Source organism: Cyprinus carpio, unplaced genomic scaffold, assembly GCF_018340385.1.
Source record: "Cyprinus carpio isolate SPL01 unplaced genomic scaffold, ASM1834038v1 S000006643, whole genome shotgun sequence".
Taxonomy (NCBI): Eukaryota; Metazoa; Chordata; class Actinopteri; order Cypriniformes; family Cyprinidae; genus Cyprinus; species Cyprinus carpio.
The window spans coordinates 788,757-1,046,350 of NW_024879270.1; the positions used below are offsets into that span (position 1 = coordinate 788,757).

At 38.3% G+C, this 257,594-nt stretch overlaps 3 protein-coding genes across 10 annotated transcripts; 2 read left to right on the forward strand and 1 right to left on the reverse strand.

The window, feature by feature from the left end:
• The first annotated feature begins 3,518 nt into the window (after window positions 1-3,518).
• upp2 (uridine phosphorylase 2) lies at window positions 3,519-7,826 on the forward strand. Its single transcript, XM_019084527.2, has 8 exons — window positions 3,519-3,672; window positions 3,761-3,832; window positions 4,156-4,270; window positions 5,334-5,492; window positions 5,892-6,006; window positions 6,245-6,454; window positions 6,811-6,957; window positions 7,392-7,826. The coding sequence occupies exons 2-8, from the start codon at window positions 3,780-3,782 to the stop codon at window positions 7,532-7,534; spliced, it is 942 nt and encodes a 313-aa protein (XP_018940072.2). The 5' UTR covers window positions 3,519-3,672; window positions 3,761-3,779; the 3' UTR covers window positions 7,535-7,826.
• Window positions 7,827-8,477: 651 nt separating this feature from the next.
• Window positions 8,478-105,890, reverse strand: LOC109096474 (coiled-coil domain-containing protein 148-like). The gene is given in 16 exon segments (XM_042755142.1): window positions 8,478-8,653; window positions 9,722-9,856; window positions 9,965-10,082; window positions 12,472-12,497; window positions 12,500-12,562; window positions 13,617-13,757; window positions 17,135-17,341; window positions 19,022-19,160; window positions 19,432-19,619; window positions 19,945-20,040; window positions 34,463-34,608; window positions 34,939-35,033; window positions 62,864-62,967; window positions 104,547-104,668; window positions 104,918-104,972; window positions 105,784-105,890. Coding segments are annotated over 15 exon segments (1,782 nt in total). The 5' UTR covers window positions 105,784-105,890; the 3' UTR covers window positions 8,478-8,506.
• Window positions 105,891-105,996: 106 nt separating this feature from the next.
• On the forward strand, window positions 105,997-234,736 carry LOC109073638 (plakophilin-4-like). 8 transcript variants are annotated; one of them, XM_042755118.1, is made up of 21 exons: window positions 105,997-106,139; window positions 132,922-133,037; window positions 146,667-146,779; window positions 152,215-152,249; window positions 155,478-155,692; window positions 163,101-163,551; window positions 173,575-173,766; window positions 175,175-175,373; window positions 175,548-175,680; window positions 186,301-186,514; window positions 198,417-198,600; window positions 225,811-225,928; window positions 226,047-226,235; window positions 227,307-227,480; window positions 229,232-229,382; window positions 229,789-229,981; window positions 230,164-230,251; window positions 230,328-230,445; window positions 232,974-233,096; window positions 233,297-233,370; window positions 233,792-234,736. In XM_042755118.1, exons 2-21 carry the CDS (start codon window positions 132,927-132,929, stop codon window positions 234,029-234,031), a joined length of 3,315 nt encoding a protein of 1,104 aa, XP_042611052.1. In that variant the 5' UTR covers window positions 105,997-106,139; window positions 132,922-132,926; the 3' UTR covers window positions 234,032-234,736. The 8 variants fall into 8 exon arrangements, with proteins under 8 accessions (XP_042611052.1, XP_042611057.1, XP_042611054.1 ...); XM_042755117.1 differs by lacking the exon at window positions 105,997-106,139 and adding an exon at window positions 126,241-126,283; XM_042755121.1 differs by lacking the exon at window positions 105,997-106,139 and adding an exon at window positions 126,241-126,283 and having other exon boundaries at window positions 175,262-175,373.
• The last annotated feature ends 22,858 nt before the right edge of the window (window positions 234,737-257,594 follow it).

The window sequence follows — 257,594 nt, forward strand, 5'->3', positions numbered from 1 at the left end:
CCGGTCAAAAATGACCAGCCTACAAACAATTGCTTATAAATATCTACTTATGGTATATTATCACCAAATATTGTATTCAGTCTTTTTGTCAACTTGTTTTCTTTCATTTAAGACTGGTTTTGTGTTTTTGTTTGCATCTGGTTAATCGTATGCCTTATTTATCTGAGAGTAGACACCTCATTTTTTGAGTTAAAAAAACGTACTTATGAATAATTTTCGGTAACACTTTAGAATAAGGTTCCATTAGTTAAGTAAGGAATATTTGACGACGGGCCATTGAATTATTAGAAAAATAATGCACACCCGATTTTTTCCGGTTTCCACAACTAAAACCCTGGTTGAATGGTTGAATCTGATTGGCTGACGAACGTTCTGAGGTTTGCAATTATTTTCTGGGAAATGCACGGCGAACGTAGTTCCAGGCAGCTCTCTTGACCGTATTACAGTTCCATATCACTTTGTATATAGTAAAGCTATAATAACGGTGTGATGAGTGGGGCGGGGCCGAGAGCCGTGGGAACGGAGCGAGGCCGGTGGAGTGATTGGGAAATGAGCGACACCTGCTCCACTCACCGGTCTCGAGTCCCACGGAGGAGATTGGGAGGATACAAAAGAGGAGCGACGACAGTGAAGGACGAGAGAGGACCAGGCCTGGGCTTTATTTTGTGTTTGGTTTGTGCGCGGCAGTCGACCGTGAGGGGCTGTCGCGCGGTTTTATGTTTATTTTGGTGATTAAAGTTTTATTTGAATGTTCGCCGGTTTCCGCCTCCTTCTTCCCGTAATTATGGAGTTTGTATATTGTTACAAACGGTCACGCAGTTTGCACAAAAAGGTGTTGTCAGCGCTGCCCTGACGATTTTATCAGTTAGCCTATAAAGTATAGCAACTTAAAGGCTACACATGACATTTCTCACTAGCGATGTAATAACAGCGCTGTTTAGAGACATTGCAGCAGAAGAGTGTTTAGAGACGCACAGAGGTACGTTAGCTTAATTCACACAATCTCTCTCTCTCTCTCTCTCTCTCTCTCTCTCTCTCTGTGTCTCTGTCGCTCTCGCTCTCTTTCTAATAACTTAATTAATAACTGCATTAGAATGCTATCAATGTCTCAAGCCTCCGTTACCAGTTTAAAACGACGTTTTGGAACTAGCAAAAGAGGCATTGGATGAGATGCGGAAGAAATAGTCCTACTCACAATAGCGATTTAAGTACAAAAACTGGACGAATCCTTTTATATAAATCATCTGATCGATGTCTTGAGGTGTGGTAACCGTAGTATAAGCGGAATAATTGACTCCGGGCCGTTGAATTATTAGAAAAATAATGCACCCCAGAGGTGTAACGGCCACTCCGCTTCACGTCGTGGCTGCATCACTACCTTGGGTGTGCATTATTTTTCTAATAATTTAACGGCCCGTCGTCAGTTATTCCTTACTTAATGCACTGTGAATTAGCACTAACTAACAATGAATAACTGTATATTCATTAAAGGGTTACTCCATCCCAAAATTAAAATTTTGTCATTATTCACTTACCCCCATGTTGTTCCAAACCCGTAAAAGCTTTGTTCGTCTTCGGAACACAATTTAAGATATTTTGGATGAAAATCGGGAGACTTGAGACTGTCCCATAGACTGCCAAATAAATAACACTGTCAAGATCCAGGAAAGTAAGAAAAGCATCGTCAGAATACTCCATCTGCCATCAGTGATTTAACCGTAACATTATGAAGCGACGAGAATACTTTTTGTACAACCGTGGCCAAAAGTTTTGAGAATTACATAAATATTGGAAATTGGAAAAGTTGCTGCTTAAGTTTTTATAATAGCAATTTGCATATACTCCAGAATGTTATGAAGAGTGATCAGATGAATTGCATAGTCCTTCTTTGCCATGTTCTTCACCAAACTGTTGTTGGCTTGTTGGAAGAAGTTGCTGTTGGAGGGTGTTTTGGTAGCATTCTTTATTCATGGCTGTGTTTTTGGGCAGAATTGTGAGTGAGCCCACTCCCTTGGATGAGAAGCAACTATTAAATAAAAACTAATAAAAACTTAAGCAGCAACTTTTCCAATTTCCAATATTTATGTAATTCTCAAAACTTTTGGCCACGACTGTACATGTGTACTTGCAATCATAAAGGCCTTGGGACCTGTGCATGTGTGTAAAATCTCTGAATAAAAAATAAAAAATAAAACAAGGTAATTGCAACTTCTCACTATTCTAACTTTTAAAAAAATAATTGTGAGATAAACTCACAATTGCAAGAAAAAAAGAATTGTGGGATAAACTCACAATTGCAAGAAAAAAAAAGAATTGCAAGAAACTCACAATTGCGAGGGAAAAAAGTCAGAATTGCAACATATAAACTTGCAATTGCAAGAAAAAAAGAACTGCAAAGTAAAGTAGCAACTGCGAGAAAAAAAGTCAGAATTGTGAGATAAAAAGTCTCAGTTATCTTGTTGTAGATGAAAGAAAGATTATTTTAAAGCAAAATCAATGCAGGCTAAAGACAAGACAGTTTGAGTGTGTGTGTGTGTGTGTGTGTGTGTGTGTGTGTGTGTGTGTGTGTGTGTGTGTGTGTGTGTGTGTGTCTGTTTGTGGTAGTGTGAGTATTCATGCATACACACATGCACAGGTCCAAGGCCTTTATTTTTGCAAGCACACATGTACTCAACATAATCAACATGCTCTTGGACACTAGTTGTTTCTCTTACTTTCATTCTTCCCCATTCACTTTGAGTGGCTGTGAAACACCACAAGTGTGACTAACATTTTTTTTTTATACATATAAAATAAAGGCATTTCCAAGCAAACTTCATTAAAGCACACTAGTGTTTTTTTTTCTCATATTGTGAAAATTATACATAAAAAAATGCTTTTTTTCCCTCAAGAAATTAGGTACCTACTCTCAGATAAATGAGGCCTATGATAAATCAAATGCAAATAGAAACATAAAACCAGTCCTAAATGAAAGAAAAAAAGTTGACAAAAAGATTGGATCCAACATTTGGTGATAATATAGCATAATGAGAGATATAAGCAATTGTTTGGAGGCTGGTGATTTTTTTGATCGGGAACCCCATGAATGTTACAGGAATCCAAACACAGCCAGAGGGTTAAATTAAACTGGCACATAGACAATATTTATTTTAGCATTGAGTTTTGTTAACTCTATTGATCATGTTACATAATCCCTTAAACACTTGTACAGTCACCATCAATAAGTCCTGTATTTAAATGCATGTAATTCATTTTGTACAACTATAAACGTTGCCTATGCATTACTTTATTTACAAAACTACAATTTTAAATTGTTCTTTTTAATGGATGGATTGGAGCAGATGGAGAAGAAAACTGTGTGCACACTTCAGCCTGTCTGTGTTCAGAGGTGATGTTGGCACAGTGCTGCATCTCTCTGTAGAGAATAAGTCTATTTGTGAACATGTCAGCGAGAGATCAGTAACCAGGTAGAGAAAGATGTAGAAGGTGCTACACCTCCCTCTATAACCAATCATTGCATTCTGAGCTCTATATATGAGCTTGTCTTAGAGAGACACATTTTTATTCTCCAAAGGTTCTGACGACACACTAAGGCCTACATAGTAAAGGGGAAAAAATTAGAAGTAGAAAAATTTAAACAATTAAAGGATATCTTTTAAAAATACAGTTGCTGTAAGATATTAAAAAATGGAATTTAATTCTGCATATTTTTCCTCATATCTATGTGTGAAGATATTGAATTAATTTCACTTTCTTGCAGATTGACGAGAACTGCAACCATGGCACCTATTTTACTGAACAGCATGGGGAATGAACACAGTGATTACATTCAGTAAGAAAACTTTATTTTACTCAAATCATACTTATTTAACAGGTCAGAGCAGATCCAATAAGTTAAAGTTTAGAAGATTAGATAAGATAAGGGTTTAAGTAGCTAGACGTTTCAGGCTTATGGTTGTGTAAAGATTTACTAAAGAGTTCTGGTTTATGTCTTGGGAGATACTTTGTTCAGTTCATAAAAGACTGTCCCATACACTGTTCTAAAGCTGAGAAAACATTCACTAAAGTCTTTTTTTTTCTTTAGATGCAATGTTGCTTTTTGAGTAACACACTATTGTCGTAGTCTACGTCAATAACAGATGTGATGTGTCACAGACAGGAGGAGTATGTGAAGAACCCTCATCTGGACAGCATGGAAGAAGACATCCTGTACCACTTCAACCTGGGCACCAAGACCCATGACCTGCCCCAGATGTTTGGAGATGTGAAGGTGTGTAAGTCCTGACCTGAGTTAGACAGCAGATTTAAGGTTAACTTAAGTTTGATTACACTTTAAGTAAGATAGTCTATAGGACTGTATAGAGCAGATGTTCTCAATTCTGGTTCTGGCTGCTCTTCACATTTTGTATGCATGTGTTAACTAGTTGCTTATTAGCATGCATATTACTAGCATATTGGCTGTTTGTTAGTACTTATAAAGCACATAGTAATGCCTTATTCTGAATGATCATATTTTTGATCCTTTAACTCTACCCAAATACCTAAACTAAACAACTACCTTACTAACTAATAATAAGCAGCAATTTAGGAGTGTGTTCAGGGAAATCTCTTAGTTAATAGTGAATATGTGTTCACTATTCTAATACCTATTCTAAAGAGTCACCAACGTAATTTGGTTATATTAGATGTGTACTTTACACATGACCAGAATTAAAAGCCACAGGTTTAAAGGATGATTGATAAAGACAACTATCAATACGACACAATTAACATGCTGACTGGAAAACACACTCAAACTCTTGTATCCTCTTAAAGGGGATTATTATTAGTAGTATTAGTAGTATTATTAGTATTATCATTATTATTTTTTTGCAATAAAGTGTCTATAATGTTGCTTATTACTTGTTGCTTAGAAAAATAAACAAGAAAGTAATAAATAAGAAACATTCATTTGAGCCTGAATTATTTTATGAGGACAGCTATGTCAGAAAATAAGTTGCCTATCTCTGTATTCAGTTACACAGTTCAGTGTAACACTGGTAGCTAAGAAATAATTGACAAAGGGCATAAAATGCTCACACTTAAAAATGGCATGCAAGGACAAGACCTGACAGTGAACACTGTAAACACGTGCATATATTTACACTAATAATCACTAATAAAGACTAGTCAAGGTAACATGAGAACAGGTGAACAGGTAAAATCAGGGAGTGACATGTTCTGGATGGCTTGATCTAAAAATAATAATAATAATAATTAAAAAAAAATCCTTTTGTGGGGAAAGTGATTCCTTTTGCTAATATTTTTTTTTTTTTTTTTTTTTTTTTTTTTAGTTTGTTTGTGTTGGCGGAAGTCCCAATCGGATGAGATCTTTTGCCCAGTTTATTCATGAGGAGCTGGAGCTGCCCGGCAACATTGCTGACATCAGAGATATCTGTGAGGGAACAGACCGGTATTCCATGTATAAAGTGGGACCTGTGCTGTCCATTAGCGTGAGTATCTCAAATATGATGAGGATTGTGTTTAAATTAGTTCATTCATCATACATGCCTGTTAATTGATTTGAACATAGTGTATGAATATCATGTGATGTGGGAGTATGTAAAACTTGCACTGAATATGAATCTTACCAATTCAGTAATATTGCTAATAGTGCTAATGCACAATGAGGTGGGGAAATGATTAGAGGTGTTTAAGACAAGCTCTAAGTTATGCTTGGACTTCAAATCATGCAACTTACTTTTTGTTACTTTTCTAAAGGGCTGGACTTTTTCTTGGCAGACTATTTTAACCATACCATTATTTTAATTATATCACTTATTCTGTATGAGGCAAGCATCACTTTTTTTCACAAGCATCATAACTTATGGTTTTTTTGATGTCTTTGACAGCATGGCATGGGCGTTCCCTCTATCTCCATCATGTTGCATGAGCTGATTAAATTGCTCTATCATGCTCGTTGTCGTGATGTCATCATCTTTCGCATTGGCACATCAGGCGGAGTTGGTGAGAACTTCCAGCTTTATTGTATGATTAAATTATGAAGTGCAAATACATCACCCACGTGATTTTAACTTTAATGGCAATTGTGGAGACTCAAACAGTAATCAGTCAATAATTCAAACTCTGAAGCATTATATATCAGAGCTTAATACTGCTGCATGGAGGGGGCATGAAGTTAAAGGGTTTGCTGCCCTATTCTCTCGGGGAAAAAATTTATTTTGCCTTTTCTTTGAACACACAGGTCTGCCTGCAGGTACCGTAGTAATCACAGATAAAGCTGTAGACTCGTTCTTCAGGCCACAGTTTGAGCAGGTGGTTTTGGGAAAGGTAATCATCAGGAGTACAGAGCTAGATGAGGATGTGGCCCAAGAGCTGCTGCAGTATTCCTCAGAGCTTCCAGATACTCCCACTGTTATCGGAAACACAATGTGCACACATGACTTTTATGAAGGTACAGTAATTGTTTTCTGATAGTTGTGGTCCTGGATGTTGATTGGTCAATACAGTGCTCCAGTTGTGTTTAAATATATAATATAGTGTAGCTGTGCTACATAGTATATAATATATAAATGTAGAATTGCCGTACAATCTGTTCACCAGCTATTGTATGCGCCAGTGTGGAGTACCTCTAAAAGACCAAATATTAACCTTAGTTTACATGTCAGACTTGCCTAACAATAGCTGACTGTATTTACATCATGGCGTCTTACACCTTATTGATCACAAGCATTCAAACCCAGACATCCTTTTGAAGACTGCACACTAAAATGTTTTTTTTTCCATCATCACTTCTTTTCCCTGTTGTAGGTCAAGGGCGACTGGATGGAGCTCTGTGCTCATTTTCCACTGAAGAAAAATTGGAATATCTGAGAAAAGCCAGTGAAGCAGGCGTCAGGAACATTGAGATGGAATCCACTGTCTTTGCTGCCATGTGTCGTGTCTGCAATCTGAAAGGTAGTTAGGAAGTTTACATTGTTTGTTGTCCTCATCACCACTGTTAACAGAGGAGTTTTTTTTTATTCATTATTATTTGAAGGAGCACCATAATAGATTTATAAGAACTACAAGTTATGCCAAATTTTAGAGATTTCTGAGCCCTTAATAAGATTTTTAGAGCTTTTTAAAAGGCAAAGGTTTTCAATGAAAAACTTAAATTGGAGTACTCTATGTTCCTGACACAAACAATTCTAACAGAATTTTTATCTTGTGTGAACTAACCCTTCAATCATGTGTATAGTCATGCTACGCAGTACTGCTTTATAAGCCTCATACCTCCTTCAAGCAGCATGTTATAACCTCAAAACTACTTCTAGTAATACTTAATTACCATGCCATTGGCCACTTAGTGGTGTCATTGTTTTATTCATTTTAATTTTTATTTTTTGCAGCTGCAGTAGTGTGTGTGACTCTGCTGAACCGGTTTGAGGGGGATCAAATTTCAACACCTCATGATGTTCTCCTGGAATATCAGCAGAGACCGCAGTGCCTCGTGGCTCATTTCATCAAGAAACGCCTTGGACTTATCTCATAAAATCCTGTAATGATCTACAGTGTATATAATACTGTTCATAGTGTGTTTGTGTTATTTAAAGATGACTTTCACATTCTCACACCATCCTCAGTGGACTACCTTACATATCAGCTCTAATGAACACATCTAAGTTACTACTGTAGTACTAGTACTAAAACAGTTTGTGTGTATTTTAACTTGTAAATCAAATATATATATATATATTTTTTTTTTTAAATTATATGTATGGTGAGTTTTCACACTGACCTTTTACACTGTACCAATAAAAATAAACCAATTACACTGTACCAATTTTTATTTATTTATCCTAAGCATTCGTTATGTAGTAACATAATTGTTGAGGGTAGCTTTGGTGTCTAAGTAGAAATAAACTAATCTAAATAAAGTTTATGTTAAGATAATGAAATGAGTCATGTGGGTTTGTTCTTTAATTTACATTTGATACTTATAATACAGTATAACAAACTCAAAGCAGCTGATTATTCCGGAAATGCTAGATTCTGTCTCAAGAGGTTTCGAATGGCTTAGAACTTTGTACTGCAGTTCATAAACCTCATGCAGCTTTTTATAACAGTGTTTTGGGTCATAGTCTCACTTCTTACCACAAAATAGTTTTTTTTAACAAATCTGAATCTGAGGCCTGTCAATAATACGGTCTAAAAAAGCACTGAAGCCTACTTTCTTGTCTGCCATCTATTGTCCTAAAAAAAAAAAAAAAAGCCCAAAATATAAGCCCAAATTGGTTAGGTCTGTTATCCTCAAGCATGCTGTTCATATCATGAGAAAATATATATTCCTTAATCTTCTGAGATCAACACTTTGACGTATCAATCAATCCTTCAAATATTGAATAAAGTGTCCAAGGGAATGTGGTTAAAAAATATGTAGACTAATATGAAGACAGTAGACCCTCAGGTAGACAAATCATTACTCATACATGTGAAAAGATGATTACATTCATATAATTATTGGTCAGGATCTGAAGGCAGCGGACTCCATGTCTCTTCTGGGTGGCTTTAGAGGTTGGATCTCAGAAAGAATTTGTCTTGCATAAGGGGTGTTATGGAGACCTGCGGTTCTGAGCGCTTGTTCAATACGCACTCTGGGATCAGACACAATCTGAAAGAAAGACAAAATAATAAGACTCTTTTAATTATTCATAGCATTATCGATTGATTACAAGTCCATATATCACCAAAATCTAAGTTTGAAGTGAGATGATCAAGCAACAATAAGGGAAGTAAAGTTAAATGGATTCCTATAATAGATCAATGTTTTCTAGACTGTAATTCTATAACCAGAGCAGCTGTTGACAGGTTGAACTGCTTTAACATGAACAAGGTTAAAGTCAGTAACTTATCTCTGTTCTATGTTTATTTACAGGATGTGCTGTTAAATCTCCATGTTATGAAACAAAAGTCTGGGGAAAAAAAGCTGTTTCACTGTTTGGCCTTGGCCAGCGACTTTGTAAACGTCAGAGTCCCAAAATGTCATCACAGGTTAACCATTATTATTGGCAGAAACAGAATGTCCCATGTACATGAGCAGACAATCAGAAGACAGGGTTGGGAAAATTTCTGAATTTAAGAATCGACCATTTCAAATCATGAATTTGAAACTGAATTGGCCACTCCCCACAGGATGTTAAACTGGAATTACATTAAAATGACAAGAAGAGAAAACTGAAATTGCAAATCAGTAAAATGTAATTAAACTAATTAAATACTCGGTCTTCAACCCTGCTCCAGGGTGACCCACTGTCTTGCAAATTTTATTTACAACCTGATTTAGCAAACCTGGCCTGTGATTTTTTTAAGTGATCCTGAAGACTTTGTTTAACTGGTTCATGTGTGTTTGGTTAGGGTTTTAACTTAACTCTGCAGGCCAGTGGGTCTTTAGGAACGGGGCTGAAGGCCTATTAATTAAATCATTAATTATAATGAAAGATACCGTATATGAAATACAATTATAGATTTCATTTGAAATACTGATTTTTTATCTAATATTTCTAATGAAATAGCCCATATGTTGTGTGCAAGATATGTAAGTTATACTGAAAATGAACAGTGAACACTTGTTGGTTACATACTGTAGTTGTTTTGACTGATGAAATGTTTTGTGTGTTTGTGTGTTGGAAGGTGAATGTGTGGGTAGTATGGTATCTGCAGTATGTGCTGTGTGTGTTACCTGTGAATCAGTGTACGTATTTAGCTGGTACAGTGGCCTTTGTAATGTAAACACTTCTTCAGGCTGTTGACGTACTCTCCATGCCACTGTGTTTCCCATCATCCTCTCTGGGTTGGCTTCAGCTACTTTAGAGACCTTAAAGCAAACAAATAAGCACTACTGTTTTTTAATGCTTCAAATGATGCTATACTCTAGACTTAGAATACATCCCGATTCAGATCATTAGGTGGAATATGTGTGTACCTGGTTGCATAAAGCCTGCAGTCTCTCCTCTCTCTCTTTATCTTCCTTCTGTTTTTGTTTTTCTTCAGCTTCACGCATCTGCAGTTTCTGCTGAAACTGTTCTTTCCTGAAATTCACTCTATAAAACAAATACAAACAATGACAGAGCTGAAACAGTTATGTCTGACAAAAACTGTCATGAAATTTTTCAACATTTTGACAATATTCAGTGTACAGTATTTCTCAATATTATATTTTCAGTATTTTTCAATATTGTGTTGTAATCATCATCATCTCCAATATTTTTGATGAAAACAAGGAAGAAAATTAGTTAATCATTTTTATTCATATGTACCCCATATAATACACAGTAAGAAATAGCAACCTATCCTCCAATTAATACTCTCGTATAGGTTGTTTGTCCAAATCCCTGAAATACGACCCATCAGAGCGTATACTACAATTGCACCCCTATCGGCAAAAGGTCGTTTCCATATTAATGTTTTGTACTCTTTTATTTGCACTGTGATTTGCGTTTCGTGTAGCTCAGTTGGTAGATTATTGCGTTATACCTTGATATGCAATCATGCTATCATGGGTTGGTTCGATCCCAGAGAACGGATGTGCACGTAAAATGTAAAATAAATCATAATTTAGCATGATTTCTGTGAGGGTTAGGTTTAGGGGGTGGGGTTAGGTGTGGTCATTCGAACGAATAAGTCACCTTGTAAAATATGTACGAATTACTGTGAGATCGGTGTAAAAAGTCCACACCTTGCATATAAACATGCGTTTTGATTGGTAATGACGTTATACATCATTTCATGACGACAGACGCAACGCGATACTGTCATTATTTTTACGCCCGCTAGAGGCCGCTTAACTTTAAAACGTAAATATAGGTCGTAATAAGGTGCTTGCACAAACGACCTATATGGTCGTTTTTTGTTGGAGGACAGGCTCAGAAATAGTATTATTTGAATACTTTAATACTTCAAGTCATTGTAATATATGAAACAACCCATACAGAAACTTTTGTTAACATTTTTGAGTGATGGTGCAAATTAGTTGTTATATTAGACTTTTAAATTGATTTACTGAAAAAGTCAATTTGAAAAGCCGCTGACACGCAACAATAAATAACTGATTATACCAGCACTATCGACAATGTTAAATAAATTTGTTAAATCATACATTACATCTACTCTTCCATCTACACTTGACCCTCTAAATCAAGCACTCTCTAAGTCTCTAAGTTGGCATCTTAAAGTTGCAGTCGGTGGTCAGTTTGTGTAAATGTATGTTTTTAATCAATGTTTTCCACTTTTGATGTCATTTCTAGCGAGTAATTAATACTGCAGTAATGAAATATCCACTTAGTTATCACCAAAACTCTCCATATTTTGCTGTAGATCATTAAACCATTACTATGCCTCAGAAGCCTGTCCTAAAGTCATTGCCTGATACGGCAGTGAGGCAGCAAGTCAGCTGCCTAAGTTTTCGGTTGCAGCTTAGGAGTCTCCTGTTTACCAGGTGCGAGTCGTAAAATTTATCAATGGGTAACCATGTCGCCCAATTGTCTCGGGCAATTGTCAGTTTAATCAGATCAATTAGAATCTTTAGATTCGATTCCCCTCTTAAAGAAGCTAAATTCCTTACAGCTTGATGGGGTGACGCAGAATGAAAAAGGTTTTTTTGGAGTCATGGCAGTAGAGGGGCGCAACTATAATGACATGTGAATAATCCCGCCCTCTCTAAAGCGATACTAAACTGCAGTGGAAATGCAAACCGTGCCAAGCCGAGCCAAGCCAAGCCGAGCCGAGTCGTACCATGCAGTGGAAAAGCGTCATAAGTTCCCTAGTTACCCCTGTGTATTTATATTCCCTGTTCTATTCAGTTGTCTGTGTTTGTCACGTTATAGTGGAGTGGTTGTGTTTATTCTCTTTGTGTATCCTCTATGTGTAGGTTAAAAGTAATCTCCTGTAAATTATTGGTGGTATGTGTGTTTACACCAGCGTGCATGTGATACTAACACTGGAACTCTCTATTCTATTTCTATTCTATTAACTTGTCTTATTTTATTTATTATTAAACATTTGACCCTTTAACAATAGCATTCTCTATTCTATTTCTATTCTATCTACTTGATTTATTTTTTTACAAAAATAAACAAACAAATAAATAAATAATATGACCCTCTAACACTAGCTTTATATTTTATCTACTATATATTCTATCTACTTTTTGTTCTTTAAAAAAAAAAGGGAAAAAAAATAGCTATGTGTACTGTGTTAGACTGACCGGGACTTGTCACAGCACTTACATAATGTTGCTCTTTTGTTAGTTTGATTGCTTCTACTGTCATCATTTGTAAGATGCTTTGGTCGCTATGGTATCTAGGTATCTATTGTCACTACGGTATCTATAGCTCTTTATTTTGCAAGGCTGAGGCGTTATTAGTCATTATTACTAATGCCATGCAGGTTGTCCTTTTTTGCAAATCCACAAAACCAACCAAAGTATTTTACCTTTCTTTATCTCTCTGCACCTAATCCTCTACATATCCCCCCACCTCTGCATCTCTTGTTTTCTCTGCTTCTCTGCATTGAACGTATTTATCTGAAAGAAAGAAAGAAAGAAAGAAAGAAAGAGAGAAAGAAAGAAAGAGAGAAAGAAAGAAAGAAAGAAAGAAAGAAAGAAAGAAAGAAAGAAAGAAAGAAAGAAAGAAAGAAAGAAAGAAAAAGAAAGAAAAAGAAAGAAATATAGTCAAAAGAAATTTTTTGCAGCATCTACTAATAGCGAATCTTTGTTGAACTGCTTCAAGAACCTCCCTACTGAGAAATGTCATGTAGCTTTTCAGTTCCGAAACTATTTTATCGATATATTCGCAGGGTGGCGTTGATGACGCGTGTGTGCGCAAGTACGTGTGTGTGTGCGTCTATGAGAGAGAACCGGAGAAATCGTGATTTCCTTACATAAAAAAGGTGGAAGACATGGAAATAGTTTGTCTTTTTTTTTTACCCTATTGTTTTTTATATTTATTTGCTCAATGTCTTCTGAAGTTTTGGTTCTTTTATTGTTGTAGATAGCCCATAGTATAACAAAACATTATATATCTCTTCATTGTGTTTGGGCCACCCGTGGACGAGTGAGCATAGGCACATGCCTAGAATCCCTATGCGTAAATCCGGCATACTGTTTCAGATGAAAAATCATGTATACATTTATAGATGAATAAATGTGTCAATGAAAAGAGTATAAAGCGCTGTATAATCTATTCCTTTTATTAATCAGTGACACAACACAGCTCTGCAGGACGTGAAGAGGAATAGGAAGTAGACAAGGTCAAACCCTACACAATCACACAGCCTCACATTAATCAAGCTATTGAGCTGAAGTCAAAGCCCAGGGGTTCCACTTCTTTTTTTTTCTTTTCTTTTTTTTTTTTACTAATGCTCAAACTGGACTACATTGGGCGCACACACACACACACATACATATATATATATATTTTCATATAAAGTCAGTGCTTTGAAACTGTGACTAAATCACACGATCACTCACTTGAGTTGTTGGTCAATTTCATAAAATGTTGTCCATTACATGTCACATTACAGAGGTGAATGGTTTGGGAATGCTATTCCATGTTGACTTTAATTAATGATGACTTCACCTGCTTTTTCACTTGAGCTCTTTTAGTTTTTTCTCTTTGCTGTTCTTTCCTCAGTTTCACCTCTTCCTCTTTATACCAGTTAGCAGCAAGAGTAGCCTCCAACTCCGCAGCCTCCTCCTGCTGAATGCGCCACCGCTGCAGCTAAAAACACACAGAAGGACAGGTGGCTTCAGCAGCAATTAGACAAGTATTTAGACAACTGAAGCGTTAAGCTGTAAATATGTACACTGGAGATGTATGTTATTGATCCATCAAAATACAACATAGCAAATCTCTCTGGGCATTCAGAACATCAAAACATGATTACACACTCAAATTAGACAAGCATACAGTCTTAAACACTCACACAGATGGAATACTAACATGGGTTACTTGTTACTACATACTGCAGACTATATTAATATATAAATTAAACAGTATATGAAACAGTATGCAAAATGCAACTATAAACAGTAGTATGCTGAGTGGCGTTCTTTTTTATCATTTACAACACCTTAAGGCATGGTCACATTTCATTTACTTTCACTTTTTGTGTCCTCTTAGTTAAAAAGTAAATAATCCAGCCCACAATATTGTTACTCAATCCTAAATGTTTTAAAAGTCTACTAATTAAAAAGCAAAAGTTAACCCATTTGTGCCCAAATTTTTCTGAATGGTTTCATGCATATAGTCATGTTAATAGTGTGCTATGTGAACATTTTCTGCATTTATTTTCCCCAGGTTTTAGTTTATTTTCTTGAAAATTGTATTAGAATGTGCGGCAACTAGAGTTGCCGGTGGGCAAATATGTTGTATTCACCCCTTCAATGTAAAATTTAAATAGGAGGAGAGCATTTAGCGTCTAACTCAAAATAACTGTTTTCAACAGATCAATCTTTATTCATAAACAAATTAATTATGCATAAAAGTCAAAGAACATTCGATGCAAACCCCCCCAAAAGGCTGCATCTAGTTTATAATCTCTTGAATATGAAAACACAATAAATCTGTTTGTCTTAAAATGGTGGAACATAGTGCAGAACAAAGAGCAGCCATTAAGGTGATCCAACAGGGTATTGTGTATCAATAAGTTAAATAAAAATAAATTAATAAAAATGAATAGAATCAAGAAAATATTACATTTATATAATAAAAATGGTATACCTGAATGAAAATTATGCATTTAACTGTTTGGTTACCAACATTCTGCAAAATATCTTCTTTTGTGCTCAACAGAAAAATGAAACTCATAAGTTTTCAACTTGAAGATGACTCAATGATGACACAATTTCCATTTTTGGGTGAACTTTCCCTTACGTAAGCAGTTTTCATATAAGTAGCCTACAAGGAGTACTGCAGTGAAGGTACACATAGTTTTATAAATTCACATAAAACATATTTGCATACTATACTTTGTGATGTAAATATGTAAAATATCAAATATTTTATGAATAGGCACATACTGATTAGGTCAAATGGATTAACCTTGACAAAAGTCTTTGATATTCATGAAATTAATGATATTCTTTTTTAAATATATGATTATTTAAATAATTATCATGTGTAGGCTAAATCCATGATTGCTTGTTTATTTATTTACTTATTATTGAACATGCAGGTATTTTCATACTTAGAAGTATGTTAGTTAAATGAAAATAAACACACACACACACACACACAATTAATTATTTTATTTGGAATGACAAATACTGATTAGAACAACACAGCATCCAAATATTCACAAAGAGCCTATTATGTTTCACCTGACAATACAGACAATGCAAATAGTCGCAACCATATTAATAAGTAGACTATGGATAAAGGTGACATCGTCTTCTCCAAACATGTAGACTGCCTATGATTGCTGACACAGAACAATATCTGGCTGTTTGCTTAGAGATCTTTTTACTCAGTCCAGCAGTCTGCAAGCCTCTGACACATAATCTGTGCACATGTCCCAAGCTACCAAAAATAAGAATAACCAGTTTGATCCTGTAACCACACACTGCCAAAGCATTGGTTAATGACTGATACGTCAACATTTTCTCAGAAAAACACAAGTCCATGTAAAGATCAAAACAACAGCCCACTTCCAGAATCAGAATGTTCTTAGAAAGGTCAATGATGACAAGATGTCTGGAGTGTTTGGGTATTCCCTGAGAACACTTCTAAGGGAGTTTATATTATTATCATTCAGGTTTAAAAACCAGCTAGTTTTAACAGTTTTGTTTGTATGTATTGCACTTTGTCTAGATACTTTGCAAACTTCTTGAGCCGTTATGTTTACGATGCGATCGTGACGCGCAATGTAAAGTCCTTTAAACGCGGGACATCCGTTCAGAATGTGCGCTGTGGATTCCATTACCTTATCGCTGTGTAGTAAACAGAATGGTTCATGATGTTTTGGGAACCACAAAGAGAGGTTGTATTTAGTCTGGAGAGTTTGCAGCCGAGCTTTAATAACAAATTTTAGGATATCTTCGTTATCGGCTGAATTTTGTAACGCCGAGTGTGAGACTGTATGATCCGCGCTCTGCAGGCATGCAAGTTTACCTTGAAGGCGCAGGTTAACCCAGTAATCGCGCTGTTGTGCTTGAAAGTATTGGAGGATTTCATACCTGCACGTCCGGCTGTTCAACCGGACGCCTCTCACTGGTTCCAGTGTGATGTATAGACGCCTCAGCATACACATTTGGATCCATAATCTGCCCCTGACTGATATTCACCTGCTCCCCGCCAGTATGTGCCCAGTTCAGCTGTATATTGTTATTGCTGCACAAATCATTCAGATCGGGCCAATCCGAACGTACTCTGAATTCCGTAGCTCTGGTATCCAGCTTTCCACTAGGTTTCTACTGGAAACCGAGGAAACCTGGTTCTCCGTCTGCAGCATAAGGGACCTTGGGTTTGCTCAGATCCAGCAGCAGTGAGCGCCGGGCAACTTCGCGAACACACACACACACACACACACACACACACACACACACACACACACACACACACACACACACACACACACACACACACACACACACACACACACACACACACACAGAGCAGTGGGCAGCCATTTATGCTGCGGTGCCCGGGGAGTAGTTGGGGGTTCAGTGCCTTGCTCAAGGGCACCTTAGTTGTGGTATTGCCGGCTCGAGACTCGAACCCACAACCTTAGGGTTAGGAGTCAAACTCTCTAACCACTAGGCCACGACTTCCCCACACAGCTGTGTTCTGATATATAGAGTAAGAGAGCAAGAAATATACAGATGGAAACTGGAGAAGTGTAGATGTGTTGGGCTGTGTGTTCCTATTCTACTAAATGGAATTGCAAAATTAATATTTTCCAAACAGAATCCTGCAATATGACTCCCAGATTGACCTTATGACTGAATTTAAAGATCACATAATTAAAAAGTAAAGGTTTAAAGCATTGCACAGAAGTGGAGTAAATGTCAGATTTTGAATGTGTTATTTGTAATGTATTTTTAATTAAAAACGGAAGATATAGTGTGACAGTATCTTAAGATGATAAATGTAAAAACCTTTGCTCTGAGCTTGAGACAGATGTTCTGCTGGTGTGAGCGCTGTTTCTGAAGTTCCTGCTGCTGTACGTGAGATATTCTGCAGTCCTCCAACATGCTCAGAGCCCTCAGGAGCAGCTCTGAGTGATCCCGCTGCCAGCCCTGCAGTATCAGATTCTTCTGTGTAATGCTGAAATGATACCAGTCACTCTGACGCTCATGCACACTCTGCAATATAACAAATAACCACAGATACAGTGACTGTTCACAAGCATGACCAGGAAAAAGACTGACATAAGTATTCAGACCCCAGCTTAGTTGAAGTACGTTTAACAGTGATTAAAAGACATCGTCTTTTTGGGTAAGATGCAAGAAGCTTTATACCCCTGAAATTCTTTCTTTATTCCTTTCTAAAGGAAGTGTATAGAACTTGGTTAGGGTTTGCAGCTGAATTTAAAGCTTACCCATTTTTACATGATTTGGCTATCTACAGTCAAAGAAGACTGGCCTCTCCATAGTAATTGTTGCCCCTCTCATGCAAATTCTAGAAACGCCTCTTCATTTGTTGTTAGTAAAAATTAACAAATGAAACCTTCAGGTGTTATCGCTGTGATGACATCCTAAACGTATACATAATCTGCCTGTTGATATATAATTAAACGCCAAAATGGAAAAAAAAAAAAAATAATAATAATAATAATTAAAAAACACATGATAAGACCAGAACAACCCATTAATCCATGTGCTGCTGTTCCTGGGCCAGTATAAAGCCTGGTCAAAACAAATCTGATGCATCTAAGCAACATTAGAGTACAGTATACAATAGATGTGAGTACATCCCTGTGCAACATGACTAAAATGTCAAATGATTAAAAAATGTATCATCTTCTATGTTGAACAGTAGAATAAGTGCTGTTTGTTAAAAATTAAAAATCTAATAGCTCAAGTTTACTAAATTAAAAATGCAAGCCCCAGAGCAAACTCAATGGAACAAAAGTCAGTACACCTTTTATTACTAATATTCAAATATCTGAATTCTAAACAGACTCAATCCTCCTTGATATAAAGAATACAGGTTTTGCACAAATTTCTAGATTGCCTGAATGATGGTGACATACTTGGCCAGGTCAGTTTTTTCTTTTTCTTTTTTTCTTTCCCTTACAAAATAAAATAAAAAAAACAAAAAATAAAATATTTAAGTGTGATTTAGATCATTATCAGTTATCTTGTCATCCAACTCAATGAGTTAATACAATTTCGAATCATTTGACATTTTTTGCTACATTGCCCAGGAGTATATGCACTTCTGTTTTATACTCTAAGTCACTTGTTGCCACCTACTGGCGAAGCAATGTAGCCTGCAGACTGGGTCCAAATTTTTTGTCACTGAGGTGAATCCACATCCCCACCAAGCATTTTAAACACAGTAGCTTTATTTTACATAAAAGTAATAACAATACTAATTGAAAAAATAAAAAAGAAATTTTATGAATTATACGAGGCATATTTACTTTATGTAAACTATAAACAGAAAATCATTGTACATCTTGAAAAATAAGCTTTTCATTTAGTTTTGACAGACTTCTGGTTTAAGCCCACCCATATTAATTTCTTTCCGAACAGAGACACCAAAACAGACGTTTATTTATGACCAGATACATTTCTAACACTTTTAAGGTAGTTCATTCAGTTTTTTCAAAAATAAAAAATAAAAATCCATATTTTGTGTATATTTGTATATATAGGGCTAGGATATAATATTGTTTGGTCAGAAAAGGTCAACCCTACGTGTATGTGCATAAGGGTTAATGTATGGGTGACTCGGCACAACTTGCAGCCTGCTGAGCACACCAGACCTCACCAGAGAGAGAAAGACAAAAGGAGACCGCTCTAAGCAGGAGTACTGACCAGTTCCTGTTTGGATATATGTGGCAGCATTCTCTGCAACATGTCAATGTAAAGTGAGCGCTGGTTCCGCAGACTTGGGGAATACTGACTCATTATGTGCTGAAAACACTCATGATCTGCTGCATTCCAGCCACAATTCCTGAGATAAACACACACAGTATACAAATGACACTTCACAGATAATACTTCCAAGATTATACAGGTCCAGCCCACAGAGTAAAAAAAAAAATAACATTCTAAAAAAAACATTGTGATCAAGTTTAGCTTCATTCCTTACAATGGCCTGCCATAAATGGCCTCTCATGGATTTGTTTAAAAAAAAAAAAAACTTTCTAACTCTACATAGATTTGGAACAAGTCATGACCACTGTAGGTGAATAATAAAGAGTTAATAATAATGAGTATGTTACCTGTCCAGGCCTTGTAGTCTGGTCCCCACTATTGCTAATCTTAGTTTATATTTCTCAGTGAGAGAATGAAAGCTGTCGATAAGATCTGATCTGAGTTCAGTATATGGGCAGTCTGCAATAAAGATCTCATCTGGAACCTTCTCCAAATATGCTACCTGGTCATCCATTGCAGCAGACAGTAGGTTCTCCTATAGGATAAATACAGTTTCATCTTTAAATATGGCTGACAAATTGTTTTACTACAAATTATAGTACAAACACATTGTTGTACACATTTACACACCCTAATATTAATGATTGTCTGATTAAAGACCCAGTGAAATTAAAACAGAAGTTTTGTTGCTATTTGTCCATGTCTTTTTGAGATAATCTTTGTGAGATATATATATTTTTTTAAATGTTCTTTAAAATGAAAATGTCCCTCCCCCAGACCTTCTGCCACCTGACTAGAAATGGCAACTGTGATTCACGACGGTCAAATATATATACAGTACAAGTGTCATTTTAAATTACCTTGAGTTCATTAACACAGATGTCCTGCTGCAGAGACACACATTCACACTGAAGTCTGTCCATGACTTCCTCCTGCTGCTGTCTGACAGACAGAACCTAAAACGCAAAGACACGGGGTTAATTAAAGTTAGAAAATCAATGTATATTTTGTATGTTTCATGCCAATGGACTGCCCCTGTGTTCCTGTCTTTTGTTGTGACCCAGTTTCTCCTGTGTTCTGATTGTGTTCATTTGATTCAGGTGTGTCTCATCTACTACCCCACATTTAGTTCAGTATTTAAAGTGTGTTCTGTCCCTTGTTTCCTATCCAGTGTTATACATCTATGTTCTTCATGTGTTCCTGCCTGCCCTGTGTTCCCCTGTTTATGGTTTGTTTATTAAAGACTGTCGTTTGTCAGAATCTCCTTCGTCTCCGTGCTCCTTTGTTCCTCATGGTAAGCAACTGTGACAGAACACTGGACCGTACATACAGTAATACCTTTCTCCCCATATTGGTTGGTTTTTGAAAGTTTTTCTTTTCCCGTTCCCTGTGAGTATGAAAACCACCACAAGATTCTCCACCCCAGCCTGTAAGGACCTTCCATTTCAAGTTTGCCCGGAAATTCTGCGGGATCGCCGTTAAGATGGCTTTGGATGACACCACCCTTAATTCTTTGTTCTGGATTGGGGCCAATTACCATCGCTCTGTGGACCTCCTAGATATTACTGGACTGAGCTGGAATGAAGGGATCCTCTGGTGTTTGGAGAGAGTCCGGTTCCAATCCAGCACTGCTCCACAGTCAAGCCCACTGGAGGAATATGAGGAGAAAAAGACTGTCTGCTCCAGCCCCTGAGGCCACTTCAGTGTCAGCTTCAGCCCCTGTGTCTGGTCAAGTATCGCCTCCAGCCCCTGAGTCCGCTCCAGTGTCAGCTCTAACCCCTGACCAGAGTCTAGAGAGAGCTGCTGTTCCCACATGCTGCCCATAGAGGGCTCCTGTTCCCACGTCCTGCCCAGAAAGGGCTCCTGTTCCCCAGTCCAGCCCAGAGAGGTCTCCTGTTCCCACGTCCAGCCCAGAGAGGGCTCCTGTTCCAACGTCCAGCCCAGAGAGAGACTCTTATCCCAAGTTCAGCTCAGAGAGGGCCCCTGTTCCGAAGTCCGGCCCAGAGAGGGTCTCTGTTCCCCGCCATGGCCCCCTGAAATGTCTGCTCTGCCATGGCTCCCTGAGCTCCACCGAGGGGTGGCCTCTGGATGCAGGACGGATAGGGTAGTTGGTATGGAATTTAGAATTATTAATCAAAATTAGTGAATGCATACTGATACCTCCAAGTTATTGGCGTTAATCTGGGACCTCTTGCTAATTTCCTTAATTATACGACAACCCCTGTTTAGCTGACAGCATTCCTCCAATTTGGATGACCCTTTCAGCCATTGCAAGAGAAGTTGGTTTTTTCAAATATGTGATTTTTTGAATATTGCAGCTTTTGCAGCAATATTGCAGGTGTCTGGAAGTAAGGCTGTGAAAGTGAAGTGACGTGTGTCCAAGTATGGTGACCCATGGAAGAGAGCACTGGTTATTCATTTACCCCGCAGACAATTCTTGCCGGACCTGAGTGACGTGTTAACCACTTCTAAGATATCTGCTTTTAAACAGTTAAACAGACTTTTGAAGAAAGATGTGTTGTACAATTTCTTCCAAAATATTGCTATCAATTTCTTCAAAAACAGACATAGTAACTTTGTTTTGAGATTGTGGCCGAATCTGTCTCACCTCTGCATAACTTAAGGATGTGCTAATCGCCTTTCTGATATTATTTATCTTCTCAGAAAAGAAGGAAGCACACTCATTGCATTTGCTGTTGGAGAGCATTTCACTGGAAAACTTACTTGGGGTGTTTGTTAGTCTCTCAGTAACAAGAGTGTTTTTTTTAAATTACTATTTATGAGGTTTGAGAAAAAGGTCTGTCTAGCTGTGCCTAGTTCCACATTGAAAGCATGAAGGCTGTCTTTATACATGCTTTAGTGAATTTCAAGTTTCCTCTTCTACCACATCCGCTCACCTTTTCTGCATTGTCATACTGTGTACTGCTGTTGAGTTTCTCAAAGGTGTTTTTTTGTCTGCCAGTCTTCTGCCTGACTTTCACAGGAGCAATATCATCAATACAATTCACCTACAGCAGATGGAGGAGGATGTGGGCCCTGGCATTGTGGCAGCAACCGGAGAGCTCTCATAGGAGGAGGAGGGGGGCGAGCTGGGCCCACATGCCCAGGTGGTTGTGGAGCCCGACGCTTTTTAGTTGATATCAGCTTGTAGCAATAGAGTAGGAGAGTTTGGTCTCAGCATGCACCAGTTCCTCCATTTTCTCTCAGAAGCAAAGTAGTGGAGATGCTGGAGAGAGGGATAATGTGTTTGGTGAGAGGGGCTGTGGCTCTGGTGTTTCCGGTGGCTGAAATATACTGTCCTGGATTCTAATGCATCCCAGTTTGTCTGTGGTGAGTTCTGTGGGCAGGACTCAGCCAGGGTGGTGTCCATGAGTCCATACTCTGTCCAGGTGTTTGTGTGCCATTCAGGTTTAGTGGATTGGCAAACTCAGCTGAAGGATGATGGAAGAAGTAGATATTGTCCTTTAGCACTCTTGCATCTAGTTTGTTTGGGTGGAGGCCATCCGGTTTAAAAAGTTGTCTATGTCCTCAGAAAAGATTGAACTTGTCGATGAAGTTCACTCATTTCATATTGCAGGTTCTTTGTAGCCATGTATTTAGCCCAAGCAACTGTGAAAACATGTTAGTTCCTCTTGCGGTCAACTGATGAACAACTGAACTTTACTTCTTCAAATTAAAGTTCTCAAAACTCTGGCAATTTGATAATATCTAGAATATCAAAATTAACTGCAGGTGGCAGATCCTTTTCCTATTTAGCACCCAAACACTGGAATAACCTACCTAACACATTTCTAATATTCAAATCCATTAAAGGATTTTTAGGCTGCATTAATTAGGTCAATCGGAACTGGAAACACTTTCCATAACACCCGATGTACTTGGTACATCATTAGAAGAATGAAGAACAGTCGAGCGACAGAGAAGGACAGCAGTTTGTAAGTGTTTTTGCCTCGTTTTCTCATTAGACTACTGCGTGATCATCGTTGCTAGGGAAACTTTGCTTTAATTACTGTGTGTCTTACCCTGGTAAATACGTGTGAATTGTGGCGTTTGGTTTTGCGTTTGCCTATCGCGGGACTGGACAGTTTCGGTCTTCTAAATAGGGAGGCGTGACAATAGCCAGTAAGCCGGTAAAAAGTACTTAAAGAGCTGTTCTGTAAGCGCTTGTCAGAAGAAACAGTCGAGCGACAGAGAAGGACAGCAGTTTGTAAGTGTTTTTGCCTCGTTTTCTCATTAGACTACTGCGTGATCATCGTTGCTAGGGAAACTTTGCTTTAATTACTGTGTGTCTTACCCTGGTAAATACGTGTGAATTGTGGCGTTTGGTTTTGCGTTTGCCTATCGCGGGACTGGACAGTTTCGGTCTTCTAAATAGGGAGGCGTGACAATAGCCAGTAAGCCGGTAAAAAGTACTTAAAGAGCTGTTCTGTAAGCCCTTGTCAGAAGAAACAGTCGAGCGACAGAGAAGGACAGCAGTTTGTAAGTGTTTTTGCCTCGTTTTCTCATTAGACTACTGCGTGATCATCGTTGCTAGGGAAACTTTGCTTTAATTACTGTGTGTCTTACCCTGGTAAATACGTGTGAATTGTGGCGTTTGGTTTTGCGTTTGCCTATCGCGGGACTGGAACGAGCTGTGTTCAACCAGCTCTCTATGTTTCTTGTACAGAACAACCTCCTGGACCGCAACCAATCTGGCTTCAAAAGTGGCCACTCAACTGAGACTGCCCTGCTCTCGGTTACTGAAGCCCTGCGACTGGCAAGAGCAGCTTCAAAATCCTCAGTGCTCATTTTGCTGGACCTGTCTGCTGCTTTTTGACACTGTTAATCACCAGATTCTCCTATCCACCCTCAGAAAGATGGGCATCTCTGGAACTGCACTCCAGTGGCTTAACTCCTACCTGTCTGATAGATCCTTCATGGTGTCTTGGAGGGGTGAAGTTTCTAAGTCACAACAACTTGCTACTGGGGTTCCTCAAGGCTCAGTACTTGGACCGCTTCTCTTCTCCATCTACATGACGTCATTAGGATCTGTCATTCAGAAGCATGGCTTTTCCTATCACTGCTATGCTGATGACACTCAACTCTACTTCTCATTCCAACCAGATGACCCGACGGTAGTTGCTCGCATTTCAGCCTGTCTGAGTGACATTTCTAGCTGGATGAATGACCATCACCTTCAGCTCAACCTTACTAAGACTGAACTGCTGGTGGTTCCAGCTAACCCATCGTTTTCATCACAACTTCTCTATACAGCTGGGTTCGTCAACCATAACTCCTTCCAGGACAGCCAGAAACCTAGGAGTTGTGATGGATCATCAGTTAAGCTTCACAGACCATATTGCTACAACGACCCGGTCCTGTAGATTTGCCTTATTCAACATTAGGAAGATTAGACCCTTCCTGTCAGAGCAATCCACCCAACTTCTTGTCCAAGCTCTTGTTCTCTCCAGACTGGACTATTGCAATGCTCTCCTGGCGGGCCTTCCTGCATGTACTATCAAGCCTCTGCAACTGATCCAGAATGCAGCAGCGAGGGTTGTCTTCAATGAGCCGAAAACAGCCCATGTTACTCCTCTTCTCATCAGGTTACACTGGCTACCAGTAGCCGCTCGCATCAAATTCAAGGTACTGATGCTTGCCTACAAAACGACCACTGGCACGGCGCCAACTTACCTAAACTCACTAGTTCAATCTTATGTGCCCTCCAGAAGTTTGCGCTCTGCAAGTGAACGACGCCTTGTGTTGCCATCCCAAAGAGGTTCAAAATCACTCTCACGGACTCTTTCCTGGACTGCTCCCAGCTGGTAGAATGACCTTCCGATCTCAATTCGAACAGCTGAGTCTTTACTCATTTTCAAAAAACATCTAAAGACTCATCTTTTTCGCCTGCACTTAACTAACTAATATTAGTACTTACCTTTTTTTCTTTTTCTCTTCTATCATATGCCAAAAAAAAAAAAAAAAAAAAAAAAAAAAAAAACCTGGCTACATGTTCTGTACTAGACTAACTGAGACTTGTCATAGCACTTGTATACCGTTGTTGTTTTCGTTGATCTGATTGTTTCTACTGTTCTCATTTGTAAGTCTCTTTGGATAAAAGCGTCTGCTAAATGATTAAATGTAAATGTAAATGTATATACGCTAAAATTAGTCTGTTTCTCTCTTATTCCGAGGTCACTGTAGCCAACATATCCCATACGTATCCAGCCCAGATGATGGATCAGCACCTAGAGAGGACCTCTACAGCCCCGAAAGTCAGCGGAGATCAGGACAACTAGATGAGCCCCAGATCCCCTCTAAAGACCTTGTCTCAGACGGCCACTGGGACAAGACCACAGGAACCAATTGAGTCCTCTGCACAATGTGACTTTGCTGCAACCTGGATTTGAACTGCTGGTTTTCGTCTGGCCAGAGGAGAACTGGCCCCCCGACTGAGCCTGGTTTCTCCCAAGGTTTTTTCTCCATTCTGTCAGCGATGGAGTTTTGGTTCCTTGCCGCTGTCGCCTCTGCCTTGCTTAGTTGGGGACACTTCATTTACAGCGATATCCAGCGACTTGATTGCACAGATACTATTTAATCTGAACTGAGCTGGATGATGACATCACTGAATTCAGTGATGAACTGCCTTTAACCTCTTAACCCGTACCCAAACGCGGGCACACTGAACTCCCCTTGTTTGCATGTGTCAATATTTACGAATAGATTAAATGAAATGGGACAAATTTAATCTTGATAAACTATATATCATTATAAAGATCTAAGCCTCAAGCATCGATGACAGATCGCTGTTTTTCAATGGAAAGCTATGTATGTATTTGCTAAATTTGTGTAATCAGTACACATTGAAATATGAAGAATTAAATGCAGTACATACCAGATTCGTCGTAATAACGAGTCATAAACACATCCACAGCTGTAAATCCCGGTTTAGTTATAAAGGTAAGGGTCCACTGAACAAAATCTCATGGAGCACATTTAGTTCAACAAAGCAATAACATTGTAATATGGATGATAATTCCTTTGTTTACGTTTCAGTTCTTCAGGGACAGTATTGTTTGTGTCCGTTATGGAATAACTCATGCTCAGAAATTGCGTCTTGGTAGTAAAAAAAATGGCATGGTTTTGTAGCGTACAGTGTCACAAACAGAATGAGATGATCCACAAAAAAAGTGAAAGATAGGCGGAAGATTGTTTATTTGAATTCTGGCGCTCTCTTGTGACGGCTCGTGGCGCGCGCTGTGATGCACCTATCATCTGATGGAGGCGTAACTTAGCGATCGCCTTTTTCTTTATTTGTTTTATTTTTCAACATTTTTCATATATGTGTGAGTGTGTTTTATGTTGAATGTGCCTGTATCTGCATGATTACCATCTGAGCACAAATCAGCACGCTATTGTGTAATATTGTGTAATCACAGCTATCAATGTGAACGCTGTCTATATGAATAGAGTGTGATTATTATGGCGCATCTCTATGATTACCATCTCTATAACCGGCCATCAGCACGTCAACATGTGATAATTGACTATATGAACAGAAATTATTGTAAATGCTGCATTTCTAGCAATCTCAGAATGTACTGTAATTGGCAAACAAAGTTAAATCTTTTTTATTTTATTTATTTATTTTTCTTACTCAAATTATTAGGGCCCGAGCACCGATGGTGTGAGGACCCTCTTGTATCTGCTTCGTTTATTATTATTAGGGCCCGAGCACCGATGGTGTGAGGACCCTATTGTATCTGCTTTGTTTATTATTATTATTATTCTTCTTCTTCTTCTTCTTCTTCTCCAAAATGAATCGCATTTTTGAGGGCCTAAACATGCTCGAAAAGTCCTGAAACTTTGCACACACGTCACACCTGGTGAAAATTTACGTCTGATATAGGTTTCAGAAGAGGGTGTGGCAAAATGGCTCGACAGCGCCACCTACCGTAAAAAAATCAACAGCCCTCGAGCTGTGTTTCACTTACATGCACGAAAATTGGCACACATATGTAAAGCATCGGTACCTACAAAAAAGACTCTTGGAGCAATATCCGAAACCCAACAGGAAGTCGGTTATTTTTAATTTTAAGAGCAAATTTTGCATCATTTTTGTCATTTGCATGCCTTGTATTTTAACGAACTCCTCCTAGAGATTTATTCAGATCAACACCAAATTTGGTATGCCTAATCTAAAGGCCTTTGCGATGTTAAATTGCGAAGATCTTGAGTTTTCGTTGAAGGGCGTGTCCGTGGCGGCCTGACGAATTTCGATGATTCGCCATGAAAAATGAAGTTGCTATAACTCAGACATAGAATGTCCAATCTGCCCCAAACTTCACATGTTTGATAAGACTCCTGACCTGAACAGATTGATATGCCCATATTCAGTTATAGTCATAGCGCCACCTACTGGCAACAGGAAGTGACATATTTTACACTGTAACAAACTACCCTGAGAAATTTTATGACATAAATTTTTTTTTCAGTCACTCTATTCTAAAGGCCTGTGCGATGTTAAATTGTGAAGATCTTGAGTTTTCGTTAAAGGGCGTGTCCATGGCGCCGTGACAAAGTTCGATGACTCGCCATGGGAATAAAAGTTATTGTAACTCAAGCATAAATTGTCCGATCTTGCCCAAACTTCACATGTTCGATAAGAGTCCTGTCCTGAACACATCTTAAGGCCAATATTCCATTGGGTGTGGCAAAATGCCTCGATAGCGCCACCTATATATTTTCAACAAAGTGCGCCTCGAGCTACGTTTCACGTACATGAACAAAAATCGGTACACACATGTAACACACCAATACCTACAAAAAAGTCTCTTGGTACGAAACTCGAATCCCAACAGGAAGTCAGTTATTTTTAATTTTCTCTTCAAAATTTGTGTTGTTTTTGCCATTTTCAGGGGTTGTACTTTAACGAACTCTTCCTAGAGATTTATTCAGATCAACACCAAATTTTGTCAGTGTAATCTAAAGGCCTTTGCGATGTTAAATTGCGAAGATCTTGAGGTTTCGTTTAAGGGCGTGTCTGTGGCGGCCTTACAAATTTCGATGTTTCGCCATGAGAAAGGAAGTTGCTATAACTCAGACATACAATGTCCAATCTGCCCCAAACTTCACATGTTTGAGAAGACTCCTGACCTGAATATATCTCCATGCCAATATTCAGATATCGCTATAGCGCCACCTGCTGGCAACAGGAAGTGACATGTTTTACGCCGTAACAAACCACTCCTAGAACTTTTATGACATTTTATATTTTTTTTTTGGTCAGTCTAATCTACAGGCCCTTGCGATGTTAAATTGTGAACATCTTGAGTTTTCATTAAAGGGTGTGGCCATGATGCCGTGACAAAGTTCGATGTCTCGCCATGGGAATAGAAGTTGTTGTAACTCAGGCATAAGATGTCCGATCTTCCCCAAACTTCACATGTTCGAAAAGAGTCCTGGCCTGAACACATCTGAAGGTCATTATTCTACTATAATCATAGCGCCACCTGCTAGCAACAGGAAATGGCTTGTTTTACACTAACTTAAACATGCAATGTCCAATCTGCACCAAACTTCAGATATTTGATAAGAGTCATGGCCTGAAGAAATCTAAAGGCCAATGTTCAGTTATAATCATAGCGCCACCTGTTGGCAATAGGACACAACATGCTTTATACTAACTCAAACATTCCATGTTCAATATGCACTAAATTTCATATGCTTGATAAAAGTGCTGGACTGAAGAAATCTACATGACAAAATCCAGTTATAGTCATAGCGCCACCAGCTGGCAGCAGGAAGATTGGCACATATAAATGACTTTGGCATATTCCTCTTATATTTACCACATTAAATGCATATTTCTCGCCGTTCGCTGTTTTACAAAACCCACCCGCTGGTGGTGAGCCCGGATGCGAGGGCCCGTTCATCGCTGCTTGCAGCTTTAATTAGGGCCCGAGCACCGATGGTGTGAGGACCCTCTTGTATCTGCTTTGTTTATTATTATTATTATTATTCTTCTTCTTCTTCTTCTTCTTCTTCTTCTTCTTCTCCAAAATGAATCGCATTTTTGAGTGCCTAAACATGCTCGAAAAGTCCTGAAACTTTGCACACGCGTCAGACCTGGTGAAAATTTACGGATGATATAGGTTTCAGAAGAGGGTGTGGCAAAATGGCTCGACAGCGCCACCTATCGTAAAAAAAATCAACAGCCCTCGAGCTGTGTTTCACGTACATGCACGAAAATTGGCACACATATGTAAAGCATCAGTACCTACAAAAAAGACTCTTGGAGCAATATCCGAAACCCAACAGGAAGTCGGTTATTTTTAATTTTATGAGCAAATTTTGCCTCATTTTTGTCATTTGCATGCATTGTATTTTAACGAACTCCTCCTAGAGATTTATTCAGATCAACACCAAATTTGGTATGCCTAATCTAAAGGCCTTTGCGATGTTAAATTGCGAAGATCTTGAGTTTTCGTTGAAGAGCGTGTCCGTGGCGGCCTGACGAATTTCGATGATTCGCCATGAAAAATGAAGTTGCTATAACTCAGACATACAATGTCCAATCTGCCCCAAACTTCACATGATTGATAAGACTCCTGACCTGAACAGATTGATATGCCCATATTCAGTTATAGTCATAGCGCCACCTACTGGCAACAGGAAGTGACATATTTTACGCTGTAACAAACTACCCCGAGAAATTTTATGACATAAATTTTTTTTTTTCAGTCACTCTATTCTAAAGGCCTGTGCGATGTTAAATTGTGAAGATCTTGAGTTTTCGTTAAAGGGCGTGTCCATGGCACCGTCACAAAGTTCGATGTCTCGCCATGGGAATAAAAGTTATTGTAACTCAGGCATAAAATGTCAGATCTTGCCCAAACTTCACATGTTTGATAAGAGTCCTGGCCTGAACACATCTGAAGGCCAATATTCCATTGGGTGTGTCAAAATGCCTCGATAGCGCCACCTATACATTTTCAACGGAGTGCGCCTCGAGCTATGTTTCACGTACATGTACAAAAATCGGTACACACATGTAACACACCAACACCTACAAAAAAGTCTCTTGGTATGAAATTCGAATCAAAACAGGAAGTCAGTTATTTTGAATTTTCTCTGCAAAATTTGTGTCGTTTTTGCCATTTTCAGGGGTTGTACTTTAACGAACTCCTCCTAGAGATTTATTCAGATCAACACCAAACTTTGTCAGTGCAATCTAAAGGCCTTTGCGATGTTAAATTGCGAAGATCTTGAGGTTTTGTTTAATGGCGTGTCTGTGGCGGCCTTACAAATTTCGATGTTTCGCCATGAGAAAGGAAGTTGTTATAACTCAGACATAAAATGTCCAATCTGCCCCAAACTTCACATGTTTGATAAGACTCCTGAACTGAACATATATACATGCCCATATTCAGTTATAGCCATAGCGCCACCTGCTGGCAAGAGGAAGTGACATGTTTTAGGCTGTAACGAACTACTCCTAGAAATTTTATGACACTTTATAATTTTTTTTGGTCAGTCTAATCTATAGGCCTTTGCAATGTTAAATTGTGAACATCTTGGGTTTCCATTAAAGGGTGTGGCCATGGCGCCATGACAAACTTTGATGTCTCGCCATGGGAATAGAAGTTGTTGTAACTCAGGCATAAGATGTCCGATCTTCCCCAAACTTCACATGTTCGAAAAGAGTCTTGGCCTGAACACATCTGAAGGTCAATATTCCTCTATAATCATAGCGCCACCTGCTGGCAACAGGAAATGGCTTGTTTTACACTAACTTAAACATGCAATGTCCAATCTGCACCAAACTTCAAATATTTGGAAAGAGTCATGGCCTGAAGATATCTAAAGGCCAGTATTTAGTTATAATCATAGCGCCACCTGTTGGCAATAGGACACCTCATGCTTTATACTAACTCAAACATTCCATGTACAATCTGCACTAAATTTCATATGCTTGATAAAAGTGCTGGACTGAAGAAATGTACATGCCAAAATCCAGTTACAGTCATAGCACCACCAGCTGGCAGCAGGAAGATTGGCACATATAAATGACTTTGACATATTTATCTTATATTTACCACATTAAACGCAAATATCTCGCCGTTCGCTGTTTCACTAAAGCCACCCGCTGGCGGTGAGCCCGGGTGCGAGGGCCCGTTCATCGCTGCTTGCAGCTTTAATTATTATTATTCTTCTTCTTCTTCTTCTTCTTCTTCTCCAAAATGAATCGCATTTTTGAGGGCCTAAACATGCTCGAAAAGTCCTGAAACTTTGCACACGCGTCAGACCTGGTGAAAATTTACGTCTGATATAGGTTTCAGAAGAGGGTGTGGCAAAATGGCTCGACAGCGCCACCTATCGTAAAAAAATCAACAGCCCTCCCACTGTGTTTCACGTACATGCACGAAAATTGGCACACATATGTAAAGCATCAATACCTACAAAAAAGACTCTTGGAGCAATATCCGAAACCCAACAGGAAGTCGGTTATTTTTAATTTTATGAGCAAATTTTGCATCATTTTTGTCATTTGCATGCCTTGTATTTTAACGAACTCCTCCTAGAGATTTATTCAGATCAACACCAAATTTGGTATGCCTAATCTAAAGGCCTTTGCGATGTTAAATTGCGAAGATCTTGAGTTTTCGTTGAAGGGCGTGTCCGTGGCGGCCTGACGAATTTCGATGATTCGCCATGAAAAATGAAGTTGCTATAACTCAGACATACAATGTCCAATCTGCCACAAACTTCACATGTTTGATAAGACTCCTGACCTGAACAGATTGATATGCCCATATTCAGTTATAGTCATAGCGCCACCTACTGGCAACAGGAAGTGACATATTTTACGCTGTAACAAACTACCCCGAGAAATTTTATGGCATAAATTTATTTTTTCCAGTCACTCTATTCTAAAGGCCTGTGCGATGTTAAATTGTGAAGATCTTGAGTTTTCGTTAAAGGGCTGTCCATGCCGCCGTCACAAAGTTCGATGTCTCGGCATGGGAATAAAAGTTATTGTAACTCAGGCATAAAATGTCTAATCTTGCCCAAACTTCACATGTTTGATAAGAGTCCTGGCCTGAACACATCTGAAGGCCAATATTCCATCAGGTGTGGCAAAATGGCTCGATAGCGCCACCTATACATGTTTAACGGAGTGCACCTCAAGCTACGTTTCACGTACATGTACAAAAATCGGTACACACATGTAACACACCAATACCTACAAAAAAGTCTCTTGGTACGAAATTCGAATCCCAACAGGAAGTCAGTTATTTTGAAATTTCTCTGCAAAATTTGTGTCGTTTTTGCCATTTTCAGGGGTTGTACTTTAACGAACTCCTCCTAGAGATTTATTCAGATCAACACCAAACTTTGTCAGTGTAATCTAAAGGCCTTTGCAATGTTAAATTGCGAAGATCTTGAGGTTTCGTTTAAGGGCGTGTCTGTGGCGGCCTTACAAATTTCGATGTTTCGCCATGAGAAAGGAAGTTGCTATAACTCAGACATACAATGTCCAATCTGCCCCAAACTTCACATGTTTGAGAAAACTCCTGACCTTAATATATATACATGCCAATATTCAGATATCGCTATAGCGCCACCTGCTGGCAACAGGAAGTGACATGTTTTACGCCGTAACAAACTACTCCTAGAAATTTTATGACATTTTATAATTTTTTTTGGTTAGTCTAATCTAAAGGCCTTTGCAATGTTAAATTGTGAACATCTTGAGGTTTCATTAAAAGGTGTGGCCATGGCGCCGTGACAAAGTTCGATGTCTCGCCATGGGAATAGAAGATGTTGTAACTCAGGCATAAGATGTCCGATCTTCCCCAAACTTCACATGTTCGAAAAGAGTCTTGGCCTGAACACATCTGAAGGTCAATATTCCACTACAATCATAGCGCCACCTGCTGACAACAGAAAATGGCTTGTTTTACACTAACTTAAACATGCAATGTCCAATCTGCACCAAACTTCAAATATTTGATAAGAGTCACGGCCTGAAGATATCTAAAGGCTAATGTTCAGTTATAATCATAGCGCCACCTGTTGGCAATAGGACACAACATGCTTTATACTAACTCAAACATTCCATGTTCAATCTGCACTAAATTTCATATGCTTGATAAAAGTGCTGGACTGAAGAAATCTACATGACAAAATCCAGTTATAGTCATAGCGCCACCAGCTGGCAGCAGGAAGATTGGCACATATAAATGACTTTGACATATTCCTCTTATATTTATTACATTAAAAGCATATTTCTCGCCGTTCGCTGTTTTACAAAAGCCACCCGGTGGTGGTGAGCCCGGGTGCGAGGGCCCGTTCATCGCTGCTTGCAGCTTTAATTCTTATTGTATTTTTCTAGTGCTCAAATAAATCACTTATATGATGTCTAAATTTCTATTGTTTTATAATATAAAAAACTATGCAGTGGTATGTTTAATGACTAAAATAGTTTGTAGAACCCTTCAATATAGTTGGTAAATATTTTTTATATTTGGGGGGGTGGGGAGGACTAGACATAGTCTCAGAAAAATGGTTGCAGGAATCTAATTTTTCATGATAACTTCTTCAGATTTGAAATAGAAACTCATGAGACATGTGACTTTCAACATATTACTTTTCTAGATTGCTCCAGGACTGATTTAATATATTTTCATATCAAATAAAAAAAACAATTCAGTTTGGTAAAAAAAAAATTCAAGGCACTTCAGTGTCTATAACTTTTAATATTTTTGAGCATTATCAACTCTGGTTGATAAAAAGTAAAACCCAAAGGGTCTTCTTTCCAAAGACACCAAAATGATGTGTGTAACACACTGAAGTAAGGAACTGTTACAATTTTAATTTAGGTAGGGCACTTTCAGCTGTGAGTCCTATAATGGGGGGTCTGGTTAACAGGTTAACTGAAAAATTAGTGTTTTCAATTGTCATTTTGCATTATTGACACACTATTTTCCTAATTAATGCTGTACTGTTGACAATCTGTATTGTTAAAAGCGCTATATAAATAAAGATGACTTGACTTGAAAGTGTTTCAAGGAGTTCACTGAAACCTCTCTAGGAGTTCTGACTGCTCTTTCTGAATATCATTCTTCCCCACATGAATGATGACTTGATTTGCAGTCTTGTGCTTCATTAGAATTGTTCTGAAATTCCTTGTTCACATCAAAAATGGCTATCTATCTATCTATCTATCTATCTATATATATATATCTATATATATATATATATATATATATATATATATATATATATATATATATATATATATATATATACACACTGTATATAACACCATTTTGTGTTGAAAATGGATGTGTATAATCAATAAGAAAGATTGCATTGCTGATCGTTATTGGTTACCTGCTGTGAGACTTTCTCAAGCTCACTGACGTGATTGGTTGTTGAGCAATGTGATGAGAGTCTGTACTGCAGATCATCTCTTAGCTGATAAATAGGCTCCACTGTGGTTAATCGAAACTCCTCACGTTCCTGTTCCAGGTCCAACTCTAGTTAAACACAAAGGATGCATGTTATGTGACCTAAAAGCAACTAGTACAGGGTCTTAGTATAAATCAATAATATGAAATCATCCTGCTGTAAAAGAAGAAAAATTGTTTGCTGGTCTTAGGTCTGGCCAGGCTGGTCTAGTTTGCAACCAGTTTGACCATGCTAGGAAAACTCTCAAGCCAAATGAGATTGGCAAACCAGCTGGCAATGAATCTATTATTATTTTAAATAATAAATCTAAATTGTTATTTCAATATGAATAATTTGAAACAAACAATATTTCATGTCTGTAGTTTCAATATAACAACTAAAATTGGAAGGAACTTTACCATATTCCTGTAACTGAGAAAGGATATCTGTGTCTGCTTCTTCTTTGAATCCACCTCCATGAAGAAAACGTTGAAAGTCCTTCTCAGTCTTGTGCCTGATACATTTAAAAAACATTATAGATCATACACTTGAGATTAAGAAAATTAGTAGTATACCATGAAAATGAAGAGGGAGCACCTTCTAAACTAATAGTTGACCTAATACGATATATTACATTTGATCCTGTTCAATCATAAATATTTGGTTACAGTTTTGTAGTCATGTTTTAAAAAAACAGAAAAGCAAGAATAAAAAGAGATAATTTAAATTATAATTTAATTTATAGAATGTGCCTGTAACAATGTCCAAGTTCAGGTAAGAAGGAAGCAGGAATCGGCAGACATTTAACATAAACTTTAATTCCAAAGTAAGCAAACAACAAAAGTAAGTGGCAGCCCCTCACAGATGACTGCCGCGTAAACATAAACAAAACAGCAACATAAATATCCCAGGCCTGGTCTTCTCTCATCCTTCACTGTCGTCACACCTTCATTTATCCTTCCAGAGCTCCTCCATTGTACTGGAGACAGGTGTGTGGCGCAGGTGTCACTCATTATCATTTGCCCCACCAGCCTTGCTGCACTCCAATGGCTCTCTGTCCCGCCCAAGTCATCACAGTGTGCATTCTTGCTTATGAATTGGGTAAGTTGTCGCGGAACAGATATGTCTTCACCTGAACACCATGATGGTCTATGCAGATTCTAGAAAATGACTTTTAAAGATTACATTTAAATTTATTCATTTAGCAGACGCTTTTATCCAATGCAAATTAAAATTGAGGAAAACAACAAGTGATTTATTACAGGAAGTGCTCGTAATACAAAGTTTTAGACATTGTTCAGATTAATACAAGCAGGGGCGGACTTACCCATTAGGCAAAGGTAGGCGACTGCCTTGGGCCCCCAAAAGCCAAGGGCCCCCTAATGCTTTTCATATAGGAGATGCGGATTAAGCACGGACACGCGAACGGTTGCTGTTTACGGTGTTTATGCACGACAATCGTTTGCGCGTCCGAGTTGAACGTGCTTCTTGTGTATCCAGCTTGTAGCAAAATAAAATTTTATGCATCTAAAGCTGACTGCCGCACGAGCGGGAGGTCCCTCTTTCCCAGCGCGCGCACACTTCTCTCTCTGCGTTCAGCGAGCAGCTGAAAGGAGCTGCGCTTTCAGTTAAAACACTGATATGTTGCTTCTCTAATTTTACATATAAGTATAGCTGAAATCACAGCACAGCTATTGTCTTCAAGCTATTCTGTAGCCTATTTGGATTTTTATCAGACGACGGTACGATTATATATTTTTGTGCAGATTAACTTCTCGGAAGGGAGAGCTGGTTAGTCTTAATGGGTCGCATTTCAGTCACTATTTCATATTCATCCCGTTGTCTGACAACAAACAGTCAAATGTATCAATGAAAACAGTTTTGAGAATTTAGCTGCATCAAAATACAGTATGTGGCACAGAGAGGCAAACAAATGTAATAATAAATAATAAATGTACATTTTGCATGTTCAGAAGTGAGCTGCCCTGTAATGCGAAAATGCAAACAGGTTTGTGTAAAGTGCTCAGTGCAAAGAAAGAGAAGTAATAAGAAGCTAGTATTTCTGTTTTTTTTTTTTTTTTTTTTTCATGTGTCTAATAGACATGAACAAGTTCTTTGAAAAACATCTATGACCTATGAAACATGTCTACTGTTCATGCTCTGTTAACTGGTTTCATTAATAATAAACATTTATTGCATAAATTAATTTTTGCATTACAAAAATGCCTTAAAAGAAAGTGTTACAGGTGTGCATATTGACACAGAACAATGAGTTTTAAGATATGTCAGAGCAAGATATTTTCAGTTGAGACAGCTCAAACATGCATTTTAGTCTGGGACTAGCTTAAGCCTTGTCTGTGAAACCATGGGGAAAATATTCATTTAAGGTACATTTAGAACAGATAAAAATGTGCAATTAAGTTGCGATTATTCACAAGTTAACTCATGACAATCATGCCATTAATTGTGATTATATATTTTAATTGATTGACAGCCCTAAGTTAAAATGACCTAAAATAAAATGTAGGCTTACGCTGGTAACTCACATTTTAATTTTACCTGATAAAGTACCATTTATGAGCTGAGCTGTTTTGTTTAGAGCTGTTACCGGGGAAACCACTATATTTCTGACTCCAAAAGCACCTCCTACTGGCAGAGAATGAATGTGCATTTTCAATAATCCAGTCTGCAGTTTTTGTTCAGACCAATGTGAATATTCACTCACATAAATCTGTTTTAAATAATATAATAATTTATACTTCTGACTCATCCCAGAAATATAAAGTTTCAGTTGTGAGGTTTATCATTTTATAATTTATTTTGTTTTATGTTAAAACTAAAAAAAACGGTAAATCAATTGCTATTTCGTGGTCTACAACATGAAATAATAAAAGTATCTGCTAAATGAATAAATGTAAATTAAAGAATCCCATTAGAACATGTACATAAAAAATGTAGAAACATTGGACACAACAATCTGGCACCATTGTGCAGCAGCAAGCATCACAACAAAAAAGGACCTCGAGGGTTGATCTAGGTAAATGTGTGCAAATGTATACGGCCCCATTCCTATATTTGCCTGGGGCCCCCAATTCACTAAATCCGCCCCTGAATACAAGTACTAGACAGGGGAGATAAAGGAAAGAGAAAATAAAGTTGTTTTTTAGGATGCAGGCAAGTGTTGACAAAAGAGATGAGTTTTCAGCTGTTGCTTGAAAATTGTCAGGGATTCAGCATTCCAGATGGGGGTGGGAAGATCATTCCGCCAGCTAGGAACAGTGAATGAAAATGTACTGGAAAGGGATTTTGTGCCTCTCTGTGATGGTACCACGAGGCATCAATCACTTGTAGATCTCAGGATTCTGAGGGGAGGTAGATTCATAAGAGTGAGTAGAAGTAGGAGGGTGCTGAGCCTGTGGCTGTTCTATAAGCAAGCATCAATGTCTTGAACTTGATGCAAACTGCAACCGGCAGCCAGTGCAGGGAGATAAAGAGAGGTGTGATGTAGGCCCTTTTGGGCTCATCCAATAACACAAATACACATCAATACAAAACCACTTGAAGAGGTTTAATTGTGCATGATGGAAGTCCAGCCAGAAGAGCATTGCAGTAGTCCAGCCTAGAAATGACAAGGGCCTGGACAAGGAGTTGTGCAGCATGCTCCATTAGGAAGGTCCTGATCTTTCTGATGTTATGCAATGCAAACTTGCAAGATCGAGTGGTTTTTGCAATTTGGTCTTTGAAAGTCAGCTGATCATCAAAGATTACACCAAGATTTCTGGCCTAACTTGATATGGTAATTGGTGATCTATTGTTCCAATTGCAAATCAGTGCAATCAAATTACAAATTATAACGAACTCTTTACTATCTAGAAATAGATAGTAAACTAAATGATCCTTCCTAGCAGCAAATAAAAATCTAAACAACAGAAACTAAAACTAAGTATTAAGCAAACGTACGTTCTACCACCTTCTCTTAGCATTTTTAATAGTGGTGTCCACTTAATCTCAGAAAAAATACAGTACTTCTGTGTTAAAAAAGGAAAAAAGAAGGACCAATACATGAGGATGGAGCTGGCAGTGGACGAGAGCCCAGAGTCATGCAGAAGCCAGCTAGGCCAACTGACAAAGGTGATGACCCAAGTGGAGTCTGGTGAACAGAGAGAGCAGGTGACACTTGAGGACCAGGAGACTAAGGTGGAGCCATGGTCATAAGCAGCCAAAATAGAGCTTGAATGCCGGAGGACTGAGACAGAGCTGGTGGGTGTGAGGACTGAGGTGAAGCCAGAGGGTTGGAAGAATATGGAGCAACCGAAAGCCTGGAAGTCCGTGGCAGAGGAGCCGAAGGGGATGAGGGAAACCTATGCAGTTGGAAGGATGATGGTAAACGTATGCTGTTCTGTGTCAGCTGCGTCATGCACAGAACAGCATACGTCCAAAGGATATTCTCCAAAATGGCACCAGGGTGAAGCGGAGGAGACAAATTGTTGAACAAAGTCGTTATCTTCGGTGGCAAGCTATTCAGACTATCACAGACTACAAGCACCTGCCACATGCATGTGATGATGACACATCCCTCATACAGTCAATGAGTTTTATGCACGATTTGAAATGCAGCTTGACAAACCTGCACAAAAACTGCCCACACCATTCCAATGACCAGACGCTCTGTTTGTTTCCAGTCGATGTAAGATAGACCCTATCTAGGGTGTAACCCACGCATGGCTGCAGGTCCTGACAACATACCAGGCCGGGTACTGAGAGACTCTGCTAAACAGCTGACAGATGTTTTAACAGACATCTTTAACATCTCACTAAGCCAAGCAGTTGTCCTCACATGTCTCAAGTCCACCACCATCATGCCAGTACCAAAGATTTCACCTGTGTCCTGCCTGAATGACTATCTTCCCATAGCACTGACCCCAGTCATGAAAAAGTGCTTTGAGAGGTTAGTCATGCACCATATCAAATCCAATCTCCCCAACACACTTGACCTGCTCCAGTTTGCATACCATCCAAACCGCTCCATGGACGATGCCATTTCCTCCACCCTCCACCTGGCTCTTACCCACTTAAAAAACAAAGAGTCCTATGTTAGAATGCTGTTCATCGACTTCAGCTCAGCATTCAACACAATAATCCCACAACAACTCATCAACACACTAAACCTCCTGGGCCTAAACACCTCCCTCTGTAATTGAATCCTGGACTTTCTAACTGGAAGACCTCAGTCAGTCTGTGTCGGCCGCAACACCTCCAGCAATACCACACTGAGCACAGGTTCTCCACAAGGCTGTGTGCTCAGCCTGCTGCTCTTCACGCTGCTGACCCATGACTGCAGTGGCAAGTTCAGCTCACCACATTTTACTGGGGAACCATTGAGAGCGTGCTGACCAGCTGCATCAGTGTCTGGAACAGGAACTGCAGTGCTGCTGACCGCAAGACCCTCCAGCGGACAGTGAACACAGCTGCAAAGATCATTGGTGCCCCTCTCCCATCCATTCTGGACATTTTCCTTGCACAATGCTCCAGTAAAGCTACCAGTATCATGAAGGACTCCACCCATCCCTCCCACAGTCTTTTCCAGCTCTTGCCATCAGGAAGACGGTACCGGAGCATCAGGGCCCACTCTGCAAGAGTCCAACCTCTTCATTAAGTTTGCGGATGACACGACTGTGGTGGGTCTCATTAGCAACAGAGATGAGACAAACTACAGTAGCGAGGTGAGCCGCCTGGCCTGGTGTTGCAGTGACAACAATCTCTCTCTGAACGTGGAGAAGACGAAGGAGATTGTTGTTGACTTCAGGAGAGCGCACACTCAGCATGTTCCTCTGACCATCAACGGTGCGACTGTGGAGAGAGTGAGCAGCACCAAGTTCCTGGGTGTGCACATCACAGAGGACCTCTCCTGGACCAACAACACCGCAGCACTGGCCAAGAAATCACAGCAGCGTCTCTACTTCCTCCGCAAACTGAGGAGAGCCAGAGCCCCACCCCCCATCATGTACACCTTCTACAGGGGCACCATCGAGAGCATTCTGACTAGCTGCATCACTGTGTGGTATGGCGCCTGCAACGCGTCCTGCCGGAAGACTCTGCAACGCATAGTGAGAGCAGCTGAGAAGATCATTGGTGTCTCTCTCCCCTCCCTTCAGGACATTTATGGAACCCGTCTCACTCGCAAAGCCCTCTGCATTGCAGGTGATCCCACTCACCCGTCACACATCCATCAGGCTGTCAGGAAGCTGAACTCGCTCCCGAAACTAACATACGATGTCATGCACCAGTCACTTTGTGCAGCATTGGTCTGCTCACTACCCCACCCAGATCCCACATCCCCAGGTCCTTCCACTAACATACGATGTCATGCACCAGTCACTTTGTGCAGCATTGGTCTGCTCACTACCTCATTCACCATGGAACTGACGTCATTCTACCACCTCATCAGTCAGTTTAAATAAAATAACTGCTCTTGAGCCCTTTGTCACTTTAATCAGACCGAATAAGCTATTTTTTTTAATGCACTAAAAATCTTTTTATCTGCACTGTTTGTTCACTGGTTTGCCCTCTATCTGCCATGTGCCTTGCGCTGCTTTTATTTAACCATATTTTTATTTTATTTTTTCTATTATGTCTTTTTTTACATTCCCTTATTGTATAGTGTGACGAGTGGGGCGGGGAGTGATTGGGAAATGAGCGACACCATCTCCACTCACCAGTCTCGAGTCCCACGGAGGAGATTGGGAGGATACAAAAGAGGAGCGACGACAGTGAAGGACGAGAGAGGACCAGGCCGGGGCTTTATTTTGTGGTTTGGCTTTTGTTTGTGCGCGGCAGTCGACTGTGAGGGGCTGTCGTGCCGTTTTATGTTTATTTGGTTATTAAAATTTTATTTGAGTGTCCGCCGGTTCCCGCCTCCGTCTTCCCGTGATTGTGAAGTTTGTATATTGTTACACTGGTGCCGAAACCCGGGAGGAAGGAGGGACTCGCTGCCGAAGATCCCTCGCCGCTGGGGTGAATCCGCAGTGCCATCGAGCAGGGCGTAGAAGTCTGGCGCCGCAGACGCTCGAGGCGGTGGGCTAGAGTGAGTTGCCGGGGATGGACGAACTCGCTGCCGGCAGCCCGTGATGTGGAGGGGCGGCTGCCGTCCGTGAGGGAGCAGAGGAGTCGGCGCCGTTTGCCAGGGGGCCGGAGCCTGCTGCCATCCCATAGAAGAGGAGGAGCAGGGAACGGGGGACTCCTGCCGGCTGCCCAAAACCGGAGGAGCCGTCGCCGTCCACCGGGCGGCGGAGGAGTGTCGTGCCGTCCACCGAGGGCCATCCAGTGCCACCGCCAGGCACCGCGGAGGCGTTCACACAGCTGGTGGAGGGCTGAGCGGCAGTGTGTCTGGAAACCGGAATTATTTTTATTTTTTTTCTCCTCTCTCCCCTCTCTCGTCTCTGTCGCTCCTCATCCTTCCATCTCCTTTTCTCTCGCCTCGTCTGTCTGTCCTACCCCCAGGTCCCCGCAGCCACCGTGAGCGGTCCCCCCCCCATGGAGGAGATTGGGAGGATACAAAAGAGGAGCGACAACAGTGAAGGACGAGAGAGGACCAGGCCTGGGCTTTATTTTGTGGTTTGGTTTTTGTTTGTGCGCGGCAGTCGCCCGTGAGGGGCTGTCGCGCTGTTTTATGGTTATTTTGGTTATTAACGTTTTATTTGAATGTTCGCTGGTTCCCACCTCCTTCTTCCCGTGACTATGGAGTTTTATATTGTTACATATAGTTTTATCTTATATTTTATATTTGATCTAGATTTTAGGCTCTACTGTTAGTGTTATCTGTATGCACCGGGGGTCTGAGAGTAACGCAATTTCGAATTGAGATTAATCTATACTAAAAAAATGTAACAATTCACAACAAAAAAAAAAAAAACATACAAAACTATAATACTGCTCAACAGCTTTTTCCCCCAGGCTGTGAGAGCCCTCAATCACAATCACCTCTCCCCCCACTGAAACCTCATCCACAACTCTAGTTCCTGAAACAAAGACCCTTCCTCCCACCATCCCACCCCACCTTACCACACCATATGCACCACACGAAAACTGTTGAAAACCTCAAGAACATTGTGCAATTCTGAGTGTGCTACACACAGGTGAGTGGCCTGGACAAACCACCTGTAGAAATTTGGAAACCAATGTCCTAGAGTCTGGAGGAAGGGTGGAGAAGCTCATAGTCCAAGTTGCTTGAAGTCCACTGTTAAGTTTCCAAAGTCTGTGATGATTTGGGGTGCAATGTCATCTGTTGGTGTTGGTCCATTGTGTTTTTTGAAAACCAAAGTCACTGCACCAGTTTACCAAGAAATTTTGTAAATATTGACCACAACATTCTTTTGCATAGACTACAAAACTTGGTGAAATATACCAATTTGAAGAATGGAATGCATAGTCGATATAAAAAAACTGGATGATGAGAAATTTCTTACTGCTAAGTTTCTGAAAAAACAGAGGTGTTAATTATAGGACCTAAAAACTCTGCATGTAATAACTTAGAACACTGTCTTGATGGCTGCTTTGTCAATTCTTCGTTATCAGTTAGGAACCTAGGTGTGCTATTTGATAGCAATCTTTCCTTAGAAAGCCACGTTTCTAGCATTTGTAAAACTGCATTTTTCCATCACAAATATATATCTAAATTACGGCCTATGCTCTCAATGTCAAATGCAGAAATGTTAATCCATGCGTTTATGACCTCAAAGTTAGATTATTTTAATGCTTTATTGGATGGTTGTTCTGCACGATTAATAAACAAACTCCAGCTAGTCCAAAATGCAGCTGCTAGAGTTCTTACTAGAAACAGGAAGTATGACCATATTAGCCCGGTTCTGTCAACACTGCACTGGCTCCCTATTAAACATCGTATAGATTTTAAAATCTTGCTTATTACTTATAAAGCCCTAAATAGTTTAGGACCTCAGTATTTGAATGAGCTCTTGTTACATTATAGTCCTCCACATCCGCTGCGTTCTCAAAACTCTGGCAATTTGATAATACCTAGAATATCAAAGTCAACTGCGGAAGGCAGGTCCTTTTCGCATTTAACATCTAAACTCTGGAATAACCTACCTAATATTGTTCGGGAGTAGTGTTGCATTCGTCACCGAAAATTATGACTTAATAACATCGTCAAAGAACCTTTATCATGTGACGAAAACGAGACAAGATGCAACATAAATGCTGGTCATGTGACGATGACTATAATTAAATGTATAATGCAATATCGTTGACGAAAAAACGAGACTAAATATGGTTTACAAAATAAAAACTATGCTAAAATGTCTCTTCATTTTCGTTGACCAAAATGAGACGAAACAAAATGTTTTAACGTTATTTCGTCTCATTTAGTCGTTATTATTATTATTTTGCAGTATTTCTGTTTCCTGTGTATCACTGCGCAGACGCGACCGATGTCACTTCCTCAAGTCCCACTCGCGGCATTTAGAAGACGGCAACAAACAAAGTTAAGCGGGATTTATACTTTCGCCTGGCTCCACTGACTGCGAGCGCTCCTTCCCAAACGGACGAGGCTTTTATACTTGTCGCGTTCGCTGTTGTACTATTCTTTGAAACAACAGTGGAGCGACGAAGAGTAATTGTCCTCTAAAACCGTCGGGAATCACCGGTGAGAAGAAGTCATTTGCCAGTACAAGTCTTGTGATGAATGAGTTGATGAATTAATCATTTCTTTATGTACAAACCTAAAACAATCTTAAACTATTGGTTGTATTACGCATCAAGCACAAGACAACTTTAAGCAAATAGTGTACAATTAATATCTAAATTAATTCTAATTCTATTTTATACAAAAAAAATAAAACGTTCTTCAAATAAGAAGCCTTGGACAAACTATGCAAACAATTTTTTACCAAAAAAAAACGTTTTCCGTCAAAAAGCACCTGATGGAGTTTGAACATCACATTAAACTGCTTCTGTTTCACACAAATGCTGGCACAGATGTGCATGTTCAGCTAAAATTGCCCTGAACTCGTGCATGTTCGGATGCGGAGCTATGCGGAAAGTTACAAAAAATGCCGTGGACTCCGCCATGCAAATAGTTCACGCGCACTCAAAGTGAACTTCCGGCAACACCGCGATGACCAGGATATTTTGCGATTTTTTAACCATTATTTCCACTGTAACACATTCCATCATATTATCTATTTTTTTTGTCATTTTTTTTTTTACTAATTCGCAGTTAAGCTCACTACTTACATATAAAACTACACCACCTCCTTTTTTGTTCAATTCACATTAAATAAGTCATACCCATCAAGTTTGGTGTCACATTCTCTATTCACATTTAGCCAAGTCTCTGATAAGGCAATAATGTGAAAGTTTTGAAATTGTCTTAAATAGTCCTTAATTTCTTCAAAGTTGGTATACAGGCTTCGACTGTTGAAGTGTATTATTGTTAGAGCATTGTTCATTCTTACACTTGATTTGAATTGGTCGTTCGTATAATACTCACAGTGGCAATTATTTGTATAAAAGTGGTTCTCTGGATCTATTTCATTCTCCATATCATAATTTTTGTGATCAGTAAACTCAGAGCATTTCACATTCATGGTGCGTATATTATTCATCGCTGTGCTGTTAGATGTTCCGACTTGGTCATGTTCCACGTCGTCTCTTTCCTAGTTTGTTTTGAGTATGGGTCCAAGTCCTGAAGCTCTTTTATCCATAAGACTTTTAGCAGATTCTGGAGGACCAATTTGGCGAATCATAACTTTGCAATTTCTTGTCCAGGTTGTATATATTTTGTTTTGTCGTCGGAGAATATGCACTTGTCATGCTATATCAGCATTCTTTTTAGTTAAATGTTTATATACACGCCAGTTCCAGAATTTTTTTTGGCTTCCTTTAGCAATCCCACTTTGCTTTTCCCATTACTGAAGCGAACTATGATATTCGCCTTCCCATTTTCCCTTTTTGGAAGTGTATGACAAGCAGCGATGTCGTCGCTTTTAATTGGCATGTTGAGATTGTTGAAAAACTGTATTATTTGTTGTTTTAATGTTTGTAGTTCATGAGCTGGTGCGTCCTCACTTTTATCGACATTCATCACCGCTCTGGCATACGTTTGCTGGCGTGTTTCCAGTCCAGTTATTATTATATCCTCCATGCGGGTGTATTGCTCCAAGTCATCAACTTTCCTTTCCAGATTCATGATCCGTTCATTCTTTTCTTTAATTATTGTTTTGAGGAGTTTCACTTCGTCCATTAGCTCCATGAGTTTTGTTTGTTGTTTTGAAACTTTACTCAGCTCCTCCGACATTTCTTTTGTTCCTTTAGTTATTATTTAGGAATCTTTCAATTTAAATTCCAGAGTTTGTGCAGCTTCTGACTGACATGTTGCATGCTGCGTGCTGCCTCACTGCATCGATGTTGACGGTGTGTGTGTGTTCACTGCTGTGTGTGTGCACTTTGGATGGGTTAAAAGCAGAGCACAAATTCTGAGTATGGGTCACCATACTTGACTGTATGTCACGCCACTTTCACTTTCACTTTCACTGAAATACCATTTTCATTGACTAAAACTAGACTAAAATGTCATCGGTTTTCGTCGACTACAACTAGACTAAAATGTCATCAGTTTTTGATGACTAAAACTAGTCTAAAATGTCATCAGTTTTCGTCGACTAAAACTAGACTAGACTAAAAAGAGTATGAACGTGACTAAAACTAATAAAAACTAAAATAACAGCTTAACACAAAGACTAGACTAAGACTAAAATTAAAACAGGCCGCCAAAAACAACACTATTCAGGAGGCAGACACACTCTTGCAGTTTTAATCTAGATTAAAGACCCATCTCTTTAACCTGGCTTACACATAACACACTAATACGCTTCTAATATCCAAATCTTTTAAAGGATTTTGAGGCTGCATTAATTAGGTAAACCGGAACCGGGAACACTTCCCATAACACCCGATGTACTTGCTACATCGTTAGAAGAATGGCATCTACGATAAAATATTAGTCTGTTTCTCTCTTATTCCGAGGTCACCGTAGCCACCAGATCCAGTCTGTATCCAGGTCAGATGGTCACTGCAGTCACCCGGATCCAGTATGTATCCAGCCCAGATGGTGGATCAGCACCTAGAAAGGACCTCCACAGTCCTGAATGTCAGCGGAGACCAGGACAACTAGATGAGCCCCAGATACAGATCCCCTGTAAAGACCTTGTCTCAGACGACCACCGGGACAAGACCACAGGAACCAGTTGAGTCCTCTGCACAATGTGTGACATTGCTGCAGCCTGGAATTGAACTGCTGGTTTCGTCTGGCCAGAGGAGAACTGGCCCTCACAATTGAGCCTGGTTTCTCCCAAGGTTTTTTCTCCATTCTGTCACCGATGGAGCATGATGATATCATTTAATTCAATAATGAACTGCCTTTAACTGTCATTTTGCATTATTGACACACTGTTTTCCTAATTAATGTTGTTCAGTTGCTTTGACACAATCTGTTTTGTTTAAAACGCTATATAAATAAAGGTGACTTGAGCAGCTTTTTGAAGATGCTTATTTAATTTTCCAGCAGGATTTGGCATCTGCCCACACTGCCAAAAGCACCAAAAGTTGGTTAAATGACCATGTTGTCAATGTGCTTGACTCGCCAGCAAACTCACCAGACCTGAAACCCATAGAGAATCTATGGGGTATTGTCAAGAGGAAAATAAGAAACAAGAGACCAAACAATGCAGATGAGCTGAAGGCCACTGTCAAAGAAACCTGGGCTTCCATACCACCTCAGCAGTGCCACAAATGGATCACCTCCATGCCACGCCGAATTGAGGCAGTAATTAAAGCAAAAGGAGCCCCTACCAAGTATTGAGTACATGTACAGTTAATGAACATACATTCCAGAAGGCCAACAATTCACTAAAATTTTTTATTTTTTTTTGGTCTTATGAAGTATTCTAATTTGTTGAGATAGTGAATTGGTGTGTTTTTGTTAAATGTGAGCCAAAATCATCACAATTAAAAGAACCAAAGACTTAAACTAGTTCCGTCTGTGTGCACTGAATTTATTTAATACATTACTGAAATACTGAATTACTGTAATAAGCCCTATTCGGACGGGACTAGTTTTCCAAACGACGTTTGAGTAACAATTCTTATCAACCTACGTCTGTGATTTTATGTACGGATTCGGACGGGACTAACATCTCCGTGTTTATTACTGAGGTAGGAGTGTCTGTGTTTTACATGTGGGCATTTTAGAAGATCACGTGTTCAGAATGCGTGGATTGCGTATGGTCATATGACCGATCAATGGCAAGATGGCGGCGAAAAAGAAAGTGACGCGACACTGGAGCAAAGAGTATAGAAGCCAAGAGGCGAAACTCAATAGAACGCTCCATAGCAACAGTTGGCCCCATGACGTGACGGTGCGGCCGCCATTATGGACTGAAAACTGAAGCAAAACGCCGAGAAATAATGGGAGTCAATGGCATTGAAAAACTTAACATAACAAAAACTTAACATAACTTAATTTTTTCTGGCCGTCATATCTAAATATGAAAACAATTTAAAATACATTAATGATGACGACCGATGTTAAATGACAGAAAATATACGTCTATGTGTCGGTTATGCATGGCCTAATTACTCTTAGGAAAATAGTATTTTGTGACAAAATATTACTATAGAAGTACTATAAGACTACTATAGAAATACTATAGCAGCACGAGGATATTATACAGGTATTACAGAACATAACATACTTCTGTGATGTCCTGTAATACCTCTATAATATTTTTAAACTGTTATAGTATTTCTATAGTAGTCTTATCGTACTTCTGTAGTATGTCCCAAATTACTATAGGCCTAGTATTCCTATAAGATTACTATAATATTTTGTCCCAAAATTCTAAAAGATTCCTATAGTACTTTTTCGTAAGGGTATGTCCCCCACCGAATCGGCTTCATTAGCCTACCACTAACGGTTTGCAAAGATACAATTATAAAATTACTGCAAACCTTTAATCTATCAATATTTATGTTCTATTATGCATTTTCCTTGTTATATGAATAACAGAAATTCATGAAATAATATATATAGGCAGACACACAGTAATAAGATTTATTCAAATGTCGATTTTGACATTAGTGAACATCACCATATATATGATTTGGAAAAATAAATAAATAAATAAAATTATAAATGAGCATTTCTAAAGACAGTTCATCTTTTACATAGAATTTCACAAAAATATTAACAACTTGTTTTTCAACATCTTCAGTGAAAGTGCACACAGTGAACGTTTCAATGGCAAGAACAAAAACAATCTGTGAATGTCCTATTACAGACGGAAAGGTACAAAAAAAAAAAGATGTGCAATCTAGCAAGTGCACACATGAACTATAAACAGTACTAAAATGGAAGTGGTGCCATAAGATCTCAGTAATTAATCAGACACCACCATCTATTGTGTGTGCATTTGTGTATGAGAAGTTTGTTTGAGAAGTTTTTTTCTTTTTTGTGAGAGAAGTGGCATTGACATAGAATGGAAGCATTAGTCAAAAAGGTGTATAATCTAGCAAATACACACATGAACAAAAAAGAACTCTGACCATCTTCCGGAAACTAGTGTACTACTAGCCAGCTACTAGCCAGTTCAAGTTATGTATAGATTTCTAAAAACGAACAGCAAAACCTCTACACTGGTAGAGATTTGAACAAACAAACAATAAATATCAGTTCAAGTTTTGTATAGATTTCTAAAAATGAACAATAACTGATTGGAAGAACTGATCATTTGAACTGATTGAAAGAACTGATCATATGATGATTTCAGCAGCTTTCAGTCCATAATGGCGGCCGCGCCTCCGCAGCGCCATCTACAGACTGTTACCCATAACACAACAGAGTTTCGCCTCTTGGGCTTCTATACTCTTTGACTGGAGTAGGGAGGAAACATTAGCTTTAATTTCTGTTTGGAGCGAACCTACGTTTCAGTTTCAGTTTGAAAATTGTATACATAACCACAAGGTGTGGGAGGCCGTTTTTAAAAAAGTTTGTGAGGTTTGTCCATCTATTCAAAATACCTTCGACTGGGTGAAGTGCAAAGACCGTATAGAATATCTGAAACGACGTTACCGCGAATGTGTGAAGCATAACAAGAAGACGGGGTCGGATCCACAACGCTGCCCATTCTTTGAGGAACTGGACTCTGTTCTTGGTTAGTTGCTACTTTTAAGAGTATTCATTTTCTATTGAAAAATAATTAACAGTGTACAAAGTACTTAAACTTGTGGCTAAGAAGCATTCATATGAAAAAAAAAAGACAAATAATAAAATGCAGTGAATAAGCTAGTTATAGAGACACAAGAATTCTGTTTACGATTTAGTAATTTAACCAGTACTGTCGATATTGAGTAGATATTTCTGTTTCGTTAGCTTGTCGTCCCATGACTAACCCCGGGGATGGACATATGGATGTGTCAAGTTCAGAGGAAGGTGAAAATTCTGGTAAGTTTGTTATTTTTCCCTTTACAAAATGTCAATGTTGCCATTTAATTAATATCTTGCAGCTCTGAATTGTTCTAAATGATATGCAGGTACCAGTTCACACACATCTGGTATAGCAGAGCCATCAGGAGACCAAGCAGCTACAATGACAGCATCTGATAATGACAGTGGTCCAAGCTCAGAGCTGACCTCCAGTCCCACTCTCTCTCTCCAGTAAACCTGCATAAGTTGTCATGCATGTTATTTCTGTCTTGTTGTTAGGGACGTGACAGTATTTTCATCACGTCACATAATGGTAATTGCTAAAATTTTATTGTGGTATACTGCTATTTCACGGAATTGAATTAGCTTACCAAAAACTGTTGTTCTCCTAACATTTTTAGATCTACATTTGTCCATATAATAAAGAACAATACCAAAAACATATAAAGCTAACATTTTCAAACAGGTTGCACTGGAAAATGTAACACTATAGAGAAAAATATGTTACCCTTTACAGTGAGGCCCCATTAGTTAACATTAGTTAGTCCATAATATAAACTAGCAAGGAGCAACATCTACATTTGTTTCACGTTATTGTTCTTTGTTAATGTTAGTTAAAGTACTACAGTTCATTGTTAGTTCAGGCTCTTTAAATATATTAACAGATTGGCCTACTACATTTGATTTTAATAATGTATTAGTAAATGTTGAAATTAACATTAAGCAAGATTAAAACATGATTTGGTATTTATTTTTCTATTGTTCATGTTAACTAATAAATTATCTAACATTACCAAAGCTATTGGTAAAGCTTTACTGAACAATAATAAAGAATCATAACAGTTAAAAATGTTTGTTTTTTATAGTACATTTATAGTGAAAAAGTTTTAAATACTGTTCAGAAACAAAGTTAAAAAGTATTTTTCAAATTCATTATAAATATCAAAACAATTCATTAGGAATTATTACATTTTGAAGTCTCCACAATAACAATACTGAGCATGTTCATTATCATGATATATTGTATTTTCATATAAAGGCACGTTTACTTGTCTTATGATGCAATGCAATTTTGTGATCTTTCTCATCAGGGCGTAAACGCAAAGGCAAAAAAACTCAAATCATGGAAGCCATGGAGAGAGGGATAAACATGTTAATACAACATGACAAAGATACAACAGCAGCAGAGGTTGAACAGCGTCTTGACAAGGAGCACATGGCCTGGGAGAGACAGTTCCAGCAGGCCAGACTGGATCTGGAAAGAGCACGTCTTGAATTTGAGATGAAGCGTCAGGAAGCTGAAGACAGGCGTGCTCGAGATACCCAGCAATTCATGGTTCAAATTCTGCAAGTGCTTAGACCTGCAATGCCACAGTATGGACCCTCAACTTCGTTTGCACAATATCAACATCCAGCTCAGCACTATTATCCACCTGATCCATTTGCTTTTCCACCTGGTGAAGCCTCACACCAAAATCTGTCAATATCAGTTGTCCAAGATCAACGTTCACTGTCTGACCAAAGAAATGACCACTAGATGTTCTGGGCATTGTTTTTTTGCAAACATTATTGTGCAGTTGCACGTGTTTGTACAAGTTTAAAGAACTGTTCGAGGAACAAAAATGTTGTGAAAATGTAGGAAGTTTATTTTTTTTTTGCACTATATTACGTTTACATTTTTGCACTTTAATGCCTAATGATGAAACTTGAATGTTAAAATCCAGTTTACGTTAAAAGTAAAGACACAAATGTTCAATACATGTCATGAGTTTTATTAGACATAGAGATTGTAACTTTTTTTGGTTCGTACAAACAGTTGTGTTAATCTTACAAAATAACCAGTTACAAAGGTGCTTGAAATGAAAAAATAAATAAATAAAACTACCAAAATATTAAGCAAATATGTTTAATCACATTGCACACATCAACAATCACTGATTTTCAGAAATGTACCATACTAATACTTCACGGATTTGCTCTGCAGTAGAACTGGCCAGGTCAAGCGGCTCGGGTGTAATAAGGGTACCTTCATCATCTGCATGTTCCTGCTCTGTGTCTTCCTCCTCAGGCATCTCTGCTCTGCTCTGCTCCTGTGGGAAATCCAGCTTCCAAGACTCAAAAAAGTTGTGCAGCACAATGCAAGCGGCAACAACAAACTTAATGTTTGTAGTTTGACTATCATTGCACTTCATTAGGCAGCGCCATCTGCCCTTTAGATGGCCAAAAGCATGTTCCACATGAATTCTTGCCCTACTCAGACATGCACTGAATTGCAGTCGGGGCCCTCTTGCAACTCCTTCTGGGAACGGTTTCATGACATTACGAGAGAGGCTATAAGCAGAGTCAGCCACAATCAGCACAGGAATGTCAACACCTTGTATTGTCTTGGTGAGTGGTGGAAAGCATGTGCCATTTTCCAGCTTTGCATGTAGTTTTGAGTTTTGAAAAACAAAAGAGTCGTGGCACTTCCCTGGCCAGCCAACATCAAAATCTTGAAACATGTACTGGTGGTCAACCAAGCCCTGTAGTATCACGCTGTACCACCCCTTTCTGTTGTAGTAATCAGTGTGAAAGCTGGAGGGTGCTAGGATGGGAATGTGTGTTCCATCCAGGGCCCCAGCACACATGGGAAACCCTGACTTCTCTTGAAATCCTTTGATTATGGTCTTCACGTCTTCTTCACTTTTTGGCATTCCAATAAACTTCCTTTTCAATTGGCAGACACCCTTACAAACCTCCCAAAACACATCACAGGCAGTGCTCACCCCAATTCCAAAGAGGTTTGCAACATCATGGAATTCAGTGTTACTTGCTAACTTGTAAAGTGTCAGAGCAACCCTTTTTTCTCCAAACTCACTGTGGTCTTCATGGTTTGCTTTGGTATGTAAGGATGAAGAAGGTCACAGAGATTTAAGAAGGCCTCCTCTGGCATTCTGAAGTTGAGGTACCACTCAGTTTCCCCAAAATTTTGCAGCACATCTGTCTCCCAGAAGGTGCTGGTGCGCTCCTTCTTAGCACTTGGTGCAGTTGTCATGCTGCAAACTATATAAAAGCACATTTCAGGTATAACTTAAAAACTGCCATCGAACACAGTTTATGATATTTGTTTAAATGTATTTTAAAATTAAGTACTTTTAAATTTAAGCACTTTGAAATATAAAGTAAAACGTCCTAACACATTTAGTGTTTTGTAAACATTTTATAAAAATTGTAGTGTGAAAAAACTAAACATACATTTATCATCATGATTTAATAGAACTGGGTTCTTATAATAAACCCACTGGAATAAAAAGTTTTAACTTATATAATTTACACGTTATGTAATTAAGTGCAGAAATGAAAGTAATCTTACCTGAAACTGATATTACAGTAGCCAGTCTTAACAGTTTACGTGATTTGGCTCTTCTTGTTGATTTTTTTTTTTTTATTTCTTCGCAGTGTACCAAACACATCTACATCCATTATCGCGGTGCGCAAAAAAGCAGAAACTTGAATACCGGCGCGATAGCGAGAGATTGTACGGTAGTTCACGTTGACCAAAAAGCGTTTTGGAAAAAACATTTTCGGAAATCACAGACATTCGCATTCGGACGGGATTAGATTTATCTGAGGACCGCCGAGTTTGACGAAAAACAGTAGGTAATTTGCTCTGGAATTTTTACAGAGGTCGTGTGAGAAAAAGACAGACATGGCAGATTCGGACGGGATTAAAATCTCAAAGTACGTCTGTGAAACAGAAATTTTTCTAACGTCCCCCTGTGAAACTAGTCCCGTCCGAATAGGGCTATAGATTAACTTTTCCACGACATTCTAATTTATTGAGCTGCACCTCTATGTATAGTTAGATTACTGCTTCAGATAGTTAGCTTTGTAGGTCTAAAAACTGTTCTTACGTCTAGTGTTGTATGTTTATAATATGTTTATTTATGTAGCATCGTGGACCTGCGAGACACAACATTTCGTTCCACTGTATGTCCACACATGTAGCAGAATGACAATAAAGCTCAACTTGAACTTGAACTAGATAAAGGGGTTTGAGTTACTAATAATCTACACTTAATCTGCTAAAATGTATTAAATGTTATCTGTGTTATATTTCACAACAACAATGTGAACTTATAAGCAATGTGAACTAATAAACTTATAAACATCTATTTGCCAATTAACTTTTAAATGCATCATGCAAAAAATTCTCTGCATAAAGACCCACAGTTGGCAGATCAATGTGCTGCTTTTTTTCTGTCTTATACGGTAGGAAGTTAAATTAAATTAAATGTGGAGGATGTTAACTGTGACAAGATGATGATTAATAAGGCCAGTATACAGTGACAGGGTGCGTGTAATTATTTAACAGAGCGGGCCATTAAAGAAGCAATTGTATGAGGTGACAGTATGTCCCAAAGCTCGCTTACTCTTCTATTACACACTCAAAAGTGTGTAGTTTTTCCTCACCAAAAGAGTACATAATTTAAGGGAGCGTGGTATAAATAGGCAATTGGGAGGCAGGAAAAGATTGTTACCATTCACTTAAGTGTTGCTTGCATTCTCAAGACTGCTACTACTCACTTGATATCTCTGCTTCGGCTAATCAGTTAATGTCAATAAAGTTCCTATATGTTTGGACATCTCCTGTGTTGCCCTCTTCTGTTTTGCTAACAGCACCCTTTCAGATATGCAGAGTCCCATAATATTAATTTAGCTCAGTCCTTTAATATTAATGGTGTTATCGCTGAAGTAGCATTGGTATCCAGGTAAAGCTGTAATTCGTCTTTTATTAAAGTGATAAATGCATTATCATAGAGCAAAAATTAAATCTCCACTTCCTGTAAATTGGTCTATAACCGAGATATCAGTCAATAACCTAGTGTCAAAGGAGCATAGTCTCAGTGTTATTAGCAATATTTTAATATCCGTTAATCTATTCAGCTCTGATATACTTTAGGGGTGAATAAGTAATCAATTAGCCGATATGATAAATGCCTAATAGAGAAAAAGGTAAAATATTTAATATTTGGGAATTCCTGTCTCGACACATCCTCTAAATCTATTTCCATAAATCTATTTCTTTGAGATAACATCTTACTCATTTTAGGAGACAACATTTTAGAGTCAGCAGCCTATCCATATACTGTGACATAACACAACTGAAGTCTCCAACCAGCAAGAGGATCCATTTCCCATATTGCAAAATAACACAGAAGACAAGAAGTTTTTCATAAAATTTGGATCATCTTCATTTAGAGTATAGACGTTCATAAATCAAACATCTAATCCATTAATAACTCCATTTACCAGGATAAATCTGCCTTTCCATATCTTTATGAAATACAGTGTCCCACCGACTGCTGCAAAGATGATGAAGGCATGATGAAGATAATAGAAATAAATACTTTTAATTAGTAATGCACAACATTTTATTTTTGCCAATATATTTCAACTCATTTTGGCCGATAGCAGATGTCGATACCGATATATTTCCTTTTTTTTTTTTGGAAACAACAAGTCTTTCCTGTATGGAGTAGAGCCCTGCACGTGCTCAAGGCCCTAGCCCTGCCCTGGCCCAAGATGCTCAGGCCCTAGTCTGGCCCTTGTCTGACAGCTTATCTGAATTCTCGTCCCTAATCCGAATGGAGCCCGTGTCTTTTTTCTCTCTTTCGCTTCCCTATTACACACGTACTTTTGCAGCCATTAAAATAGTCCAGTTTTGTTTTTAATGGCAAAGTGATTATATTTTGTTTCGTTTCTGTAAGTTAATTTAGAAAAATGTTTGTAACATTTTTTGTTTGTTAAATTCAAGTTTTTGTTTTTTAAAGTAACAACCAAATGGCAGCGGCAGACAGTGAGTTTGATCAGTGTAGTCTTCTCAAATCAACACGACTTGCCTAAAATAAAATCTATGGATATAAAACAGTTCAGTAAATATTACAATGTTAGTTTAATCTAGATAAAAGTGTGCTGTTAGGAGCATATTCAAGCGTTGGAGTGGCAAGTGGAAGCTAAAGCACACTTAATGCAGGACATGGAGGTGCCGGCACGATCACTTGCATTCTTTTCTTAACTTTTGTAAAATAAAGAAAACACACAGGATTTTTGCTCATATAGATGAGACTAAATACATCATTCGGAACTGTAAAGGGTCTACTTTTATGTTTGTGTACTCACAATATAAACAAAACCTTTTGTAAAATAAAGAAAACAATCAGGATGTGCTTTCTGTCGTCTCGGTCAGGACAGGAGCGCTTCACATAAGTGAACTGAAACTCAGCGAATACTTGTTTCACAGACATGATAAATATATCTATAGAAAATAGATCTACTACTACTAGTTGACTAGAAAACAGTTTGGTCGTTGTCATGATTCGCAGCCGGAAGGAACGCAGGTGAAGCGGAGAAGTGTTAAACAGTCTTTAATGAACAAACACAGGAGAAAATCCACAACAGGAACGAGGAATGACACACAAACATAACTTGTAGACCCAACCAACACTAACTCAACAGACTGGGGCTTATAAACACAATTGACAAGAGGGAGAAACTGTGTCAAGGGGAGCAAAACACACACAGATAGTCCATGGTCGTGACATGTCACCCCCTCCCGGAAGGTGCATCCTCACGCTGCAGGAACAACATAGGAAGGGAAGGTGGGAACTTGGGAGGAGGACAGACACCCGGAAGGAGGACAATGAACAGATTCCAGGGTGGAGACAATGGAGGGAGGAGCCAAGAAGGAAACAGGAGGGACTTGGAGCAGGTGGTGCCAGGTGGGACCCAGGCCACAGCCATGATACCGACCCACGGTGGAGCCAACGGAGGGAGGAGCCATGGAGGAGGAAGGACTGACGACTCCAGGGGGCCAAACAACTGCTACGGAGCAGGTGGCAGAGGAGCCCAAGGTGGAGATGGAGAGCCGATAAGCCAGGGCAATGGGGAGGATCCGGAGGGCCAAGGCAAAGCAGATGGTGCCGGCAACTGAGGCGGAAGTGACAGAGGACTTGATGAATGGAGGAGACTGACAGAGCCGGAGGGATGGAGGGACGAGGCGCAGCCGGAGGATTGGAGTCCCGAGGCGACACATGGTTGATGACAGACCAAGGTGGAGCCAGAGGGACAAGGGAGCCAGTTGTAGCAAGTGGACTGATGGGCCACAGTGGAGAGGAGGGAGCTAGGAGCCATGGTGGACCTAACGGGTCCACGGGCTGAGGCAGAGTCCGGGTCTCAGAGGCTGGAGGCGGAGAACAGGGATTCTGCAGCCACTGTGACGATGGATGATGGCAGATCCACGGAGCTCGCACCGTATTGATCAGCGAGCAGAGGGGCTCCCAGGCAACAGTGGTGGAGGAGGCAAGAGAGAGTGGGAGGGTGGATGGGCCTTTGTGAGCCTCTGGGCTTAACTTGGGACCAGGAGCCCTCTCAGGGCTGGATGTGAAAACAGGAACTTTCTCTGGGCAAGACATGGTAACAGGAACTTTCTCTGGGTCAAACTCAGGAATGGGAACCCTCTCTCCCTCAGAGTCACACAGCCCATGATCCAAAAATAGCTCACCCTCACACACGGCACAGGGGTGGAGCTCCTCTCCGCACTCTTTTAATCTTGTCTTTTAATGAACAAACACAAAGGAAAATCCACAACAGGAATGAGGAATGACACACAAATATAACTTGTAGACTAACTCAACAGACTGGGGCTTATAAACACAATTTACAAGAGGGATGTGGGACGGATCGATGAGGCGCTGCCGGGGGAGTGGAATCCTGAGGCGATGGCGAGTCAATGGTCAATGAAATGACTGACCAAGGCAGAGCTGGAGACATGAGGGAGCCCGTCGGAGCTGGTGGACTGATGGACCATGGCTGACAGGAGGGAGCTAGGAGCCATCTTATACACACTAACCACTAGATTAAAGGAACACTCCGACTTTTTGGGACTTTAGCTTATTCACAGTATCCCCCAGAGTTAGATAAGTCCATACATACCTTTTTCATTTCTGTGCGTTCTGTAAGTGTTATTTGACGCACCCACCGCTAGCCTAGCTTAGCACAAAGACTGGATGTAAATGGATAATGGTAGCATAGTAATCCCAATAAGTGACAAAATAATGCAAACATTTTCCTATTTACATGTTGTGATCTGTATAGTCACAGCGTGTACAAATAACAAGGCTATATGAGACAGAGACCATTTTTTAATCGTATAAATACTGGGAACTATATTCTCACTAGGCGTAGGAGCGCAGTTAAAAGTTACTTGGGCGGAGTGGCTACTTGGGCGGAGTGATTAGCGCAGCACTCGAGACGCGCCGTGGTGAGGAGCAGAGAGTTTCGCTAAGAGTTGGAGTAATAGAGCCAGCAATTACTAGATAGTAAATTTATAGTGTACAATCATGGGTGTTCGCTGTATTTTAAAGAGCTGCGACAATAAACAGGGGAGACCAGGTAATACTATGATGTTTCATAGAATTCCAACCAAAAACGCTGACCTGATGAATCGATGGCTACTTGTTCTGGGTATAGTTCCAAACACACCTGTAAATACCATCACGAAGTATTTCGCTTGCTCTGAACATTTTACTGTAGACGACTATTTTGAAAAAATGCAAGTTGCCACACGGACCATGAAACGTGTGATAAAGGATACAGCCATCCCAATAAAGACAGGACAAATTGGATCACCTGTTGCTGCGGTAAGTGTTCCGTTATGTTTTGAGATGACTAACATTAGCCATACTGTAACAGTGCCATGCTAATGTAATATAACCTTAGTAGTGACACTATTATGTGAATAGGGGCTCCATGTATCCCCTTTATTGTTATTATTGTGTTGTCATGAACACACTGTATCGCTCAATAACAAATGATTGGCGCTAAATGTAACTCTCAGGACTAATACATTCAACTTGCTAATGAATTGGAGGGGGATGGGCAGTTTTCTTTTTTGAGAAAATGTTTGTGAAATAGTAGGCTAACGTTACTGTCTGTGGGTTCATTGTGCAAAAACTATTTGCCTTGTGCTATTACTTTCCACATATTCTTGGCTATTGTAATGCAATTATCTAACATTACTGTATTATATGCTGTTGAATGTATTTGGTCAGCTGTAATAAATTGCATTTCAAATATATCAATTCCTGTAATAATTCTTTATACATTTTCTGTGATAATTATTAATCAGGATGAGATGAGTGTTCTACAGCACTTTGTAACTCCTCGTCTGTGTATTCTGGCTCAAAACTATATGGTTCTGGGATCTTGGTTTGATACACAGTAAAATTCCTCTGAGTCTGACAATTCCTCAAAGTCAGCCATGATCACGAGTCATGTCTAGCTAGTTAGTCACGTTTGTTTTGTTTACGGAACCATCAACAGGCCGTCTCGTGTGCTGCGCTAATCACTCCGCCCAAGTAGCCACTCCGCCCAAGTAACGTTAGCTGTGCTCCTACGCCTAGTGAGAATATAGTTCCCAGTATTTATACGATTAAAAATGGTGTCTGTCTCATATAGCCTTGTTATTTTGTACACGCTGTGGCTATACAGATCACAACATGTAAATAGGAAAATTTTTGCATTATTTTGTCACTTATTGGGATTACTATGCTACCATTATCCATTTACATCCAGTCTTTGTGCTAAGCTAGGCTAGCGGTGGGTGCGTCAAATAACACTTACAGAACGCACAGAAATGAAAAAGGTATGTATGGACTTATCCAACTCTGGGGGATACTGTGAATAAGCTAAAGTCCCAAAAAGTCGGAGTGTTCCATTAACAGAACACAGGTGAACAGAATTAACTGAATCAACAGACAAAGGAAAACTAGGTCAGGGGAAACCATGAGGGAAAAAAACAAACTAAAAAGTCCACGGTGGTGACATACAGTAGATGTAAAATTCTAATTTTTCTGAACTAAAGAACAAACTTCTCTTCTCTTATATGCTTTATGGGATTAATAAAAAGCTTTGTCTTCCCAGGATCTTTTTATTTTCTCATGTTCTGCATCGGACAAATTCCTTTTCTCAAGAAAATCAACCTGACAATATATCTATATCAACCTAAATAAAATCCCCTCTCTAATAGGCTGCGCAGATTGATCGATGCGTGACAACAAAGTACCATGAGAGCGATTTGACAGCTTGCTTAAAATATCTGATCGTTGTATGACATCAAATTACTGTGAGAGCTATAGAGAGCAGATGGCTCCTTGTGCTTTTGAATCTCTCTCGTTGTACTTTGATGTCATACATTGATCGGTCTGGGCAGCACTGCTTCAAGTCGAACACACCTAATATGTATGTGTATTTGCATCACTTAGACCATTCTCTGTAAATCCCAACTTCTTACGCGACACGATTGTTCAGTTATGTAAAATGCCTGCATGTTATTGGTCAAACTACTTTTCTAAGTATGAAAATGGGGAAAAAGTCCAAACCTGGATATTTTAGGCAATATAGAAATCCTGGCCTTGTCCGGGAAAAAGAGGCCATATCTTGGTCAGATAAAGATTTATTAAGCAAAGTTTCTGTCAAACAAATTAACTGTATTGCATACCAGGTGTAAAAAAGCCACTGCTGAGCAGCAGACAGGTGTTTGAAGCTACTGGAGTCTCAAGATCCTGTCCATGTAGACTGACAGTGGTGTGTAAAGCTGCATTTCAGTCACTGCTAACCAAACCTCACAAAGAGAAACCTGCATAATTTTCGGGATTGAGTTTTCGGGATCGGCATCTATAATGTGAATGCAATGCACACGTTCATGTATATTTTTTGTTTTGTCAGTTGCTCTTTCAAGTGTGAATTCCGCATGAATATGTGGATGTCATTGCCGAAACTTTGCAGCATGTATGTGGCTGAAAAGAAAAAAATAAAATAAAAATACATACAAATCTAAATGGATAATTTAGCCTTGAAAGCACATAAAGAACACTCCCTTTATAATCAATAAAAAGCAGTTCCTCGTTTTGGTTCATCGCGATCTCAGGAAGTTTTGTTATAATGAGAGGATTCTTGGAAAACCCAGCACTGGACTCTGATGTTTTGAGCAGTGAGTGGATTCTAACTTGAACGCCTCTGATTGGCAAATTGCGTTCAAGAAATCAAGGTTGCAGAAAACTAAATGTAAATAATCCTTTTGATGCTTTCCAAAGTGCAAACACAAATATTAACTGGATAGTTTGTCAGATCTATTTCGACAATATGATTTGAATGTTTACATGAGAATTACTAAGCAAGTGCAGTAATTAGCAGCTTATGAAAGGCTATAAATAGTCAAGTTAAGTCAAGTCACCTTTATTTATATAAAAAGCAACTGTAGAGCATTTTATAAATAGCATATTTCAACAACAATATATGACCAAAATCCACACGAGATCGCAAATGGAGGTTATTACAAACCCTTGATGGTTGTTTAAAGTGAGTTTTGAGTAAAAGCGGACTAAAAGTGTAATATCTCATAAATTGTTTACCTTATGTAGCTTGATGCTAATATTAGCTCTAATGCACCTGAGAAGCAGCTAATGTACCCTGCTTTGGCTTAGTGCCATTTTGGTTTTTCCTCTTTTTTTTTTTTTACTGATTTTGTTAAACTTAGTCCTGTCCCTTGGCACAGGAGCGGTGGACAACTTGGGAGGGTGTCGTGTGCCGAGCAATAAGCTTGGCAGAGTTCTGGACACTGCCACAGGCTTGGCTCAGTTCATTAGGGCAACATACAACACCCTCCGGAGACCTAAAAACCTCCACCAATGGCTTGGAACAGAGCAATCCTATGATCTCTGCAGGACCATCAATGCCTCACTCCAGCATGTTCTGTTGGGCTGTAAAACAACACTGACACAGGGTCGACTCAGATGCCGGCATGCGGAACCCGCAATGCATACCAGCAAGAGACCACCCGCCAAGCTATTAACACCAGGAGCGGTGTGGAAGATGGAAGTAGACCTGGGAAGGCAGCTCCAGTTCCCACAGAAGATATGCAGCACCACAAAAAGACCAGACGTGGTGCTGTGGTCTGCAGCTGTGAAGTCAGTGATACTGATCGAGCTGACAGTGCCATGGGAGGAGGGACTGGAAGCTGTCTACGAGAGAAAGAAGGCAAAATATGCAGACTTGGTCATGGAGTGCAGAGAAAGTGGATGGAGTGTGAGGCTGTACCCGGTGGAGGTAGGAACCAGAGGCTTTGAGGGCAGATCAATATCATGCCTGCTCAAGGACCTGGGACTACGGGGAGCCACACTGAGCAGATCCACCAAAGAGCTCTCTGAGGAAGCGGAGAATGCAAGCCAATGGTTCTGGATGAAACGACGAGACAAGGCTTGGGGAGTAACATCTAATTAGGTTTTGCTGCAGGGGGTGTCAGGGAGACTTCCCTGTTCACTGTCCCCACCACCAGGAGACGTTCTGGTATAAGGGGCAAAATGTCAATTAGCGGTGGTCCCCAGCTGAATACCCTGCAGCAAAACCACGTGGTATGCGGTCAGGTTTAGGCCTGCCTCAGGGAAGAGGACACCCCTGCCATGCACAGTCCACCATAGGCACCGTAGGAGGTGCGACAGGCCTGAGGTCCAGCAGAAAGACCACCTCACTGTAATTATTATTATTATTTATTTTATTTTTTTTTAAACAATGACTCAAATACCAATAAATTGTCTACCGTAAACCTTAGTAAATCACATTGCATGATTTATTTTCTACTCCCATAAATTTTGCATCTGAAAATTAAACTTTCACAAATGCATATGCAATAAAGTGAGCCACAAAAAATGCCCATGCTTTAGTAAATTTGGCCCCAAATATTAAAAGTTCCAGTGTTTTTAAAGAAAGATTTGAAAATGCAGTTTTAGCATTCACTGGTGTACTACCTGGCTATATTGAGTCTGTGATGCTCCTGGAGCCACACTTGTCTATGAAGGCTCAGAACACTCCTTTCCTTATTCACCTGAGCTGCATCCAACACCTTCTGGACCTGAAATACATACAAACTCATTTACTTTCATAATGTGACATATGAGTCAAATAAGCTAATAATTATTAAATAAATAAGTAAATAGTAATGGTGGACATGATTTTATCCATCTGGAACTGACTGAACAGTGAATAATGGGACAGACATGAATGTGAAACACTGCCAGCACTCAGATTTGGGAAAGCATTAACAGTGTTTGCGATAGTGACAGGATACACAATGTACCACCAACAGTGTACTGCGTGGTACAGGTTGTACAGTACTGTGTCATAGAAACTATATTTAAACCAGCTTATATACTTGACGATTTGATGACCGAACGAGTTCAGCAACCTCCGTGAAGCTGTCCCCCACCCAACGCAAAACGTCAGCAAAATAGTGTCAATCATTTGTGCTCAGTTTGTGCTGTAAGAAATTTTGTTTGGGCCGCTTCAAAATATATTAAAAAAAAAAATAAATATCAATATGACATCACTAAGCCACACACATGCTCCAAATTCACCCCAAATAGACTCGTTTGTTTGTACTTCGTTTGTGCTGGTTTGTGCCGGTAATATTTTCGTTTGTGCTGCCTTGGTTTTTAAAATATTAGACATTGAATTATAGACGATGACGTCACTCAACCCCCCCACATGCTCCAAATTCATAATATAACCATGGGACTAGTTGACTAAGAAAAAAATATTTTAAAAAACACAGTAGCGAAAACGAAAATATTTTCAGCACAAACGAAGCACAAACAAAGAATATTATTTGGGGTAAATTTGGAGCATGTGGGGGGCCGAGTGACCTCAGAATGATCACTAAATATTATTTTAATATCTAAAAGACTGAAGCAGCACAAAAATAAATAAATAAATAAATGAATAAATAAAAATACAGCACAGACAAAGAAGATTATTTGGGGTAAATTTGGAGCTTGACCTGATCACTAAAAATATCTAAAGAACTAAGCAACACAAACGAACATTTTGACGGCACAAATTAAACATAAACAAAGAAGATTATTTTGGGTGAATTTGGAGCATGTGGGGGGGGGGTTGAGTGACGTCATCGTCTATAATTCATTATCTAATATTTTAAAAACCAAAGCAGCACAAATGAAACTTTAACCTGCACAAACGAAGCACAAACAAACAAGATAATTTGGGGTAAATTTGGAGCTTGTGGAGTGCTGAGTGACATCAGAAAATGACCACTAAACATTATTTTAATATCTTAAAAACCTAAGCAGCACAAACAAATGTTTTTACACGGCACAAACCAGCACAAACGAAGCACAAAAAAACAAGACCACTTTTGTGAATTTGGAGCATGTATGGGGCTGAGTGACGTCATCGCCTATAATTCAAAGTCTAATATTTAAAAAACCGAAGCAGCACAAATTAAAATATTACCGGCACAAACCAGCACAAATGAAGCACAAACAAACGAGTCTATTTGGGGTGAATTTGGAGCATGTGGGGGGCTGAGTGACCTCAGAATGACCTATAAATATTATTTTAATATCTAAAAAACCAAAGCGGCACAAATGAAAATTTTTACAGCACAAACCAGCACAAAAGGAGCACAAACGATTGACACTATTTTGCTGAAGTTTTGCGTTGGGGGGGGGGGCCAACATCACGGAGGTAGTTCAGCAGTATGTCATGTCACTAAGGGATCTTCAAGTGTGCATCACTGATTGATATTCACATTAAAATATATTATAAATATATTTTCTTTGCACTTACTGTACAATGTGATTTGTGAAATTTGTAACAATTCAAAGCTGTGATTAAAAACAAAATGGAATACACATGGAAGGCTCAGGACCATAAAATGTTTGTCCAATCATTGCATTCAATCCAAAGTGGGGAAAAAGAAATTCAGATTCTGTTACAGATGTATGATCAACAATTTGCAGACTTGCTAAAAAACACAGAGACATACAACAGGGAAAAACATAATAATAAATAATAATAATAATAATAATGAAAAGTCAAAATTATTGTCACATAGAAAGACAGCACATAAGACCAAAAGTCTTCCCAAACCTGAATACACACAGGGACCCCTGCTTTGTTCTTATTTCGTAGTTTGTAGAGCAAACATTCATACGAGGCTGTCTTAGTCATTATATTGACACATTCTATGATCTCTGGGGTTCTGGGAGTTTTCCAGAGTCAAGATGACTCTAGCCATCACAGAGACCCCTACCATGATCACTGCAAACTCTCCCTTTGTAATATTTGGCATCTGCTCACTGTCTCCCAATAGACACAACCTTGGTGATAATGGTATTGTTGTTCCAAGCCATTTCTCAAAGTATTTAAAGTTTGGTGCCATAAAGGCTGAATAAGGGGACCCTCCCAGATACAGTGAATAAAAGTACCTCTGCCCTTTTGAAATTTCCAACGGGCATTACTATTTGTCAAACCCATTCTATTGAGTCTAAGAAGTGTCAAATAAAACCTGTGTTTGATTTTATACTGTGTAAATTGTCCTCTAGCTTCTCTTACAAATTTACCTGTATTTGACAAAATTCTTTTCCACTCTTCGTCCCCGATTAGAATCCCAATGTCCCAATGTGTGAAAAACATATTGTCTTTAAATGAATGCAGCCATTGCTGAGCACATGGTTGTTCGTCCTGTAGAATACAGAGGCTTTTTGTTGGGGATGAGGCGGTGTTAGGAAGTCCAAGATGTGGTTTCCGTCCGTGTGCTGAATTTTTGTAGAAACACAATTTCTGATTTGAAGATATTTCCAGAAATGATGCTTTCCCTTTAAATTATACTTCTGTACAAGATTATTATAAGACATAGATGCACCCTTTTTAAACAAATCTGTCACAGTACATAAGCCATTCATATGCCATTTCTTACAATATATGGGTGATTTCCCGATACAAATAGCAGAATTATACCATAGGGAAGAGTATAGTTGTTGACACTGTGATAAATTATGTATCTTGTGAATATTCACCCATACCTCTCTGGAGTGCTTCATGACAGGATTTGTGGTTGTGTCTAAACATTGAGAAAAGTGCTCAGTAGGGCTGTATGGCCATGACAAGGTCTTCTCAATAGTAACTCAGTCTAATTTAGTATTATTATTCCAATGCTTGGCCTATTTGGCCAATTCAAAGGATATCTGATAGAGCCAAGGATCTGATATTACCAACCCTCCCTTATCCCGAGATGCACATAATTTGTTAAACTTTATCCTGCCTTTCCATAGGAAACGTTTAACCATTATATCATATTGAATAAAGATCAACTGTGGTATCGTAAGTGGTGGCATTATACGGACGTAGTCAAGCTGAAACGAGACCACCATCTTAATTATATTCACCTTTCCCCATAAAGTTAACTGAATTTTTCCCCATTTGTCCAAATTATTCCTTAAGTGGCACCACATTTAGCACAGTAATCTCTTCTAACTCCCTGCTTATTTTAATACCCAAATATTTTATCCCTCTTGGGATCCACCTAAAGCCAAATTTAATTACCATATTTGTGTTACATATTCCGGATATAGGTGTAGCTTCAAACTTTGTCCAGGGTTTTTCCTGCATGGAGAATTATAAGGTGGCCACCTCCGCCAAATTTTGTGCCGCTTCTGGTTGTCGACAAAACTCAGGCATGCAGTCACGTGCAAGTGTCACTAAACAGCGTCCATTAGAGCTTTTAGTTCATATTTGTACTATAAAAATACAAGACACCTGATACATACATCGTTTCTATGTACTTCGCCTCACAAGGCGCCTGATGCATACGTTGTCTCACAAGATGCCTGATACAGGAATCTTATAACTGAACTTTGTTTCATTTACTGTGTTTTTTACCTATTCAAATACATGACTAACCAGCATCTGTCCTCTAAATATAAAGGTCTCACCACCCCCCATTTTCACCCTGATATATACTACATCTACTAAAAAGTGTCACAGTGTCTGTTCTGTGTCTCCCTGGGTGGCCACTAGAGGTCTCACTTCCCCTGATTGTCACCCCCTTCTGAACTACATTTACCACTAGCCTTATCTGTTCATCACTGTTTATTGGGTTCAGCTGTCACCACTTACCTTGTTTGCACCTGTCTTTAAACACCCTGGTTGTTTCTGTCATTGTTACGGAGTCCTTGTTGAATGTCACCCTGTGTTTTCCTGGTTCCCTGGTGGATGGTCGTGTTTCATGTTTTGGACTGTTTATGTTTGGTTTTGACCCCTGCCTGGACTGTTTATGATTTTGGATTGCCCTAATAAAACATACTGCATTTGGATCTACCTGTCTGTGTGCGTTACGTGACAGAAGGACTCCGTCAAACCTAGATCCAGCAGTATGTTTTTTGAGGTTTCTCCCCCCCCTGCCATCGAGCGGGAGAGAAGGAGTGGGTTCGAGGGAACCCGCCTGGTCGTTTTTCGTGGGACCCGGGGAGGTCGCAGAGGAGTGAGTGGTCGAGAGGAGGTCCGGCATCGCTCTCCACCAGGGCCCCCCTTCGACCCTGGGCTCGTGAGGGACGGATCGGAACTGCCGTCTCTCCATCACGGACAGAGAAGGTGGAGGAAGCACACGTCTGTCGTTCCTGAGACCGTTCACGTTACGTCTGCCGAGCCTGTGTCTTCACACAAGACGGCCGCGGAAACATTCTTGGACTATTTTTCTGTGCTGTCCAAGATCCTAGAGATTCCCAACAGTGTTCATGTCACGGCTGCTGAGCCAGCACCCCAGTTCAAGATGGCCGCCAGCCCAGCGCCACAGCACAAGATGGCCGCCAGCCCAGCGCCACAGCACAAGATGGCCGCCAGCCCAGCGCCACAGCACAAGATGGCCACCAGCCCAGCGCCACAGCCCAAGATGGCCGCGGAGACAGTATTAAGTTACTTTTCCAGGATGTGCCAGATCCCAGAGTTTCCCAGGAGTGTTCACATCACGGCCGCTGAGCCAGCGCCAATGCCCAAGATGGCCACCAGTTCAGCACCACAGCACAAGATGGCCGCCAGTCCAGCGCCACAGCACAAGATGGCCGCCAGCCCAGCACCACAGCACGAGATGACCGCCAGCCCAGCACCACTGCACAAGATGGTCGAATCTACACCTGTGTTGGCAGACAAGATGGTTGACTCAACGCCTGAGTCTTCCGTCAAGGAGCCACCGGCACGCCATCATAGAGGCCGCAGGAGGAGGAGACAGGCGTCAGCCGTTCCTCAAAGCCCGGAGGACGTTCCCGAGCAGGCCGCTGCCGCCCAGGAGGACGTTCCCGAGCAGGCCGCTGCCGTCCAGGAGGACGTTCCCGAGCAGGCCGAGGCGGTTCCCGATGCAATGTCCGATGCCGAGGCAGTGCCCGATGCCGAGGCAGTGCCCGATGCCGAGGCGGTGCCCGAGGCGGTGCCCGATGCCGAGGCGGTGCCCGATGCGGTTCCCGAGGCGGTCCCCGATGCAATGACCGAGGCGGTGCCCGAGGCGGTGGTCGAGGCAGTTCCCGATGCAATGCCCGAGGCCGAGGCGGTGCCCGATGCCGAGACGGTGCCCGATGCCGAGACGGTGCCGGATGCCGAGGCGGTGCCCGAGACGGTGCCAGAGACGGTGCCAGAGACTGTTCCCGATGTAATGCCCGAGACTGAGGCGGTGCCTGAGGTCGAGGCGGTGCCCGATGCGGAGGCCGTTCCCGATGCGGTGCCCGAGGCAGGGTCCGAGGCCATTCCCGATGCGGTGCCCGAGGCACTGTCCGTTGCGGTGCCCGAGATGGTTCCCGAGGTCGAGGTACTTCACGTCTCCACAGGCCGTCCAGAACACCTTCACGTCTCCACAGGCCGTCCAGAACACCTTCACGTCTCCACAGGCCGTCCAGAGCACCTTCACGTCTCCACTGGGACACCGGAAGGGCAGGTTCCGCTCTGGTCGCTCAAGTGGCGAGTTCCTCCCTGGCCGTCTGCACAACTAAGATGGACTGATCCTCCGTGGCCACCTGAACTGCCGGGTCCCTCGTGGTCCCCTGAACTTTCGGGTCCACCCTGGCCACCTGAACTGCCTGGTCCCTCGTGGTCCCCTGAACTTTCGGGTCCACCCTGGCCACCTGAACTGTCTGGTCCCTCGTGGTCCCCGGAACTTTTGGGTCAACCCTGGCCTCCTGAACTGTCTGATCCACCTTGGCTGCCGGTGGAGCCATTACGGCCGGTCCCTGTTCTCCTACACGGGCCTGGCCCGCCATCCCCCTGTTCTACCTCCACCAGTCCACCTCCCTCCTGGTCTTTTTGATTTGTTTTTTTTTTATCTGGGGAGCATCTGGAAGCTGCTCCTTAGAGGGGGGGCTAATGTCACAGTGTCTGTTCTGTGTCTCCCTGGGTGGCCACTAGAGGTCTCACTTCCCCTGATTGTCACCCCCTTCTGAACTACATTTCCCACTAGCCTTATCTGTTCATCACTGTTTATTGTGTTCAGCTGTCACCACTTACCTTGTTTGCACCTGTCTATAAATACCCTGGTTGTTTCTGTCATTGTTACGGAGTCCTTGTTGAATGTCACCCTGCGTTTTCCTGGTTCCTGGTTGGATGGTCGTGTTTCATGTTTTGGACTGTTTATGTTTGGTTTTGACCCCTGCCTGGACTGTTTATGATTTTGGATTGCCCTAATAAAACATACTGCATTTGGATCTACCTGTCTGTGTGCGTTACGTGACACAAAGCCAGTGAAAGTACTTAATTACCTGTTTTGGAAGTCCTTGTTAGAAGAAACAGTCGAGCAACAGAAAAGGACAGCAGTTTGTAATTGTTTTGCCTTGTTTTCTCATTAGACTACAGTGCAGATCTTAGTTGCTAGGAACTTTGTTTCATTTACTGTGTTTTTTACCATGGTAAATACGTGCTGAAGTGGCGTTTGTTCTCGCGTTTGCCTATCGCGGGTCTCCCCAGTTTCGGTCTGCTAAATAGTAAGGCGTGGCCAGCTGACTTCAATAAAAGGTAATCAGGCAAATATAAAAGTGGGTATTTTACCGCGGCAGCCTACACGGCAGCCCTCGTGTGAAGTCCGATGAGTGTTAAGACCATCGACTCTACCCGCGCGACTCCACTGAGCAAGGACACCGACAAGGCACTTGAGTATTGCTTTTCTCCCCTTTTTCTTTTGTTTTTGTATAGCTTGTTCTCAACAACTTATTTAGGTCACTTGTACTCACTATGTGCTTTCAGATCTCTACTATTACTACGAACACTTGGAGAGCTCACACTGTACATCGGAGGCAGGCCTATCCCAATAATCTACGGCCTGTCCCTCTGACCTCTACTACTTTACTCTCTATTCCAGTTGGTCACTGGAACTGCCAGTCTGCTGTTAACAAACCAGATTTCATTTCTTCTATTGCTACTCATTCCGGTCTCAACCTCATGGCCCTAACTAAGACTTGGATCAAACCTGAAGACACTGCCACTCCCGCAGCCCTCTCCACTAATTTCACTTGGTCTCCTTATCTCAAAAGAATGGAAATTTGTTAACATCCTGTTAACATCCACTTTGTGGTTGTTTATCGTTTATGAACTAGGAAACTTCTTGGAGGAGTTGGATGTGTTACTATCAAACTTTCCTGAGGATGGTACTCCTCTGGTACTGCTTGGTGACTTCAACATCCACCTAGATAAACCCCAGGCTGCTGACTTCAACACTCTGCTCGCTTCATTTGATCTCAAGCGAACGTCTACTACAGCGACTCACAAATCAGGCAACCAACTGGACCTCATCTACACGAGCTGTTGCTACATGGAGAACAGTTTAGTTGCTCCAATGCACACCTCAGACCACTTCCTTATAACTGCTAACCTCAACGGCACATGCTCCTCCGCAGGTCACCTTTCGATGGAACCTACGCTCACTCTCTCCATCTCACCTGTCCTCTTTGGTTTCATCCTCACTTCCTTCACTCGCTCAGTTTGCAGCTCTGGACATGAACAGTGCTACTGACACTCTTTGCTCCACTCTGACCTCTTGCTTGGACAACTTTTTACCACTGTCATCCAGACCAGCACGCACCACCCCATCTGCCCCCTGGCTGCCCGATGTTCTCTGTGAACATCACTCTTAACTCAGGGCTGCAGAGAGGAAATGGTATAAATCAAGAAACTCTACCGACCTCAGTGTGTATAAGTCTCTCCTCTCTTCCTTCTCTGCAAATGTCTTCACTGCTAAAACATCATACTACCACAACAAAATTAACAACTGTTCTGACTCTCGCACACTTTTCAAAACTTCTTCTCTTCTTAGTCTGCCTCCGCCTCCTCCTTCACCGACTCTTACAGCTGATGACTTTGCAGTTTTCTTCACAAATAAGACAAGAACCATCAGTGACCAATTCTCCACACCGCAGACGGATGATAACTGCATAACGACTAATGCACACTCTCTCTCCTCCTTCTTTCCAGAGATGGATGTTTCCAAACTTATCCTGTCCAGTCATCCTACTACTTGTCCACTGGATCCTATTCCCACTCACCTCCTTCAAGCGATTTCTTCTTCAGTAATACCTTCACTTACTCACATTATCAACGCCTCTCTTCACTCTGGTACAGTTCCCTCAGCATTTAAGCAGGCTCGGGTAAGCCCACTGCTTAATAATAATAATAATAATAATAATAATAATAATAACAATAAATGTTTTTTTTTTTAGGAAAATAAGATTGTTAAAAGGATTTCTGAAGGATTGTGTGACTGGAGTAATGATGCAAAAAATTAAGTTTGAAAGTCAGCTTTGATTGTTCCTAATAAACTGTTTAACTGCACTCACAAGTGAATATTAAATTATGTTGTGGGATAATTAAATATATTCTAAATAAACTACAAACATAATTGTATACATTTATTTTGTCCTCACATTCTTTCTTGTAACTCATCCCTCTCAGTGACACAGCTGACTGAATGGCTCATTATGCAGCTCATTATGCAGGCCTTTGTCTTCTCAGGTGTGAATTCATGATAGTTGACGCCTACTCGCATATGACTTTTACCAACAAAAAGTGTCTTAGAAAATTTAAATCAATATATTTTTTATCTGTAAGTGAGTAAACAAGATGATTTTCACATCATTTAGAAAAAAAAGAATTCTAGGCTACAAGCTCCAGTTCTCAAAAGTCCTGGGAACCAATTTTCTGTATGTGCTTTTATTGCCTTTTTCAAGTGATTTAACATTTTTAGTTTTTCACTAACCACACATAACATTTTTTTTTCAAAAAACACAATCATGTACATACATGCTGCTCACATATTATTATAGCCCAGTTTGTGCTGATTACAGTGAGATTAGACTTTAGCCATTTAGATATTTATAAGAATCTGAAAAAAGCACAAATGTCAGGGCATGACAAAACTTCTCCAGGCCCCAAAAATACCCTTAGACTCCAGAGGGTTAATGTTGAAAAGAGCTGAGAATAATTTTTTTTCAGGTTTTTTAGGGGGATAAATTGAAAGAACATTATTGTTTCTTACATTTGTTACAGTTACTTTTATTTGTTACATTTATATTATTTACATCAAGCTTTTGAATGGTATAGTAGTGTATATTGTTATTGAAACTTCATAATATTTCACTTGATTATACATTTATTCAGGAATAATATTTTGGAAAAAGTCTAACTAGTAAAATGTTTACACGTTATGTGAAAACTAGTACAAGTATATAAATAAATAAAAAAAGACTTACTCACGTTTATGATCTCTGCTGAATAAAGTGCTTCATTATTTTTTTTCTGAGGAAATCCAAATCTCAAATCCTCAACCACATCACATCTTTTTGGGGTGAATTATGTCTTATTCCTCTCATCGCGAAGCAAACAGTAAAAAAAAAAAACTTGAAGAACAATCTCGCTGCGTTGTCTTCTGTTGTGTGGGCGTATTCAAAAGCCGCGCGCTTCAGTGAAACATTTGAATATCAATAGCGCGCTCGGCGCGGGGGCGTGGTCGCATTAGAAGATAATGAAGGGAGACGTGAAAAACGGACATCGCGTAGTTTTCATATGGATTACTTTAACACACAATATTTGTTTTCGGCAGCACTTGTTTAGTTTAAAAGTAGACATGTCAGACTTTCTATAGATATCTCTCTCATGTCTCTGTGTTGAGTATTCACTGAGTTACAGTTCATTTTAATGACGCATTTGTAAATGAAGATCAGCGCAGACAAAGGCTGCAGACAGCACTCCTTGTTTGTTATATACAAAAAAAAGTAGACCCTTTACAGATTCGATTGATGTATTGCTCTTACCTGTACGATCAAAACTGAAAGTGTAATTTAAGTTCTTTTCGGGGTTATCAGGAGAGTTTGCCTCAAAACGCGTATACGCGTTAATCGACTTCAGAGGGTTAAGAAACCATCTCTAAATCCAGCACTTCTAGAAAACTACAGACCGGTATCCTATCTTCCATTCTTTGCAAAGACACTTGAGTGAGTTGTGTTCAACCAACTCTCTATGTTTCTTGTACAGAACAACCTCCTGGACAGCAACCAATCTGGCTTCAAAAGCAGCCACTCAACTGAGACTGCACTACTCTCGGTTGCTGAAGCCCTGAGACTGGCAAGAGCAGCTTCCAAATCCTCAGTACTCATCTTGCTGGATCTGTCTGCTGCCTTTGATACAGTTAATCACCAGATTCTACTGTCCACCCTCAGAAAGATGGCCATCTCTGGAACCACACTCCTGTGGTTCAAGTCCTACCTTCAGGGTGTCTTGGAGGGCTGAAGTTTCTAAGTCAACTTCTTGCTACTGGGGTTCCTCAAGGCTCAGTACTTGGACCACTTCTCTCCTCCATCTACATGACCTCATTAGGATCTGTCATTCAGAAGCATGGCTTTTCCTATCATGGCCATGCTGATGACACTCAACTCTACCTCTCATTCCAACCAGATGATCCGACGGTAGCTGCTCGCATTGCAGCCTGTCTGAGTGACATTTCAAGCTGGATGAATGACCATCACCTTCTGCTCAACCTTACTAAGACAGAACTGCTGGTGGTTCCAGCTAACCCATCATTAAATCACAACTACTCTATACAGCTGGGTTCGTCAACCATAACTCCTTCCAGGACAGCCAGAAACCTAGGAGTTGTGATGGATCGTCAGTTAAGCTTCACAGACCGTATTGCTACAACGACCCGGTCCTGCAGATTTGCCCTATACAACTTTAGGAAGATTAGACCCTTCCAGCTCCAAGACTGGACTATTGTAATACTCTCCTAGCGGGCCTTCCTGCATGTACTATCAAGCCTCTACAACTGATCCAGAATGCAGCAGCGAGGGTTGTCTTCAATGAGCCAAAAACAGCTCACGTTACTCATCTGCTCATCAGGTTACACTGGCTACCAGTAGCCGCTCTCATCAAATTCAAGCTGATGCTTGCCTACAAGACAACCACTGGCACAGCACCAATATACCTAAACTCACAAGTTCAAACTTATGCGCCCTCCAGAAGCTTGCGTTCTGCAAGTGAACGGCGCCTTGTGGTGCCATCCCAGAGAGGTTCAAAATCACTCTCACGGACCTTTTCCTGGACTGTGCCCGGCTGGTGGAATGACCTCCCAATCTCAATTCGAACATCCGAGTCTTTACTCATTTTCAAAAAACATCTAAAGACTCATCTTTTTCGCCAGCACTTGACCAACTAATACTAGCACTTACCTTTTCTTGTCTATCCTATTCTTGAAAAAAAAAACCTTGCTACGAGTTCTGTGCTAGACTAACTGAGACTTGTCATGGCACTTGTACACATTTGTAATTCTCTCTTTGGTCTGATTGCTTCTGTTGTTCTCATTTGTAAGTCGCTTTGGATTAAAGCGTCTGCTAAATGATTAAATGTAAATGTAAATGTAAATGTAAATACATACGTCGTCTCACAAGATGCCTGATACATACGTCGTCTCAATATACGTCACCTCACAAGACGCCTGAAACATATGTCGTCTCACAAGATGCCTGATACATATGTCGTCTCAATATACGTCACCTCACAAGATGCCTGATACATACGTCGTCTCACAAGACACCTGATACTTAAGTTGCCTCACAAGATGCCTGATACATACGTCGTCTCAATGTACGTCGCCTCACAAGACGCCTGATACATGTCGTCTCACAAGATTCCTGATACATACATTGTCTAACAAGATGCCCGATACATACGTCATCTCAATGTACGTCGCCTCACAAGACGCCCGATACATATGTCGTCTCACAAGATGCCTGATACATACGTCATCTCAATGGACGTCACCTCACAAGACACCTGATACAAACGTCATCTCACAAGATGCCTGATACATACATCGTCTCAATGTACGTAGCCTCACAAGACGCCTGATGCATACGTCGTGCCCGAGATGTCTAATACAGTAGGTGGCTAACCAGAGTGTGCTTTCTACAACCCCGACTGCCACCGCTGCGTCTGCAAAGTGCATTTGCAGCTTTTGTCCGCTGAGTGGCGCTTTAACCACAAGTTATCAAACAAATGCATCAAAGCACATTTTCACAAATAGCTGTCAGCTTTGCCTCGTAGGTGTGTTACATTTGACGACTGCAGTCAGAGGAAAATGAAAGAAAAACACTGTAGTTAAAATATTTAATATTCACAGATGAAACTTAAGTATCCTACTTATAAGTTATGTTCATTTCTTAGAACGAATAAAACAGAAAAAAACACGCACATACTTTGTTATTCATTACCTGTCATTTATTTTTACAAAAAAATTACCATTATAAAAGAAAAACATCAGTAAACTAATAAAAAAATTGTTGCCTGTTTTATAAATTATTTCCATTATTTTAGTAAAACATGAGGCACTGAATAATTTCGCTCCCATTATTTAGGCCAAACTAAAACAAGAAACGAATCAATTAAACCTGGCCACGATTTATCTAAATCATTGAAACTGAAAAGAATGGACGGATTAATAAAATGTCCTCACGTTTAAACTCCAGTTCACTCATTAATTGACAACTTCAGTGATTTTAAAGGGAGCCTTCTTTACTTGCTTTCATACAATTTAAGTAAAAAAAACAAACAAACAAAAAAAAAATAAACAATGAAGCCACATTTAAATGCAGGAGTGTATTCTATTCCTTAAAGTATCAGAGTGCAAGATTTAAAATATTCATGCAGCGCGCATGAAGCTGAGTGCGATGCACAACATTTATTCTTATTTGTCTACATATTTTTTCTTCATTACAAATCTTTTTTGGTTTTATTTTGTATCCATTATTATTATTGCATGTAAAAAATAATTAACTTTGTAATGCATATGCAAAATGTGAAACTGCAATCTTATTTGCAGTCTATAGCATTTTATAATTATTTTTACAATAATATCTAACTTAACCTGCTTTGTATCTTTATTTAATCTAAAAGAGATTTATTAAAACAATCAAAATTAACGAATTGGAGCGGCATCGGCCGTTAGATCATTTTAAAATGTCAAATATTATTAAAATATTATTTTTAATAAGTGCTCTTTTACTATTCATATTCAAGCGTTTGTGCGGAAAATTATTGATGCGCATGCAAGACAGGGAAGCACCATCGTGATAATTTATTTTTCTTTCTTTATTTTCCTTTTTTCCTGATAATAAAATATCTTAAAACTGGGGTGCCTTACATACACGAGAAATATATCTCCAGAAAGTTTGAAATGTCTTCTTTTAAACGAACCAATTCAAAACGAAAGCAAATAGGCTACTCCCTGATTGTGCATCCTGTGAAGATGAGAGTCAGCACCGTGAATTTCATCTTGCAGCCGACAAGAAAACATTACTTTATTAATAAATAATTAAAATGTATCCCTTTTCACAATTATTAGGCTCTTCTGCCTGTGCTTTGTGGCAAACTTAATGGACGTGCTTGAGCGCGGAATATATTAGCTAAGGCTCATTATGGGTTAGACTGTGTTAATTTAATACAAACGTGCGATTAGTTGAATAATGACTTAAATGAACGACTACTAATAACTAGAAAAATCTTGGGGGGGGGGGGGGCAAATCTATTAAATACCCTTGTGGGATTACAAATTTATAAAATGTTAAATCTAGGTTCCAATGTAATGTTATGTACATTGTGTTTTTACATTTTGAGGTTAAGATGATGACATTCTGAGATGATCAAGTCAAACAGCCCAGGTTTCTGAGACATTGAACTTTTGTTTGCTCTTCCTGACCATAAACTCAAGGCACAGCTGTGCCTTTGTTTCTATGGTAATGTGAAGGTATGGGTGATACTGTCAGGCACCTCTGTATTTAAATGTCACTGTTATGCTGACAAGATCAAAGATGGGGAATTGACCAGTATCAGGCCGATCCCTGTATTGCATTTGCATGCTTTGTTTAGGTTGTCTCCACCTCTGTGTATCCCGCCCCCTTGAAATGTACAGGTGCTGGTCATATAATTAGAATATCATCAAAAAGTTGATTTATTTTACTAATTCCATTCAAAAAGTGAAACTTGTATATTATATTCATTCATTACACACAGACTGATATATTTCAAATGTTTATTTCTTTTAATTTTGATGTTTATAACTGACAACTAAGGAAAATCCCAAATTCAGTATCTCAGAAAAATATAATACTACTTAAGACCAAAACAAAGAAAGGATTTTTAGAAATCTTGGCCAACTGAAAAGTATGAACATGAAAAGTATAAGCATGTACAGCACACAATACTTAGTTGGGTTTCCTTTTGCCTGAATTACTGCAGCAATGAGGCGTGGCATGGAGTCGATCAGTCTGTGGCACTGCTCACCAGGTTGCTCTGATAGTGGCCTTCAGCTCTTCTGCATTGCTGGATTCTGGCATATCACATCTTCCTCTTCACAATACCCCATAGATTTTCTATGGGGTTAAGGTCAAGCGAGTTTGCTGGCCAATTAAGAACAGGGATACCATGGTCTTTAAACCAGGTACTGGTAGCTTTGGCACTGTGTGCAGGTGCCAAGTCCTGTTGGAAAATGAAATCTGCATCTCCATAAAGTTGGTCAGCAGCAAGAAGCATGAAGTGCTCTAAAACTTCCTGGTATACGGCTGTGTTGACCTTGGACCTCAGAAAACACAGTGGACCAACACCAGCAGATGACATGGCACCCCAAACCATCACTGACTGTGGAAACTTTACACTGGACCTCAAGCAACGTGGATTGTGTGCCTCTCCTCTCCTCCTCCAGACTCTGGGACCCTGACTTCCAAAGGATAATGCAAAATTTACTTTAATCAGAGAACATAACTTTGGACCACTCAGCAGCAGTCCAGTCCTTTTTGAAGCGAGACGCTTCTGACACTGTCTGTTGTTCAAGAGTGGCTTGACACTAGGAATGCGACAGCTGAAACCCATGTCTTGCATACGTCTGTGCGTAGTGGTTCTTGAAGCACTGACTCCAGCCGCAGTCCACTCTTTGTGAATATCCCCCACATTTTTAAATGGGTTTTGTTTCACAATCCTCTCCAGGGTGCGGTTATGCCTATTGCTTGTACACTTTTTTTCTACGACATCTTTTCCTTCCCTTCGCCTCTCTATTAATGTGCTTGGACACAGAGCTCTGTGAACAGCCAGCCTCTTTTGCAATGACCTTTTGTGTCTTGCCCTCCTTGTGCAAGATGTCAATGGTCGTATTTTGGACAACTATGAAGTCAGCAGTCTTCCCCAAGATTGGGTAGCCTACAGAACTAGACTAAAAGACTATTTAAAGGCCTTTGCAGGTGTTTTGAGTTAATTAGCTGATTAGAGTGTGGCACCAGGTGTCTTCAATATTGAACCTTTTCACAATATTCTAATTTTCTGAGATACTGAATTTGGGATTTCCCTTAGTTGTCAGTTATAATCATCAAAATTATAATAAAAGAAATAAACATTTGAAATATATCAATCTGTGTGTAATGAATGAATATAATATACAAGTTTCACTTTTTGAATGGAATTAGTGAAATAAATCAACTTTTTGATGATATTCTAATTATATGACCAGCACCTGTATATAAACTACAATGTATCCATGACTAGTTAGACTTTTGATGACTATCGCTAAGCAGAGCGTTCTCAATAAAGAATTCTGCTGAAGATTACCAAAGAGTCTCCTGGTCTTCGCTTCTGAGTTACCAACACCCTCTAGATATCTCAGTTAAAGATTTTAAAGCATTTTTACGTGTTTGGATAAATTCTGCTTTCAGAAACAGTCCGTAACGGAGAGATGCCTTAACATTAATTTTTCCTCTGAAACACAAAAACTAAAATTAAAATAAAATTGATATTTTATGTTTTGAGAATGGTCAACCCTTCTCCATTCTGCCGATATTGTTGCTTCTGGTTTGTGCATTGTAAATCACAGAAAGTCTACAAAATGTCTTTTTTTGTCACATCCATAACGCACGTGTATTTCCCAAATCTAAAATACCCTATAAAACACATTCATAGATGGATAATTTTCTGATGTCTGTACTCTGTTTGGGATGTAGAAAAACATAAAGAGATGATTCAATATATTTTGTAATAAAAAAAAAATAATAAAACCTTCATGATGTCTATTGACTGCGAATGTCACGTCTTTAACGCTGGAATTGCCCGATAATGAAACTAAAAATAATTAGGCCTATGTGATGTCTCGGGACAGTTTCTTATTACTGCAATACATTTTTACATTTGTATTGCCAAAACGACTGCAGCGTTGCCGCATACAATTAAAACTGAAAATAGTACAAAGCAGCATAGGCTATACATTAAGAACAAAAGTTTTGTCTCTTTGGCAGATGCGCATCTCTTTCGCCAGTTTCTTTGTCTCTCTCTCTCAGAAGCGCCTCATCTCTCCTGAGATAAAACAAAAACATATTATATTGTATGTAATACTCTTTAGGCCTATGCAGTAGCAAAAGCCAAATCTAACAAGGCATGTAAATACTTTGCCTAAACCTCCTCTGCAAGTTTGAATCCCTTATCAGCCACTGTCCATATGAAAGAGCAAGAGATTCACACCTTTATTTTTCAACCCCCACAAGCTATACAGAACTACCCCCAAACCCCAAACCCCTCCAGCTGGACTGAATTCAGTCGCTATGGTTGCTTAGTGTAAAATGGACATGCTCTATCTAAAAAATTCATCTCACTTCGCAATAATAAAAATAACCGTATCATCAAGCAGATCATTTTTCTGTGTTTATTGTGTTTAAATGCTGATCGCAGTGGCAGACAGAGACACTGAAGAGGGACTTCAGGAGCCTGATCGAGACGATCATCGTGTCAGGACCACTGCCCACATATCGACGAGGACACGAAAGGTTCAGTAGACTTTTTGTTCTAAATGAATGGTTATTGTCATGGTGTAAAGAACAGAAACTGCTCTTTGTTAATAATTGGAATCTTTTCTGGGAGCATCCTAGGCTTTTTCGCGCTGATGGCCTGCACCCCAGCAGAGTCGGAGCGGAACTCCACTCTGACAACATCACCAGAACTCATCACTCCATATGACTAGTAAGCCAATTCTCAAATAACTGCTATGATGGCTTTTGTTCTACTCACTTAAATGTTAGAAGTACTTGCTCTGTCCAATCTATTAAGACTGTGTCTGTTCCCCGAATAGTGAGGTCAAAATAGAAATTTAATGTAGGATCTAGAAAAAATCTTACATTTACATTTACATTTAATCATTTAGCAGATGCTTTTATCCAAAGCGACTTACAAATGAGAACAGTAGAAACAATCAGATCAACAAGAGAACAACAACGGTATACAAGTGCTATGACAAGTCTCAGTTAGTCTAGTACAGGACACGTAGCCAGGGTTTTGTTTTTTTGTTTTTTTAAATGAATATGATAGACAAGAAAAAGAAAAGGTAAGTACTAGTATCAGTTGGTTAAGTGCAGGCGAAAAAGATGAGTCTTTAGATGTTTTTTTGAAAATGAATAAAGACTCAGCTGTTCGAATTGAGATCGGGAGGTCATTCCACCAGCTGGGCGCAGTCCAGGAAAAAGTCAGTGAGAGTGATTTTGAACCTCTTTGGGATGGCACCACAAGGCGTCGTTCACTTGCAGAGCACAAACTTCTGGAGGGCGTATAAGATTGAACTAATTATCTTAGGTATGTTGGCGCCGTGCCAGTGGTCGTCTTGTAGGCAAGCATCAGTACCTTGAATTTAATGCGAGCAGCTACTGGTAGCCAGTGTAACCTGATGAGGAGAGGAGTAACATGAGCTGTTTTTGGCTCATTGAAGACAACCCTCACTGCTGCATTCTGGATCAGTTGTAGAGGCTTGATAGTACATGCGTGATTAAACCAGAAAAACGTAAAATAACGTAAAATAAATGAACAAAAACGATTTCTAAAGTTTGGGCTCATAAACATTAGATCACTCACACCCAAAGCAGTTATTATAATATATATAATAGTTTTGATGTACTCTGCTTGACTGAAACCTGGCTAAAACCAAATGGTTATATTGGTCTAAATGAGTCTACTCCACCAAACTACTGTTATAAACATGAGCCCCGTCAGACTGGTCGTGGGGGAGCTGTTGCAACAATATATAGTGGTATTCTCAATGTTACCCAGAAAACAGGATACAGGTTTAAATCATTCAAAATACTTCTGCTTAATGTTACACTGTCAGATATGCAAAAGAAATCTATCGTATCTCTTGCTCTGGCTACTGTGTATAGACCACCAGGTCCGTATACAGAATTCCTAAAAGAATTTGGAGATTTCCTCTCAGACCTGTTGGTTACCACTGATAAAGCGCTAATTTTCATATATTTTAACATTTTTATTTTAACAATACAAATGATGCACTAGGACTTGCGTCACCGGGCCCACTCATCGTTTTAATCATACGCTAGATTTGAATTATATCGCATGGAATCAATCTTACTGATATAGATATCGTACCTCAAAGTGATGATGTTACTGACCATTTCCTTGTATTGTGCATTCTGCGTATTGATGATAATAACTATATGTTTTCGCATTATCGTCCGGGCAGAACTGTTGTTCCAGCCACCAAAGACAGATTCACAAATAACCTGCCTGATTTATCTCAACTGCTCTGTGTACCCATAAATACACATGAACTAGACAAAATGATTGGCAACATGGGCACCATCTTCTCTAATATAGTAGAAGCTGTTGCCCCCATCAAATTGAAAAAGGTTAGAGAAAAACATACTGTGCCATGGTACAACAGTAATACCCACGCTTTCAAGAAAGAAACTCATAGTCTTGAGCGCAAATGGAGAAAAACTAACTTGGAAGTTTTTAGAATTGCGTGGAATAACAGTATGTCCAGCTATAGACAGGCTCTAAAAACTGCCAGGGCCGAGCATATCCACAAACTCATAGAAAATAACCAAAATAGTCCAAGGTTTTTATTTAGCACAGTGGCTAGATTAACAAATATCCAGACGCCACCCGATCTAAATATTCCCTCACAGATAAATAGTAATGAATTTATGAATTTCTACACTGATAAAATAGATAACATCAGAAATACAATAACAGATGTAGATTCTGCAGCATCTAATACTTTAGTTTTATCCATCACACCCAAAGATAAACTGCAGTGCTTTACAACTATAGGACAGGAAGAGCTAAATAAACGTATCACTACATCTAAACCAACAACATGTTTATTAGATCCTGTACCCCCTAAATTACTGAAAGAGTTGGTACCTGTAGCAGAAGAACCACTTCTCAATATTATTAACTAGTCGTTATCTTTAGGTCACATCCCAAAACCATTCAAGCTGGCGGTTATTAAGCCTCTTATTAAGAAACCACAACTAGATCCTAGTGAGCTGGCAAATTACAGACCCATTTCAAATCTTCCATTTATGTCTAAAATTTTTGAAAAAGTTGTGTCTGCTCAATTGCTGCGTTCGACACCATAGATCACGACATACTCATAGATATATTACAAAACTATATAGGTATCCAAGGGCAGGCTTTAAGATGGTTTAGATCCTACCTGTCCGATCGCTACCACTTTGTTTATTTAAATGGGGAGTCATCTCATTTATCACCAGTAAAATATGGAGTGCCACAAGGATCTGTCCTAGGTCCTCTGCTATTTTCAATATACATGTTTTCCCTTGGTAATATCATTAGAAAATACGGGATTAGTTTCCACTGTTATGCTGATGATACTCAACTATATATCTCAACGAGACCAGATGAAACTTCTAAATTATCTAAGCTAACAGAGTTTGTTAAAAATGTAAAGGATTGGATGACCAATAATTTTCTCCTATTAAATTCAGATTAGACAGTAACTTGTCTTTTGAAAATCATATTTCCCATGTTACAAAAACAGCATTTTTCCATCTTAGAAACATTGCCAAGCTATGAAACATGTTACCTGTTTATGATGCAGAAAAGCTAGTTCATGCATTCATGACCTCTAGACTGGACTATTGTAATGCACTGCTAGCTGGTTGTCCTGCATCCTCAATAAACAAGCTACAGGTAGTCCAAAATGCAGCGGTTACCAGGTCCTTACCAGGTTAAGAAAATATGATCATATTACCCCAATTTTACAGTCTCTGCACTGGCTACCTATTAAGTTCCGTATCAGTTACAAAATATTATTACTTACTCATAAGGCCCTTAATGGTTTAGCTCCTGTATACCTAACTAGTCTTCTACCACGCTACAATCCATCATGCTTCCTAAGGTCACAAAACGCTGGACTTTTGGTAGTACCTAGGATAGCAAAGTCCACTAAAGTAGGTAGAGCTTTTTTGCATTTGGCTCCCAAACTCTGGAATAGCCTTCCTGCTAATGTTTGGGGTTCAGACACACTTTCTCTGTTTAAATCTAGATTAAAACACACCTCTTTGGCCAAGCATTCAAATAATGCATCTCATAATTTTGGACTGCAGTTGTATCTGATCAAATGCGCATTATTATTCTTTAGCTTGGGTTAAACTAATTAATTTTACTTGGCTGGAACAGCAGCTATGCTAATTATGTCTCTATTTGCTTCTCTGTTTTGCCACGGGATTTACATCCCGTTTACATTTACACAAGCTCCAGTATGGATCCAGAACACCTGAGAAGAGATGATGCCAACCCCTTAGAGGACCTCAGATGATGCTAACCCAGAGACAACATACAGAACTACCACATTTTGCTAAAAGTTTGATTGCATAATTACTGTTAATAGTGTTAATCGTCTGTTTGTTTACTTCTTTTATTGATTTTTCCGAACATTTCTGCCATATGCACATAAACTGAGAGTCATCACTGATAAGCTACTACTAAATATTGTAGAAACTTAATTTTCTGTAAAGTTGCTTTGCATCGTAAAAAGCGCTATACAAATAAACTTGAATTTAATTGAATTGAAATATGCTGCCTGCACTCAGAGCAGCCCTACTCTTTTTAATTATTATTTTCTCGCAGCCCAAATTATTATTTTCACCAGACCATAATAATAACAAATTCTCAACTGATAATTAATCATTCTTTTTGCCAAAAATAATTATTATTTGTCAACGTAGGCATTTGAGGAAGGCTTTAAGACTAAGCAGAATCCTCTGCCAGCTGCTCCCGCTTCAGAGCGAGCACGACTCGTGCTAACTGCACCCAGGTTCACCATCGCAAGTTTTGATTTTACAAAATCAGTTTGAGGCGAATGCAACTTATTTATCATGAGCCCAACATTTAGCAAGGCAGGAAAACATTCAGTCTGCCTGAAGGAAGACGTAAATCAAATTAAATTAAATATATAAAAAAAAAAAAAAAAAAAAAAAAAAAAAAAAAAACAAACAAACAAACAAACAAAAACACCTATTGTTGGCTATTCTTAAACTTGGACCTCATTATATTGAAGTATAAATCCAAACATCAGAAGCAACCTACACTCTCTTTTAGTGTTCTTTCATTGAAAAGTATGATTTTTATTCATTCACAGTCTATATGGTTGAAATAATGTTTTAGTTCAAATCCTTAAGTGCCATTGTTTAAAAAAATGCTTTATTGACTGACGATTCATAGCCTTCAGGTTGTTTTAAAAAAAAAAATTATACTAGATTGAACTTATTTATTTTTGTATGATTGATTGTCTGTGAGGACCGAAATTAAATAAACATTAAACTTAAACTTAAAAACTTAAACTTGAATCTCAATACTATTAAACTGACTTTAAAATATCAAGAAGTTTATAAGTTGAAACGGGTGAAAATGTCACAATGCATGTTAAATAGCCTAGATGAAATTGTATCTTGTATAGTAACCGAAAACCTTGATTGCATGTTACCATGAAACTAACAATATAATTTGATTGTTTTTAAAATGAACAATTCCTGTATAAAATGGAACAGGAACCTTTATATATCAAACATTTTTTAAATTGTCCACAGATGAGCAACATGGGAGGCAGGTTCTGCGCCAGAGCGCACAAAGTGAATGTGAATGCACAATTTTTAGGGGGGAGGAGGCTTTTTTGTTTCTTAAAGTAATTTTCAGATGCAATGGAAAAAAAAAACAGGATAAACACAAACATGTAAATAGTTAACAACACAGCCTAGATTAACCCACAGTAACAAAATTTAACCGATTAATCACCTATTTTCGTTTGCTGCATGTTTTTTAAAGTTTTTGTGAGGAAAAAAAATATGTCATGTATAAGTCGCATTTTATTACATTTAGAAATATTAACGGCAGGCCTGTTAATGTTATAATAGAATATTTTTTAGTTCCCCTCACTTTACAACAAATCCTTTAACAGAACAGAACACAAATTAAAACTATATAATTCTAATGGATAAATATAATTGCAGTATATAATAATATAGGCTTAGCTATAAACAAAAACAAATAATAATAATAATAATAATAATAATAATTTAAAACGAAACATAAGGGTGGGCTTACCTCTTTCATTCGGGACAAATCCAAACGTTTCCATATTCTTGATGTTGTCCATTTTAAAGCTAAACTATTATTCATTAGGTAAAATAGGCTTTGTAGTTCACATGTGTTTCAGTATCGATGGAAATAATGAGCAAAAAATATGCCAAAGTGGACCGCTACTCACACCTTATGGCACGGTGAACGGCTGCGCTGTTTCCAATGAATATGTGCACTTGAGGCACAAGCACGATCAAACAGCTGAAACAGAAAATACTCCATTTTTGGTCACACATTAAAGGCATAATTTTTGATAAATCAAGAACAATAGCAGAGTTAATAAGAATTATTTCTAAATGCTGGACCGTTCTCATTTCACTCTGCATATGGATATACATATTTTTTTTTGTTTAATTTTTTTTTCCAAGAATGAACTGAAATGAAAACATTAAACATATATACATATTGTGAGTGTGTGTATGTGTATATATATATATATATATATATATATATATATATATAAAATGACTGTTTAATAACATTAGGATGAAGTAAGAGCCTTTGAGTAAAGGTCTTTATTTTAATTTTTTATGCGTAGACTGTAGCCTAAGACTATCCCACGTTTTGAAATGAACTCACTGTAAATTTTCTAATGGTTTTTAAGTTTGTTATAATGTTACATTATAATGTTATTGTTGTTTAATTGCGTCATTTCATCTCCCTTTACAAACCAAAATTGTACAATTACAGTCAGTTTGCAACACGTGCCTTTGCGCCACCTGGAGATAGTTTCGCGAATAACTTTAACAATCTACTGACTTGCAGTTAACGCGGTGGTATTACCCATTTTGGTTGTCCACCTACTGTACATGTGTCGTCTCAATGTACGTTGCCTCACAAGACGCCTAATGCATATGTCGTCTCACAAGATGCCTGATACATACGGTGCGATGCGGTGCGGTGCGGTGGCCGAGGCGGTTCCCGATGCAATGTCCGATGCCGAGGCAGTGCCCGATGCCGAGGCGGTGTCCGTTGCCGAGGCGGTGCCCGATGCCGAGGCGGTGCCCGATGCCGAGGCCGATGCCGAGGCGGTGCCCGATGCCGAGGCGAGGTGCCCGATGCCGAGGCGGTGCCTGATGCGGTGGCCGAGGTGGTTCCCGATGCAATGTCCGATGCCGAGGCGGTGCCCGATGCCGAGGCGGTGCCTGATGCGGTGGCCAAGGCGGTTCCCGATGCAATGTCCGATGCCGAGGCGGTGCCCGATGCCGATGCCGAGGCAGTGACCGATGCCGAGGCAGTGCCCGATGCCGAGGCAGTGCCCGATGCCGAGGCGGTGCCCGAGGCGGTGCCCGTTGCCGAGGCGGTGCCCGATGCCGAGGCCGTTCCCGATGCCGAGGCGGTGCCCCGGTGCCCAACCGATGCCGAGGCGGTGCCCGATGCGGTTCCCGAGGCGGTCCCCGATGCAATGACCGAGGCGGTGCCCAAGGCGGTGGTCGAGGCAGTTCCCGATGCAATGCCCGAGGCCGAGGCGGTGCCCGATGCCGAGACAGTGCCCGAGGCCGAGACAGTGCCCGATGCCGAGGCGGTGCCCGATGCGGTGCCAGAGACGGTGCCAGAGAGACGGTTCCCGATGTAATGCCCGAGACCGAGGCTGTTCCGGAGGTCGAGGCGGTGCCCGATGTTGTTCTCGATGCCGAGGCGGTGCCCGATGTTGTTTCCGATGCCGAGGCTGTGCCCGATGCCGAGGCGGTGACCGATGCCGTTCCGGAGGTCGAGGCAGTGACCGATGCTGTTCCGCAGGTCGAGGCGGTGCCCGAGGCTGTGCCCGATGCCGAGGCTGTGCCCGATGCCAAAGCGGTGCCCGGTGCTGTTCCGGAGGCCGAGGCGGTGCCCGATGCTGTTCCCGAAGGCCGATGCGGTGCCCGAGTTGGTTCCAGAGACCGAGGCGGTGCCCGATGCGCAGGCCGAGGTCGTGCCCGATGCGCAGGCCGAGGTCGTTCCCGAGGCGGTGCCCGATGCAGAGGTCGTTCCCGAGGCGGTGTCCTTGTCCGAGGTCGAGCCCGAGGCCGTTCCCGAGGCGGTGCCCGATGCCGAGGCCGTTCCCGAGGCGGTGCCCGATGCCGAGCCCGAGGCCGTTCCCGAGGCGGTGTCCTTGTCCGAGGTCGAGCCCGAGGCCGTTCCCGAGGCGGAGCCCGAGGTCGTGCCCGAGGCCGTTCCCGAGGCGGTGTCCTTGTCCAATGCCGTTCATGAGGCCGTTCCTGAGGCCGTTCCTGAGGCCGTTCCTGAGGCCGTTTCCTGAGACCGTTCCCGAGGCGGTGCCCGATGCCGAGGGTCGTTCCCGAGGCGGTGTCCTTTGTCCGATGCCGTTCCTGAGGCCATTCCCGAGGCGGTGCCGATGCTGTTCCGGAGGCCGATGCGGGGCCCGAGATGGTTTCCGGAGGCGATACCCGTGTCCAAGGCCGTTCCCGAGGCGGTGCCCTTGGCTGAGGCCGTTCCCGATGCCGTTCCCAATGCCGTGACCTGGCCATCGCCACAGCCTGCTCCTTACTGGCTCCCCGATTGGCAGGTTCCGTTCGGGCCACTCAAATGGCGAATTCCTCCCTGGCCGTCTGCACAACGAGAATGGACTGATCCACCGTGGCCACCTGAACTGCCTGGCCCCTCGTGGTCCCCTGAACTTTCGGGTCCACCGTGGCCACCTGAACTGCCTGGCCCCTCGTGGTCCCCTGAACTTTCGGGTCCACCGTGGCCACCTGAACTGCCTGGTCCCTCGTGGTCCCCTGAACTTTCGGGTCCACCGTGGCCACCTGAACTCCCTGGTCCCTCGTGGTCCCCTGAACTTTCGGGTCCACCATGGCCCCCTGATGGGACCGAGCCACCTGGGCTACCAGGGGAGCCATTGCTGCCGGTCCCAGTTCCCCTACACGGACCTGGCCCGCCATCCCTCCCCCTGTTCTGCCTCCACCAGTCCACCTCCCTCCTGGTCTCTTTGTTTTGTGTTTATTTTGTTCTGAGGAGCATCTGGAAGCTGCTCCTTAGAGGGGGGGTAGTGTCACGGGTCTGTTCTGTGTCTCCCTGGGTGGCCACTAGAGGTCTCACTTCCCCTTGTTGTCACCTCCTTCAGAACTACATTTCCCACTAGCCTTATCTGTTCATCACTGTTCATTGTGTTCAGCTGTCACCACTTACCTTGTTTGCACCTGTCTTTAAATACCCTGGTTGTTTCTGTCATTGTTACGGAGTCCTTGTTGCATGTCACCCTGCTTTTTCCTGGTTCCCTAGTGGATGTTCGTGTTTCGTGTTTTGGACTGTTTATGTTTGGTTTTGACCCCTGCCTGGACTGTTTATGATTTTGGATTACCCTTTAATAAACACTGCATTTGGATCTACCTGTCTGTGTGCATTTCGTGACAGATTTGAATAAAAGCTTACTATTAATTTTATTAAAAGTCTTAGTTTGATGCTAATGTTAGCTCTAATGCACCTGTTACCCTGCTGCGATTGCAATTCATGATGTATCAGAAGAATTCACGTAAAGTCGTAAGAAAATATTTAGTTTTCTAGAAAGACACTTTAACTGAATAAATGTAAATTGGATCAATGGAATGTGGACCAGAAGACTATAAGGAGTGGATAAAGATTTTCAATTTCATTAAATGTTTAACAACCTAACATGTTCACCTATACTACAAAAGGGCCCCTTTTAGCTGGTATGTTGTATTTAATTTAATGTTCAACAGGATTTTTTTTATTATTATTTGTCCATCAATTTCCCCTAAAGTCTTATTTAATTCATAGAAAAAATAAGGATCCCCTATATTTGGAGTGTAGATGTTACATAACACCACTGCAGTACCATTTATCATGGCCTGTAAACAGACAGTTCTTCCCTTACCATCTTTGACCTCATGTGTCGGAGTAAAATTTGGTTCTTATTCACTAGTATAGCGACACCATTCCGCATACTGGAAAAGGAGCTATGAAATACATGTCCAACCCACCCATACTTCAATTTCAGAAAAGTAGCCTATTTTTACATGTTAAAACATGCCTTCACTTTTATAGACCCTTTTGTGATGTTAAGTTTGGGGAGGCATGACGTGTGAAGGGCGTTTGCAAAGTTTGTTCCACTAGATGGCACTAATAGTGCAGAAACTGCCTGCCCTACTTTTAACATGCAGGGGTCAAAACATGAGAAATCAAATTTGCCTCAACCTGTTGTGTCAACATATAAGTGGTCTTTGTACCTTTAAAACATCCTGCAAGTTTCATAACTTAAAATGTCCTCCTCATTATAAACAAACCATTAATCATTTTCCAAAAACATTTTGTTTGGATATTGTGGGATCAGTGATGTCAATTATTATCATGCCTGAACCAGCTAATCAAGGTCTTACTAGGTATACTTGAAACTTCCAGGCAAGTGTGTGTTCAGGCAAGTTGGAGCTAAACTCTGCAGAACGGTGGCCCTATACAACCGAGTTTGGTAACCCCTGCTTTAAACCCTGAAGGCATTTTTGCCTTCCTGAAGGTGTTTTTTTTATGAGTTACATACACAAAAAATGTAAATGTAACAAAACTGTAATATGGAGTCAAAAGGTAGGTGTCGTTTGAAAGAAAACTATCAAGATTGTATTTTAGGAATAAAAGTTTCTTTACATTAGGAAATTGATGACTTATGGACTGTTATGAACAAAAATGCCATGTGAAAATTACCTTTAGATTTTTTTTTTTTTTTTTTTTTAATTTAGCAGCTTATGTGTGTTTTAACAACATACGGATTATCTTTAGATCTAATGAACAAATTATGATGAGTTTTTTTTTTTTTTTAATCGGGCTAATTTTCTGAAAGTAAATTTCCACATCAATGCATGTTTCATAAAGATACAAACAAAAGCGCCATGTGAAAGGTACAGGTTCTTTTTTTTTTTTTTTTTTTTTTTTTTACTGCCGTTTATGTTAGCAGCTAAGCATGACCAGGAGTACATGTCCTCTTGTCAGAGGTGACTTCAGGAGAAAACCCCGCACTCCCCCCACTCACCATCATGAACAGAACTGTGGCAGCAGTAGAGTCATTCAGGTACCTGGGGCCTCATGTATAAAGGTTGCCTAAGCACAAAATAGGCATAGAAATGTGCGTACACTGTTTTCCATGCAAGTATCTGGATTTATAAAAAATAAACTAGGCGTAAATATGTGTGCACCATACAGACAATCTAGACCAGGGTTCCTCAATTAGTTTTCGCCAGGGGCCAATTTCTGCCAATGATACCAAGCCAAGGGCCACTAACCTATATATATACAGGTGCATCTCAATAAATTAGAATGTTGTGGAAAAGTTCATTTATTTAATTCAACTCAAATTGTGAAACTCATGTATTAAATAAATTCAATGCACACAGACTCAAACACACAAACAAAAAAAAAAAACAAAAATTCACCATCTCAACAAACATTTAACAAAAACCCACTAATTCACTCAGAATATGTTGACATGCCAATCAGCTTATCAACTCAAAACACCTGCAAAGGTTTTCTGAGCCTCCAAAATGGTCTCTCAGTTTGGTTAAATAGGCTACACAATCATGGGGAAGACTGCTGATCTGACAGTTGTCCAGAAACCAATCATTGACACCCTTTACAAGGAGGTTAAGCCACAAACATTCATTGCCAAAGAAGCTTCACAGAGTGCTGTATCCAAGCATGTTAACAGAAAGTTGATTGGAAGGAAAAAGTGTGGAAGAAAAAGATGTTAAGACTGAATAAGACTGAATTCACCGCAGAAAAGACTTGATGTGACAAGAAAGAAAGAATTCACCTCTAAAAGTTTTGGATTACCTTTGGATTATTGATGCAGTGCTTGATCAAGCAGAGATCATAAACATGAGTAAGTCTTTTTTTTATTACCCTAATTGTATTAGTTTTCACATAACCTGTACACATAACCTGTAAACATGTTACAAACAATGCTGTTCTTCTGAACTTTCTATTAATCAAAAAACCTGTATATCTATCTATCTATCTATCTATCTATCTCTCTCTCTCTCTCTCTCTCTCTCTATATATATATATATATATATATATATATGTATATACAGGTATACATAAATTATTATTATTATTACAATTATTATATTATTGTTGCTTTTGTTAAAATAATCAAAAGATGGTCACAAGATAAATATTCAGATTTTACCCCCAGTAGTCTGTTTTATTCAAACAATTGTAAGGGAAACAGGTCAATTTAGCTCAAAGGGAATCATTTAAGAATCATTAAAGTGAATTTGAACAGAATCACTGTTTCACAGCTGATCACTGAAACGGCCAGCGATTTGTTGAACGAGCCGTATAACATCAACTCTGCTGTGGGTATTAATATCCAAAGTATAGTGAAAACACTATTAATTAGCACAGTAACAAGATCGGCAGTTTAAGACATTAACTTGTAAGCACAAAACACAAGATACTTCTCTTTTCAATATGAATAAGGCTTTATTAGATAAATCTAAGACATATAAACTAATCTGTTCCTAAGTATATAATGTAAATTTGTTAACCCACAATAACACATTTTAACCGATTAATCGCCTATTTTCGTTGGCTGCATTTTTTTTAAACACGCTAAAAAATAAATTAAATTTGTGAGGGTTGCATTTTATTACATTCAGAAATAATAAAGGCAGCCCTAATAATGCTATAGGCTAATGTACCAACAGGACATTTTTAGTTCCCTTCACTTTACAACAAATCCTTTAAATTCAACAAATTTATCAGAACAGAACAAGAATTACAAATATATAATTCTAATGGATAAATATAATTGCAGTATATAATAATGTAGGCTTATAAACAAAACAAAAATAATAATTAAAAATAATTTAAAGTGAGACTTAAGGTTGGGCTTATCTCTCTCATTCAGGACAAATCCAAACATGTTACCCATTTAAAGCTAAACTCTTATTCATTAGGTAAATTAGGCTTTGGATTTCACACGTGTTTCAGTATCTACGCAAAAAAAATCACAATGAGCAAAAATATGTCAATGGACCGTTGCTGGCGCCGCATGGCTCGGTGAACGACTGCTGTTTCCAATGAATATGTGCGCGTGAGGCACCAGCTCGATCAAAGTCACAATTTTTGTGTTAGCAGTTTGAAAAATCAAGAATAATAACAGAGTGAATAAGAATTATTTGTAAATGCTGCACCGTTCTCATTTCGCTCTGCAAATGGAACCTGAAGATTTTTATTTTTTTTTAACCAAGAATGAACCGAAATGAAAACATTTAGCTTTTAATCCACATTTAAATTTTAATAAGCTTTTAAAAGATATATATATATATGTAATGACTGTTTAATAACAATAGCATGCATAAGAGCCTTTGTGCAAAGGTCTTTCTTTACATTTTTGATTTGTAGACTGTAGCCTAAGACTGTCCTATTTTTAATGGCTTTTAAGGATGTTATAATGTATATTATAATGTTATTGTTGTTTTACATCTTCCTTTCATTTTACAATTACATTCATTTCGCAATCCGTCTCTTTGCGCCACCTGGCGGTAGTTTCGCAAATGATTTTAACACGCGACTGACTTGCAGTTAACTCCGCGGCCCTGCGGTGGCGGTACGCGCGGCAGTAATACCCATTTTGGTTGTCAACCTACTGTATATAAAGGTGTTAACTGTAATATTACACTGCAAAATGATAACTTACAAAGGATTAAATTCATCACAATTATGTAAGTATCTGGATATTTGCCGTGGGGCGAGGGCTTCGATAACCTCTTTTTTTTTTTTTGACTATACATGTGTTTGCATCCATGAAACTTGACTAATGGTTACTTATGCTGTCAATAGCATAAGGTCATATGTGATCTTTTATTTACACTCGTAATTATCTTGTGTTCAGTATTTATCAGCTATAATATTACAAGGCCCAGCTATTTCTATCTGGTAATGTTAGTTTGCTACACTGTTAACAGCATTTACATGTGGTAGAAATGTACCAAAATGTTAGCCAGCTTTCCTAAAATCATAAAATAAAGTATATATCTATTTATGTTAAATGTTGGGTATTCAAACATGATGTAAGTAGTTAACACACTTTGATGGCTAACAGCTAAAACTTAATCATGTTTTCTCTTTCAGCTTCAGAGAAGCAGCCACCAATCAGTTGCTCCTGCTGTGCAAATTATTTGGAAGCTCCTGCCAGTGATCATTGCTTGTGGTAAGTTCTATTTACAATGTCATGAGGGCATTTGTGATAATTATGCATATATATATAATTAAGGCATCCTAAAGTGTAGAATTTTCTCTCATCTGGGTAGTTGTCTACCGGATCTACTAAGTAAAACTAGATGTGGTCTGCTCAGTTGCCTAAAGGTATATTTTCTGTCTCATGTTTCTTCAGTTATCCATACATGTGGAAATGTAAAGACTGTGACAATTCATATTCAAGAAGATCTGAACTTTTGAAACACTATAAACTTGATCATCGGCTATATGGATGGGGCCAAGCTTACCCCTGTACTTATAAGAATTGCCCCTGTACATGCAAGACATGGAAAGCTCTACTGACCCATCTAAGCAAATACCATCCTGCTCAACAATCCTCACAGAAAGATAGCTTTTCACAATTCAAGTGCCACATTTGCGACAACAATCTACCTTCTACTGAGACTGACTATTTTCGACAAATTGGGAAACATTTAAAGAATCATGAATCTGTCAGTTATATGTTTGCTGATTGCTCATACAAAACCAATCTATATGGAGCTTTCAATACTCACAAATGGAGAAAACATACCCCCCATACAATTAATGATTTAAAGCCTGGAATTGTTGATGGACCTGTTGATAGTCCTGCTGTTGTAGAATCATTTGCAAGAGGCAATACCGAGCTGTCAGATGCTGATTTACTATCTGAAGAAGTTCCTGATGAAGAATCAAATGATTTGACAAATGTTATTGAACTTAAATTAGCCTCAGTCTTACTTAAGTTAGAAAATGCTTTTCTGGTGCCAAGTGCAGCTGTGAATGAACTACTTGAAGAGTTGCAATATTTAATTGGTACTGTCTCTGTGCCGGCCACCCAAAAGACTATAATCCAGTTCTTAAAGAATCACAATTGCCAGATTGATGAATCAGTTGTGAAAGAGTTGGCCACTGTACTTTGCACTTCAAATTCCATTCAAGCTGCAATAGGAAACCATGGTCCACTGTCAACCACTTGGAAACGGAAGACATACTATAGAAAAAACTTCAGTGTTGCGAAACTAGTTGAATATGTGTTAGACTGAAAGAATGGAAAGTCTTATTAGTATGTGCCTTTACTAAAATCTTTGCAGCAACTTCTAAATTGTGAACCTATACTAAATAAGGCTACAAATTTGAAAGAAAAACATCAACCAGGGGATAGTGATAGGCAGGTATACAGATCATTTTGGGATTGGCTTCTCTTTAAAAGAAATGCTATTCTCTCAAAAGAGTGTGCAATTTCTTTGATTTTGTACGTTGACAATTTTGAAATATGCAATCCCCTTGGTACATTACGTAAAAAACACAAAATATGTGCCTTGTATTGGATTTTAGGCAATCTGCCACCTGGTTTTCAGTCATTGTTGTCCTCTATCCATTTGGCTGCATTGATCAATAGCAATGATGTCAAGGTTTATGGTTGACAAGTTTTGAAGCCTTTAACTAGTGATCTCATAACATTAGAAGTTACTTAGATTAGTAAGTTGGGGAAAACTTTGAAGGGCACAGTGCAGTGTGTTGTTGCCGATAACCTTGGAGCACACAGTATTGCTGGTTTTGTAGAAAGTTTTTCTGGCAGATATGTTTACAGATTTTGTACGGCAGATACTGTAGGTTAGATTTTCAGACCAAGGATGTTGGAGTTGGAGGTTTCTTGCAGAGAACTGAAGAGATTCACACAAGTCATCTTAAAACCCTTGAGAAAAATTCTTTGGCCAACTGTTATGATGTTACGAGGAAATGTGTTTTGTCAGAAAAACTTTCCCATTTCAATGTTACTACTGGTTTTCCTCCAGACATTGCCCATGATTTATTTGAGGGAATAGTTCCTGTTGAAATATCTCTCTGTCTGACTGTATTAATTTCCAAAAACTATTTTACTTTGGCCACTCTGAACAAGGCAATAGAAGATTTTCCCTTTAAATGGACTGAAAAAACAAATCGCCCCCATACTGTTCCACTGACCTATTAATCCAGAAGAACAATTGGTGGAAACGCACATGAAAACTGGAGTTTAAAAAGATTTCTTCCACTACTACTTGGACAGAAAGTTCCCACTGATGAACCAGCCTGGCATCTCCTTGCTGATTTAAAGGACATTGTGGAGCTTGTTGTTTCTCCAGTTCAAACTAAAGAATCAATTGGATATTTGAACTTTAAGATCTCTGAGCACAGAGTTAGATTTAAAGAGCTTTTCCCGGAGACAAATCTTTTGCCTAAACACCATTTCCTTGAGCATTATCCTCAGTTAATCTGTGAGCTTTGACCATTAGTTGCACTATGGACCATGAGTTTCAAAGCAAAGCACAGCTTCTTCAAAAGAGTTGTGCGCCATACAACGTGATTCAAAAATGTGCTCCTGTCCTTAGCAGAAAGACATCAGTTTCTCATGGCACATCACCTTTATATGTGCAACTTTCCTAAATCCCCCCTGGAGGTAGCAAATGTTTCAACTCTTTCAGTGCTTTGCAACTATAGAACAGGAAGAGCTAAATAAACGTATCACTACATCTAAACCAACAACATGTTTATTAGATCCTGTACCCACTAAATTACTGACAGAGTTGTTACCTGTAGCAGAAGAATAACTTCTCAATATTATTAACTCGTCGTTATCTTTAGGTCACGTCCCAAAACCATTCAAGCTGGCGGTTATTAAGCCTCTTATTAAGAAACCACAACTAGATCCTAGTGAACTGGCAAATTACAGACCCATTTCAAATCTTCCATTTATGTCTAAAATTTTTGAAAAAGTTGTGTCTGCAAAATTGCGCTCCTTCTTGCAAAAAAAATATCTCTATGAAGAATTTCATTCGGGTTTCAGGCCCCATCATAGCACAGGAACTGCACTTGTTAAAATTACAAATGACTTGCTTCTTGCGTCAGGCCAAAGCTGCATCTCATTGCTAGTTTTACTTGATCTTAGTGCTGCGTTCGACACCATAGATCACAACATACTCATAGATATATTACAAAACTATATAGGTATCCAAGGGCAGGCTTAAAGATGTTTTAGATCCTACCTGTCCGATCGCTACCACTTTGTTTATTTAAATGGGGAGTCATCTCATTTATCACCAGTAAAATATGGAGTGCCACAAGGATCTGTCCTAGGTCCTCTGCTATTTTCAATATACATGTTTTCCCTTGGTAATATCATTAGAAAATACGGGATTAGTTTCCACTGTTATGCTGATGATACTCAACTATATATCTCAACGAGACCAGATGAAACTTCTAAATTATCTAAGCTAACAGAGTTTGTTAAAAATGTAAAAGATTGTATGACCAATAATTTTCTCCTATTAAATTCAGATTAGACAGTAACTTGTCTTTTGAAAATCATATTTCCCATGTTACAAAAACAGCATTTTTCCATCTTAGAAACATTGCCAAGCTACGAAACATGTTATGCATTCATGACCTCTAGACTGGACTATTGTAATGCACTGCTAGCTGGTTGTCCTGCATCCTCAACAAACAAGCTACAGGTAGTCCAAAATGCAGCGGTTAGAGTCCTTACCAGGTGAAAAAAATATGATCATATTACCCCAATTTTACAGTCTCTGCACTGGCTACCTATTAAGTTCCGTATCAGTTACAAAATCAGTTACTTTCTCTGTTTAAATCTAGATTAAAAACACACCTCTTTGGCCAAGCATTCAAATAATGCATCTCATAATTTTGGACTGCAGTTATATCTGATCAAATGCACATTATTATACTTTAGCTTGGGTTAAACTAATTAATTTTACTTGGCTGGAACAGCAGCTATGCTTTTGTTTCTCTGTTTTGCCACGGGATTTACATCCCGTTTACATTTACACAAGCTCCAGTATGGATCCAGAACACCTGAGAAGAGATGATGCCAACCCCTTAGAGGACCTCAGATGATGCTAACCTAGAGACAACATACAGAACTACCACATTTTGCTAAAAGTTTGATTGCATAACTGATGTATGTTTGTTTACTTCTTTTATTGATTTTTCCGAACATTTCTGCCGTATGCACATAAACTGAGAGTCATCACTGATAAGCGACTACTAAATATTGTAGAAACTTAATTTTCTGTAAAGTTGCTTTGCATCGTTAAAAGCGCTATACAAATAAACTTGAATTTAACTGAATTGAAATATGCTGCCTGCACTCAGAGCAGCCCTACTCTTTTTAATTATTATTTTCTCGCAGCCCAAATTATTATTTTCACCAGACCATAATAATAACAAATTCTCAACTGATAATTAATCATTCTTTTTGCCAAAAAATAATTGTTATTTGTCAACGTAGGCATTTGAGGAAGGCTTTAAGACCAAGCAGAATCCTCTGCCAGCTGCTCCCGCTTCAGAGCGAGCACGACTCGTGCTAACTGCACCCAGGTTCACCATCGCAAGTTTTGATTTTACAAAATCAGTTTGAGGCGAATGCAACTTATTTATCATGAGCCCAACATTTAGCAAGGCAGGAAAACATTCAGTCTACCTGAAGGAAGACATATTTCAAAAAAACATAAACAAACAAACAAACAAAAAAAACTGTTGGCTATTCTCAAACTACACTGTAAAAAAAAAAAGTTTTACACACTATTGTTGGCTATTCTTAAACTTGGACCTTTATTATATTGAAGTATAAATCCAAACATCAGAAGCAACCTACACTCTCTTTTAGTGTTCTTTCATTGAAAAGTATGATTTTTATTCATTCACAGTCTATATGGTTGAAATAATGTTTTAGTTCAAAACCTTAAGTGCCATTGTTTAAAAAAATGCTTTATTGACTGACGATTCATAGACTTTCAGGTTGTTTTAAAAAAAAAAAATTATACTAGATTGAACTTGAATCTCAATACTATTAAACTGACTTTAAAATCTCAAGAAGTTTATAAGTTGAAACGGGTGAAAATGTCACAGTACATGTTAAATAGCCTAGATGAAATTGTATCTTGTATAGTAACCGAAAACCTTGATTGCATGTTACCATGAAACTAACAATATAATTTGATTGTTTTTAAAATGAACAATTCCTGTATAAAATGAAACAGGAACCTTTATATATAAAACATTTTTAAAATTGTCCACAGATGAGCAACATGGGAGGCAGGTTCTGCGCCAGAGCGCACAAAGTGAATGTGAATGCACAATTTTTAGGGGGGAGGAGGCTTTTTTGTTTCTTAAATGACTAGAGCTCCATGTTGCAGCCATACCAGGTCGCTATGCCTCTTCATGGCCTCTATAATGGCACTAAGCGCTTTCGAAAATCCATGTTTATGGTACGTGCACACCCTGAGCAATGTTCCCTCTAAGCTGCGCGCGTGCGCGGCGGCCGCGCACTTCTTCCATCGCTGCCGCGCAGAAGAAATAATGTGCCGCGCACACGCATAAATGAGTGGGGAAAGCTATTTGCGAAAGCGAATGAATTGCAATGCTCGGGTAAACCGCTATCGAGTTGATATCACGTTAAGAGTTAGAACCGGTGAATGCGGTTTACAGTTTCATAGAAAGGGAATGATGTGCGCCAAATGAGTCGCTGTTGAAACCGAATATTTTAATGGTTGCGTAGCCTACGAAATAGCTCAACTCGAGAGCCGACTCAAACGCAAATGACATGTGAAATAAAAACGTCATCATGTATTAAAGAAGAGTGGCTTGATTAAGTGCTGGAAACAGCGGATGATGGGCAAAGAACGGTAACAAAACTCAGAGACATTTACAGTCACACAGGTGTAGTGTGCAAACTGTACATCATAGGGATGTTTAGATAGCTCTATAGAAGAATTGACGTTCACGTTTTTTTTTTTTTTTTTTTATATTTTAACTTACAGATCTCAGTTTAAATGCTTCAGTTTCTATTCTATTCTATTCTATTCTATTCTATTCTATTCTATTCTATCAGTTTTTAAAAAGCTTCAGTTTGTTTGATATTATATTTATGTTAGGCCTATATTATTAACCTAAAAATAATTGACCTTGTTTTTTAATGGAGTCTCTGCTCATCAAGGATGTATTTATTTTATCGAAAATACAGAAGAAAAAACAGTAATATTGTGAAACATTATTGCAATTTCTAATATTGGTTTCCTGTTTTAATATACTTTAAAATATCATTTATTCACGTGGAGCAAAGCTGAATTTTCAGCATCATTACTCAAGCCTTCAGTGTCATATTATCCTTCAGAAATCATTCTAATCTGCTAATTTTATTATCAGTGATGAATCTGTTGTGCTGCTTAATATTTTTACTTTTTTTTTTTTTTTTTTGAACGTTTTACTTTTTTCTTTGATTCTTAGATAATAAAAAAGTTAAAAAGAACAGCGTTTATTCAAAATAGAAATCTTTTTTCTAAAAATATGTCTTTATTATCACTTTTTATTATCCATTTAGCACATTCTTGCTGAATAAAAGTATTAATTTCTTTAAAAAAAGGAAAAAAAATATTGACCACAAACATTTTAGTAGTGTATATTGTAAAATTTATATTTCTATTTTGAATAACACTGTCCTTTTTAACTTTTTATTTATCAAAGAATCCCGAAAAAATACCACAAAGTCCAAAAACATTGGGTTTCCAACACTGATTATAAATCAGCATATTAGAATGATTTGTGAAGGATCATGTGACACCGACGACTGGAGAAATGATTCTGAAAATTGCTTTGCTTCATAGGAATAAATTATATTTTAAGTATATTAAAATAGAAAACTGTTATTTTAAATTGCAATAATATTTCACAATATTATTTTGTGAAATAATATTCAATATTTTTATCAAATAGATACAGCCTTGATGAGCATAAGAAACTTATTTATAAAACATTATTGATCCCAAACTTTTGAATGGCAGTGTATTATACGTATATATATATATATATATATATTATATATATATATATATATATATATATATCATATATATATAATATAAAGTTTTCTCAGGTAATCTAAAATGTACATCATTTAGTCACGGGTCAAATTAAATACAAATAGCACATTAAGTTAAAAGTTACACTGTACAACGTACATGTCTGGTATAAAGAATGTTTTTTTGCACAGATGGCCGAAATGTCCGCCCAATAGAGAAAGTTTTGCTCAGCAAGAAAAAAAATTAGAGGGAACATTGACCCTGAGCATCCTGTGCGCTTTCTAAAAATCCATTTATTGTAATGGTCACATGCTGGCAGCATTATACCCTTTCTCAGAGTTGGTTCAGGCTCTGATTCTCACCTTGGATCCCACTCTACATATGTATCTTCAGTGATACCTTAACAATGCCTCCCATCTGACTGTGCTGCAGGGGTATATGCCTATCAGCTCGAGGGATCTGGAGAAAGAGAGATCCTATGGGAGGTTGCCATCTCAGGTATAGTGAAGGTGTCTATTGTCAGTTCCTTTCAATTTCCTTTCCACTGCCTTTTTGTCGTATCTTAAGTCAGAGACTCTGCCTCTGGCAGAAAAGATGTTGGCTATTCTGTTAGGAATAGATGTATAGATGTATAGATGTATATAGATGTAATAGATGTGACAAGCCAGGGTCTGGTAATATGGTGATACCTAGACACCCGTCCATATCCCCTTAAAGAAATTACATTGTTATCTGATTCCAAGCCTTTGAGCTCTGCCCCGAGACTGGGCTTTCTTTGCCAGCACTTAACAGGTAAGTTATTTTGGGTATGTAGCTCGAGCCTTTGGCTGAAGTGGATAGTGTCACAAACAGCTGCTGATGTGTCCGAGGGGTGACTCCGATGGTTTCACTGTGGAGTTGGTGCTTAGTGCTCACCTCAGAAAATATGGCATGCACTTCCCTCAGCATGACAGCGTGGGTATTCTGTTTCCCAAAATGACCGCTAGAGGACATATAAAGGGAACATCTCAGGTTCCACATGTAACCATGGTTCCCTGAGAAGGGAACGAGACACTACATCCTCTTTTCTTGCTATGCCTCAGGATGCATGCTTTGTTACTGCAGATGAAGAAGCAGATGATATATTCTCCCGACACCCTTTTGTACTATGGTCGCGTACAGTTGTTACAGTTATTTCAGTTTTTTTGGCTGTGCCTCACTTGCGCCTATCTGGTTTTATGTGTTATTGCTCTAAGAGGAATATCTTTGGATAATTCTTTTTAATCGGGAGAATTTTCTGAAAATAATGATTTCCATTTTCCAGGATACAGTATATGCATGTTTCATAAAGTTACGAGTGAAAAAGCCACATGAAAGCTACCTTTAATTTTTTTAATCTTCAGATATTAATGACGTATTATAGTGAGTTTGGGCTCTTTTTAATGAGGAGCACCTGCTCTAAATAATGGTGTGTATTTTTCCACAAGCATGTTTTTTGAAATTGCATGCAGTAAATAGACATAAATGCTGCATCAATATATTATTTTCATATAGGTCTGGGGGTGAGTACAAAAACTTGCTTAAGTTCAGTCAAAGCCCCAAACAATTATGCTTGTTGTTTTATTTTACTCTGTGAGACCTTTCAAATGACATATGACACATGACTATCCGAGCTATATGAAGTTTTTGGAATATTAGAGTACATGTACAAATTCTGAAAAAAAAAAATCAAAAATAAAAATTATATATATATCTATATATATATATATATATGTATATATCATTTATCAGCAAATAACTCAGCACTACTTTGGAGTTAATCAAATTCAGACTCCAAGCTTTCAAATGATAACTGTTCTGTGTTATTCCATTCAGTGGTTGCTTAGTAATTTGATTATGCATTTTTTGTAGCCCTTTAAAACTTTAAAGAGTTAAATAAAATAATTTTATTATAAAAGACAACAAAAAACGACTTTGTGCAAAAAAAAAAAAAAAAAAAGATTTTCAAAAGTCTTCTAATTTGCATCCGCTGACTGTAACATTTTCGACAAGCCAAACATGTCAGTCACTAAGTAACGTTATTTATTTAAGCCACAAAATAAACGTAATTCTGTAAATAAGTACAATGAACTACACAAAAATCATTTTGATCATCTCCAGCATGTTTTAACATAGTTCACACACGTTATCACGTCCATCAAAAACTTTGGCTGGCTGGAATATTAGACTTAAAATGGTATTTATGAGAACAGAAGTCTAGGGAGTACATGCATTTACTGGAAACCCCACACTAACAAATGTTTTGACTACATTATCAATTTCTGAAAAGAAAATGGCAATCTGAGCAGCTTCAACATGCTGTCGGTGAGAGATGGTTATACATAAAACATGTGAGTAAATACAGTTGTTCTTCAATTGCTGAAATTTAGGTTATACTTACATGACAACAATGTACTAAAAACTAAATATTCTGTCCTGAAATATTCATGTCTGAGTTATTGCACTGGGCGGAGCATACCTGAATATTCATCAGTTTCCTGTTTAGAGTTAAAACAATGTAGTAAAAAATTGTATATGCTCCCTGCAAAAAAAAAAAAAAAAAAAAAACTGTTTTCGAATAGGTGTTTGTATGGTTTTTTTTATCTTTCAGTGTCAAAGGAATTTAAGCTTGGAATAATGGACAATTTTTTGGAGACAGGTCTCGTCAATCAAACTAAGAATTATATTACAGGTACAAGTAAATATGAAGGTAAATAACTTAGATACAAAAAAAATGTTCCAATGAATATACACTATATTTCTATTTTTTTATTTATTGCATTGTTAATAAAGCTTTAGTGCAGTGTTTCTCATTGGGTGCAATAATGCCCTCCAGTAACTCCAGTAATATGGTTTGCAACATTCTAATTCTAACGGTGTCTACACTACACACAAAACTCTTAAATTATTTAAGAAATTATATAAGAAGAAGAAGAATCAACATTATTATTCAGGCAAGCTACTTTTTTTGGTGGGGGTGGTAAGGGACCTGGATAATTGATAGGGGGCCTTGGCCATAAAAGTTTGAAAATCAGCAAATTAGTTATACTGTAGGTGGTCTTTTAAACCCCTGGTATGCAGGCATTTCTAAGTAGACATGCCAAACGTTCTATAGACATATTTTTAGACATTTTTATATCAGATATTCGCTAAATTTTGTTTAATTTTTGTGACACTTTGAGAAAGTTGTTCATGGAGAGCAAACAGCAGAAAGTTTCATTATTTTACAAAAGTAAAACATTCTGTTATTATTGTGAGTGTACACAAATGAAAGTAGACACTTTACCGTTTTGAATGATGTCTTACTCTTATCTGTGCAGCCAAAAATGACTGAGTATTTTAAAATCTTTTATTTTAAGTTCCTTTTAAAGTTCACAGCACCTTCACTGACTCCAAAAGGTTAATAACTCTCATAAATGATGATTGCTGGACCATCACAATCAATTAAATGTGAATAATTTATTTATAATGTCTTTTAATTATCTATTTGTTATTAAAAAAAAAAGAAAAGTAAAGTGTTTTATAGGAGATAAATGATCAAAGAAAATGCCTGCAAAAATAGTCAAAATACTTTTTTCTGCTCTGAAACAAGGACATGACAAAGGGTATACAACATTTTCATTACCTTCTGTTGAGAGAGCTGAGAGGAAAGGCGTTTGGCCTCTAGCATGTCCCGTAGTTGCTCATATTGGACCACTTTACATTTTGAGTGTCCCAGACCCACTTGTATTCTTTGAGGCAACTTTTCTAGGTGATTAAATTAAATGTCAGTCAATACATAGTTTATATCTGATTTTATATTCATAGTCTGTGCACAGAACAACTCTAAACTGTAGAATTCAAGAATGTCTGTACAGAAGTGACACTGCAGGTTGTGTTACCCTTATAGATACACATTATTTCTGCAGGTCAAAGTTGCTGAGGGCAATGAATGACAGCTGGTGCTGACAGATCTTTTTCTGGATAAAATGTTAAAGTCTGATCACAGCTGCCTACCTGTGTCTTCAGAGCAGTGGTTTGTGACGAAAGAACAAAAATTTCTGCTACTCATCTGTGAATAATTCAGGAGAATAACATGTAAATATGATTACAAATGTAGGACTTTGTATAAATATAAAAATTAATGCAAATCATATGACAGGTTTAATATATAATTAATATTCAGTAACATTTTGGATTTAACTGCACTGGCATTATTGGGCAAGAGCAAAATTTGAACTGAACTGAGCTGGATAATAACACTAACTTTGAAACAACGACAATCTTACAAAACTAAATCTAATCAACATTGAACAGATTTGTGTTGAATAAACTTGTTTTATAATTAATGGACTTTGTAATATTGAAATGAAATGAAACAACACTTGTCGCTGCTTTACAGCTAAAATTTAAGTCGTTTCTTAATGGATGAATTTATCAACACTTTTATTTTCATGTTTATTAATGTGAAGTTGTTTTGAAACAACTTGTATTGAATAAAGAACTGTGTAAATAAATGTGACGTAACTGCACTTGACAAGACGTGATTATTTGAAGAGAACAGCTGCAAACAAGACAGAAGAGTCCATGATTGTATCCGTTTCGATCGTCCAAATTAACTAAAACATAATTTACAGTGAGATTTTCTCTGAATAGCTTTACACATACAGTGTCCACCTGACAGTATTTACTGCTGTGTAAATTCACTAATTTACCGAATTTATTTATTGTAATTATATAAATCTAAAGTTTTTCTTTTTAAACATCTTAAAATCTTTCTTTGGTTTTGCAGACTACTGGCAACTATTAAAAGGAGGACAATAACTTCAAACAGCAAACCTAAGCCCTAACACAGAATAAAAGTATATTTAAAACATTATTACCTTTATGATCCTGTTGCAAAGACTGTTTCTTGTGTATCCAGTGTAACCATGGAACCTGTGTTCTCCTCTCCTAATGGCCAATTCAACAACACAGCCGACCAACCAAGCCTCCGCTCTACCCGGTGTGAGCCAATGGCGTGCGGGGCTTAAATGCCAGGGTGCGCTGACGTAACGAGTCGTATTCCGCTTGTCCGGTTCGGAGTGCAGCTCTCGAGAGCAGGGTGTTCTCGAGCTCCTGGAGTATATGGCAGTGGATTCACGGAACTAACAAATGAGCTCCGACAGGGGAGAAATTTTCTTTTCGATGAGCTTTGATATTTAAACATATCCGCTGGATTAAACAAGTGCTCCGAAAGGTAATGAGAACGAATTATTAGTATTTTGACAACCTAAAGTGTGACTTTATTTACCGTTGAAAGTTTGAACTGGCTGCTGATTATGAAGTTAGGGGAATGAAGTACGAGTTTTAACTGCAGTTTTATAAAATTATTTTATAGTTTTTTACGGTTGGAGTGGGAGGTCAGTGCACGAGTAGGAGGATATTAAATTAATTCTATCTCAATCTGGCTCCTGTGACTCAGCTAGCCCACACGCAGACTTTTTACTACTAGAGTCTATTCTGTGTAGCCTGTGCTAGATGTTACTCGTCTGTTTCATATTTCTCAGTTTAGTGGGTATAAATGTGTGTTTGCTGAAGGTGAGTGGAGGTTGTTAGTGAGTATGGCCAGGTGAGTACTGAGCAGGAATTCCGGGAATGTGAGGCTGCCAGGGGGCGGAGTTTAGACAACCAAAAACAAATAAACAAACAAACAAACAAACAACAACAACTCTTACCTAGTGTACTTTTATACACTGGTTCTGACCATGACGTGGTCCATAATTGTGATGTGAGATGATGATAGGTTCAGGAAGTTTCCAAAAGTCATATTTACCTTAAAATAGACTGCAGAAAGGTTTTGCTTTTAGAGGCTAGAAAGTGTGGGTCAGCCTGTCCTGTATGCCACCTGTGACTTGTTTGTTGCTTACTCCAGATTCTCATCTCCTGTGCTGCTCACTATGCATCCCACAGACCACCCAAAGTTTATACAACCTAAGTCTGAGGAAATGCTGGAGCAGATAGTGACACTTCAAAGGGTGTCAGCGTGACAGTGAAAACCACATTTGCTTATGACTTAGTTTGAAAAGGGGTGATATTAGGCAGAATGCATATACGGCACAGTGACATCATGGATATGTTCTTAGATTATTACTTCATCTAGCGACATAGTAACTTAGTAACTTTCATGCAAGCTTAAGATTCTTTTCATTGAAAATAGTTAGCAACAGTGTGCTGGAGTTTTGTTCAGTGCCGAGTTGTACGTGCTAGCAAATCCTCTCATTATGATAAAGATAGTGTAGACATTAGTGTAGAGATCATTGCGCAATGTAGAGCTTCAGTGTTTATAATCTAACTTAATGAGATCACACTGAATAAAGATAAGTGACAGCTTTTTAGTAGGGGATGCTCTTTGAGGGCTTGCTAGGCTCCCTTCACATTTAAATAGGAAAGGTTATTCTAAAAATACAATTCATCATGACCAATTTAATGACACAAAATTTAAATTTTAATCACAGAAAAGGCATGCGTGACCTTTTAATCAGTAATTGTGTTTGCATTTACATGATTTTAATGCTACTTAAAATGTGTTTTGGTATAGCCACGGTTTATTTATTTATTATTCTTGTGTTCTGGAAACAGGAATGTCCACATGAATGAGTGTGCTTCCGTTGTTGACTTGCTAACAGGATTTCTGGGTGCATGTCATGTGTGGCTGTGTAAATAGATCTAGTAATCTTGGCTGGCGTCCATGCCTTCACAAGCTTTTGGGGAATCCCTTCAGAATGATGTGACTTGCAAGATGACCTTAATGTGGACAGCTTATGTTTAATGTTGTATTTGTGTTTTTTTTTTTAAGTGAACTGGCTAGAGACTAAAATAAGTGCACACTGAATTCAATACAGCAAAAAATCTTTTAAGAACTGAAATGAAAAGTTTGATATGAATTTCACAGATGTAATTTGTGGGTGGGATGGGTAGGGTTTTTCAGTCTGAACATTCGGATTTGCAGTCATGCAACTGGCTGTATAGAAATGCCCTTCAATAAGTTTTGCAACTGAGGCAGGTAGGCTCATGGCTTCTTTTGTAAAACAAATAAATAAATTAAAAAAATGGATAAAATCTAAAATGGGTAATTGCTTGATTTTGAAATAATATTAGATGATATTAGAGTCAGAATAGCACTGGGCTGAGAGAGTGTGCATGTTTGAGTGAGTGAGACTGAAATCACGCATGCACGCTCAAATTTTCTCTTATAGCTCCACACCATCTGACTGTCACAAATGGTGTTAAAGCAAGTATAGTTTGATTTGTGGTCACATCTTTATTTGTTAAGCAAAGGGCTGAGCAAATGTTTATTCATTAGAGTAGTGTTCTACAGCATGTGTAGTTTTGTGCTTGATGAATTTGGCAAGATATTGACCCTGAATTTAGGATCAGCCAACTGACACTCCCAGGATTAAAACGAGCATTATATGTATTACAGAGGGTGATCGGCTGGTGCACCCGTACTTTTTGGAGATTTTCACAGGGTGTCTTCCTTTTACTGTAACTGTACCCTGTGTTTTCATAAGGCTGTTTATGTTTGAGAGTGTACCATATAGAGACTCTTTTTCCATGAGGCCAACCAAAGTAGACCAGAGGAATTCATTCTGAGATGTGTAATATATTCCTGCTTTTTTCAGCATCTTTTCAAGGAAGTGATTTGATGATCAAATAATGTATTCTGCTTGAACTGAACATTAATACTGCTATCTCTTTCTTTTGGAGTTCACTGACATCACACAATGTTTTTCCCTACAACTCCTGACCTCTGGTTTGCTATAATTAAAGCCTATTTTAGTAATAAAATAAAATAAATAAATAAATAAATATATATATATGTATTTCACATATAATTCACATTGACAGAGGTGCAGCCATGTTTGTAAGCAGAGCCCGCATTGATAAGTGTTCATGGTCATTGTCACATTTGAGTTACGTCATGTCGTGTTACTTAGTCTGTAAGGTCTTACAGGTTTGGAATGACATGAGGGTGAGTGATTAATGACAGAATTTAAATTTTTGTGTCAGCTATCCCTTTAATTTTTGCCCACTTTTATTACTTTAAACAATTCTGACCACAACTGTATGTATTGAGAACTGCATACACTTCCTGCAGATATGAATTATGACTTGCACTTCTGATGAAATACATTCCACCAACCTCAACTCACACACCCTTTGATTGATTCATTACCCACTGTTCACGTTAGGGAAATTGAATTTGTTTTTCAATAAACCTCTCTGAACAGTTCCTGCTGATATACCACCATACCACCACTAATACCATTAAAATAATACTAAAACACTTTATTCCTTGGCAGATTTCATAGGCTTATTAATTAGAGTAGTTACTGCCACATTAAAGCAGAATTGTGCTATATTTATCAATTTTATGTGAGTCAGTTTATGTATTTTTACAGTGCATCCCGTTCTGCAGATTTGTGTTGTCACAATATACCAACATTTCAGTAGCCTGCCCTGTACCAATACCAGTAAATGGACTGGTTCTCTGTAATAGCTTTGATGCCATGGGAAAAACTATTGGAACACATTCCCTTTAATTATTTACATATTGTGTTGTGTTACATGTGTGTGTGTGTGTGTGTGTGTGTGTGTGTGTGTGTGTGTGTGAATTTTTAATCTTTGGACAAAAATTGCGATTATAGCTCTAAAATGTGTTATTTTTAAATGTCTGGGTAAAAAAAAATTAATAAATTTCCACTGAACACAATATACTTTATTTTAAAGAAACTTATAGAACATATAAAGAACTATAAAGATCAATAGGTATCACTTTACAAAAAGACCTCATTACTTAACCTTAGTTAATGCATTAACATTCACAATGAGTAATAGCTACATTTGCTACAGAAGTTATTAATCTTTGTTAAAAAATACAAGTCTTTGTTCATGTTAGCTCATTAAATAACACAGTTGCAACATTTGATTTTAACAACTTGTTCTTAAATATTGGAATACCTACGATTAATGAATGTTCAGAAGAATTTTTCACTGGCAGTTTGTTAACTAATGAATTAACTAATGTTAACTAATGAAGCCCTAATGTAAAGTGTGAAAGAACAATAACGAATCAAAACACTTTCAAACAATATCTAGGGCATGTTGTAGTCCAGATTAAAATGTAAAAAAAAGTTTGAAAATAAATAGCCTATTAAGTCTAAATATTTAAGTATTTGGGCTGTGATGGCAAATTCACAAATCTGAATGGCTATTTAAGTTTTAGAAAGTAGGCAGCTGCTTTATTTATGGGGTTTCCAGGCTGCATTTTCTGCAGTTTAGCGCCATCTGCTGTCAGAGAGTGAATGTGCTCTCGTGTTCCCCAATGTGCATCTCATGCGTGCTTGTTTACATCAGAGCGCACACGAGTATTTCAAGCAGCATACAGTGGTGCTGTGCATTTTGACCAGTTGATGGGAAACGTATTCTTAATGCATTCCAAATTCGGAATAATTTGTAATATATAATTATTCACGGTATTTAGAAGTGCCCACGATAACAATATCGTGCATATTCATTACCCTGATATAGCGCATTACCGAATACTGGCACATGTCTAGATGCAGGAATGTTCACCTTTCCTGGATTAAGTTTGGAGCTATGGTTTGGAGCGGTGAGGTATGAGGATGTGTGCACATACACACATAACGAAAGAGAGAGCGCGAGTGTCACACACATTTTTTTTTTTTTTTTTAAAGTTGTGATTTTGAACAGATCTAAACAATGGCAGGAGGCTTAAAAGAATAGACATGATACCAGCAAAATTTAATTATTGTATTAAATCGCAGAAAAGTACAGTATGTACTTTAGACTGCTATTCCCCGCTCTGTGAAATAACGTGAGGGAGGAAACTAGTTGACGTTAGCTAGTTAATTAGCCTGTTATGTGCCTCAGTAGCAAGCCAAATAGTATTTATTTCAACACTGAAACAAACGGCGGGTGAGTCTCTGTCTTGATCGGGGGTGAAAGAGGGAGAAATGAAGATGAGACAGATATATAGTTTATGTTCGACCTGGAAATATTTTTTAGTGATCAGCGCTAAAAATTCATCTGTACGGAACATCGTTGTGTACCGATCATGGTTAGTCTACGTTACCCGAAAAATTCCAATACGACAGACTTCGTCTTTTCCGACGGGGGAAAAAGTTCCAGGGATTCATCTCCTTCGGTCATCCCACACACAGGTGACTCTCACTATGTGCGTTTACATGGACACTTTTTGCTTCCATTGGAATGAATTCATTCTGATTGACAAATCCGAACGTAGTGTTTACATGAACGCTAAATAAAGTGATCCAGTTGATATGCGCGTTTATATGTCACAATCTTCTGATCGGATTTACTCTTTTGACATGTGCACACTGCATGAATATACAGAGTTTCCCGCTGCTGTTGCATACTGGTTTAAAAAGCATACGTGATATTTATCTACTTCGGGTCTTAATTAGGCGACGACCAGCACATGAACTATTGTGCTGCTTAACATTACTTAAAAAAAAAAAAAAGTAGTAAAAGTGCCCCTTCCCTAGTCGTCTGTTGATGAGAGTCTTAAACAAGGACTGGTGGGACGTGGTCCTGTTCCACTTCACATACGCTGAGTGAAAGGGGAGTTATATAATGACAGGACACTTTATTTATGACACTTTATTCACTTGGAAGAACACCTCGTTCAGCGCGTCATACGTCATTACGCTATTTCTACGTCACTGCGCATGCGCAGTACTTTCCAGGTTCGGTTTTCAATCTGATCAAGTGTTTACATATCCTTTCGCTCTGATTACAAAAGGAATAAACCACCCCTTACAATCCGATCGAAATTTTAGTCGGATCTGGCCAATTCAGTCCGATTGACGTGTTTACATGTGACTTTTTTTATTCTGATTGTGCTTCTAGTCCTATTACGATCGGATTAGTAGGGTCCATGTAAACGCAGCTACTGACTGCTCACACTGGAGGGGTCATGATTCGTGTGACTCGTTATGCTCTTCGCTGCACACAACCAGAGGGAGTCCTGCACTTTCCGTCTTTGATGACACGTAAAAAAAAACTGTGCATACCGCAGGAACGGTGTAACAATTTTTTTTTTGTAGTTTTGAAACCATGACTTTTCCAAACCACGGTATACCTTGAAACCAGTTATCATCCCATGCCTAGCAGATAAGCTCTCCAGCACTGCTGACTAAGGGTGTAATGATATTCAGACCGAACTGAAAAACCATGATATACCGACCGGTAATCTCGGTACATACAGCGGTTCGCCTCCCGGTGTTGTGTTTGTAAACATGGAGGGGTGGATGCGATCAGTTTTTTTGTTTATGTTTTCATTTTTGTTTCCTGCATTTACATTAATGTAGCTGCTTTTGGCATGACATGTTATTTGATGACTTTACACATTTCTTTGACTTCCGTAAACAGCACGGAGTAAGTGCGTCATTTGCATCAGAATGTCATGATTTACCAATAATATAAAAACTACTCAAACACGATCTCAAAACATAAATGCACAGTGTTTCCCATACATAAGCTCATACATAAGCTAAATTACGACCCGCCCAGGAAGATAAAATTCTAATTCCACTTTACGAATTTCCGTATTTTGTTTATTGCAAGGGGGGAAAATCTAGATATCTATACTGTAGATATTGCTATATTACCTACATTAACTATAGGCTGTTATTTGTACACTAAAAAAAAAAAAAAAAAAAAAAAAAACTTTCATTAGCAGCCTAGAATATCATGCACTTTCATGAATTTTTTTCTTCATTAATAATAATAATAATAATAATAATAATAATAATAATAATAATAAACTCTTTGTTTTCTTTCTCTGTATCATTGTTTCTAGACTGGTGATTTTTTTCAACTAACTTTTTTTTATTTATACCAAACATAGGGCTGGGCGATATGGTCAAAATTTATATCACAATATATTTTTTAATTTCGGTCGATAAGATATAATTCTGATATCGATATGAACACTATTAAAAAAGCCTCGTAAACACTGCCAAGAATGCAAACAACAGATGTCTGTGCATACAAACTTATGAAAAATGAACTTGGCAAGTCTGGCACCTATAATAGTGAGTATAAAACCATATAATATTTTAGAAAAAAAGAAAAAATAAGCACAAATAAATTAATGTTCACCTTTTATTTGTATTTAGCCTTCGTACAAACAAGAAATGTGAAATCACTGTCAAATAATCGTCTCAGACTCACCTAATTAATATTAATATCTTTAACTTCAAACTATAGCCTAACATACACTACCAGTCAAAAGTTTTTGATCAGTAAGATTTTTAATGTTTTTAAAGAATTTTCTACTCACCAAGTCTGTATTTATTCGATCCAAAATAAAGCAGGAACAGTAGCATTTTGAAATATTTTTACTATATAAAATAACTGTTTTCTATTTGAAAATATTTTAAAACGCAATTTATTCCTGTGATTTCAAAGCTATATTTTTTAGCATCATTACTCCAGTCACATGATCCTTCAGAAATCATTCTAATATTCTGATTTGCTGCTCAAAAATCATTTATTAATATGTTGAAAACAGCCGAGCAGATTTTTTTTCAGGTTTCTTTGATGAATAGAGAGTTCAGAAAAACAGTATTTTTTTTGAAATAGAAATCTTTTGTAACATTATAAATGACTTATCATCACTTTTGATCAATTTAAAGCATCCTTGCTAAATAAAAGTATTAATTTCTATAATTTCTTTCCAAAAAAAAAGAAAAAAAAAGAAAAGAAAGAAAGAAATCATAGTGACTCCAAGCTTTTGAATGGAATAGTGTATAATGTTACAAAAGCTTTTTATTTCAGATAAATGCTGATCTTTGGATCTTTCTATTCATCAAAGAATACTGAAAAAAAATTTACTCAACTGTTTTAAATATTGATAATCAGCAAATTGCCATATTAGAATGATTTCTGGGTCATATGACACTGAAGACTGAAGTAATGATGCTGAAAATTATTTTTTTTTGTTCACAGGAATAAATTACATTTTTAAATATATTCAAATAGAAAGCAGTTATTTTAAATAGTAAAAATATATCAAAATGTTACTGTTTTTGCTGTACTTTGGATCAAATAAATGCAGGCTTGGTGAGCAGAAGAGAATTCTTTAAAAATAAAAAAATAACATAAAAAATCTTACTGTTCAAAAACTTTTGACTGGTAGTGTAGGCTGATTATTCTTATAGACTGAAACAAATGTGCTTTAGCCAGTATAAAGAGTATGAAAAGTGCTCTGAGTTGCTGCAGAAAAAAAAGAGCAACAACAAAAGCATGTTGCTGGAGACGGGCTTATTATTGAAAATCCAAACTGATTTTAAGCCAAAATGATGAGCTTTAACAATATACTATAAAAAAACACTGAATAAAAACACGTTACAACCATAGACTGTATAAAAACATGGATGTAGTGTCCGTGACGTCACCCATAGACTCCCGAAGAGCGTTTTTGAAGCTCAAAGTGTGCAGAGCGGACCGTCGTCATCTTGGCATCGTGTCGCTGCGCGACTCTCCCGGATAATCGAAAATGGACAAAAAGGCGGGAGCTGGTTGCTAAAGCCACGCCCACCTAGCTCGACGGCAGTTTCAGCAGCGGCAATCCACCTGTCACTCAAGTGGCCACGCCCTTAATTATGCAGAACTTTAAGGCTTAATATAATTTAAACAGATGAGTTATAAAAAAAATTCACCCCCTCACAGTTGTCACGAAGGGCAAAATTAGCTTTATAGACCAAAATCATTTTTTTTTAACCAGGCTGTAAACAAGTTTTTTTTTTCTGCTGTAAAGTTGGGCAATTTAACATGGGGAGTCTATGGGACTGACTTCCTCAAGTGGCCAGGCGATGAATTTCACGAGAGAGAGCGCGAGGTTGCCGCTCGGGTAGAACCAGCGGTTTCTCCAGTAACAGCTGTAATCAAATCAGCTCCGCTCATGAATGCTTCTTTATCAGATAAAATGAAAATGGTATCGAAACTTTTCTGAAGACAGTCTAATTACTTCAGAGATACATTCATATAAAACACCCACGCCGTGTTATGATTTTGAAACGTGCAGTGCTCATGTTTATTCAACAGTCAAACGTCACAAGTAAGTCAATGTATGGGAAACACCTGTAATGTATCGAAATATCGGAAATGTGTTTAAAAATCATATCACCGTTATTGAAAAAAATTATATCGCGACACATATTGATATTGAAGGGCAGCTGTGGCCCAATGGTTAGAGAATTGGACTTGTAACCCGAAGGTCGCAGGTTCGAGTCTCGGTGCTGGCAGGAGTTGTAGGTGGGAAGGAGTGAATGAACAGCGCTCTCTTCCACCCTCAATACCCATGGCTGAAGTGCCCTTGAGCAAGTTCACGGTGTGTTCACCAATAATATTTTTAGCTATTTTAAAATATGCACCCATTCAGTTTTAGTTTTATTCCTAATATCTTTAATATTACAGCCCAACTTTCAATTCAAAACGGTGGAATTAAAAAAAAAAAAAAAAAATACGTTGGATAGTTTGCATCACTGCAGTCGAGCCGACTGTTGCTATAGTAAGTAATTCTTACAGTCAACATTAACAGCAAGTCAAAAGGGTTAAGCTTTCAACTGTATAGCCTATGCATTTTAGACGCTTATGTTCATGCCCCATCAATGAATGCACGTTATTGAATGATTTTTTTTTTTTCTTTTAGAACATTAAAACTGCTCCGGTAATTTCAGTGGTACGCTATAATACATATTAGTGTATTAAACTCCTTATAACTCGCAAACTCCCCGTGATAGCACGCAAATATTTCTGCTAGCTTTCGCTCATTGTCAGCCTCTGCTTTTCTGCAACAGACTAAAGCCCCCGCGTGAATTCAGCATGCCTTACATTCAGAAAATAAAAGAAATATGCTGCAATTTTCTGGAGGTATTTTATGATTGTTTGGGCAGTCTCAAGCTTAAATTTCTCAAAATACAGTTGGCTTCAGATTAGTTTTAATCCATGCACAAAAAAAATTAACATAATCTTTATCTAATTCTGATTGTGTGGGCAAGACAATCATTTGGGTGGGCTCAGCCCACCCCTGCCCATGTCTGGAACCAGCCATGGTCTCTTTTCCCAATCATGTTCCTTCCTTGCCGCCATGTTTTGGCCAAGTTGAAACCAGCCTCATCCACAAAGATGAAAATACTGGCCTTCAATCTCCATGACTCTCTTAATTAAATCCAGAAGGCAACATAAGAATTAGTCTATTTACAGTAATGTACACTATACCTAAAACTTGTCTTTGTGTGTATTTGTGTTTGTTAAAAAACAGTATTGTATTTTATAGTCATTTTACCTGGACATATTGCTTCCTGATTTGCTTGGCTTGGTCAGATTTCCTCTCAAAAGGCACGGTGTAAAGCTGCTTCATCCTGACCTGAAGTTTTTTCAGGAATCTTTTTTCAATCATTTTGAATATTACCTTAATGCAGTGTATCATGTAGCTGTATGTAAACATAAACTATCTGCAAAGTTGTGAAACCGACAGTGCACGTCGCCAACTTGCCCGCCCACAAACAGTAAAATTTCCATGTGGTTAACATCATGTCGAGAAGATGCTGTATCCTATGTTGTGAGAGTAAAATTGTTTTATCACATCTTAAAAAATTACCACAAACTTGTTAACACTTGACACTTACCACTGAGAAACATCTTGCTCCACTCGTGCTTGCGAATCAGTCTCTTGTCAATCAGCCAGTTCAGCTGTTTCATCAGACTCCGGCTCGAATTGGTAAGGTACAATCGATACCATCTTTTCTATGTATTGACAAGTCTCCAGGGCTGTCATTCCTTCATGGCAAGGGGTGTTTTATTTCCGACACGCGCTGTACGCGGTAGACCAATCCAGAGCTAATCTCTGTGGCTCTGGACCAATCACAAAGGACTGCACCATCTGACCAGTCAAAGCAGTGAGGGCTCATGGAAAGGAGGGCTTTAGAGAGAGTGATTCTTTGAACTGCTTCGCACAAGTCGTTTACGAATCATTTAGAAATGAGGTAAAATTAAATCTATTTTTATTTTCTGTTTTTTGACCTTGCATGCATGTAAACCTGTTTTAGGAGACTCATAAAACAATATTAGCAACCTTAATAATGGCATAATAGGGGCACTTTAACCTCAAAGTATGATGGTATGATTTGTCACTCTAAAATACGCATAAACCTGGTGACGCCTCTGTGCACGTGCAGTACTCAAATCAAGCAACAGCAAAAGAAGAAGAGTCATTAAAAAGAGCAAATCGACAGCAATCCCCCTTCCACTCCCGCTGTTGGATTTCTTAAGCGAGCACAGTAAAATATTCATTGTTATCATTTTTTTTTTTTCTCGGTTTTGCAGTTAAATAATTTCTGTGCTGAGATGAGGAAACACCTCCCTGCTTATAACATGCATTTGAAAAAGCAACACGTGCCAAATACCTTCCCTCATAATGACTTGCAATGAAGCATTTCTAAACCTGCTGTCCAACAAAAGAGAACATTATAGCATGCCTTTACGCCCCAACATCAGTCGAGTGTTTGAAATCACTTCCTTTTGTGATCTGATGTGGCTTCTTGTCATAGAATGTGGCAGAAAATATATTTTATACAGTAAAAACAGCTATGTCAATTAGGGCTACACAATTAATAAAATTTTTAATCGCAATTACAATTATGGATGCCACAATTACGTAATCTTTTAAAGCGGCAATTAATCATTCAAAGTCCACTTGTTCTGCACGCTTAAGATGTGTTTTTTTTTTTTCCTTTCTAGATGTTATCTTGAGGGTTTTTCCATTGTTTTAGTTTAAGTATAACATTATAATACCATTTATATTTTTACTTTTTTATGATTTAAAGAAGAAACCAATCTGATGTATATTTGACATTTGAGGCTTAATACTATAGAAAAGCACTAAAGGTTTTTCTGTTTGAGTGTTTTCAGCTCATTTATTTTCATATAAAAATACGGCATGCAGTTGCATCAAACAATTGTATAAACACCATTCAATGAAAATTGTGATAATCGTAATTAATAATTGCAATATGAAATTTCAAGAGATTAATCGACAGTTATGATTTTGTCATATTTGTGCAGCCCTAATGTCAATTAGCAATGGATTATAAATAAACATAATTATGAAAAAACCTGAGATGGCTTGAAGAGCACCAAAAACCATATATTGTTGCAGTCGAGTGTTTATTGTCTTAATGTTTCATCATTCAAAATGTTTCTAACTTTTAATTCGGCTACAGTGATGTCTTTGTCCATATTATGGATTTCCTGGATCGTCATGAGTTCTACTTCTGTGATGTATATGTGGAGTTTCTGCATGAAGTCACCTTCCAAAAAATACTTTTCTCAAAAGAAATTTGAAGTAGACATTTGATTATCCATGAAGTGTACTGTTTGAGTAAATGAATTACTCCGGGATATTGGTTTATTTGAACTCAGAGGGAGTGTCAGCCATGTTAAAAAAGTTAACAGCTTAAGTCATTTGTGGATTAATGCTTATTGTAGACGCGAACCGCTTCAAACGATTCAGTTCGATTTGGTGAACTGGTTCAAGAAGATCCGGTTACATCGAATGATTCGTTCGCGAACCCGGATGTGCTGTGAACGCGCTCATAACAGACCCGGGAGAGAAGTCAATGCTGAATAAAGTCGTAGTTTTTTTTTGCTATTTTTGGACCAAAATGTATTTTCGATGCTTCAAAAAATTCTAACGGACCCTCTGATGTCACATGGACTACTTTGAAGATGTTTTTATTACCTTTCTGGACGTGGACAGTATACCGTACATACATTCTCAACGGAGGGACTGAAAGCTCTCGGACTAAATCTAAAATATCTTATACTGTGTTCCGAAGATGAACGGAGGTCTTACGGGTTTGGAACGACATGAGGGTGAGTCATTAATGACATAATTTTAATATTTGGGTGAACTATCCCTTTAAAGTGAGTTTTTATAAATAGCATTTTAAGTCACAAAAAAAAAAAAAAAAAAAAAAAACTTTGATGTGCCAAGCCATCATAACTGATCTGAAATCTATGGTTAAAGGTGTGTGTGACTGAGTGCAGACCTGCTAACCTTTGGAAAATATTTAACATTAAATCTTGTATTTTGCACACTGTGCATTTGCGATTTTGACACTGGCCATCAAGGATCTTCAAGTAATAATGTAGCTATCTAGTGGCGCTTTTCCACTGAATGGTACGGATTGGCCCCAGACAAAAAAATCAAGGAGCCATTGGCTGTTTTTCTTAATTAGAAAAATTCAATTTTATAGGAGGTGATGAAACAGACAACAGGTTAAGTAAAAATATTAATATGCAAAAGTGCATAAATATTCCAGAATGCTCCTCTTTATAGTTATTTTTCTAGCTGATTGATGAGCTTATGGACACCGAATGGTTATTCTGAGGTAAATGTATTATGTTGCAATGTTTACAAGCTTTACATGTTTTCCGCAGTTTGAAACACTGAATGAGTTTTACATGAGACATTTCAGTAAGTTGTACTGTAGGCCCTCTTGTAAAATAGCCTACCTTTTGATGTTAATTCATGTTCATTATGTACTGTAGTAGTAAAGAAAAAGATTAAATGGGTTCACTTGCCGCTTGAACTAAAGCCCAGTTTATACTTCTGCGTCGAACCTATGCCATAGCCTACCCATAGATACACACCCTATAGCCTGACGTGCACCTGGCCTGGCGTGTCATTTCAACGCGGACCACAAGCGCTGTGATTGGTCTGCTACAACCCCTCCCTCCGTATGTACTTGAGTTTTGTGTGCATTTATGTGCACTTTAATATATTTTCATGTTACACTTTCTTATATTAAAACAAAGCACAGAACAAGTGTCTTATAATTTATTATACTACATAGCATTATACATCAGTAGTTGTCCGCGACAAACAATGTTGATCTGCCATGGTACGAGTTCTTGTGGAGATTGAAAGAATGCCATCTTCTTAAATTATCGAAAATAATTAAATAATAAATAATTAAAAATTATCGAAAATAATTAAACTGCCAGTAATAAAAAAAGCAAAGGAATACAATTCAATAGAATAAAAAAGATACAAGTGAAAAAAACTGTGCTTTAAGTTTTTTAATCTAAAGTATTCAGTTAACAGCCTACTCGATAAATTGAATAATCAAATGTAAAAATAAAACAGCATGGTCTTCTCTGTAAGAATCACACATTCTTTGTTTCTTATTGAAGCTACAAAACTCCTTCAATCAAGAGCCGTGAGTGATTTTGAATTTGTCTTCTGTTCTTTGATTAATATTTAAGCACACAGTTGGCAGAATATATATTAGCCGGCTGTCACTTTAAGAGCCGCACGGATCCAATTTAATGTTACACAAGTATTTTCATTCTCAACTCTTTATGTTCATTTATTACATTACTGGCGAGGGTTTACATGAATAATCACTAAGTGCCGCATTTTTACACATTTTTGCATGCATTTGACAGTTTAGACGCTAAAAGTTGACTTTACATGTCCGTGTTATGTTCCGATTCTGTAATCCTCCAGAGGAACAGCGCAAGTTCTCTTTCACGCTTTCAAAAACATGAATAAATCTAATATACTTCAATAAATCAAGCATGTCCCATTGTGCAAAAGTCTTGTTACATGATTTTACTGATTTGCATGTGAAATTGGGCTTTAATGGAGGAGCGAAAGAGCACTGTTGGAAATGGGGTGGAATGGGGTGCAAATATAATTTTATCTCGATGACTGCATTTTCAGAATTGTTGGAGGCCAAAATTTAAACTGAATTTCGATTGCACAGCCCTAGTCGCCAGTGGTGACCTCAGCAAAAACTTCACTCGCAAATTAATATTTTTGGTCTCAAATGTGAGAATAAACAACTAAAATTTTAGTTGCAATCTGGTGCCCTGTAAGGCACGGCATGGCTAATTTTTGAGGGGTTTTCCACTGTGTACAGTGCCTGGTGGTACTTTTTTCAGTACCACCTCGGCTGAGGTTCCAAGCGAGCCGTAACGTTCCCAAAATGTGACGTGTAAAACCTGCTGATTGGCCGGAGAGAATTGCCACTACATTCGTCATTGAGACACTTGCAACACGAGACACTAGAACCGCTAGTTTAAATCTGCACAGCCAGCGAGGATCGAACACAACGTTTTTTGCTTGAACGTAACCATTTCGAATGAGCGCACCTTTTTTTAAAACAACAAAATAATGGCTGTTTCATGGTCTGTTGAGAAAGTACAGATGTTCCTCTCATTGATAGCTGAGGAGTGGATAATGCAACTATAATGTATGTCTATAATCCTGCCAACTCAAAGCAGTACTAAACTGCAGTGGAAACACAAACTGAGCCGAGCCATACAATAGAGTGGAAAAGCACCATAGGAATGTATAACCCCATGTCCTGTCCCATCACACTGATTGTACTCAAAAAATTTCCAAGGTTGGCAGGTCTGCACTGTGAACATTTCCAAATGTAATGTTGTCTGCCAACACTCTTATGGCATTTTGTGTGATGACTGTCAACGATTGCAGTTTCCTGCACAACAGTGAACATCTTACTTCTCCCACTATTGGGAGGTAACCGTTGGGTCCTACATTAAGTAGAAATGCATAAACAATTACACACAAGCAGGTTTGGAGGAGATGCTTTTGCAGAATACTTACCTGTTGGTTTGCTGGAAAACTCTAACAACAGATGTCCCTATTGAGCGTTTACGATTTGTCTGCAATCTCAGACCAGCCTCTCATTGAAGGACCATAATTTATTACATGATCAATTACAGTCACCCTGATCTCATCTGAGACTACAGCTCTTGATCTTCCTGTTATTCTTCTTCCACCACACATACATATTCCTCTACCTCTTTATCTTCCAGCCACTTCTCTATGTCTGGCTTGACCCATGAAAATTATTCCTAATTTGTCCATTTTCTTTTTTTATAGGTTACCATCCTTTACCAAATTAGATGGTAGAGGAGTGACATGTGTAGGTCTTCAGCTGCAATGGGAATCACCTGTGGTTGGTCCAATCGTTTTGATAGCATTTTTAACAACTTTAGATTCAAAATATATTTCATTAAAATATCATTGTAGAAATGCAGATAATTGTTGTCTTTTTCAGTTTTGTAATTTGTTATTGTTTAGAACTCAAATTTAACAATTTTTAAAAGAGTATGTAAACGTGTGCAAATTGGCTTGTAGGTAAACAGAGTTTTGGCAGTTATTCTGTCGAAATGATAAAATAATGGAATTTGAATGTATTCTCAGTGAATGCATGTTGTGCTAAAGCAATGATAAATGATCCACAGTTTAGCCCACACAGACCACTGCTGTGCTCACTGTGTGAAGGGTTTTGCAAAAGTCACCTAAGTATTGAGTGTTCTAGTGACTGTGTATAAAAAAAAAAAAAAAAAAACAGCTGGACACTGCTCAATATTTTAAGTGATAAACTAAAATTGCCAATCAGAATTAAATAATTATAATGGTTTGTATGTTGTGTGGCCAAGTGTGAAATATTTATTTCAGGAAAATAGTTACTTTAGCCCCCTTTCTGATTTTGACCTATGACTTACAATTGATTTAAGTAAAGTTTAAGTTAGACATTAAAAACTGACAGAAATGTATCATTCATGTCCCCAAAACATTTTGGCTGCAGTATAGGTCGTAAACCCCACCCTCACCGTGTAAACAAATCGGAGGTTAGCCAAACTAAAAAATCAAATTACACTTCAAATAAATATTAGGCTATATATTATAACTGCCTTAGACCACTTATTATAAGTATTTGATTCTAAATTCCTGGTTTAGGAAGGGCTCCATCAACTATATAACTTGTATAAACTTATTTATTTATTTATATAAACATATCTCCACATAGACAAAAATGAATCAGGTATAAATCAAATGAAACCGTAAGGCACTAAAATGGGCTTTGCAATTGTGTGACTCTTGTCACTATCCTTGGTGCCACCTTTACTGTGGAAGCCAAAACGAGTCCACATTTCAGCTGTGTACACTGTGAAGGCCAGTAGCTATAAATCTTTTGTTCTCCGTCATGGCAATGTTGGTAGTCATTAGTCAATAACTATTATTATTGGTGCGCTATCATTGTTTACTTTATTCATACAGTGAAGACTGTTTCATGTTTTTACGTGTGATTACTTTTAAGTTTCTGTAATAATTCTTCTGCTGGACAGACCTTCCTGAAAATTATTGTTAACTTTATTTGTATCTTTGTTCCGTTTAATTGGTCCTATTGTGGTAATTTGTTTCTTTGTTCTTTTATTACTGACTGTTTATTTGTCTTTATTAAGTTTGACACAACTTTTTTGTTATATTTTAGGCTAGTATTAGTTTTTTTTTTCTTTGCTGTGATCTTCAAATTTGTGTTGAGAATTGTGAACTTTCAATGGTATCTATATTTGGCATCATATCAACCTAGAACTAAAATTATGTATATCGCGATAGAATTGTGTATGAGAAAGGAAACTTTCTTCAGTCCAGTACTCCTCAACTTAAAGCCATGATTTTGGTTACTAGCCCAAGGGTATCTTTCCCCTGCTCTAGTTTCTCTTCTCCAGTCATGCTTCTCTCACATCGTGTGTCATGTGAGTGACGTCAGGCTTATCAGGAGTGTGTGTTATTGAATAGGTCTTTCGCTTAAGTTTTAATATGTTTGTATTGTTCAGCATAAAGTTGCAAGAAATAATTTATAATGAAAGTATATTTTTCATTATTATAATTTATTTTTATTTAAATTTTCATAATTTCATGATGGATTATGTGTATGTGCATGCGTATGTGCATGACAAACCTCTGTCATCCAGCTCATGTCATTTCTTCAAAAACCTTCCTATAGTACTAGTTGCACATGTTTTTAGGCCACTAAAATAGTAATTTGTTTGTAAATTGGGGTGAAACGGTTCTAATTACTCATGGTTCGGTTTGTATCATGGTTTTAGACTCACGTTTCGGTACGGTTTGGTACGTGCTATGTTTAGGGAAAAAAACTGATTATACTGTCAAATAAAAATAAAGTAAGAACAAATAATCTAACTACAACTAACAGAACAAATAAATAGAGTTGCAAAAGTTATTCAATCAAGAGCAGTGATTGATTTCCTTGTTTTTTGTTGTTTGATTAAAAGACTTGTTGTTTAATCACTTGTTGTTTGATTAAAAACTTAAAATAACTGTAAGGTTATTTTACATGATAATATGTGTGTGTAATGTGTATATTTATTATGTATATAATACACAAACATGCATGTGTATATTTAAGAAAGATTTTTTGTTAATACATAAAATATTTATATATATATATATATATATATATATATATATAATATATATATATACATATATTATATATACACACACACACACATAAATATTTTTTAAAAATGTATACATGTGTGTTTGTGTATTTATAGATGCATAATAAATATATACAGTACACACACATATATTATATAAACAAAAACTTTTATTTTGGATGCGATTAATGGTTTGACAGCACTAGTTCCCAAGCATAGTAGAGGTGCTCCGATTGATCGGCTACCAGTCACTATCGGCCGATAATCACGTTAGGATGATTAATCGCCGGTCTCTAAAAAGGCCGATCTCAAAAAAAGGATCTCAAGGTGTTGACGCTGCCGTGAGAAGTTTGGCACGACATGTAGTGGCACCGTGGCAGTCTCTGTCTGGCGCAGCAACTTATAAAGTAATTTGAAAACCTTGTTTGAGATAAATAACTTAAAGTAATTTGAAAACCTTGTTTGAGAACTAACTTCACAAATAGTGGGAGCGGATCACTGCGCTCTCTCTCTCTTTCTCTCTCAAACTACGCAAATTGCTTCAAATCACCACACATTGCGTCTGTCTATAAGCGAGTTGCACAGTTGACACAGGAATTGTCACTTGCACAATCGAGGCAGTGTCACATCGCCACTAAAGTTTATAAATTGCATTACTTTTTATCTCTCCCCCGTTTAAAAACACACAGCTCTCGCGCTCTCCTGTATACCACACACCACACTGCACACACGGTTGCGGTCCGGCAGCGAGTCTGCAGTAGTGTAGAGATCGTTTCCTCACTGAGTCTATTGCTGCGCTGCAAGTGCTGAATTAAAGAAGCCGCGCATTGTTTTCAGTAAATATGAACATAGATTGACACGAAAATATAGTAATAAGGCCTACACCACACATGCGTATTATGAGAAAGTCTACTGTGTTTCACAGTCAACACATATGTCTTTTTGGCTAGGTTTAAAGGGAAAGAGCACCTTTAGATAAACAAGGCAATAAGATGGCACTCATGGAGGAAGAAAAACAAAGTTCTTTATGAACGGCAGGACTGCTTGTAATAAATATTTTAAAATAGGAAAGGCAGTAGAGCTGACTATATTTGTCAATGGTAAGTTTGTGATAAAGTAGTTTAAATGTTTTGCCACTTGCTTGAGGAAATTAATATATAAATCTAGAAGTAAATGCAAAAGTAAAAGCACTGAATAATGTATTGCTTATATTTATTGTTTTTAAACATACCTGTTAAAAATTTTATTACTGTACTGTGTAAAAAAACAAAAAACAAACCTTTTAATGCTGAAAAGGCATTTTCAGTGACAATGTTTGGATTTGAATTCAAAATAATGGATAAATGTTGTGTTTTTGCCTTTGTGGTAAACAGCCAATGATCAGTAGCGGACTCTTCTGTGAGAGCACAGTCCGTGTTGCTTCCCCTCTCACAAGAGTCACCTTAGAGGGGAATTGCCCCCATTTTAAAAAGTGAAATTCAGGCCCTGAATAAATTTCTAAAAATCCTGATTGGAGTATCACTATATATAGTTATAAAGGATAAAAAGAAGCCTTTAAAAAGATCGGTAAAAGTGAAATAATAATATAAGTAACATTAATTATGTTTTTCAAGGTATTTTCAATGTAAATAAAACATGGTTTACTCTGTCATAACTTTTGATACAGGCAGTAAAAAGCCAAAGTAGTGTCTGAATCATGTCTGTATTTGCTCTTTTTATTACTTAATAAAGATAAGAAATATCACCTCAAAAAGCCGTCGTTATATGTCATAATTAAATTGAGGCCATCGTGTCAGATTTCTTAGTAAGTGTGATTAAGGAGTGAGGTGTGTCAGTGTAGTTTCAGGAGAATGCAAGTTGTGGAAACACTCCTTTATGAACTGAATGACACAGCTTCCTGTGTAAGGTGACTGCAGGCCCTGCCCATGAAAGGTAAAGCGCTGTTTGATGGCTCTGAGTGAGCCTCTCACAGAATGCTCCAGCCTGCCAACAGAGAGAGCGGTAAGACCTGCTCAGAGTGAATTTAGGGGAATCTTTTAACATTTTATTCAGAACATGACATGTAAAAAGCTGTTTTGTGTTGAAACCTGCTGTGTTTATTGTTGTTTTTGAGTGTGCATGTGCATACATGTTGGGTTTCTCCCTCTCTTTTTTTTCTCTTTTTTTTTTTTTTTTTTTTTTTTTTTAAGCGTGTTGTGTCTGACGAAACTGGAACATTTAGAGCTGGGATCCATTCCAAAGCCTCTGGGTGTGTCAGACAAAGTTGAATGTTTTCAGCTGTGCCTCCTTCAGTATTTCTTTTCCTCATTCTGTCCTGTGGAAAGTCAAACGTTTGCAAAGGCTAAAGAGTGCTCCATATCTCAGTCTAGAGGCATTACCCTTCATCTCAACCTCCACATCCTCACCCCTGGCTTATTCTCAGTTTGTTCTGTGTACATGAGAGGAGTTTATGGGAATTTAAGGCATTTTGCTCATTATTGGATTGCTACTGACAAACATTTTTGGATTTGTGGATCAAACAAATGACGGCCTTCAGGTAATTACACTTTCTGAACATCAGTGTGCATGTGTCTCTAAGTTTATTGCCCAGTGCGTTCCTCTAAACTTTGTTCTTGTGGTTGCTGCTGTAATGCTGTTCTCTGGATATATTATAATCTTTTCTTTTGATTTGTCACATTTCACATTTGTCACATTCTCCTCACTGCCGACCTTGTTTATTGAATTTGAGTTGACTTTGTGTAATGAGAGCTGAAAGGCAAAAGCTGACTACAAATATCACTTTTATATGGCGAGGTCAATATGCTACTCGAGAGAAGCGGTTAAGTGTTGTGTGCCTGTGGGAATGTTTTCCTGTTAGCATTTTTGTGAAGGACCCGTTTAAAAAGTGTTGCGTTCATAAATGCCATAAATGCTCATGGCTAATGGTTGACTGATATGAATTTTTTGATGGCTAATATCTAAGAGCAGTAATTCTTCTCAACCCTGTTCTTGAAGCTTCCTAGCACTAAAATGGTGTGTAAGACAATTAAATGTTTACTTGTTTAACATAACATTAGCTAAATTAGAAATAAATATTGAAAATAAAAGAATATGAAAAAAACAGCACCTTAATCTATATCATCACTTTTTTTGCACAAGTAAAGAAATATTTATAAACATTATTAAAAAGTACTTGTATAACAGTGAATATAACATTAATATGACATAATGGTCAGTTTATCATAGTTTGTTACTGTGAAAACTTGTACTGTGCAAAAGCACACACACTCGTATCAGGTTATTATGTTTAAAGACTAAGGGCTGCTTTCACAGACAGGGCTTAGGTTAAGCCAGGATTAGGCCACAGTTCAATTAGGACATTTAAGTATCTTTTATAAATGTGCCTTAGAAAAACAAAAAGAAAAAAAAAGGGAAAAAAACATTACTGTACGTGTGCATCTTCAGACAAATCAATGGCACTGAAATATTTTAAGGTATGTTAGTCTGGTACTGTTAAGTCTTGTCTGTGAAACCAGGGGAATATATAATGGTAGAAGATGAGAAAAGTAGGGGAATTCTTCCCAAGTGGCAAGAAGTCAGACTGTCATAGTCATAAATTAACATTAACACAAGGGGGGGTGCATGTAATGTGATTGTTTCTTAAAAGTAGGGGTGGGCGATATGGAAAAAATTTCATATCACGGTTTCTTTTAGAAATATCATGATTCACGATTTTATCACGATTCTTTGTCATGTTGGTTTTACTATTTTGCAAGTTGTCTGAGCATTACAGCCAAACTAATTTCCCAATTATAAAGACAAAGCCTTTCAATGTAACAAAAAAAAAAAAAAAAAAAAAGAATGGCAGATATTTGGGCCAAAGACGGCGAAGATAAAAATCTTTGTTCTTATTTTTTAATAACAAAGATAAAAGAATGACAAAGATACACATTACAACTACACATAATATACAAATAAAACAAACAGTGCTTTATTTTCAGGTACAATATGTGTATTTAGCAGGAGCATTCAAGAAATTGAATGAACAAATATAAAAATAAAACATGATATAAACTGATTCCTAAAGCAGCTGTATTAAATTTCTTCAGTCAAGAGCAGGAAGTGATTTTTCTCTTTGTGTTTTGTTGTTTTATAACGTAAAAGGAATAAGCCGCGATTCCACCGCTGGAACTTTACTCAGGAACTAGGGTCTTTGGGCTAGTACTCGGTGTGTTTCCACCGCAGGGACCAGGATCTAAATAAAGTTCCGGTTAAAAGACTTGGGCGCTGAGCATGCTGATTGGTTGAGTTCACGCAGCATTGTGATTTCAACCACCATTTATTCGGATAATTTTCAAAATATAACTGTAATTGTGTCATGGAATGTAGTTTTAAAAGAATTTCAGTCGAGAATGTAGTTGTTTAAAACTCAAATCTGTGGTTTATTTATGAAGACAGCGCCTATTTAAAAATGTGGTTCGCCGATTTTGGAGACGAACAGGTCCTTGCGATCAGTGGAAGCTCAGTGCTCATGTATCTGCCTAGAGCTGTCTCAACTCGGCTAGTCCTTCTGACATTTGCTGCTGGCTCTGATGTCTCTTTAGTGGTTAAACAAAATATCATTTGTTTTGGGTAAATCTAACAGATAATCTTTGGTCTTTATTTCAATTTATCTATATGTTAAAATGAAAATAAAAAGAGGCAATTGATATAATATTTTGTTTCATTGTAATGTAGGCTGTATATGTACACTTTTGTATTTGATAGTATTGTATTTGATATTCTATTTCATCTTATTGTAAATATACAGTGAGGAAAATTGCAGTAGCCAAGGCGAGCTTGACTGATGAAGATCTGCAGTCTATGGGACAGCCACAGGCCTCCCGGTTTTCATCCAAAATATCTTAAATTGTGTTCCGAAGACGAACAAAGCTTTTACGGGTTTGGAATGACATGGGGGTGATTAATGACAAAATTGTAATTTTGGGATGGAGTATCCATTTAATTCACAAATTAGTTAAGTTATTCATTTTTAACGTGGCTGACACTCCCTCTGAATCGAAATAAACCAATATCCTGGGGTAATTCATACTCAGTCAGTACACTGACTGAACTGCTGTGAAGAGAGAACTGAAGATGAACACGAGCAGAGCAGCATGTGTGTTGTACTGACTTCTCTATGCAGACTCTTAGGGCTGAGCAGCCTGCGCACTGTGACTCCGTGTTGTTTCAAGCTCATCATTCTGTGCACGAGATACGCGTAAACGCTCTGTGCCACTGGTGCCTTTAGCATAGGGCTGTGCGATATGGACAAAAAAAAAACTATCATGATTTTTTGATCAATTTTGCGATTTCGATTTTAATCACGATTTTGACACAGACATGCTTTAGTCATAAATGCATTCAGTATAAATTTGAAACATATTTCCAAAAGAAATCCAATGAGAGCTTTACCAAAAAGTTGTAACATGCCTCTAGAACAGACATAAGTCAAAATAATCACTAAGTAAAGATGCCAAACAAAATGTTTAGACATATGGCAAAAAATAAATTAAAGCTCATTGTAGCGGTGCCTGAGGTGCTGAAATATATTTATTGCCCAAGGTTCACACGTAATCCATCTGCAGTGCGTATACAGTATGTGTATGCGGTTCAGAAGCAGCAGCGAGAGCGCGTTATTGTAACGCGAAAGCACATTAAAATAATGCGCGAGCGCGAATCTCTCCGGTCGCACGCAGATTTCCTTTGCTTTTTCACAAAACCAGACACGTGCTCAGATAGACGCTGCTCTCGTCCGGAGAGAGTGCGCGCACTTAAAACATGTCTCCTCTCACTCACTCACTCATAACTCTCTCTATGCTCATGCGCTAGATATTCAGTCTTTTCGCAACTTTCGAGTTCTAACCTTTTTTGTTCACATCTTTTACCGGGTGCAGTGTGAATGCTCTGATCCATTAACATGGGCTCGGAAAAAATACGCATCACAGACAGTGTGTGAACCTGGTGTTAGGCATATGCCCAGTCTGTTCTGTTCTCGTGCTACACTTAATGCGCTGCATTCTGATTGGATTGGATAGCATACTGCGGGAGGTCGGGACCGCGGAAAATCATGCTATAAAGCGATTTAGAAATCGCGCACACTCAAATCGTGATTTTATTACGATTTCGATTAATCGCACAGCCCTACTTTAGCATTATAATCCTTTTCTGCGCAATCAAAGATTATTAATAGCCTTTCTTATTCTGTCCTATCTATCAAATGTTGTTGGCTTTATTACTGTGCTATACATTTAAAAGAAACTCTTTTAGATTTCTATATAAATGTATATACTTGTTTTTTTCATGAAAGTATTTTTCAACAATACAAAGAGCAATGTGTAATATTTTACCAGATTTTACACTTATTCACTTTTATTTGTAAATAAAATATTTCAATAGATCTTATAAAATTGTGCACCCATGATTTTTCTAGAGTATCTTTTGCTGCTGAATTATCCACTAACCTAGTTTATAATAGTATATTTGTCATAGATTATGATTATATATATTTTCATTTGTAATTTTCCATTAAAATGAAGTTGTCTATATGTAGTAGATTGTGTTTAACACACAAAAGAGTGACGATCAGGTCAACACAGAGAAATAGGCTATAGAAATTCTACATTGATTTAAAAAAACTGTGCTGGTATCGTATTGGGTCGGTATGGGCAGATACTCAGAATCGGATCGGTTCTGAAAAAATGGTATCGTTGCATCCCTAATCTTCTTAAGTTATGTGTCAAATTAAATTCTGCTGTAAAGCAGGTATAAAAAGCCAGTATCGTCATTATTCAGCTCAAGTCAGTTCAGTTTTGGTTCAGTTCAGTATCGTTACCTTTTAAAAATAAATACTGTGATCGGTATCAGCTGATGTTTGAAAACACAAGTAAAAAACGTATAATATATGTATCTATTTTTATATATATATAAAAAAAATGTACATTTTGGTGAATTAACCTAGAAAGTCACTCTGGCCGTGTTCCTTATCAAATCTGAGGTTGTTTTCTCTAGGACTTAATTTGAGCCAGATCCAATTTGAGTCTGTGTTCTGGCACCTGTTTGTCTCTCGTTTTATATTCATTTTTCCTTTTATATTCTGACAATACTGTCTGCATCTTAAAAATTCTGTGAAGTGTTCAACTGTGGAATAGAGAGGTTTATGCATTGACATGCTGTTAATCTACAAAGAATGACACTTGACACATTACCTCTATAATCGATGTACATGATTCCTATGGTATGATGAGTTTGGCTATCAATTTCATATTTGAGCTGTGGGCCACCACTACTGAATCCACAAAACCATGCGGTTTACAGAAAAGGAAATTAATTCAAATATTTAAAAGTTTTTGACTGTAATCTGCGTGTTTTGGTACAACCCTGAATCTTGAATGATTTGTTTTGGTGTGCTTGCAACACGTCCCAAAAAGATTGTGTGTTAGGTTAGTGGGCGGTGACGGGAAGCCTGGATCCTGAAGGTAAATTCACACAGCACTGACAGAAGCAGACCAACACTGACAACCGACTGAGTACAGTACGTCACTTCTCAGATGTTCCAAGACCCGGCAAACACTGATTCAGCATGTTCAGTCGGTGAAAACAAGCGTTGACTAATGCCAGATGACACCAACAGGGGTTAACACACTGATCAGACAGTACCCAAGGAACGTGTGTTTGTCGGTGCAGTGTGAATGGGCCTTTACAATGCCATATGGTCACATGTGTTTCTGACTACCTCCATGTTTTTTCCTGTTTCCACCTGTATCCGCTGACCACTTCTGATCCAATAACAAAAAATGCATGTTAGTACCAGGTGTAGTCCCAGACTTAAACTACTATTTATAATGCTGAATATAATACATGATAATGCAATGGGGGAATTGCAATTTGTCAGAATTTACTAGTTAATTAAAATAGGGCTATCATTTTACTGAATAGTCATGTACTGCCATTAAAAATTTATTTTAAAAAAAAAAATGTGACGGTTTTTTAAAATATACAATATTTAGCACTTTTTTTTTAATGTACGTAATCTGACAGAGCATGTGTGTCTAACATAATTTTGCCTAACTTATGTGTTTAACATGTCTTAGAATTCAAAACTTCCTATTAACTTCGTTCATTCGTTCGTTCATTCATTCTGCTTGAGGTGTTATGTAGTATAATATTGTGAAAATAGTATTGTGTACCAAACTGAATCATGACATGATTTTATCATTACTCCCCAGTTTATGAATTGCGTATATTCAGGCATTTTATTATAGAGTCATTTTTGAGATTCTGCTCTAATCTGTAGAGTTCAAAGGTCATAGCTACAGTTTATTTTTAATTCCAGGTTGTTGGGTTTTTTTTTCTTACATTTTCTTACTGATAATATTTCACAGATCTCTCTTTCTGACTGCTAATATTCTAAAGTGTTTTAGCTTTAAACATGCAATATGATAGAATGGAATCAGTAGCAACTCTATAGGAATCCATTGTTTTAAATTTAGTTCATTTCATTTTAGCGCCAAATATTGGCGTTTAGTGTATTTTTTTTGTATGATCTAAACCAGTCCGTCCACTGCTTCCATAAGCTCTTGTGAATGTTCAAATCACAGGCATGTGTCATGTGTTGACAGGAGGAATGCCAGCTCCGAAGCCAAGCCCAGGCACACAGCAAGGTGCCGTGCCAGCGCTTCACAGCATGGAGTCGGACAACACTGCAACCAACATTCTGGCTTCTGTCAAAGAACAGGTAAGAACCTTCTTCACACACATTTTGTTTCTGTATTGTTATATAGTGAATTGGGTTTTTTTTTTGTTTTTTGTTTTTTTTATCCATACAACTGAAGTCAATTGTACCAAAAACTGTGTTTCACAGAAGCAAGAAAGTCATAAAGGGTTTGGAATGATAAATGAGGGTGAGTAACTGATGAGGGAATTTTAATATTGGAGTTAACTATCATAAAGTGCTGAAACTTTTTCTAGATTGAAAAGCATTGATTTAAAGATGTTGGGTGCTAGGGTACTTCTATAGGCAACATTATTCAAGGATGCAATTTTTTTTTTCCATATTTGTACGATTTTCTGTATTTTTCAGACCTGAGAAATACAGTGGAGCTTAAAAATAGAGAACAACTGCTTTGTCCTGTTTGAAGTTATCCTAACAGGAGTAGGAGGGCAGTTTTTTAGCACATTTCATAAATTAATTGTATTCCGTAGCACAGTATAAAAAACTTTAATGAGATATTTGAAAAAGAACTCTGATAAAAATTAGAGGACATTTACAGATACCTCCAAGTTATTGGCGTTAATCTGGCACCTTGTGCTAATTTCCTTAATTATATGATAAACCCTGTTTTACTGGCAGCATTCCTCAAATTTTACTGAGATTGCAAGATGCTGGGCCACTCTAAGGTGACTGAAAACAGGAGGTTGTCCAGATAAAGGCTAAAGGGATGACCCTTTCAGCCATTGCAAGAGAAGTTGGTTGTTCCAAATCTGTGATTTCTAGAATATTGCATCTTTATGATGACACACGTTTAAGTCCACCTAAAAAAGTCTGGTCGTCAAATGCATGAGAGGACAGGATAATGTGGAGACCCTCAGTGGGGAATCGGTTCAACACTGCAGCTGGAATTGCTTGCCTGTTCAGTGCTGTTCAGTCCTTGCAAGCATCTCCCAATCAGCCTGCAATTTTCATGCAGGACAATGCCCTGTCACACTGCAAAATGGGTAAAACAGTTCCTTGAAGCCAAGAACTCGCCCAGAGTCCTGATCTAAACCAAAATCAATCAATCAATCTAAACAAAAACCAAAGTTAAGGCTAAGAAACCCACTACTAGGCGCAGAGAAACTACTGATGCCCTGTGGCCGCTGATGTCATTCAAAGCAAGAGCCTCTACACTTCCTGACAGCTGTAACCCTCCGGTCAAAAAGCTGCATGTTTGTAATAAACAAATTCTTCATTAAGATGAACTTTAAACTGGCTAAAGCTGCTTCCAGCTAAAATACAAGTCATTTGTCCGTAGTAATGCTTTCCAGTGAAAAAAAGTAAAAAAAAATTGTCTGAAAGAGGAGAGAAATATGCACATATTAAGCAGCATTTACAAGCAAAATCTAAACAAATATGGCTGTGGATTTTGATATGAGAGGACAACGGGACTTTTTCACTGGAGGAAGCATTATTATGGATTATAGACTTGTTTTTTGGCCAGAAGAAACAGTTTAAATTTAAAAGTTCTAGAAGATGGACTAATTACAAATACACAGCTTTGTTTTCTTTTCTTTTTTTATTATTATTATTATTATTATTTGTGGATTATTGTGATGTTTTATCAGCTCTTTAAGATAGATAGATAGATAGATAGATAGACAGATAGACAGATAGACAGATTTATTTTTACCAGTGGGTGTGTATTAAAAACACAACAACACAAGTCATTTCATCACAGTAGTACAATCAGAACAATCACAAGACAACCAAGGAAAAAAAAGCCCCACCTTTTTTCAGTTTGGCATGAGCCAAGAAGGTACTAGCATAAACATAAGTGCAAATTTGGCCTGATGGTAGTGCTATAGAGAGTCTGCCAAAGGTTTTTTTTGTTTGTTGTTGTTTTTTTTTTTTTTTTACTGTCCTCTATCTCTGTGTCAGTGTTAATTTCGTTAACGAAGACGACAACGAAAAATATTCGTTAACGAACATTTTTTCTGTGACTAAGACGAGACGTTGACGAGCTAAAAATAATAACTGATGACGAAATTATGACGAAATGTATGCCGCGTTTTCGTTAACTAGACGAGACTGGACTATAATGTTATTTGAGGACTACCGGACATTCAAAATGCATCCTATAGACCCCTTAAAAGTTTGTAAACATTGCAACGTCTCCGGGTGGGCGGGGCTTAGCTGGAGGCAAAAAGAGGCGCGGACGCAATGTTGACAAGCGTAAACTAGCACGTTTTAGGAGGGATTTATTAAACATGGATGCAGAAGAAGGTTCGGAACTGTCCGAATATGTACAGTCACTGACTCTCCGGGTCCGTGACAAAAAAAATAATAATAAAAAAAGTGGGAGTTAGCATACATTTATCAATTGATTCAGTTGATCACTCAGTTCACTGACCAAACTGGTTATCTGACCAAAATATAATGACGAGTGGATAACATTACAGTAGCCTAATTTATTTATTTATTTATTTATAGCTAAGCCTGGTGTAGTTCTTGTATCTTGTTCTCATTGGAAACATTTTAACCAGGTTTTGGATATTTCCTAGACAACATATGAATTACTTTCGGGTGGTTTGGGGAATTTTGTCAAGGCTTATTGTCTAATGTAACATATCGCTGGGCTAACTATGATTAGCAATGTGGATTATTTTAAGAGACCATTCAAAGGATGGCACACACATCTATCGCTGTATGTTTGTTTAACATTTAAGATAGCTAGTGCGCTGAAGGTTGGTGACTTTTCACCTATAAAACATAAACTTGCTGATTTGTACTAAATAAAACCAACACACCAGTACATATGCATATATTATTATTTTACCTAATATGAAGTGTGCACTGCAAACACGAGCATTATTTATGATCGTCGTTCTCTGTCTAGTCTGTACGCCGTATTGCATTCAACCACAATTGTCTTCTTGATTTCTGTGAAGGAATGTCGGCCGGGATCCGGTGAAAACTTTAGTTTTTGAACCAAAAGTGCTGTTCCTTCTATTCTGGCAGCCAAAAACACAACAATACGACATTTTAAAGTCAAAACCTCAAACTTTTACCACGCCTGCTATGAGTTCTTCCTTATGTTTTGCCTCCAGCTAGAGCGGTGACGTCACAGTGACGTAGGCGATTAAGGGGTCTATAGGCTTTTGTCTTTCAAAATGTGCGTCATTGGATTGCGATCAGATAAGGGCTGTTTGCATATCAGTACAGCAGCCGCAGTGGATGGATAAACTAATAAAACGCGAACTAGCGATCTGAAACAATGGCCTCAGCACCCGAAGGGGTAGGGATGAGGTAACCAAACGGCCCGTTTTTCCCGGGAGTCACTAGTCGATTAACTTAAAGTTAGTGAAGGCGGGATAGGCGAAATCACGCTGATAGAAGTGCTCTCTCTCTCGCGCGCGCACCCTCCACATTACTCAGTTCTCATAAACTGTACAGAGCGCGATCAGTTCTCAGCACTCAAATACACACACAGCAGTCCAAATGTTTATCGTGTAGAGAGTATCTCACGTAAATACAGTAGGTTATGGATTAAGTGAACGTGAACAGGTGGGTGAAAACTGAACGTGTGTCAGTATTTCATGCATACCTTCCGTCTTAAAAGGACAGCATTCCAAATTAAATACCTATCTGTCATTAATGTTAACCAACAAAAGATGATAAATAAATGTATACGTGAAGTAAAACCTACAGTATCTGAAAAATGAGTTTAATTTGTATCTCTATTGTATTTGTCTTATTGTGCTTCTTTATATATATATATATATATATATAAAGAAGTTGCTCCTTTTTCACTTAAAGGGAAAGTTCACCCAAAAATGAAAATTGTACATAATTTATTCAAGATTTTCCAAATTCAGTCCTTGATTCAAATTTCTCATAAGATTAATTGATTTGGTCTAAAGAGAGAACAATTAATGATTATTTTAATTTGAAAACTACATATAAAATATAGCTACCAAGATAAATTTTGGTAACTACAGTTTGGCTAAAAACTATTGACTAAAAGTAGTGACTAAAAGTTGACTAAAATGCAATGACTTTTCGTCGACTAAAACTAGACTAAAACTATGAAAGACTCAAATGACTAAAATGTGACTAAGACTATTAAGCATTTTCGTCTCAAGACTAAGACTAAGACTAAATCAAAAATGCCTGCCAAAATTAACACTGCTCTGTGTTAAATTTCATAACTCTCCTGCAAGCAGTTCTGTGGACTGCCATACACTCATGAAGAAGAAAAAAAGAAAATGAAAAAGAAGAAGAGATAAATTAGGTGCTTGCCCCGTAGTAATAATAATAATAATAATAATAATAATAATAATAATAATAATAATACAAAAAAAAGCTGATCACACTGATCTACAGTCGTGGCCAAAAGTTTTGAGAATTACATAAATATTGGAAATTGGAAAAGTTGCTGCTTAAGTTTTTATAATAGCAATTTGTATATACTCCAGAATGTTATGAAGAGTGATCAGATGAATTGCATAGTCCTTCTTTGCCATGAAAATTAACTTAATCCCAAAAAAACCTTTCCACTGCATTTCATTGCTGTCATTAAAGGACCTGCTGAGATCATTTCAGTAATCATCTTGTTAACTCAGGTGAGAATGTTGACGAGCACAAGGCTGGAGATCATTATGTCAGGCTGATTGGGTTAGAATGGCAGACTTGACATGTTAAAAGGAGGGTGATGCTTGAAATCATTGTTCTTCCATTGTTCACCATGGTGACCTGCAAAGAAACGCGTGCAGCCATCATTGCGTTGCATGAAAATGGCTTCACAGGCAAGGATATTGTGGCTACTAAGATTGCACCTAAATCAACAATTTATAGGTTCATCAAGAACTTCAAGGAAAGAGGTTCAATTCTTGTAAAGAAGGCTTCAGGGCGTCCAAGAAAGTCCAGCAAGCGCCAGGATCGTCTCTTAAAGAGGATTCAGCTGCGGGATCGGAGTGCCACCAGTGCAGAGCTTGCTCAGGAATGGCAGCAGGCAGGTGTGAGCGCATCTGCACGCACAGTGAGGCGAAGACTTTTGGAAGATGGCCTGGTGTCAAGAAGGGCAGCAAAGAAGCCACTTCTCTCCAAAAAAACATCAGGTACAGATTGATCTTCTGCAGAAAGTATAGTGAATGGACTGCTGAGGACTGGGGCAAAGTCATATTCTCCGATGAAGCCCCTTTCCGATTGTTTGGGGCATCTGGAAAAAGGCTTGTCCAGAGAAGAAAAGGTGAGCGCTACCATCAGTCCTGTGTCATGCCAACAGTAAAGCATCCTGACACCATTCATGTGTGGGGTTGCTTCTCATCCAAGGGAGTGGGCTCACTCACAATTCTGCCCAAAAACACAGCCATGAATAAAGAATGGTACCAAAACACCCTCCAAGAAGTTATTATGAAAGAATGGGTTGCTATCAGTCAAGATTTGGCCCAGAAGTTGATTGAGAGCATGCCCAGTCGAATTGCAGAGGTCCTGAAAAAGAAGGGCCAACACTGCAAATACTGACTCTTTGCATAAATGTCATGTAATTGTCGATAAAAGCCTTTGAAACGTATGAAGTGCTTGTAATTATATTTCAGTACATCACAGAAACAACTGAAACAAAGATCTAAAAGCAGTTTAGCAGCAAACTTTTTGAAAACTAATATTTATGTAATTCTCAAAACTTTTGGCCACGACTGTAGGTTGATCACATGCCTGCTTATTAATTTTGTAAATGTATAGGTATGTTAACCTGGGTTTTAGAGTATAAAGTGTGAAATTACAAAACCTGACTCCACAACTAAGAATATTGTGAAACATGGAACAAGATAGGCAAGGGCTATTTTATACCAGGGTTAAAAAAGACACTAGGTGATTTAAGTGTGAAAAGCTGAGGGAAAAGTCATACTCTCTTCCCGTTCTCCCTCTACTGTTGACTAGTGTCAACAGGAAATAAATCTCTATTGGATAATACCTGGCCAATGTCATTTCCTCTTCCTTTAAAAGGAATTTCCTGGAAACTTTCACTCGTTTTGTTGAAGTACTCTCTCAAATTAAAAGAAAGGAGAGGAGAGAACAAGAGAAGCTTGTTTAATTGAGCAGCGTTTAGACAGTTTAGCCCTCAGACTGTAAACCACCCATCTAGCAGTTTATCCAGGGAAGGAGTGAGAAAGAGAGAGAGGGACATCTTTTCCTGTGACTGTAGCGCAGAGTTGTAGAAAGGCTGGGACGAGCGATGTCACAGTGAGTTTACTGGTGTCTTGCTCTTTACTAGTTTTTCTTGCTTTTCTTGTCATGTTATCTCAGGGTTTTGCCCTGAGGTTTTGGAAGAGATTTAGTTTGATCACTTAAATCAGAGCTGTTGCAGAATGTGATATATTGTATGTTTCATCCAAAATCAAATATCACATCCTTCTATTAATTCTTTACTTTCCTTTTATTATATTGGAATATTACTTTAATGGTTATTGTGTCAGATCCTCCATAGTTAAAGACTGAAGAGCTGGTGCTCTGAGATAACTGTTTCCATTTCCATGATACGTGCATTATGTTCATGACATATTAGGTTTCTGCTGAAGTCCTTTATGTGCAATATATATTTATTCACACTGATATGCTTTTGATCAAACCTGGCCAACCATACCTTCGGTAGATGCATACCATTGTGTTGTTTTGTTCACTGTGTTAGTATGTGCACTTTTAAGTTGTATGCTTTGCAACTGGGTGATTGTCTCTCAAAAAAAGGTGTCATCTTGTGTCCTTGCGTGAATGTGCTGACTGTGTCATTTTGATACATTGACAAAGAACTCTGGCTCTCAGCTCTTGGGTAACACATTTTTAAGGCAGTGGTTTGCATTCCTGGTCCTGGGGACCCACTACTCTGCACGTAGAGTGCTGCAGCCGTGACATAACAACCCAGAAGACTAATGGGTTATAATTACTGTGAAGAAATATATTTTGAACCAATAATCCCAAATTACTACAACTGAATTCAAAATTATTAAACTTATTCATTTCTGTCGCTTATTTATACATGGCATCACAACTAAATATGAGTGAAAGTAGTGAAAGTATTCACTATACTTTGTGCTCACTGATGTCTCTATATAGATATAGCCATGTATTATATATCTTGATAGATGCGTAAATACATATATTATGTATTATAAATGTATTGCCGCCATGTTTCAAACAGACATGTACCCGATTTACCTACTACTTCCACTCCGAATCTGAAGTGCACATGATTTAAGGAGGAGAGGAGTTATGAATGGCAGTGAAGTAACGCAAATGGCGCCATGAGGCACATGACAATGATAACATTTACATTTATGCCTTTAGCGCACACTTTTATCCAAAGCGACTTACAAAAGATTTCTCTTCATTTTGAAAGATGTGATGGCCTCAGCTTTTTGAGTGCAGGTTGGCAGTTCATTCCACCAGGGAGGAACCGAGAGGGTGAAGGTTTTGGAGATTGATTTTTTTGCCTTGTTGTGAAGGAGCAGCAAGGCACTGCTCATTCAGTCACCTGAGCTGGCGGGAGGGAGCGCACAGTTGTAGTAGTGAGGTGGGGAGGAGCTGGGTCACCATACTTGGCTGAATGTCACTTCACTTTCACTTTCACTTTCCAGGTGGAGTCCTGAAAGCCAGTGTCAAAACATTAAAGTGTTCATGAATTGAAAAATCAACTTTAACTTGAGCTTTTAATAAGAGGTCATCATACTAAAAGAATATCCTGTAATTTTTTAGAACTGAAAATGTCCTTGTTACTGAAATAAAAGCTTTTATTGACACCAGTACCAAACGCAACACCATATAATGTAACTATCCAAAATATAACAAAACATAGGCACAAAACAACATCAACACAAAAATATCAACGCCTAACCCTGTACCCACTCACACTGATTCACTCATGACATTGTAAGGAAATAACATAAGTGGTGCTGAACCGGATCGAGTGACCAAGCAATAAACATGCTGTTACAACGCCTAATTTTACTATGCATAACCTCATCTGCATGTCATTTCCATGCATATTCTCATGCACGTGACACGATGTTTAACACCGAGACATTAAGGAAATATGAGATGGGGACTATAATGCCATTTGTGCCATACACATTCATTTTTATTGCTAAAAATTATCCAGTATCCTTGTTATGTTTAATAATATATATGAAAATATCCAGATGTTTTCAGATATATTTTAGAATAGAGTTATCTCATTCTTTTCCACTGGACAAATAGTATTTCAATTGTTTTAAAAAAATCTGATTAAATGTATGCAGTTTTGCTGATGAACATCTTTTAGCTATTTTTAGTGGAAACAGATAAGTCCATATTTACTGCAGTGTAAATACAATTGTCTGATTCGGCTCGTCATTGACAAAGTATTTTAAAAAGGAAATGTGCAAATCTTACCGTTTTCTCCTAGTTATATCCTTCAAATATAGTGGTATTTTTCATTATGTTGAGATGCCTTCACAACACATCAACACCTCCGTGCAGCTGTGGTTGTACAGTAAGCTATTATCATTGGTCCTATACCGGACAATGGACCGTTCGACCACTGAATCCAGCAGTGTCCATCATAATATCAAAGTAAGTGGGCATCATTGATCATTGTTCTCACTAAAATAATTCTCATAACATGTGATCTGTAGTTTAGTTTAAAGATTAATTATTACTCCTCGCTGTCATTAAAACAACATACCACAGGAAAATTATGTAGCCTATTGTTAATAAAATTATGTAATTAAGTTTTTTGTAAAATTATGTAATTTTAGTGTTTATATCCATTAATGCGAGTGGAGTATTTAATGTAAATGTGTATATCGACATGAAAACTGTTTACTTAATTACTTTTTTCACTCCAGGAAAAAGAGTGCTTACGCATGGTCTAGAATGTTCGTATGGTGCGTTCATATTTACGGCAAGTTTATTTTTTAGAAATCACAATATGTGCGTGGAAAATTGCGTACGCATGTTTCTATGCCCATTTTGTGCGTATGCAGCATTTATAAATGAGACCCCTGATTACGTGTATGTGTCTAACCAAAGTCATACAGAAGGCTCCAACTATGAAGGTCGTAGCTTGTCAAACTGACACACAGAAAATTAGTTTACTATGTAAAACTATTATCCAATAATAGCAGTGGGCGTTCACTTCCAAGTTTTCAATGCGACACGCCCATAAAAACCCAGCGTTTCTTGAGCCGACCTCAAAATAGGGCTGTGCGATTAATCGAAATCGTAATAAAATCACGATTTGAGCGTGCGCGATTTCTAAATCGCTTTATAGCACAATTTTCCGTATTTTTTCCGAGCCCATGTTAATGGATCAGAGCGTCACACTGCACACGGAAAAAGATGTGAACAGAAAAGTTTAGAAATCGAGAGGTGCGAAAAGAATGAATATCTAGCGCATGAGAATAGAGAGAGAGTGAGTGAGAGGAGCAGTGTGGTGGGGCATTCGAGTGAGCGGTCATTGATGAAAAAAATTAAATATCCCTTTTAGTTACATATTAAATGTTCAAACTGTTTAAAAAGACTGGGGAATCGCACGCACGCTCTCTTTGATTTGCAGCACGCGAAAATCCATTTAAAGATATTATAGCAGGATTTACGAAAATGGTTTAAAACCTCTGCAGCCTGTAATCAGAGACACGCGTGTTCTGCGAATGTTTTGTGCACATTTGTGTGATGATATCAAAAGGCCTTAAAGAAACATCTGCTGATGCGATTTTAAAGCTTCAAAACTGGATTCGGTGTTTTATTATTGTCGTCGTAATTTGTTTGTATAAAAAATATATTGCTCGTAGGCCTTTTTATTTTATGTTTTTGTATTTAGCCTATATTATATTTATAGTGTAGCATGTTCAAAATGTTGTTGTGTTTGTATAACAATGTGCTTAATGTTTAATGTTGCACTTTATTCATTTTTGTGTTGCGAACTGTTATTGGATGTTCGAGTTGGATCTGAAAAGAGGCTCCGCCCTGTGTGTGTGTAAGGGTTTTAAAACGCGCTTCTCTTGCGGGGTGTGTACTGTGGCCGACAACAGCCCAAATAAACACCCCTTGTTCATTCTCCTTGCACCAATATTATTATTTTCTGTCATTCTGTTGTTTACACTGGGCCGGGTTTTCCCGATACTGTAGCCTACGCTCTTAAAAGCGCTCTCTGCAAGGTTACATTAGGCAATTCCTCGCGCGTTTCCCAAAAATTGTAGGCTACTGAACTCGTAGAACGCGAGGATAGGGCTAGAGTACTTGAGGGTCGCTGTGAACTAACTTATATGGAATCGTATTCTGAACAATAACAATCGTATCTTTCATTAGGAATCACCTAAAAATAACATTAAAAAATTATATAATGACATTCTTGTAATAATATAAAAAACTCCATAATCACGGGAAGAAGCACCGGCGAACATTCAAATAAAACTTTAAATGATAAAACAGCGCGACAGCCCCTCTATGACCACAAACAAAAACCAAACACAAAATAAAACCCAGGCATGGCGCTCCTCTTTTGTATCCTCCCAATCTCCTCCGTGGGACTCGAGACCGGTGAGTGGAGCAAAAAAAAGGCCTTTTATTTCGTCATTTATTTTTTGGAGCTTTCTAGGGTTTTTTTGATCATTGGAGCTAACTGACTCTTGCCGTATCCGGTCGGCCAAACAGCAAATTACAGCGCTGTCTTCTATAAAAACCAAGTCTAAATCGTTCATTGTCATTCTATATAGATCTTTCAGATTTAGTTTGGATTCCTGCTACTATGATGTTGGCCAATGCCGTTCAAAAAATATTTATCAAACGACAGGGTGCCCCCCCCCGCCGATGATCCATGCCCCTCCAGTAGATCTGCTCTGACGCCGCGACTCTGGATTTTTGACATCTTTACTTAGTGGTTGAGCACGCAGGTGTCTGGTTTTGTGACAAAACAAAGGAAATCTGCATGACTTTGCGCTCGCGCATTATTTTTTAATGTGCTTTATATGCGGGTTACAATAACGTCTGCTGCTGCCTTCTGCACCGAGTATACATGTTACAACCTTTTGATAAAGAGCTCTAATGACCAATGCATGGCAAAAAAAAAAAAAAAGGGGTTTTATTTTATTTTGACATTTTGTTTGACAACTTAGGGGTATTTTTTGACTTCGTATGTTTTCAAATTTGTACTGAATGCATTTATGACTGCATGTCTGTGTGTCAAAATCGTGATTAAAATCGAAATCGCAAAATTGATCAAATAATCGTGATAGTTTTTTTTGTCCATTTCGCACAGCCCTACCTCAAAATCAGAATAGAAAATTGCCTATTACTTATTGATTTGGATGGTTTTGAATGTAAAAACCATCCGAATGTCATAATTGGACCTCAGACAACAGTGTCAAATAACAAAAAAGCCAGTTCATGACCCCCTTAAAAATTAGATTTTGTGGCCTTGGAGCAGGAGGGGTTTGACGCGGACACTCTTTGGCTGATTGAGCTGCATTCTGGATCATCTGCAGAGGCTTATTTGGGCTAGTTTAGTTTTTCCTAATGTTGTAAAACATAAACCTACATGACCGGGACGAGCTTAGTTGGTCATCACCTTGCTGTCCTTGTTGGCATGACATGGCATTGCAGGTGTACGTCTGAATTTCATTCATACACCACACATTCATACCATATAGAATGTACTTTTCTAACAGTCATGAAGTATGTACTCGCTTGTTTGAACGATCAAATGTTGTACCTACTTAGTGTGTGATTTTTAGATGCAGCCAATGTGTCAGATCAGAGATAGATGCTGTATAGAGATTACAAGTGCCCAAACCTTGCAGTTTGTTGACAGGTCTTTGTTTTCCTTCTTTTGAGAAGTGATCTGAGTATTCATGGCTTGATACAGATGGAAAATTGAGAGGCTTATGCTGCAGTTCTGTGGATGGTTTGCCCTCCAGGTCTCCATGCTAGTCACGTAACTGAAAGCTCTAAATAGGTGACAGTATGTATCCTGCCCAAATGATCCTTGCTGTGATCAATTTTTTTTTTAAGCAGCAGTGAAGCTAGACATTAGCAGCCTTGTCTGAACTAATGTGAACTTGTAAGAGGAATCATCGAAACAATAAAAGACAAGGATCAGACTTCAGCTCTCTGATGTTACCTTTTGAACTACATCTTTTCTTTCATCACAAAACCTTAACTTCAGATACATAAAAAGGAGGTACCTTTTGGGGAATAGTGTGTTTGAATATCCTGAAATATATGCAGTCCACTACCATTTAATTATGTTAGATAGTAAATAAACACATCTTTTGAGGATCAGAGAGGAACTGAAGGGATGATCACTACATAACAAACTGCTAATATTCCAAAGATTAGACTGGCACAAAGATGATATCTCCGATATATTTTCAATAATTTTGTCATGGTAATGCACCAGATGTTCTGTTTTGCCAGTTATTCTTTTTCTGCCTTCAAAGAGACCATAAGACATTGGTGGGATGGTTCCAAATCCCCCCAGTGCAGCCAATCAGCACATGCATGTTCATTCACAATAAACAAAACCCCCATCTGTGAATTACATTTACAGGAATGTTGTAACACAAAACAGACTAACTGGTCATATGCTTAAAACAGATTATTCTAACAGATTCTAGTGCTCATAATAAGCAAATAGTAATCTGTTATCAAAAGCAAACGGACTACGCGACATCATTTTTGTTTATCAGTAAAATGTATTTTCACATTTAACTAATTGTTAACTAATTAGCTAATTTTATTATTATATAAAATTTCTAAATGCAGTTTTGTTAATCTTTCGATTAACTGCCATAAGCAGTGCTCACCTTGCCCTGGCATCAGCTGTTTGGGATTCCCTCCTTCTACTCAGCTCCACCAACATAATTTGGGTTTTCCATTCATACTTATCTTCTAAACACTACTAGGCTGTAGGTTTATCAGATCTCGAGTTGAAGTCACTTCCTCAAGCTCCTCCACTGTGAAAAAAAACATATTAATGGAAAAAATATCTTACAAAAATAATTGTATAAATACAGTGTAGTGTCATAAAATCCCCCCAAAATTCTAAATGATAATCAAAAAATATTATTGAACAAAAATGTATGAGATTAGCAGATGAGATTCAGCCCTGAGTTGACGTTCTTCATGCTTGCTGGCTAGGCTAATCAGCCAGTTGACAATGTGATGTTTATTGTAAATTCAGTGTCTGTATTCATACCTTTCAGAAACCGCTTGTGGTGCAAATATGGTAAATACTGGACATCTGCTACAGTCAAAGGCCCACTGAAATGCAGGGTCTGACAGGGTTTGAGTTGAGTGGATCAGGTCTGCTAATTTCCTTTTCGGGGACTGTGGGAGTGTAAAGCTCTGATTGGCCTCTAGAGTGCTGCTCTCTCTGTGTGTTGAGAATTTATAGTTGTCACCTTTTAGAGCAGTGCATTACCTCCTCAGTGCTGCAGGACAGAACTTACAGTTACACTAGGGTGCGTGTACATGACGTCATTTCTTTTAGTTTTTGTTGAGGGCATTTTAAAGCATTTTTTAGGTTGCACTATGGTAGATGCAGTGCGTGTGTTTACTGCTGCCTTTCATTTGGAGTCTCAATCATGATGCTGTTCTTCATCAGAGACAGAGACTGAGTGTGTGTATTGTGTTTAGGAGCTGCAGTTTGAGCGTTTGACTCGGGAATTGGAGGTGGAGCGACAGATTGTGGCCAATCAGCTGGAACGATGCCGACTGAGTTCAGAATCCCCAGGAGCTGCTAGTGGCGGGTACACACACACACACACACACACACACACACACACATACAAACACACAACACAACTACGGCATTACCCCGCTGACCACTGATAGTTTGCTTTTACATAACTTTAGAAGAACAACAGAGTAGAAATTACAAAATGTAGCCGCAGCAATTTCCATATTCCAAAGGGCCAACTTTCCACCAAAACATAATTATCATGCCAAAAGAAGAGCAACTTAAAAGTCTTTAATACACTTTTTATATAATAAAATAAAATAATCATTATGTGATTCCAGAGGATTCAAGAAATGTGTTGTTCAACAAAAACAGTTATAGATTTAACAAATTTTTTAAAACTTCTTTTAAATAAGGTATCACTAACCGCTAAAGTAAAACAAAATTAATATGTAATGTATAATATATGTATGATAAAATATGTATAATATAATGAAGCTACAGCCCTAAAAATGAGCTTTGCCACCTGAAAGCAGAGTATGTGAGCGGAGGTAGAATTACAGTTACATTTTTTTTAAATAGCATTCATTAAATAAATCAAGGAAACAAATATTTGCCTTGCCGTTATATTATTAATACTTTGTTGTAAGAGAACTACTGGTAACTTTCTAAGAATGATTGACACAAACTTGTTCATCTGTACAACTATCTCAGTATTATAAGCTATCTGCAACAACAATTTTAAGTAAATGCAATTTAAAGCCCTTAAAAAAAACTCACTTTGAAAAGACATAAATATTTACAAAAATAACTGTGACTGCACACATAATATGCATGAAGTAGTAATGCGACTGTTGCAACACTCTTGTCATTGTAATTGAATAATCAAGTGCTTAAGTTGAATGAGTAATATTTTTGCAAACAGTATGTTGTCAATACCTGCAGAGAGCTATGAATCGCATGTTTACAAAACACATAACGTGATGCACTGCATTACACTCTTGGAGTGACACGTAAATGGATTTTCCCATGTAAATTGTTTTTCATATTATACTGGGAATTTTTTGTTTTCTCACAATAATTGCAGTTAACACATTTTCAGACACTGTTTATGTTAAACATATTGGGCCCTATCATACACCCGGTGCATTTTCCCGTCCAGCGCCACGTCGATTAATTAGCAAATGCATTTGCACCCATTTGTGTGCCCATGGGTGTGCTGGTCTAAAAAAGAGGTGTGTTCAGGCGCATTACTGGTGCATTGCTATTTTAAGGAGATGAAAACAGACTGCGCCATAGACCAACTCAAACCTGGTCTAAAGTTTGGCGCAATGTTTTTTCTTTGTTATTTAAAGAGCGTGTTAGTATAGGCGGGTCCACAACGCGTGTACACGCTGCTTATTAAACACAGGGACGCACAGCAGCACACAAACAAATATTAAAAATGAAAGGATTGCAATGCATAAACATTTTTTGTAGGCTAATTAAATATAAAAATGCCTACATGTCATAATGGATAGTCATGTATCAGAATTAGGCTATCTATTTGCTCGCACACGAGCAGCTCCATTTCATCTTGGAGACGTGTTCTGTCTTTGCGCTTGGCAAATTCCGCCGTGTAAATAGCAAATCCATCATGGCACGAGTGCAGCTGGCTCATAAAGGGAATGGAGGATGAGACTCTGATTGGTTTATTGCACGTTACGCCCAAAAAACACCCATTACTCATTAAGAGAATAGGGACAGCCCGTTTAGACCATGTGCCCGGGCGTGCCAACCATTTTTCCGTCGTTAAAATAGCAAAAGTGGATTTGGACACGCCCTGAGTGCACCTGTGCCATGCGCTTTACACTTGGCGTTTAGATCGTTAAAATAGGGCCCATTATGTAATCTGTAAGCCTAGGCATATTTAAAGATTGATTCCAGACCATTGTGAAGCTGAAGTGGCCAAGAACAGTCTGATTTGGCCCAGTTACTGTGTTGAGCTACAGTATGTTGTTCCATGTGCCACCTGGTGGATGTTGCGTGAAGCACAACAAATGTATCTACCTGTATTTTTTTTTCTTTTTTTCTTTTTTTGGCCAGATTTTTTTGTCAGAGCCAGACATCAGATTTTGGGCAGTCAGAGTTTCACTGAAAATTGTGTAGTTTGTCATTGTTAAAACTGCTAAAATAAATAAATAAACTTCTCTCAAAAGCTGAAACATAGTAATATAGCCACTCTTTCAGCATTGCCAGATTATCATGTTTTCCTATTAAAACATAAGCAGTTGTACAGTGGCATGCGAAAGTTCGGGAACCCCACGCAGAGTCTGTGAAAATGTGAATAATTTTAACAAAATAATAGAGATCATACAACATGCATGTTATTTTTAATTTAGTTCTGTCCTAAGATATTTTACATAAAAGATGTTTACATTTAGTCCACAAGAAAAAAAAAATAGCTAAAAAAAAATACCAACCCCATTCAAAAGTTTGTGAACCCTTGGTTCTGAAAGGGACTAGTTCACCCAAAAATGAAAATTTTATGTTTATCTGCTTACCCCCAGGGCATCCAAGATGTAGGTGACTTTGTTTATGTAGTAGAACACAAATTATGATTTTTAGCTTCTCTCATACAATGCTTGGCAATGGTAACAGAATCTATGAGAGAGAAAAAACATGCACAGAAAAATCCAAATTAAACCCTGCAGCTCATGACGATGCATTGATGAGTAAAGACACAAAGCGATCGGTCTGTGCAAGAAACTGAAACAGTATTTATATAGTTTTTTTTTTACCTCTGATTCACGCAATGTCCAAACTGTTAGAACTCTTGTGAACGCGCTTCACAGCAGCCTGCATCATCTTCTTCTTGTTGCTTTGTGGCGGATCGCAGATTTATAAGTGCATTACCGCCACCTATCTCTCAAATGGCCCATTAACACTCGATCTACAATCTCAATCAGGAGTGTCAATGCTAATGCACTTATAAGTCTGCGATACGCCATAAAGCAACAAGAAGAAGATGATGCAGGCTGCTGTGAAGCGCGTTCTCAAGAGTTCTAACAGTTCAGACATTTTTTTTTATGGTTGTTCATGAGTCCCTTGTTTGTTCTGAACAGTAGAGCACTGTTCTTCAGAAAAATCCTCCAGCTCCTGCGCATTCTTCAGTTTTCCAGCATCTTTTGCAGATCTGAACCCTTTCCAACAGTGACTGTATGAGTTTTCTTTTCACACCGAGTACAATTGAGGGACTCGAACACAACTATTAAAAAAGGTTCAAACATTAACTGATGCTCCAGAAGGAAACACAATGCATTAAGAAAACTTTTGAACAGGAGAAGATGTCCAGATCGTTCTTATTTTGTTGAAGGATTTTTTTTTTTTTTTTTTCATTTATTGCTGCCCTTCAGAAGCAACAGAAGATACTTGCATGTTTCCCGGAAAACAAATTAAGTACAATTTACCTTGATCTTCAAATTCCAAAAGTTTTAACCCCACGGCTCTTAATGCATCGTGTTTCCTTCTGATTGGGGGATCACATGTCTTGATATCAGGCATATTTGCTTGTGTGCTGGAATGAACCTTGTTGTAGCCCATATTATTTATATTCTGGTCAGTAATTTCAGAAATCTTGACTTCAGTTCCATTTTAAATGTTGTTTTTGAATTTAAATTATGTGTGGTCCAACAGGCTGTGCATATGCTGCAGAATCATTAAAACTGTTTAGATATTAAAGGGAGGGTCATATGATGCGATTTCAATTTTTCCTTTCTCGTTGGAGTGTTACAAGCTGTTGGTGCATGAAGAAGATCTGAAAAGTTGCAAAGACTAAAGTCTCAAATCCAAAGAGATATTCTTTATCAAAGTTAAGACTCTGCCACGCCCCCTAAAACGGCTCATTCAAACATGCCCCCACAACTCTACGTCACTTTGTGGAAATATTTGCTTATTGCCGCCCAAATATTCACGCAAAGAAAGAAGGTGTGGTTTCAGTAACCCCAGTTAGTGTTGAAGCAGTCATGTCAGTGAGATGCTGTGTGTATCTAGGAGAAAGCAAAACCACTTTATTTGGAATTCCGAAAGTAGATGCATTTAGGAATCTTTAAGATTACTTACAACAGAACAGCAACGCATTTTATGTACGACCGTATCGTGAACCTAGAAGAGGAGGTCATTCTGACTTTGCTACAACAATCTGGTGCTTCTGAATCAGCTACTGTAAGTATGTTTTGTTATTAGTTTAAGTATTTGCTAATGAATGTTCAAATGCGAGTTTTGCCAATAGTATCTGCGCGTCGTGTGTGTGTGTGTGTGTGTGTGTGAGAGAGAGGAGACAGTCACACAGTGGAGTCAGCTGTCTTAACCGTCCGTGGCTTGTGTACTGCAAACACATACAAGCTTCATCACTGTGTCTGTCATGCAATTCTGTTCCCCTTTCAAGCTTGAACTGATGGTAAAACTAAGAACATTATTAACTGTCTTTACATTTATTTTGAAAGATGAAGCTCGCGATTATGAAAAGGGGCATTACATTTCCGACGAGTGCTTGCGGTGATCGGCCAATCACAATGCACTGGTTCAGTTGGCCAATCAGAGGTGACCGCTGTTGTCGGAAGGAGGGACTTTGTAGAAAATGATGCGTTTGAGAGAGGCGGGGCATAGAGGACCTACAATAATGTACAGTGTTTGAAAAATAATGTGTTTTTTGAACATTAAAGAATGTCAACATATTCTGTTACACCAAATACACAAAATAATGATCTTTAAAAAAGCATCATAAGACCCCTTTAATATCAGCAAGGAGTATGTGACGGTATCAATATATGGCACACAGCCCTATGAGCAGTAACTGTCCCTGTGTGAGGGGATTTTTACTTTTGACAAGCAGAAATCTTGCACTTTTCTATTCCATTTTAAATGCTGATTTTGTATTCAAATTAGGTGTGGTCCACTAGTCTGTGCACTGATGCAGACACTGCTGTGCAGGTACTCGTTACGGCAAGGAGTATGTGACTATATATACATTGAATATAGGCCTAGAGCGGACATAACCATCCCTAACTGTGGGGTGTTTATACTTTTGAACAGCATTGCTCCCTGTGCTTTGGTGGATTTACACACACTGTATATATCTCGGGGTGGAGTGATGATGCGAAACACACTCAAAATTGAGCAGGTGAAGTGTCATTTAATTCTCCACAGTATGCTGGTTTAGATGTACTGCTCAGTTATTGATAATATGTTTAATTTAGTTGGGTTTTTTTTTACTCGTCCTCATTTACTCATCCTCATGTTACACTTAATTTGTATGACTTTCTACCATCTAAACATGGAAAATAACTTTAATATTGTTTTCAAAACTTTCATATGACAAAGTCGACATGAAAGCTTTGACTGACACACAGACACACATTTTGTTATTCTCCCCCAGCGTGGCTCTCAAATCACATTCCACAGCTTTGGCAGTGATTTTCTGTGACAAACATAAATAAACTTATTTTCTTTTTGTTCCTTTTTTAGCTCCTCTGAGATGTCTCTTCCCTGGAGATCTGCAGGTATGCAATCACTGAGTGAATGAATAAACCCGGTTTTAACCAAGGGGGATCCCTAATGTGATTTAATCTTGAATTAATTGATGACAACTTTTATATCACAGTAAAGAGCAGATCAGTACAGTTCTATTTATACAGCAGGCTTTGCCAAAAATATGGTTGAGAGTCCTAAAACCCCCCACAAATGATTAACCTGGATTGCCTTCAACCCTAAAAACCAAAACATACTGGAATTGCACAAAGTGTAATTTGTCATTTTATTCAAAACAGCAAATTAAGACATTCTCTGTCTTCAAACATGGCAGATTTTAGTTTTAAGCAAATTCCCAAATAATTCTTTGTAGGTTGATTTGTGACTGTATGTAATTGACAGTCTGTAGTGCCCAGGGGCGTAGATTACCACTTTTAATATCACAGAAATTCGTCCCCCGCACTTTTTCAGTCAAGTGTTTTTGCATAGAGGTTTTCAAGAGCTGGTGTGAATAGATATAGATTTTGAACTCAAAGAGACAGAATAGTCTACACATGACCTGATATTCTATTTGGACCCAGAAGGTGAGATTAACGTCACGGAGAGCTAAACACTCATGCAGTATGTGTTTCATTCATACTCGAAGCCGGGGGGCGCTCTCGCGCAGAAAGTCATACCAGGAAATTCCTAATATGGACAAAAGCATCCAGCTATGCTGTATGAAAACAGTTGTTTTCACAGAAAAACAGAAACTTTTGGAAACACGAAGACATTAAACATATGATTGCGACAATATATGGTTTTTCAAGTCATCTCCAGCAGGTGATAAATAAAATATATGAACAATGCAGTTCTAATTGACATAGCATTTCTTACAGTATAGAAACTATTATGCCTTATTATGTGATAAAAAAGTGTTTGTAGTATATAAACAAATCATTATTATGTGTTATTGTCCAGCATATATAGATTTCTTAGCCAATTAAAAGCTAGTAATTAGAGAATAATTAAAGTTGCCTATAGTATCCACTCCCAGTCAAAAGTTTTTGAACAGTAAGCTTGTTAATGTTTTTAAAGAAGTCTCTTCTGTTCACCAAGCCTGCAATTATTTGATCCAAAGTACAGCAAAACAGTAAAATTTTGAAATATTTTTACTAGCCTATTTAAAATAACTGTTTTCTATTTGAATATATTTCAGAATGTAATTTACTGAGATTTCAAAGCTGAATTTTTAGCATCATTACTCCAGTCACACGATCCTTCAGAAATAATTCTGATATTCTGATTTGCTGCTCAAAAAATCACTTATTATGATAATGTTGAAAACAGCTGAGTATAATTTTTTTCAGGTTTCTTTGATAAATAGAAAGTTCAGAAGAACAGCATTTATAGAAATAGAAATCTTTTGTAAAATGATGACTTTATCATCACTATTGATCAATTTAAAGAATCATTGCTAAATAAAAGTATTCATTTTTATAATTTATTTTCCAAAAAATAAAAATTATACTGACTCTAAGCTTTTGAATGATATAGTGTATAATGTTGCAAAAGCTTTTTATTTTACATAAATGCTGATCTTTGGATCCTTCTATTCATCAAAGAATACTGAAAAAAATGTATTAAATGTAAAAATGTTTTAAATATTGATAATCAGCAAATCAGCATATTAGAATGATTTCTGAAGGATATTACACTGAAGACAGGAGTAATGATGCTGAAAATTCACCTTTGATCACAGGAATAAATTATTATTTTAAATAGTAAAAATATTTCACAATTTTACTGTTTTGCTGTACTTTGGATCAAATAAATGCAGGCTTGGTGAGCAGAAGAGAGTTCTTTAAAAACATTAAAAAAATCTTACTGTTTAAAACTGTTGACTGGTAGGCTATATGGATTACAGAAATGTTATGTTGTAATGTTTTATGTGTGTGTGTGAAATATGTGTAATTTCTGTCCCCCTCACTTCTGAAAAGATGGCTATGCCCCTGGTAGTGCCATGACTTTGTAATAATGCATGCTGTACATAGCTTAGCCTTTCACTGCTAAATTTTAGACCCTCTTCATGTACAAAGCATTGTCACTTCACAACAAACTCTGTGTGAAGTGAAGCAGTCCAGTGAATGGTTTTATTTCACCTCTAGAGGACGAAGTTACACTGCTGAACCAAATATTTGCAACTGTAAGTAGAACAGTACCAGTGCATGGTGTATCATAGAGGAATCCAAAACTGTCCCCGACTATCACAGCTGATTTTAAATGATAGTCCCACAAAGCATTGGTGGCAGTTAAACATTAAAAAAGATACAACGGATTGACTTCTAATTGAAAATGATTGATTTTTCAATCAAATCATGCATTAATTTTTTTTTTTTTTCTCTGCACTTTGGATTAACTGTTCACTAGGAATGTGCACTAACAAGCAAATAGTGTCAATTTTGATTTTATGCAGACTTGAAAGTAAAAATTTTTTTTTTTTTTTGGCTTTTTATTTTGATATTCGTCCCAGTTTATCTGATGATTTAAGCTAACATTTTCCATATGCTGAAGTAGACATGAATAGGTTGATAATAGAAGATGCTGGTGACCAGTTTTGTACTGTGACCCAAGGCCAACACAGTATTTGTAACAAAGTAGCCTGCTACAAGTAGACAGCATATTAACAGTGTATTGAATGCTTTGACCATTACTCTGTCTGTCTGTCTGTCTGTCTGTCTGTCTGGATGGCTTCCTTCCTGCCTTCTTTCCTGACATCAACATGAATACCACCCTGAGCACTAGTGGCAAATTTTTGCCCTTGTAACTTGAATTTCGATATTCCAAAAAAAAAGTTACATTCACCACACAGATTAAATGCATGAGAAGCCAAAATACGAGCTGCTTTCCAAAGTCAGTTCAAGTAGCTTTATTAGTAGCTGTGTGAATGTCATTATATAGCAGACACATGCAAATTAAATGTCATTATATAGCAGACACATGCGAATTAAATGTCATTATATAGCAGACACATGCAAATTAAATGTCATCAATACCAGTTTACCTCCACAAGTTAGGACAGATTTGCTTTCACACTTTGCTGCGAAACTGTTCACTTGAACTAAAACCCAAACCACCTGTTCAAGCTAAATTTTACAGAATAAAGCATGGAAATCAAACTGGTGTGGGTCCACACAAAACCTCTAGTGTAAAGGCACCCTAAAAGTAATATTTCTGAATTTTATTATGAGGTGTCTAACCTGCACTTCTGTCTCTCTCAGGGTCTGTGGGGAACTCTCACAGTTCTGCCCAGATGAACTCTTACTCTGATAGTGGCTATCAGGATGCTGTCAGCTACTACAGCTGTCAGCCACAGGGCGAGTGTCAGCAGAGATTGCAAAACTCATTACCTGCTTCAGGAGGAAGCTCCACACTGCAGAGGGGCTCCAGGGCAGAGGGCCAGGCTGCAGGACACCAACGAACACCTGAGCTTCAGGTAGATCTTACATCCCTCACTTCTTAATAGCTTAATCTCTTGAAAAACATGTGTGGGTCATGTTTCACCTCAAAATCAAAAGTACAAAATGAAAATGATGCCCGTCTCCTGAAGCAGTTATTATTATTATTGTTATTTAAAATATTCTTTAATTTTTTCATGACAGTTATGCACATCTACCCCTTCATCCTAACTTCTCACTATCATGATGTGTCTCAGTTTTTTGTGTGTGTATAAATCGTATTCTCAGTTGTAATACTTGATTAGATTTTTCAGTACTGTAGTATTGTATTATATAAAAAAAACAGACATTACCATGATGTATAAATACTTCAAATATTGCATTCATTATGTTTTGCGTTAATGCGATGAGGTTTTTGGGGACAGATGTGCTTGATTTGACATTTAAAAAAAAAAAAAAAAAAATAATATATATATTATATATAGTATATATATATATATATATATATATATATATATATATATATATATATATATATATATTTATGTATATATATATTTATGTATATATATATATATATAGAGAGAGAGGGGGGAGAGAGAGAGAGAGAGAGAGAGAGAGAATTTTTGCTTTGTTTTGTTTTTTGTTTTAATGGGCTGAGATATGACTTGGTCATGTTTAAATTAAAGTCAAAATAAATAAATATATATATACATTTATGTATGTATGTATGTATGTATGTATGTATGTATGTATATATATTAGGGATGTCAACGATTAATCGATGATCGATTAATTGTCGATAAGAGATGCAGTCGATTAAGGCTGTCGATGGTCGGTTAACCGATTTAATGTTGGGCTGCGGGCGGCTCATGTGCAGAACACACGTGCGAGCGGCTGTGAGTGACGGTGACGGTATATAAAAGCATCATCAATCATTCACAATGTACAAATTAAGCTTTTAATGTGATTTAAACTTTAAAGTACATTAAAATAGAAACAACATAAAAGTTCTTCAACATAAAAAGCAATAGAAATGTAGTAACTAATCATTTCATCAGATAACTATTTCATATCGTGCGCTTTGCAGAGCTGCGGGACACAGTGACAGGTAGTCTATATCACCTATTCTTAACCATGGGGCCGCGGCCCACGCTTGGGCCGCGAGCGCCACCTGGAGGGCCGCAAAAAACTTTACGTTTTTCACCTGTGGGCCGCGAGGGCTGCGGGATCAAACAAGTTATCAATTGAAGACACCAGAATGACCACTGTTATCCATGAGACAGTTACAATACACGATCCCACCACTAGTGGCAGTAATGCCTCAGTTAATTGTTTAACAATCGCTAATAAGCAGAAGAAGACACTCAGTCAACCGTAGCCTGTAGCAAAGTTTATGGAGAAATTTTTTAAAGCGGAAAAAAAGGGGAGACCAAAGTTGCGCCAGCCCCGCCCCAAAAGTCAAGATTTTGCCGCAAATACAATCCTGACTTCATTAAGTACGGATTTGTGAATGGAGGTGACGAGGCAGAGCCGAGAGCCCAGTGTGTGGAGTGTGGGCTAATGTTATCCAACGAAGCACTGAAGCCTTCAAAACTAAAGCGGCATCTAGAAACCAAACATCCATCGCTTGTGGGAAAGTCGGTGGAATTTTTCAAGAGAAAAGAAAATGGGCTTCAGATGCAGAAAAGGTCTGTTGTGTCACTGACTGGAAATTCTAAATGCGCTTTGAAAGCCAGCTACCTCGTAGCCAGACGAGTGGCACAGACTAAGAAAGCATTCACGATAGCGGAGGAGTTGGTTTTACCTGCCGCTGTAGATATGTGCCGTGAGATGATCGGAGAGGCTGCTGCAAAAAAAGCTGCTAACCATCCCACTCTCAAACGACACTGTTAGTCACCGTATCGCGGACATGGCCACAGACATACAGCATCAGTTGCTAGAAAGAATAAAAAGCAGCCCATTTTTCTCGTTGCAACTAGACGAGTCTACTGACGTCACAAATGCTGCACTGCTCCTGGTTTTTGTTCGCTATCGCTGGGACAGTAGTTTGCACGAAGACATACTGTTTTGTGGAGAGCTACCCACACGGACTACGGCTCAGGAATGTTTCCGCTGCATGGATAACTACTTCAAAGATAACGGCCTAGACTGGCAGAACTGTGTTGGGGTGTGCAGCGATGGTGCAGCGTCAATGACAGGCAGACATCACGGTGTCGTCAGGCAGATACTTGATCGTGCCCCAGAAGCTAAATGGACCCACTGTTTTCTTCACCGTGAAAGCCTTGCGGCAAAAAAAATATGTCACCAGAGTTACATGAGGTGATGGATGTAAGTGTGAAAACCATAAACTTCATTAAAAATAATGCTGTGAACTCCAGATTTTTTGCCAAACTTTGTGAAGGCTTGGAAGCAGATCATGTCCAGCTGCTCTATCACAGTGAGGTGAGATGGCTCTCAAGAGGGCTGGTCCTCAAGCGTTTGTTTGAACTGAGGAATGAGGTCCTATCTTTTCTCACTGAGAGAAAATTCTCCTTTTGCACATTATTATGCCAATGCACAGTTCACAGCTAAACTTGCCTACCTCTGTGACATTTTTTCACTGCTGAACCAGCTGAATATCTCACTTCAAGGGAGAAATAGCAACATATTTTTTGTTGCAGATAAAGTTCAAGCTTTTAAGAGGAAAGTTGCTTTGTGGATTAAGAGGGCTCAGGAAAAAAGGATGGACATGTTCCAGCTTTCCCCTTTTGTCTGACATTTTGGAAAACTCCCCCCAGGTGAAGATTAGTGACTTAGTCTCACAGCACCTCTCACAACTGGCAGTGAAATTTGATGACTACTTTCCTGAGGATCCCAGAGAGGGGACACATGTGGATTGTGGACCCATTTTCTGTGGATCCCACTAAAAATGATGTTGCTTTGCCCTCACATCTGGAATCCCAGCTTCTGGAAAGTAGCCACCTGACAGTACTTTAAAGTTGCAATGGGGCAAACTGGATCTGGGGCTCCTTCTGGATTGCTGTCTCAAAAGAGTACCCATGTCTAGCACTGAGGGCTGTGAAAACTACTCCTCGCATTCACAACTACATACCTGTGTGAATCAGGATTCTCCATTGTGGCCACAACTAAGACCAAGGCCCGAAACAGACTCAAAGCAACACTGGAGGCAACTCTGAGAGTGAGCCTTTCCCCCATTCCACCCAGGCTGGATCTGATAATGTCTGTGAAGCAGGCCCAAGTCTCTCATTAAGAGGGAAACATATATAGGCAGTTGTAGCTTGTTCAAATTGGAATGTTGTGACTGTTATTGTTCATTTATAACAGATATGAAGAGCAACTTCAGGTTCTCCCATGCAAAAATGTAGACTGCTGAAACAATTATCAAATTATTTTGCAGATTATAAAGCTTTATAAAGCACTTTATTTCAATTTTCATTTACAACTTATTTAATTTGAAAAATATTATTTTGAATTTTTTTATTTTAGCAACACATTTTATTGTTTCTATTTTATTTATTTTTATTTATATACATTTTTTATTTTTTGTAAGTAAAATTTGTCAAATTTTGTCCTGATAACCCCAAAAAGAACTTAAGTTACACTTTCAGTTTTGATCATACAGATAAGAGCAATACATCAATTGAATCTGTAAAGGGTCTACTTTTTTTGTATACAGACATAATAACAACAAAACTTTGTGCACTTATAAAATAAAGATAACAAACAAAGAGAGCTGTCTGCAGCCTTTGTCTGCGCTGATCTTTATTTACAAACACGTCATTAAAATGAACTGTAACTCAGTAATTACTCAACACAGAGACATGAGAGAGATATCTATAGAAAGCCTGATATGTCTACTTTTAAACTAAACAAGTGCTGCCGAAAACAAATATTCTGTGATAAAGTAATCCATATGAAAACAACGCGATGTCCGTTTTTCACATCTCCCTTCATTATCTTCTAATGCGACCACGCCCCCCGCGCCGAGCACGCTTTTGAGATTCAAATGTTTCACTGAAGCGCGCGGCTTTTGAATACGCCCACACAACAGAAGACAACGCAGCGAGACTGTTCTTCAAGTTTTTGCGATGAGAGGAATATTTGCTTCGCGATGAGAGGAATAAGACATAATTCACCCCAAAAAGATGTGATGTGGTTGAGGATTTGAGATTTGGATTTCCTCAGAAAAAAAGAATGAAGCACTTTATTCAGCAGAGATCATAAACATGAGTAAGTCTCTTTTTATTTATTTATATACTTGTACTAGTTTTCACATAACTATTCAACATTTTAATAGTTAGACTTTTTCCAAAGACTTTTTCCAAACTATAATTCCTGACTAAATGTATAATCAAGTGAAATATTATGAAGTTTCAATAACAATATACACTACTATACCATTCAAAGCTTGATGTAAATTTTAAATTAAATTAAATTTATGCATTTAGCAGACGCTTTTATCCAAAGCGACTTTCAGTGCATTCAGGCTATCAATATCTATCAATATCTGGGATCGAACCCCCAACCTTGCGCTTGTTAATGCAATGCTCTACCACTTGAGCTACAGGAGCACTTAATGTAAATGATATAAATATGTAAATAAATGATGTAAATAATATAAATGTAACAAATAAATGTAACTGTAACAAATGTAACAAACAATGCTGTTCTTTCAATTTATCCCCCCTAAAAAAACTGAAAAAATATTCTCAGCTCTTTTCAACATTAATAATAATAATAATGATAATAATAACAATAAATGATTTTTTTGTAGAAAATTAGATTGTTACAAGGATTTATGAAGGATTGTGTGAATGGAGTAATGATGCTAAAATTTCAGCTTTGAAAGTCAGCTTTGATTGTTCCTAATAAACTGTTTAACTGCACTCACAAGTGAATATTAAATTATGTTGTGGGATAATTAAATATATTCTAAATAAACTACAAATATAAAATTATAAACATTTATTTTGTCCTCACATTCTTTCTTGTAACTCATCCCTCTCAGTGACACAGCTGACTGAATGGCTCATTATGCAGCTCATTATGCAGGCCTTTGTCTTCTCAGGTGTGAATCACAATGATATTCATGATAGTTGAGGCCTACTCGCATATGACTTTTACCAACAAAAAGTGTCTTAGAAAATTTAAATCAATATATTGTTTTCTGTAAGTGAGTAAACAAGATGATTTTCACATCCTTTAGAATGAAAAATTCTAGGCTACAAGCTCCAGTTCTCAAAAGTCCCGGGAACCAATGTTCTGTATGTGTTTTATTACCTTATTCAAGTGATTTAACATTTTTAGTTTTTCACTAACCACGCATAAATTTTTTTTTCTCAAAAACACAATCATGTACATACATGCTGCTCACATATTATTATAGCCCAGTTGTTCTGATTACAGTGAGATTAGACTTTAGCCATTTAGATATTTATAAGAAACTGAAAAAAGCACAAATGTCAGGGCATGACAAAACTTCTCCAGGCCCCAAAAATACCCTTAGACTCCAGAGGGTTAAAAATGACAGCGTGGGAAAACAGCAGTTAAGAAAACATCTGATCAGAACGGTGTGGATGTTTGCACAAGCTCTGTAATCGGCAAGTCATGTCATGTTTATTTATGCAAAAGACTGCTTTAAAGCAAGCAGCATTAATGTATTAAAGGTGACACATCATGAAAATCTGACTTTTCCAGGTTTTAAGTGCTATAATCAGGTCCCCGGAACATCTACCGACCAAGGAAACATGAAATAGGTTAAGCCATTAACTTTGTTTTTGGTAAGCATTTTTCTGCTAGTGTCTGAGAAAACGAGCGTGTCAAATTTCGCTCCCTTGGTGACGTCGCAAAGGGAACTCATTATAATATTACCACCCCTTAATCTGTAAGTTTATACCCACGGCGCTGTTTTTTTGATTTTGCAAGCGACAACAGTGTACCAGTTCTAATGCCATGGCGAAAGTTTGAGGAAAACATGCTAACTGTTTTGTCTTTGGCTGCACATATGATGTACTGTATATTGTTGCTGCCACACAGATCTAAAACCTTCACAGACATAACCGACTGTTTTTGTAACTTGTGTGTTTTTAACGTGAACTTGTGTGTGAATAAGAACATAGTTTAGTACTCACATGCTGTGACAGCCGCTTTCTGTCCGTGTGCTTCGGATGTGTGCTCTCAAAAAACCCTATATCAGAAGTTTAAACTAATATGATAATCAGAACCAAAACACATGTTTTTAGCAGGTCCAAGCTGTAATGATGCAGCTCTATTCTGGAAAAGGGGGCGGGGAGCAGCAGCTCATTTGCATTTAAAGAGACTGGCACAAAAAAACGTGTGTTTCTATTTCCACTCAAAATAGGCATTTCCAAAATGATATAATAAATGATCTGTGGGGTATTTTGAGCTGAAACTTTACAGGTACATTCTGGGGACACCAGAGACTTATGTTACATAATGTAAAAAAGGGCATAATATGTCACCTTTAAACATGAAAAACAATGACAGTTTCGCTTTACTTACAACTTAATTACAACTTGATTTTCTGCCATAAAGCAGATTTATACATATGAATATGTATATATTTTACCAATCTGCAAAAACTGCAAAATAATTGATTAAAGCCTTTTGATTAAAACTTGTAATAATTGTTAGATTAATCAATTATCAAAATAATCTCCAACATCAAAATAATCAAAAACATCTCCCAATAATCAAAAATCTCCCATAGATATAGAAACTTTTCTTTCCTCAGAAAGAAAACAAGTCTGGAGTGCAACACTTTCAGATACAGTAGTGATAAGGCAATTAAGCATTGCTTGAGCGTGAACGTCCAGGCATCGTACGCACCTGTCACGAGTATCTCCTCTCATGATGAGTCTGCTACGTGGATCAACACATTTTCAGAAATCTTTTGTGTCCGCTTCAGAGAAGTAGTAACTTATCTAAAACAGACAGCTGAGAACACGAGATACACTTTCCGATGGGCAAACAGATAAATCGGTTCCTGAAGGAAGAAACGGTGAGAGAGCGTGAGCACACTGAGACATATGTGACAAATTCCTCGGATTTGGTGCAGAGCACCACTGGCCAATGAATTACTGTAATGGTATCAGGGCTTCAGACAGTCGTCACATGGGGTGTTTCTTGGCTTGGCTTGAACAAAAAATGCTAAATTGGCATTTGATTTGAAATAAAAAGTTTCAAGTACACCAACAAAACTTGGTTTTAATTCCAGTCAGCTAAACTAATTTACATTAGACAAGTAACAGGACAGGAAAGTAACTCTGTTTAGTCAGATCAAGTATAAGCAGTTTTTTAGAGTAACTGACAAGTTATATGCACTTTTTTTCTTTTCTGAGAAGATTAATGTTATATTAGCAGATCTTTTTTTTGTGTTGTCTATGTTGAGATACAGTAAAGGATGTTTGCATCCTCTTGTAGGTGCCGGGAATGATGGATGGAGCTAAACCAGATCATGCTATGCGACGAGTTGGTTCAATGCCCACTCGTACTCAGTCGCTGTACAGAAGCAACATCTCGCCGTCTCGAGGGTCCCTTCGGACCATTGGAAGCTCCTATGGGTTGCCTTTCACAAGCATCTCCCTCTCAGGAGTCCCACAGAAGAACTCTCCTGCCGCCCTGTGTAGAATGGGCTCCTCCTGCTCGGGCAATGCTAGCCGTACCACGTCACCCTATTCTGGAGGTGTAGGCTCTGTGAGAGAAGACAAGCAGGCCGGGTCGGGGTCACCAGTCAGGCCAGGGATGACAGCAGTACCACAGCATTATGGGTCAATGATGTCAAGAACGTTTCTGCATGACGTATCTAATCCATACATTACACACAGCTATGAGATCTACGAGCAGATAGACCCACGACCAGACAGCTTATCAGGTAAGAAAACAGGAAGTGTTTTATTCTCCTATTCTTTTATTACTCCTTTATTCAACCCTCGAGTGTGAACGGTCATAAATTTCCTAGGGAAAAACAAGTACCTATCTTTCCTGGCCATGTGGCTAACACAAAGAAACACCAGGGCCGGTTGTATAAAAGGTTAAGACCAGTCTTAAAAGTTAGTCAATTAATTTTTTCTTTAAGACTGATCAATATTATTTTATTTATTGTTTTTTAATTCAATAACATAAAAGCGTAGATTAGTTGAATCCTAAAATAAGACTGATTACCCTTTGGCTAACTGCTCGTCAAGTCAAGTCTGCTTTATTGTCAATTCTTCCACATGTACATACATACAGAGAATCGAAATTGCGTTACTCTCAGACCCCCAGTGTCAAGTCAAGTCAAGTCATCTTTATTTATATAGCGCTTTAAACAAAAAAGATTGCGTCAAAGCAACTGAACAACATTAATTATGAAAACAGTGTCAATAATGCAAAATGACAGTTAAAGGCAGTTCATCATTGAATTCAGTGATGTCATCATGCAGCTCAATTCAGTTTAAATAGTATCTGTGCAATAATTTGCAATCAAGTCAACGATATCGCTGTAAATGAAGAGTCCCCAACTAAGCATGCCAGAGGCGACACTGGCAAGGAACCAAAACTCCATCAGTGACAGAATGGAGAAAAAAAAACCTTGGGAGAAACCAGGCTCAGTTGGGGGGCCACTTCTCCTCTGACCAGACGAAACCAGCAGTTCAATTCCAGGCTGCAACAAAGTCAGATTGTGCAGAAGAATCATCTGTTTCCTGTGGTCTGTCCCGGTGCATACAGATAACACTAACAGTAGAGCCTAAAAATCTAGATCAATATAAAATATAAGATATAACTATACAATAAGGGTATGTAAAAAAGACATATAATAAAAAATAAAAATAAAGTTAAATAAAGCAGCGTAAGGCACATGGCAGATAGAGTGCAAACCAGTGAACAAACAGTGCAGATAAAAAAAAAATTTGTGCATAAAACAAAAAGCTTATTCAGTCAGATTAAAGTGACAAAAGGGCTCAAGAGCAGTTATTTTATTTAAACTGACTGATGAGGTGGTAGAATGACGTCAGTTCCATGGTGAATGAGGTAGTGAGGTAATGAGGTAGTCAGGCTTGCTGGTCCAACTTGTACTTAAGATACTGACTTAACATAGAGGCTAATTTTATGCAACTGGCCCCAGATCTTAACATTTTAGGAACACAATTTTAAGAGTCCCTGTTTACATATATGCTTATTTTGCTCCTGCTCAGGTTTTTGAAGTTGTGGCTATTGTTAGTGATCATATATTTCTGAGGCGTGGACTTTATCTTCGTGAAGTATCTCACTGATATGATAATGCTGATTGGATTGGGGCTGGTAAAACTTCAGAGTCTTGGCAGGATGTTCTTAGTACATTCAATTCAATTCAATTCAAGTTTATTTGTATAGCGCTTTTTACGATACAAATCATTGCAAAGCAACTTTACAAAAAATTAAGTTTCTACAATATTTAGTAGAAGCTTATCAGTGATGACTGTCAGTTTATGTGCTTACGGCAGAAATGTTCAGAAAAATCAATAAAAGACGTAAACAAACAGACGATTAACACTATTAACAGCAATTATGCAATCAAACTTATAGCAAAATGTGGTAGTTCTGTATGTTGTCTCTGGGTTAGCATCATCTGAGGTCCTCTGAGGGGCTGGCATCATCCCTTCTCAGGTGTTCTGGATCCAGACTGGAGCTTGTGTAAATGTAAACGGGATGTAAATCCTGTGGCAAAACAGAGAAACAAATAGAGACATAATTAGCGTAGCTGCTGTTCCAGCCAAGTCAAATGAATTAGTTTAACCCAAGCTAAAGAATATTAATGCGCATTTGATCAGATATAACTGCAGTCCAAAATTATGAGATGCATTATTTGAATGCTTGGCCAGAGGTGTATTTTTAATCTAGATTTAAACAGAGGAAGTGTGTCTGAACCCCGAACATTATCAGGAAGGCTATTGCGAAAAAGCCAAATGCGAAAAAGCTCTACCTCCTTTAGTGGACTTTGCTATCCTAGGTACTATCAAAATTCCAGCGTTTTGTGACCTTAGGGAGCGTGATGGGTTGTAGCATGGTAGAAGACTAGTTAGGTACGCAGGAGCTAAGCCATTAAGGGCCTTATAAGTAAGTAATAATATTTTGTAACTGATACGGAACTTAATAGGTAGCCAGTGCAGAGACTGTAAAATTGGGGTAATATGATCATATTTTCTTCACCTGGTAAGGACTCTAGCCGCTGCATTTTGGACTACCTGTAGCTTGTTTATTGAGGATGCAGGACAACCACCTAGCAGTGCATTACTATCATATTATCATGAACGCTTGAACTAGCTTTTCTGCATCAGAAACAGGTAACATGTTTCGTAGCTCGGCAATGATTCTAAGATGGAAGAATGCTGTTTTTGTAACATGGGAAATATGATTTTCAAAAGACAAGTTACTGTCTAATATACAGTAACACCCAGATTTTTGACAGTAGAGGAAGTAACAGTACATCCGTCTAATTGAAAATTGTAATCTACGAGATTCTGTGTAATGTTTTTTGGTCCAATAAGTAATATCTCTGTCTTATATGAATTTAATAGGAGAAAATTATTGGTCATCCAATCTTTTACATTTTTAAACACACTCTGTTAGCTTGAAGTTTCACCTGGTCTTGTTGAGATATATAGTTGAGTATCATCAGCATAACAGTGGAAACTAATCCCGTATTTTCTAATGATATTACCAAGGACCTAGGACAGATCCTTGTGGCACTCCATATTTTACTGGTGATAAATGAGATGACTCCCCATTTAAATAAACAAAGTGGTAGCGATCGGACAGGTAGGATCTAAACCATCTTAAAGCCTGCCCTTGGATAACTGTATAGTTTTGTAATCTATCTATGAGTATGTCGTGATCTATGGTGTCGAACGCAGCACTAAGATCAAGTAAAACTAGCAATGAGATGCAGCCTTGGTCTGATGCAAGAAGCAAGTCATTTGTAATTTTAACAAGTGCAGGTTCTGTGCTATGATGGGGCCTGAAACCCGACTGAAATTCTTCATAGAGATAATTTTTTTGCAGGTAGGAGCACAATTGAGCAGACACGACTTTTTCTAAAATTTTAGACATAAATGGAAGATTTGAAATGGGTCTGTAATTTGCCAGTTCACTAGGATCTAGGTTGTGGTTTCTTAATAGGAGGCTTAATAACCACCAGCTTGAATGGTTTTGGGACGTGACCTAAAGATAACGATGAGTTAATAATATTGAGAAGCGGTTTTTCTGATACAGGTAACAACTCGTTCAGTAATTTAGTGGGTACAGGATCTAATAAACATGTTGTTGGTTTAGATGCAGTGATAAGTTTATTTAGCTCTTCCTGTCCTATAGTTGTAAAGCACTGCAGTTTATCTTTGGGTGCGATGGATAAAACTAAAGTATTAAACGCTGTAGAATCTACATTTGTTATTGTATTTCTGATGTTATCTATTTTATCAGTGAAGAAATTCATAAAGTTATTACTATTTAACTGTGAGGGAATATTTAGATTGGATGGCGTCTGGATATTTGTTAATCAAGCCACTGTACTAAATAAAAACCTTGGATAGTTTTGGTTATTTTCTATGAGTTTGTGGATATGCTCGGCCCTGGCAGTTTTTAGAGCCTGTCTATAGCTGGACATACTGTTTATCCACGCAATTCTAAAAACTTCCAAGTTAGTTTTCTCCATTTGCGCTCAAGACTATGAGTTTCTTTCTTGAGAGCGTGGGTATTGCTGTTGTACCATGGCATAGTACGTTTTTCTCTAACCTTTTTCAATTTGATGGGGGCAACAGCTTCTAATGTATTAGAGAAGATAGTGCCCATGTTGCCAGTCATTTTGTCTAGTTCATGTGTATTTATGGGTACACAGAGCAGTTGAGATAAATCAGGCAGGTTATTTGTGAATCTGTCTTTGGTGGCTGGAACAATAGTTCTGCCCGGATGATAACGCGAAGCCATATAGTTAATATAATCAATACGCAGAATGCACAATACAAGGAAACAGTCAGTAACATCATCACTTTGAGGTACGATATCTATGTCAGTAAGATCGATTCCATGCGATATAATTAAATCTAGCGTATGATTAAAACGATGAGTGGGCCCGGTGACATTTTGCTTTACTCCAAAACAGTTTAATAAGTCAGTAAACGCAAGTCCTAATGCATCATTTGTATTATCAACATGAATGTTAAAACCTCCGAAAATTAGCGCTTTATTAGCGGTAACCAACAGGTCTGAGAGGAAATCTCCAAATTCTTTTAGGAATTCTGTATATGGCCCTGGTGGTCTATACACAGTAGCCAGAGAAAGAGATACAATAGATTTCTTTTGCATATCTGACAGTGTAACATTAAGCATAAGTATTTCAAATGATTTAAACCTGTATCCTGTTTTCTAGGTAACATTGAGAATATCAGAGCCTGTCCTCCAACAAAAAACGACCATATAGGTCGTTTGTGCAAGCACCTTATTACGACCTATTTTTACGTTTTAACGTTAAGCGGCCTCTAGCGGGCGTAAAAATAATGACAGTATCGCGTTGCGTCTGTCGTCATGAAATGACGTATAACGTCATTACCAATCAAAACGCACGTTTATTTAAATGCAATGTGTGGACTTTTTACACCGATCTCACAGTAATTCGTACATATTTTACTAGGAGGCTTATTCGTTCGAATGACCACACCTAACCCCACCCCCTAAACCTAACCCTCACAGAAATCATGCTAAATTATGATTTTTTTGAGCATATACATTTTACGTGCACGTCCATTCTCGGGGATCGAACCCATGATAGCATGATTGCATTTCAAGGTATAACGCAATAATCTACCAACTGAGCTACACGAAACGCAAATCACGGGAAAAATAAAAGAGTACAAAACATTAATATGAACACGACCTTTTGCCGATAGGGGCGCAATTGTAGTATACGCTCTGATGGGTCGTATTTCAGGGATTTGGACAAACGACCTATACGAGCGTATTAGTTGGAGGACAGGTTGGAATATCACTATATACTGTGGCTAAACACCTCCCCCACGACCAGTCTGATGGGGCTCATGTTTATAACAGTAGTTTGGTGGAGTAGACTCATTTAGACCAATATAATCATTTGGTTTTAGCCAGGTTTCAGTCAAGCAGAGTACATCAAAACTATTATCTGTGATCATTTCATTTACAATAACTGCTTTGGGTGTGAGTGATCTAATGTTTATGAGCCCAAACTTTAGTAGATCTTTTGCATACTTTGTTTGTGACCTGAGTGCTTAATCTTCATCTGTAAGGATGAGAGTCCTCCCTCCAGTTTATATACTGTATCAAGTTTGTTCCAAAAATACAAATTTCTTGATTGTTTTTATATTTTCAAGGTGAAATTCCTTAGTTTGTGCTAACGTAAGTGTTGTGTGACCAAGATAATGTGGTGCCTTGTGTGATGATCACAGTCAAACAAAAAAATACAGTTTTAAAATGATAGTTTTTAGATTTTAGATTTTTTATGTGTGTCCATCAAGACACTCTGCCTGCACTTGGCTGTCAAGTCAAGTCAAGTCACCTGACGGTGACAGAATGGAGAAAAAACCTTGGGAGAAACCAGGCTCAGTCGGGGGGCCAGTTCTCCTCTGACCAGACGAAACCAGCAGTTCAATTCCAGGCTGCAGCAAAGTCAGATTGTGCCGAAGAATCATCTGTTTCCTGTGGTCTTGTTCCAGTGGTCATCTGAGACAAGGTCTTTACAGGGGATCTGTCTCTGGGGCTCTAGTTGTCCTGGTCTCCGCTGTCTTTCAGGGCTATAGAGGTCCTTTCTAGGTGCTGATCCACCATCTGGGCTGGATACGTACTGGATCCGGGTGACTGCATTGACCCTCTGACTTGGATACAGACTGGATCTGATGGCTATGGTGACCTCGGAATAAGAGAGAAACAGACTAATATTAGCGTAGATGCCATTCTTCTAATGATGTAGCAAGTACATCGGGTGTTATGGGAAGTGTTCCCGGTTACAGTTTACCTAATTAATGCAGCCTAAAAATCCTTTAACGGATTTGGATATTAGAAGCATATTAGTATGCTATGTGTAAGCCAGGTTAAAAAGATGGGTCTTTAATCTAGATTTAAACTTGAAGATTGTGTCTGCCTACCGAACAATGTTAGGTAGGTTATTCCAGAGTTTGGGCGCTAAATAGGAAAAGGATCTGCCACCCGCATTTGACTTTGATATTCTAGGTATTATCAAATTGCCAGAGTTTTGAGAATGGAGCGGACGTGGAGGACTATAATGTAACAAGAGCTTGTTCAAATACTGAGGTGCTAAACCATTCAGGGCTTTATAAGTAATACGCAAGTTTTTAAAATCTATACGATGTTTGATAGGGAGCCAGTGCAGTGTTGACAGAACCGGGCTAATGTGATCATACTTCCTGGCTCTAGTAAGAACTCTAGCTGCTGCATTTTGGACTAACTGGAGTTTTTTTACTAAGCGTGCAGAACAACCACCAATAAAGCATTACAATAATCTAACCTTGAGGTCATAAACACATGGATTAACATTTCTGCATTTGACAATGAGAGCATAGGCCGTAATTTAGATTTTGAGATGGAATTAAATTTTGAGATGGAAAAATGCAGTTGTACAAATGCTAGAAACGTGGCTTTATAAGGAAAGGTTGCTATCAAATAGCACACCTATGTTCCTAACTGATGACGAAGAATTGAAATACAATAAATAAAGCCTGTCACACCTCTAAAAATTAACACATGCAGAGCTTTTAGGCAGAGGTCTTTACGGGTCCAAAAATTTGTGCCCGAACCTGAAAGAGACCCGTAATGTACTACACCGAACCGACCCGGACCCATCTATTATTTCAAAAGCTGGACCCGGACCCGTGTAGATCCGAGAAATGCCTACCCGGTCCTGACCCAGACCCGTCTACTATTAGAAAGCTGGACCCGAACCCGACTGGACCCGATTGTCACATATTCCACCTTAAATTGCTATTACAAGTCAATAAACCTGTTACAACTTTTTGTCTTACCTAATTTAAGGAGCCGTAGTCTCTTCCCTGACTGCCTGTGATGCATTACAATCCTCCGACAAGAAAGTTATCCATGTTATTCCTCTCGTTATTCCAAGTCCAAGCTTAATCCACTCATTATTTCAGCTTCAAAAGTCCACTTGATGTCACGGTGACGGATGACAAATGCAGCTGTGCACATGTAACGTTACATTCTGACTCGAGTTAACTCGCATAATAACTTTGACTGTTTGCCCTTTTGAACTATATGGCCGCTGACGTTATTTATTTGCTATCATCTCTGTGCTCTGCTCTGTGTCGAGTCTGAATCTGACCACTAAAACTTTAAGATTAAACGGTTCATTTATATTATTATAAAAATGGGAGAAAATGTAAAGCACGGTTTGGCGGTCGAAGTCATTGTGTCCTTCACTGGTTGCCATAGAAACATGACACACGTTTGAGACTGCACATGCGTCCTAGCTGGATCAACCTAAAATATGATTTTTAACACAATTTGAGCGTCATAGAAAACATTCATGTGACAGTTCACCTCAGATTTTGTTGCTGATTTGAAATATATTAAATATGAGTGTTTCAAGTCTGCAAGCATTGTTAACATGCGTGCACTTGCATTAACTCTGAGTCTGCGCGCTCTGTTTCTAACGGCAGAGAGAGAGAGAGAGAGAGAGAGAGAGAGATCGCTTTTTTTTCTCACACTTTTCTTTTCCTAATTTTACAAGTTGCAAGTTACAGAAAACACAAGCAGTGTCTGATCACGGCCGGGTGTTCTCTGAGTCCGATGACTCCGATCGCACGGGTATTACACACAATGTTAAACAGACCCGAGACCTGAAGTAATAGATTCGGACCCGACCCGGACCCAGCTGATCATTTAAAATATAGACCAAAACCCATACGGGTCCCGGGTCGACGGGTCTCGGGTGCACTGTGAAGACCTCTACTTTTAAGTCCTATAATTAACACCTCTGTTTTTTCAAAATTTAGCAGTAAGAAATTACTCGTCATCCAGTTTTTTATATCGACTATGCATTGCGTTAGTTTTTCAAATTGGTATGTTCCGCCGGGCCACAAAGAAATATAGAGCTGAGTATCATCAGCATAACAGTGAAAGCTAATACCATGTTTCCTGATGATATTTCCCAAGGGTAACATGTAAAGCGTGAAGAGTAACAGCCCAAGTACTGAGCCTTGAGGTACTCCATACTGCACTTGTGATTGATATGATACCTCTTTATTCACTGCTACGAATTGATGGCGGTCATATAAGTACGATTTAAACCATGCTAATGCACTTCCATTAATGCCAACAAAGTGTTCTAGTCTATGCAAAAGAATGGTGTGGTCAATAGTGTCGAACGCAGCACTAAGATCCAATAGCACTAATAGAGAGATACAACCACGATCAGATGATAAGAGCAGGTCATTTGTAACTCTAAGGAGAGCAGTCTCAGTACTATGATACGGTCTAAATCCTGACTGGAAATCCTCACAGATACCATTTTTTTCTAAGAAGGAATATAATTGTGAGGATACTACCTTTTCTAGTATCTTGGACAGAAAAGGGAGATACGAGATCGGTCTGTAATTAACTAGTTCTTTGGGGTCAAGTTGTGGTTTTTTGACGAGAGGCTTAATAACAGCCAGTTTGAAGGTTTTGGGGACATATCCTAATAACAATGAGGAATTAATAATAGTCAGAAGAGGATCTATGACTTCTGGAAGCACCTCTTTTAGGAGCTTAGATAGAATAGGGTCTAAAATACATGTTGTTGGTTTAGATGATTTAACAAGTTTATACAATTCTTCCTCTCCTATAGTAGATAATAAGTGGAACTGTTCCTCAGGGGATCTATAGTGCACTGTCTGATGTGATACTGTAGCTGACGGCTGCATGGTGACAATTTTATCTCTAAAAGTATCGATTTTAGAAGTAAAGTAAGTTCATAAAGACATTGCTGCTGTGATGGAAATGTCATCACTTGTTGATGCTTTATTTGCTTTATTTTTCGTTAATTTAGCCACTGTATTGAATAAATACCTGGGGTTATGTTTGTTTTCTTCTAAAAGAGATGAAAAGTAATCAGATCTAGCAGTTTTTAATGTTTTTCTGTAGGATAGGTTACTTTCCCTCCAAGCAATACAAAATACTTTTAGTTTTGTTTTCCTCCAGCTGCGCTCCATTTTCCGGGCTGCTCTCTTTAGGGTGCGAGTGGGCTCATTATACCACGGTGTCAGACTGTTTTCCTTAACCTTCCTTAAGCGTAAAGGAGCAACTGTATTTAAAATGCTAGAAAAGAGAGAGTCCTGTGTTGAGTGCTCTGTTGTTACGTCATTCCAACAGCAGATAAAATTACAATGTTGCCTTTGCTGAAATATCTACAATAAGAGAGTAGAGTTTATCTGTTGATAAGATGGACGTGAAAGTTGTGTTTGTTACTATAGCAGTTGAGTAATAACAGCTGAGTTTTCGTTTTGCTTAGAAAAAGAAATGTAGTACCATGTAAAACCAGGACTTCTTAATTTTCCTTATGTCAAATTGATGAAAGACAGTGGAGTAAATCGCCCTGGGTTAAAGGGATAGGGGATCAAAAATACAAATTTTGTCATAATTTATTCATCCTCATCTCATTCCAAAATGTCTTATAATAAAAAATATATTTGAGAAATGTTTTTTTTCCCTCCCCCTTTTTCCCCCAAGTCAGTGGCAACCAAACTTTCCTTAAAATATCTTCTGTTTTGAAATTAAGATTAAGAATTTTCTTTCCTTTTTATCCTTTACAGAAACCAGACCATAATAAGTGAATATCAGTGAGTATATGAGTGATGGGTCTCACTGTAACTATTTGTTTGTATTGTTTTGTCATCATCAGGTGTGCGAACATCTTATGCTAGTCAACACAGTCAGATAGGAGCTGATCTGAGGTCAGCCACTTCCCCTGACCGCCATATTGGACCTATTTATGAGGGCCGGACCTTGCAGGGACCCCTTTACCACAGCCTGAGCCAAACAGCTTCAGACCTGAACCACAGCCCACAGAGTGCACTCTACAGGCCATCCTTTGGTACGCACCTACAGAAACTTGTGGAATCTTATTTATTTTATTTGTTTTTTTCATTTGAATTGTATCAAAATAAATTATTAAAAAACAGTTGTGTATAACATCTAATGTAAATAATTTTATATGTAGTGTTTATTTAAAATGTTGCCACACTGAACAAAATTATAAACGCAACACTTTTGTTTTTGCCCCCATTTTTCGTGAGCTGAACTCAAAGATCTAAGACTTTTTCTATGTACACAAAAGACCTATTTCTCTCAAATATTGTTCACAAATCTGTCTAAATCTGTGTTAGTGAGCACTTCTCCTTTCCAGAGATTATCTATCCACCTCACAGGTGTGGCATATCAAGATGCTGATTAGACAGCATGATTATTGCACAGGTGTGCCTTAGGCTGGCCACAATAAAAAGCCACTCTAAAATGTGCAGTTTTAGTCCACACTTTGTATTTCACTTTAATCAAACACATCTGATTTAACTGAGTAGCTCATTACTATAGACTTCAAAACCTGAAATAGGTTTCTCAAACCATAGACCTAAACACATAGATGTCTCATAGCCCACTTTTTTGCTTTGATGCTTCCACACATACACCATCTTGGGCCAGGCAAGACTGCGCTGTCTCCACTTACTTAGAATCTTGATAGTAAGACTTATTCAAGTTGTGGAAAAAAAGGAAACCCAGAGAAAAAAAAAAAACCCTCTAGGGCCACCAACAGCTCCAAGTTGCACTCATGTTTATGCTAATAATTTTTTGCAAAAAATTTTTGGTCGAACCTTAAGCCCCATTCACACCGCCAGCGTCATATAGCCACAGAGCGACATAATCCTATTAATTTTCAATGGAGAGCTGGCAACTTCCGGCAACAAGAGCGACAGTGATCATTGGCGATGGAATTTGGGCGTGTCAAGCAATGCGAGTCAAGCTACAAAAGTTCTAAATTCTTCAACTTTATGCAAATTAGCAGCGAATTTCGTGAGCGACAACCAATGGGAGTGAAGTCAGTGGAGAGCACGTGATTCATCTGCTGTAGTGGAGTGTTACGGGGTAACTAGGCAACCAGTAGTGGGAACGCCCACTAGCGACCTCAGTTGCCAGCCACAAGCAACAAGCAACGAAAAAGTTGAACGGTGTGAACGGGGCTTTAGGGTTTGCAGCTTTCAAATGTTACATGGTTTATGAAGATAATTAAAAAAATAGGTATAAAACAAAGCAGTTGGTCAAGGATTATGGGGCTACAAAATTAAAAATTATTTTGTAAAGACTGCAACAGACACCATTTGATAGAGACTGATTTATAGAGCTTGATTTTGATTTAGCCTGCAACGTCTCTTTAAGCCAAAGGTTCCAAGGTTTAAAACAAAAATGAAAGCTTCTAATTCATGTGTGCTGTGGTTGCTGTGTTTCAGGTATGAGTAACCTGCAGCGGAGCTCCAGTCAGCGCAGTAACATGATGTACCAAAGAAATAACTATGCTTTAAACTCCATATACACAGAAGCATACCAGTCTACCCCTTACTGGTCCCCTGATCCCAGCTACACACGCCAGCCAATGGATGATGATGCCACACGCTCCCCTTCGGTAGACAGCATGCAGAAGGACCCAAGGTAGATGACAGTACTGATGTTAATTAGTAGAACTATTTTTTACATAGTTCTGGATCAACACTTGCTGCTTTCACATTAACACCCCCTGTTACTGCTGTGTGTCTGTGTGTGTGTTATAATCAATAAGCTGGCTTCATGTGACACTTGTCATTGTGTTAATGTGTGTTTTTGTAGAGAGTCTGCATGGCGTGACCCAGACCTGCCGGAGGTCATCCACATGCTACAGCATCAGTTTCCATCTGTGCAGGCTAATGCAGCGGCATACCTGCAACACCTGTGCTACAGAGACAGCCACGTCAAGACCGAGGTAAACAATGTTCCATTTTCTATGAGACATGCGGAGGGAAGATTCTGCCCATTTTAAATTAATTAAGAAATGGTTGGTGACTATTACAGTTTTTCTGAATTGCTAAAACACATTTCTTAAAGCCATCGCTCATTTTCTCAAAACCTTAAACACAAATCCAAATCTTCAAACTAAATTCACCGAACCCCTGACTCTTCTGGCAAAATCAAATAATCGCTTCAAAACCATTTCACCTGTTCTCAAAAACCAAACAAAGCTTTCAAATCATACACATATTTGTCAATAATGCACTATGGATCATTCATTAAACACTACATCAAAAAAAAAAAAAAAAATGGAGAAACCGATATCCAGTGCATGTAGTTACAAAAAAAAGGTTTATTGTACATGTATATAGTAAACATTTTCCAATTAAAACACACACACAAACAAAATAAATCACACTTTAGTAAATATGTGGAAAAACATGCTACTCTCAAAGAGGGAGAATATGAATAAATAAATAAATAAATACAGTTTTTCTCTATTGCTAACACACTATAACTAAGTAATTTGGCCCAATTTTCCAAACAATTCATTCAGTTCTCAAAACAGAGACTCATTTTTCAAAACTTTTAACACATTTCACCTGTTTTCACACACATTCAAATTTGCTTAAACTTTTCTGCAAGCTCTACACAAAAAAAATTCCCTCATTTTGTTTCATTCAGAAAACACAAGTACACAATATATCAAGCATCACAAAAAGTACTCAAATAGCACACATTTTTCTATGTGTAAACATTACAGGTTTTTTCTCAATTTCTAACAAGCATTATTCAATACTGAAGCCACATTTTCAAAACTGTTCACACGTTCAGCTGTAAAAAAGTCTATGCTAAACAAACTGTGAATCATTTTTATTTGCTTTCACACAAAATGCGTTCAATGACCAAATTTCTCAAAATCCACAAACACTTTTGTCATTCATACTCCACAACCTGCAAAACAGCACATTTTTCAAATGCTTACACACTGCTTTCAAAACTGATAAAAGCACATTCCAATCAAAACAACAGCAAACTCTGCCCATTTCTGCAGGAATTATATTGAAATATAAAATCTTAGCAGAATATTTACTGTGAAATTGAATAATAATTAATAATTAATTAATAATAATTATTGGAACTCCAATACTGCACATACCTCATTACACTATACTAGATATGCTATTGATGCTTTTTTTTAATTATTGCTTCAGGAAATTATTCATGCTTTTTATTTTATTTTTCACAAGTATGTTTTTTAAATGTTGATGGGGTTTTTTTGTTGGTTTGTTTGTTTTTTGTTTCTTGTTTTTTTTTTTTTGGTATGTAAAGAAATGGGGGGGGGGTGCTTTTCTCATTCATTATTTGTGCTGTAATACAGTTACAGCAATACAGTAAAATGAAAAGATGTTATTCTTATCCTATAATTAAATACTTATATGAAAAACCATTCAAACTTCAAAGATAAAAGTACATAGGATATGTAATGTTCCTTGTTGTTAGTGTTTTTTTAGATCAGTGTGTTGTGAATGAAACAGAATTGTGGCCAGTGTTATGGTGATGCAAACTCATTTTGAGACATATATGAAGTGTTTTGTTGGTCTGAGTGAGTTTTGAAGGTGAGATTAACTGTTTGGCCAAGATTAATGTTGGTAATGCAAGCTGTATGAACAGTTTTGAAAATGTGGCTTCAGTATTGAACAATGCTTGTTAGCAATCGAAAAAAAAACTGTAAGTGCCAAAACTGATGACACACCAGTCAGAATCTCTGGATAATAGAAGTAGGTTTACAGGTGATTATGTGCTTTTTGAATCCTAGTGGTGGGAGACAAAGAGAAAGAGGAGAGGAAGAGGAAGGGAAAAGAAAAATGAAGGCAACGGGGTCAAAGGATATTTGTTCCTGATGAAATACAAACCACTATAGTTGACCATGTTCTTGTGCATGGAATGAGCATGAGTCTACAGGCTCATCTACAGGGTTTCTATACTACTCACACATATAATATAATTACAGTACACAGTAGCAGTACTTTAAATGAGAACTTTCACTCTTCTATGTACAGTAAATACTGTAGCACATGTTGTACACCCTCAAACGCATAACTGTTGAGTTAAGGAGCAACATTTACCCTGGATGTTCATTGCTGTAACGTAGGTGATGGCCTTCCTCCCCCACCACCGGAGCATGATGCCACAACCTATGATAAACGACTGTCTAGGGGAGCTAGAGAAAGTCTTTTGTCAGAAGACTAAAGGCCCCGATATTCTTCAAACGAAATCGAAGAACGAACTGATATGATGTAATTTCGAAGAAAATCAGGCCGAAACGAAGTTGTTTTGAGTTCGTTTCAGCAGTTCGAAACAGCTGACCAAAGCAAACTTTCTGGGGGAGTTCGTTTTGCTCCTAAACACCTTTGAACTTCCATTGGTCTGTGGCGTTTTTTTTTCTTTTTTCCATGGTTCGTTTCTCATTCACCGGAGGTCAGGCAAGAGAACATCTCCTATCACTAGCAACATATATACAATGTGTCGAATAGCTGTGCTGGCACAGATATATTCACACCTGTACGATCGCTCGCGGACATATTTAAAAGATTCAGAGAAAGCATTTAATTCTTAGAAAGAAATTGCAATGAAGCTTGGTGTCGACGACCCGGAGTTATGCAAGAAGTGACGCAGAGAAACATCCAAGACAAGTTTTCCAAAGCCATTAAAAGAATGAAAGGAAAGAGTAAAGATATAAGGTAGCAAGTACCAAATACATGTGTTTCAAATAAACGTTGCACCATACTCCTGCTGCTGCTGCTTTTGTTTTTCTTTCAACAAGCGAATTTAAAGGGTATACAATAAATGAAATGCCAAACGAACATAAAATAATAAACCTTTGTTTTTATCAAAAGTAAATCATGACACCACACAAAATATAAAAAGGTATAACAATTTATCCAGTTTAATAAAATAAATGAACACTAATAAAATAAAGTAACAAACTGACTCCAGTATTTTTTTCCACATCATGCTAAAGTTTTCAGACTATAAGACATAAACACTTCCCATAAAGACTGATTATGGGAATGGGATGGTTCTTTTGTATTGCAAACATGATACTTGACTGTGAACTGCTGCTAATCATTATTCTTTTGTCTGTAATATTCTGACCATTGGTGCCGTCTCACACCTAGATTGCCTACACCTCATCATTTCAGAGTTGTTGTGTTTAGGGGATATGAGTGAGCATCTTGACACACGTTTACATAAATCTACACCCTGCCTCCAGCAGAGCGGGGGTGTCAGAATGTTCGAAAACAGTATACCGTTGCTCAGCCTTTTCAAACTTCTTTTTGCCCCCAAACGAAGAACAAAAACGAACATCGTTTGAAGTATATATTGGGGCCTTGAGAGACCGCCATAGTTTGGCAGAGGATGCTGTATTTTTTTATTTTTTACTTTACAGTAATTGACAGTATACAGTATTGTGTGTTCATATTCAATTCATTGTTATTTGAATTATTCAAAATATCATCTACTGCTATACAACTACACAGAAATCAATAAACAAAAGCAAAGAAAGGAGAGGCGAGGCGGACCTGAGACTCGAAACCCGACACCAGACTCTAAACCCACAACCTGTCCATTAGGCCTGCTGTCCATTAGACTGCTGAATTTCACTATATCTCCACCCCTCTATTTATGTTGTAAACTGTAATAGACATTGAGTTGCAGAATTATTCCTGATTCCCAAAAGGTTTTTATAACAGTGTTTTGAATTGATCTCCCTAGTGCTCTCTAGGCAGTGAAGTAGTCTGTGTATTATCAGGTTTATGTGTCATCTGAGCCCAAAGATTAGATTCTGGTGAAAGAGAATGTTTTTGACTAAACTATTTGATTTTGACCTGGAAGTCTGAAGTTTATACAATTTGGTGTGTAAAGTTTTGAAATTGTGTTTATAGTTGTGAGAAAATTGTTGATTGTTTCATGAATGGTGTGTTAGCAAACAAGAAAAACTTTAAATAAATACATTAAAACAGAAAGATCATCCTGTCTCAGGATTATGTCTTAGAGCTGGGTCTGGCCAGAGGACTTCATCTTCATTGCAGGCAATTTTGTCCCTTGCCAGGCAATGGGCAAAAAAACCCTCTGGTGTGCCGGATCCAGCCTTGGCAAGACAGCACATTTATGTCACCACAGGCCAGTTCTTCCACCCTAACGTGGTAATCTTGCAATTCTACACAAAAACATTGAAATTACCAAAATACAGGGTAAAAAAAAAAAAATTCTCTGAAAGTCCTGATTATGGTGACCACAGAGAATCTGCTCAATTTAGGTTGAACTCTTTGTCCTGCCTCTGTCATTCCATGCACAAGAACATGGTCTATCACAGTAGCTCTGATTTCATCTGAAATGACTGTTTTTGTCTTACTCTTCCTCATCCTACTCTTCCTCCACCTCGTATACACACTCTTCCGTACCACTCAGATTGATGGATGCACCCATGCCATTTGTGCACTTTGAACTGGCTTGTATTTTGTACATTGACACATTTAGAAACAAGTGTAAACAGTTTTCAATTATTGTAAATGAGGATAACCGTGTTGCAGTTTTGCTTAACTTTTGCCCTTCTTGTGTTTAGGGTTTTGCATCACGTTCATCACAGTGCAGAATGTGTTTAGAGTTCTATTCTATGCACAATATTTTCAAACAGTGGCTAACAGCCTGAACTTGTTTAAGGTTTTGCAGAAAGAGTGATTTATTTGACAAATTGGTTTAGGCTATTGAGAATTTGTTTCAGAGAATGGGGTTTAGTGTCTTAGCAAATGTCTTCAGAGAAAGCATGTAGTATTAGAGGCCTTTAATGCTGGTAACTCTGTTGTTATAGTATTTTTGTCATTTATGTAATGATTACAGTGAGTTTGCTTATAACTGGTTATATCTAGGGATGGCTGACGTGAAACAGACGTTTCGAAGCTTTGCGAGATCCCGAAGCACAGATGTTTCGAAACACTGATCCGAAACGTGATTCAAAACGCCCATGTCACGTGACTACGGCTAATGAAGCCTCAAAGTGTTTCAACTGGTGGCATGGTCCGCCGAATCAGCGTTTGATTGACACGGTCGGGTACAGACCACACAATCACACATCTGTATAAAAGTGAAGTCAACGCATCTTGACCTCGTGGATTTTTGTGAGAGGAGTTTGATTTTGAGATAGCAGATATTTGGTGATATGGTGACATTTATAGTGCGATTGTTTAGTTATATTTAGGCTTACATTTAAATTTGCACACTGACTGATAGGCTACAGACAGACAGAATATACATATAGTGACACATTAATAGATGCATAGATAGAAATATACAGTATATAGACAGATAGATTAATAGATAGATACATAGATTAATAGATAGATACATATATAGATACATAGATATATTAATATAGATAGGCAGCTAGCCTACTGCAACAATACATCATCCATGATGAGCCATTTGAAGAGCACTCATCCTGCCATTTTGCAGGGTGCAGGCGATGGTAGCATTCCCCATGTACCTAGGCCTGCTACTGACACTGCTGGGCCATCTAAGCTAGGTATGCATTGTTTGAAATATAATTATAATTGAAATATAATTACAAACTGTTGGGACACTGTTTAGAAAGTCCATAGCCCTCTGTCAACCTAAGCCCTACAACCTAATGTCCCAATCACAACTGCCAATCATGTTAAAAACAGCTTCAATTCTAAACCAAGATGGCGACTCGCACACACTCAGCACCTTAACCAAGATGGCGGCGCGGCCACACGCAGCGGCTTCTCTCTGTCCCGACAGAACGGTGTTTTCGTGTTTTTTGTCTTGTGAGTCGCAGTGATTTTGCACGTTTGTCGTCACGTCTACCTGTCTGTAAGCGCAAATACAGTCGCGAGTTTTCTGCTCGATGTCGGCAGAACTGCATTTTTACAGTTAAACTCCGCGCAAGCGGAACAGCTGCGGGATCTCGATCTGCTACGGAGGCCCTTCACCCATCATCGACCCCCACTACTGCATCTCGCCCGCAGCGGAGGCGGCGCCACAAGCGGCGTGAGAGGAAGCAGAAGAGGGGGAAGCGCGGAGGTATCCGGGCTAGGCTAACGGCTAACCCACACAAGCCATCTGTCCCCACCATCGTACTGGCTAACGTACGCTCGTTGGACAATAAACTGGACTACATTCGTTTACTACGCTCAACTCAGAGGACTGTAAGAGACTGTTGTGTTTTTGTGTTCACGGAAACATGGCTCAGCGACAGCGTTCCAGATGGCGCTATTCAGCTCGACCAGCTGACGTGCTATCGAGCGGACAGAGCTCTCGTCGCGGGAGGAAAAACCCGCGGCGGCGGGCTTTGTGTTTACATCAATGACGCGTGGTGCCGCGATACTGTTGTGATCAGCAAACACTGCTCAACCCTGGTGGAGTTTATGATTATTAAGTGCCGGCCGTTCTATCTGCCGAGGGAATATACTGCTATACTGCTCATTTCAGTGTACATTCCCCCATTCAACATCACCAGCAACAGGAACGACGCACTTAATGAACTGTACCAACACATCAGTGAGCAGCAGACAGCACACCCGGATGCTTTTCTCATCATAGCTGGGGATTTCAACCATGCTGACCTTAAGAGTGTGTTTCCAAAAATACACCAGCACATCAACTTTCCAACACGAGGTAATAACATTTTGGACTTTGTTTACACCACACAGAGAGGAGCTTACAAAGCCCTCCCCCTCCCCCACCTCGGAGCCTCAGATCACATCACTGTTATGCTAATGCCTGCATACAGACCACTCATTAAAGTCGCCAAACCAGTTTTACAAACAGATTAAAGTGTGGCCAGAAGGATCATCAGAGATTCTTCAGGACTGCTTCAACACAACTGACTGGGACATGTTTAAACAGGCTGCCACATGCAATAACACCACTGACCTCCAGGAGTACTCAGAGACTGTTACTGCCTACATCAATAAGTGTATTGATGATGTAACGATCACAAAAAACTATCACTGTCCGGGCCAACCAGAAGCCATGGATGACGGGGGAGGTCTACAGACTCCTGAAGACACGGAATGCTGCCTTCAGAGCTGGAGATGAGGTGGGCCTGAGAACAGCTAGGGCCAACCTGTCCCGCGGCATCAGAGAGGCTAAGAGACAGCACTCCAGGAGGATAGCTCACCAATTCAGCGACAGCAGAGACACTAGGAGCCTGTGGCAGGGAATACAGACCATTACGGACTACAAGCCCCCACCACGGACCTGTGACAACAACATCTCTCTGCTGAACGAGCTGAACACCTTCTTCGCTCGCTTTGAGCAACAAAAACAGCACCACTGCACAGAAGACTCCACCTCCTCCCGGCGACCAGGTGATGACTCTGACCCCTGACAGTGTGAGGAGATCCTTCAGCAGGATCAATGCCCGCAAAGCTCCGGGTCCTGACAACATCCCTGGGCGTGTACTGAAAGACTGTGCAGCAGAACTCACTGATGTCTTCACAGACATTTTTAACATCTCACTGAGTCAGGCTGTTATTCCCACATGCTTTAAAACTACCACTATCATCCCAGTCCCGAAGAAGCCATCTCCATCCTGCTTCAATGACTACCGTCCTGTTGCACTTACCCCCATCCTCATGAAGTGCTTTGAACGGCTAGTCATGCACCACATCAAGTCTGCCCTCCCCCCCTCCCTGGACCCATTCCAGTTTGCATATCGGTCCAACCGGTCGACCGATGATGCCATCTCCACTGCCGTCCACTCAGCACTCACCCATCTGGAAAAAAAGGACTCTTATGTCAGAATGCTGTTTCATAGACTTCAGTTCAGCATTCAACACAATCATCCCTCAACAGCTCATTCACAAACTGGTCGAGCTGGGGCTCAACACTTCGCTGTGCAACTGGCTGTTGGACTTTCTGACTGGAAGACCTCAGGCAGTACGGGTCGGCAGCAACACATCCAGCACCATCACACTGAACACTGGGGCCCCCCAATGATGTGTGCTGAGCCCCCTCCTCTTCACTCTGCTGACCCATGACTGCACACCCGTCACACAGCTCCAACCTCTTCATTAAGTTTGCGGATGACACGACTGTGGTGGGTCTCATTAGCAAAAGAGATGAGACAAACTACAGGAGCGAGGTGAGCCGCCTGGCCGGGTGGTGCAGTGACAACAATCTCTCTCTGAACGTGGAGAAGACGAAGGAGATAGTTCTAAACTACAAGAAACAACACACTCAGCACGCACATCACACAATAAACCTCCCGAACCTACAAAGAGTGAGCAGCACCAAGTTCCTGGGTGTGCACATCACAGAGGACCTCTCCTGGACCGACAACACTGCAGCACTGGCCAAGAAATCACAGAAGCGTCTCTACTTCCTCCGCAAACTGAGGAGAGCCAGAGCCCCACCCCCCATCATGTACACATTCTACAGAGGCACCATCGAGAGCATCCTGACGAGCTGCATCACTGTGTGGTATGGCGCCTGCAACGCGTCCTGCCGAAAGACTCTACAACGCATAGTGAGAGCAGCTGAGAAGATCATTGGTGTCTCTCTACCCTCCCTCCAGGACATTTATGGAACACCGTCTCACCCGCAAAGCCCTCTGCATCACAGGTGATCCCACTCACCCATCACACAGCTTCTTCAGCCTGCTACCATCAGGGAGGAGACTGCGGAGTCTCCAGGCCAGGACCAGCAGACTGAAGGACAGCTTCATCCACCAGGCTGTCAGGAAGCTGAACTCCCTCCCGAACCTGCCCCCCCTCCCCTCTTCTTCCCCAGGCACCACTGAACTATGAACCCCCCCCCCCCCACACACACACACACACACACTAATTATATGATGACATGCACGAGTCACTTGTGCAGCATTGGTCTGCTCACTCACCGCTCACTCACTACCTCATTCGGCATGGAACTACCTCATCAGTCAGTTAAATAACTGCTCTTGGTCACTTGTCACTTGTCACTTTTAATCAGACTTAAGATATTTTTAATAAGTGATTTTTTTGCACTAAAAAATCTTTTAACTGCACTGTTGTTCACACTTCATTGATTTGCACTATATCTGTCATTTACCTTGCGCTGCTTTATTTAACTTTATTTTTAACTTGTATTTTTATTATATGTCTTTTATATTTTATAAATCCCTTATTGTATAATTGTATATACATTTTATATTTGATCTAGTTATTTTTTTAGGGCTTTAATGTTAATGTTATCTGTATGCACCGGAGACTGAGAGTAACGCAATTTCGATTCTCTGTATGTATGTACTGTACATGTGGAAATTGACAATAAAGCAGACTTGAACTTGAACTTGAACTTGAATATATTGTCAATATAATATACTATTGTGTGAATATACATTTTTATAGGTCTACATATGAGCACCCAGTCTACAGCCAGTGAAGACATCATTTTGGTTTTCCTAATTGTTGTAGTTCTACATTCCATTTGATTTTTCTCTGCACACTGAGCATAAATGTTCATAATATAATGTTTATGAAGGTTTCCAAATAACGAACCAGTAGGCTACAGTTTCAGTCTATGTTATATGTAATCTGATTCATATAATATATACTTCATATATGCCGTCAGTGTAGGATTTGTTACTAATTGCTGTTTTCATTTTTATTCAGAGCCACAAATGTCAACATCAGGCCCATCCTCATCACCATCAACATCAACACCAGTAGAAACACAGGACAGTTTATGGGAACTTTTTGATAATCGTATCCATGAAACCCAGATGATACACAATGCTACAGCTGATGCCACAGTGGAAGTGAAAAAATACCTCCATGATGCGTTTTTGCCCAGAACTCATGATCCCCTAATTTACTGGAAATAGAGAGCAGTAATCTTTCCTCATTTGTATGTCCTTGTTAAAAATATCTTTGCATGCCAGCAATAAGTGTCCCCTGTGAGAGGATTTTTTTCAAAGGCTGGAGAAATTATCTGTAAAAAAAGAAGTAGGCTAAGTCCTTCCACAGCAGAGAAATTAATATTTTTGAATAAAAATCTCTAAAAAAGTGAGACATTGTGGCTTGATTTCTTTTATTAATAATAATTTTCATGACCAAAATAACATTATGCACAGTGAGAAGCCTACAGGTTACAAGCTTCACATATTAGAAAAATACAATAATTATAAAAACGACACATTTTTTAATGGCTCGTTGTCAGGGTTGTTTCAGATCAACACATGCAAGTGACCACTAGGTGTCACCGTTGAGACGGGTGTTGGATTGATTCGAAGCCTCGACACAATATGGCACATTTGCTTCAACTGTTTCATTGCTTCAGGAAGCCTCGATCTGCCCACCACTAGTTATATCAAGATGACAAGAAACCTGTAATTAGTGTGGGCTATGAAATGGATCGCAATACAGAACAGTGGCAGACAAAAGGAAATATTTGGGAAACATGTTTAAAAAATAGCATTTCTGCTTTGTGTCACTAGTTGGAACAGAAATGATAAACTGTACCTCACCTTTAATGCATATTATTTGAGCAACCCCTGAACAAAGTGAAAATCTCTTGTGTTTTGAAGGTGTGTCGTCTGGATGGAATAAAACACCTGGTGGATTTGTTGGATCATAAGGTCCTGGAGGTGCAGCGGTACGCATGCGGAGCCCTGAGGAACCTTGTTTATGGCAGAGCTACAGACGACAACAAGATTGCCGTGAGAAATGCAGGTGGAGTTCCTGCACTGCTTCGCCTGCTGAGAACAACAGTGGACACTGAAGTACGAGAGCTTGTCACAGGTTAGCCATACTGTTGTTACATACGGATATATGTGACCCTGGACCACAAAACCAGTCTTAAGTGGCTGGGGTATATTTTTAGCCATAGCCAAAAAAACATTGTATGGGTCAAAATTATCGATTTTTCTTTTATGCCAAAAATAATTCCATGAAGATATTTTGTAAATTTCCTACAGTAAATATATCAAAACTTAATTTTTTATTAGTAATATGCATTGTTAAGAATTCATTTGGATAACTTCAAAGGCAATTTTCTCAGTATTTTGATATTTTTGCACCCTAAGATTCCAGATTTTCAGATAGTTTTATCTCGGCCAAATATTGTCCTATCCTAATAAACCATACATCAATGGAAAACTTATTTATTCAGCTTTCAGATGATGTATAAATCTCAATTTCGAAAAATTGACACTTAAGACTGGTTTGTGGTCCAGGGTCACATATGTGTATAGCTTGTCTCTTTATGTACAGTATGCATTCTATCAATACACACACATTTTCCTGAATGTATCTGTAGAAAATGCATAACATGTTCAGTCTATAATTTTTTTAATAAAATGATACTTTAAATATGAAACTAAAACTGCCAGTTGGTGATGGCAAGTCACCACAGATCTTAATGTTTCAAATGTCATGTGTCATGATTTGTTCAAATGGCTGGTTAATTCAGGAATGAAGCAAAGGACTGTCTTTATGATTGGACAGTTCATAGACTGTAAAAAAAAAAAACTAATAGATGGACGACTCATCTCCACTTGCTTCCACTATAGAAAAGTGAAGCCAAAACATCCCAGTATGGCCGCTGTCATCTTGGGAAAATGATGTCATTTGGAGCCTGTGCAGTAGTGTCCGCCCAAACTCCTGCAGACCTAATCGCAAGCAATCACAATCACCCTGTTTTTATAGCATCAAATAATGAAATATTGATGGATTGTAGCGTCAAAGAAGACAAGTTAAGAATACAAGTGCTAAACCATTTATGGTCTTTTTAATGGACTTCAGTAGCAATATTTTGTGATCGGTACAGAACTTAATAGGTAGCTAGTGTAGAGAATGTAAAATTGGGGTAATGTGATCATGTTTTCTTGATCTGGTGACTCTGTCAGCTTAATTTTTGACTACCTGTAGCTTGTTTATTGAAGATTTAGTACAACCACCTAGTGGTGCATTAACAATAATGCTGTCTAGAGGTCATGAATGCATGAATTGTATGGGATCAGAATCCCGCCAAATGTATTGCAGTCATAGATCGAAAAATAATAAGCATAAATAAAATATTTAAAAACACATGTAAAATAATAACGCACAAAACTGAAAAACAAATGCAATTTTTTTTTTAAAATAACAAACAACACGGTCATTGATCGAAAAATAATAAGCCTGAATCAAAAATGTAAACACATTTAAAATTATATTGCACAAAACTGAAACATGAATTTAAAATTTTCCAAATCGCAAACAAAATCAGGTTTCCTGCTCATATGTTATTTTTTTGTATGCTTATGGTCTTTTCCTCTTTGCTCTTGTTTCCATGTTCTGCGCTTGCGTTTCTAAATGTTGCAGTTAGAGTTTCATGTAAATCAGGGCGGGCTTCAGCGTCACCATTGGGCCACAAGTTCTAGATTGACAGCTGCTTCTCTAGCCAATCAGTCCAAGGGGGAGTTGACGTCACTCCAATGCGACTAGTGGCTGCTGTGGCAGGTGTGTGAAGCTGGATAACCAGCATCAGCAGGCAAATCCCGGACGATCTCAGGTAATTAGCCATAAATATTTTGTTTCATGGAGCAGCATTTACTACACAGAGCCGTTATGCTGCTCCATGTGAAAGCGCGCAGGTGATGGAGAATTACCGCTGCAAATACAGTATTTTATGTGTTATATTTATGGTTGTAGCTTGAAGGGATACAGCTACAGGAAACCAACATTAAATATTTTTTTCTTACAATTAGATTGTGTTTTTTATTAAAGTTTACACCTACCCCAACCCTAAACCTACCCTTACAGTAATGCATATACATTACAAATCATTGTTTAGCACGAGAAAAAGGACGCGATATTGATGTGCGCATGTGCAGTAAACCCTGGTAGGAAATGTCAGGACACCGCCTTTACTGACGCGCATATCGCGTGCAATTTATCGTGCAGCCCTACAATGCCTAAAATATAAAGTATTGCTTACTAAACCAAACTAACAAGACACCTGTTAACGAGCTAGATCGGCCTAGTCAGACTACATAGAGCTTGCAGAAAAGATCATAACACACAAAGTGAATGTTTCCGTCACCCATTAACAAAATATTTATGGCTAATTACCTGAGATCGTCCAGGATTTGCCTTCTGATACTGGTTATCCATTCTCACACTAGATCTTCACACTGTTAATCACGGGATTGGGACGGGACAGGAAAAAAATGTCAGCGGGAGTGGGCAGGACCGGGAATCGTAATAACACTTTGATCCCCAACTTTATACACAAATATAGCCTACCTTTAAAATAAACTATAAACTGTAGGCTTATATTTTAACTTTGAACTCAATTCTACTTCCCCTGTGTCTTTATGTTCTCCTCCTGTCTGCTTTGGTGTGGCTGGTTCAGTGAATGACCTGCGCGTGAAGGACAGACCGTTAATGGCTGGACTATGTGGTAATACAGTAGCCTCCATCGGGCAGGACATCCAAAAGCCCAGCTATCATTCATAGACCTCAAATATAGCTTTTCATCTAAAAGATGTATGTAGTCACAACTTTACATGGCCGCTCAATCTAATGTTAACCCACAGAAATGTGCGCTATTGAAGTGTGTGCGCAAACTGAACAGCAGCGCGCTCACAGCAGGACAGATAGGCACCGGCAGGGGTGCTGCTAAGGATTTTGGGCCCCATGAAAAGAATCTTGACAGGGCCCCCAACACAGCTGAGAGTTTTTTCATATTAATTTACATAAAATCATGCGCTTTTATGGTATTTTGACTATCATTCTCATATATTTAAGGTCAATCAGACAATTGAACTCCATCCCATGTCCACACCCGTAATTTGTCCTTTGTAATACTGCACTACTTCAGTACTGTATAATGTATATACTGTGCATAGCTGTACATGTGTCATATAGTGTATTCACATATATTTATATTTGTATGAATGTACTGTACATATTTGTACTGTACACTGGCAATGACAATAAAGTTAATCTAATCTAACCTAATATTTTTAACATGACAGTTGAAATGTAACGGAAACACTGAGCACTCTTAAAACAATGAAATGTATTTATATTTATACCGCAACATTTAAACTTATGGTAATTATCTTTAACACTAGAATGAACAAGGCATCATTTTGACCGTTTTGAAATTTGCATAGTCAATAACTTTGTCTAAATAAATCACAAAGCCTTGGTGTTCCCTGACTTTTCCTAAAACTACATGAATTTTCATTAAAACTAGTTTAAATATTTATTGTGTGAATAAACATTTACATTACATTTACATTTAATCATTTAGCAGACGCTTTCATCCAAAGCGACTTACAAATGAGAACAGTAGAAACAATCAGATCAACGAGAAAACAACAACGGTATACAAGTGCTATGACAAGTCTCAGTTAGTCTAGTACCGAACACGTAGCCAGGGTTTTTTTTTTTTTTTTTTTTTTTTTTTTTTGGGAATATGATAGAAAAGAAAAAGAAAAAAAGGAAAGTACTAGTATTAGTTGGTTAAGTGCAGGCGAAAAAGATGAGTCTTTAGATGTTTTTTTGAAAATGAGTAAGACTCAGCTGTTCGAATTGAGATCGGGAGGTCATTCCACCAGCTGGGAGCAGTCCAGGAAAAAGTCCGTGAGAGTGATTTTGAACCTCTTTGGGATGGCACCACAAGGCGTCGTTCACTTGCAGAGCGCAAACATCTGGAGGGTGCATAAGATTGAACTAGTGAGTTTAGGTAAGTTGGCGCCGTGCCAGTGGTTGTTTTGTAGGCAAGCATCAGTACCTTGAATTTGATGCGAGCGGCTACTGGTAGCCAGTGTAACCTGATGAGGAGAGGAGTAACATGGGCTGTTTTCGGCTCATTGAAGACAACCCTCGCTGCTGCATTCTGGATCAGTTGTAGAGGCTTGATAGTACATGCAGGAAGGCCCGCCAGGAGAGCATTGCAATAGTCCAGTCTGGAGAGAACAAGAGCTTGGACAAGAAGTTGGGTGGATTGCTCTGACAGGAAGGGTCTAATCTTCCTAATGTTGAATAAGGCAAATCTACAGGACCGGGTCGTTGTAGCAATATGGTCTGTGAAGCTTAACTGATGATCCATCACAACTCCTAGGTTTCTGGCTGTCCTGGAAGGAGTTATGGTTGAACATATGGTTGAACAGAAATATAATCATTTCTACCTATAACGTCCACAGGCAGTCATTTTGCGCTGTTTAAATTGAGTTTTGCCGACGGTCTGGATCAGATAATGTGAAAGTATTATGTGAAGATGGTTGGCAGAGATGAATCATGCTGTATTTGACAATATAGGGGACATTGTAGTAATACAACTCCACATCATCTTCAAGAGATGCACTGAAACCTCACAAACAGCTGATAGTAGTTTGTACAGTAGCTGGCAGAGGATTTTTATCAGAGTTCATGAAGTTAGACTGCTTGCAAGACAGGTGCAACAGCGTGGACCGCAGCAGGGTGCTGAAAGTGGGCGCCGCCTCATACAAAGATGCCGACACCGGCTGCATGTGAGGCAAAGCCGTGCACCCGCTGCACCCCTGCTCTATCGAAACGTGCTAACTTATCGAAAAATGCTACCGTAGAGACCTAGGGCCTCATGTACAAAGCGTGCGTACGCACAGAAAAGTGCCGTAGGCTACGATCATTGTCACGGGCGGTCCACTAACAATTTAGGCCTACTAACAAACCCACCTTTTCTTGTGAAATATTGGGTAACATTTCACTTCACTTCTCTTATTTTTTTTCTCTTTCCGTTTTTGACTTCCAGATTTTGAGGCATTTTCACATCCTCTGTCAAGTTGAATCTGGCGGCGCTATAAGTGAAGTCAAGCTGTTTGTGTTGCCTTGGTTACTGGATACAATTTGGGTGGACTGAACCATTTTATGATAATCGAGAGGGGGAGAGGGGCCCACGGACGTTTGTGTTTCCTAAACAAATAATTTTTTTTGACACCAGGAAACAGCAAATAGAATAATTTAAAGTTAATAATTTTTACTATCAATTTTTTTTTTAGCACCACAATTTTATTGGGGGCTTCTCTGGGCCCCCTCTTAGTCATGGGCCCCGAGAATCGTCATCGTTTACCCCCCCTTTACAGCGCCCCAGGGCACCGGTGCTCTCATTGGCTCTTAAAATACTCCGTAATCTTTGTTCATACAGATAAAAGTAATAAATCTTTCGAATCCCTATACGTTCATTTGTGTGCAATTAGAATAACAACGGAACGTGCTTCTGTAAAATAATAAAAGCAAACGATGCGGTTTCTGTCGTCTCGGTCATGTGAACTTGAGCGAGAAACTTCGAAACTGTGTATGAAAAATAAATCTATAGACAGTGAAATGTCTACGCTCAAATGAAATAAAATAAATAAAATAGAAAACGTGTGTGTTAGCATGGATGTTTTACATTAAATTTAATGTGTGTGCAATGCACATTGTGCATTAAGATGGCTTTCAGTTCAATAAAATAACAAAAAAACTACATTTTACTACAATTTTTATTTAACTAAAGTGGGCATGCTGTGATCTGTACTGTATTTTATTTTTATTTTTTTTGTGACAGATTCCGGCCAAAAAGAAATACAACATAGTGGGAGGGAACGTGAGTCATTCTTCCGGGATTGGGATGGGATTTCCCCCCAGTTTTTTTTGTGGGATTGGGACGGGACGGTTTTTTTTTTGCGGGAGTGGGACAGGAGAGATTTGAAAATCCACTACCGTGTCACCCTCTACTTCACACCAGAGCATGTGAGCGGAGGGGAGCGGTGAGAATCTCCGCTCATCGCTCACGGAACTGTTCACCCCTCCGCTCCCCCGCTCAAAGCTACATCAGGCCGCTCCGCTCATTATCGCTCAGCGCTCAACGCAGTTTGCTTCGCGCTCCACTCAAATCGCCCCCCCGCTCGCTCCAAAAAAGAAAAAAAATCTATATATGACTTTTAGCTTAGACCGCAGCCTTACCTCCTAATGAACTAATGAGCAACAACAACATTTTTCAAATAGAAATGTTTTATTTCAAATTACAAATTAGTCACAAAAATTCCTGTAAAATTAAACGAATAAATGGGCCTAATAATATAAATAAAAATTATATAAACAAAAATATACATAAACGTTTTAAAAGTAAATTAACTATTAGGCCAACATTCTTATAAATGAACTTTTGCGCAGCGCGCAGGATTAAAATTTAAATTGGCTTATATAAATTGTACGAAAAAAAAAACTGCTGTAAAATTAAACGAATAAATGGGCCTAATAATATAAATAAAAATTATATAAACAAAAATATACATAAACGTTTTAAAAGTAAATTAACTTTTAGGCCAACATTCTTATAACCGAACTTTTGCGCAGCGCACAGGATTAAAATTTGAATTGGCTTATATCAATTGTATAAAAAAAAAAAAATGCTGTAAAATTAAACGAATTAATGGGCCTAATTATATAAATAAAAATTATATAAACAAAAATATACATAAACGTTTTAAAAGTAAATTAACTATTAGGCCAACATTCTTATAAATGAACTTTTGCGCAGCGCACAGGATTAAATTTTAAATTGGCTTATATCAATTGTATAAAAAAAAAAAAATGCTGTAAAATTAAACGAATTAATGGGCCTAATTATATAAATAAATCACTGTTAGTTCGTTTTTTAATAGTACACCTGTATGATTTCTCGTTTTCTTTTTTGAAGTACTTTTTGAACTCCATTATTGAGCCAAGTTTTGAATGAAAATAGTCTGTTGATGACAGTAAAAGACAGATGGATTCTGGGTCAGGCTTGACTGAGCATGCTTCAGACTCGTGGTGAGCTGAGCGAAATAGGAGCAGGAAATAGAGCGACGCTCCGTCCTTTTAAAAATGCCGCTCTGCGCTAAGACCCGCCCGCTCGCGCTTCCCGCTCGCTCCCGCTCCACTCCGCTCACTGCTTCACACACCTGCCACCACAGCAGCCACGAGTCGCATCGGAGTGACGTCAACTCCCCCTTGGACTGATTGGCTAGAGGAGCAACTGTCAATCTAGAACTTGTGGCCCAATGGTGACGCTGAAGCCCGCCCTGATTTACATGAAACTCTAACTGCAACATTTAGAAATGCAAGCGCAGAACGTGGAAACAAGAGCAAAGGGGAAAAGATCATAAGCACACAAAAAAATAACATATGAGCAGGAAACCTGATTTTGTTTGCGATTTGGAAAATTTTGAATTCATGTTTCAGTTTTGTGCAATATAATTTTAAATGTGTTTACATTTTTGATTCACGCTTATTATTTTTCGATCAATGACCGCGTTGTTTGTTATTTAAAAAAAAATTGCATTTGTTTTTCAGTTTTGTGCGTTATTATTTTACATGTGTTTTTAAATATTTTATTTATGCTTATTATTTTTCGATCTATGACTGCAATACATTTGGCGGGATTCTGATCCCATAGAATTGGCTTCTCTGCATCAGAAACTGGTAACATGTTCCGGATCTTGGCGATGTTTCTAATGTGAAAGAAGACTGTTTGCAGTCTAATAAAACACCCAAGTTTTTGACTGTCGAGGAAGAAGTAACAGTACGTGCTCTAGATGCAAATTGTATTATAAGAGATTCTGTGTACAGGTTTTTGGTCCAATAAGTAATATCTCTGTCTTATGAAGTCATAAAGTCCACTTTGCTGCTGATTTTTTTTTTTCTAAGAACCTGGCCTTCAGTCAACCAAAGAGCAGTCATTTCACCCCTCTTATTCTCTTTCCATTAGATGCGTGCACCTGCCCTCACCAAATTTAAGGCTTTGATGCTGACATATAGGACAGCTTTATTAGTCTGGGGCCTTGTCTAAACTTTCTCCTTCAGACTTGTACTTCTTTCTGCTCCAATCTCGTACAGGATCAAGTTCAAATCTGCCTTGTCACTAACGTCAACTTGTCCCTATTAACTATTATTAGTATTATAACTAGTATTAGTAAACTGCTTAATATCAGCTAACTCTTTATTGTGATGGTCTCCCAACAGACATTCCACTGACTATAAGTAACTTTGCAAGTACATGTCAACTTATTCTAACCTTAATCCTACCAGTCTACTTATACTCTACTAACACTCTAATGAGACTTAGTAGATCGAGGAGAACTGGCCCCCCGACTGAGCCTGGTTTCTCCCAAGGTTTTTTTTCACCATTTCTGTCACCGATTTAGTTTTTGGTTCCTTGCCACTGTCGCCTTTGGCTTGCTTAGTTGGGGATGCTTGACTGATTGCACAGACACTATTGCAAGAGAACTGAACTGGATGATGGCATCACTGAATCATCAATGAACTGACTTTAGCTGGAAAAATGACTCTTTGTTATTGTTCTCTTGCATTATTGACAACCTATTTTCCTGTTTGCCACTGTAAAGCTGCATTGACAGTAGGGATGGGTCACGATTTTTGAATATTTGATTAGTCGATTTAATTACAGAATATCGATTAGGCTGTGCGATTATTTTCTATGGATGTGAACCGTTCCCGAGCGCGTCTGACCCCCAAAGCCCGGTTTGGTTGACTAATGTGATCGCTCCGTGCCGCTCAGTTTAATTAGGGTGCGGTACGCATGCAGTGCGAGCGCTAACCGCACCTGAGCAGGGAACTACTGATACGTGCAGCATGATTACATGAAGATTTCTGTGTGGCAAACGCAATAGATCTATAAAGCAATATGTTGTGAGAGGGTCTTCTGTGTCACTGCGTCCCAAACAACTCAAAATAATAAACCACAACGTTAACAAAACGATGCGCACCACTGTGCTGAGCGAGAAACTTACCATTTCCCACGTATTGAGTTGTGATTACGAGCTAGCTGCATTAAAATGATTTGTTATTTGTTGAAAGAATAAAATGTAATATTCCACTGGTTGATAACCATAAACATTTACTGCCCATATATATAAAAAAAAAAATTGACTGTTATGTTGATTTTTTTGAAGTAAATAACGTTATGTGACTATTCACAAGCTTTTAATTATGGTATAAATGCTTGGAAATAATATGTAACATTTTAATCGCAATAAGCTTTGGGCTTTGATACTTTTTATTATAACACAAAGCCTCAGCCTTCTGTCAATTTTAAGATAAAATACAAACAATAAATGTTTTTTACGCTCTTTAATTTTTAGTGAGATATTTGCCTCCTTTCAATCGGCATGTGAATCAATTATTTTCCTGTTTAATATTTACAGCACGAAATAAAAACTAATAAATATTTGAGTGCATGTTGAAAAAAAACAGAACAATTTAATACAAACGAGTGTCTCAAGAAATAAATCAATTTTAGTTTAAAAAATCATCAGTAAGCCTATTGCTGTTTTTCATGTTAAATGTGAAGAATGACAGGTGCTACATACTTTTTTTTTTTAATACATTTTTAGAGTATACAGGTGTAATATATTCACTTTTACTTCACGCAATGTAACATGATTTTATTATCGTAATTTTTACTTTATTCTTAAAATATTATGATGCTAATCTTATTAATTACATTTTTTTTTTTAGAAGGATAAACTGATCAAAAATGCTCAACTCGCTGTCTTGCGCTGGCCCCTTTGTAGGCTACTTGAATTTAGGCTACTTGAAACTTGAATTTAACAAACATAAAATATTCCAATCATATTTCTGAATTAAATGAATAAAGAATCGAAACGAAATATGACCACTTTGCCATTAAAACCAAAACTAAACTATTATAGTGGCTGCAATAGCAGCTGTGAAATGAGGACAGCGACACGGGCTCGGGTCGGATTTGGGCAGAGATTTCTGATTAGCCCCGGGCTGGGCCGTGTTAGGCTCTATATTAGTTCCCTCGTTTCAATTAAAAGCTCCCCCTCGGATTGGCGGGCCCATATAAGTACTACCTACTTTTTTCATGGGAGGTAGCAAATCTAACAGGGTAGCAAAGATCGACAGAACACCGGCCCGGAGCGTGAAGTGCAGTGTGAGTACAGGCCAGCGATGGAAGAGGGACAACGCCAGAGGGTGGTGCCGCCAATAACTCACAATAACTCAACAGATTGTGCTCCCGTCTTGCACATCCCTAATTGACAGTATTGTATAAAGTGATATACAAATAAAGGTGACTTGACTTGCATTGACACTCTGTGTTGATAAATCAGCCCTTTTATTGGAAAGGGCAGATATATTGATACTCGAAACCACAATCAGCAATGCAGTGATTGGCTGGCAGAAAGACAGCATTGTAATGACATTGTATAATAAAGATCAAGGAAACAGCCTAGCCAGCAAAATGACAATACAATTTCTAATGCATTAAAAGATAAAAGATATAACCGTTTTTATTAACTGATTTATTTATTTCTAGAATTTGTACAGGATTTGCATTTTTTCAATGTCAAGAGTATTGTATTGAGCAATTTATTTAATTTTGAAGTGGATTTGTTATACGTGACAGCTTTAATTAAAGTTTATTATACTACGGGGTAGTTGAATCCGATTAACTAACGAACGTTCAGAGATGTGTGATTATTTTCTGGGAAACGCATGGCGAACGTAGTTTCAGGCAGCTATCTTGACCGCATTACAGTTCCATATTACTTTGCATAGTAAAACTGTAATAACGGAAATTACAGGAATAACAAAAACAACAACATGACAGATGATTTTTCCGAAAGTAAATACACATGACATTTCTCACTAGTGAGGTAATAACAGCTGCTGAGACGCTGCTGCAGAACACTGTCGAGGGATGCACAGAGGTAGCCTAATTCACACAAGCTCTCTCTCTCTCTCTGTGTGTGTGTCTCTGTCTCTCTCTGTCTCTTTCTAATAACTTAATTAATAACTGCATTAGAATGCTATCAACGGCTCAAGCCTCCATTACCAGCTTTAAAATGAAGTTTTGGAACCAGCAAAAGAGACATTGAATGAGATGCGGAAGAAATAGTCCTACTCACAATAGCGATTTAAGTACAAAAACTGGACACCCGAGGTGTGCATTATTTTTCTAATAATTCAACGGCGCGTCGTCAATTACTCCTTACATAATCCATAAGAATCATAACTGACTGCGTTTAAATTGATTGTGCATCATAAAAGCATTTTGAGATTTAAGAAGTGATCTGCATCTCCTGCGATGCATCAAAGTGTCACCCGCATAAAAACACACCATTCAAATTAACACACGACATACTGTACGAAATGTGTGTATGACTGCAAAAACAAATTACATTCATTGTATGTTTTGGGTTTTGGTTATATGTTACAGCTATGCATATCCATTCTCTGAAAGATGCTGGGCTAAAACAGACCCCCTATGGTCAGCTAAGACCATAATGCATGCCTAAACGACTAGTTGGCCTGTGGTCTCTCTAAATGAGCCTGATATCTTCAAGGATTCTTTTTTTCTCCACTACTTTCTAATAGAGAATTTGCTCCTTGCCACTGTCACCCTTTGGCTTGCTCAGTTGGGGTCTTTGATGTTCAGAAAATTACAGGACAGATTTCAGTATGTAAATGTTTTTGATTTAATTGGTACACAAAAGACAGTGAATGTAGTTGTTGTTTTTTACACAAAGACCTGCTTTCAGTTTTGTGACACAGAGTTAATGACCATAGTAACTAAAATTTATGGCGAGGCAGATTATTGATAGACAGATTTGCGTGTGATTGTTCTGGAACATCATACATGTGAACTGCTTTCTGTGTGTAGGTGTGTTATGGAATCTGTCTTCGTGTGATGCAGTGAAGACGACAATCATCCGTGATGCCTTAAGCAGCATGACCAACACAGTAATCATCCCTCACTCGGGCTGGAGCAGCACTGACTTTCACGATGAGCACAAACTCAAGCTGCACTCCTCTGTCGTGCTCCGCAACACCACTGGCTGTCTCAGGTAACAGCAGCACATCACAGCAACACTTCATGGACGACAAGTACAGTATGGAGTCAGAATAGTTTTAATTCATATTCACAAACCATTATTTATGAATGTGTAACTTAACCCTCTAAGTGCAAAAGTCGCAAAATTGCAACAAGACGTCATACTTAGTAAAACAGACTGTAGCTCCTGATATGGTGTAATATCTCATTTGTATTCCCTAGCACTAGATGGCAGACATGTAGTACTTTGATTCTAGACCAACATTACGTCATGTTCCTATTCAAAGTGTTCGAGGAAATAGCAGAGCAAGTGAGCTATCGTGTCATTGATGTGGAAGCAGTTCAGTTCATAGTGTGCGAGTAAATGGTGATTATTGTGAGAGAAAACCGCCAAATGGCTAACAAAAAGTTGTACCGTGAGGATGTGTTGCAAATGTTATTTGCCGATTCTGACGAAGCACAAACAAGTGATCATTTTCGATCCTTTACCCAACGAGGATGTGGGTGGCAGGGGCGAACGTGGTTGTAGTGTCCATAGGAGAGCTGTTGCTGATCGTGCACGCTCTAAGGGCCGCCGGCTGACAGTACAGTTGCAGTCAGTGAGTAGGTGCGCTGTGCCATGCAATGAGAGGTACCATACTCTCAAGAACTATAAATGGTGTCACCTAGATATCTGATTGTGCAGATGGCTAGTCAACTGATCAAAAAATAGGCACATTAATTTTACTATGGCACAGTAATATAGTAATAATTTACTACTTTTTCCTGTTTTCCTGTTTTGTTTGTTTGTTTTTTCTTTTTTTCCTGATAAATTTGGAATGAGAATAAAAAGACAAAAAACAAACAAACAAAAACAAACCTGGCAAATAAGTTCAAACATCCATTCAATATCTATTATTTCCTGAATATTACTGATGAATGATCAAAAAGTAGGCTACTGTCCACATGCATTTTACTATATAGTGTAGTAATATAGTAATAATTTAGTACTTTCTCCTGTTTTATTGTTGGCTTCCTCTTTTCTGATCATTTGGAATAAGGATAAAAAGACACACACACACACACAAAAAAAAAAAAAAACATGCAAATAAGTTCAAACATCAATTCAATATCTACTATTTGCTGAATATTCTGAAATTCGAGATGGCCGCCTCATGATGACGTCATAATATGCAAATTATAGATGAGTATATTTACGCCCACACATAAACTTTCGGTCATGCCCAACATTTTTCTAATTCACAGTAGATCTCTATCTTTAAGCCCTTTTCAAGCCACAAGCTTTTGAAATCTTGATGTCAAAATACAGCATTTTTTTCCCAAAACCCTGGCGCTTAAAGGGTTATTTCACATTCACTAAATGATTGGGTTATCTGAACTGATGAAGGGGAATAAAGTGGGAAGTAAAAAAACATACAAAATACAAAAATACAGTATTATAAATTACCTTTTTTGTAAATTTTATTATCAATAAAAAAACATGTTGATCTGATGAGATCTAGAAGAAAGTCAGCATATTGGACTGGATGCCCCTTTTCATATTCTTAGTTTATTTATATACTTAAAGCCACGTTTCAGCAACTGTATCCATCATGAAAGTGAGTGAGGATCAGGGGCATTCAAGTTCCAAAATTACAAAAAAATGCATGATAACGTATCAGCATGAAAGCATCATAAAAGTAGTCCATGCAAGTTATGTACTGTTTTCTGAAGTACGTCTGAAGCCAGAAAATGTATTTAAAAAAATTACTTTACAAAAGAAGCCAGACCCTCTCCTGTGACACTTAAAATTTACTGTAGCTCATGAGCATTTTCATTTATCTGAATCATCTTCAAGATGGCTGGAATTAACCTGTGACGGATTCAATCTGTTGGACTTGATTTGGAAAGGCACACAACTGTCTATTATAATGTCTGGCAGAATAACCCTGTGGATCATTCCAACTGGGGGTTGTAAACCCTCACCCTCACTGATGAATCAAACTGTAAAGGCTGATTTATACTTCCTACAGATTCTTTTTGTTTTAAATAATTGTGAATGGTACATACAGTAAGGCAGATATTGTAAAAATGTCACACAAAGTGAGTCAGTCTTGTAACTAGCAACATTCTACAACCAGTAGAACATGTAAATAAATGCTTTTGGTGAATTACTGTAGTTTTTTAAGATATTTGTGTACTGTACATACCTTAAGGGAGATATTGGCAAAATCTAACCTATAATAAGTTAGTCGTGTATCTAGCAACATAATACAACCATTGGAACATAAAAAAAAAAATTCCAGGGATCTTTAAATGTAAATAATTGTACTGTACAGATATGAAGGAAGGTATTGGCAAAATCTCACCTGTAGTAAATCAATATGAGCAGTACGAGCTTTACGATTTAACAGTATTATTTTAAATGTTAAAAGTCATTTTAATTGAAATACATTGGACGTTTTAACCCAGTCGGTGGAGTTGTCAGACGATCCCTTGGGTGCGATAGCGCATCAATGCTTTCTCCTGTTTTGAACTCCTGTTTTTATGTCAATATAAAGTGGTTGCCTATTGTTAAAACTAATCGTGGTGTTGATATCTTTGTAGGACTGTTGAACCTATAGATCAGTGGTAAGGGAAAGCAATTATAAAGTAAATGCAGCGCGCTGAGTTCTGACCTCATTTACTTGCCTGTATATAGTTTGCATAATCATCAATAAAGTGTATTCTGAGATCTGAGGTCTTATATCACTGTATTAGTGCACTGCCGCGTTACGCGTGTTGGGGAATCCTGGAGTGTGACGTATGAGGGGAACCCCAGTATTACAGCACAGCTTCACACAAGCTATGATACAAGTAAAGGAAACTAAGCAACCGAAAGCAATATATGTCTTCCTCAGATGTAATGTTAGTTCTGTACATCATTGGGTAAAATAGCATTATGATCTTCTTTGTAGTAGAGAAAGCTGCTTACATGTAGGCTACAGGAAACAGTGAAGGTGTTGAATTAAACATACACACAATCAGCTTTTCCACATATTTATACTGGCCCAGATAATCAAAACTTCTACTTAGCGCTTGCTCCATTTCTGCAAATCAGTTTTTGTGAGTGCATGACTTAATCCACCTGTTGCTTTGGTCTTCATCAACAGCCGCTTGCGCCACCTGCTGGTGAGAGACTGACAGCAGCTGGAGATCATGCATCGGTGCTCTACTGCTATCCCTGCAGCTCTTGTGCAGATTTTCTGTCGAATTTTAACCACTGATTTTGTGGAAGCGAATTTGGAAAGTGACATAAAATCGACCGAAATTTGCCTGTCAAATATTATACATTGTATTTTTAAACAGATTGAATATTTTGGAAGGGAATTCTGGAAGGTGAATATTAATTAATTTTGAATTATGAACATGCATGTGAAATATTTTGAATTGAAATATTCACAGTTTAAATAAACAACTATGTTAAATTTCAGGACCTAAAAATGCAAGCCCTGAAAATACAAGGCATTATTCAATGTGCTTTTTTGTTTTTAAAAGACATATGCCATTATTTTTCTTCCATAAACCCGCAAAACAGAACAAAGCTGCGTATGGCTTAATTTAAATTGATGGGCTCCTGGGCTGCCTCTTGATTGGCATGAATCTAAAATCATGGTCAGGATGTAACATTTGCCTCCTAACCAATTATTTATCTTAGAAACAAAGCTTTGTGCCTCACTTGTGTCATAATATTCACATAAAAATGTTTCACATGAGCAACAGTGCTGCATCTCTATGGTGCTGATAGTATTTGGCGCTTACTTCCGGGAACTATTGAGAGACTCCACGATCCAACATTGCTGTAAAAAACTGGTCCATTGGAGCAAATGGAGTTGATGCAACTCCCTCTCTCAACAACTCTGGGTTAAATAACCCTTTACACTTCTGTAGTAAGTTTTGTCTGTGTGTGAAGGCGCTGCAGACAGTGGTGTAGCACAAATCTGTACTAAAGTGAAGTAAACTTTAGCCGATTTCCCGTGTGCAGGGAGTAGAGAGCAGTGAACACTGTGTAGGGACCATATCAATCAGAACAGAGTTCATTCATGGTGCTCTCTTCTAACAAACTGGTGATTTGAGTCAGGTGTGTTGCACTCTATTCATTATCAAATTAAAATGTAATCAGCCAAACATACATGACTCAATTTAAATTCTATGTTGTACGTTAGGATGTGCTAGTCAGCGTGACATCTGCCCCACCGAAACACATTTTTTGCGAATGATAAGGAATTTATGTATTGCAGCTTTGGATTCCTTTTTTTTTTTTTTTTTACGGCTGTACAAGGGGAATTGTTTTTTCATTTCTCATTGTTTTTTGTGAACTGGTTCTCTTGGACAGTTCATTTCAATCAACAATGGCCAGGTAGGAACTGTTTCCTTCGCAGTTTGGAATTTGATTATTTCCAGAGTAATTTCCAGGTCTGGAAAAGTATGGAAAAAAAGAAAGCAGAATAGAGAAATATTTGCATTTCCAGACTTTTGCCCCTATTTAGTTATCTATAATAGAAAATTAAGAATTTTTTACAAAACTTTATCAGACAAGAAGTGTGTCAAGGCACCTGTTTAATGATTTTTTAGTGATTGTCAAACATGACTGGATGAATTCAAGGTGCACTTTTTCATTATGCAAAAATGCAGGTTACTGTATATGCATTTTGGGTTTCTTCTCACACTATTATTAGCACCGTAATACAGAGCCTCTAAAAGGATCTTGTCAAAAATAAGAAATATACAGAAACCTTTAAACATAGCAAATAGGAAGAAGCTCACTGAGCCACCAAAGCACCATCAGCCCAATTCGCGGTGTGGTTTTTTGGCTGCCACAGAGTTTGTGTTAAAAAAGACTTATGCCTTGAAATATGTATGTGTCGTATTGCCCTAACGAAACCAAGTTTTGAACACTTTTTTTTTTATACAGTACCAGTCTTTTTTTATAGACCCTTGAACTTGGCAAATAAGACAATGCACACAGCCATATTGTGCCAACAGCCCATTTCATGTCATTGTTTCCCCGCTGCCACAGAGGATGCATTACATTGGACATTAGGCCTTGGTATTAGAGGTACTAGCCTAAGGAAAGCCAAATTTTGTGCAAATAGATTTCTATTAATTCTTGTGCATCCAAGCTCTCATTTTCTTTATAGTAAGATTGCAGTGATGCACAAAGGAAATAGGTTATAGTATCTATAAAACTAGAAATTTCAGTGCGTAAGCACACAAAAAAATTCCCATGCTCATGTCAGTAGTTTCTCGAAGGTACAGAAAAGTTTCTTGTATGTGTGCAAAAGTCTGTTGTTGTTTTTTTTGTTGTTGTTGTTTTAATAGAGGTTCTGTATGTTGCCCATTTATGTAAAATGTAGTCTGAAAATCTACTGAAAGGTTTGGAAATTTGAGTCTGGAAATGTATAGAATTTTGAGATGGAAAATGTGTAGGAACCTTGGTTCAGCTTTGTGTTGTGTAGTGTCCAGAGTAACTGGAGCGCTGAAAGTGTTGGCAGGGGATCAGACCCAGGACACAAGGCAAGTAAGGCCTGGTGGGCTCTCCGACTGTACTGCCATGTTGGATGCTCTCAGGTGGTGGTGTAAGCTATACCAAAGTTCAGGTCCACTGGCTTGTGCAGCAAATCTTAAAGCACTGTTACCTGTCATCCTACCAGGATTCAGAAGTTGTTTCATCCCAGTAGTACCAGGTGAGTTCTGTTCAAGTAGCTCTTTTGATAGTATCAGCATCTAGATGGAAGTGGGCCTGGCTGATTTTGTGCAGCCTCTGATTTGTACCTGTGTGAAGAGTGATGAAGAGAATGTTGCTGTTCGTTATGTAAGGTGTCCAGGTTGTATTCCCAGACGAATTTGGTCTCTTCCAGGTCTTCTCCCAGTAGTTGGTCTGGGACCAGGGTATGTTACCATAGTGATTGTTCTGTTCTCTGCTGATTGGAAGCTCTTGTAGCTTTCTATTGAAGGACCTTGCATTGTAGTAACACTGTATGCCTTCTGATGTCAGCTTGGGATTTTGGATGTTGTATTTCAGTACCTCTAGAGTGTTGGGATCCCTTTTTGAGAAGACCTTGTGTTAGTTCATGCAGATGGCACAGTTTAGGCATTGTGCAGGGGCAGACCATGATGTCTAAATGATTAATCACATATTTCAGAGGAAAAGACTCTGAAGAGAAGCTGGCGTCCTCCTCGATCTCAGGTTCATTGCAAGCTCCGATGTAGGCTCATCTGAGTCGGTTCTAGTAAGCCTTAGGAGGTTCATGCCAACCCTTTTAGGTGTCCAGTGCCAAAATTGATTAAAATATGTGACAATTCAAATCGGTTGAGATGCCAAACAAATCCCGATACAATTGGGGTAGGAGTTTATATGAATTTATATTGTGAAATCATAATTGTGAATCAAATTGAATCGTTACATCCCTACTGGATAGATAAAAAAAAAAAAAAAAAAAAAAAAAAAAAAAAAAAAAAAAACATATATAGATAGATAGATAGATAGATAGATAGATTTGTGCTTTGCTGGGGGAATCCGCTTTGCTGACTGAGTGTGAGGGCATTGGATGTCTCTCTCACTGAGGTTCTTTCTGCATCACAGCAAAGTGTCTCAGTTTTCCTTGGACCATGTCAGATTCGTCTTGAGTGTTGTCCAGCTACTTGTTCAGAATAGGGATGTCAGCGATTAATCGATGATTGATTAATTGTCGATAAGAGATGCAATCGATTAAAGCTATCGATGGTCGATTAAGCTATTTTATTTTAAACCATGCACAAAACATATGCAAGCATCTGTGAGTGGCACTGATGGTATATAAATGCATTATCATTGATTCATAATGTACAAATTAAGCTTTTAATGTGATTTAAACTTTAAAAGTACATTAAAATAGAAACAACAAAAAGTTCTTCAACATGGAAAGCAATAGATATGTAGTAACTAAGTAATTTCTCCAGAAAATTGAAAATTGTTGCGCTAGGGCTGTCAAAATGGCTGAAAAACTAAATTTGAATTTTGAGCTTAAATATTATCAAAATTTGAATTATATTCGAATTTAAAATGCATAAATTCAGTTATTGTAAAGAAAAGCTTTTGGCTTTTCTCCTGAGGCCACGAGAGGGCGCATCGAGCATAAGATAACATAATGCATAATGTTTAAAATAATGTTTATAAACAAATTATAATTAATTAAGTTGCTTAAACAACTATAAACAAAAAAACAACATGTATGTGTTCATAGTTTAATACAAAGGGCCAAAAGCCAATTATACAGAGTACATTTTTAATTTATAAACATAAATTGGAGTGGGATGGGGGGGGCACCATTAAGTCTCGAGATATGTTTTTTCAAAGTTGAACTTGCATTAATTTTGCATGGCTTTCTAAACATGCGGTTCTCTTGTGCGAGACGTGAGTGTAACAGTAGATGAGTAAGATGACCCTCTAGAAAATGCTCAAAATATTTGTTCTGTGTGAATGGCTTGGTTTCAGTTTTGATGTAAACAAGATCTTCTCCGCATTGATTTTCTCTTTCCCTGCAATATTTGTAATCAACAACACAGCAGCGCCGCATCTAATAGCTTCAACTGGACAAGATAACAAATATGTTATAATGCAACGACACTTACATCGTCATCGCATCATGTGCGCCATTGAAAAGGCTGCCTCCTTAATGGCCACTTAAAATTCGAATGCAACGTTTTTTAATTCGAATGTGGATTTTTATTTTAAATTCGATGAATTCAATTTTTTTTTTTTGACAGCCCTACTGCGCTTTGAAGGGCTGCAGGACAAAGGACAGAGATTTAGGCCAGGCTATTCATTCCTACAACTTGATAATTTGTTCCTACGACTTATTAATTTGTGGCCACTGTCCATGTTTCATCATTTTATTTCCCTTATATAACCCATGATTTAACTAAAATGAGGGAACAAATTAATAAATCGAACAAATTCTTAATTCATGGCCATGAAATCTTTAATTTGCCTTCCCGCAGGTTTACCACAGTAAGAGATGCGAAAACAGTGAATGACAATAAAATAAATCTGCGAAATTAGAGGGTTAGATGGTGAGGATTTAGGAAAATAAACAATGCCTAAATATTATTAAATTTGTGGAAATTCGTGACCAACCGGAAAACCAGAACAAAGATGTGTAAATGTAGGCTGGGCTCGAACGGCATCCAAAAGCATGGTCCCGATGTAACATTTTTCAAGTAAACCCATTATTCCTCTAGTAAACAAAGCTTTTATACCACACTTGCCATAATCAGAGTTTATAATTTGTACATTTATAATTGCTGGATTCAAAACAGCAATTAAAAGGAGCTGTGACCAACACTGACAATATGTTTTCCCGGAGCATTCAATGATGTCACTAAACGGTGATGCCACAACTATAAGAGCATTGTTCACAAGTTTCTGCATGGACCTAACTAGCCTAGGGCACAGGTTTTCAAGCCCTGGGACAAAATGGGATGCTTTAAGGAAAATGTATAGCCTATGTAAGTAGGCCTAAAGTAATAAATAAAAAAATTAATAAAAAAAAAAAAAAGCAAAATATATTTAAGCTAACAGATTTAAAACAGAAATGTGTCGCGGTGCTCAAGCAAGTTCACGGAAAGGAAAGGATGACAACGCGCATTCTGTTTGTTTGCTTTTTATGAAAGCACACATATTCTGTGTGCAAAAAAAATAATTAAACACTTTTGTGGATTATATCTTACACCAAAAATAGCTCTTTTTTTTAATGATTCAGCTATTCGATCGCGCTGGCGTCTCGTGTGCACACACCCTACATATTTTAGCAATTCAAACTTCCTTCGCAGTCTGTTCATTATCAAAATAAAATACAGTCAACCAAACATATAAAAGGTTACACTAGTCAGTTTAAATGGACCGAAGTATATGGTCCACTCTGCTGTTAAGGACATTTTTGCTCATGTGAAAAGGATGATCTTTTCCGTCTATATGCAAATCCGTGTAAAGTACAAGCCTTTACATTTATAAATAATAGTTTAACATTCAAATACATTGCGTATATGGAAACATTTGGATTGTGCCGTGAGACGTGAGTAGGGATATGCCAGTATCAAATTTTCCTGTTGCGATTAATTGATAATGCTTTTGTCACGGTATACGGTATTATCACGTTATTGAAATATAGTTTAAAAAAACTGGTCATAATACAGTATAACAGGTTAAATAACTTTTTTTCATGTAACAAAAATAACTGAACATTTAAATACATTAAAGCAATGCAGAAAAAATATATAAAGTTAAAAGTTTTACACATTAAAGTGCAAAAGAACTATAAAGACCAATAGGTATCACTTTACAATAAGACATCATTAGTTAACCTTAGTTAATGCATTAACATTATGCATTAACACAAGTCAAGTTTATTTATATAGCACATTTTGTACACCATGGTAATTCAAAGTGCTTTACATAAAAGAAAGTAAAAAAAAATCATGAAGAAAAATAACCTCAAAAATAAAACAAGCGATTTAAGAACTTTGAAAATGATTTAAAAATTTATTGAAAAAGAATTTAAGACAGTTTAAAAATAGAAAATGATTTTACATAAAATATAGTGCAATACATAAAATATAGTGTAATCAGTTCGGACATCGCATAGTGCTCATTCAATAAATGCACAGCTAAACAATGAGCAATAGCTACATTTGCTATAGAAGTTAGTAATCTTTGTTAAAAAATACAAGTCTTAGTTCATGTTAGCTCATTAAATAACACAGTTGCAACTTTCATTTTTAACAATGTGTTATTAAATATTGGAATACCTAAGATTAATGAATGTTCAAAAGAATTTTTCACTGGCAGTTTGTTAACTAAAGAAGCCCTAATGTAAAGTGTGAATGAAAAATAAAGAATCAAAACACTTTCAAACAATATCTAGGGCATGTTGTAGTCCAGATTAAAAAAAAAAGTTTGAAAATAAATAGCCTATTAAATCTAAATATTTAAGTATTTGGCTCTGTGATGAACACCATAGCAAATCCACAAATCTGAATGGCTACTTAAAATTATTTAAAAATGGTTTAGAAAGTAGCAGCTGCTTTATTTATGGGGTTTACAGAGTAAGGGCTGCATTTTAGCGCCATCTGCTGTCAGAGAGTGAATGTGCTTTCATTCAGCGCGTCTCTCACGTGTTCTCCCATGTGGTTCTCTTACGTGCTTGTTTACATCAGAGCGCATGCTTCTTTCAAGCAGCATACAGCGGTGTTGTGCATTTTGAGCAGCTGATGGGAAAAATATTCTTAAAATGCATTCCAAATTCTGAATAATTTGTAATATATAATTATTCATGGTATTTAGAAGTGCCCACGATAACAATACCGTGCATATTCATTACGGCAATATATCGCATTACCGAATACCGGCACAAGTCTAGACGTGAGCAATAGCCTCCAAATACATCCAGGCAAACCCACGCTCGCTCCGTCTCGTATGCACACATGCATGCACTGTCGCGATCTAATGCACTGTAAATGCCGTTTTTTTAAAAACAAAAATCTGACATTTTCCGGAACAGGATCCAGCAATATCAAATTAAGTACAGGTCATAATACACACATGAAAATATTTCATGTGAGCAACAGTTTGTTTTGCAGTAGCGCTGATGGAAGCAGTTCTCTGACTGCGCAGCCACACGCACCACAGTTACGTTTGGGATAATTTTATTTTAAATGCCATAATGTCGGATGAAAACATTGCAATTGTGTTTTAAAATACAACAACAAGCACCACGAAACCATTTTAAAGTGACGTGACATTCAGCCAAGTATGGTGACCCATACTCAGAATTAGTGCTCTGCATTTAACCCATCCGAAGTGCACACACACAGAGCAGTGAACACACACACACACTGTGAACACACACCCGGAGCAGTGGGCAGCCATTTTATGCTGCGGCGCCCGGGGAGCAGTTGGGGGTTCGATGCCTTGCTCAAGGGCACCTAAGTCGTGGTATTGAAGGTGGAGAGAGAACTGTACATGCACTCCCCCCACCCACAATTCCTGCCGGCCCGAGACTCGAACTCACAACCCTTCGATTGGGAGTCCGACTCTCTAACCATTAGGCCACGACTCCCCCCCTTTTAAAAGGTGCGTTCAGCGTTCTCCGCGATAGGATAGGAAACAGTCAACAAAGTAAAATGATCTCAAACGTACGACACACTCTCTTCATTTTATCAAATGATCATAATAATCACATATATTCATTTTATAACCCTGCTACTAGCATTTTTTTTTAGTCAGACTAAAACCCCTTTATTTCGGGTGACAAAGCGTTGGAGAGTGGCTTTTGCACATCCTGTCATGCGTGCCGCTGAAGTAGATGCATTTAGCAGCATTAAGGTTAACAATTAATCGATTAATTGATCATTAATTTAAATGATGATTGATCATGGAAATGATCAAAAATTGACATCCCTAGTTCAGAACGTCAATTCTAGCTACAGATGCTTTCAGGAGACCTTCACAGACTCTGATTCTAGCATCTTTGAGTTCAAAATTGGCTGTGTTTAGCAGTGACTGTGTGTAGAAGTTATTTTTACAGGTCCTTTTTCCAGCTGCACTCATTGTTCAGCAGCTGTCAGAGCCTCCAGCGGAATGGAATCTTAAGAGGAAATCAACAGCACATACACACAAAATACACACAAGTTGTATTTAAAGGCTTTAAGTAAATGATGCTAACTGCTAACTATTGAAGTTATTAGTCTAAGCCGAAAGGTTGTTATGGAGTGTTAGTTTAGCCAAGTCAAGTTTAGACTAGGTCAAGTCAGGTCAAGTCACAAAGGCACAAATCGTCGACCGAAAATGTGTGCAGGTCCCCTACCCTCTTGATGGGGGCCAGTGCAAGCAGGAGCAGAATTTTCAATGAAAGAAACTTTAGCTCAGCTGAATGCAAAGGCTCGAATGGGCCCCGCTGTAGTGATTTTAGCACTAGAGTCAGGTCCCAAGAGGGTATAGCAAGGGGCCGGAAAGGATTTAACCTCCTGGCCCCTCTAAGGAACCTGATGATGAGGTCATGCTGACCTAAAGACTTCCCATTCACGGGGTCATGGTACGCAGCAATAGCGGCAACCTGGACTTTGAGGGTGGAGGGAGACAGCCTTCCCTCCAGCCCTTGCTGCAGAAAGGAAAGCACGACCGCAATCGGACATCTTCGGGGGTCTTCTCGGTGAGAAGAACACCACTCGACGAACAGGTTCCACTTCAAGGCGTAAGCGTGTCTCGTAGACGGTTCTCTTGCCGAAGTGATGGTGTTCACTACCTCCTGGGGTAAGTCACCTAGAACCTCCGCGTCCCACCCAGGGACCAGACATGGAGTTTCCAAAGGTCTGGACATGGGTGCCAAACGGTGCCCCGATTCTGAGTCAGTAGATCCTTCCTCAGAGGAATCGGCCAAGGAGGGGCTGTCGCGTGGAGCACTAGTTCAGGGAACCAGGTCCGAGTGAGCTAATATGGCACCACTAGCAAGACTTGCTCCTCGTCCTCCTGGACTTTACACAGTGTCTGTGCGAGAAGGCTCACTGACAGCTATGATAAGAAGATCATAAGAGGAGTATAGGGCCGCTGCTGCCTCTTACTGAAGTCCACAATCAGCTCTTTAGTTTTCACATTCATAGAGAGACAATTGTCCTGGCACCATGATGTTTCTCTACCTCATCCAAGTATGCAGCTTCATTATTGTTGGAAATGAGGCCCAGAACCACAGTATCATCAGCAAATTTGATAATAGAATAAGGCATTAATATGTGCTTAATAACTACTAATAAATGGCTAAAGGGGGAAGTCGTAGCCTAGTGCTTAGAGAGTTTGACTCCTAACCCTAAGGTTGTGGATCGAGTCTCGGGCCGGCAATAGGCTCTATAAACGTCACAGTTCCGGGTTCGAGTGTACTAGGCTATCAACTTCCTGTTTATACATGGACAGATATGGCTCTCTTTTATAGTCGCTGTCTTCAGGATTTACCTCGTCTCACGGTAAATGACATAGACCGACTCGTAACAACATCATGTGCCGCTCCCAACAGCAAGCGGGAAAAGGGATTTAAAATGTATATCGGCAGCTATATCGACAACTATGAGGGTAAGTAGCTAACGTTATCATGCTACAATCAAGAAACTGATGTGACTGAACTTGTAAACGTTAGCTATTTTGTTTCACAATACTCTACTATATTAAAACAGACAAACTAGCACAGTGTAAGAACGAGTGTAATCCAGTTTTTTTGTAATTCCCAGTTTTGGCTGGGATGCTCCCCCGATGGAGTCTTGTTTGATCCTTCTGAAAATCCACAATTCGGCCTGCTGGAAATTAAATGCCCCAACATCAAGAGTTACGTTGACTGTCCCTACCTGAAAATGTCTGGTGGCTCTTTGCAGCTTAGGAGGCAGCACAAGTAATATTTGCAAATACAAGGTCAGATCCTCCTAACAGGTTTGGAGTGGTGAAATTTCGTGGTATGTGCACAGGAGGACATGCTTGTTGAGCGCATACACAAAAATGTAGATGTAATGCGTACCATTAGAGACCGAGGAGATCTTTTTTTTTTGTTTGTTTACCACTACCTACTGAAGTGTTTGTGTGTTTCAGTCATTTCAGATTTCAGATGTTGCTTCATTTAATGACTGTGTTAATTGTGAGTGTGGCCACATACCACTGGTGGTCCATTCAATTACACTGAAATTATTATACAGTATTGTATTTATGATATTCTATATTTATTGTATTATTCTTATTTAAATGATATTTACATATATACACTCATGTACATATATATATACACTATATTTATACTAGGGATGTGCATTTTAAGTAAAAGTAATAATAGATAATCGCTGGGTATTTGATTAGTAGTCGAAAATCGCACCCCTCCCGCGCATGCACCCACGCACTCACGCACACATACAGTAGGTGGCCATCCAAAACGTTGCTTCAAAGTGCATTTGCAGCTTTTGACCGCTGAGTGGCGCTTTAACCACAAGTTTTCAAACAAGCGCATCAAAGCACATTTTCGCAAATAGACGTCAACTTTGCCTCACCGAAGTGTTATATTTGACTGCAGTCGGGGAAAATGACAAAAAAAATATTTAATATTCACAGATGAAAGTTTAGTCCTTATGAAGATATGTGCATAGAACGAATTAAAGCAGGATAAATGTCAAGCCTATGAGCCTGTGCTTATATTTTCTCTACACCATATTTTAGATTAGACACATTTAAATAGTGTGCAATATTATTTATATAGTATGAATTATGTGTTATATTATTAAAAAGAAAATGTGGTTCACTTTGCATCGGAGCATTAAAAGTGGTAGCCTATTGTGAGCTAGGCTTGCGTGTTTTATAAATTATTTTCTTTATTTTAGTAAAACGTGAGGCTATGTATAATTTCGCTCCCATTATTTAGCAGGGTTTCCCACACATTGATTTATTTGTGGCGGGCCGCCACAATATCAAAACTAACCGCCACAAATAGATTTTCCAAAAGCCTTTGACTTCATTGAATAAACATGAGCACTGCACGTTTCAAAATCAAAAACCGATGCGGGTGTTTTTATATCACTGTATTTCAGAAGAAAACCGACTGAATTTAGAAAATTTTCGATTTCATTTCATTTTGCATGTAATGTTTGATAAGGCAGCGTTTGTGATCTCAGTGCTGCTTTGCTGCTGTCACCGGAGAATCCTGTATCTCTCCCGCTCTTAAAGCGCCTCCTGCTGGCAGAAAATGAATTTGCATATATGTGTATATATGGGGGCCGGGGAGTGCCGCCACAAATAGAGTGTAAGGCTGTGGGAAACACTGTTTAGGCCTAATTAAAACAAGAAACGAATAAATTAAACCTGCACGATTTAACTAAATCATTGAAACTCTAAAGAATGGATGGATTAATAAAACGTCCTCACTTATCAACAAAGTGCACAAAATGCAAAAAAAAAAGAGCTTCATTAATTGACAACTTCAGTGATTTTAAATGGAGTCTTCTTTACTTGCTTTCATATAATTTAAGTAAAGTAAAAATAAATAAATAAAATAAATAAATTGCATTCTAAATGCAGGTTTGTATAATATTCCGTAAAATATCAGTGCAAGATTTGCTCTGCGCATGATGCTGAGTGCACGTGCAGCATTTATTCTTATGTCTACATATTTTATCTTCATTACAAATCTTGTTTGGTTTTATTTTGGATAATTGCATGTAAAAAATGATTTACTTTGTAATGCATATGCAAAATGTGAATTATTCATATTCATGTGTTTGTGCAAAAATTATTTATGCGCATGCATGACAGGGAGGCGCCCTCTCGATAAATATATCTACATAAATCCTGAAAATTAAATAAAACAAAACAATTCAGAAATAAAATACATAAGAAATATATCTACAGAAAGCTTGAATTGTCTTTTAAACAAATCAATTCAGAATGAAAGCATTATGTAACCTGGGAAGGTTGTATTTCTCTCTAAAAGCACGTCCATGTGGAGAGAGTCAGCACTGTGAATTTCATCTTGCAGCCGACAAAAAAACATTTGTTTATTAATAAATAATTAAAATGTCTTCTTTTTCATAATTATTAGGCTACTTCTGCCTGTGCTTTGTGACAAACTTAATGCATGTTCTTGAGCGTGGAATATATTAAGGCTGGATTATAGATGTAAATTTAATATAAATTTTTGATTAGTTGAATAATGACAAATGAACGACTAGTAACTACAAAAATATTACGTGGGAAGCAGATCTATTAAATACCCTCTAGACATCTCTGTTAAAGTTTTTAAAGCATTTTATACGCGTTTGCATAAATTCTTCTTTCAGAACGGTCCGTAATGGAGAGATGCCTTAACACTGATTTTTCCTCTGAAACACAAAAACGAAAATTGGAATAAAATAAATATTTTATGTTTTGAGAATGATTGGGCTCAACCCTCCCCCGCGCATTTGAGACACGCTGCCGAGCAGAGGATGATCAGTGCGGTGTTATTCTGACTGGGACGCGGAGCGGATTTTTTAAAAGTCGGAGCGTCGTGGTTTTCACTCGCTCCAGCACCGCTCCATCACGAATACAATTCATGCCAACAGCCCGTAATATAACTGCATATTTAGCAAGAATTCACATGATAAACATATTTAGCTATATCTTGATACACATAATCTCTCCGATCAGAAGACTATAATGACGGCAATAGTCGAGCGTTACAGGCTAGTCTCAAGGAGTTTGTCTTCCTTTTACTGATTATTTTCGGGTTAAAGCATGATTTAAACAGATACAGCACATTCACATGTAATCGCTGTCGCAATAATGCATTCAAACAAATGTAATCTTACAGTAGGCTACTTCATCTGTATCTGATTTTAAATGAGCAGAAATCTGTAACAAATGCATCGATCTGTAGATAAAATAACTGACGAAAATGTAAAGTGTTATTTTCATCACAAACAAAATTTGCACAGCAGAAAGCAGCAATTATACCTTTTAATGCTGACAATTTTATTAGTTTGGCGTTTGGTAGGACAAAAACTTTGCACACAATAGCCTAATCCCCTCTCCTGTAATTTAATTTATTTATTTATTTTTATTTTATTTTTATAAGCTATTATGAACATAACATTTCAACTTTAGCCTCGGAGTGAAGGCGGAGCAGAGTTTCTGGTATCAAAGAACCCGGAGCGGAGTGATTATTATTATTATTAGCGCGGAGGGAAATTGTTGCTGCTCCTCTCCGCTCAAATAGGCCTACTGTACTGCCGAGTGAGAGAGATGTTTCGCCCTATATGAACAAAGCCCGTCCGGTGTAGACACGGTTAGACAGTGTCTGCTATATTTACAAATAATTGATATAAGAAATAAAAATAAATACATAACCTAAACCAGCGGCATAACGAGATGAAAATATAGACTAGAAAATTGATTTAGGCCTACACTTACTAACTCACTGCGGAGTTGCCAGCTCTTAACGCCGAGTGAATGGTTAGATGCATGATGGGCTAGTATTAAAAAATAATATATTGTTATATTAAAACTTGTTTTGAACAATTTATTTGTCATTTGATTATTGATTTTAAGTAGGGAGGCAAAAAAAAATCTATTTAAATTGTAAATCGGATTTTTTGTGAAAAAAATCGGGGATTTTTTTTTTAGGCCATAGGCCTATCGCCCCGCCCTAATGCAACAGTTTTTTTTTTTTTTTTTTTTTTTTTTTTTTTTTTTTTTTTTTTTTTTTTTTAAGTTAAGGCAACTTCCTCTGAAATTAAGTTATAATAACTAATAAACTTTATTGCGCTATACAGTAGTCAACATTTGAAGTGGATCAAACCTTTCTTTAAAGTTTACATAAAACCTGTTCTGCAAGTTTGAAACCCTCATAAGACTGTCCATATGAAAGAGCTAGAGATTCACACCTTTATCTCGACCCCCACAAGCTATACAGAACTACCCCCCCACCCCCCTCCAGCTGAACTAAACTCTGTCTGTTTTTTTTTGGCTATGAGGAACTGTGTTGTCGTCATGTTACTGGGTTGAAACATGCCTGCACTCACAGCAGCCTTACTCTTTTTATTCATTGTTTTCCCGCAGCCCATATTATTATTTTCACTAGACCAAAATAATAACAAATTATCAATTGATAAGTAATCATTATTTTTGCCAAAATCATTGTTATTTGTGAACGTAGGCATTTGCGGAAGGCTTTAAGACCAAGCGGAATCCTCTGTAAGCTGCTCCCGCTTCACAGCGCGTGTGACTCGCGCAAACTGACCCAACATTTAGCAAGACAGGAAAACATTCAGTCTGCCTGAAGGAAGACGTATTTCATTGTAAGTTAATGCTGTTAAATAGAGAGTAAAAAAATAAATAAAAAAAACCTAGGCTAGGCTATTCTTAAACTTGGAGCTCATTATATTGAAGTACAAATACAAACACCAGACGCAACCTACACTCTCCGTGTTCTTTCACTGAAAAGTATGCATTTTATTTATTTATTCACAGGCTATATGGTTGAAATAGTAATATTTTAGTTGAAAACTTTAAGTGCCATTTTTTTTTTTTAAAAATGCATCAAATGTTTCATAGACCTTCAGTTGTCATGCTTTGAAATCCCATGCCATTTGTAATTTCACTGTATTTTCACCTCCTAAATTACTACCCCAATTATATAATGGTAAAATTTATTCAGACCGATGGCATTTTTTATGACATTATTTATTTTTTAGAATAGGCTAATTGTAGCCTACATAAATGGATGAATCAAAACAAATATAACTTTTTAACTGCAGGCAGATATAGGGCCTATATTATTGTACATTACAAATATTTGGATCGTCCCTTATTTTATTAAAGAATAAATACTTATTTTCTTCAAGAATAAACATTATAAATAAATAATTAAAGAAAGAACATCTATTAGCCCTTATTTGTAGGTTGTAGGAGATATGCGAGCGATTCATAGATTTAAAGAAGAAAAAAGTGGGTGCTTGGTTTCAGAAAACGAATACACCTCATAAAAAATGCTATGATGAAAAAGTCATGCTAACTTATTAATTCATAGAAATAATTTAAGCAATTAAAACCTTTTTTATACTAGATTCAACTTGAATTTCAATACTATTTAACTGACTTTAAAATTTATAAGTTTATAAGTTGAAACGGTAAAATGTCACAGTGCATGTTAAATAGCCTAAATGAACTTGTATCTTGTATAGTATCCGAAGACTTGATTGCACGTTAGCATAAAACTAACAATATAATTTTTTATTTTTTTTTAAATGAACAATTCCTGTATAAAATGTGACAGCAACCTTATATCAAACATTTTGAAATCGTCCACAGCTGAACAACGCGAGAGGCGGATCTGAAGTTATATTTGTTTTGTTCACAAAGTGAATGTGATACACAAAGTCATTTTTAGATGCAATGGAAAAATAAAGCTGGATAAAAACATACACGAAAACACGCTAAAAAATAAATTACATTTGTGAGAGTTGCATTTTATTACATTCAGAAATAATAGCAGGCCTAATAATGCTATAGGCTAATGTAACAACAGGATATTTTTAGTTCCATTCACTTTACAACAAATCCTTTAAATGTAAAAAATTTATCAGAACAAAACAAGAATTACAAATATATAATTCTAATGGATAAATATAATTGCAGCAGGCTATATAATAATATAGGCTTATAAACAACAATAAAAATAATAATTAAAATAATTTAAAGCGATACATAAGGTTGGGCTTATCTCTCTCATTCGGGACAAATCCAAACATGTTGCCCATTTGAAGCTAAACTCTTATTCATTAGGTAAAATAGGCTTTGGATTTCACACGTGTTTCAGTATCGACGGGAAAAAAAAACATAATTAGCAAAAATATGCCAAAGAGGACCGCTGCTCGCGCCGCATGGCTCGGTGAACGACTGCTGTTTCCAATGAATATGTGCGCGTGAGGCACCAGCGCGATCAAAGTCACAATTCACAATTATTGGTCACACAGTAAAGGCATAATTCAAAAATGCAAAGTGTTAGCAGTTTGAAAAATCAAGAATTATAACAGAGTTAATAAGAATTATTTGTAAATGCTGGACCGTTCTCATTTCGCTCTGCAAGATTATTATTATTTTTTTTTTTTAACCAAGAATGAACCGAAATGAAAAATTTTAATCCGTATATTTATATATATATATATATATATATATATATATATATATATATATATATATATATATATATATGACTATTTAAAAACAATAGCATGCATAAGAGCCTTTGTGTAAAGGCCTTTCTTACATTTTTTGATGAGTAGACTGTAGCCTAAGACTATCCTATTTTTTAATGGCTTTTAAGGATGTTATAATGTATATTATAATGTTATTGCTGTTTAACGTCTTCCTTTCATTTTATAATTACATTCAGTTCGCAATCCGTCCCTTTGCGCCACCTGGCGGTAGTTTCGCGAATGATTTTAACACGCGACTGATTTGCAGTTAACGCCGCGGCCCTGTGGCGGTGGTACGTGCGGCGGTAATACCCATTTGGGATGTACCTACTGTAAACACACACCCATAAAAAAAAGAGAGAGAGGGACAAAACTGTTCAGGCTTTCAATCTGTATGATAACAAACTGTTTAATTCATTAGAGAATAGTCTATCCTAACCCAAGCCAATTGATGGTTGTATGATTGGTGAAACATATTAATAAAACATAAACGAATGACGGCAGTTATTAACATAACAGTCTGTCTAACTGCTCACAAGGCTGTAGGAGCCTAGGACATTTCTATTTTTAAAATAAGCATGAACATTAACAGCATTTTTTTAAAAGTTTACAGATGAATTAAGAATTAGAACAGATTAATTCAGCCATGAATATTAGGCTTAAAACACATTACGCGCTAAAACAGAATATCATTCTTTAAACACAGTAGCCTACGCGCTAAAACATATTGTGAACAGCCTGAATGACGGCACTTATGTGAACAATAATTTTAACGTCTGTATTTATAACGATAACCTATTTCATATTTTTATTCAAAAAAATGAGCATGTCCACATGCTCAGGAAGAATACCGGGAGCGCAATCTGTTCACAATTAGTCCGGCCGCAGAGAACACCCTTTCTGATGGCACAGACGTCGCGGCACACACAAGTAAGCCTTTGCCAATTTTGCCAGTCGGGGGTATTTGTGGTCGTTGGTTTTCCACCAGTCCATGGGGTCGATGTGGATGGGTGGACACGTGTCCTGGCAGTACTGAAACCCTCTCCTTCGACAAAGCTGATCGGAAGCATATCTTTAGCGATCATTTCAGTGATATGGGCCGTTGTTTGCTCTGCCCGTCTAGCATCCGACTTCGTTGTCCTGACCATGAAACTGGCCACTGATTGCTGCTGACCTGTGGATGGACCTCCTGGGAGCTTCGCCCTCAAATGATTGTGCATTGCAGTGGTCGACGTATGATAAGCAAGCCTTGTACGGCAGAATTTGCACTGGACTTCATTTTCATTAATTTTATCAAAAGAGCTCCAAACAGAACTCTTACCAGACATTGTCCCAAGTTTTCGTAACCGTTATGACACGCAAGTGTACAGTCAGTGTGCGCGGGACAATGTGTTCTTCTTCTGTTGTCTTTGACAGCTTTTAGGTGAGTTATTACCCTCTGGCACTGTCCCCCGCTGGCCTGTACTCACACTTCACTTTACGCTCCGGGCCGGTGTTCTGTCGATCCAGGGGGCAAGGAAGTCGACCGGAAGTTGAAGTCGGCCGCGTGCCGCCATCTTGTAGCAGAACTTCACTTGCGTTAGCATCCCATTCACTCCCATTCATTTTTGCGTCACTTTGACAGCGAATAACTTTACATCTGAGGCGTTTAAAGACTCCATTTGTCCATTATTTATTTCTAAAGATACACGACAATGTATAAAGGGCTCCATTACCTTCTATGTTACATTATGGCCCCGTAGAAACAGTTTTTTGTAAAAATAGGCTAACGATTGCGTCATAACCACTCGACTCTCTGTCGCACAGTAGAGAAATTACCGTACAGACAGGAGGAGAAGCTCGCAGGCAATCGGGGAGACGTCAAGAGATATGGCGTACTGGCGTTACATTTTAAAAATACTATACAAAATAATTAATCAGAATACTTACTTACTCCTCCTCACTCACGCCAAAAGAACTCCCCGCTCAAGCTCGCCGTCTCTGCAAGATTAACGATGGCAGTTTGCACGCACAGCTACTAGAAGATTTACATCTGCCAGACAGGTTGCTGACGTCATCAAGTTTAGTTTGAGTCTGCGCGTCAGAAACGGAAGTGCTAAAAATCGCTAAAAATGGGCTTCACTTGTCTCAATTGAGTTCCAATTGGGTCGCTGTGTCCATTTCTTTTACTGTCTATGTGTCGATCTCTGCTACCCTGTTAGATTTTGCTACCTCCCATGAAAAAAGTAGGTAGTACTTATATGGGCCTGCCAGACCGAGGGGGAGCTTTTAATTGAAACGAGGGAACCTTACACGGCCCGGCCCGGGGCTAATCAGAATCCTCTTCCCGAGTCCGACCCGAGCCCATGTCGCTGTCCTCATTACACAGCTGCTATTGCAGCCATTATAATAGTTTAGTTTTGGTTTTAATGGCAAAGTGGTCATATTTCGTTTCGATTCTTTATTAATTTTATTCAGAAATATGATTGGAACATTTTATGTTTGTTAAATTCAAGTTTGTTTGTTTTTTAAATAGCCTACAAAGGGGCCAGCGCAAGACAGCGCAAGTTGAGCATTTTTGTCAGTTTATCCTTCTCAAAAAATAAATAAATAAATAAAAATAATACGATTAGCGTCATAATATTTTAGGAATAAAGTCAAAATTATGATAATAAAATCACGTTATATTGCGTGAAGTAAAATTTAATATATTAGGCTACACCTGTATACTCTGCCAAAAAAAAAATAAAGTTATGTGGCACCTGTCATTCTTTACATTTAACATGAAAAACAGCAATAGGCTTACTAACAATTTTTTTAAACTCGAATTGATTTATTTCACGAGACACTCATTTGTATTAAATTGTTCTGTTTTTTTTTTCAACATGCACTCAAATATTTATTCGTTTTTTATTTCGTGCTGCAAATATTAAACAGGAAAATATAAACGATTCACATGCCGCTTGAAAGGAGGAGAATATCTCACTACAAATTCATTAAAGAGCGTAAAAAACATTTATTGTTTGTATTTTATCTTAAAATTGACAGAAGGCTGAGGCTTTGTGTTATAATAAAGTAACAAAGCCCAAAGCTTATTGCGATTAAAACGTTACATATTACATATATACATATAATTAAATGCTTGTGAATAGTCACGTAATGTTATTTACTGCAGAAAAGTCAACATAACAGAGTTGATTTTTTTATATATGGGCGGTAAATGTTTATGGTTATCAACCAGTGGAATATTACATTTTATTCTTTCAACAAATAACAAATCATTTTAATGCAGCTAGCTCTTAATCACGACTCAATACGAGGGGAAACAGTTTCTCGCTCAGCACAGTGGAGTGCATCATTTTGTTAACTTTGTGGTTTATTATTTTTAGTCGTTTGGGACGCGGTGACACAGAAGACCCTCTCACATTGCGTTTGCCGCTCAGAAATGTTCACGTAATCATGCTGCGCGTATCAGTAGTTCCCTGCTCCAGAGCGGTTAGCGCTGAACCTGAATCACGCTCTGGCCCACCTCTTCCAACCAACCGCGCCCGAGCGCAGCACGAGCGATCACATTAGTCAACTGAACCGGGCTTTGAGGATCAGACGCGCTTGGGCACGGTTCACATCCTTAGAAAATAATTGCACTGCCTAATCGATATTCTGTAATTAAATCGACTAGTCGAATATTCGAAAATCGTGACCCATCCCTAATTTATACAAGATATAGAATATAATACATATACCTATCTATAATATTACAGTACACATGTATATATACATATCTTTATACAGCATTATATTTATTGTATTATTCATAGTTATTTACACTAAACAATATTTACATACATACACATACACTATATTTATACAATATATACACACACCTATCTATTATATTACAGTATATATACACTATCTTTATACAGCATTATATTTATTATATATACATATATACATACACACTATATTTATACAATATATACTATTATATTACATTACACATGTATATACATATATCTTTAGATTCTTATTGTTTTTTGTGTTATGTATTATGAAATAATAATAATATATGTATAAGGAAACACTGTGTTAGTTTTGTCTGTTGATCAGAGGTATGAATACAGAACAGAGTGTGAAATCCATAGTATTTACAAAAGTATATGTACAATATTTTATACAAACCTTAGCACATCATCAAGGATGAGAGTTTTTTAGACTCAATGGCTCCATGCTTTGACAAGTGGTCCACATTGGTAGTTCACAAGCAAACATGCCACTGTGAACAGTTGGTTTATGCTACCAGAAATGGACAAGGGGGTGACTGTGTCAAACAACTTATGCTCTTTAACGCGATGGATAAGACGTTCAACATGTACCTGACTGTTTGAACAGCTCCCGGTCACTTATAGACCCTTCATACAGTGCAGAAACAAATGTTATTGCACCATGAGGTGCCATTCCTACTAAAGCTTTGAAGGTGCAGTGAGACTTGTAATTTGAAAAGACCTCACTTTGTAGTAGCAAAGAGGAAGGTGTTTGGCAGCAGATCTCTGTACAATCCAGGATAACCTGTGTGTCTCGAAATTGATGGAATTCTTCTGGCAGATGGGCTCATAGTTTCTCCTTTGGCATCCAAATGCACACTGACCCCAGGACAAAGTACAGGAAGTTGGCCCAGGTTGTTACAATGCGGCTTACAGTGGTCTGATGTACTTGAAACCGATGACCAAGGTCCTTTTGCTTGAGGCCCAAAGCAAGATGCATCAAGAACAGGAAGAACTCGTCTATTGCAGGAAGTGCCCGAGTGTTTCCAGGCTCCTTGAAGACTTTGGAGTTGGTGACACGAATCATCCTGTGAGTTGCCGGTTCAATCAGTTCCCAGAAGGCAATCAGGTGGTTGTATGTTGCAAATCTGTCAAGAAAGAAACGTGCATTGGTTCTCACATGGCATAAAATACTTATACATAGCTTTGTAGTAAGTTTGAAATTTAAGAAATAGGAATGCTGAACTACAAGTAACTGATACAACAATCTTGCAATACCGAGTCATGACAATTATGGAATTTGGTATGTATAATTAAACTAACTCTGGTTGCTGTTGAAGACAACAGCTGGTGTTCATACTTATAATTATGTTAGTCTACGTTATTGTTATTATTTTGGTCAGTGTAGCCTACTTTTAGGCTGCCTAGGCTACGTGTAGCTAGCGTATACAACTCCAATCATATTTATCAGAAACGTGGACTAGTGTTTTCAGGACAATGGCAACGCTATTACAAATGCTTACCACAGGCAATATAATATTACCTTGTATAAACGCGTATGTCCTCATCGGACCCAGCAAATCTCTTGAGACCAAAGCGGTGTATGATCTTTGTTTGCTCCAACTGCTTCCGTACATCTTCTAGCTCCCTTTTTAACTCCTCGTTTTCATGTAGAACCATGTCCACAGCTGCAGCTTCGGGAACTGAACAATAATCATGTCCAGTCCTCTCCACATCAAAGTCCATATCTTCTTGGTAGGGCTGTGCGATTAATCGAAATCGTAATAAAATCACGATTTGAGCGTGCACGATTTCTAAATCGCTTTATAGCACGATTTTCCGCGGTCCCGACCTTCTGCAGTATGCTATCCAATCCAATCAGAATGCAGCGCACCTAAGTGGAGCGCGAGAACAGAACAGACTGGGCATATTCCTAACACCAGGTTCACACACTCTGTCTGTGATGCGTATTTTTTCCGAGCCCATGTTAATGGATCAGAGCGTCACACTGTACGCGGTAAAAGATGTGAACAGAAAAGTTTAGAAATCGAGAGGTGCAAAAAGAATGAATATCTAGCGCATGAGAATAGAGAGAGTTGTGGGTGAGTGAGTGAGAGGAGACATGTTTTAATCGTGCGCACTCTCTCCGGACGAGAGCAGCGTGTATCTGAGCACGCGTGTCTGGTTTTGTGACAAAACAAAGGAAATCTGCATGCCAGCGGAAAGGTTCGCACTCGCGCATTATTTTAATGTGCTTTATGCGTTACAATAACGCGCTCTCGCTGCTGCTTCTGCACCGCATACACATACTGTATACGCACTGCAGACGGAGTACGTGTGAACCTTGGGCAATAAATATATTTCAGCACTTGAGGCACCGCTACAATGAGCTCTATGACCAATGCATGGCAAAAAAAAAAAAGCCCTGGACACGGGTTTTTTTTTTGCCATATGTCTAGACATTTTGCTTGACATCTTTACTTAGTGATTATTTTGACTCATGTCTGTTCTAGAGGCATGTTACAACTTTTTGATAAAGCTCTAATTGGTTTTCTTTTGGAAATATGTTTCAAATTTGTACTGAATGCATTTATGACTGCATGTCTGTGTGTGTCAAAATCGTGATTAAAATCGAAATCGCAAAATTGATCAAAAAACCGTGATAGGTTTTTTTTGTCCATATCGCACAGCCCTACTTCTTGGTCTACGTCCGAGTCAGGATCAGGGGTCAGCGGTCTCTCTCGACGTTCCCAAACACTCAACCTTGGCGGCTGCTCCTGGTAATGGTTCCACTCAAACAGTGTAGGTAAAAAAACTTTTTTCAGATGTTTCAGACTAGCCCCTTCCATAAAGTCATCAGGTCTGAAATGAACGCTACGCACCTTTATGTTTTTGTTGACTTGGAAGTCATCTCTCCTGATCTGAACAATCCACCTTTTTTCTGAGATTCTCTTCCACTGGAAATGAATGGAAACTCACAGTCGAGTTGTATCTTGCCGACACAACGGCACACAACAATGTTCCGATCTAGGTCGCATTAGCTTTTGGTATCGGAAAACCTTTTTCTCCATGGTTAAGCTGCCAAAAACTAACTAACGAAAAAAAAAAAAAGAAAATCTCATCAAAGTAAAGCATCACACAAAACACAATCTCATAGCATACGGAACCGGAAACTGTTAGCCCAGTAAGGAGTGTAGTCGGAAACACGTCACAATCCCCGCTGCATAGAGCCTATACCACGACTGAGGTTCTCTTGAGCAAGGCACCAAACCCCCAACTGCTCACCGGGCACCGCAGCATAAATGGCTGCACACTGCTCCGGGTGTGTGTTCACGGGGTGTGTGTGTGTTCACTGCTGTGTGTGTGCACTTTTAGATGGGTTAAATGCAGAGCACAAATTCTGAGTATGGGTCACCATACTTGGCTGTATGTCACGTCATGTTCACTTTCACTAATATTATATTAATATGCATGCTTATAAGCAACTAGTTAAGAGACCCTAAAATAAAGTGTTACCTAAATTTTTTTCAATTTTTTTATTATGTACTTAATGGTTTATAAACACCCTTTAGCTGTGATTATATGAACAACCTGTGTTATCTTATTGCTTAAATTGTCTGGATATTAAAGTGTTTTTCCATGACCTCAAAATTAATTCTCTGCTAATAAATCAAATCAGATCTGTAATTCTGTTTGTGAATGACTGTGCAGTGGTTTTGTGTTGACAGAAACTTGAGTTCAGCTGGAGAAGAAGCCAGAAAATACATGCGCTCCTGCGAGGGACTCGTGGACTCACTACTGTACGTCATCAAAGCTTGTGTCAGCACCTCTGATTTTGACAGCAAGGTATGCACCAGAACCCCTAACACGCACACACACACAAACACTCACTCAATCAATTACACAAACTCACACTTAGTCACACAATCATGTTCAGTCAATGAAGGCTGTCTCTCTCTCTCAGATTGTGGAAAACTGTATTTGCGTTCTGAGGAATCTCTCCTATCGGCTGGAGCTGGAAGTGTCACCCTCCTGGCTGACAGCCAATCAGGAGCTTGATGGGTTAATGGAGTCAGAGTCACCCAGTAAAGAGGCAGATTACAGCTGCTGGGGGAGGAAGAGGAGAAAAAAAAAGAATTTACTCGAAGAACAGGTGAGACTTACATTTTGTCTTGTCTACATGTAAATCCATTGCTTGTGCTTCATGTCAAGTCAAGTCAAGTCGGGGCTGTAGAGGTCCTCCTTAGGTGCTGAAACACCATCTGATCTGGATACAGACTGAATCTGGTGGCTACGGTTACCTCAGAATAAGAGAGAAACAGACTAATATGAGCATAGATATATGTATATATATATATATATATATATATATATATATATATATTTTTTTTTTTTTTTTTTTTTTTTTTTTTTTGATAGCTAGTTGCTAGTGCTGGGTCTGAGTCCACCTTGCTGAATCTGAGCCAAGTCCAAGTTGGTAACACTTTTCACTATCAACTAAGAATTTTCCCTCAATTAACTCATAATTTGCTGCTTATTGATAGTAAGGTATTTGTTGTAGTAGTTATTATTGCATTCTCAGTTATGTTACAAGTTTCGGTAACACTTTATTTTAGGGTCTCTAAACTATTTGCTTTTTAACATGCTTCTTACTATAATATTAGCCATTTATTAGTAGTAATTAAGCACATATCAATGCTTCATTCTACATGACCTTATTCTACATCCCTAATACTACCCAATACCTAAACTTAACTTAACTACCTTACTAACTTTTAATAAGCTGCAAATTAGGAATTTATTGAGTCAAAAGTCGTGGTTAATAGTGAATACATGTTCACTATTCTAAAGTGTTACCATTTGTTTCTTAGAGCTATTGTTTGAAACTTTTGAAACATATCAGTAGAAGTCTGTATGATTGTTTAATCTCACTTCATATACTGGTGTTAAAAGGATAATTCATGCAAAAAAGTTACTTTTGTCATCATTTACCGAATGCATTCCTTTCTTTGTCACAACATTAAAGAAGATATTTTAAAGAATGTTGGGAGCCAAACAACTATGAAGCCCTTTGACTTATATTAAATGGATACAAAACTGAGATATTTCACAAAAAAATAAAATAAAATTGTGTTGCACAGAAGAAAGTCATACAGTTTTGGAACTGAGTTAATTGTCTCATTAAGTCAACTGATAACTCCTGAATGTTTTTAATTTCTCTTAGTGGGATGGTGTCGGGCCGATCCCTGGTTTTTCAAAGTCTCCTAAAGGTGCTGAAATGTTGTGGCACCCATCTGTAGTGAAGCCCTATCTTACCCTGTTAGCTGAGAGCTCAAACCCAGCCACACTAGAGGGCTCCGCCGGGTCACTCCAGAATCTCTCTGCAGGAAACTGGAAGGTGTGTAATTGAATTCTACAGCCCACATAGGACCAAGTGTTATAATCTAAGACAGTTCATAGGCTTGTGATTGAAGCTAGTAAAAAAAAAACTAAAACTAAAAAAAATCTTAAAAGTAAATTTAAGGGTACAATCTGTGTCCCTTTACTTGTTTTGACAAAAAAATGAACAGCAGTAAACATACCAAATGTAATAAGGTCACAACTGTGAGAAATGAAGGCACAATTGCCAAAAAGTCACATTGTGAGATATAAATTAAAGGGGTCATATGATGCGATTTTAAGTTTTCCTTTCTCTTTGGAGTTTTACATGCATTATGCATTTTGGTGCATAAAAAAAGATTTGTAAAGTTGCAAAGACTAAAGTCTCAAACCCAAAGAGATATTCTTTATAAAAGTTAAGACTGGTCCACGCCCTCTTAAAACGCCTCGTTTAAACACGTCTACGTCATGATGTGGGAAGATTTGCATAACGCTGCCCAAATGTTCATGCAAAGAAAGAAGGCATAACCTTTGATTCTTGCTGTTGCCGACGGCGCCATGTTGTGAAGACGCTGTTTCCTTGTGAAAGCAAAAATACTTTGTTTGGCCTTCCAAAAGAGAACACAACTAGAAATCAGTGGTTAAGTTGTATTTACAACACAGTTTCAGAACAGTTCAACCCAAATATTCAGATGTATGCAGCACATTTTATGGAGGACTGTTTCCTGATCCTGTGAAATCCGTGAATGAATGTTCCGAAGTGAGGTAAACTTCAGCAGATTTCCCCTGCTCAGTTGATTATCTGAATTAGGCGTGTTAACAAAGAGAGACGTGCAAAATATGCAGAGCTGGGGGGCGCAAGGACTGGAATTGAGAACCGCTGGTGTAGAGTAGCGCTTGTTGTTTGTCATTTCTCCGATCAAAAATGCAGACATGGTTTAATGCTTACACGGCGCGATGCAACGCAATTTGTAATGGTTTTTATTGGTTTTGTCTTGTTGCGCCAGTGTTCTGACTCGTACACGCATCACATTATGGCAAAGGGGCGTAACATTTCCGTCACACGCTTGAGGCATTCGGCCAATCACGACGCACTGGATAGCTGGCCGATCAGAGCACACCTCGCGTTTCAGAACGATGAGCTTTGTAAAAAAGGACTCGTTTCAGAAAGGCGGGGCATAGAGGAGAAACAATAATGTACAGTATGTGGAAAATAATGTTGTTTTTTTAACCTTAAACCGCATAAGCACCAAATTTCATTACACCAAATACACAAAATAATGTTCTTTTTAGCAACATTATATGACCCCTTTAAAAGAAAGTCACAACTGAGATGTAAACACGCATTGCACAATGTAAAGTCACATTTGTGATATGATCTTGCAATTACCCTCTTTTTTATGCTCCGAGCAGTTTTATTTAGAGATGTCATTTTTTATGTTTATTGCTAAAATAGCATAAAACTGTCTAGACATCCCAATTTTTGGTTATAACATTGCCTGTTTTGCAAACAGTTATAAAATAAATGTTAAATAATATGTGTAATATTTAGTTTTAGGTTTTTTTTTTTGGACAAACATTTTCATTGATTGACATTCATTCTGTATTATGTGTATGTATTATGGGGAAAGTGCTCAAATCTGTTGTTTCTTTAGTAAATCTCAAGCTGCAAATTTACGTTCATATACATTGTAATATGGCATTCGATTTATAAGAATTTAAATTAAAGTTAATTCCCTTTTCTGCCTTTGAATGTGTGTTAATCTGTAGTTTGCAGTGTATATTCGTGCAGCGGTGCGTAAGGAGAAAGGTTTGCCCATTCTGGTGGAGTTATTGCGCATGGATAATGACAGAGTGGTGTGTTCCATTGCCACAGCACTCAGAAACATGGCCCTGGACGTGAGAAATAAAGAACTGATTGGTGAGAGTGCCGGTACCAACATAAACCTGTAACATTTTACTCATGCAGTATATGTCTTATAAAAGTCAAGTCGAGTCACCTTTACTTTTGTAGCACTTTATACAATACAGATTGTGTCAAAGCAGCTTTACAGTGTTAAACAGGAAGATAGTGTGTCAGTAATGAAATCAAATTTCAATTCTGCTGTAAAGCAGCTCTAAAAAGAGGACAAAAGTAAACCATCAATTTTTCAGTCAAATAAGTCAGTTCATTGTTGATTCAGTGATGTCATCGTTTGTTCATAAAGATAGCTGTCTTGAAAATAATTCTTCACTGAGTTTTACACATGCTATTTGCAGTTTCACTGTTAAGAAGATCGATAATCCTGATTGTGAGAGTGTGATGATTGAAGTTGGTTGTATCTCAGGGAAATATGCCATGCGGGACCTGGTGAACCGTTTGCCGGGAGGAAACACTAAACAGCTGTCAGATGATACGGTGGCGGCAATCTGTAGCACACTGCATGAGGTCACCAGAAGAAACATGGAGAATGCTAAAGCCCTGGCAGATGCGGGCGGCATTGAGAAACTCGTCAACATCACCAAGGGTAGAGGAGAAAAGTAAGTGACTGCTATGAATGCTACACAAATAAGTCATAATGCTTGTTCATCTTTTATATAGTCATTCAATACTTCACCGCACACATACACAAATATAATTTCTCAATCTTCATTTGTCCAAATCAGTTATTCTCAGCCCCACCGCTCTGCTCATTTTCTATGTTTTTCACATGCGTTTGCAGCAGGTACTCTATGAAGGTGGTGAAGGCGGCCGCTCAGGTGCTGAACATGCTGTGGCAGTACAGAGACCTGCGCACCATCTATAAGAAGGTGAGCAGCAGTACAGTAGGGCTACAACTGCTCCACGTCAGGGGGTGTGTGTTTATTTCTTCCTGTGTTTGAGCAGGATGGCTGGAATCAGAATCACTTCCTGACTCCTGTGTCAACTCTGGAGAGAGAGCGCTTTAAATCACAGCCCACTCTACCGTCAACCACGCTACAGATGTCCCCTGCACACCACACAGGCTAGTGTCACACCTTGCACAAACACATACATTACAGTGTTGTATTGTTCATTAAGTAAGGAATAATTGATGACGGGCCACTGAATTATTAGAAAATAATGCATGTTATTCCTCAGGTGTGCATTATTGTCTAATAATTCAATGGACTGAAGTCAGTTATTCCGCTTATACTACTGTTACCACGCCTCGAAGACATCGATCAGATGATATATTTCAAGGCATTCATCCGGTTTTGGCCTTAAAACACTTTTGTGAGTAAGATTAATTTCTTACGCATCTCATCCAATGCCAATCAGATTCAAGCATTCAATGCCACATAGTATAAGAAATGATAATGAGCACTGGTGATTGAAGATGAACTTAGGACAGTAGGTTGATGGAGATCTTAGTATAATGCACTCCAGAAAATAGCGGATTTCCCTCAGATTGAGCTGAAAATTATTCCAAAATGCTGTGTGTCTCAAACATTTCCAAAGAATTGTTGGAGATACTGGCTGGTTTTGATTTCCGTCAGGATCAGTAGATCAGGACAAACTCAGATTTGACACAAATTATAATAGTCATCGTGATCGAACGTACATTCAATAAAAATGCCTTTATTATGAATGTTACTTACCGTCAAATAAAGCTGTTATAAAGTCTGTTCAACTCTATACATTGTTACATATGTGTTCAAAATTGATAAATGTGTCTAAACAGTGAAGGCACACATCGCTCGTCTCCTGGATATTTTGATATGCCACATTTCAACAAATTCAAATGGTGAATAAAGTCATTTATAAAGACTTATGTAAGTACTCTACTGTTTTCCGAAATTAACGATTGATAAAATGCAGTCCTCTTTATAAATGGCAGTTTGCTCACAAGGGACAGCCTATCGTAGCCTTCTGTCCATAGGATTTGATTGGTCAAACATTTTATGGTCCTACGCCTTTCATTCCTGCTCTGTAAAAACTGAATATAACAAACTTTTTAAGCTTCATCTTATGAAGAAAAGCCTTTGATGGGATTTTTTGATAATGCCTCTTGGCTTATCATCCCATTTCACTGGTACTGAGAGGCTTTTTCATCTATGTAAATTTTCAATGTCCTGACCATTAATTGGTAATGGCAGAACAGTATTTTGAACAGCATCATCCACCAATCTGTTAGCTTCGTGGGCAAATTGTTGGCATCCAGGCAGACTATAGAAATTAGATTTTAAGCACCAACCCGCTCAAAGATTTTTATGACAACCGAAGTTAAGGCCACTGGTCTGTAGTCACTCAGGCAGCTAATGTTCCAATAATGCTATATCCCAATAATGTTGAAATCATATTTGATAATATATGGTAACATATTTATTAAAGTGTTTGCTTGATTATGTTTCAGTTCTATAAATCAGTGCATATTATTGTTTAAACAGCAGTTCACACAAATATAATGTTTAAAGGTTAGGAGACCATACATATTACTGAAATAAATAAAATAGGGGGCCGGACAATAAAATCTGTACTCATGAGCTCCAAAAAGTTTGTACAAATGCTTCTCAGTTGTCATTTATATAACAAGATTTTCATATCAGTTTCTGCATTTTTACATCCCAGTTTGTTCCTTACGTTTAACATATGATAAAATACATGTAATTTAGGATCAAATCTGATCGTTACGTGTTTTATAAATGAGGCCTCTGGTTTTGTTGACTTTTAAGAAAGAACCTACATTTCTGACCATTGTTTTATTATAACTTTAATCACATTATAGAATGCTAGTACAAATCATTAAAATTGTAGCAGTGCTCATATCAGTCACTTAAAGCTGCTTGCCTGAAGAACCTGGAAGTGCAGTTTACTAACTACACTGCTCAAAAAAATGAACACCTAGTCATCACAGTATAACACCACATCAGTTAAACTTCAGGGATATCCAATTTTGCTACTTAATTTGTTGGCATTGTTGGCGATTTGATTGCACAGACACTACTGGAAGAGAGCTGAACTGAAATATTGACTCTTTACTACTGTCCTCTTTACAGCAATATTGAATTTTGGTTGCATTGTTGACAGATTCTTTTCCTGTTTAACAATGTACATGCTAGTCTACAGTAGCCTTATTGCTGTTAGGTACCGGGTTGAAATCCTTAGAGCCACTGTCAGACCTTACACTGGTGCAGTGAGCTCTGGCTTCCATCCAGCCCTCGGTGGGTTGATGAATTTGGTTTCCATCGACCATTGTCACATCATTTTGTTCTCAACAAATTACACAGTGTATTTTCAACTTGAATATTTTGTTCATCAGGATCCAATTTTGTGATTTAAGGGTTCCTTAATTTTATTGAGCAGTGTAATATGTGATATTGAATAATTTTTATAGTGAATGAGGAGTGAAATATCATAGCTGTGTTTTTACTGTTATAGTTCTGACTATAATTTTGAAGTTTCTTGTAAAAATGCAGCTATATTAACAATCAGTATGTGACACCCCTAGAATTAGGTTAGTTTATTTGATTTCACATAAACTCATAATCAAGTGATTTTTTTTTTTATCAGGCAGCACATTATCATCTCCCGCCATGCTGTGCGTCAAAGAACACTCTGATCATCAGAAGACACAAACTATGCAATTTTATGATTACAAAGAAGAAAACGGCATCAATAAAAACAAAAGTACAGGTATGAGAACTTCCTTTAATGAAGGTGCCTGTTAACTGGACTGAGTTTACAAGCCGATTCATGAGTTCATAATGATTTTCTATTAAAATTCAATTGTAATTTAATCTAGACCCCAAATACAAAAGTTACCTGATTACTATATCTTTAAGCTAAAATTGAGCTACATGTATCTGCCTAACTGCAAGTTGATTTTTTTAAAGGGTCTGCAAAAGCATCTCAGTATTATACTGGGCCATACACTTCCCTGAGCAGAGAGGGCTCGAGACGAGAACAGGTGAGGCTGCTGAACTCAACTTCCCACTACTGTAATGGACCTTTACAATTTTCCTTTCTATTGTATTCCCATTAGATTCTCATTACTGTAATTCACTAGCAGTTTGAACAATAATTTTATACTGGACTACAAATTTATTATTGAAACTAGTTCAAATTGTTTTAAATACTTTTTTTAGCTACTTTATAAAAACAATTATTGCGTTTAATTGAGTGTCTCAATTCAGTCACTTATGATGTTCCACTTGGTTTAAGATGCTGCCTTACAAGCTGTGTTAGCCCTCATGGGTTTATGAACAGAGCTCTTTTGTAGAATGCCCTGTTGGCTGTCTATGAATGATTCTCACAAAATCAGCTGAAAATAAGAATGAACAAGAATCTGACTGTTTATCTGAAGACCAGATTGTTTTGTATGTGTGCAGAAGGTGTGTCACGCCAATGAAACAGGCCACAGAAACCATGATACTTACCGCACATACCTGCATTCACCACACGCCTACGAGGACTCTTATCTGGAAAAGATGGTGCACTATTCTCCCGCTGATTACAGCCAGACACACAGCTTCAGAACCACAAGCAACTACGTGGACTTTTACTCTTCCACCAGGAGACCATTACACAGCAGTGAACATTACCAAGGATCCCCCGATTCATGGGTATAGAGGCCTGGCTTACAGGCTGCACTATCTCTAACACAGAAAAAGATTTGGGAACACATTGTTTTTAAAGAGATGTGAGTAGTGGATGAAAAGCATATGAATGTGATGGAGAATGTCTAGCAGAATGTTGGTTTAATGGAAATAAGAAATGAATCATGAACTCTGTATGTAGGGGACTGGAGAGATGTTGCAGACCAGGGGGGCCAAAAAAACCCATCCTGCAGAGTTGAGTTCAAACCCTGCTCCAACACACATGCCATATAGTTTTCAAATAAGCCTGAAGGATTTGATTAGTTGGATCAGGTGCATTTAATTAGGGTTGAAGCTAAACTCTGCTGGACTGCGGCTCTCCAGAAACTGAGCTTTGCACCCCTGGTGTAGACTTTAGATGATTTTTATTAGCAATAAAGTATGAGTGACTCGCTGAGGAGAAAGACCGGGAAATTCTTACAAACCTTGGGCACCTCAACGTGAACTTCAGTTCGTCAAAACAATAAATAAATGAATAACGATTAAATGTATATGAAGGATTTCAGAGGGAACATTGTACCTGTTGTTGTTGAGATTGTTAATGCTATGGAGTCTTGTACATATCTTTGATGTATTTTTGAAAATAGCTGCCACATGGTTTATGCTTTACTACACTGGTAAAAACTCATGTCATGTTAAACCTAGATCTAAGTGAATAAACGGTGAGAGATGTCATTACATCAGCCTTTTTTTTTTAATGGTGTTGTGTTATTGTGAGTTAGACACAGAGTATTGTGCATCAATTTAACCTAACACAGAAATCCTCAGAGGGCAAAAATGTGCATATCAAACACTATCATAAAAATTTTTAATTTTCAGGTTTTAACACTTTGTTACCATTTTGCTGGTGTGAAAATGAAGGTGCACGAGGAAGAAAGTATACAAAGGGTTTCTTTTAATGATCGCAGAGGAACAAGGGCACATCCAACATAAACTACATTACAACATTACTACAACATTAATCACGGACAAGGAAGAACTAAACAGACAGGGTATTTAAGCACACAGGAGGTAATCAGGGAAATGGAGACAGGTGGGGATTAATCAATTAACAAAACAAGAACAGGAAACAGACCAAATAAGGAAACTGAAAGTCACTGAATGTAACACACTTTAAATTGTTTTCCATTTGCCACTGCCCACTCACAACATGCAGCTTTTTTCTTTTTTTGCAAACACTTGAACAGTTAACGTAAAAGGCAATTATAACATGTTAGTTACAATAAAAATAAAATATATAAAAAACAGAATAAAAAGGTAAAACCCCATTCTCTATCAATAAGGATCTCTATCTACAAAAATGTTTAATCCTAAAGGAAGAGTATAAACTTGGCAAAAGATAATTATTATAGTTTGTTGTTGTTGTTGTTTTGTTTTAGTTTTCTTTTGTTTGTTTGTTTGTTTGTTTTAATGCATACCTTCCAATTTAATATTAAGATCTAAGTTTGTTTTCTAGAGTGTTGTCTAGAGTTTTCTGGTAATTCAGTAAGTTCTCAGATAATTTATTAATTACCATTATGTGCTCCTTGACATATACATGTATTTAACATTTTTCAAAACAAAAAAAAAAGTGTCCCATCACTGTTTAAAAGCTTTGACACGAAAACCAACAAACTATTATTTATAATCCAATTATCTGGGAAAAAAAAAAAGTTATTTATTTTGGCGAATTGCATTATTATTCCAAATTATGCATTTGTGAGGCGAGAAATTGTGTCTTGTATATAATCCTCTATGATAATAATGCCTGTTTATGAAAATTAGAAAGCTTACTGGGAAACTTGTTCAAATTACAGTTGAGGGGAAATTCAATGCCACCCATTTTTTCTAAACATAATAGATATACAAGACCATAACGTATCTTTTTGTATCCACCTAATTTAAGTATGATATTCAATATTTTAAAATTAAGTTTTATTAGCTAAGCTCCCCTTGGTTAATTACAATGTGTGTTTTTTTATTTTTTATTTATTTTTATTTTTTTTTATTGTTTATTGTTTTATTTTATTTTTTATCCAGCTGTATTTACTCAGTGCAACTTATAATATCCAAGTGAAACCTATAACACCAACATGTCAGATTTTTTTTTTAACAGAATCACTGGAAAAAGGATCACCTCTGTGTCACTGTTTTGTTGAAGCCCCTTTTGCTTTAACTACAGCCTTTAGTCTGTTGGGATTTGTCTCTGTCTCTACTTTGCACATCTAGACTTAGCAATATTTGCTCACTCTTATTTGCAGAACTGCTTAAGTTCAGTTCAATTTGATGGTGAGTGTTTGTGGACTGCAGTCTTTAAGTCCTTTCACAGATTTTCATTGGGGTTTCAGTCTGGGCTCTGATGAGGCCATGCAGGGACATTGACCTTTTTCTCCTTCATCCACTGTGTGCTCAGTTTTACTGTGTGCTTTAGGTCATTGTCATTGTAATGGTCCGCAACCTTTTGTGCTGTAGCTGTTGTTGTTGGGGTTTTTTTTTTTTGTCTCTTCTCAGTTCTCACTCTCATGCTCTTAGGTACCACCTTCCTTGGATTCTATTGGCTATCTTTGCTGTCAATCATTATTAACATCTCATTTCCTTTGCCAATCATGCTCTCGTCCAAGAGGTTTAAAAGGAGAACATCCGCGGAAGAGAGGGGGACGTATTCTGCTGTGACTATTGTGTGCGTTTGTCGCTTTGCTGCTTGCTGATCTGATGTCTTTGTCAGCTCGCTGTTGGTTTGGAAGACAAGGAAAGAGTGGAAGAGTTTAGTAAGTCACGTGACCTACGTATCTGCACATAGTGATCTTGGATGTATTAGAAACACTAGTTTAGTTGTGTGTGCTTGTTTTTGTATGTTTTGGTTTTAGTGCATTTAGTGTAGTTTATGACGCTTTTTCGTTGAAGACTTTTCTTTTTTCTTTAATAGTTAAGGGGTTTGGGAATTTAGTTACTTAATGTTTTTTTATATATATATTTTATTTTATGATTTAAGCGCCACTTTAACTTCCCTTCTCTCCTTTGTCTTGTCTGTTTAACTTGTTCTTCCTCGGGGGCAATAAATATTTCTTGTAGCGCAGTTTGTGTCATGTGTTCCATAGCCACCTCTTTCCCTGGCTTTTTTATTTAATATGTTAACTTAATGTTACCTACTTTAATCCCTAGACAAAAAGTTACATCAGAGACGTAACAGTCATGTTTGAAGGTAAACCTTCTTCCCGTTGATAACTTTCTGGCAGAGGGCAGCAGATTTTCCGCAAGAATTTGACGCTATTTTGCCCCATCCATTTTTCCTTCTGTCCTGACGAGTGCTCCAGTCCCTGCTGCAGAGAAACACCCCAAAACAGGATATTACCACATCTATGCTTTACTGGAGGAATGCTGTTATTTGGAGGGTGAGCTGAATTGGATTTCCTCCAGACAAATCCTTTAATGTTGTGGCGAAGGTGTGTTTTGGTGAAGCTCTTTCTGACTGCATGTGACCTTTCTTGATTGCCTTTTTTCTTCAGCCCTCCCATACAAGACACATTTGTGGAGAATTTGTGATATTTTTGTCACATGAACACAATGACCACTCTTTGTCAATAACTCCTGCAGCAGCTTCAGAGTTGCTGTCAGCATCGCGGTCACCTCTCTGACCAGTTTCCTCTGGCTCTTTCATCCAGTTTCAAGCGACGTCCTGATCCAGGAGGGTCTGTGTTGTACCAAATACCTTCCACTTCTTAATAATAGACTTCTCTGTGCTTCTAGGCATGGATAAAGCCTTTAAAAAATGTATATTTTTTTAATTTTGTTTTGGACTTGTGCCTGTCCACAACTTTATCCCAGAGATCTTTGACAGTGTCTTGCCACCCATAGTTGATTGTTAGCTTCAGTTGCACTACCAAGAACTGAAATGCTCCAGGAAAGCTCTTTTCATGCTGAGCTGATCAAAATGAGCACAGCTGATCACAGATGTAAGTCAAATGATTTTGTGTGCCACTGAGAAGGTGATTAGCTATACACCTGACTGAGTTTACAAGTCATTTTTAGTAATGGGTGATTCTTTTTTTTTTTCTGACATGTTGGTGTTATATCTTTCACTTGGATGTTATAAGTTGCAGATGAAATGCAGAGTAAATACATCTGGATAAAACAAAAAAAAACTGTGTCTTTATTTCAGGCTGCAAAGCAACAAAATATTATTCTTTTAAAAAAAGTAGAACAAGCATTTGTGCAAGTAATCCATTAGACATACTTGTGTCTGCACCTGTGTCCTTCTCTCCTGAGAGAAAAGTAGAATTTGTTTTCTATACCAACTGTGTGTGTGTGTGTGTGTGTGTGTGTGTGTGTGCGCACACAAAACAGTTATTTCTGGTCCTCTAATCTGATTGGCTGAGAGGAGTGCAATATTCTAGTGATAACAGAGCTCCAACCATTTCCCCATTTATATCACTCCTCTTGCGGTACTTCTCACAGCAAGTGTAATGACGGATGCCCAAATCCACTATAATTTTATTGTGTCATTGAATATACTTTTAAGAGTTTTAAGGCGAGAATTTAATTGTTTAGACTTTTGTTAATAAAGATAACTTCTATTTGAAAATTTGCTTCGATATTTTCGGAGATGTGTGCTCCAGGGTGTCAGCGGCTGTTCAGCGCTCATGAACCCGCCGAAAGCAGCCTCGCCTCAGCCAGATCTTGCCGCTGGCTCTGATGTCTCTATAGTCATTAAACATGAGATAATATTAGTTTGGGGTAAATCTAATGGACAGTCGTTTGTAGTAATTGTAGCCATTGTAGTAATAGTTCCAGAGCAAATAGTTTTGGCTGAGGGCAAAATCTCATCACATATATTCTGTAACTTTAATTCATTATTTCAGAGCGCTGCTTTTGTACAGCTGTACAACTTTTATGATGGCTGTTGTTGTTTATTAAGTTTTATCATTCAATAAATATTTTATATGAATAATAGAAGTATTTAATTATAGTAGCTACTTAGTATTGCGAAACAGTGATTTGTTATATTGTTTCACCATTAGATGGCGACAAGAGACTAAAGGGACTGAAACAGGGTTGTAAATAAGGTGGAGGGGGAGGAAGAGGAAGAAATGAAGGAGGAGGTGGTGAAGGAGGAGGACAACAACATAGAAGAGGAAAGGGAAGGGCAAGAAGACAAGAAGTCTCAGATGAAATTCATGCCACTCTTGTTGATCATGTACTTGTCCATAGTATGACTATGAGGGAGGCTGGGCAACTGGGCATTCCCTGGGGACTGAACCCATGATTCCGCCCTTGCTACTGATTGAGATGAACACTAATAGCATAGCTTCATGCAACAGTGCTCTTCAGTTGGCTTGCACAAAAAACAACAAATTCTACTTTTCTCTCAGAAAAGAAGGACACCAGTGCAGACACAAGTATGTCCAGTTAATGTCTAATGGATTACTTGCACAACTGCTTGTTCTACTTTTTTTTTTTTTACAACTCAGGCATTTCCGGTAACACAGAGCACCTACATGAAGAGATTTATTAAAGGGAATTGATTAATTGATCAAAACTATAAATAATGTTTCTTTACTTGATTCATCTGGATTTTGCTCAAATTAATCTCTAAATGTTTTTTTCTAAATACACTTAGGTCATAAATAATAAATAAAATGTTTTTAACCTGCAATACTCCACTCCTGGCCTTATTAATGGCATTTCATTCATTGATGATATTTCATGCCTGTTGAGCTTTAATGACATTCTACCAAACAATGATTGCAATAACTTACTTTTATTTACTTTTTATGACACAACTTTTTTGTAAAGAAAATAAATAAATAAATAAAATAGCCATTGTATATATTATTCAGTAACAGAAGTCTGTCACATCCCAAAGCTGCTCTATTGGATTGAGATCTGGTGACTGTGGAGGCCATTTGAGTAAAGTGAACGCATTGTCATGATCAAGAAACCAGGCTGAGATGATTTGAGCTTTGTGACATGGTGCATTATCCTGCTGGAAGTAGCCATCAGAAGATGTACACTGTAGTCATAAAGGGATGAACATGGTCAGCAACAATACTCAGGTAGGCTGTGGCGTTTAAACAATGCTCAATTGGTGCTAAGGGGCCCAAAGTGTGCGAAGAAAATATCCCCCACACCATTACACCACCACCACCACCACAAGCCTGAACCGTCAAGACAAGGCAGGATGGATCCATGCTTTCATGTACTTTACGCCAAATTCTGACCCTACCATCTGAATGTCACAGCAGAAATCGAGACTCATCAGACCAGGCAACGTTTTTCCAATCTTCTATTGTCCAATTTTGGTGAGCCTGTGCGATTTGTAGCCTCCGTTTCCTGTTCTTAGCTGACAGGAGCGGCACCCGGTGTGGTCCTCTGCTGCTGTAGCCCATCTGCTTCAGGGTTCGACGTATTTTGCATTCAGAGATGGTATTCTGCATACCTTGGTTGTAATGAGTGGTTATTTGAGTTATTGTTGCCTTTCTGTCATCTTTAAACAGTCTGCCCATTCTCCTCTGACCTCTGACATCAACAAGGAATTTTCATCCACACAACTGCCACTCACTGGATATTTTCTCTTTTTCAGACCATTCTCTGTAAACCCTACATATGGATGTGCGTGAAAATCCCAGTAGATCAGCAATTTTATAAATACTCAGACCAACCTGTCTGGCACCAACAACCATTCCACGTTCAAAGTCACTTAAATCCCCTTTTTTTTATCCCATTCTGATGCTCGGTCTGAACTTCAGTAAGTCATCTTTCAATTCAATTCATTTCAATTCAAGTTTATTTGCATAGCCCTTTTACGATTCAAATCATTGCAAAGCAACTTTACAGAAAATTCTGTTTCTACAACATTTAGTAGTAGTCGCTTATCAGTGATGACTGTCAGTTTATGTGCATACGGCAGAAATGTTCGGAAAAATCAATAAAAGACCTAAACAAACAGATGATTAACACTATTAACAGCAATTATGCCATCAAACTTATAGCAAAATGTGGTAGTTCTGTATGTTGTCTCAGGGTTAGCATCATCTGAGGTCCTCTGAGTGGTTGACATCATCTCTTGTCAGGTGTTCTGGATCCAGACTGGAGCTTGTGTAAATCCTAGTTACCACGGGATGTAAATCCTGTGGCAAAACAGAGAAACAAATAGAGACATAATTAGCGTAGCTGCTGTTCCAGCCAAGTAAAATTAATGTTTAACCCAAGCTAAAGAATAATAATGCGCATTTGATCAGCTATAACTGCAGTCCAAAATTATGAGATGCATTACTTGAATGCTTGGCCAAAGAGTTGTGTTTTTAATCTAGATTTAAACAGAGAAAGTGTGTCTGAACCCCAAACATTATCAGGAAGGCTATTCCAGAGTTTGGGAGCCAAATGCGAACAAAGCTCTACCTCCTTTAGTGGACTTTGCTATCCTAGGTACTACCAAAAGTCCAGCGTTTTGTGACCTTAGGAAGCATGATGGATTGTAGCGTGGTAGAAGACTAGTTAGGTACGGAGGAGCTAAACCATTAAGGGCCTTATAAGTAAGTTAAAATATTTTGTAACTGATAGGGAACTTAATAGGTAGCCAGTGCAGAGACTGTAAAATTGGGATAATATGATCATATTTTCTTGACCTGGTAAGGACTCTAGCCGCTGCATTTTGGACTACCTGTAGCTTATTAAAGATGCAGGACAACCACCTAGAAGTGCATTACAATAGTCCAGTCTAGAGGTCATGAATGCATGAACTAGCTTTTCTGCATCAGAAACAGGTAACATGTTTTGTAGCTTGGCAATGTTTCTAAGATGGAAGAAGGTTTTGTAACATGGGAAATATGATTTTCAAAAGACAAGTTGCTGTCTAATATAACACCCAGATTTTTGACTGTAGAGGAAGTAACAGTACATCTGTCTAGTTGCAAAGTGTAATCTACGAGATTCTGTGTAATGTTTTTTTGGTCCAAAAAGTAAGATCTCTGTCTTATCTGAATTTAATAGGATTAAATTATTGGTCATCCAATCTTTTATATTTTTAACACACTCTGTTAGCTTAGATAATTTAGAAGTTTCATCTGGTCTCATTGAGATATATAGTTGAGTATCATCAGCATAACAGTGGAAACTAATCCCGTATTTTCTAATGATATTACCAAGGGGCAACATGTATATTGAAAATAGCAGAGGACCTAGGACAGATCCTTGTGGCACTCCATATTTTACTGGTGATAAATGAGATGACTCCCCATTTAAATAAACAAAGTGGTAGCGATCGGACAGGTAGGAGCTAAACCATCTTAAAGCCTGCCCTTGGATACCTGTATAGTTTTGTAATTGATCTAGGAGTATGTCATGATCTATGTTGTCGAACACAGCACTAAGATAAAGTAAAACAAGCAATGAGATGCAGCCTTGGTCTGATGCAAGAAGCAAGTCATTTGTAATTTTAACAAGTCCAGTTTCTGTGCTATGATGGGGCATGAAACCTGACTGAAATTCTTCAAAGAGATAATTTTTTTTGCAGGAAGGAGCACAATTGAGCAGACAAAACTTTTTCTAAAATTTTAGACATAAATGGAAGATTTGAAATGGGTCTGTAATTTGCCAGTTCACAATGATCAAGTTGTGGTTTCTTAATAAGAGTAATAACCGCCAGCTTGAATGGTTTTGGGACGTGACCTAAAGATAACGACGAGTTAATATTATTGAGAAGCGGTTCTTCGACTACAGGTACCAACTCTTTCAGTAATTTAGTGGGTACAGGATCTAATAAACGTTGTTGGTTTAGATGCAGTGATAAGTTTATTTAGCTCTTCCTGTCCTATAGTTGTAAAGCACTGCAGTTTATCTTTGGGTGCGATGGATAAAACTGAAGTATTAGAAGCTGTAGAATCTACATTTGTTATTGTATTTCTGATGTTATCTATTTTATCAGTGAAGAAATTCATAAAGTCATTACTATTTAACTGTGAGGGAATATTTAGATCGGATGGCGTCTGGATATTTGTTAATCTAGCCATTGTGCTAAATAAAAACCTTGGATTGTTTTGGTTATTTTCTATGAGTTTGTGGATATATTCGGCCCTGGCAGTTTTTAGAGCCTGTCTATAGCTGGACATACTGTTTTTCCACGAATAACAAAACAAACTTCCAAGTTAGTTTTTCTCCATTTGCGCTCAAGACTACGAGTTTCTTTCTTGAAAGAGTGGGTATTACTGTTGTACTATGGCACAGTACGTTTTTCTCTAACCTTTTTCAATTTGATTGGGGCAACAGCTTCTAATGTATTAGAGAAGATAGTGCCCATGTTGCCAGTCATTTTGTCTAGTTCATGTGTATTAATGGGTACACAAAGCAGTTGAGATACAAACCCGATTCTAAAAAAGTTGGGACACTGTACAAATTGTGAATAAAAACAGAAGGCAATGCTGTGGAAGTTTCAAATTTCAATATTTTATTCAGAATACAACATAGATGACATATCAAATGTTTACACTGAGAAAATGTATTATTTTAATGGAAAAATAAGTTGATTTTAAATTTCATGGCATCAACACATCTCAAAAGAGTTGGGACAAGGCCATGTTTACCACTGTGTGGCATCCCCTCTTCTTTTTATAACAGTCTGCAAATTTCTGGGGACTGAGGAGACAAGTTGCTCAAGTTTAGGATTAGGAATGCTGTCCCATTTTTGTCTAATACAGGCTTCTAGTTGCTCAACTGTCTTAGATCTTCGCATCTTCCTCTTTATGATGCGTCAAATGTTTTCTATGGGTGAAAGATCTGGACTGTAGCCTGGCCATTTCAAGTCAAGTCACCTTTATTTATATAGCACTTTAAACAAAAAAAGATTGCGTCAAAGCAACTGAACAACATTAATTAGAAAAACAGTGTGTCAATAATGCAAAATGACAGTTAAATGCAGTTCATCATTGAATTCAGTGATGTCATCATGCAGCTCAGTTCAGTTTAAATAGTATCTGTGCAATAATTTTGCAATCAAGTCAACGATATCGCTCTAAATGAAGTGTCCCCAACTAAGCAAGCCAGAGGCGACAGCGGCAAGGAACCAAAACTCCATCGGTGACAGAATGGAGAAAAAACCTTTGGAGAAACCAGGCTCAGTCGGGGGGCCAGTTCTCCTTTGACCAGACGAAACCAGCAGTTCAATTCCAGGCTGCAGCAAAGTCAGATTGTGCAGAAGAATCATCTGTTTCCTATGGTCTTGTCCCGGTGGTCGTCTGAGACAAGGTCTTTACAGGGGATCTGTCTCTGGGGCTCTAGTTGTCCTGGTCTCCGCTGTCTTTCAGGGCTGTAGAGGTCCTTTCTAGGTGCTGATCCACCATCTGGGCTAGATACATACTGGATCCGGGTGACTGCAGTGACCCTCTGACTTGGAAACAGACTGGATCTGGTGTCTACGGTGACCTCGGAATAAGAGAGAAACAGACTAATATGAGCGTAGATGCCATTCTTCTAACGATGTAGCAAGTACATCGGGTGTTATGGGAAGTGTTCCCAGTTCCGGTTTACCTAATTAATGCAGCCTAAAAATCCTTTAACCGATTTGTATATTAGAAGTGTATTAGTATGTTATGTGTAAGACAGGTTAAAGAGATGGGTCTTTAATCTAGATTTAAACTGCAAGAGTGTGTCTGCCTCCCGAACAATGTTAGGTAGGTTATTCCAGAGTTTGGGCGCTAAATAGGAGAAGGATCTGCCACCCACAGTTGACTTTGATATTCTAGGTATTATCAAATTGCCAGAGTTTTGAGAACGCAGCGGACGTGGAGGACTATAATGTAACAAGAGCTTGTTCAAATACTGAGGTGCTAAACCATTCAGGGCTTTATAAGTAATAATCAAGATTTTAAAATCTATACAATGTTTGATAGGGAGCCAGTGCAGAGTTGACAGGACCGGGCTAATATGATCATACTTCCTGGTTCTAGTAAGAACTCTAGCTGCTGCATTTTGGACTAACTGGAGTTTGTTTACTAAGCGTGCAGAACAACCACCCAATAGAGCATTACAATAGTCTAACCTTGAGGTCGTAAACGCATGGATTAACATTTCTGCATTTGACATTGAGAGCATAGGCCGTAATTTAGATATATTTTTGAGATGGGAAAAATGCAGTTTTACGAATGCTAGAAACGTGGCTTTCTAAGGAAAGGTAACTATCAAATAGCACACCTAGGTTCCTAACTGATGACGAAGAATTGACAGAGCAGCCATCAAATCTTAGACAGCATTCTAGGTCATTACATGCAGATCTTTTAGGTCCTATAATTAACACCTCTGTTTTTTCAGAATTTAGCAGTAAGAAATTACTCGTCATCCAGTTTTTTATATCGACTATGCAATAGATCCAATAGCACTAATAGAGAGATACAACCACGATCAGATGATAAGAGCAGGTCATTTGTAACTCTAAGGAGAGCAGTCTCAGTACTATGATACGGTCTGAATCCTGACTGGAAACCCTCACAGATGCCATTTTTCTCTAAGAAGGAATACAATTGTGAAGATACTACCTTTTCTAGTATCTTGGACAGAAAAGGGAGATTCGAGATCGGTCTATAATTAACTAGTTCTTTGGGGTCAAGTTGTGGTTTTTTGATGAGAGGCTTAATAACAGCCAGTCTGAAGGATTTTGGGGACATATCCTCATAACAATAAGGAATTAATAATAGTCAGAAGATGATCTATGACTTCTGGAAGCACCTCTTTTAGGAGCTTAGATGGAATAGGGTCTAACATACATGTTGTTGGTTTAGATGATTTAACAAGTTTATACAATTCTTCCTCTCCTATAGTAGAGAATGAGTGGAACTGTTCCTCAGGAGATCTGTAGTGCACTGTTTGATGTGATACTTTAGCTGATGGCTGCATGGTGACAATTTTATCTCTAATAGTATCGACTTTAGAAGTAAAGTAGTTCATAAAGTCATTACTGCTGTGATGTTGGGAAATGTCAACACTTGTTGATGCTTTATTTTTTAGCCACTGTATTGAATAAATACCTGGGGTTATGTTTGTTTTCTTCTAAAAGAGACAGATTTTGCAGTTTTTAATGCTTTTCTGTAAGATAGGTTACTTTCCCTCCAAGCAATACGAAATACCTCTAGTTTTGTTTTCCTCCAGCTGCGCTCCATTTTCCGGGCTGCTCTCTTTAGGGTGCGAGTGTGCTCATTATACCACGGTGTCAGACTGTTTTCCCTTAACCTTCCTTAAGCGTAAAGGAGCAACTGTATTTAAAATACTAGAAAAGAGAGAGTCCATAGTTACTGTTACATCATCAAGTTGTTCTGAGGTTTTGGAAATGCTAAGGAATTGGGATACATCAGGAAGATTACTTACAAAGCAGTCTTTTGTGGTAGAAGTGATGGTTTTACCATACTTGTAACAAGAAGTAGATTTTACAGTTTTAGCTATAAGAAGTTTGCACAAAACTAAATAATGATCTGAGATATCATCGCTTGGCTGCATAATTTCAACACCATTAATTCCATGTGACTATTAAATCTAGAGTATGATTTCGACAATGAGTAGGTCCTGAGATGTGTTGTCTAACCCCAATAGAGTTCAGAATGTCTATAAATGCTGATCCCAATGCATCTTTTTCATTATCAACATGGCTATTAAAATCACCAACAATTAAAACTTTATCTGCAGCCAGCACTAACTCGGATGTAAAATCAGCAAACTCTTTAATAAAGTCTGTATGGTGCCCTGGTGGCCGGTATACAGTAGCCAGCACAAACATCACAGGGGATTTATCATTAACATTTGTTTCTCTGGATAATCTTATATTAAGCACCAATACTTCAAACGAGTTATACTTGAAGCCTGCCCTCTGAGAAATCCTGAAAACATTGTTATAAATTGAAGCAACACCTCCCCCTTTACCTTTTGGATGTAGCTCATGTTTATAACAGTAATCTTGGGGTGTAGACTCATTGAAAATAATGTAATCATCAGGTTTTAGCCAGGTTTCTGTCAAACAGAGTGCATCTAGATTATGATCAGTGATCATATTATTTACAAAAAGTGCTTTCGTAGAAAGGGACCTGATATTCAATAAGCCAAGCTTTATCATTTGTTTATCCGTATTGCATCTGTTTTTTATTTGTTGAACCTCAATTAAATTGTTGCTCTTAAATTGGTTTGGACGTTTTTTTGTATTTTCTAGCCCGTGGAACAGACACAGTCTCTATAGTGTGATATCTAGGTGAAAGAGTCTCTATGTGCTGAGAATTAACTGACTTCTGTGACCGGAGGCGGCTAGCAGACAGTCTGTCTGCTTCCTGACCTGGGCCCCAGTTAGTCAACTATAAACTCTAAGACTATGTGCCAAATTTCTAGAAAGAAGAGCAGCACCACCCCAGGAGGGATGAAGACCATCTCTTTTCAACAGGTCAGGTCTGCCCCAAAAGCTCGTCCAATTGTCTATGGGTATTTCAGTACCCGCATCCTTCTTCTATCCAGCCATGATGTTGTAATTGATGCAGTATGTGGTCTGGCATTGTTATGTTGGAAAATGCAAGGTCTTCCCTGAAAGAGACGACATCTGGATGGGAGCATATGTTGTTCTAGAACTTGGATATACCTTTCAGCATTGATGGTGCCTTTCCAAATGTGTAAGCTGCCCATGCCACACGCACTCATGCAACCCCATGCCATCAAAGATACAGGCTTCTGAACTGAGCACTGATAACAACTTGGGTGGTCCTTCAAATTTTGATTAGTCTGACCACAGAACAGTTTTCCACTTTGCCACAGTCCATTTTAAATGAGCCTTGGCCCAGAGAAAACGCCGGCGCTTCTGGATCAAGTTTAGATATGGCTCCTTTTTGTCCTGTAGAGTTTTAGCCGGCAATGGCAAATGGCAAGGTGGATTGTGATCACCGACAATGTTTTCTGGAAGTATTCCTGAGCCCATGTTGTGATGTCCATTACAGTATGCACTGTAGATGATGATAAATTCAAACTCTTTGCAATTTTTCTCTGAGAAACTCTTTTCTGATATTGCGCAACTATTTTTCGCCGCAGCATTGGGGGAATTGGTGATTCTCTGCCCATCTTGACTTCTGAGAGACACTGCCACACTGAGAGGCTCTTTTTATACCCAATCATGTTGCCAATTGACCTAATAAGTTGCAGACTGGTACTCCAGCTGTTCCTGATATGTACATTTAACTTTTCCGGCCTCTTATTGTCCCAACTTTTTTGGAATGTGAAGCTCTCATGAAATCCAAAATTAGCCAATATTTGGCATGACATTTCAAAATGTCTCACTTTCAACATTTGATATGTTATCTATATTCTATTGTGAATAAAATGATTTAAACCTGTATCCTGTTTTCTGGTGTAAGGGTGGTTTCCCTACAGTGGTTCAGGCTGTAGGACTGCCGAAGGACTAAAGAAACGTTATCAGCACGATAGTATAAAACTGTACATTTCTAGTCTGTTACCACCCACTGCCACTTATACCAACGACGGAAATAAGCGCAGTTACAATGGCTAAATATGTGGGAGAGCGTTGCTATTAAGTGACTATATTGTATTGCAATAGGTAGCACTTCAAAGTTAATATTGAATACTGAATATTGAATACCTAACATGTATGTAAAATATTACCTGAGAGAGAAAGAGAGAGGGGAAGATGGAGCGAGGGAGAAAAAAGAGGGAGAGAGAGCAGAGGGCAGAGCCCTGAGAAGAGAGCTCCAGCAAAGGAAAGAGTCAGCAAAGAAAAGCCAGCAGAGAGAAAGACCCAGAGCAACATTTACAGTCTTCTTTTATTCCTTCCTTGACCATGTGACTGAAACCCAAATGTGAGACATTCAAACTGACCAATCAGCAGACTACAGCTTCACCCACTGTGCAAAAGGTGTGACAATTAGCAGACCCCCGATGTATAAACATGTTGGCCTACAGGCCTTGATCGATATCAGCAATTCTGTGCCTTCAGGAATGCCAAATGGCCCTTTTGTTACTCAAGATAGTTTGGGACAGGAAAACAGAAGTCTTTGATAATTTTTGACCCTACACTGGGTAACATTGAGAATATCACTATATATTGTTGCATCACCTCCCACACGACCAGTCTGACGGGGCTCATGATTATAACAGTAGTTTGGTGGAGTAGACTCATTTACAGTAGACTGATGGCTGCTCAGTCAAGCAGAGTACATCAAAACTATTACCTGTGATCATTTAATTTACAATAACTGCTTTAGGTGTGAGTGATCTAATGTTTATGAGCCCAAACTTTAGAAATTGTTTTTGTTCATTTATTTTAGGTTTAATCACGATAAGATTTTTTTTTTCTAGATCCTACATTAAATTTATATTTTGACCTCAATATTCAGGGAACAGACACAGTCTTAATAGATTGGACAGCGCAAGTACTTCTAACATTTAAGCGGGTAGAACAAAAGCCATCATAGCAGTTATCTGAGAATTGGCTTACTAGTCATATGGAGCGTAGAGTCCTGGAGATGTTGTCCGAGAGGAGTTCTGCTCCAACTCTGCTGGGGTGCCATCAGTGCGAAAAAGTCTAGGACGCTCCCAGAAAAGATTCCAATTATTAACAAAGAGCAGTTTCTGTTCTTTGCACCATGACAATAACCATTCATTTAGAGCAAAAAGTCTACTGAACCTTTCGTGTCCTCATAAATACGTGGGCAGTGGTCCTGACACGATGATCATCACCGCGGGCATTGTGCTGCGCACCGTCACGATCATGCTCCTGAAGTCCCTCTTCAGTGTCTCCGTCTGTCGCTGCGTGGTGTCATTAACCCCGGCATGAAGCACAACCACTCTGGGGCTCTCGTTGGCCTTCAGGATCACAGGTATCTGGGCAGAAACATTGTGAGAACATGAGCACCAGGGAAACAGAGAATGTGCACTTTACCTTGGGCTAACATAGCACCGACATGTCAGACGATGGAGTCTCCGACGATCACAGCGCCGCGTTCGGTCTTGCGGAGGGGATGGAAGCGGTTCCGTGTGGAGATCACGAAGACCGGAGGGGGAGAGGTCGTCGCCTGGGGCCTGGCTCGTGTCCTCCACTGCGGATGCACCCAGGGTCCATGGTGTCCCGGCGCCGGAGGTGAAGGACATCTGGGAAGATCGTATCCTGGGTGCACCGGGCCTGTGCAGAGAAACACATAGGGTAGAGGTGGTGGGACTGTTAGCAGCGCTCTCTCAGCTGGGCCTGCCTCTGCTCCAGGACCCGAATCTGCTTCTCCACGGCCAAATGCAGCTCAAACGTGTCGTCACCTGCACTCAAAGGTAGACATACATTCGCCATTAAAGCAAGTTACAGTGAGTAAAGCAATGGTAATGTGTGTGAATAGAGTATTAGCAATGCACGTGGGTTTAGCGGCAACCACGCTGGTGATGCTAATGGGCTATAAGCTACTAGCGGACTCAGGAAATCAAAATAAAACTAGTGATAACAAGGCGCTCTGATTGTTTATGTTGTAGAATATGATAGAGGATATATTCACACATTATAGCAGTGGTGTAGCCATCTTTTCAGAAGTGAGGGGGACAGAAATTACACATATTTCACACACACACACATAAAACATTACAATATAACATTTCTGTAATCTATATTGCCTACCAGTCAACAGTTTTTGAACAGTAAGATTTTTTATGTTCTTTAATCCACTTCAGCTCACCAAGCCTGCATTTATTTGATCCAAAGTACAGCAAAACAGTAAAATTGTGAAATATTTTTACTATTTAAAATAACTGTTTTCCATTTGAATATATTTTAAAATGTAATTTATTCCTGTAATCAAAGGTGAATTTTCAGCATCATTACTCCAGTCTTCAGTGTAATATCCTTCAGAAATCATTCTAATATGCTGATTTGCTGATTATCAATATTTAAAACAGATGAGTAAAATTTTTCAGTATTCTTTGATTAATAGAAGGATCCAAAGATTAGCATTTATGTGAAATAAAAAGCTTTTGCAACATAATACACTGTATCATTCAAAAGCTTAGAGTCAGTATAATTTTTTTTTTTTGGAAAATAAATTATAGAAGGATCCTTAAAATTGATCAAAAGTGATGATAAAGACATTTAAATTGATCAATAGTGATGATAAAGTCATCATTTTGCAGAAGATTTCTATTTCAGATAAATGCTGTTCTTCTGAACTTTCTATTCATCAAAGAAACCTGAAAAAATTCTACTCAGCTGTTTTCAACATTATCATAAGTGTTTTTTTGAGCAGCAAATCAGAATATCAGAATTATTTCTGAAGGATCGTGTGACTGGAGAAATGATGATACAAATTCAGCTTTGAAATCTCAATAAATTACATTTTGAAATATATTCAAATAGAAAACAGCTATTTTAAATAGGCTAGTAAAAATATTTCAAAATGTTACTGTTTTGCTGTACTTTGGATTAAATAATAAGCCAGAATAAACTCTATACTGTAATAAATGCTTTGTCAATTAGCACTGCATTGTTCATATACTTTATTTATCACCTGCTGGAGATGACTTGAAAAACCATATATTGTCGCAATCATATGTTTAATGTCTTCGTGTTTCCAAAAGTTTCTGTTTTTCAGTGAAAAAAACTGTTTTCATACAGCATAGCTGGACGCTTTTGTCCATATTAGGAATTTCCTGGTATGACTTTCTGTGCGAGAGCGCCCCCCGGCTTCGAGTATGAATGAAACATACACTGCATGAGTGTTTAGCGCTCCGTGATGTTAATCTCGCCTTCTGGGTCCGAATAGAATATCAAGTCATGCGCAGACTATCCTGTTTCTTTGAGTTTAAATCTATATTTATTCACACCAGCTCTTGAAAACCTCTATGCGAAAACACTTGACCGAAAAAGTGCGGGGGACGGATTTCTGTGATTATTAAAAGTGGGGGGACATGTCCCCCGTGTAATCTACGCCCCTGTGTTATAGAAATGAAAATGATGGTGTATAAAATAGATTTCAAGATTATAAAATAGACGATAAAGAATTAACGTGACGGAGCTCAAACTCGAGGCATACTCTTGTTTTTCACCACATCTAGATGCCTAAATGCATTGACTTATAATAGGTATCAGAGAATTTGGCAGTACATCCAACCGGCCTCACAACCGCAGACCATGTGTAACCACACCAGCCCAGGACCTCCACATCCAGCATCTTCACCTCCAAGATCATCTGAGACGAGCCACCCGGACAGCTGCTGCAACAATCGGTTTGCATAACCAAAGAATTTCTGCACAAACTGTCAGAAACCGTCTCAGGGAAGCTCATCTGCATGCTCGTCATCCTCATCGGGGTCTCGACCTGACTGCAGTTCATCATCATAACCTACTTGACTGGGCAAATACTCACATTCAATGGCGTCTGGCACTTTGACACCATGGTATAATGAGCACACTCGCACCCTACAGAGAGCAGCCCGGAAAATGGAGCGCAGCTGGAGGAAAACAAAACTAGAGGTATTTCATATTGCTTGGAGGGAAAGTAACCTATCCTACAGAAAAGCATTAAAAACTGCTAGATCTGATTACTTTTCGTCTCTTTTAGAAGAAAACAAACATAACCCCAGGTATTTATTCAATACAGTGGCTAAATTAATGAAAAATAATACACCAACAAGTGTTGACATTTCCCAACATCACAGCAGTAATGACTTTATTAACTATTTTACTTCTAAAATCGATTCTATTAGAGATAAAATTGTAACCATGCAGCCGTCAGCAACAGTATCACATCAGACAGTGCATTATAGATCCCCTGAGGAACAGTTCCACTCTTTCTCTACTATAGGAGAGGAAGAATTGTATAAACTTGTTAAATCATCTAAACCAACAACATGTATGTTAGACCCTATTCTATCTAAGCTCCTAAAAGAGGTGCTTCCAAGAAGTCATAGATCCTCTTCTGACTATTATTAATTCATAATTTTTATTAGGATATGTCCCCAAAACCTTCAAACTGGCTGTTATTAAGCCTCTCATCAAAAAAAAACACAACTTGACCCCAAAGAACTAGTTAATTATAGACCGATCTCGAATCTCCCTTTTCTGTCCAAGATACTAGAAAAGGTAGTATCCTCACAATTATATACTCCTTCTTAGAGAAAAATGGTATCTGTGAGGATTTCCAGTCAGGATTTAGACCATATGATAGTACTGAGTACTGAGACTGCTCTCCTTAGCGTTACAAATGACCTGCTCTTATCATCTGATCGTGGTTGTATCTCTCTTTTAGTGCTATTGGATCTTAGTGCTGCGTTCGACACTATTGACCACACCATTCTTTTGCATAGACTAGAAAACTTTGTTGGCATTAATGGCAGTGCATTAGCATGGTTTAAATCTTACTTATATGACCACCATCAATTCGTAGCAGTGAATTAAGAGGTATCATATCGATCACAAGTGCAGTATGGAGTACCTCAAGGATCAGTACTAGGGCCGTTACATCTTCACACTTGTTACCCTTGGGAAATATCATCAGGAAACACAGTGTTAGCTTTCACTGTTATGCTGATGATACTCAGCTCTATATTTCTTCGCAGCCCGGTGAAACATACCAATTTGAAAAACTAATGGAATGCGTAGTTGATATAAAAAACTGGATGACGAGTAATTTCTTACTGCTAAATTCTGAAAAAACATAGGTGTTAATTATAGGACCTAAAAGCTCTGCACGTAATAACCTAGAACGCTGTCTAAGACCTGATGGCTGCTCTGTCAATTCTTCATCATCAGTTAGGAACCTAGGTATGCTATTTGATAGCAATCTTTCCTTAGAAATCCACATTTCTAGCATTTGTAAAACTGCATTTTTCCATCTCAAAAATATATCTAAATTACGGCCTATGCTCTCAATGTCAAATGCAGAAATGTTAATCCATGCGTTTATGACCTCAAGGTTAGATTATTGTAATGCTTTATTGGGTGGTTGTTCTGCACGCTTAGTAAACAAACTCCAGTTAGTCCAAAATGCAGCAGTTAGAGTTCTTACTAGAACCAGGAAGTATGACCATATTAGCCCAGTCCTGTCAACACTGCACTGGCTCCCTATCAAACATTGTATAGATTTTAAAATCTTGCTTATTACTTATAAAGCCCTGAATGGTTTAGCACCTCAGTATTTGAACGAGCACTTGTTACTTTATAGTCCTCCACGTCCGCTGCATTCTCAAAACCCTGGCCGTTTGATAATACCTAGAATATCAAATACAACTGCGGGCGGCAGATCCTTCTCCTATTTAGCAGACACACTCTTGCAGTTTAAATCTAGATTAAAGACCTATCTCTTTAACCTGGCTTACACATAACACACTAATATGCTGCTAATATCCAAATCCGTTAAAGGATTTTTAGGCTGCATTAATTAGGTAAACCAGAACCGGGAACACTTCCCATAACACGATGTACTTGCTACATTGTTAGAAGAATGGCATCTATGCTAATATTAGTCTGTTTCTCTCTTATTGCGAAGTCACCGTAGCCACCAGATCCGGTCTGTATCCAAGTCAGAGGGTCACTGTAGTCACCCGGATCCAGTACGTATCCAGATCAGATGGTGGATCAACACCTAGAAAGGACCTCTACAGCCCTGAAAACAGCGGAGACCAGGACAACTAGATGAGCCCCAGAGACAGATCCCCTGTAAAGACCTTGTCTCAGACGACCACCGGGACAAGACCACAGAAAACAGATGATTCTTCTGCACAATCTGACTTTGCTGCAGCCTGGAACTGAACTGGTGGTTCCGTCTGGTCAGAGGAGAACTGGCCCCCCGACTGAGCCTGGTTTCTCCCAGGTTTTTTCTCCATTCTGTCACTGATGGAGTTTTGGTTCCTTGCCGCTGTCGCCTCTGGCTTGCTTAGTTGGGGACACTTCATTTACAGAGATATCGTTGACTTGATTGCAAATTATAGCACAGATACTATTTAAAACTGAATTGAGCTGCATGATGACATCACTGAATTCAATGATGAACTGCCTTTAACCGTCATTTTGCATTATTGACACACTGTTTTCCTAATTAATGTTGTTCAGTACATTTAACTAAATCTTTTTATAACAAATCTCAATATAAACAAAATTTAATTTACCATACACCACTTTGGAGAGGTGTTCTCTTCACGGATGAATCCTGGTTTTCACTGTAAAGGGCAGATGACAGCATGTATGGCGTTGTGTGGGTGAGCGGTTTGCTGATGTCAACGTTGTGGATCAAGTGGCCCATGGGTGGCGGTGGGGTTATGGTATGGGCAAGTGTACGTTATGGACAACGAACACAGGTGCATTTTATTGATTGCATTTTGAATGCACAGAGATACCGTGACAAGATCCTGAGGCCCATTGTTGTGCCATTCATCCACGACCATCACCTCACATTGCAGCATGATAATGCATGGCCCCATGTTGCAAGGGTCTGTACACAATTCCTGGAAGTTGAAAACATCCCAGTTCTTGTATGGCCGGCATACTCACCAGACATGTCACCCATTGAGCATGTTTGAGATGATCTGGATCAGCGTATACGACAGCGTGTTCCAGTTCCTGCCAATATCCAGCAACTTCACACAGCCATTGAAGAGGAGTGGACCAACATTCCACAGACCACAATCAACAACCTGATCAACTCTATGTGAAGGAGATGTGTTGCATTGTGTGAGGCAAATGGTGGTCACACCAGATACTGATTGGTTTCTGTGGAAATGGCCAGATATCATATAGCGTGCACATTAATTGAACATGATGGCGGTAAGTTTATGTATTTGCAATAAAATTCACTTTCACCTTTTAAAGTCATTGCTGAAGACTGGTGTGATGGTCTATTGAATTGAGATCCTTTTGGTGCTTCAACAGCACATACCTGGCATTACTAATACTTCTTTATTATCAAGCTTCCATAACCAAACACAATTTATTGATAAGGTGGATTATATTGATGATGTAAATACCCATCTCTTTATTCCACAAGGTGACATTTATGCCCTCTGCACAGCTTTTAACAAGATATTGACATCCAGGGTTTCCTAAATATATCCAGCTTCCTTACAACTACGTCAAATTTTTGGCCCAAATCCATACAATAATTTCCTAAACAAACTTTGGTTACAAGCCTGTCTCTTAATAATAATAACTTAATAATAGAGACTTAACCCTCATGTGGTGTTCGGGTCAATTTGACCAGGAGAAGATTTTCTTTTTCCCGAAAATACTAGTTAATGTTATCGCTTTGGACTGAAACTTAGTGACTTTGTTCCCAAAGGGTATAACTAAATCTAAATTTTTTTTTGGAAATTTTCTTACTTTTTTGTGGGGGTTTTGTTACCTTGTTACACTTGTGGTGTTCCCGGTCAAAAATGACCGGCCTATAAAAAATAGCTTATAAATCACTCATTATACCATATTTTCACCCAATCTTGGATTCAATCTTTTTGTCAACTTGTTCTCTTTCAATTAGGACTGGTTTTATATTTCTGTTTGCATCTGATTAATCGTGGGCCTCATTTATCTGAGAGTAGGCATCTCATTTTTTGAGTAAAAAACAAATAATTTGTGAGTAAATTTGGAAATATGAAAAAAAATTATGAAAAAAATGGCTACTGTTGATCACACTAGTCTACTCTAATGTTTCACCAGGATTTTTGTTTTGAAACTTTTGTTTTGTAAAAAATATGGCACATAGTCACACTTGTGGTGTTCCCGGTAATGACCGGCCTATAAAAAAAAAATAACAAATAAATCACTAATTATCACCACCCAATCTTGGATTCAATCTTTTTGTCAACTTGTTCTCTTTCAATTAGGACTGGTTTTGCATTTAATTTTTTAAACTATTTAATTGTAGGAGTCATTTATCCGAGCTTATGCACCTCAGTTTTTGAGTGAAAAAAGCAATTTTACTGTTTTTACTGTTGTCAGTCATGTGCATAAGTGGCACAAAATGACCAATTGCAAGTTACCTTAAAAATGCTTTTGTTAGTCACTTGCATGAGTTCACACAGAGTTCGTCACAGTTTCTTATTTTGGTTAGTTCATAATTTGGAAAACTGAAAGAAAATGAACAGTGTTTGATTTGTGTTCTCTATATGACAGCGTTAATGTGTTTATTTTTTGTATGTCACAATGGTCAGATTTGTCAGGGAACAGCACAAGTGTTACTTTGCACCCCTTTTCTGAAAATTAAAGCATTTCAAAATACAAGCCCTGTGTTTTGTAATCTTCTACATTCACTTTCAATGGCCGGCCACTTTTGACCGGGAACACATCACAAGTGTGACTTTGTGCCATTTTGTACAAAATAAAAGCATTTCAAAAAAAATATCCTGGTTAAACATTAAAGTAGGCTAGTGTGATCAACAGTGAAACTTTTTTTCACCTTTTTCACAATATTGACAAAATTATTAACAAATAATGCTTTTTTCACTCAAAAACTGAGGTGCATAAGCTCGGATAAATGACTCCTACAATTAAATAGTTTGAAAATTAAATGCAAAACCAGTCCTAATTGAAAGAGAACAAGTTGACAAAAAGATTGAATCCAAGATTGGG

What these genes read in the sequence shown, in the direction of transcription:
- upp2 (XM_019084527.2), top strand. Translation starts at nt 3,780, where the DNA reads ATGGCACCTATTTTACTGAACAGCATGGGGAATGAACACAGTGATTAC. An exon ending in GAACACAGTGATTACATTCA is followed by an intron (nt 3,833 to 4,155) that starts GTAAGAAAACTT and finishes GATGTGTCACAG; the next exon opens with ACAGGAGGAGTATGTGAAGA. An exon ending in TCGTGTCTGCAATCTGAAAG is followed by an intron (nt 6,958 to 7,391) that starts GTAGTTAGGAAG and finishes TATTTTTTGCAG; the next exon opens with CTGCAGTAGTGTGTGTGACT.
- LOC109073638 (XM_042755117.1), top strand. Translation starts at nt 126,256, where the DNA reads ATGCTCCAGCCTGCCAACAGAGAGAGCG. An exon ending in AGCATGCAGAAGGACCCAAG is followed by an intron (nt 175,374 to 175,547) that starts GTAGATGACAGT and finishes GTGTTTTTGTAG; the next exon opens with AGAGTCTGCATGGCGTGACC. An exon ending in CAATAAAAACAAAAGTACAG is followed by an intron (nt 233,097 to 233,296) that starts GTATGAGAACTT and finishes ATTTTTTTAAAG; the next exon opens with GGTCTGCAAAAGCATCTCAG.